The sequence below is a fragment of the Tenrec ecaudatus genome, chromosome 3 (genome assembly GCF_050624435.1).
Source record: "Tenrec ecaudatus isolate mTenEca1 chromosome 3, mTenEca1.hap1, whole genome shotgun sequence".
In the NCBI taxonomy this organism is placed as follows: domain Eukaryota; kingdom Metazoa; phylum Chordata; class Mammalia; order Afrosoricida; family Tenrecidae; genus Tenrec; species Tenrec ecaudatus.
The window spans coordinates 125,096,275-125,384,632 of record NC_134532.1 but is presented as its reverse complement, the minus strand read 5'-3'; positions in this window follow the sequence as shown (position 1 = coordinate 125,384,632).

Here is a 288,358-nt window from a genome sequence, read left to right as displayed (position 1 = left end):
AACTTTGGTGATAGAAATGAAGGTGAAGATTGAATGGAAGAATTTGGAAATATCAATGATATCTTTGAAAATAACCTTTTTAAAAAACATAAATGTCAATCATGCACATGAACTTCCCCAGGTAAAATACAAAGTGATCAACTGACTGCATCAGTGGAAGAGACGATGAAGGAGCAGGTATCAACAGCAAGACTGAAGTCAGAGCTGACAGTGCAGCAGAGCATCCAGGGCTCAGATGAATGTTTAGTTTAAAGTAGAAAAAAATAAGACAAATCTGAGAGCCAAATATGACCTTGAGTCTCTCCCTTCAGAATTTCTAGAACATCGCAGGAAGAGATTAATTCATTAAATACTAAGAACTGAAATGAGCTGTGGTATGACATCATAAACATCATAGATGAAGAAAGCAAAAGGAAATGTAAAAGAAAGGAGAGAAATAAACTAGATGATTGCTTAATTTAAAATGGCATTGCCAGTCCATTTCAGCTCACTAATGCCTAGTATATCAATTTTGTGCATTTCATTCAATTTATGATGACTTCCAATTTTCCTAAATCTATACTTTGTACATCCTATGTTCTAATTGTTAATAGATATTTATTTCAGTGTTTTCTCATTTCCAACCTATAGTGAACCCTCTGCACAAGGGACAAAACACTGTATGTCCTGCACCATCCTCACAACTCTGCCTGTGCCTGAGCCCACGCTGGAGGGCCGTCTTCTTCCACTTTACCAAACATCATGGATTTTGTCAGGGACGGTTCTCCCCTGACAATGTGTTCCAAAGTATGTAAGATGAGGTCTTGCCATCTTTGCCTCTAAGGAGCCTCTGGCCTTACTTCTTCCAATACAAATCAATTTGTCCTTTTTGCAGTCCATGGTACTTTCTGTATTCTTCTCCAGCCCCACAAGCCAAATGCATCTCTTCTTCTACAGTTTCCCAATTCAATGTCCAACTTTCACACGCATATGATGCAATGCAGAAATCCATGGCTTCGATCATCACCTTAGTCTACAAAGTAATATCTTTGATCTCCAACACTCCTCATATTAAAATTTTAAAATTACTTATAATTAGGTTTAATATTTTCACTGTTAATTTATTATATTATACTGTACAGACAAAATCCTTTTAGAAGAGGTTGAACAGGGGAATTAGTTGAATTAATTATTATTTTTTACTCATCAAGTCCAGTTTAGAAGAACTGGAACAATTATAACTAGGGACTCTTTTGAGACCTCCTCAGACTCAAATTGAAGTTCTTTCATTTACATTATTTGATTTCCTTAATCCTTTTTTCTCATATATAAATTCATATTACTCAATATGATTGTGTAGTTATAGTATTGGTATGAAATAATAGATGTTAGAACCAATCCTATGCTTGATCTCATTCTATTAATACATTTAATATTTTAATAGCCACAAGAATTATGTTTTATGGGTTTAGTCAGCACCTGAGAGTTATATTAAGTGACGTTATTTGTAGTGTTCACACTAAAAAAAAAAGAATGGTGTTTTGTAAATTTGTGCAGTCCAAGGTACCCCAGAGGTACCCCACTTCCAGGACTCTCTGGTGCCTACGTGAAGGACAAGGACCAGGTAGCCCTTAGGGCATGATTTTCAACCACTTACTAATCAGAATATACACCGGCAACTCACAGAATAAGGGACCAGATGGTCCCCTACTGATCCTACCTTTAAATGAGGTCTAGCATCTCTCTAAGAATTTGAGGGATGGTAAGGAATCAACTGGAATATGATGCTCTGTGGTGGGGACATTCTTGAAGAATTCACAGCACAAGCACATTTCCAATCCAAAATAAACATTTCATTATTTTGCTGGGATTTAGTAGGGCTTGTCCTGTCTCATCTTCATCTCTAGCTGATTTTCTCACCATAAGTAGAAACTACCATATTTATCCTTGTTTTTCTTTTGCACAGAATTTAAGTTTATTCCATTCTTTTAGACCATTCTTTCTTCTTCAAAATAATAGTTATTTTCAGTTTAAAAATAGCTCATCATGACTCAAACTAACTGACCTTACCCTTGTCCATTATCCATAGCCACACGTGTGTTTTACTGTCTGTTTTCTGATTATGGAAATAATTCTTTTCATTGACCCCAAACTGAACTCGGTGCCATTAGGGCTTTTAGTTCTAAGATAAATATGTTTTAAATGAGTAATTTTTTACTTTAAAATGAAATATTATTCAATGTTTTCAACACGTATATTTTGTTTCTGTTCTATTGAAAGTAACTGGGTACCATTTTCTAATTTGCGTTAGCTGTTTTCTTCCAATTTTGTGTTATTGTCAGTTGCTTTCAAGTGGATTCTGATTCAGCGATGCTATGTTCAACAGAGCAAAACACTGCCCAGTCCTGTGTCTTCCTCACAACGTTATGTTTGAGTCCATTGTTGAAGTAACAGTATCAACCCTTCAGATTTGTCTTCCAAGTCAAAAATATGTACATGCCTACTATGCAAGAGAAATGAGTAAATGTAAGGTGGCTCATAAACATCTTAAGAGTGACTCAGTTTTCTAGTGTCTGACAAAGAGGTCACAATTTTAAAATGTGTAAATTCACAACATGTCTAGCTGAAAATATGAGGTAGTTAGCTTATTGTGCCAACCTGGCAGATAAACACATGTGGGGTTAATTAAAAGGTGGGGGGATAAATGGCTCAGTGAGCCTCGCCTTTCTAGTTCTCAGGTCTCTTGCTTTCTGATTGTCAGACAGGATGCGGTTGCCTTAGCCAGTTCCCTGCTTCAGCTGACAAGGGTCACTTCCTGCAAGACATCCCTGAGGAAAATCCACATGGTCCTACCCCAATTCAGCCCTGGATTCTGAAGCAGCTGCGTGGAAACCGCTGGCAATGCTGAGATGCTTACACATGCACGAACTAGGCTTTCCTCCTGCAATCGGCATCATTGTGTGTGTTTTATGAGATGGAGGAGGACTTTGTAGATTGACGTCAGACATACGGGTTAATGTTGGACTTGTGGGCTTTGGCAGCACTGGGCTGGGATGTTTTCTTTATGTGCACTTACCCTTTTTATAAAACTCGATCTTAAACATATGCATTTGCTTCTCTAATGTAAAATAATAACAATAGATTTATTTTTATTGACCTATTTGTTTAATTTTGTTATCACGTAGGGAAAGTGTAGAAGTGAAAATAGCAATATTCAGAAATGTAAGAAATTCTTTTATAGGCAAGTATATGAGTTTTATTGTTAGATGCGGTTGTGTTGGTTCGGACTCAGGATCCTGTGTATGACGGAAGGAAACACTATCTTGCTGGGATTCCAAGCACCTGTAATCAGTTGGCAGCGGAACATTGAACTATTGTGCTCCCAGGGGGATAGTGGACACGTTAAGTATGAATTGTTTTATTTATTTGAGTTATTACATGGTGGTTATGAAACATTCAGCCATGTTGATTCTTTTTCTTCATCTAAAATGTAAGTGCATAATCTACAGAGAAGACCATATGGTGGGCCCTAATATGAGACACAACATCCCTCACTGACTTATCGCCTTCCCGAGGACATCACTGGAGACTCAGTTTGGGATTTCCACCTGATCTGATCCCAACACACCGAGGCAAAGCACTGAGGGCGTGGAACGGAACAGCAAGGGGATCAGAGCAATGATTTCCCCAGGGACTACCAAAAATAGACTTTGGGGCCAGGGCTTGGTGCCCCTTCAGACTCGACCTGAACATACTCCTAAAGGCCAAGAAACAGTCCTTGAACTAACCACAAGTTTTCTTTCTTGTTGTTGGGTTTTGTTTTGTCATTGGCTTGTTATTTTGTTTTATTTTGTTGCTTAGTTTTGCTCTGTCTTGTTTTTTACATGTTATTATCTCCAAAGATCTGTCTAAATAAGATAGGCTGGATGAACAACCCGGAGGAGAAAACAACAGGACTGACAGTTCCAGGGGAACATGAAAGAGTGGGCGGTGGGGGTAAAGGAAGTGGTGTTAACAAACCCAGAGGCAAGGGAACAACAAGTGATCCAAATCACTGGTGAGGAGGGTATAGGAGGCATGGTAGGGCATGACCAAGGCTAATGTAACCGGGAGGAATTACTGAAACCCAAATGAATGCTGAACATGATAGTGGGGCAAGAGGAAAGTAAAAGGAAATAGAGGACAGAGCTAGGAGGCAAAGGGAATTTATAGAGGTCTAAATAAAGGTATGTACATATGTAAGTATATTTATATATGAGGATGTGGAAATAGATCCATATGCATATATGTATAGGTTTAGTATTAAGGTAGCAGATGGGCATTGGGCCTCCACTCAAGTACTCCCTCAATGCAAGAATACTTTGTTCTATTAAACTGGCATTTCATGATGCTCACCTTCCTGACACAATTGCTGAAGACCAAGTGGGTATATAAAGGCAAACAAATGGCCATCTAGCTCAGAAGCAACTAAGCACACATGGAAGAAGCACATCAGCCTGCGTGATCACGAGGTACCGAAGGGATCAGTTATCAGGCATCAAAGAACTAAATATCATATCATTGTGAATAAGGGAGAGTGCAGAGTGGAGACTCAAGTCCCTCTGTAGGCAATTGGACATCCCCTTACAGAAAGGTCATGGAAAGGAAACAAGCCAGTCAGGGTGCATTGTAGCAACGATGAAACATACAACTTTCCTCTAGTCCCTAAATGCTTCCTCCCCACCTGCTATCATGATCCCAATTCTACCTTATAAATCTGGCTAGACCAGAGGATGTACACTGCTACAGATAGGAACTGAAAACACAGGGAATCCAGGGAGGACGGTTCCTTCAAGACCAGTGGTGAGAGTGGCGATATTCTGGGGGTGGAGGGAGGGTGGGGTGGAAAGGATGGACCGATTAGAAGGATCTACATATAACCATCTCCCCGGGGCACAGACAACGGAAAAGAGGGTGTAGGGAGACATTGGAGGGGGAAGGTATGACAAAATAATAATTTATAAATTATCAAGGGCTCACGAGGGAAGGGGAAGCAGAGAGGAAGAGGGAAAATGAGGAGCTGATGCCAGGGGCTTAAGTGGGTAGCAAATGTTTTGAGAATGGTGAGGGCAATGAATGTATAAATGTGCTTTAGAAAATTTATGTATGTATGGATTGTGATAAGAGTTGTATGAGCCCCTAATAAAATTATTTTTAAAAAAGGAAGAAGAAAAAATGTAAAAACTCTATAAATATTAAAAAAATAAAATATAGGTACATGTCATTCTTGCTCTATGATATAATAAAAATCAAGTCAAATTAGATATTGTGTGGGAAAGCTTTGTATAACAGTAAACACAGGATTGTAATAGTTGATTATTCAAATGACTATTTTGTTCCTTAAACTGTCAACAGAAAAATGTTTTCACTTTTCCCAATACATACATTATCTACAATATCCAAAACTAAGTGCTAAGATTATATTTTTAAATCAAGAACTAAATTCCATTCTTTTGCTTTACTTCTGAGATTTTTTCTTTCAATGTCCTCCATACATATTGTCTAAAAATGTGTGAGCTTGGAAGATTTAATATATATATTCATTAATTTTTAATGATGTGCCTACTATTGTTTTCTTTATGCGTGTAATATAACAGATAACAAATACAGAGACAATAAAAACAAAACTATCTTCACACAGCTTATAAGTTAAGAGAGTCCGAAAGACACATAAGAAATGAAGTAAGCATACATTTACACTCAATAAATCTTTATAGAAATATTTCATCTAATAAACATTTTTGTTCCTGAAAATTTTTCATTTAATTGTTCAACAAATGAAATGCCCTTTATCAATATGTCCTTAAAATCTATACTGTAAAACATTCTCCAGTATTGACTAGTGCACAAGAACCTGTGTTTATCACTTTATAGCCAATAAAGTATCTATTTTATATATTTTAAGTGTAGCATTATATTCACTACGGTAGAAAATGCCTTTCTTCTACTGACATTTCCTATAGCCAACTAACCTTATTAACAGGGACACAATGAAGATAGTTCCAGAGTTTTCTGATTCACTTACACAAATAAAAAATCCACATAGTTAATTAGTTAAAAGTAAATAGTACAATATTTCTTACGTTGGGGAAAACCCTGATCAAGTGATTTTTCAGCGTTTGATGATTCTTGCAAAAGCAGAGTTTCACGTAATGACTCTCTTCTTTTAAGCATTCATTAACTAATTAAAGGAAAACAAAACTGTTCATAGTCTGCTTTTAAGATAACCATGACTGCTATTTTTGTTCAAAATTCCAAAATTCACATAATGCAAGTTTATAACAAAAAAATCAGAGAGTGAGTCTATTTCCACCCATGTATTTAGCTGAGGGAGAAACTCATGGGCAATGTGGCTAAATGTTTTATGCATTATGAAACAAGAAAGTAGTAACAGAACCAGATCTTGAATCCTTCCCAAATTTCCCAATTTAGCACATTTATAAATTTGTCAGCACCACTTAGGCTCCTTAGTTTTTTATTACCCACTTTTGAATCTGGTGTGGAGAAAGTGCTTCACCTTTACAGAAAGATTATTGTATGGTTCCTTCTGAGTGGGCTTCATTGTCATTCTTCATTTTACCAGGAAACTAGATGATGCTCAATGTAACAGTGAGATTTCTAGGTTGATCATGCTTTTACTTTGTTATACATTGTTGAGTGTAGTTTTAAATCTAGCTCATAGCAGGAAATCACTTATGGAATTACTAAGCCATAGTACATGCAGATATTTCTTGTCTCCCACAATCGTCTCTATTACTGATAGAGTATTTCTAGCCTGCTAAATAAACCAGATGAGGTTAATAAACATTAAACAGACAGTGAAGCATATTAAATAAGTCAATAGGAATGCGTGCGTGTGTGTGTGTGTGTCTTTCTCCTCCTCTATATGTTTAAGTATGTTTGTAGGATCAGTACAGAGTTCAAGTGAAAGGCATCTTGGAGGTTTTTTGTTATCCATTAATGGAGTCAATTCACAAGTAAAAAAATGAGGGTTAATTTTTATTTATTTTGGCAAAGGATTTGACCAAGACTACTAAGAAAGGTCTAATCTGTACTTGCTTTGTAAAAATTCACATGTGCTTGAATCTTCTTAAGATAGAGCACATCAGTTTTCAAAAGAAGATTTATTCATTGAAAAGCATTAAACCTCCGAAAATAAGAGAACAGATTGTTTAATAGCAATATTCCCCATACACAAAAATGACATTAGGTAATAAAACAGTGTTCCACTCTGTGACTCCTCACCATGTGGTCTCAGTATGTCTTTGAGTGAAGCAGGCATTTATTACTTTATATGTCCTCTGATACTTTGGGATTATCACTTAATTAACTCGGTATAAATAGATTGAACAAGTGGTGTAAATCCCAATAGAATCAACACTTAGAATTCTATGATGGATCCTAAAAAGATAGCCTCAAGATGAAGTAACAAGAAATAAAGAAGTGACATCTGCTTTGAATCATGATGTGAGCGTGTGGTAAACACTGTGTTCTTTATCACATATTTATCAGTGTGGCTGGCACATTTAGAAATTATAAATAGGTACAAATGCATTGAACTATTATACAGATCCCTAAATTTGGGGGTAGTGTTAACAAATTAGAGATCATAATTCCAAAACAATTCACTTGTGTTTCAGCAGAAAACATAATTTTCAATTAAAAAATACTTTTACATCGGAGGCAATACAAGTATGTTGTATTATTCAGTGTGAAAGAAAAAGAAAGTTGCATGTGAACTAATGTTAGATAGGCTTGCTCTTTTTAAAAACGCTTCACCAAGAATCCAGATATATACTTAACAATGGGTGTTTCAAACACTCATCATGATCCCAGAGACTTGAAAAATGATATGGGTGAAGAGGAAGGGAGAGGAGAGAATTCGGCAGGCCTGGATGTGGTTTGTTTGTTCACCTGGAATCAGACCATTTACAAATCTCATGAGACCCTGCTGCGAGGACCCAGCCGAGTACCTGTAGAAAGTTATGAGGACAGAGAGAAAGGAGCAGTGGCTAGAGCAGCGGTTCTCCACCTTCCTAACGCCCGACTTTCATACAGTTGGGGTTCATACCCCAATCATAACATTATTTTCGTTGCTACTTCTTAACTGTCATTTTGCTACTGTTATGAATCGGGCGACCCTGTGAAAAGGTCGTTGGACTCCTCAAAAGGATTATGAGCCACAGGTTGAGAACCGCTGGTCTAGATGGTTTTTGTTGTTTCATTTTCTTTCTTTTTTTCCCAATCATTTTATTGGGGGCTTGTACAACTCTTATAACAATCTATATATACATTCATGTATCAAGCACATTTGTACAATTGTTGCCATAATCATTCTCAAGCCATTTGCTTTCTACTTGAGCCCTTGGTATCAGCTCCTCATTTAAAAAACTTAAAGGCTTGAAAGCAAACAAGCGGCCATCTAGCCCAGAAGCAACCGACCCCCACACGGAAGCAGCACACCAACATAGGTGACTGTGAAGGACAGAGGAGACCAGGTCTCAAACAACAAAGGTGGGGTGGTGATGAGAATCACATCACCATGAAAGAGGGGGAGTGCGTGATGGGGACCCAATGCCCATCTGTAGACAGCTGGACACCCCTTCCAGAGGGGTAGTGGAGAGGAGATGGACCACTCAGGGTTCAGTGTAGCAACAATGAAACTCAAAACCTTCCTCTAGTTCCTGAACACTTCCTCCCCTCCCAGTCATCATGACCCCAATTCTACCTTGCCTTGCGGACCTGGTTGGACCAGAGGATGTACAGCGGTGCAGTGGGGACCTGGAGGCACAGGGAATCTAGGACAGATGAACCCCTCAACACCAGTGGTGGGAGTGGCAACACCAGGAGGGAAGGGGGTGTAGAAAGGGAGAACCGAATTCGGAGATCTATGTGTAACCTCCTCTCTGGGAGATGGGCAATGGGGAGGCGGGTGAGGGGAGACGTCAGGGAGTGTAAGATAAGATATAATAATTATTTATAAACTATCAAGGGACCAGGGGTGGGATCGGGGAGGGAGAGGAATGGGGGAAAAAAAGAGAAACCGAGCTGATTCCAGGAACCCAAGTGGAAGGTGAATTATGAGAATGACGAGTGCAACGAATGTATAAGGGTGCTTTGCTCAATTGATGTATGTACAGACTGTGATAAGAGCCTTATGAGCCCCAATAAAAAGATTTAAAAAATCATTTTATTAGGGGCTCATACAACTCCTATCCCAATCCATACATACATCAATTGTGTAAAGCACATTTGTACATTCGTTGCCCTCATCATTCTCAAAACATTTGCTCTCCACTTAAGCCCCTGGCATCAGCTCCTCATTTTCCCCCTCCCTCCCTGCTCCCCCCTCCCTCGTGAACCCTTGATAATTTATAGATTATTATTTTGTCATATCTTGCTCTGTCCCACATCTCCCTTCACCCACTGTTCTGTTGTATGTCCCCAGGAAGGAGGTCACATGTAGATCCTTGTAATCAGTTCCCCCTTTCCAACCCACCCTCCCTCTGTTCCCAGTATCGCCATTCACACCACTGGTCCTGAAGGGATCATCCACCCTGGATTCCCTGTGTTTCCAGTTCCTATCTGTACCAGTGTACATCCTCTGGTCTAGCCAGACTTGCAAGGTAGGATTCAGATCATGATGTTTTAATCCAATTGTATCTACCACGTCTAAATCCTTACAGGCTATCTCAAAAGTAAGTCAATTGAACACATGGCAGTTTATTATGAAAACTTGTCTGAATTGATACATAAACAAAACCCAATATGGAAAACTAAATGCCTTCAATGAGGAATTCTGTAAGTTTTGCTTAATCAAACTACTGGTTGTGCTCACTGTCCTTGGTTCTGGAAGCCCAGAATTTCAACAGGCAATTTGCATTTATTCAATCCATTGATCACAGGATGCCCTCCTACGCCCCCAACCCTGGTTCCAAAATTATTTAAATATTTGATTTTTAACTTTTTCCTGTGAGGGAGGTGGAGAGTTATAGAACAAATAATCGTTTTACACTCAACAATTCATACACATATTATTTCATCTCATTTAAATCATCTCATTTCCTCAACTCCCTCACTTAAACTTCACTCACCTTATTACCTCCCTGGTTCCTGGTTCGATCCCAGCTTCTTTCTTGACTCTTCTGAACTTTAACTCAAATGTTTGGTTCTTGTAAAGTGTGAATACTTCACTAATGTTATTGTTCTACAGGCCTTTATTTGAGCCAATTTTATGTTCATCATAAGTCTTTTGATTGTGCTAGCAATAGAAAAGAATGGGAAAACTACCGTTCAGGCTCCATTCTAGGCAACAACTTAATAAAAGTTAATTTCATGTTCATAAATTGTAATGCCTTTTCATTATCCTTTATCCAGTTCAATGATTTGTACACATAAGCTATATGTAAAGTGACTGATAGCATTGAGATTTTTCATTGCTTTTTTCCACACTTCATGAGATAGATTGATGCAAGAGCTACAACAATGGACCAAAAAATAGCAACAGTCATAAAAATAAGCATAAACAAACAACATATTGTTCTTTTTTACATAAGGTTCTCATGCAGTGGAACCAACTAGAAGGCAACTCAAAACAACAACACCACTAACAACAAAATTGACCTTTATAAAAGTTACAAACACAATAAAATAATATTGGATTTTATTCTATTTTTTCCTTTCTCAAGTGCAGCAGAGACGTGTTTGTGGGAGAGCCACTGAGAGAAAAGAACATTTTCTATAAGAATTGTACAGAACAGAACATGGTCTGAGGATAGATATCACCAACATAATTCTCATTTTGATTCATTACCCTGATATCAGGGGGCTTCAAAAAAGTTCATCAAAGAATGGAATTATACCATGAGCTACTTCTTGTACTTGATTCCCTTAGATGTGCAAAAGAAAGAATCTGACTCACAGCATGGCCTGTTGAATTCCGAAGACAACGGGTCCAATTTCACAGCACGTTTAATAGTGATAAGATCTCTCAAATATATTTGATAGCAACATTTACTTCCATTAAACAACCACAGTTTATTTGTTCATGCGTGTGTATGTGTATGTGTGTGTGTGTGTGTGTGTGTGTGTGCATGCGTACAAGGTGATTGAAAAGACCATGTGTTGGGTCAGATGCACCTAATCCTCAAAGTGATATCTATTCTTCAATATTTCAAAAGGTCTTGTGCAGTAGATTTGTCTAATGTACTACGTCATTGATTTCCTGACTGCAGCTTCCTTGAGCATTGATTGTAGATAAAACCAAGATGAAGTCCTTGACAATTTCATTCTTTTCTTCATTTATCATGATGCTGCCTTTTGGTCCATTTGTGAGAATTTTTGTTCTCTTAAATGGAGTTGTAAACCACACTGGAGGCTGTACACTTTGATATTCATCTGTAAGTGCTTCAAGGCTTCTAGGCTTTCAGTAAGCAAAGTGGGCCATCTGCACATCTCAGGTTCTTAATAAGCCTTCCTCTAAGCCTGATTCACTCCATCATCTCAGATTGTTTACTTAATATACAAGTTCAGTAATATAGTGAACTAGTACATTCCTGATGTAACATACTTCTGGTTTTAAATCAGGCATTATACTCTTTTCTGTTGACAGATTGCCTCTCATTCTGTGTTTAGGATCCAAATGAGTACAATTAAATGGTCTGAAATGTCCCTTTTCTCACAATATTATTTACAGTTTGTTATGATCCGCAGAGTCTATGCTTTTGTGCTGTTGATAAAGCATAAATAAGCATGTTTATGACAATCTGACTTTTTGCCACAATCTATCTAATTGGAAATCACATCCCTCCTTCCATGTTCTCACCGAATCCCACTTGAATTACTGGATGCTCCCTGTTGATGTCCTGCTGTAACTGATTCTTAACTAACCCTCCCCACCCCGCCCCCCACAGACACGCAAATACTAGCATATGATCCCAATGATATGGTTTGGTATTTGCTGTTCTTGTTTAATTGATGGTCCGTTATGTCAACTCCTTTTTGAATGGGTAGAAATATGGCTCCCTTGTAATCAATTGGTCTGGAAGCTGTTTCCATATTTCTTGGATAGACTCTGCTCCAGTGCTACATTGTTTTTGTTGCTAGGCGCCTTTGAGTCAATTCTGACTCATAAAGATCTGATGATATGCAATGGAACAAAATACCACTCAGTCCGGAACCATCCTCAAAATTATTCCTATATTTCAGCCAGTGCTCACTGTCACTATGGCATATTGTCAAGGGCCTTACTCTTTGTTTCTGCCCTTCCACTTTGCAAAGCACAATGTCATCCTCCAGGAGGTAGTCTCTCCTGATAGAATGGACAAAGTCTGGGATGTGGAGTCTCACCATCTTGCCTCTAAGGAGAATTCTGGCTGCACTTTTTCCAAACTGGATTGCTTTTTTGTCAATAGTACACTATTTCTATTGGTATTCTATCAATTCTTGGAACATTCTTTGTCACTAATGTCTGCAATTTGGAATTCGTTGTTAAATAACATTGATTCTTGATCATGTGCTACCTCTTGGAATGGCTGACTGGCGCCCATTTTTGTTTTTATTTTTAGATAGTGACTCTCCCTTACATTTTTCGATGCTTTCTGTATCATTCAACATTTTTCCCAGAGACACTTTCAACATTGCAGCTCCAGGTTTGAAAATTTTCAGTCCTTTCAGCTTAAGATATACCGAGTAATTTTATTTTCACCAAAAAAATTTGTGTTGGCCTTTTGGATACAGCAGGAATTTGTGTATTGGGAAGGGTGATCTATCACACTTCTCTTGTTTCTAACACATAAAAGTGCTGGGAGCATACTCTATCCATGCCATTGAGAGTGCTCTAATTTTGGGAGGAATTCGAGACGAGACCTGGGCGTTCCTCTTTGAGAAGTACATTACAACACGCTCCTCTCCTACTCTTACTGTTTTAAGTGGAGAATCCTCCAGAAATGGACTGCCTATTTCTTCTTTCGTGTCTGTTCTTAGTCTAGAACCTTCACTCAACCTTTCCGTCATGGTGGCCTTTCTGCTTTTGAAATACCAGTGACATGCTTTCCAATATCACTGCAAGATGCAAAACACCAAGATTTGAAAAACCGACAAACAAGTGGTGACTTTTAATATAAGTAATTTTTAAATGTTTGTTGTGACAGAGGATATGTACACCAGATCACAAACCAATTCAACAATTTCTACAGGTATAATTTAATGACACTGATTACATCTTTGAGTTATGTAACAAATCTCACCCTCCTTTTCTTAATTATTTCTCCACCCTTAGCAGTCACTCATCGCCCCTCTGTTTCTTATTTATTCTTTTGAGTTGCTGCTTTCAAAGTGCTTTCATAGCACTTTAAACCCTGTGTTTATGCACTTCATTATTTTGGCAAGAAGGTGTCTCTGATTACTAAAATCTTCTTTGAGTTGCGAATTTCCTTGATGGCCATCTACTCATGAGAATGTATCAAAGGAAAAATTGTTCCCCCAACAATTTTATAGGAAACAAGCATTCTAAGAGGAGTTGATTATTAAGAATAAATAGATTAAGAAATATTGGAAATTTAGCCACAAGTGAACTAAATCTTAAAATGAACAAATTGATCTTACAACATGTTTGTAATATACACAGTTATCACTAGAGCTTAATTGAACATTATTTATGAATGCTAGAATGTTATGTCCAAACCCAAAGCAAGCTCACTCCCATCTGGAGTCAATATGCTGACTCATGGTGACCCCTCCCTCTGCCCCACTCCACCCACCTTGTGAATTTCTGAGAGTGTAACTGTTTATGGGAGTAGAAAGCCCCATCTTTCTTCCTAGGAGTTCCTGGTGGTTTTGAACTGCCAACCATGTGGATTGCAGCCCAACTCATAACCACTATACCACCAGGGCTTCTGCAGAAAGTTAAGTAGTATTGTATATTTGTAAAGAATTCTTGGTGGTCCAGTTGTTAAGCATCTGACTTCTAACCCACCAGCTATCCAATGATAGAATGATGTAACAGTTTGCTTCTATAAAGATTACAGCCTTAATAACTCTATAGGGCCATTCCGCTCGTGGTTATACCATTACTATGAGTCAAAATTCATGTAAAGCTTATACACCTCAAAGACATGATAATCTGAAAACATGGCATAACATGTTTAGTAATGAGGACAGAGAAAAAAACAAGGAGTGTATAATAGCTACAAATGATTTTATAATATCACACATTTGTGTGGTTGCAAGAATAATTTTAATCAAAACCTTTGGTGATAAATTGTTATCAGAGGTATTGATCATAAATAAAATATGGTATGATACCAAATAACAGAGAGGTATATCACAGAAGACTAAATGGATCAATCCCAGGAGACCTCTTGATAGTGTTGTTTTAACTTCTTTTGATTCAAAGATCATGTTTTCTGTATTTTCGGCTTACAAATCGCCACTTCAAGCTTACCAGGAACCCTTCTCCTCCTACACCCAATAGAAAGAGCTTCTAAGAGAAGATACAGAGTTATAATATCAAACAAAATCTAAACTCTTTAAGTCAATGCTCACTCAAAATGAGCTTATTTCTTTTTCTTGAGGAGCCAGTGGATTTGAACCACCAACCTTGTGGTTAGCAGCCCAATGACTAGTGACAGCAGCAACTACATACCAAACTCTTATCATTTGAAATGGTTAAAAAAGCGAGAAAGGAATTCCTATGGATCCACATGTACGGGATTTAGAATATATTAAAGAAAGCATATATTGAATGTGTTTTTACTGGGAAATCCAAAGTTAAAATATAACTACCATGAAATAATGGGTAAAAGAAAGGTAATCCCTAATAGTAAAATAGGCAAGAATGATTGACCTATTATTTTGCATTCCCTGCCAGCTTTACTTTCTCTAGTCTTAGAAAAAGGGAGGTGTATAATTCTTTTAAAAATTATACCATATGCATTTAATATTAAAATATTCAAGAAACCTGAATTATATTTTCCTTGGAAAGTTACCAAATCTCTGAAAGCAAACACCTAAGACTTTATTTTCCCAGAATAATTTGTCTAATGCTTGATCTGTGTAACAAGCAAAACCTAACCAAGTTCACTGTCACTGAGTCTATTCCAACAAATAAATTCAGTTTCTGTATAAATTTTTCCAAGTCCTATTGTTTATGTTGATATTGTAGTAATTTCAATGACTGGTCTTTGTATAATTTTAATGATCCTTTAATCATTAAATACAAATTAGCTTTTTTGACTTACATTTTTACGTTTAAAAGACACGTCAAAATATAACCTTTGATTTATTTTTTATAGATATATTTTTCTTTCACTTCTTTCTTTTCATTATAATATTTCCACGCATCTCCCCACCCCAAAATATTCCTAGTAATAAAAATTTAAATAATTTTAAGGCAGTGTTAAATTTTTTACCAACTGCATTTATGTATTTATTGTTTCTTATTGCTTTGTTCCCTTATGTGTCCCTATGGTTATTTCTTGCATTAAATCAATGAACACCTGCCAGTATTAGTTTTTGTTAGTGTTTTCTTAAGTACTGATATTCTGACAGGAAAGGAAAAGGAATTAGATGAGTTAAAATGGTATTTGACTCCACTTTACCTTCTATTTCGAGATAGTGTCCAAATTGCAAATGCGAAATAGTAGAAGACATTGAACAATCATTTCAGCATTATAGATATAACTATTTACTGTTACTTCAGAGCAAATTTTGATGTTCACTTTGGCTATCAATTCTTGTGCAAAACTATGCACAACACAATATATAAGAATTGTAAATGAGCAGGAACTTCTTATTCAGTAGAGCACAAATGTTGAATGTACTTAATTTTTCAGTGATTTTGATGTAGAAACTTAGCGTTAAAATCCCATTGAGCCAGTTTCCAAGAATATAACCCTAAGAGTCCCACTCCTCCCGCATCGAGCTCTACACACCCTTTGAAGCACGCGATGTCAAGCATGTAACTGGGAACAGGGTTGCCTTCGCCATGAGCTTTGTTCTTACAGAAGCTACCTCTCATGCATCCTAACCCCCAAGTCCTTCATTTGGTTTGGCAATATATTGAGAGTAAATTAGATAAAAGAAGATATTTTTTAAGTCTGGCCTCTCTGATTTGATTTGGAATTTTGGATGACCCAATTCCTTTTTAAAAAATTTTTTTATCACCGGGGGCTCTTATAGCTCATGATAATCCATATATCAACTGTATCAAACACATCTGTACATATATTGCCAGCATAATTTTCTAAACATTTACTTTCTTTGTGAGCCCTAGTTCCTCTTTATTCCCTACCTCCCTACTCCCCTCTCGTGACCACTTGATAACTTACAGATTATTATTATTGTTTTCATATCTTACACAGAATGCTGTCTCCTCCCCCCATGGTTTCTGTTGTCCATCCCCGTGTGTGTGTGTGTGTGTGGGGGGGGGGGGTTATATATTGATCATTGTGATTGTTTCCCCCTTCCTCCCCTCCCCTCCCACCTACCCTTCTGGTATTGCTACTTCCACTCCTGCTTCTGAATTCTGATGATGCAATTCATTAAGGATGATTCCCAAGGATTATCAACAGAGTGATATCGGGGACGTAATAGAAAAAGTGAGAGGGCACAGAGGAGAGAGCGGAGGCTTGAGTGCCCTATCAGTATGATCTAAAAATCACGATTCTTTGGGAAATTGAACGGAGAATGTAATCTTATATAATCATAATAAAATATACCAATATAAAACATGCTAGCATATAGAGTATATAGGATAGAGAGAGAATATGGAATATACAGGGAGAACATAGCCGGGAACATTCTTTCTTGACTGAGTATGAGACACATCTCAGTAATTTAGTGTTGGAAACCTTTGTACATTCTAATTATCTCAGCAGGTACCCTCATGGTTGCCATAGCCCAATGGAACAGTAACTTTCTGTAGGCCTGACCATAGGTCTTTAGGAAGATACACCAATGTTAGGGGGCACAAGGAGAGACCCTTACCTTTCTCCCGGCACCCTCAGATGCTAAGGGAAACTCACGTGTTGGAGTCACGTTGTAGTGGGCTCAGTCCATTCCCGCTGACAGCAACACGCAGTTAGAGAGCTCAGTCTCCGTAGGAGGGCCCTCCTTGTGGAGCCCAGCCGCAGATTCCCGAGTCTTTTTCCGTTTTCCCCCTGAAGCTACTGGTGGGTTCTAAAGGAAGACCTTCCAATTATCCATTAACAATTAACCATTGCACCACCAAGGCTTCTTATCACTGCATGCAGCCCTGTCTGTAATGGCAGGGAAAGGGCCCCGTTGAAGCAATTGCTGTGCACTCGGTTGCTAACCAGAAGGGTGGTGGCTGGAACGTACCGGTGCCCGCAAGAGAAAGATGTGCTCATCTGCTCCCAGAAGACTAAAGTTGCGGAAGCTGTAAAGGACAGTCCCTCATCCTACAGGGCTGCTGTGTGTTTTAATTGATTTAATGGCAACGGGTATTAACTTATTCATAAGTAGCCCTAGCAGAAACAAGCCAATGCTGACAATTATCCAGAGCAAATCCTACTTTAGAACAATTATGCAAAGGGGACTATATGGCACTTAGCTTTAAAGTTTCAGAATAATTTTTCAGAGTTTGCCAAAGTTAACGACTGTGGTTTAGCCAACCCAAATGCTGTGAGAATTGATGACTGAAAGTGGGGTCACCAGGACTCAGTTGCACCTGCATTAGAGATAACAAGAGGCTCATAACGCATTGACTGATATTTATTTACAAGTTGTCTGCAATTGCCAAACATGTAGCCAGGTGGCTGTAGTTAGAATATAGCAGTGAATAAAAATAATGTATAAGAAAATACAAGCATAACAAATATAATGACCTTCATCATCTGTCAAAGGATTGTTGGTTTCAGTTTTAAAAAGGTGGGGGAAGAAAAGAATAAAAGGCACACACAAAAAGTTCAGAAACAGATCCCAGGCATGGACGTTAATTAAGGAAGGACTAAGTTTATATTTCGGAGCGCAAGTAAACTAGAACTGGCACCAAAGGATGCTCTAAATGGTTAGTGAACTCAATTGCTAAGTGAAAGGTCAGCAGTTTGGGTCCAATGAGAGATACCTAGAAAAAAAGGACTGGCGATCTACCTCCAAAGTGTTTCCACAGAAAGCTTTCTGGATCATAGTTTTTCTTTGACACTCACTTGAATCAATTTGATGGCAACATAAGTCTAAAATGATAACAAAAGCCTTCTAGTTCTTGGAGAATAAACAAAACATTATCCTGCCGACTTCCAATTAAGGGGGAAATACAATCAGTAACATCACCTTCACTAACTCCACAAATTGTTGAACTGGATTAATCTCAGAAAATGAGTAGAATGTTATCATCTACTATGGCGGGGGGGGGGGGGGAGCATAGTCAGGCCCTGTATTAGCAAAAGAGCAAAGCGAATACCAGGGGACAGAATATGCCCAGATGTCGCAGGAGAGGAAAGAAGGTCTGCTAGATATCCTGCCAGTAACCGAATTCTGAGCTCAAGCTGGTATAACCATTGAGGGCACTTAGGAGCCACTCTGGTTCCTTCTCTTAGTCTGTTCCACCGTAGCAAGATTAGAACAAAAACTTCACACAACCGTAATTTATAAGCTGGCAAAAAAATATCACACTTCTGTCACCCAAAGTCGAGAAGACAAGATTCTCTAGAAGTTAAAAGGCACGGTTTTGCCTGGCATATCTCACAACATGGATCTACACCTCTCTGGGTCTCGTGGTGTCTCTCATTCTCAGGGTCATGCTGAAAACCTGTCCCCGAGAGCAGGAGGCAGAATCTCCATGATGGTGTGGGGTCAGCGATGGTCCATTACTCTGGTATTCAAGAGAGGCCTACTCCTTGAGCATTTGGTTGCCCGAGTCCTGAACTCCAGGAACAGTTACGGAAGAAGGAAAGAACCATGTGAGACTTTCCGTCTTGGGAAGCGCATGTGCAACGCCAACCTTTTGCGTGAGCCCAGTAGGTATAGTACTGGGGCCCATGAAATATTTCTATCCAGTAAAAATGTTCTAATTGCTTTAAAATCAGAAGAAAGAGATGGATTTTTAGATCAAATGAAATGTTTTATTTTACTATTTAAGTTTAATTGTTTATTTTGACACCTGGGTCATTTTGAACCATACCTTTAATGCGCTTTCCTATGAGGAAGGGGTGCTAGGAAATCATAAAGCAGAAGGGGCTGCGTACCTGGTCATATGCCAGGTGGACCAGGGAAGGAAGTGAGTTCCTGGTGGAGACAACCACAGACACATTCCACTGGGGAGGGGACAACATCGATCTTGTTCACCCCCATTTTAGAGGAATGAATATCCCCAGTCTCCAGTGCCCACATGGTGCTAGAATCATTATGTGTTTGAGCAGACATCTGTAGTGAGGATTCTCGGATTAATTTATTTGAAGCCAATTTCCAATTAAACTGGTCATATTAAATCGATTGTCCCAAGGGTGGGAAGGAAAATAATGCAGCATCGCAGTGGTGTTAACCTTTTTCATTCCTGTCTTCAGAAACAATGCATTATTATTTCCAGAAGAAAGTGTGTGCTTGTTAGGCTAACTTTGTGTCCATAAACCCCTCACCCTCCTCAAGTGCGTGGACAGCGCAAACATGTTTTTCACCCCCTTCCCACGCTGGTATATTTGATAAGTGACTGTCTCTATATTTTTTCTGTCAAGGTCCTTTATTTGCCAGCTGGTTAGGAAGGAAGGAGGCAAAGGTCGATTTACTCTCCCCCAGAAACAAATCTGTCATATCACTAATGTTCGCCTCCAGGAGCCTCATGGGACTGAAAGATGCTGTTCTCCTTCGTTGGGGGCATTTCCAACTCAAACACACACACAGTGGTTTTGGTCTAGATTTATCGGACAGCCACACAGCAATCAAGTCTGTTACATCAGAAAAGAAATGTAAGGCATGCGAAAAACGTTCCCATAGACCTCTAATAATCAGAGTACTTTAAAAACTCCTGAAAATATTTCTCCACACACAGAGGATTTTTCTGGCCTTTGTAGATGCATGAGCCTCACTTTAGAGAGCAACAGTGTAAGGCTGCGTGATCACAAAGAGAGCACGCATCTCTCGAGGAAGCCAGGCTCAAACCTCAGTACACATGTGTGCTGTAATGAAATTGTCCTTTTATGATACACTTCCTCACTCTCGGCTGTGCATTTCCACGGGGATTATTTCCGAAGACAAGTTTCAGGGAAAACATCAATTAATCTGCTGAATGAATTTTTGAATCTGTTCTCAATGCTGAGACCCCCTCCTGGTGCTTGGTAATTACCCCAATATTTCCTGCACGCTTGTTTAAACGGCTTCCTCATGGGCTTCCTGCATAGAAGGCCCCTCACCGCTGATCAGAAAGGCAGCTTGCCTTATCGCTCTGCCTCACTCCATCTGCGGCTAGTGGGGGGTCCCACTAATCATTGTCATTGGAACATTGGATGAGCAGTCTGGGGACATAGATAGATGTGACACCAAAGGAGGCCCGGGACTTTCCAGCAGAGCACTCATCTCTGTACCCTCATCATGTCCTCCCAGATTCAAAGCAAAAAGAAGGAACTTCTTTAAAGTAAAGGCCTGCACCTTAATTATACAAATGCAGTGATCAAAGTTATTTCCACTCTTTCCAAAAACCTAGGATTTAATAGAATGATGTTTTAATACCTTTGACAGAAAATATTTGCTTCCACTAAACAGAAGTCACAGGGGAAAATACAATAGGGAAAGAAACAAAACCACAGGAAAGAAAAAATCATTTTGAATAAAAATGTTAAAGGGTAATGTAATTTTAACAGTTGCTGAAACCAAAGAAAAGTTAGAACTTGTGAAGTTCTGATTATAAAATAATTTCAAAGTGTATTTCAGTGTCACATTGATATGCTTTTACATCCTTGAATAGTAAGTTTCAAAAGACAAATATGATTCACAACTTAGCCACATGCGTTTATCTGTAAGCAGAGAAAATAAAACACTAAGCAAAGTAAATGAAACATAGTGATTTTTCTTCCATATTAAAAATACTTGTATTAGAAATATTTATGCTTTCTTTTCTTTAAAAATTTTTTCTCAAGACTATTGCATGTGAAAATGTCATTTTCCAAATGGGTAGATCGTCCTCATTACTCGCCATGAGGCTCTGCAGACAAATTGGCTGGAGACGGATTAAGTGGACGTGTGCAGTTTTACTTGGGAAAACGAAAAGATATAAAGCATGTGAATTTTTTATTAAAAAGCATTCAAACAAAATAAAGTTAAGTAAAAGGCTAAAGGAAAATGAATTATTCCTTTTAATCTTAGGATATAAAAGTCTCAGTTCAATTAGTTTACCTCAGAGATGTCTGAGTTCCAATATGAAAAGAGTTGGAGATAGGTTCTCATGTATATAATGCTGGTGACTTCTATTTTAGGATAGAAACATAATATTATAGCGACTAATGATGATAATTAATTCAAATGGCTTTTGTTGCTTTAAGTAAAATAAAATATTAGAAATATTTTTATTTAATATAAATATGATAGCTCAATATTTCACCCATGGAGCTAGTTAGAAATGTAAGGTCTTGTCTGAAATTCAGGAAGAAAGCCCAGGTAAGATCCAAAGAGACAGCAGTCTGTAAAACTGGAGCATGCAGCAGTGGAGGTACATCATTCTTGAAAAGTGTCACAACCCAGCAACTGAACACCCTTGCTATTTGAGGGAAGAACAAAAAATTCATGACACAGTGACCCACAATATGCTGCAGATCTTACGATGGAGTGGAATTTCCACTCACTTTCTCTGAAAGCAAAGTACAAGATGACCGAGGCCCTGCAGGGCCTTCAAGTACACGTGGCCATGGTGTGAAGGTGCAACATGAAGAGCAGCTGCACACGGAGTGCAGCATCGACGGACCTCAAACGTAGTTGTGCCAAGGCCACCTAAGCCTGTGGCAGGTGTCTCCAGTGCCATTTTGTAATTTAAGTCGACTTCACAAACTTGATGAGCTCTGTGGGGCCTTCATAAAAAGTCTGAGCAAAGTAGTGGATGATTTACTTATTTATTTTTATTTAAGAGCCCGGATTAGAACAATACTAAAACAAACAAACAAACAAACAAATTCACTGCCATCGAGTCAATGGAGACTCATACTGACCCCATAGGACAGGATAGCACTGTCCTTGTGAGTTTCTGAGACTGTTGCTCTTTATGGGAGTAGAAAGCACCCTGTCTTTTTCTCACCACCGAGTGGCTGGCAGTTTTGACCTGCCGACCTTGCAGTTAGCAACTCAATACGTAACTACTATGCTACCAGGGCCCCTATGTAGTCTACATAGATAGAGTAAAATCTACCCTGTTGAATAATTCCTTTCATTGTCAATAGTGATAAGCAAGGAGCCCTGATCCTGCAGTGGTTTATCCAGAGGGCTGGTCAACACAGGTGGACAGGTTGCCTACCAGCCCCCAAGAGGAAACCCTCTACTAGATGGATTGACACAGTGGCTGCAACAATGGACTTCAGTTCCACATAAGAACATTTGTGAGGCTACAGTGAGACCAAGTGGTGTTTGGTTCTGCTGTGCACTGGGTCTGTAAGAGTTGAAACCCATTCTGTGGCACCTAACAATTCAAAGTCACTCTGGAAGAGGAAGCCAATGGAATCTCTAGGGCAGAAGGTCTCCTCTGTTCAGTAGGGTCACTGTGTAAGGCTGGGTTCTCTAGAGAAGCAAAACCAGTGACACTTATACGCGTATGCATATAGGAAAAGATTAATGTCAACAAAAGGCTCACACAGGTGTAAAATGGACAAGTCCAGTCAATAACTGTACGTACATGGGTCAGATGGTGCTGGTGGCTTCTCCTGACTCAACTAGCTGTGTGTGCTGACTAAACAAATCCACCATGAAATATGCTGATTGGGGTATTTAACAGTAGATTCTGTAAATGCTCAAATGACAATACAGAGGGATCCTTAGAGGCAGGGATGGTGAGATTTCATCTTACATGTTTTGGACATGTTGTCAGGAAAGACTAGCCCCTGGAGAAGGACAACATGCTTGGCAAAGTGGAGGGGCAGGAAAAGAGAGGAAGCCACTTAATGAGATGGATTGACACAGAAGCTGCAACAATGAGCTCAGTCACAGGAACCATTGTGAGGCTGGCACAGAACCAAGCAGTCTTTCATTCGGTTGCGCATGGATTGGAAGTGGATCAGGGCACCTAGCAAAGGTTGCACTTGCACGTCCGCACACCTTAAAATAATAAAAGACACTATCACTAACATCTCTAAAAGTAAACCAGCAAGGAGAGCTTAGCAACAACCCTGGCAAGTCAACTATTTTGAGTGCAACTAGAAAAAGCAATTTTATACATGAAATCCAGAAAGTAAAGAGATCTTAAGAAGGATAATCTTCAACGTAAAGTGCCTCAGATGAATTCTGTGATATGCTATGTAAGCGCAAATTAATTTTCAGAAATGTTTTGAACCTATGCTCTGAAACTAGATGGCCTGAATCCAGGGACATCACCACTTGAACCGAGTCACATGGAGGAGGCACAGTGCATTCTCTAACAGGTGGACTTTGGTGTAAGCCTTTTGGTTTCAAATCAATGCCCTTCTACTTTTAGTACCTGAAGTGACTTGGTTCTGTGCTGGGTTTGTCATTCATGCACTCTAACAACTTATTTTATCTTTGTATAACATTCAGATTGTGAAGTAGGATTTGTAGGACTACTTAGTAGAACTGTGAGGATGAAATAAACCAGGCATGTAAGCAAATCAATGACTAATTCATAGTAAAAGGTTAGAAGGTATTAGATATTAGTAAATATTAATTCACAGGAGTCTGGTGGTTACACCTCGGGCTGCTAACTATAGATCAGCAGTTCGAAACCACCAGCTCCTGCATGGGAGAAAGACTGGGCTTTCTACTCCCATAATGTGCTACAGCCACAGAAACTCACAAGGACCATACTATCCTGTCCTGTAAGGTCGCTATGAATCAGAATAGACTTGATGGCAGTAAGATTGGTTTTTTAAAATTTTTCTTGTAATATTAAATTGCAAGCAAATCTTTATACAATCATCAAAGGGGAAATTAAGACTATTTTGCAGGTAGAACCTAATGATGCTACAAGGCATCTCCGCAGTAGGATTTCTCAGTATAAGCAATTCCTGTGGCTCTGGTGACTCCAAGCATATCAGAAGGACAGCATGCTTGCCTGCTGCACACTTTGCTGTCTCCTTTAAGTCTCCCCCTAGTCTTAGTAACTAAAGCTTGGGCAAGGGGTCAACTACAATTAAAAAAATAGACTGAGCTAATTGCACTGGATGCTGCTCTTCTCAACTCAAGTTGAAATCCTAAGGATTTTGGAGAGACTAAGAAAATGCCCCATTACTTTGCTGTCAATTTGTCACACTGCCAGGCTTGTGTGCGGATTTGATGGCAGAAGCTATGTGACTGGTATCACAAATGCCAGCAGGGTCACCCAGAGTGCAGAGGTTTCAGTGGAGCTTCCAGACAAAGAACAGACAACAGAGAAGAAATTGACACCCCGCTTCAGGAATTTGATTTTGAAAATCTTATGAATGACTTGAAACTATTGTCAGATACTGAAAGTGAAATGAACGGAATCAAAATATTGCCAGAGATAGTGCCTGGGGATGGGCCCCTTGGGTCAGAAGCACTCAAACTGTGAGTGAGGAGGAGCTGCTATCTCAAAAGAGAGTGGACCCTGGTCAGGTGAGAACTGAAACCTGTGGAAGTGGAGCCTATGGGGTCTTCCTTTGCTATTTGCTACTCAAGGTAGGAAGAAGTAGCTACAAAAATGTACTAACAATCACAACTAGGAATATTCAAAGTATGAATCTAGGAAAAATAGAAATCATGAAAAAATGAAATGAATTGCATAAAAATAGCTCTCGTTGTCAGAAAGGACATTTCAAGATGCATTCTGAAGTATAATGTTCTCTATGATAGGCTTATATCTATCAACCGTCAAGGAAATTCATCAATAACTATTATTCAAATATTTACACCAATCATGAACACCACTGATGAATAACCTGAAGAATGCGATCAATGACTTCAGTTGGAAATGGATCAAACATTTAGTCAAGATGCATCGACAATTATGCCAGCTAAAACGCAAAAACTGGAAACAAAGAGGAAGGAAAACACCGTCTTGGTGATGAGAGGTAGCTGAAGATCACATGATCAAAGATTGTTCATATAAAATACTTTTTACATGGATTTCTTTGGATGGTAGAAGCATCTCAGCACTGGCAGGGATCTCCACGTGGCTTCTCCACCTCAAGGCACTAGCATAGTTCCATGTGTCTAGTCAGGAGAGCATCGCTGAGGAAGTCATGTTGGAGAGAAATAAGTGTCTCCCACCTCAAAGGAGGAAATCCAGGAATTCCCAGAATTCCAGGGGAAGACCATGCTCACACAGAGGTCTCATTAGGTATAATCCAATTGACAGACTAGACTTCCCCCTTCACTCTTAATCCTCTCAAGTCTCAAATTGACACCAGATTTTGTAACTACCATATTCACTATACATGAGTATGCTTCAAAATCTTAAGGATAAAGAAAGATTCTTCAGCCTGCAAAGTTTTATTTTAGGACCTACAGATACACATTTACAATATGCATAAAACAGCATATCAAGATATATTTATGCATTATGAAGAGAGATTAAATAAACATTAGGCCATCTGTTTTATGTGCCATAGAATCAGTTCCAACCCACATCAATTTCATGCACAACTTATCAATACACCATTGTTCTTATCCCTGAGCCCATTGCTGCAGTCACTGTGTCAATCCATCTTATAAAGTGTCTTTTGCTACTTTATCAAGCATGATGTCCTTCTCCAGGGACTGGTCTCATCTGACAACATGTCCTATTGCGATCTTTGCCTCTAGAGCACTCTGGCAGTAATTCATCTAGGGCAGTGATAGTTAATCAATATTTTACAAAAATTAAACTGATATGTGAATTAGCATGCAATGTTTGGTTAGTTCATTTTTATTATACAGGAACACACAAAAATTATGTCTCTCAAATTTAACATCTTAGAATTTTACTGAACTTACCTATATGCATTAAGTTATTCAGATTACATTTTGTCTCTCCAAGTCAACAACTTTTCACTGAGTAATCAAGTTTATATAACACTTAGATTTTATATCCATACTCACTTTATCATGTTAAAATCTATTCTTTTAATATTAAGAATTTATGAAAGAATAATTTCCATAGTACATAAAACACAAACAGGGCAAACAGATTTATGAACATGAGCCCAAACTAAATGTGAAGTTTACTCAGAATAGAAATATGTGGTTTGATTGAAAGCAAAAAGGGTGATGATGGATTATTATTTTGCATGTATATTAGACATATAAATGTATATATATATATATATACCCAATGCCTTCAATATCATCCAAGAGAAAGTGAAGAATATACCAAAGATATCAACAGGATAAGTGTCAGACAGATAAGAAATGAGAATAAAATAGAAATTTCACTTTAGATAACTTTACATATAAAAATATTAAATTGATTAAAATCCATTTGGTCTAGATAATTTTTAAACAAAAATTCAATTTAGGATGTTGGTTTTGTTTGGTGCCGTGCAGTAGTTTTTGACCCACAGCAACTCTATGTACAACCCTATGTAAAACAGCACCTGATCCTGCCTGATCCAGCTCACAATTGTTCTTGTGTTTGAGCCCATTTGTGTAGCCACTGTGTTTAGCCCTCTCTTCAAAGCCCTTTCTCTTTTTGGCTGTCCAACTGGCTACCAAGCACGATATCCTTCTCCAGAGGCTGGCGTCTCCTGAGAATGTGTTCAAAGTAAGTGAGATGAAGTCTCTCCATCCTTAACACCGAGAAGCACTCTGGGTGTACTTCTTCCAAGACAGATCTGCTTCTTCTGTTGTCCATTCAATGTTGTTGTTTTCTTAAAGAACATTTTAATGGGGCTCTTCCAACTCTTATTACAATCCATACATCAATGGTATCATACATATTTATACATATAGTGCCATCATTCTTTTGTAGACTTTTATTTTCTATTGAACCCTTGGGATCAGCTCCTCTTTTTCCCCTCCCTTCTCCCCCTCACCATTGTGGCCCCTTGATAGATTATAGATTGTTGATATCTTCATATCTCACACCAACTGTTGTCTCCCTTCCACTCTGGTTTCTTTATTTTTTTCCTTGGAGGAGGAGATGTGGTTATGTGCCATTCATTGCTAGCGGTACCCCCTTCCTCCTCACTTTCCCCTCTCTTCCCCCTACCCTTTGGTATCACTATTCCCATTCCTGTTCCTGGGTTCTGTGTGTCATGAGTTTTATCTCTGTCCTATACCTGTGTACATGTTCTGGTCCAGTCCAAGGTGGGAAGCAGCACTGGGGTCACGGCAGTGAGGGTGAGGAATCCTCGAGGAACCAGAGGAATATTGTATGATCCATTAGTGCTCGACTGCACCCTGATTGACTCATCCCTTCCCTGAGACACCTCTGTGGAAGATGTTCCATTGTCTAAGGATGGACTTTGTGTCTCTGCTCCAACCTAACTCGTTCTCACCTGTGCATTTTTGTTTGTTTGTTTGTTGTTTGTTATGAATCTTCTGATGACTGTTACCCAGTCCCAATGACACCTCATGATCTCACTGGCTAGTGTGGGCTTGTTGCTTCATAGTTGGATGGCCACTTGTTTAACTTCAAGTCTTTTAGACACCAGACACTATCTTTTAATAAGCGGCACCATCTCCTGTCTTCACATTTGCTTATGCACCCATTTTGTCTTCAATGATCAAGTCAGGGTGGGGGGGGGGTGAGGGAGTGGACATCACAAAATGCCTTTTTGTTAGAACAAAGCGTTCTTGTATTGAAGAGGGTATGAGTTGAAGCCCAAGGTTCATCTGCAGCCTCAGTGTATTGCCTTACAAATAAATATCTGTACATAGGCCAATACCTCTATTTTCATGGTTCAATTTATTCACATAAGTACACACCTCTGTTAATAGTTCGATCTATACCTAGAGCCCTCCTCTGTTTCCTTTTGCCTCCTCCTGCCCCACCATCACGCTCCCCCTTCTTCCATCTCTTAGCACTTCCTCTCAGCTAGATTGGTGTTGCTCTACTACCCACAGGATCTCTACAACCTCCTTGGTGTTGGTTTTAACTCCGCATTTGTTCCCCAGCCTATGGCATTGTTTGTTCACCACCTGCTCCTCCCCGCTACTCCTGCCACCAAGTATTTTAATCTTTGCCAACACCATAATTTACATGCATTCTTAGTTCTCCCTTATTCAATGTCTAACTTTCACGTATATGAGGCAATTGAAAATACCATGGCTCGGGTTAGGTACATCTTAGTCCTCAAAGTAACATATTTGCTTTTCAAAATTTAAAAGATATATTTCCCAGTGCAATGTGTCATTTCATTTTTTTGGCTACTAATACCATGAGTATTGATTGTGAACTCAAGCAAGATGAAGCCCTGGACAACTTCACATTTTCTTTTCTCCATTTATCATGTTGTTACTTATTGGTCCCATTGTGTGGATTTTTGTTTTCTTTTCATTAAATTGTGAACCACATTGAAGGCTGCAATCCGAAATCTCTAAAAGCAAGTGATTGAAATCCTCACGTTCAGCAAGCAAGTTTGTGCTATTTACATATCAAAGATCGTTAATAAGCCTTCCGCTAATTCTGATGCTATGTTACCCTTCAGATAGTCCAGTTTCTCAGATAATTTGCTCAGCATACAGATCGACATATTAAGGTGAGAGATTACAATACAAACACATAGTTTCCTGATCTTAAACCATTCGGGATTCCCTTGCTCTGTTTCCACAGCTGCCTCTAAATCCATGCACCAGTTCTTCATGGGTTCTATGACGTGTTCTGGAATGTCCATTCTTCTGAGAGCTAGAGGAAGACTGACAATAATTTGATCACATAAAATCCATTTTATTATCAACATAAACATAATATCAAGGGCATATGTTATATAAGTAATATAATTTTCTCTTTTTAAACAATAATGCCTGAAAACTGTGGCTGAAGGAGGGATTCATTTTGATGATAGCCGCAGTTAAAGGTCATTTACAAATAAACCATCAATTCTCCAAAGATTCTGATGAATGAAGTAAGGTATAGTCCATTGAATTTGCAGAGAACACGAAACACCACCTTATTCTGGATATCAGATTAGGTCACACACACACATATCACATCACTCTTTCCAGACTTTGATTTTTTTTTCTCTCCAGTTCCAATTCACAAAACAGCCCAGAGACGTTATAGGCTTTTAATGATAATCATATGTATTAACCTCCTCTCCTTCTAAACTTTCATCTGAGTTGAATTGTCACTTATATAGACATTTTTTTCTATTTTGACACATTGTGAAGAAATATGTAAAGCTTTAAATAGCCATTCCTTTCTAAGTTAATTTAGAAATACTATTCAAGCAACCAAAGAAATGCTTTAAGGATAATGTTCTTGTTTATTATGCATTCTATAATCATTTATTTCTTTTCATACCCGAAGGTAGTCTTTCACTCACATTGAAAATGCATAGTTCTTTACGATATTTGTCCTTTCCTCCAAGAAAACTTAAAGAGAAACATTGGTTACTGTTTATTGTCTGGTTTTCTGGGCTGGTCCAAAGCTGTTTGGCAGGATGCCAAAATCATAATTGCAAAATACCCCATCTCTCCATGTCTGCCACAAATAATGCTCCCTGCTGTCTGAGCAGAAGTATACTTGTCACCTCAGTGACTGCTTCTTTTGACTGCCTCGCTTTCTCATACAAAGCCCCAAACCCAAAACAAAACGCACTGTATTCAATGTGATGCCAACCCATAGCAACTATGTAAGAGTTTCTAAGAATGTAACTCTTTACGATAATTAAGCCTCATCTTTCTCTCACGGAGGGACTGATGGTTTTGAAATGCTGACCTTGCAGTTAGTGGCTCAATGCTTTACTATGTCACCAGGACTCATTTCTCTCTCTCTCCACCCCACCCTTCTCTCCCTGTCTCTCTCACACACACAAACATAAATATATAGCTTACCCCTATAAGAGAATTATTTAGAAACATGTTGAGAAAAAAAAAAGCCTTACAACTACTTCCCTTTCACTGGCAGGCAAGCATTTAACCTTTGCACCACTAGGGCTCCTGATATATGATACAATAGGGATTCCTTGTAAGGCATGTAAAAGTCAAACAAGAGACAAGTCCTGTGATCTATGAGGAATCTTCAAAACGTTGTGTAAAAGTAGAATGAAAAGCAAATGAAGATTTTTCATGAACTTTTTGAATTCCCACTGTTTAGTAGCTGTAGGCATTCCTTTAAGTACGTCCTTCATTCTACATAAAAAAAAAACAAACTCATACTGGAGAGAAATCTTATGTAAGTCTTTAAGGATTCATAAGTTCATATGACCCTTATCTTGGTAGCTATCAGAAGACTAATACTAGAATAAAATGAAGGATGTAGGAATTATATGTAAATATTTTGTTTGTCCCAAAGTTATTGGTAAACATTTTTATAGTAATGCAAATAAGAATATAAATAAGTATTCCTTAACATAAGCATGCTGCACAGGAATTATTTTTAGCATGTGAAGATAATGTAGTCACTCAATATATGTAGTAAATATTATAAAGATGAAAAAACTCAACAAGAAACAGCTATAAAAGAAAAAAATTGCTGATATTCAGAAAGCCACATTATGGCTAAAGTTTACTTTCTTTTCTCCTTTCTGTTTGCATATGCTTGACTTGTAGCTAGGATTTTTTTAAATTTTAACTTTGTAATAGAAATATTTACTACAGCTGAGAATCATTTTTATACCAAATCTCCTTTTTATTCTCTTGAATATTTTCATCCTATGAAATGCCAATGATCACAACTAATGAGATAATATCGGGGGTAGATTTTTTAAGTATTCTTGAACTAAAACAGGTTTGTGTGAAAAATTAAATAAGACAACTGTACAGGAGACCAACTTTGAAATCTGATATGAGGCATGAGAATGACATATCAGCCACTCTTCCTGTTCAGGACACAGGGTTTACAGGGGGATATAGATTATCTTTCTAAAGGCCCAAGGCTTTAATTCCTCTCAAATGTCACAAATTCAGAAAAAAATATACCCGCAAAGGTAGAGAACAATATTTGCATTTTTGCATTAGGTAGTTTGCACTTAAAAAACAAAGGCTGTACCTTATCAGAACAGTTAAGAGGTTGAATGTGTGCTCATGTGGAAACCTTTTTACAAAGGAGTCCATTTCTTCAGCTTGTTTACAGACTCTTAGAAAAGAGAGCATTCCAGTTGCATAATGGGCAGGAGCCCAAGGCGAAATTAAAACAATAGAAACGAGACCACCATGCAGAGCAAACTTCAAAGTCCACAAATTAAAACGCTTTAAGAGGAAACTTTCTCTGCTTATTCCTAACCGCCAAATGAAGCAGATATGTATAGGCAACGACATGAATTAGAGTTTTTGTTTGTTTGCTTTGTTTTAAATTTTAGTTCTTCCTATCCTGGCACAGCTCCGAGTAATCTCTCTTTTATGCTCACCCAAGAAATGGACAAATAAAGATGTACATTTATAACCTCCAGCTCATGGTAAAAATCTGAATTTATGTCTTTACTTATATTCTAGTTAAGTAATGAATGGAGAGAAATAGGCATTGTGAATATATGTATGTTTTGTGTAAAAATTTAGATAGATAGTATCTGAATGCTAGTTACAGCAAGAATACATTGGTTCATAATTCTCTGCAATCAATACATTAATTCTCATACCATTTACTATAAGGAAAACTTGTAGTTATTTGTCTTGAACAATGTATTTTCTAAATATATACATAATCTACATTAAGGTAGTGGAAGGTGAAATGAATGATATCATTGACAATTATAATTTATTGTTGTACTATTGCTGGGCAAAAATATCAATTTCCATTAATTACATCAATAAAAATTGCTATAAAATTTGAATTCCCGATTTATCTTCATTGAAGCATTGTAAAATGTTGTATAGACACACACAAAAATAACTTCTATGTAGTAGCATCATATCAATTCAGCACTCTTGTACATCTCTTTTCATAAATAATACAATATGAGAGATGCTCACATGAATCGTGCAATAGGAAACAACTTCAAATCATATAAATTGGCAAAAAGTGAAAAAAAAGTTTCAATGTAAATAGTGGGCCTGATTAAGTCAGGAAATGGGAGACAAGTATGGTTAACCAGTCCATAAAGAAATTTCGGCATGTTCTTTGAGACTGCTGAGTCTTGAAGTCAAGGCTGTATCCATGTATTGTAAATATAGATTCCTATTAGTTAGAATGACTTTCAATAGTCCTTTGGGCTAGCAGTGAAATGATTTCTTTGAGACCCCTAATTTTCAGAGAAAGATTCCAAACCAGACCCATGAATTTAAAAAAGTTTCAGGACTGACCCTCAACCCTTTGTTATAGATTACTTCAATAATATATTTATTCCTTTTGAAATTATATAACTTTATTAACAAATAACTTACATGCAATAGATGTTTAAACTCATAGTGAATTTACAGTTGGCAGAGACCCCTGGTAGTGTGGTAGGTTACTCGGTAAGTTGATCAATGCTAGGTCATCAGTTCAAAACAACCAGCTGCTCCAGAGGAGAAAAATGAGGCTTTTTACTCTAGTAAAGAGTAAAGAGTCTTGGAATCCACCGGGGCAGTTCTACCCTGTGCTATGTTGTGATTATGAATTGGAAAGGACTTAATGGAAGTCAGAAGAATAAGAATCATATCCATGAAGACAAACCACATTTAAAAAATAGAACAGTATCTACAATTCAGTGAGTGAATCATCTTACATCCTTCTAAGGAATATTCAGGTGGTATTACTGTTAAGACTGCCTTGTTCATTATTTTAGAATTTAATGATATAGTTAGTATTCTTTACCCACACCAAAATTCAAATGCATCAATAATGCTTCTGTCTTTCCATTTTAAAACGCATAAGAGGCAGTTGACAAAAAAAACCCCAAAACTTTCCAAACTCAGTACCATCAAGTCTATGCTGATTCATAGGGACATTCATTATAAGACAGAGTAGGACTGCCCCTGTGGGTTTCAGAGACTAACTCTTTATGGGCGCTGAAAGCCCCATTTTTCTCTCTCAGAGCAGCTGATGGTTTCCAACCGCTCACCTAGCAGATTGCCGCAGTCCAACTGGTAACAAGTATGCCGCCAGGGCTCCACATGAGGCCATTGAAAAGACCATGAATTTAGTTAGACACATTTTAGCCATCAAATCCCTCTTACACATGTTGCTGTCATTTAACATAGAATCGATACCAACTCTTCATAATTGGGTAGGACAGAGATTAACTGTACTGTCTTGTGTTTCTTAACCTATAGTCTTTACAGGAACAGATCACTGGACCTTTTGTCTTGTTATGCAAATTAGCTCCTTCAGATAGTTACCTATAAAATGTTGGTCTACTTACTAGTTTTCTGATGTTTTGAAATGTTATTTAAAATATATTATTCATGGTTTCAGCTTTTCCCAGCAGGGCAGTTGGTCTGATCTGGTATCAGAAGCAGCAGAAACAGTAGACTGATTCTACACATCAGCCATGCTACCCCCACACATATATTATGCAATACAACCAGTAATGTCGTGGGATAGACAATGTGAAGTATTTGATTAATTAATAAATGTTTAATGGGCTAGTTAAAGAAGATAGAAAGAGATACAACTCACATTGCAACATAAATTGATAATTTACTAGACTTTTTCACATTTCTTTCTTGGCAACTCTCTTGATAACTCTGCTTTGTGCACCCCAAAAACACACAGACTGGGTTAGGAAACTGAATCACTTGCTCCTTTGTCTCTATCACATGTCATTTATAGCACTCATTATTATTATTGTGACTAAGTTTTTTTCTAACTTCTCTGATGGTTCCAAGTTCTATGAGAGTAAGAATCGCAATTACAATGGCCTATTTTTCCCACCAGAGTATCAAATGCGCTAACATTGCTGATTTGGGGCACCCTGGATACAGGTCCGATCCATAGAGACCCTCCGTACAACAGAACAAAACACTGCCGGGTCCTGTGCCATCCTCAAAATTGTTCTTATGTTCAAACATCAGAAGAGCCACGTTGTCCATCAATCGTGTCTAAGGTCTCCTTCTATTGCTCCTTCACAAGGGACTAGTCGCTCCTGCCATCGTGCGCAAAGTAGGCAAGACTGATATCATTTGATCTCTTAATTGCTGCATCCATGTGCATTGATTGTAGATCCAAACAAGATGAAACCCTTGAAAACCCGAAACTGTTTTGTCTCCATTTATCACGATGCTAGATTTTGGTCAAGTTTTGAGGATTTTGGTTTGCTTTACATTGAGTGGTAATCCACAACGACGTCCACAATCCTTGAGCTTCATCAAGTGCTTCAAGTTCCCCTCACTTTCAGCAAGGAAGGTTGGGCCATCCACAGATAGGTTGTTAATAAATCTTTCTCCAATCCTGATACTACATCCTTCTTCATATAATCTAGATACTCTGATTATTTGCTCAGCGTACAGTTTGATGAAGTGTGGCAACGAGATACATCCTTGACTCACAGATTTTTTCATATTAAACCATGCAGTATTTCCCCTTGTTCTGCCTAAACAATTGCTTCTTGATCAACATAAGTATTCCACGTGAACACAATGTAGTGATCTGGGATTCCCATTTTTCTCAAAATTATTCATAGCGTATTATGATCCACACAGTAGAATACATAATCAATAAAACCCAAGTAAACTTCTTTCTGGTTCACTGCTTTCAGCCAAGATCCCTGTTCTCTTCTGAATCAGACCTGAACCTCTGGCAGCTCTAGCCAATATATTGCTACAACTGTTCCTAAATGATATTCCGCAAAATTTTACTTCCATGTGATTTAAAGATATTGTTCTGTCATGGGTTCATTCTCTTGGGTCACCTTTCTTTGAATTGGTACAGATAATGATATCTTCCAGTCAGTTGGCCAAGTACCTATCTTTAAAATTTCCTGGCAGAGATAAGCAAATGTTGCAGTGCTTCAACACCTTGTTGAAACATTTCACTTGGTTTACAGAAATTCCTAGAGCCTTGTTTTTGGCTCACTTTTTCAGAAATCTTCCTACAGTACCTTTTGTTCTTACTCATAGGCTTCTTCTTGGCATGGTTGTACACTCCCTTAGCTCTTTTTGATACAGTGACTCTGCATTCCTTCTATCTTCTTTTGATGTTTCCTGCATCATTCAATATTTTGCCCATATTATCTTTCAATGATGCAACTTGAGGCTTGGACTTTTTCTTGAGTTATTTCAGTTTACGATGTGCTGAGTGTGTTCTTTCTTTTCGGTTTTGCTTTGTTTATTTCATGGCATATTTTACTCTGAATTCTAGGGCTGCCCTTTGAAATTCTCTGTTCAGCTCTTTGACTTTATCATTTATTCCATTTGCTTTAGGCACTCCACAATGAAAAGCCCATTTCAGAGTTCCTTCTGACATCCACTTTGATCTTTGCTTTCTTTCTTTCTTTCTTTCTTTCTTTCTTTCTTTCTTTCTTTCTTTCTTTCTTTCTTTCTGTCTTTTTACTGACCTGTGCTTTTTTCATATATGATTTCTTGATGTCATCCCACAGCTCATCAGATCTTCTGTCATTAGTATGCAATGCTTCAAATCTTGTCTTGAAATCTTCTCAAAATTCAAGTGGGATAGACTCAATGTCATATTTGGCTCTCTCTGATTTAATTTTCCTCAGCTTAATGGTGAACATATGAACAGTTGTTCCACAATCAGCCCCTGACCCCGTTTTAGCAGCTGATATTGAGCTTCTCCACCATCTCTTCCCATCGATGCATTCAATTTGATTTTGGTTTATTCCATCTGTAGAAGTTCATATGCACTGTAACCATTTGTCTTGCTATAAAAAGGTATAACATCAGTGAAGTCTTTAATCTTGCAAAATTCTATAATGGGATCTCGAGGTTCATTTCTGATACCAAAGCTATAGTTTCTAACTATTGTTCCTTCTCCTTTGTTTCCAATGTTTGTGTTCCAATCAACAATAATTATCAGTGCATCTGGATTGCATGCTTGATCAATTTCAATCAGAACACGGTGGTATGATTCTTCAATTTTTCATCACTCTTTTTGTGGTTATTGAATATGTTTGAATAATAGCTGTACTGATTGGGTTTTCTTGAAGGGGACAGATCCCATCACAGACAGCTTTGTACTTTAAGATAGAACTTATTGTATTTTAAGATATATCTTTAAATATCCTTTTTGATACTGAATGCAATGCCATTCCTCTTGATTATTTCATTCCTGGAATAGTAAATGAAATGATTGAATGATAGCTGTCCATTTCATCTCACTGATGTCTAGAGTGCTACTTTTCATGTGTTCCATTTCATTTGTGACAATTTCCAAGTTCCCTAGAGTCATGCCAGAACTTGTACATGCCAGATTCAGATGGATAATTGAGCTTTGCATCTCTTCTCATTCAACAAATGAAGCTCCGGAAGGCTTTATCTCCCTATGCTTAGTCCCATCCACATCACTCTGGTCTACTCTATTTTGAAAAGGGAGATCTTCTTTAGTCATATTTTGAATACCTTCTGACCTGAGGGCCTCATCTTTTCGCACAGTCTCTGACAATGTTCTACTTCTTCTCCTGAGGTTTTCTGAATCTGAGGTTTTGATTCTGTCCATAATTTTTCCTGAGGCTAAGTCTTCAAAAGTGGACAGCCTGCAGAGACTTTCCTTCTTCATAATTTGTCCGTACTCTGGAAGCAGTACAAAAAATCTGTTCCATTTGTGTAACTCTACTAGAATATGAAATATAGTGACATGGTTTCCAGCATCACAGGAATACCTAAGCCACCACAGGATGACAAATTGATGGGTAGGAGGTGGAAATGCTGCAATAAAATACAATCAGTGCAATTCAATAAATGCTGTGACATAATGGTGCAGGAAGGGAGCCTACAAACAATACTTCTCAAATTTTAAAGCAATCACCACATCTGATGCTGGTTTTCAGTCTAAACTAAATTTCCATTAGCCATCTAGAAGAAGGGATCCCTTCCAAAATCACCGAGGACATGCTCTAAATGCCATTTGTAAGACACCGGGTTAGAAAAACTTCTAGATATGTTCTTTGAAATGTCTATTTCTGGAACCTGGTTCTACAGAATCACAATTTCTGAAGCTGGGTTCCGAAGGTCCCACATCTTCAATCAGCTATCTCATGGAGATGTTTTGTTCATGAGTAGGAATCATAGTGAGTTCTGTCCTTCTTTTTAAATGTTGTTCTAGATGCTTCAAAGCAGTCCTGGAAGATAATAGGAATCATCTTCTAATTCAGACAGCTCAAAAACAGAGGGTGAGCTGGTAAATGGCACCCTTTCCCTCCACGATGAGCGAATAATATGGCCTCCTGAATTGTAGAGTTTCCTGAGATTTATCCAGTAGAATATAAGCTCATTGAAGATAAGTTTTCTCCCCACCCCCAATTTTTTTTTCCTTTACAGCCTGTTTTGCTTTACTCAATTTTTCATTTCACATTGCAGTTAGTACTTCTGTGTTAGTCTGGGTAGACTAGAGAAACAAATCCATAGAAGCTCATATGTATATAAGTCAGTTTTATCTAAAGGGTAATTAATCGTACATTAAGAAAGCAGCCCAACCCAGTCCAGTCCAAGTCCATAAATCCAATATTAGCCCAAATGTCTGATACCAATCTAGAAAGTTCTCTTCAGACTCATGAAAGACATGCAATGATGCCAAATGCAGGATGACCACAGGCCAGTGGGTAGCAAGTCTTTGGATCCAGTGGCAGTGCTGGCAGGGGTCTCCATGTGGCTTCACCAGCACCCAGGGATGGATCAAGGTAGGTCCATAGTGGCTTCTCCTTGGGGATGTCTCGCAGGAAGTCAGTCTTGTCAGTAGAGAGTCTCCAAGGGATTGAGTAGAATAGAGAGAGGTGTCTTCCACCTCCAAGGAGGCAATACTAGATTTACCAGAATTCTCAGGAGATGGTCATACCCACACAGAAGTCTCACTGGCTATGACCCTACTGACAGACTAGACTCCACCCCTTCACTCTTAATCCCCTCAAGTCCCAAATTGACACCGGATTATATAACTACCACAACCTCAATAAATATTTTCCACAATGGTTAAACAAATATTTAAAATATTCTCAAGAAATGACTTACTCCTAAGTCAGGGACTGGCCAGAAATATATAGGACTCTTTGCGTAAAGTATATAGGGTTCTTCCTTTGGTAATAATTTCTTTTAGAAGGCCAGTGCCAAGGAGTTGGAGATTAAAGATATCTCAAATGTCCAACTCTTCCAAGAGGCTGTTCATCTCCATCACTCCCACTTACCCCCCCAACCCCCCAATCTGCCATTGAGTATGTCCCTCATATCCCTGAGTTCTGCAATTCTCGGCAATATCCTACAGAAATATAGGGGATTTTGCCTCACACAGGTGTGATTTACCTTTGCTGACCCTTAGATTGTGGACTGAGCCACCCTATATACTTGACACAAAGGGCCAAAATTCTAAAATGTCCCATGAGGTCACAGCAGGTCTTGCTTCTGCCAAAACTTTGTCAGGAAATAGGGATAGGGTTTCCCAAAAATTCATATATATCCCATTTAAGGAAAATGAAGAATGGTGTCTGGGAAAACACACTATATTAATGTAAAGTCAAAAATAGTCCCAAAGAAACAAATGAAGTGGCTCTCATAGCAACCCTCTGTATAGATCAGGTCTTGTCCATGGGCGTGATGAGTGTGCATCGGATTGCTAACCACAGGTATGTGGTTTGAAACTACCAGCTGCTTCACGGGAGTAAAATGAAACATTCTACTCCCACAAAATCAGCCCCGGAAAATTATGCAAACAATTATTCTCTGACATACAGCCACCAGCCATGGTTAGCAGTGAAGTCTTTTTCCATGCATAAATATAAATTCAACAGGATGCTGGTATACTGTGAATTTTACTATTATTATTGCATTGAATTAAATTATTAAAATCATAAAAACTAAATCTGTGGAGTCAAATAAAATATAAAAACTTGTACCATTGGGAAACACTATTCCACTCTACTTACAACCCAGTTACAAATAGAAGACAGATGAAAAGTTTTAAGAAAAATAGAAAATAGTCACTGAAAAGTCTGCTTTGATAGATAATTTTTAAACCACATAACCTTCAAATAAGATGTAATTAATTTAGTGAGTTATGCCTTCAAATCACTTGCGACCTAAAAATAATGGTATCTGTGATATGCACACATAACATTTAGACACAAATCAAATCAACCCCAAACCTCTACAAATTATTTTTACCAACCATTTTGATAACTGATGTCATTTCACTGTGCTATGGGCCTATATGACAAAAATGATTTGATAAATCAGATATTCTCAATCTATGCCTTAGTATTAGCTTATCCTCACATCTAGATGTATTTGGGAGGGACCTGACTTAGAAATGAGTCAAATAGCATCAGAGAGCTTATCAGTAGAGGCGGGATTAACATGGGAAGAGCATAGCATTGACTCAGGATAGAGCAAGGCTCAAAGGTGGCAGGAGGGCTGGAGTGACGGTTCTAGATAAGGGCTGTTGAACATGACTTTGGGTAATAAAAATAATCTTTAAACGTTTTTGTTTTTGCATTAATACTTTTAAATAGAGTTAACCTTATCACATAGAGTGTTTCATTTTAAACATGAAAAGATCTAAAATAAAGGACTCCCTCTGTATTAAAAATAAATGAGGTGGCTATTCTCTAAAAATTAAAATATTAAAATATATACCTAGAGGATAAGGTAAAACTTCTGCATCAGTAACTATAAAACTTTGTGAAAGATAAATACAAAAATATCAAAAGTGTAAGCCCAATGACCAAAGGGAAGTGGAGTTCAACAGGAAGATGATTCTGTGCTTAGTGCTATGGACTTCTCTGTCTTCATAGAAGAGCTATAATTGACACCAACCTTTCAAAGGATTTGTTAAAAATGCATTCAAAAAGCCAAATATGACCATGTGATTTAAAATTTGTTTAGGGTGGGGAAAATTCCACATAGCTCAAGAGGGAGATGCCTGCCTTAAGCTAGCCCAGCTTGATGACATCAGCTTCCACAATTATACAGCCAGTTATCCTTGACCTGATGCTGTGCTAACCAATCAAACTCCTGGCTAGAATGTGGCTCCTCAAAGATATTCATCCTGTGGCCATCCAGGGTCCTGAGCAGTCATCATGAACATCTCAGTTATATAGCTCATCACAAATAAACAGTTATGATTTTAATTTATAAAATCTTTGAAATATAGATATTGTGAATTGACTATCAAGAGGATAAACTCCTGGAGTTGCAAACATAAAAATAACAAATTAGCTCAATTCATGCTAAGAAGTAAGCCTATCTCAACTATTCAATGCATCAAGCTTGGATTTTCCTTTTTTGATTCCTCTTTCTCAGAGTTAATATGCGCTCAACAAAATGCAAAAACATGAGTGTTCATTTCATAGATTTTTATTTTAAAAACTAAAGTCACAAGTATATACGTCCCAAATCAATATACCAAATACTTTTGACTATCTGAAAAGCCAGTTCATTGTCTTTTTGAGTCATTCTACCCAAAGAAACAGGGACATTTTGTTATTATATTACCAAAGATTAGTTTTATCGCTTCTATCATTTGTATGCTTCCTACAAATGCAATCATTGTGACTGCATCACTTTTTTCTTCATATATATTATATATATATATTTATGTAATTCATCTTTTTTTCACAAATGCTAGTACCATAGGGTCACATGCATCATCGAACACAATATTTTAAGATATGTCTTGGACTACAATGTTGTATGTGATAAAATAATATTTCCACCTACAGGGAAGAGCAACTCATACAATTATTGTTCAAATTTACCAACCAACTACTAAAGGTAATGATGAAGAAATTGTGAACTCTACCAACTTCTTTAGTCTGAAATTTATCAAGTGTGCAAGCAAGATGTGTTGACTATTATGAGTCATTGGAATGTGAATGTTGGAACTAATGGGGAAAGAAAAATACCTGGGAAATACGGCCTGGTGATTGAAACATAACTGCATATTTCTGGATCGAATTTTGAAAGAGCTAAAGATCTCTTCATTGTAGGTAACTTTTTCCAACAACCTAAAGTGGAATTATACATAAGAACTTCACCAGATGGAATATACAAGAATCAAATTGATTATGTCTGTGGGAAAAAATAGAGGAAACTTAGAATCATCAAAACAAGGTCTGGGGCCAACTGAGGAACAAATCACAAATTGCACATATGAAAATTCTGGCTGAAGATGAATAAAATATTTAGAAGTCCACCTGTGCCAAAATAGGAACGTGGGCAAATCCTATTTTAATTTATAAACTGTCTTGAGAGCAGGTTTGATTAGTGATACAACACTAAAGTTAGGCAATAAAATTCATTAAGGATGACATCAAGAACATCAGGCATGGAAAAGCAAATGTCTTGAAGAAGACAAGACCAGAGTCGACTTCAGAAGACACGCTAAAATGACTTTTGAGTGTAGAATAGCTAAAGAATATGGGAGAAACGATGAAGCAAATGAGCTGAAAACTCCAGAAGATAAGACAAATAATGTTGATGAAATGAACAAATGGCCAAATTTAGAAAGCAAAAAAAGAAAGAAGAAAAACACACTCTGCTCATTCAAGCTGCCATAAGTGAAGGAAAAAATCAAGGAAAATGTTGCAATATTGAATGATTCTAATGATTCTAACATATTGAACAAGGCAGGAAGCATCAAAAGATTACATAGAGTAATTTTATCCAAAATAAGTGATCAGCACTCAGCCACTTCAAGAGGTAGCATGTGATCAAGGAGTGATGGTATGGAAGGAAGAAAGCCAAACGTCATTGACGTTATAGTGAAAATCAAAGATCTAGGAATTAATGGAATACCAGTTGAAATGTTTCCATAAACGGATGTAACAATGCTGGAAGCACTTCTTAAACTATGCCAAGGAAACTTGGAATGCAGTTACTTGGGAAGTCTACTGGAAGAAATTCATATTTCTGAATATTACAAAACGATGTGACCCAACAGAATATGAAAATTTTCAAATAATATCATTAATATCCCTGGCAGGTAAACTTTTGCAAAAGAAAATCAATATCGGACACAGTGATACATAGGGAATGGAATTCAGAGATGAACTGGCACAAGGAATATCAAAGTTGAAGTCAGAAGGATCTTGGTTGAAATCAAAGAATTCCAGAAAAACATTTAATTAATTTAAAGACATTCGTTACTTATAAAAAGACATTCCATAAAAAGCAATGGTTGACACTGCAAATAAATTGTATTTTAGAGGATTAAATGATACTCATGTGCAACCTGTGCATGCATCGAGAGGCCTTTGTTCCAATGAGAAGAGGGGATACTGCATGGCGTTAAATCAGGAAGGTGTGCACCTGGCCTGTATGCTTTCATCACACGTATTCACCCTGTATTAAACCAAAAATACTGGGTAGTATGAAGAAGAATGCAGCACCCGAAATAGAGGAAGTCTCATTAACAACCTATAATACACATACACACACACACACACACAACCTTGCTTGCTGAAAGCCAAGAGAACTTTGACTCACTGATGGTCAAAGACTAAAGCCTTCCACACCAAAGCCTTCATTGTTGATTCCAAACCAGCATTAAAAAGCAATAATCCTTAAAACTGGACCAATGGATAACATCACAATAAATAGATAAATATTGAAGTTGTCAATTACTTTACTAGGATTCACAATCAATGCTCATGGAAGCAGCAGTTGATAAATCAAATGAGGGCCACATTTGGCATACCTGCTGCACAGAACTATTTAAAATGTTAAAGAATGTGATGCCACTTTGAGGACTAAGCCAAGTAACCCAAGCCCCTTTTACTATTGCATAATATATAGAGATGCAAACAATATGTTAGTCAATTTTTTCCCTCCTATGTATTCTAGGTTTTCTCTGCAAATTGAATTTTCAATAGTTTGACTATTATGTACCTAGATGTGTTTTTATTCACATTTATTTTGCATGGGTTTCATTGATTTTTTTTTGTTCAGGAAGTTTACACATTTCATCATATCAGAGGATGTGCAGGTTAGATATCTGTTGCTGCTATAACAGAAACGCTCCATGGATGACTTTAATAAACAGAAGTTTGTTTCCTCATAGTTAGGAGGCTGGAAGTCTGAATTCGGAGTGGCTCCAGTCTAGAGGAAGGGCCTTTCCCCTTTCGTACTGTTCAATCTGTAACAAAATCATTCTAATTTCCCCCATCTGTGATGACATTAACGCATAGGAATATGGTATGTTAATGCTTGATAGGGTTCCATAAGACCTTAAAACTCTCATGAACTTCATTTTTATTCATAGAATTAGTCTATTTCTTTTGATCTGACTTATTTTGCTCTGGTATGTTTATTCCCCCCTCCACCCAGTGAATTTTCCTGTTAAGACATTATAAATCTCTTCTACGTGCATCAAACCAATTTATTAGCACGTGATTTACATTCGATGCAATTTACCATTTCTTAAGACTACAAATAGAAGCTTTAAAATATATTTATGGAATCATAAAAATACTTTTGGAACATTTCATTTTAGAACCTTGCAAAAGCATTTGTCAACATTATTGTTGCCGGTCCTAATTCCCACCTCAAGTTCAGACAACCATTAATTTATCTTCTGTTTTATAAATGTCCCTCTTGTGGACATATTCTATGCATTGTGTAACATTTTTCATGTAGCCTTCCTTTTCTCTATGAATAATGATTTTTGAAATATATCCATAGCATATAATAATTTGCCTCTTTTTAATACAGTTTTGTTTACTAGTCAATGAATGATTTGGACATTTTTACTTTTTTATGAATAATGCTGCTATGAAAAATATGTAAACACTGTTATATAGACACTCATTTCACCTACCTTATGTAGATTTCTAGGATTTGGCTTACTGAATCACCTGGGAAATTTAAGTTTTACCTATTAAGACTGACAACTTGAGTTACAAAAGAATTCTATCATTTACTTTACAATGAATAAATTCCAGTTTCTCTACAAGCCCGTTTTCAGATAAACAACTTTCAAATTTAGCCCTTTTTGGTTAGAGCCCTTCAGGTAGGTGCATAATAGCATCAGCTGTGGTTTTAAATAGCAGGGTCTTAAATGTCAAAGGTGTTCGCTAAGATTTTGTTCTCATTTTGACAGCCTCTAACTCTCCGTGGATCCATCAGCACTGTTCATGGAATCAGCAATCAAGCAATCAAACGACACATTGCATTGAGCTAATCTGCTGAAAAGACTTCTTGAGAAGCAAGGTTGTTACGTTGAGGACTAAGGGGAACCTGACTCAGCCATCATATTTTCAGTTGCCGCATGTGCAGGTAAAAGTTGGTCACTGAAGAAGAATCCGTGCATTTGAATTTGGGGGCCATCAACTGTCAAGTGGACAAGCACATCTCTCCTGGGAGATGCACAGTAAAAATGCTCCTTGGACGCAAGCATGGTGAGACTTTGTCTCCCGTACTTTGGACAAATCATCGGGATAGACCAGCCCCTAGAGAAGAACATCGTGTGTGGTGAAGTAGAGAAGCGACAAAGAGGACGCCCTTGTATAAGGTGGAGGCACAGCGGCTGCAACTACAGGTTCCAACATGAGAACAACCAGGAGCCTGGAGCGGGGCCAGGCAGGGTTTCATTCTGTTGTCCATAGACAGCGTGAGGGCGAACCGAATGGACAGCACCTCACGATAACAATATCAGTCACCTAAAAATTGTCATTGCTTTCTGACAAGAACATCTCTATCAATGTCAACTTTAAAATATGACACTCTCAGTCAGATTTCTCATGCTTTTTGTTACTTTATTTTTTTCAGTTTCTTCCTGTTTTTACATACTTTATATTGTGTTCAAATAAAGTGTTTATTCATTTCTATCTATAAATACAGATAACCAGGCGCAACACTAGGAAATATGTGTTCATGTGTAGTGTATTATCTGTGCATATTTAAGTTTGACAATATCCCCTCTGACATGACTAAACCAAAATTGAATATGCTTATCATTTTTGTCCCAACTTTACAGAGAAAAATGGCAGACTCAGTAAAGTTAAATAACATAAGCATGGTCATAAGGCTGTTAAAGTAAGAAGTAAAAATGAAGAACTGAAGTAAAATTTGGAAACAGTTATTTACATTTCACTATGATTACTTTTCCTAATACTATTATTAAATGTATTTTTAGGTAGGATTTCTTAGCAAATTTTTATGTAATCATAATTTGTTGCCTGATACATATAAATGTCATAGACTCCCAATAATACTCAGTCATAGGTGTTTATTCTTTGAGGCCATCAATAAAGGGTATGTACATAAAACAAAAATAATTTAATTTTTATTTATTACATAATTGGATTATACATTTATTCTAAATTTATTGTCCAAATATGTATAAACCTACTCATGAGATTTTTACTATGCTGTATTGATCTATTTTCCATCTTCAAACAAGTACATACTGGTTTGGTTATTGCTGTTCTATAATAAATTTGTTAGTGTTAGCTATGTTGTGAATTGAAATATTTAACATTGTTAGCCTGATAGAAAGAAATTTAATGAAGAAAATACTCATGCATGTTTTTTATAGGCCAGCCTAGGTTATAAACACTTAAACAATAGAAAAATGTTCTTGTTTTCTACTGAAAAATTAATTATAAATTGTTAGTAATATTATCATTCTATGCCTAAGTGTATTTAGAGATTAGCTTCACTACATCAATCTGTTCCAAATGAGAAATTTGACTATCAAGAGATTAACTTGCACATACAGTTAATAAGAAGCAGAGGTGGGAATTGAATCTTGGCAGTTTAAGTCAGGCTTGCCTTCTCAGCTACCTTACTGCCGTTCATAAGACATTTAGAAGCTAACAAAAAATAAAGCATATATTTCATTCCCCCAAATAATTATTTTTGTACAGTCTGTTTATTATTTTATATTTATTCACTACCTGTATAATACTTTTAATTAATAATTTGCACAGTCTCATAACAGCAAATGAAAAATATTGGTTCTTCTGAACCAACAAGCTAATATAATATTATGCCAATGGCTTATTTAACTTAAGAATTCATGAAGAAAACAAAGATTAAAAATAACAGGACTTGAAATTAATAATGGATGCTATATTTTTTATATACCAGAATCCCTGAGGAGTGCAAATTTTAAAATCTCCACTAATAGCTGATAGGTTGGTGTTTCAAATCTGCACAGAGGCATCAACTCCTGGTGGTATAATTCTGAAAACACTATGTGGATGCCATGAGCCAGAATGAAATAGAAAGAATACCATGCTTGTGTACCACAAATCATCTAGGTGGTGCAAAAGGTTCAGTTCTCACCTACTTACCAAGTGCTACAGCAACAGAAAAGATGTATGAACAATATCTGAAACATTCCAGCCATGGAAAATCCTACATAATGTAATTATCTTCTCATTCACACATAGCCACTATAATGTCTTTATGAAAACTGTTTTCTGTTTTTTTTATTTTACTTGTGTTCTAGTTTTGCTTGCTTTGCTAAATTTACATATTTACAATGAACAATAAAAGCTATGAAGCCTTATGCATAGCCTCACATTTTTTCTAACTAATTTTTAAGGCAATTTACGTGGCCTTTAATTAGCTATATTTGTTTTAGGACATATGCTTTGTGTTCAGAGATTTTAAAATCGAGGGCTAGGTCTTTGTTATTATGTAATGCTTCCATTTTCTTTCTCCACCTAGAAAGGTCTGAACTTTCTTCAATGAGTCAATGTTCTGCTCAGAATAATTCTCCTCAGATAATCTAGATACCAAGCAGTAGGCAAAATCAATTCTGCTTATACTCTCAACTCATGTGAACTTGAGTATATAAAAGTGTTTGGGTGGAGTCTAATCTGTCAATCATGCCTGATGGTGCCTCCTTGTGGGCGTGGCTTTCTCATAAGGAAAGTCCTGGGAACCTCCTCCTCTCTCTGTGCCTCCACCTTCCTGCTTGCTGCCCCTGGGGGTCACCAAAGCTCCATCGATGCATCCACCACCATTGGATCCACAAGACTTTGCACTTCCCGGCCTTTGATATTGCTGCATTCTGCATTATTGCTTGTGACTGCATGAGTCTGAAGAGAGATTTATGCCCTAGTGTTGGATTTACGGAATTGAGTTGGACTAGGCTGGGCTGTTTTCCTGATATAGAAAGCTTGATGTAAAGCTCTTTCTTACACATAGGAGTCAAACCAGTCTAACACACTTAGGTTTCCAATGGCAGATGCCATACACATTACAGTTTAAGCCTCCTTTGTTTACTTTATTACTACTATAGCTGTTACAAAAAGAACAGATTTCTACTCTTACATTGGATTAAAGAAATGGAATAGTGTATTCTGCCTGGTTATTGAGTAAATAAGTTCATTTATTTAATATTAGTAAGAATTGTTGACAAGTATGTTACCAGTAATAAAATTTGTTATGAATACCCTATCCTCTTGGAACTTTCTTTTAATATAGCATTTCTTAGAGATATCAGTCTGGTATGATGTGTGCAATTTTAAAAAGTTTATGATCTATCGTATAATCTTAAACTTATCCTCTTCAATCTAGATAATATTTCAAGAATATATTTGACTCAGTGAATACTAATATCTGAATACTAGATGAGATGTGTAGCAAACAAAAATATTATCCACGAAGAGAGAAAATGATTATTAAAAAGACAGAAGATGTCAGAAGATATTCTGAAACTTGCTTTATTTTCATGAGCTAAAATAAATGAAAAAAATGATAGCATATAAGAGCTGAACAGAAAAATTTTAAAGATAGACTTTAGAGAAGACAAAGTAAATTATTATCATGAAATGTGCAAAGACATGGATTTAGAAAATCAAAGAGAAGACCATGTTTAGTCATTTTAAGATTAAAGGACTGAAGGAAATTTCAAATGTTTGTTTGTAATATTTAAAATATCTATGGTCAAAATAATGAAGAATGCATACAGCATAAAAAGAGGTGGAAGGAATACACAGTCACTGTACCAAAAACAATTGGCCAAATGCTCATTCAGTTAAATAAGTATCAGATGATCTAGAACCAAGAAGGAAGAAAGAAGCTTAAGCCGTATTGTAAGCATTGAGGATAAAGCAAGGCTCTAGACATTGACCGGATGCCTATTGAGTAGTTTTAAAAATGTATTACATAGAAGATTCTGGAAAGAATGGGATAAAATGTGAAACAAGACTCAAAAATCACAAAGGAACCTAAGCTTATTGGTCGGTAGGACTCATAGAACCCCCCGCCCCCCACCAAACTATGGCCTGTAGTCATCCTGCAGGTCTAGAAATGAACTCATTCCTGTGATGGAATCTTCAGTCGTTTGCTATCAAAATGGCTGTAGTTACCCAAGGACAAACTTCAGAGACTTAGTAAAAGAAGACTGGTAACAAGAACCTGGCCAGAAGGGTGGGGAGGGGAAGGGGGGCGGTGCAAGTAGAAAAAGTGATGGTACTTTAAGGGAATGGAGATGGATTGGCTGAAACAAAAGATGAATGAATATAAAACTGACAATCTGCTTTGCAAACCTTCATCTGATTCACAACAAAAATCTTATAAAAATGAATGCAATGCTGAAAGCCCTCAGTTTATGTCAAGAACTTTGTAAGAGAGCCAAGTGGCCAATCACCTGGGAGAATCTATATTTATACTCATTTTTAAGTGATCTAACAATGTGGAAAGTACCAAATATCACACAGACATACAATTTTCCTGAAGATAATTTTAAAAATCCTTACAGGATTACATTGGCAAGAAACCCCCAGAAATTAACCTCACATTCCCATGAGGACTTGGGAAGGAAGGCATCGGTTGCTCATGTCATACTAATCTTGGTTGAAAGTAGAGAATACTAAAAGATGTTTGCCTGCTTTTTATTGATGATTCAAAGTCATTTGACTATGTGGATCACAGAAAATTATAAATATCATTGCTAAGAGTTGTTATTCCAGAACATGCATGTGTGGCAATAATTTCTTTGATAAGAATCAGTACCATACTAATCCCAAGGAGTTGGACATTAAAGATGTCCCAAATACCCAACTTTTACAACATGTTATTCTGCCCCATCTTCCCCCGTCCGCTAAATCCCACTCACTTCCCTACTCCTCCCTTCAGTAGACTCCTTCACATGTCTGATTTCTGTGATCCATGACCATGACAATGTCCCACAGAAGATCATGAAACCTTACGGAAATGACTCACATGGTGCTGGGTACTGTTCACTGCCATATTCAAAAGTCAAACAGAGGTGAGCCAAAGGTAGGGTTCAGGTCCAGAAGGAAAAATGGTTCAGACTTCACAGCAGATCTTGCTTCACCCAAATCTCAGTCAGGAAACTGAGCAAGGGCTTTCCAGGTGGAAAGATGTGTGCTAGAACTGTACAGTGGTACAAATGTACATACTCCATCCAAGGATAGTGTATTTTAAGTCAAACTCTCTACTAAGGGGGAGTCAAAGATGTCTTCAAGTAAACAGAGGGTGTGGCTTGGTTCACACCTTCTACTAAGAGCAGGTCTCCAGTCGTCCTAGAGAGAAAGATGGGGCTTTCTCCTCCTGTAAAGAAACTCACAGGGGGCAGTTCTACCCTGTCCTACAGGGTCACTATGAATTGGCATGGATTCAACGACTGTGGAAATCTTGCCCACTAGTATACTAGAAAGTGTCCTCCAAAATATGACTATATCTAAAGGTGTATAGGGTCCAAATTATTATATATCACAGAAGGAATTATGGCTAGAAGGGCCATATTGATGGGCTATAACCCAACATGTGAAAGCTGGGATTGAACAAAAAGGCTGAAGAAGAATTGGTGCATTGACTTAGAAGAGAACATTGAGTGTGCCACGGTTAGCCCAAAGGACAAAATCATCTCTTGGAAGAAGTGTAGTTTGAATGCTGCTGAGCAATAAGGATTCCAAGACGATGCTTTAGGGACTTTGGCATGTTATCAGGAGGAATTCGTGTCTGGTGCAGGTCAGCAGGCTTGGTAAAGCAAAGGGTTCTCAAGAAGAAAGAAGATGCTCAGTGAAACGGTTGGCAGTGCTGCTTTGAAAGTACTCAGAACTCGCGTTGATGGGGAGAACGGCACCAGAGTTGGCAGAGTCTCTCTGTTGTATGAGTACATGGGGTCTGTATGAATTGGAACATACTGAATGGCACCTGGGCATAACAACTTCCCTTGGCCTGGATGATAAAATCGGAGCATTCAACTCTGCCTGGTTATTGAAATTATATGTACTCAATATTATTTAAGTAATAATATTTATAAATATATATATATATTATTAATGACCATATAATTTCAAATGAACATTCTATCATCTCAAAAATTCTTTTTTAAAATATAGTATTTCTCAGAGACATTAATTAGTTTGTATGATGAAGGTATAAGCTCACAAATTAATGTTGAGTGGATTCATAAAATGGAGCTCTTGATTTTAGTTTATGGAGTAATCTCAGATTGTGCAAACTCTTAACTCACTTGACTGCTTCCAAAAGTTTGGAAATCTCAATCAACACTGGTAAGAAACCCTTGGTGACTTATTTCTGAAAAAAATAAACCATTGGGAACCCAAAGCCCATCTGTGGGCAACTGGACAACCCCTTACAGAAGGCTCACAAGGAGGAGACAAGCCAGTCAGGGTGCAGTGTAGCAATGATGAAACATACAACTTTCCTCTCATTCTTAATTGCTTCCTCGCCCTACTCTCATGATCCCAATTCTACCTTACATATCTGGCTAGACCAGAGGGCATACAGGGGTACAGAAAGGAACCAGAAACACAGGGAATCCAGGACAGAAATCCCTTCAGGATCAGTGGTGAGAATGGCGATACAGGGAGGGTGAGGGGAAGCTGGGGTATAAAGGGGGAACTGATTACAAGGATCTGCATATAACCCCCTCCCTTGGGGACGGACAACAGAAAAGTGGATGAAAATAGATGTTGGACAGTGTAAGACATGACAAAATAATAATAATTTATAAATTATCAAGGGCTCATGGGGGGAGGGAGAAGAGGAGAGGGGGAAGGAGGGGAAAATGATAAGCTGATACAAAGGATTCAAGTAGAAAGCAAATGTTTTGAGAATTATGGAGCATACTTCTGCAAAGTGCATGGAATTTCCATGAGCCCCAGTATCCAAGAGCCATGTTAATTTACAGCAACTGTAAGTTGTTTTGTTAGTTAGTTAGTTATCAGTTAGCTTTCTGGTGAAAGTGTCTGAGACAAAATAAAACACAAGCTTATTTTAAGAGAAAATATCCAAAATAAGGTTATGGGTATTTCTTAGGGTATGTTACCTTTTTCTATGTTCATGCCTTTCCGTTCATGGGAAATCAGAGGATGCAGGCCTTTCTTGTTCACAGCTGTTTCTGAACCAAGCAACACAAATACACTTGTGGAGCTGACAAGACTAATAGAGATCATGAGTTCTGAAGTGAAAACATTCTGTTTTCTATACCATCAGAGATCCTGGGCTTGGCATTTTAATCTTATATAAATCTGAGGAATATTTTATTAAAGGACTTTCCTCAAAATTTAACTTTTACATATTGAAAAATAAAACAACTTAAATAATCAACAGGTGCTGCCTAATCTGTGTACAAAGAATTCCTTTATGTATTCAAAAATCTTGTCGGGTAAAAAAAAAAAAACAGGGAGTGAGTGAAAGAGAAATTATTGTACACTTTGATTAGTAGTTTATACTGTTGAATACCAAGTTGATATGAAATGTAAACCCAACTTAATTTGCAATAAACCTTAACTAAAACATTGAGACTTGTATTGTTTGTGACTAGATTACTTTATTATAATCACAATTGTTTCCCTTTAAGTGGGGGGTATTTGTCAGAGATGTCAGTGTGAACATTTTCACGGAGAGAGTTTTCCAAAGGTATGATACACTTCTAAATTAAGATGTTTAAAGGGTGGAAGTAATTATGTTGTACCTATCTGAAATGAGTATAAAGGTTTTCTTAATCTCATATTTGCTGAAATTATAATTTAAAATGATTGCTTTTATCTCTTTTCTAGTAACCATATTATAGATTTTGTTTGTCAGTGGTTTTGCTTGGTGCTTTGACTGCCACTTATTCTAATCGACACTTAGCCTGACTCTTGGAAAGTCTAATATGTGAGGTGCCTTGCAGAGACAATTATCCTTCACATTTTTTATTATGAAAAGCACATCCTTTAGTAATCTGTGTTCAGTGTAAAATGTATCATAAGATACACACACTGAATAGAAGATGTACGCTATTTGTTTAGCTTGTGTTAATCATGAAACACAGCAATCTTCAGTGGACTAACCACATAATAGTGCACTTCAGATTTCATATGCATGATTGTTATGCAGACAGCTAAAAATACAGCACAGTCTCGTTCTTGCAAACTATGAGTCTCACTGAAGTCCTTTTCAATAAATATTTTTTAAAACCAGAAGCTACAATGTATGTTAAATGTCTTATAAATGGAAATAGAAAATTATATACTTAGGGACAAGGCATAAGAATCTGAATGAATCATTTGGGAAAACTTCCAGCATAGCAACTTCTTAAGAGAGCTTTACTGTCATAATAGCAATGATGAGCTGTATTCCTCTGGGTGCATAAAAATCACAACAGGCTGGTATTGTAATTTTAGATGAATGAAAGTGTTGTGAAGGGGTGCAAATTGGCTCTTCACACACACCTCCATAGCCCATGGGAGAAGAGATGAGCCTGAAGCAACATCCTTCTTGAAATTATAATGCTCATCTTATGAAGCTTATATTTCAAGTAGCAGGGAAAATAAACCCACCAGAAAAAAATCTTTTGTTAACCTTCTGCTGCGACTTAGCCTTGCACAAGCAGGCAGTGCGATGCAGTCCCTCACACAGCAAGGGCTTATGTCTGAATCGAGATTGAACATCCCAAAGGGTGAGAATATGGCTATTTGCACCTTCAAAATGGGATTGGAAGCCTGAGGCCAAAAACATAGCTTGATCAGATATAAATTTGACACAATTGACCAGCTCTGTCTTTTTCAAACACCTCCTCTAGCATGGAGATAGATGTTTTATTACTTCTACAGGCTTAATTACCACCCAGATTCTTTCACTGGGTCTCATTTTCCTTCCTGCTTGACAAATATTGGTGTTGGCACACTGAACTGGCAAGCGGATGTTTATTTAGAAGTCTCAAGCTCATTAACTAAACAAGGCCCAGTGCAACATCTTTCTTCTCAAATATCTCACTTCTCCTGACATCCCTGTCTCTCTCATCGGTGTTGTCATTGTTGCTAGGTGCCATTCAGTCAGTTCCGATTCAGAGGAACCTTGTGTACAACAGAAAGGAACCCTGCCCATTCCGTGTCTGGGCGCATTGCTGCAGGGGATGTGTCACTCCATCTTACCGAAGGTCTTCCTGTTTTTGTCGCCCCTACTCCATCAACTGTGTTGCTCCTTTCCAAGGACAGCCCCTCTTGATGTGCAAGATATGTGAGAGCAAGCTGTTGTCTTCACTCCTGAGGTACATGTTGGTCATACTTCTTGAAATATAACTTCGAACAAAGATACTGTCATTGATTTAGTATAGAACTCCACAATCTCAGAAATATGCTTGTATTTCTTTTTTTCTCTCTCTCCTTCACTTAGAAACATCTGAAGCCGGATTCTAATACAATTATAAAATGCAAATGTATAAAAAGAATATGATTAGAAATTAAGAAAATCTGAATTATCAGGTTCAGCTTAAAATTCTGAACAGCTATATTTCCCAAGCTTCACTAATTAGTACTGGGCATTCTGAAGTTGGTCGACCAACCAGAGAGATTCTACAATATTTTAGAAGAGTCTATGTCCTTTCATCTATTTTCTTCACATAGAATTGATACCATTGACTAATCATGTTGGTGGATAATATTTAATGTGCTATGAATATCCAGAAGACCAAACACATCTGTTTTACATTAATACAGCATGAATGCTTCTTAGAAGCAAGGATGGCAAGACATCATCAAACACGACTTTGACATTTTATCGGAGGTGACCAGATGCTCGAGAAAGATCGGCATTCTGGAAATGTCGGAGGTAAGATTAAAGGAGGAAGTTCCTCCGTGAGATAGATGAACACAGTGGCTGCAATAGGCTCCAGTAGAAATGGTTGTGAAGAAGACTTAGCACTTGTAAATGAGACACCAGGAGCCAGAGCTGACTCCACAGTACCTAACAACACCCACTCTTTTCACCTCTTTTGCATTCATTCCAACTATATGTTTTAAATTGTCAATTTGTATAACAAATGTGGCATTTCATTGGTTCTGATTCATGTTTCTAAATCAGGTATATGCTTGATGAATGTGACACAATGCATGCTATATCTCTATTTGCAATGTAAAACAAGGCATGAGAAATCATTCATATCAAATTATTTTCCCAAATAATTTATTTTATCCAAGTCAATGTCAGAATCTAAATCAGTTCCAGAGCAGGCTATTCTTTAAATTGATTATACCTATTACAATTTTTCTTTTACCTCATTTGTAGTTAGAGTTGCTGCCACATATCCAGCCTGCTTTTAAAATTAAAAGTTTGCACTGCAAGAGAGAAATCTAAAGATCAAAGTGTAATTGAAATTAAGAACCAATTGTTCCTGACAAGAGAAACTATAGAAATGTCATGTACTGTAACCTCTTGTTTAACAAGAAGAAGCTACACAAAATGATACCATTCTTAATGCCTAAAAAATTATGTGGTAGACATCATGTTTTAAGAAATTAGGCATCACGTTTAAATTAAGTTAAAAAACATATGGATGTACATGTACATAAATTCCTCCTTCTCCTTCATAATCTCATTTACTCTAATATCAAAATACTAGATAGCAATATTATAAACATTATCTGCTTTCTAGATTCTTCACATGCAACGTTTCTGGTTTTTCAGTGAGTGTGGTTCTTTGGATTAGACACTGAGTTGCTGATCACAGGATGGCAGTGCAAACCTCCTAGCTGCTGCGCATGAGAAAATATTTTCTCCTACAATGATTTTCCATCTCTGATGCCTTATAGATGACCACAATATGTTAGAATAAAGTTCATGGCAATCACAGGCTTTATATATTAACAGTGGATAATTATTAGGAAACGTTGCCAGAAATGGGAGAAAGACGGAGCTCTCTGCTCCCATAAAGATTTACAGACAGTGAAACCTCTATTTGGGTTACTATGAATCAGAACATATTCTCTCAAATTCAGTGGTTTAAGTCACACACAATGATTATCCCATAGTTATGTGCATCAGGGAAAAAAGTAAGTTATTTACGAAGAAATTCAATTTCCATAGGTAGCTATGTGCTTAAACACTGACTTAATATTAATTTAATACTTTATATGATAACATTGATGATGGTCATGTTAAGCCAGTGATTCCTGAATAAGTGATTTTAAGTAACCTTGAATATAAATATGAGTTGTACCTTCACCATCAAGATCTGTGAAAGTATGCATGCATGTTTATGCTAAATCCCAATTTGACAACCTAAACCACAATTGTATATCAGACAGATGATACTTACTTGAAATATGAACTTATTGTTTTCTGCTTAAATTGAAAAATTCAATTAAGTTTTCCTCTACAATTTAAAATATGCTGCTATAAGAACTATTTTACCCTGTCTCTTAAAATTATATATTTATAATTAGTTACCCTTGAATAAGATAAAATAGAATTAATCTTTGTATGCTTTCCTAGAATGTCTTTGCAAACTAAGAACCAGAAGATTCTAAAATTACTTTTTGAACTCATCAGACATTTTATTTGTCTTTATTATTCTAAAGCATTTATTATGACTGATTTAACTTGCAAGGAAAGAAGTGTAAATATAGCCTATGAAAGGAGATTAATTTTAAATGCCAGTCTTGTCAGTAACCACTACAATCCATCAAATTTTATGTGTTTACTTTGAAATGGAAGCATGGAAAAATTTAAAAGATAATGTTACCTGTCATTCATATGTGTAAGTCCTTAATAATTATATTCTAATTTTTATATGACTAAATTAATGCTACTTTATTCTGATTTGCATTGAAAATATTAGAGAATGTCCTTATATCTTATGATTCCTGGTTGGTATTCCTGAAATTTTGTTCATAAACTATAAATTTGGTATGATAATTGACACAAAGCAGTCAGATAATAGTATTTAAGTGTAAAATCATAAAGCTTACAGTTTAAAAATAAACTTATACCCCTTTAAAACTTAGAATTTGTTTTCACTTATAAATCACCTGGTTAAGATAGACATTTATTGCCCAGAAAGTGGGTTGACTGTCTCTTAATAATAAGAGGCTTTTAAATAACTAATTTTGCATGGAGGTTATTTTTGTACCCACAAAGGGCATTTGGCTGTTTCTGGAAATGTATTTGGGGTTTTAGAGGAGGGGTGTGTACTGGAATCCACTGCGTAGAGGACAGGAGAGCCACCTCATAGTTTGCAGTGCTTGGATGCACTCTACAATGATGCATTTATCTATCTCAAAATATCAGTAGTGCTGAGGATGTGAATGCCTGCAATAATTTCATTTATTAAAGGGTCTCTCCTCTTCAATATTGAGCATGTCTCATTTGAATATCATACTATCAAAGTGTGTTCATTGTTATTTTCGGTTGCAATTTTTGTGGGTCTTTGTTCCTGTAGGATAATTCACCTATAGTAAATGAACGCCTTTACTAGGTAACCAATTCACTATGGAATATAAACCTGAAAAATATTGTCTTATAAGGAATTTTCTAATTATTTTTTATTTCATATAATGCATTATTCACTATAAACCAAATAATGATTTTTACCTTTTCTTTATCTATTTATATTCATAAAATATATTATTAATCACATATAAATTATTAGGAAGGTATTTAGTATTTAAATATACTTAATGTAAATTAAAACCTTTGCTGATATTATGTTTAAGTAAAATAAGGTGCATAAGTTTATTATTGCATTTAGTGCTAACATTTTTCCCTACAATGACAAGCTGAATAGTTTCAGGGTTTAGCAGTTGAGCTTAATCAGTTCAATTAATCATTATTAGTGCACACTTTATAGTGATCAATCACATTCCGTTTTATGGCCAGAGTTGATCACAATCGAATGCATAACTAATAGTCTAGAAAGTTTAAAAATTACGCTTCTAGCTCACATTCTAAACCATTAAAATCATCCATTACTAGCATTTATATTTAATTTTAGAGGTATTTTTCAACTTATGTTAATGGTGACTGGCATTAATAACTATATTTAAGTACAATCTATGCAACACAAACAAATATTGCACACTAAGCTGTATGTTGGCTTGAAAATTTAAATATATTCCTATTTCCTAGTCACCAAAGTGTATATGTATATATATATATACATACATATATGTGTGTATATATACACATGTGCTTTTAAAATATAATCTATATTTATATTTAAAAGGAAAGTACAATATCAAAATGTCCCCTTTCCATTTGATTATAAATGCTGTGACCTTTGAACAAATTTCCTTTTATATGTATATTTTATATACATTCTATATTTATATAGATGTATATATAAAATATTATATATCTATATAAGCTGGACTATGTGAAGAGAGCCCTGCATCTTGGAAGGCTTATTAGCAACTTATAGTATGTAGATGACACAACCTTGCTTTCTGAAAATGAGGAAGAATTTATGCACTTGCTGATAAAGATCAAGGATTGCAGCCTTCAGTATGGATTATAACTCAATGTAGGAAGAGCAAGTCCTGTCAACTAGACCATTATGTAACATCATGATAGAGAAAAGTTTGAAGTTGTCAAAGATTTTATCAAACTCTTTTCCCTTTAATTGTTAAAAGGAAAATTTTAAAAGTGCAACAACATTTGCAAACAAAATTGAAGGGGGCATTTTTGATATTGTACTTTCTTTTTTCTTTTATTTTTAGTTTTATTTGGACATAATCCACATCATGCAATTCAATAGTTTAATCATGTCAAGAATACTTGTGCAATCATTGCCCCAATGAATTTCAGAGTAGTTCTTTCTTCTGTCCCCTAAGATTAAGTCACCTTTAAAATGAGTTGTATAATCATATTGAATTCTACCTGGCCATGGAATATGCACGACGGAGGCTTACTTTGGTGGTCTTATGACAAAACGAAGCCACGATAGGACCAACTACATTAGCACCAGCCACAAACCAGCCAGCAAATAAACAGTTCAATGAGAAAAATCAAAGTTAAAGGCAGGAAAATAAAAACCCAGACAGAACAACACTGTCAATCATTAACACGGGGTGTAAGGTGATTTCACTGATGGCATCAGTTTTCCCAGTGAGACAGCCTCTGGACACTGTCTGTATGTGCAGGTGACCTTGAGTTGTTGCCCTGCGCAGTTGTTCTCTCTTCTCCCGACAAGTATGGGACTTGGTACCAGGGAAAAATTCCTGGATCCGGTCTTCCGTGTGCAGATCGCTACTCAATCCATCAAAATCTGGCATGCCTCTGCGAGGCAGTGGGTATCAAAGTACTAAATATATGGTGATTCTGGGTCCATTCCATTGGACACCCTGAACCATAGTTGCCCTCAAGGTCCAGTGACTGCCACTTCCACAGTCCCGGTGGCCACTCTGCTTCTTTTCCCATCCAAATACCTTAGTCCTCAGTCCAAGGGTGCAGGCCTCTTCAGGGCAGGGCTTCGTTCATTCAACTGGACCTCTGTGTGAAGTCCCTCTGGTGTAGCCCCTGAGTTATGCTATGCTGCCTGCATAGTCAGCGTTCAAGGTCATCAGGCTCTTTAGTCCATGGCATGGCCACTGAGGGTTGTGTAGAAACGTATTCATAGTGTCTACCTAGGAACATAAAGTGGGGGCCGTTGTACCTCTACATTCTCTACAGTCATCCCTTCGGGATGTGAGGTTACTTCTCCCCATACTCACCAACAGAACTATCAGCTTCACCTCCAAAATGTGGATTTTCCCCTTCCCTGCTCTTAGCTTGGTTCTCCCACAAGGATTTCCTTCCAAACCTATGGGGGAAACCCTTGATTTGTGCCAGCCTTGTCTGATGTATATATCCTCAAGTGGATGCTCATCTCCCATTTCCGCCTTTTGAGGAAGTGACCCCAGACACCGCGAGGCTGCCTCTTTCAAGTGTGCTCTTCTGCAGAGTGTAAAAGGGAGGTGATGTAATGTTCATGGCCGATAGATTCTCCCTTTTTGTCCAGGCATTAGTTCCGAGATTTGTCTCACTGGTATTTCTTCTTACGGTAGTGAACTCAGACAATGCTCGTCCTCTGTGATGGACTTGCTTCATTCAGCGTAAGTTTCCGAGTTCTTCCAGATCAGGTGCTGTTTCATGCTTTCATCATTGTTCTTTAGGGATCCACAGTATCCCATTGGATGTATGAGCCACAGTTTCTTTATCCATTCTCCTGTTGGGATTTGGGGCTTCTTCCTGATTCTTGCTATTGTGAATTGTGTTGCTGTGACCATAGGAGAGCATCCACCCCCTGGTGTTGTGCCTCTTATTTCTTTAGAGTATGTGCCTAGTGGTGGTATTGCTGGATCAAATAGGATTTCAATTCCTAGTTACTTTAAGTACCGCCAGATTGTTTGCCACATTGGCTTTAAGTATTTTCAACCCACCAACTGCGTATGGGAGTCCCAATATCTCCCCATCCTCTCCAGCATCCGTTGGTTTTCTATTTTTGTTTTGGGGGGACTGGCATTGTGGGTGCAAAAGGGAATCTTATTGTGGTTGTGATTTACATCTCCCTGAGGGCTACTGATTATGAGCATTTTTTTCATATTTTTTGTGAGCCAATTTTACTTTATTTTGTGTGAATTGTCTGTTTGTGTCATTTTCTCATTTCTTAATTGGGTCACATATTTTCTTTTTGAGCTCTTGTCGAGTTCTGTATATTTTGGAATTAGCCCTTTGTTGAATGTGTCATTGGTAAATTCCACTCCCACCCTCCACCCTCCAATATGTGAGCTCTCATTTCACTCTACTGATGAAGTTTTTGATGTGAATAAGTGATGTAATTTCAGCATGTCCAGACATCTGTCTTGTCTGCTGCTGTGTCCCTCCTCCATTATACTTGGTAGCCTGAAATAGGACCCTTAAATTTGTTCAAATTTTCTCTTTGATAACCCAGAGAGCTTTGGGGTTTACATGTAAGCCCTTACTCTTATCTAGAGCTTGTTTTTGTGCATGGGGAAAGCTGTGGGTCTTGTTTCATTCTTCTGCAGATGGAAATCCAGTTTGTCCAACACCATTTATTAAAGAGCTTGTCTTTCTCCTACTTGATATTTTTAAAATTTTTGCCAAAGGTCAGTTGCCTGTAGGATGATTCATTTAGGTCTCAGTTTGCTGTTCTGGTCCATTGATCTATGTGTTTCTAGTTGTACCAGTACAAGGGTCTTTGGATAAAATGCTATTATTAAATTTTTAGGTCAGGGGCAGTGCCATATTTTTTCAGAACTTATTTGCTTACACTGGGTCTTTTGCCTGCTCATATGAAACTAGTAAGTAGTTTTTCCATTTCTTTAAAGAATTTATTGGAATTTGAATTGATATTGCACTGTCTCTACTTGTATTTGCGTGGTTATTGCAAATAGTATTGATTTCTGCATGTCTTTTTCATAGCCCTCTCCACTGGCACACAGGAATCCAACTGATTTCTGGTTATTAACTTTGTATCCTGCTACGTTGCAGAATTCCTAAATTATTTATAATGGGCTTTTTGTGGAGATTTTGGGGTTTTCTATATAGAGGATTATATCATTTGCAAATACCAAGAGTTTCGCGTCTTCTTTGGCTGTTGGTATCCCCTTGATTTCTTTTTGTTGTCTGATGGCAAAAGCTAAAACTTCCATCACAAATTTGAAACAGAGTGGTGCCAGGGTACATCCTTGCCCAGTTCCTGTTTTCAGTGTGACTGTTTCTGTTGTTTCCCCAATGAGCATGATGTTGACTGTTTTCATATAAGGCTTTTATTATTTTGAGGAATTTTCCTTCTCTTCCTATTTTATTGAGTGTTTTGAACATAAATGGATGTTAAATATTGTCAAACACCTTCTCTGCATCTCTTGGTATAATTATGTGTTTTTTATTATGTCTTGTTTATATGGTGGGTTACATTCATGGTTTTTCTAATGTTGAACCATCCCTGCATACCTGGAATTAATTCCACTTCGTCATGCTGAATTATTTTCTGACATGCTGCTAAAGTCTATTGGCCAGGATTTTGGCACCTATGTTCATTAGAAATATTGGTCTACAATTTTCAATCTTTGTGGGGTCTCTGCATGATTTGGGTATCAGTGTTATGGTGGCTTCAAAGAATGAATTTGTGAGTTTGTGTGTGTTTTTTTATAATCTGGAAGAGTTTGTATATTATTGTTGTCAGATTTCTTTGAATATTTGGTTGAATTTCCCTGTGAACCTATCTGGGCCTGGGCTTTTCTTAGTTGATAGTTTCTTAAAGAACTGCTCTATTTCTACTTTTGTTGCGGGTCTGTTGAGTTTTCCAATCTCTGTCTGCATTAATTTGGGTGGCTGATGTGTTTCTAGATATCTGACACTCTCTTCTAGATTGTGGAATTTTCTTGAATAAAGACTGTCTTAGTAGTGGGTTATTATCTTTTTGATTTCATTTGGGTCTGTTGTAATGTCACCATGTTCATCTCTTATTCTGGGTATTTAAATATTTTCTCCTTTCTTAAGTCTATCAGTGGTCTGTCGTTTATGTTAATCATTCCAACCAATTAGTTTCTTGTCTTGTTGATATTTCCATTGTGTTCTTTTGGTTATTTGTTTTCCATTTTGTTTGTTTTTGCTTTGATTGTTATTATTTTCCCTCCTTTGTTGGAGAGATTGTGTTGTCCTTCTTTCAGTTCTTGGGGGTTGTGTGCTAGGGTGTTGTTTTAACTTTCTCCTCTTTTTTCATATTTGTGTTGAGAGCTATAAATTGGCCTCTGATAACTGTTTTCACTGTGTCCCAACAGTTTTTATACATTATCATTTGCATCTGTCTCAAGAAAATTTTGAATTTCCTCCTTTATTTGCCTTATCACCCAGTCATTTTTCAGTATTATGCTGTTCAATCTCCATGTGTTTGCCTTTATTTTCTATTCATTTTATTGTTGATTACTAATTTTATAGCTTTGTGGTCTGGGAAGATTGGTTGTAGGATCTCAAATGTTTTTACTTTGTTGGAGCATGATATGTAGTGTGTTTCTGAGAATGCTCCACGTGTATTGGAGAAGAACATATGGATATGTCTGCATAGGTCTATGAAGTTGTTTTCATTGATTGTATTACGGAGCTTTTGATGCCTTTATTGAGTTCTTTTTTTCTTGTGTTCTGTCTTTTCTTGAGAGTGGTGTAATCAAGTCTCCTATTACTACTGCTACAATTTTGTGAGGAGTTGATTAATGTAATTTGAAGGTCTTTCATTAGGTGCATATATGTTTATTGTAGTATGGCTTCTTGAGCTACTGTTCTCTTTACCGTTATGTAGTGCCTGTTCTTATTTCTTACTAGGTTGAGTGCCATGAAGTCATTTATCAGAGATAAATATTGCCACTCCTGCTTTCTTTTGACTGCTGTTTGCTTGGTATACTTTTGTCCAGCCTTTTATAATTAGTCTATTAAGGCCTTCATTTCTGAGGTATGTTTTTTGTAGTCAGCATATTGATGGATTTTGTTTTCTTATCTATTCTGCTAATCCTTGTCTCTTTACTGGTGCATTTACTCCATTAACATTCAGGGTGATTATTGATACACATCTATTTGCACCTGTCATTTTGCTTTATATATGTGTGTGTTGTGTTTTGTACGTGTATTTTGTTTAGTTTCTTTGTTCTTCCTATGCTATTTCCTTGCTATTGGTGTTCATCTGTGTGTGTTAGTTATTGTGAGGAATTGTCTTGTATATTGGTTTCAGGTTTGTGTGTTTTTACTATTATTTTTTTGTCCATAGTATTTCTTTAAGTATTTTTTGTAGTGGTGGTCTTGTTTTTGTGAATTATTTTTGTTTTTCCTTGTCTTGGAATGTTTTATTTCTTCATTATATTTGAGTGATAACTTTTCTGGGCACAAGATTCTAGGATGACAGTTTTTGTCCTCTAGTACTATGTATTTGTCACTCCATTGTCTTCTTGTTTGCATGGTTTCTGCTGAGAAATCTGAGGTTACTCTAATTGCTAACCCTTTGTATACAATTTGTCTTCATTCCCTGGAGGTTCTTAGGAATTTTTCCTTGTCATTGATCTTAGATATCTTGATTACAATATTCCAGGGAGTTTTCCTTTTGGGATCCCTCCTGGCTGGGGTTCTTTCAGCTTCCTGAATCTTTCCCTCCTTTAGTGTTTAAGAAAAACACTTGCAAAAGTTCTTGGACTATTCTCTGTGTGGATTTTTTTTTCCTCTGCTGAAATCCCTATAAGATTCAGGTTGTTCTTAATTGTGTCCCACATTGTTCTCAAGCTTTTCTTGGTCTCTTTTGCATTTTTCATTATTTGTTCTTCTTTTAGGGTGGAATCTACAAATGTGTCTTCTAGTTCACTAATCCAGGTTTCCATCTTATCAATCCTGTTCCACTCTTTTATACAACCATGCAGTTCTTTTATAATATTATTTAATTCTCCTATTGTAGGAGCTTATTTTAGTGTTTCTATTTGGAGTTCTTCTTATACAGCATGTGGTGAGGTTACTAGCTTTTCTATTGTTTCATGTTTTATCCCAAACTCTTCTTCAACTGTTGCATGAGTGCATTCATCATTCTTTTAAATTCTTTTTTTCGATAAATCCATAATCTGTTAAGTTTCATGTATTACATTTAGGTCTGTTTGGTATTTAGTTATTTGTTTCTGTTCCTCGTGTGTGTGTGTGTGTGGATGCACAAACACACTGATATATTCTGTTGTTTCCTTGACATCTTGGAGTTGCTATTAGGGGCTTTAGGGAGGTGGTGTTATGTGGGAATGGCTAACTCTGTTAGGTGGTGTTATGGAGGGGTGGTGCGCAGTTTGTGCTAAGTATCTGAACATGGGGAATGCTAGATTAGGTGTTAGGGGAGCAATCAGAAAGTGGGAGAGTAGGTGTTAGGTGAGGGAGAAATGAAGGAACTATAGGCAAAACGAAGAAAAAGAAAATGGGAGGGATTGGGTAGTTTTATTTGGTATGCTAAAAGAAGGAAACTTAGATCCAAAAAATACCTGTTTGCAATGATGGAGGAATGGATGCTAATGTTTGATTTAAAAAAAAAATAAAATTGTAAGACTAGTCTCAGCAGTTGGTATTAGGAGGATAAGAAGGAAAGAAAAGGTTTGACAAAAAGAAAAGAAAAACTTAATGCTATGGAATAAAACTTTCAATGTTTAGATTAAAGAGAGGAAAATTAAAGGAAATTGATAGAGGCAAAAGACTTAAATTACTGGGGAAAATAGTACTGGAGTAAGCTGCAAGACAGTGTTAAAGCAAGCTTGTTTGGGCTCTAAGTTTCACCCAGGAACTTTGTCTCTGTTGGTGTTAACTAATAGGTTGATGGTATGTTAAGGGGTTAGAAAATAAACAAATCAAATGGAGAGTAAAAAAGGTAAAGTAATACATATAAATATATATTCCCTCCGTTCTTACCTGTACTCACAGGTGGAAAAGTTCTGATTGATATGAATGATAAGAGCAGTGCTCAATTCTGTTTTAAGGAAGGGTGATAGATGTATAGGAGCAATAGAAACCTGAGCAATTCAGAATCAGTGAAAAGAACGGAGAAGCTGTGTCCCACTCCTTGCCCGGGGGGAGAGCCAGGACTGTGTGTTGCGGAGGTCTTTTAAGCAGCTGGGGACAGTGTCTGGTAATATGAAGTTTTCCTACCTTATGATCATGTAGGCCGTCAGCATAGGATTGAGATGATGGCTAGAGAAATCATTTTGGTGCTTGGTATGGCGGTGGGTTCTGTATTTATGTGACTTAAGTTAATTATCTGGAGAGAATAGAGTTCTGGATTTATCAGGTCAGAGGGAATAGGATTTGATTTTTTGGATGGTGTAGCTGACCAAGTGGGGGTGGGGAAATGTGGTCCATACCCACCACATAGCTAAGTGGCCTAGGAGGGAAGAGTAAGCAATGTCCTACTCAGAGGGCATGTGACTTTTATGAAAGACTTGAGATACTCACTGGGGCTGGAGTCCTCAGACAGATTTGGTCGATGACAAGGTATATGCTCCCTGAGCAGGCCCTGGACCTCTAAACTCTCTTCTCTGACTCAATCCTAAACTGCCTATCTGTGCTGTAGTTTCTAATTGCTCTGTTATACTAATACTTTGTTAATGAACTAGATGTGTTTTAACTTCAGCTCAGGGCAGTAAAGGGGGTAAAAAGCAGGTCAGGATGGGTAAAAAGAAAGAAGAAAAGGAAAAAAAATAAGAAAAAAACCCTCTTCAAATAGCTGCCCCTCAGGGAAGGTGGGTTAGATTGTCGATTTAGACTGCAGTCCCTGGGTTTTTGAGTCTATTCACTCTTTACTATTCACTGTCCACTGTCTCTGCCCGTTCTTTGGATGATGGGGGTGACCAAGTGGATGTGGAGGAATGGGGACTATAAAGCCTCCCATCTAGGTAGGCTAAGGGGTAGGGAAAAACTACTCAGAGTGCAGTTTGCTGCTGCAGTTTCTATCTATATTGTTATACTAGTACTCTGCCAATGGACCAGGTGTGTGTTGGCTGCTGTGCAGATAAGTTTAAAAGGATAATTTTTTTAAATGCCTTCTAATTTGGGGTCTTTTTGGGTATCTTAAGATAGAGGCTATGCCGAGCTATACCTCTGAAAGGGAAATGAATTGTTCTGAGAGGACCTGGAATGCCCTGGGCTTCTGTTCACTACTTAGTCTGCTCCAGGCTGCTCCTTAGATTCATCCCCACATGGTTCGGCAGGCTGTGAGCAACACAGCCTGTTCTTGGGAAGTTATGGCTAAGGGTCCGCACCCTCATCCTGGGCAGACCGCCAAAGTTAGTGTGCTTTTCTATGCCTCGGCTAATGCCATGGAACGAGGTGTGCCACTTTTGTAGTCAGCCAGGTGAGTACTAGTGGGGCCTGTTGTCAGAGGGTTGCCTAATCAGCAGACGTGCTGCTCTTTTAATTGCAATCTATCGGTGTCTATTTATGCCAATGATCCTGTGGTAGGAAATGCAGAGCATCCTCTCAGTGGCTCTCATGGGATGGCTTCTGCACCGTCCCTTCGGGGGATGCTACTTGGCTGCCATCTTGCACTCTCTCCTAGTTTATTTTTCTGTTGTTCTTTTTTTCCTCTCTGACAGCTTTTGTCATTTTCATCAATATGACTGAAAATACATAATCTCTTACAGATAAAACGAAATAACCAGCAACAAATTTCTGTAATTTTAAAATAACTAATTTATTACAGAAGCAAATACGACATATGGGATTAAAAATATCATTCTACTTAGACAATGTGCATGTGAAAATTTAACTGCAGTGCCCATGAAACTAACCAAATATAAAAGCATTCTGCTTTGTGGTTGTCAAGCCATCTGTTTGAGATTTGTATTTAATTTATTATTGAATCTCATAGAATATATAATAAAGTCACACTTACAACAAGCCTTTTGGTTTATAATTGAGAATGAGTATTTTTACTTAAATGAATGAAATTTCCCAAATTGCCTAAAATAAATATAAGCATAAACATTTTAGTTTTTTTTTAATTCTTGATATTGAAGCTTAAACTGTAAATGTAGTATGGTACATGTAGTACTGAGATTTAAATGTAGTACTGAGATTTAAAAAATAAAACTCACAAAGGTAAAGGTGAACATGTCATAATATTCCATTTATAATAGGGCCAACAATAAAAACACACCCAGTGTTTTTGCATTGCTAGAAACGTCTTCTTCATTAACAGAAATAAGATAATGAAAGAATGACTTTAATTTAGACTTTTAAGATTGATTCTTGTATTAAAATCTGTGAAACAAACTTTTTTTTCTGGTAATAATGTAATAATACAAAAAAAACCCTCCAAATTCACTGTCATGGAGTTGTCTCCAAATCGTGGTGACACATGTTATGATGAAAGCACACCTGTGGGTTTCTGAGACCTTAACTCTTTGTAGGGGTAGAACTCCTCACCTCTCTCCCACTGAGCCCCTGAGGGGATTCGGCCAGGATGCACTTTTTGGCAGAACTAATACCTAATTTTTTGTTAACTTCAATGAATCATTTGTTAAGCTGGCACTTGTAATCAGGATTTTCTCTAAGGTGAGTGGTTGGGCACCTGGTCAATAAGAAAATCACAAATTTTTATTCTGTGCTCTTTTTTTAAGGCTCATCTGCAGAACAGTGAATTATGAGCATCGGTAGTAAGGTTCATTCTGTCGAGACTTATGAAATATTGAATGGAACTATGCTTTTAATATTCATTTATTCATTTCATAAAACACATTACACTTAAAAAATCATTTTATTAGGGGATCATACAACTCTTTTTATAATCCGTACATACATCATTTGTGTCCAGCACATTTGTACATATGTTACCATCATCATTCTCAAAACACCCAACTCTCCACCTGAGGCCCTGGCATCAGCTCCTCATTTTCCCCTCCTTCTCCACTCCCCCCTCCCTCGAACCCTTGATAGTTTATAAATAATTATTATTTTATCATATCTTACACCATCTGGTGTCTCCCTCACCCAGTTCTCCACTGTCCGTCCTCCAGGGAGGAGGTTGCATGTAGTAGATCTTGTCATCTGTTTGCCATTTCTCCCTCACCCTCCCTCCACCCTCCCAATATCACCACTCTCACCACTGATCCTGAGGGGCTCATCTGTCCTGGATTCCCTGTATTTTCAGTTCCTATCCGTGCCAGTGTACATCTTCCAGTCCAGCCAGTTATGTAGGTAGAATTGGGATCATGATAGTGGCAGGGAGGAAACATTAAAGAACTAGAGGGAAACTGTATGTTTCATTGTTGCTAGACTACACTCTGACTGGTTCATCACCTCCCCACAGCCCTTCTCCAAGGGGATGTCCAATTTTCCCCAGATGGTCCCTGGGTCCCCACTCTGCACTCCCCCTCATTCAAAATGCATGATTTTTTTTTGACCTTTGATGCCTGATACCTGATTCCTTCAATGCCTTGTCATCTCATGGGCTGGTGTGTATTTTCCATGTGGGCTTTGTTGTCAACACTAAATCTGTGTTCTCTTTCATTTGTTCCTTCTGTAAACAAATATATAATGTAAAGAGTAAAATCCCAAACAAAAGAGGGTGGCACTCTGTCATTGGTTCCAGCTTTGTGTTATGGCCCAAATTCAAAAGAGATATTATGAGCAAATTACACAATTCCTGAAACGTCCCAATACTAAAAATAATGTCAGAACAATTACTGTAAGTTCAGCAGATATGGAAAAGGGTTTTTCTAAGATGAACACAGTATGTTCAGAAGAGAGAAGTAGCCTGTTTGCAAGATATCAGAAACAATGACTATTATCTAATTGGTCTACCACTAAAATAATGGGATCCTTCTCCTACAGTAAAAATATAGTTACGGATAAATCACACAGCCAATGATGGTTGGATAAAAGCAAAGCATATTACAAGTGAGAATGCCAAGCAAAAATCAATAGGGAGATACTTTAAATAATAGTGTTATTGTTTTTGTCCTGTGTTATTTAATATTTATTTATTAATATTTTAAAATTCTATCTTATACCATAATCTTGTCTTTTGTACTTATTTTATTGTTCTTACTTCAGTATTAACTGTGTAAAATAATACATGAAATTGCATTTACAGCCCAAAATTTGACATAAAAGTGCTCTTTTATACCTCTCAGATCAAAGTTTAAAAGCCAATAGCTGTACAATTAATGTGGAAGGAGTAATAATAACAACTGTAATAAGCAATTTTAGATATAAAACCCAAAAATTGTTGAAATAGTAGCAAATTAACTCAACATCACAAAATGCTCAGCATCACATCTAATTATTGTAAGAACTAAACAGCCAGAAACTGGCATACAATCAAAAGACCATTTAATACAAGTAGACTAAGATATGATAGATCATGTAATTAGAACCAAATTAAAAGAGCTATTATATTTTATGAAAGTATTTGAGAAAACCAGGAATGTAATGAAAAGAACATGGAAAATATAAAGAAGATCCAAAGATGAATATTAGAGATGAAATATTTAACATTAAAATGTATTAGATGGACTTAACAGTAGATTAGATATAGTATGTAACATAAGCGACTTTCAAAGCATTCAGTAAAATCTATCCCAAATGAAGAGCAGTGAAATGGATTTAAAAATATCAACAGAAGGAATAATTTTGAGCAGTGTAAAATTCATATAATTATAATTATAGTATGAAGGGTACTACAGAAAATATTGTAGGAAATACTTGAAAAGTATGCACATTTCACAAAACTATGAACCTATGAATCCAAAAGCTCAATAAGTTACAAAATAATTTAATGTCCACACACACACACATACAAATACATACACATAATTATCATATAAAAGTATATTACATTCAATCTGTTGATAACCAGCAAGAAAAGGCAACAAGTTTGAGAGTGACTGAGGTTTCTCATTGGAAATATTGGACTCGAATTAAAAGGTACATTTAGAGTCATAAAAGAAGAAACGAAAATATAAGAGAAAACCGCCAATGCAGGATTCTATATGCAGCAGAAACTCTACTTAAAAATGCCGTTCTTAAAGCAGACATTGCTAATATGTGGGTATATAGAGGCAGCATTATTAATTTTAATTTATTTATTTTGAAATACTTGAAAAACAAAGCATGAGGTTATTATATATATACATATATATAAAACAAATGAGATATATGCCAAGCTATGTTGTCTATAGAAACAAAACATTAATGCTCACATATAAGTTAAAAAATGAGCTTTATATCAAATAGTAATCTTATAGAAAGAAGGCATTGTAGCCCAGTTCTACTCAAATTCTTAAGTACAATGCAAGCCTGGGTCCCTTCAGACTCTCATAGCTGCAGACCAATGACACAGAAAGGTGAAGAGGGAAGCAGGGAGGTCACAGGTCAGTGTATTCAAAGTTTGTAGAATTATGACAAAGATATCTCTCAGGATTGTGCCTACAAAGGACCAACTCTGGAGGCAGGCAGAGTGAAAAGGTAGGAGGCGGGTGGGGGGGCGGGGGGGGAGCGGTTCAAATAATGCCTTTATAAGAAGGCTGCTCTCCCAAGGAGGAATCATTAGGCTGGGACCTGATGGACAGGTTGGATTCTGTCCCGAATGTCCATACAAATTCAAGTTGACGTAAAATACCAAACTACCATGGTGTATATCATGACGCATATCACAATACAGATCCAACATGATCAAAGTTGGTAGAAAAATCAAAGTGTTATTTTGTAGGTGGTCTTAGAAATATATTAGGTGCCCTATTTTAAAATAGTTGCTCATGAGGTGAAGAAATATAGATTAAACATTATCAAAAGCAATAAAAAGAAAAGATTCTCCTTAGCCAATTCTGGAAATTAAACAACAACAACAACATAACTGAGGCAGCAGGGAAAAAATAAGAAGAAATGCAATAATATTATAGAAAAATCTTGAGCATATTTATATTTAAATTTTGTAAAAAATGACCAAAGCATGCAAAATAAAATATACAGATTATAAAATTCAATCCAAGAAATTCACATTAAAATAGAAGTAAAAAATATGAAATCTGCACACACTGGAAGGTATAAAGCTGTAGTAACAAAAGAATTTGACTACATGAAAGGAAAATTACAGAGGAGTATTTCATGACAGAAGTAAATTAATCAATGAGGCATAACATTGATCATGGTTTTATATCCATAACAGAACTGCAAATTCATAACAATAGAAACAACAGAAAAAATAGTTATATTGAGACGTACAATTAGAGATTTAGTATAATAATGTGATCATTGTCTATACACAATTAACATGACTCTTCCAGTCACCATGCCTTCTATGATATGTAATAATTATGGACATCATGTGCCTATAGTGTGGTCCCTTTTGAGGGCATTATCGGCTAACAAATAGACATGGGATGAGACTGCGTTCTGAACTTAGCAAAGGACATGAATCGAGACACACTCTGTGCTTAATGACTACGTTAGTTTATTATTTGCAATGGAAGTGAGGAATTATAACTGATCGCTGAGAGGAGAAAGTAAACTGTTCTGGAGTGGCCTGGGAAAAAGACTGGCTGGTGAGTAGGAGATGAGTAGGTGTTCACGAACTCCTGGAACCATCTTCCAGATGCAAGAGGTCATATAAACCTAAATAAGATGCAGACCCAGAGCGAAGAATCGATTTTCACATTCGGGTGAAATTTAATTGCACCCTATAGCTCCCATCCAATGACCTTTCCCTGCAGGGGTCTGGGAAGAAGGTGGATGAAAATGCTGATAGTATTTGCCTGTGAGTAACTGCAAAAAGAATTCCCTGTAATGCCATTCTACTAGATTAAGGTGACCAGATTTTAACATTGGTAAAGCGGGACGCCATTGACCGGGGTGGGGGTGGGGTAGGGGTGTGGGGGGCTGTTCGTGATGAAAAATTTGGTCTATATGGAGCAACAAACATTTTCATAGAATGCAAAAATAGTATAGTACTATATATATTTAAATTTAAACATGAGTACAATTTACAAATATAATACATTAAAAATTATGTATAGTACTATTTTATTCTTTGGCATATTTCTCACTTGAGTGAATATTTTTAGTAGATTGCTGTCGTTGTTTAAAAGGTCATGAAATTTTTCATGAGAATTTGTTAAACTATATTTTACACATAAAATGGCTTTCAAAGTCTCAACACTTAATTGTGAGTTTTCTGATGTGCACACTTTATTTACCGTAGAAAAAACACGTACAGTTGGAGCATTAGTTACTGGTGAGGACAGTATGTATTCCACAATTTTTAGTGCATTAGTGTATGGAACATGGTTTGTTTCAAAATGATGAAATGTTTCTAACCATTTGTTCTCTATTGTGATTTTTGCTGAGGTCAAAGATTTAGCCTTTTCCTTATCAATATATATTTTTAGATAATGACACATTAAAAATCATTTTCAGAAATATTACTATATGGGAAATTTTGAGTAATATGATTGAACGATTTTTGCACATTATTCCACTTAAATTCTTGTTTTAATGTAATCCAATGAAAATGGTCAATATAGTAATGTACCATCCACCCTTCTAAATAATCTATGCAGTGACTATATAACTTTTTAATGTGATTCATGTTATCTGCACGATTTATTGCACCTTGTTCTTCTAGCTGGCTTATACTGTTAAGGATAGTTAATGGAAGAAAATTATTCTCTAACCGCTCTTGACACTGAAATTTTAAATTATTAACTTTATTTGCTACTATGATTATCGAAATTTTACAGCATTTTGAAAAAGAGCTGCTTGATTGTGTACAAACGCTAGTCAAATTTTTGAAGATTCTTTTTCAAAAAACTCTTCTAAATTTCTCAGACATTTATCTTGTGAAAGAAAGTAAGATTTCAAAGGATCATATATTTTCAAAATTCTTTCGACAGTTGGCAAAAGAGGTAACCAGCAAGTTTTACTGTATCCACGTGTTTTCTGATATTCGACTTCCGCAGTTTCACAAAATTCTTTAAGCATTTCAACATGCACAGTGTATACATAGAAATAAGAATATATTTAATAACAATATTTTCCATATTTCTGCAGCTGTTTGAATGGTGTTATGTATTATGTGCACTGCACAACCACACGAATAATGTTTTGATTAAGGTTTTTGTTTAATTTATAAAAAATGTTATTTCTACCTCTTCTCGCTTTTCCTACAAAATTTGCGTTCATGTTGTCTGCACAATAGGCTATCATTTTATGATGTAAATAGTTTTTTTCCCAAAATATTAATAATAGAACTGAAAATTATTTCAGAAGTTATGCTGGGCACCGAAACAAAATCTAAAATTCTAATTTTTATTCCAGTTTCAGAATCAAAAAATGCAATAATTATTGGACTAAGTTTATATCCTTATGATTAGCTGTGTCAGAATATATGGATATAAAATTAATTTTTTCTAGATTTTTGTTTAATTCTGAAAATGCATATGGGGAAAGCACATTACACACAATTGCCTCAGATTTCGTTCTAGCACAGGCAGATTTTCTGTTGATTAACTCTTTGACAACTTGTGCTGTACCGTCCATAGATCTGAAGGAGTGATTGTGATTAACAGCATGAAGAGACAAAAGTGTTCTGCTCATGCTCATGCTCTTTTCTTTGTCTCCATAAGTTGTTTTCCCGAAAAAATTCATGTATTTTGGAGGAAGATGCAGCAGTATTTAAATATTTTTTATGTTTCTGTGTCTCCAAGTGCTTTGAAATATCCTTCTTCCTGCCGTGCAAAATATAAAATTCACCATTACATTTCTCTCATTTTAACATGTAATTGCTTTTGGCTTTTTTAATAAAAAGAAATTCACTTCTTAGATCATCATTAAATTTGCATCCTCTTTTCTTAATCATTATGTTAAAAATCTAAAAAATTTTAAAATTATATGATAAATTATGATATACCTATTGCTTAAAAACACAGCAAGTAGGTACATAATTATATGAACATATTTTGTTGTTGGTTTATAAATTAAATTAATTTGATTGTTATAAAATATGTACTTTTAATTATTTTAATTTTAATCCTATATTTCTTTCTAAGTAATAACAATACTAACTTGTATTACTTTTCTCTGAATTTGCTGTAACGTAAGTCATAAGTGTCACTTTCAAGGCTGGTGCTAGACTTTTTGCCGCCACTATAAAATATAAATAATATGAGTACAGTCTGCTAAATTCAAGAAAATTTATGTATTTATGAAATAAATAAATAAATTACCTAAATTATCTGAATAGCCGATTTGTTGACATCACTTGTTTAGCTAGCACTAGCACGCAGTACCATGCGTATCATCTGAGAGACAGTTACACAATGTTTTCATCGTTGCCAATGCCCAAAAATGCCATTGACGCAGGGCAAATGGCTAAAAATCAGGAAGGTCCCACCAAAAGCGGGATGTCTGGTCACCTTAACTAGATATAAAATGAGTCCACTGAGAATCAAGGCATGTGATCTCATCCCCAGCAAGAGCTAGAGGTGGCGTGCATCCTGTGGCCCTGGCATCTGGCTTACGCATGACTGAACTTCAGACTTGAACTGAAGCCCCCACACTGAGACATTTCCTCAAATTTTCAGGAGTTCTGTTGAACACTGCAGTTATTCACAAAAACCCAGAGATGTGAGTGGATATACTCATGGGAAAATGGAGCAGACTATAATCTTGCAAGGATTGGGCTTTGGTAATCTCAAATTTTGGGGAGACTAATTTGATATTAATTCTTACAAAAGAAATGATTACCATAATATTCTATAATGTATAGAAAAAATAAACACAAAATTTGTTAGAATGTTGTAGAACCTAAACAATTTCACCCATATAGACATAATTGATGTTTATCGGACAATGCAACCTTAAACAGCCAGATACGTACACATACTTTTCAATTATACAATGAACTATTAACATAATTAGCTGTATAGTGTGCTAAGAAACAACAATTAAAAATTAAGTATAATATCTTCTTTGACTACAGGGGAAATACACTGAAATCCAATAATACACAGGTATCCTGAAAATGTGAACTAAAGGGACTCAAACAAGTATTTCTAAAATTTCAATGAGTCAATAAAGAAATTAAAAGATGAAGCAGCAAAACAATCTCTGGTTTATTTGAACATCAATTAAGTTGACAGATCTCAGCTTGACTGATTAAACGTATGAAGAGAGATTACTAATATTTAGTGCTAAAGAGAAGTACTTGGAATATGCATAAAATATAAAAATATAAAATCTTTATGCAATTTTTGAGTAACTAAATTTAACTACTTAAATAATAAAAAATATCTAAACATAAGAAACTAGAGACCTCCATCTGTCACATTATCTCAGTTATTAAATAAAAACTTCCCTCCAAAATAGTCCAAACTCAGATCACTTCATTTGTGAATACGATCATGCACTTAATGTGCAAGTCATTTGCAATATTCACTAGGAGTAATATTCTATAAAGCCAAAATTATCCTTGTACCAAAATGGATCAAAAACTTATCAGAAAGGTTATAAACATGGATCTGTCCATTGAAAATAGTTTTAAATACAATGCTACCTACAATAACAAATCGGTGGAAACAACCAAAGAGCCTTTTTGTGAAGGAAGGGATAAATCTATTCCAGTGCATATTTACATAAAATGAATATTATGCATATGACACAACTTTATTTGTTGAAAGTTAAATAAAAGGACTTGAATTGCTTCCTGATAAAAACAATAGGCTGCAGCCTTAAGTATGCATTACAATCTTATGTAAGGAAAATAAAATTCCTCACAAGTATACCAATAGACAACATCATGCCAAATGTCGAAAAGTGTGTAGGTTTTCTTTTATATGGCTCCGAAGTTAATGCTGATGGAGGCAACCATCAGGGCAGCAAACTTACTATAGTAGGTAAATCTGTAGCTGAGGGCCTCTTTAAAGTATTCCAGAGCAAGATGTCACTCTGAGGACTAAGGTGTACCGGATCTAAGCCACGGCATTTTTAATCACCTCCTATGGGAGAGCTGTACTTGAATTGGGGTGCTGGTGAAGAATAGTGAAACACCGGAGACTGCCAGAAGAACAAACAGATATGTTTTCCAACAAGAACAGCCAGAGTGATTCTTAGATGCAAGATCGCAAAAATCGCCTCACATACTTTGGACATGTTAGCCAGAGACACTGCTCTGTGTAAAAAGACAGCATGCTTGGTAAAGGTAAACAGAGGATCAGCATGAAGGAAAGCCCCTCAACAGGAGGGGATTTGCACATCTGCAGCAATGGGCTCGATGCAACCATTGTGAGGTTGGTATCGGATCTAGAGGTGCTTTTCCCCCATTATATACAACCCTATATCAACCTTATAGGGTTATCTATCTATCTATAGGTTTATATAGGGTTGTGCATGCATATATACATAGATATGTTAGAAGTACTTGAGGGCACTTAATAACAATAAAAACAGTGGATAAAATTGATTTTCCTTTTCCCTCTATTACTTAGAATGAGTGAAGATAAGTCACATCTGACTTGTATATACCGTTTAGAATTGACATAGTGCGTTAAGTTTAACAAAGAAACACAGGAGAGCGAGAGAAACAGAGAGAGAAGAAATACAATTAATGCACTTTTAAAAGAACAAAAGCTCATTTATATTGAGTTTTACAAGGACCCTATAAGAAGCTATAAGAGCGAATTTCAAATTAACTAGGGCAGTATACACATGGAAGCTAACTTAAAATTAGTCAAATATTTGACATAGGATAAAATATAAAACTGTGGAAAGACACTTAAAGCCATGAGTATAAAAACAATACTGAAATAAATAAATACATTGAAAGAGGTATCATGATTATAGATGGGTCAGTTAAATGATCAGTTTTCAGTAAAATGATTTATAGATTATGTACATTCTTCCTAAAAGTTACAGTGTAGTTTTCAAAAGAAACTAAGTAGATTCTTACATTTTTATGGAGACTCTGATGGCCTGGGACACTGGTTTGAGCTCACCCCCTGCTCCATGTAGGAAGATGTGACTCAAGGGTAGTTGTTTTCCGGGGGGAAGGGGGATACCTAAATAATTAAACAGAAACAAAAAAGAGTTCTACTCTCTAATATTAAGATTTCTAAAAATCATCCCTGAGGCACCACAGAAGAAAGAACTAGTGTTCTCCTGGAAAAAACAAAAACAGCCCTTGAAAATGTTGGCTTGCCCAATTTTATTTTGATCACAGCACCTTGGTGTATAAAACTTTTACAATCAAGGCAATATTGTTGTCAATAGGGTATATCTATAAATCACTTGAGCACAAACGATGATTTGTGATTCATAGACAGATTAGAGCCAATTGATTTTTGATACAGATATAAGAATATTCGATGGGAAAATCAGCTTTTGCAATAGATAGAAAACCAACCTTAAGATGGGGCAGCTTTGGTAACCACTACAGTATCTTTTTTTTAAATGTTTATAACGACATTAAGCAACTGGGCTTGATTATATGAAGGAAGCGTGTTAGTTCTGATGTCCGTGCCATATTAATTTAGGCCTAAGGCAGAAATCTGTTACATTGCATTAATATCAGTGGATGTTAAAACTTTAGTGCTCTTTTCTTCATAACTCACCTTGCCATTTGCCATTTTTCAGTGAAGTAAAAATCTGCTAGTGGGAAAAATGTGAGCTCTATTCAAATAATGGCGTAATGGTAGTTAATCTTCTGAGTTCTGAGAGTCAAAATTTCACTTTTTGGAGGGAAAAGTGAACGAAATCAAGAAAAAAGAAATAGAATATATTAATAATATGCTTTTTCATTACTACTAACTTCTGGGAATATAATTTTATCTAGCTTCCACAAACAAAAAATATTAATTATTAACAATTTTTCTTAATTTTTGTATTTTTTATGCTTTTTGAATACATATTATTCAAGATTTTCTACACAAACAAAACCAGTGTCACTCATTGTATTAGTCTGGATAGATTAGAGAAACATATTCATAAGCACACATATGTACATAAGGGAGAGCTTTGTATGCAAGGGGAATTGAACATTGAGAAAACATCCCAACCCAGTCCAGATCAAGTCTATAAGTCTGATATTAGCCCATATGTCTGATACCAATCTATAAAGACTACCAATCTCTCCAGACTAAAAAATACACGCAATTAAGCCAAATGCAGGACAACCACAAGCCAGTGGGAACAAAGTCTTTGGGTCCACTGGTGATGTAAGCAGCTCAGTGCTGGCAAGGGTCTCTGTGGCTTCTCCAGCTTCTGAGGTCGGATTGCATCCATGTGGCTTGTCTTCTGCAATTTATCCCAAGGGGTAGCAGAGAGAGAAGGTTCTTCTGCCTCCAAGGAGGAAGTACTAGATTTCCCAGAATTCTCAGGAGAAGGCCATACCCACACAGAAGTCTCATTGGCTATCTCCAGATTGACAGCCTAAACTCCACCCCTACACTCTTAATCCTTACATTGACAATGGGTTTGTTGACTACCACGTTCATATGAAAAAAAAACAAAAAAACACAGACACCAAGAAATACATTTCTATCAAGATAGCAGCCCATGTCGCTGCAGAGTGTGCAAACCCAGTCTGGGGTTAGCTCCGTGAGTCAGATGCTAAACTAGAGAGCCTTGTTGAGTCACACTGGGATAACAAGCTGGGACTACCCTGCACTGAGTGACTGCGGAGCCAGGGAAAGCAGGAGTCCAGAAGATGAGCCAGAAGCGCCAGCATGAAGGAAGGAGACACAGCAAGCGCAAGCAGCACATAGCACAGCAGGCTAGAAAGGGGAACCGAGAGCCAGCGCTCCATAACTGTGAACTATACCATTCCCAATGCGTCCGCATCAGGTAATTTATAAGACAGGCCTTAATGCCAAACACATGAAGACCTTGGCCAAGCCAAGTGGACACAAAATCTATACAGCTGATATAATTCTTTTAAAATCTGCATTTAAAAATACTCTATGTTGAAATTTCTTCCTTCCTATGTAGAAAACCATCTACTCTATAGAATAATTTTATTTAGGAGTAATCTATTATAAAGTTGATGTACATGTTGTTGTTAGGTGCCGTTGACCCATAGCAACCCTGTGCACACAGAACAAAACACTGCCTGGTCCTGTGCCATCCTTACAATTGTTCCTGTACCGGAGCCCAATGTTGAAGCCAAGGTGTCAATCCATCTCCCTGAGGGACTACCAGTTTTACACTGCCTCTCGTTTAAATAAAATGATGTCCTTCTCCAGGGACTGGACTCCCTTGGCAATATGTCCAAAGTAGAGAAGATGAAGCCGTGCTCTCCTTGCTTGTCAGGAGCACTCTGGACATCTTACTGCAAGACCGATCAGTTCGTCCTTTGAGCAGCCCATTGCACTCTCCATGTTCTTCTCCTGCCCCACAATTCTAATGGGTGTCTTTTTTCCCTAATGAATGTCTTATATAGAAAAATGAAACTATGCATTATGACTTGAAGATGTGGCAGACATTTTGAAACATACAATCATTTTATCTTTGCTTATATTATGTAAAGATGGCTGTTTCTTGTCAGACGATTCACTGACTGCAGAAACTGAAAATGTGACTCCTGTGAAATCTTCCAATAGGGGGACAAAATTAAGCTATTTCCCGAGAACTCTGTACTAAATAAGCCAATAGCATCTAATGTCGCATTCACAATGGCTAACATGTTGTTAGTGCCATCAATTCAGTTCTGACTCAAAGTGACACCATGTGCACCAGAAAGAGACCACCTAGTCTTGCACCAACATTACAGTTGTTGATACATTTAAGCCCATTTTTGCAGACATGGTGCCAACTCATCTCATTGGGGGGTTTCTCTGTTTCACTGACACTCTACCAAGCGTGATGTCTTTATCCAGGGAATGATGTCTCTTGACAACATGTCCAAAGTAGAAGAGATCAACATCCACCATCCTTTCTTGCGAAGATAATGGTGGCTTTATGTTCTCTAAGACAGATTTATTTGTTCTGCTGGTAAGTAAGGCCCATCGATAGCCTTCACGAATACCGTCCTTCAAATGCACTGGTCCTCCTTTGGTCTTTCTTAGTCATTTTTTAGCTTTCATATAAGGATGAAGTGCTTTAAAATACCATGCCTAGGCTCAAAGGACCTAGTACACTAAGAGCTTTCTCAACTTTAAAACAATTTGGATGTCATCTGATTTTTTGCTTGGTGCTCCCATGGATGCTGATGACACATTCAAGTACAACGAAAGCCTTGCCAACTTCAATCTTGTCTCGTTGATTGAAATGTTTTGCTTTGCTGCAGAGACGAGGCTTTTCTTTCCACTACCTGGTGTTGAAATCCATGTGGATGTCTATAGTCTCTGATCTTCATCAATAAACACTTCAACTCCTTTCAACTTCCTCAAACAAGATGTGTCATTAGCGAAGGAACCTTTTCCTAATCCTGATGCCACAATCAATTTCAGATAATCCAGCTTTCTTACTCAGCATACCGATTATATAAATATGATGAAAGGATACAAATCTTAAGCACAGATTTTAAACCAGAAATTAGCTCATTGCTCGGTGTGGTAGCTACATAATCTGTTGTTAATTTGAGAAGATTAAGAGTGAAGGGGTGGAGTTTAGCCTGTCAATCAGGTCGAGTTTGATGACCTCATTTGTAGGCACAAAGGAGATAAATAGCTCTTTGGAGGCAGGACACAGGTTCACTCCCTGTGAGACATTTCTTCTGACAAGACACCAGGAGCTACACCAGTGCCCTGTAATGGAGGAGCCACGTGGAAACCCCTGCCATTGCTGAGATGCTTACATCACCATTGGATCCACAAGATTTCCCACCCACTGTCCTGTGATCTTCCTTCATTCAGCCTCATTGAATGTGTTGTGTGAATCTGAAGAGGACTTTATATATTGGTATTGGACATATGGGCTAATATTGGACGTACAGACTTGATCTGGACTGGGCTGAGATGTTTTCTCAATAGTCGTCTGCTGTTTGTATGCAAAGCTCTTTCTTATACACATAGGAGTGTCTATAAATTTGTTTCTCTAATCTACCCAAACAAACACACTCTGTTTAAAAGACTATGTCTATGTACAATAATATTTTTTTAAAGGAGAGGTGCAATAGGAAAATCTGCTACTTCTCTTTTTATGTGCTTGGTTCTTTTCTACCACCTGAATTTATGCTTTTTTTCTGGACTAATATATTTTGAGAACTAGAAGTACAGGTGTGAATGTTCTGGTGTAGGGTCATGTGTACTAAGTGAGAAATGTTTATGTGTACTGAATGAGAAAATATAAATGTAATTGTGGTTTCTCATGATTTCCTGGGTTTAAATTTATTAGTTTACTACAATCTAGATATTTGATAATTTTTTTAGTTTAATTATGACTTATAATTTAAAATACCTTCTTGTGAACTGACCCAGAGCAGATTTAAAACATGCACAGAAAATAAATGTATAGATCAAGAATTGATACCAAAACAATAAAAATGCTCAACATTAAAAACATAGGAACTTGCCACTGTAAAAGAAAATATGTTCTAATTTTTATATTTCAGTCATATACTTATTTATTTAATAGTTTTTGGTCTTACTTGCAAACCACCTATATAATACATTTCTTGAGTGACATTTTAAATTATCCTAGAAGAAAAAACAATAACAATTTTATATTTCTTTTTCTCAAGGCATTCATATCTCTGCTATAAAATGCTTAATAAAATGTGGATAATATCAATTAAATACACTCATCACTGTATACACACTTACTGTGTGCATCCTCATTTCCTTTGAAAGTCTTATGCAATTTCCCTGTAAAATACAAGATAAAAACTAACTTTCCCTGTTTATTATAATGAATAAACAATTAGTAGGTAATCAGAACACATCTGTCATTTATAATCAGTCCAGTGAAGGACTGTGTGACTGTAGGCAGGAGTTTCTCAGAGTAGAAAAAATGTATTTATGATTTGAGAAAAGACAATACCCTCTATACTCACTTTGCTATTTGAAATAAATAATAGCAATATATCTTTATTACTAATTTTGCTAACTTTTCCTTTTCTGTCTCAATCAGAAACAAATATATCCACAAAACTACAGTTGTGTAATGACTTTCTCCTCTTGCTATCATACACAATGCACAAACCAACTTTATTAATACTTCTTTTTTTTGTTTGTTAGTTTTAATAATTAAATCATTTTATTGGGGGCTTGTAAAACTCTTATGACAATCTTCACATACATCCATTGTGTCAAGCACTTTTGTTTCCTTCATCATTATCAAAGTATTTGCTTTCTACTTGAGCCCTTGGTATTAGCTCCTCATTTTTCCTCTCCCTCCCTGCTCCCCCCCATTAACCCTTGATATTTTATAAATTATTATTATTTTGTCAAATCTTACACCATCCAACATCTCCCTTTATCCACTATCCACTGTCTGTCCCTCAGGGGGGAAGTTATATGTAGATTTTTGTAATCTATTCCTCATTTCTCCCTCACCTACCTTCCACCCTCCCAGTATCACCACTCTCACCACTGGTCCTGAAGGGGTCATCTGTCCTGGAGTCTCTCTGTTTCCTGTTCCTATCTGTACCAGTGTACATCCTCTGGTCTAGCCAGATTTTTAAGGTAGAATTGGGATCATGAGAGTGGGGGAGAGGGAGAATTCAAGAACTGGAGAAAAATTCTATGTTTCATCACTGCTACACTGCACCCTGACTGGCTCCTCTGCTCCCTGCCACCCTTCTGCAAGGGATGTCCAATTGACCACAGATGGGCCCTTGGTCCCCACTCTGTGCTCACCCTCAGTCACAATGCTATGATTTTTTTTTTTTTTGGTCTTTGATGCCTAATACCTGATCACTTCGATGCCTCATGATCTCACAGGCTGGTGTGCTTCTTCCATGTGGGTTTTGTTATATCTCAGCTAGATGACCACTTATTTATCTTCAGGCCTTTAAGACCCCAGATGCTATATCTTTTGATAGCCGGGCACCGTCAGCTTTCTTCACCACATTTGATTGTGCACCTGTTGTGTTCAGCGACCATGCCAGGAAGGTGAGCATCTCAGACTGCCGAATTGTTAGAACAAAGTATACTTATGTTGAGGGAGTACTTGAGTAGGGGTCCACTGTCCATCTGTTTCCTTAACACTAAACCTATAAATATATGTACATAGATATATTTCCCCCTCCTCATCTATAAATATATTTACATCTGTATATGCCTGTATTTAGATCTCTATTAATTCCCCTTGCCTTCTACTTCTTTCCTCCATTTCTTTTTGCTTTCCTCTTGTCCCAATATCATGTTCAGCCTTCATTTGGGTTTCAGGAATTCCTCTCGGTTACATTGTCCATGATCCAGCCCTGCCACACCACTGCGGTCCAATAAATTCTGACTCAACACACTTCTGACTTAACACACTTCTGTGGAACAGGGCAGAAGTGCTTCATCAGATTTGCATGCTGTAACCCTATACAAAAGCTTTCCATATATGTCCAGCTTTCACATGCTTATGAGGTGACTGAAAGTACTAGGTTTTGGGGTCAGACACATATTCTTCTTCAAAGTGACAGCCTTGTAATTCAACACTTCAAAGATATCTTCTGCTGCAGTTTGTCCGATGCTATATGCCATTTGATTTCTTGATTGTTGCTTTTAAGAGCATTAATTATAGATCCAAGTAGAATGAAACTTAACAACTTCAATCCTTGTTCCCTTTATCAAAATGTGGTCTGATGCTCCAGTTGTGAGAATTTTGGCTTTCTTTACTTTGAGCTTTAATCCACATTCAGGGCTGCAGACTTTGATTTTTCATCAGCATGTGCTTCAATTCCTCTTCATTTTTTATCAAGCAAGGTTTTTGTCCTCTGCATAACACAAGTTGTTAATAAGTTTTTCTTCAACTTGCTCAGCATGCAGATTTAATAAATATGGTGGAAAGACACAAACCTAATGAACACATTTTCTTATTTTAAAACATTCAATATTCACTGGATCTGCTTGTATGACTTTCTCTTCTTCCATGTGTAGATTCTCCATGAGTACAATGAAATGTTCTGGAATGTCCATTCTTCTCACAACATCCACAGTTTGTTATAGTCCCCACAATTGAATGAAGTTACATAGTCCGTAAATGACAAGTAAATGTATATTTGTCATATTCTCTGTATTTAGTCAAGATCCAGCTGACATCACAATATCACATTATGTCCTTTTCTGAGGCCACATTGAATTTCTGGTAACTAACTCCCAATGTACTACTATAACCACTTTTTCTCATTTAAAATGCCCAACTTTCATATGCTTATAAGGTCATTATTCACACAATGGCTTGGGTCAGGTGTACCATAGTCCTCAAAGTAATACCCTTGGGCTTCAACACTTTAAGATGTCAAGTGCTGCATATTTAATTAATGTAATTCATCATTTGATCTTTTGACAGCTGTTACCATGAGCATTGATTACAGATATAAGCAAAACTAAATATTTGGCAATTTTAATCTTGTCTGTGTTTATCATAATGTTACCTATTGGTCCAGTGTCAGTATTAATTCCTGTGTTGGTCCAGGTAGACCAGAGAACCAAATACAAAGACACGCATTTACGTGTAAGAGAGAGCTTTATATCAAAGAGTAATTGTATATTAAGAAAACATCCCAGATCAGTCCAGATCAAATGCATAAGTCTGATATAGGTAATTCCTCTGCAGACTGAAGCACCACATGCAGTAACGCTAAATGCAGGAAGCTTCATAGGACAGTGGATGGCAAGTCTTGTGGATCATTGAAGGTGGAAGCATCTCAGTGCTGGTGTGGGTCTCCACATGGCTCCTCTAGTTCCAGGGCTCTGGCTCCATCGGGTAGCTCTATGTGGCTTGTCAACAGGAATGTCTCACAGAGAAAGTGTGTGTCCTTCCTCCAGGGAGAAAGACAGGAGTTTCCAGAATCATTAGGTTAAAGTCATGACCATAGAGGCCTCATTGGCTATGACCTGATTGACACTCCTTCAGCAGTGTTTCACTTGCATGTAAAATTAATGACATCATTTCATAATTTCCTCATTCTGCTGGGTCATTTTTCTTCGGAATGAACTGATAGACATTTCTCCTAGTTGGTTGGTCAGTTAGCTGTCTTCCAGATTTCTTAGATTAGGTGAATGAGTATTTCTAAAAAAAGAAAGAAAGAAAAAGAATGAGTATTTCTAGTGAGTTATTAATTTGTTGAAACATACTAGTTGATATCCTATCAATTTCTAGAGGCTTGTTTTTGGCAAATACCTTCAGTGCAGCTTGAACTTCCTTCAGTACATTGGGTCTGGATTATATGCTATGTCTTGAAATGGTTGAAAGTCAACTAGTTTTAATTGATACCATGGCTCTCTATGGTCCTTCCATCTTCTTTTGATGCTTTCTGCATGATTTAATATTTCACACACAGAAATATTTAATATCATATCTTGAGGCTTGAAGTTTTTCTTCATCTGTTTCACTTTAAGATTGGCTGAGTGGGTTTTCCAACTTAAAGATTTTGTGTATTTAATTACAATACGTCATTTTGTCTTCTTTTGCTGCCCTTTGAAATTTTTGTTCAGCTCTTTGATTACATACTTTTTCCATGTATGTTAGATACTCTATGAATACTCTATTACATCCATTTTAATATTTTCTTTCTTTTCTGTCTTTTTAAAAAATCATTTTATTGGGGGTTTATACAACTCTTATCACAATCCATACATACATCCATTGTGTCAAGCACATGTGTACATTTGTTGCCATCATCATTCTCAAAACATTTTCTTTCTACTTGAGTCCTTGCTATCAGCTCCTCATTTCCCCCCTCCCTCCCCACTCCCCCTGCCCTTATGAACCCTGGATAATTTATAAATTATTATTGTTTTGTCATATATTAAAATGTCTGATGTCTCCCTTCACTCACTTTTATGTTGTATATCCCCTAGGGAGGAGGTTATATGTAGATCCTTGTAATTAGTTCCCCCTTTCTACCCAACATCTTTTTAATGAATTTTCACACTTGTGGATTTGTTTAAGTTTCTTCTGCTTCAACATGAACTTTATATGAACAAATATTTTTTTGTTCTAATAAGAAAACATATTGACCCACATCTTGACCCCTGATATTGGGACTATCCATTGTTTCATCCCCAAATGGGATCAATCTGATGTCTATGTTTTCCATCTTTATTTGTGGTGAAGAAACTGTTGATCTTGTAAAACTCTGCCTGTGAGAGCTTCAGCTTCGTTTTTGTCATGAACACCATATTTTCCAACTACTATTCTATCCTCTTCATCTCCAATATTTGTATTTCAATTGCCAGTGATTATCATACATTTTTATTGCACATTTGATCAAGTTTAAACTGAGGAACTTGGTAGATTCTTCAATTTCGTCATCACTAACTTTCGTGGACCGTCAGCTTAGCTATAGTTCTCCACCAGCGTTAGCTTTAGTGGCCCATCATGAGTCTGTTTGTCGTATTGTGTTGGGTTGTGTGGTGCTGTGATCCTGGAAGCTATGTTACTGGTATTTTAAATACCTGCAGTTTTCAAAGGGAACAGGTTTCAGTGGAGCTTTCAGACTTAGAACAGACTACAAAGATGGAATCGGCTTCCCACTTTGAAAGAAGTAGGTACTTAACATCTTTCCCAGTCATGTGTTAAGTGCCTTCTGATCTGAGGGGATCATTTTCTGACACTCTATTTAACAATGTTCCCTTGCAACACATAAGATTTTCAGTGACTAATTCCTGAGAAGTGGGAAGTCTATTCTTTCTTGGTATTCTGCTTTAACCTGCTCAAATTGGGTGGTCCTGCTGGTATATGAAATACCAGTGGCATACTTTCCAGCATTACAGCAACATAAAATTATCCACAAACACAGTACAACACAGTATAGTGCAGCAAATATACAAGGACAAAACACATGATGTACAGAGGTAGCTGGTGATGGTTAAACATCATGATTTATATAAACAGGGACATAAATTATACTCATAAAAGATGATCATCTCACAACTATGCTATCTATAGTTTTAAGACAATAAAAAATGAGAATTGTTCCCTTCTAAGATAGAAATAAACTATTATATTCACCATGGTTTCAATTTTATTTGTGAATGTTTCATTCTGTTTATGCATATTTCTGACAGAAATACACAATTTCACTAATTGAAAACTATATATTCTCTTTTCATTTAAATTTACTGTCCTCAATAATTGAGCAGTTTTGTTCTCCTTTCTCTTGTTTGATATAATAGTTTAAGTATTTCTCTGGGGAAAAGGGTTTCAGAATAGCTATTAATTTCTTTTTGTTCCTATAAATAAGTTAGCAAATTCATTCTCTAATACATATGATGCACATGAGTAAATACATTGCACATATACTTATGACACATGGCCTATAATTATATCATATACCACTAATATGTATGTTAGCTATTTTTAAAAATGTTTTCTCATTTCTCCTGTTTTAGAGATCATTTATAAATCCTTTTTACATCTGAAAACAGCAATTCTCTATTGCAACCACTAAAAAGTTTTATTATCTCATGGAAAATATAATATTCCCCAGGACATTCCCATATTTAATTTAAATAATCTGTGGCCATGTCCTATGAGGAGTTATATATTGTGATCTTAAGAATGTGCTCATGCTGATGTCATGCAATGGTGTGAAGGCATATACATGTTTCAGACTTCAAAAATATTGATGAACTGAAATTACTTTCACTAGCAGAAAGCAAAGACAAGCATTTTGTAAGTGTGTTCATCTGTGTGCCTGGTTTTTGTATTGCTTTGTTTGATTTTTTATTTGATAGCTATTCCTCAATCATTTAGAGTTCTGTAACTCAAGTTACACTGATGACCTCTCACACAGTCTCTAATTCGAAACTATGGAATGAGTAAAAGACAATGCATTCCGAAGCTCTAGAGTCCACATGTCATGGTGTTGTTGTTCAGTGTCACAGAGTTGGTTCTGGCTCATAGCAAGCGTATGCGCAAAAGACAGACACACTGCCAGCTCCGCGCCTTCATTGTGGCCACTTACCAAGTCGTCTTGGCGAGGATCTTGCTCTTCTTCACTGGCCCGGTACTTTGCCAAGCATGAGACTCTTCTCCAGGGATCGGTCTCTCCTGAGTACATGTCCAAAGTACATGAAATGAAATCTCATCACCCTGGTTTCTAATGAGCATTCCGGCTGCACTTCTTCCAGGCAGATCTCTTTGTTCTCTTTATGCTTTTAATATTACTCACCAGAATCATCTTTCAAATACATTGATTCTTCTGCGATCTTCCTCATTCGATGTCCAAATTTCACCTGCATATGTGACAATTGAACACAGCACAGTTTGGGCCAGGTATGCCTTCTTTCTGAAAGCAACATCCTAGCTTTTCAACAATTTAAAGAGGTTGCGTGCAGCAGATTTAACTAGTGAAACACAACATTTTGTTCTGCTACTGCTGTTTCCATGATTACTGATCCAAGAAAATTGAAATTCTCAAAAATTTCAATTACTTCTCCATTTCTCGTGCTTTATTTATTGATCCAGTGTGAGTATTTTGGTACCCTTTACATTGACTTGTGTGCCTTTGGAAGGCTGCCACCTAGGACACTGAGAGAAAACCCAGGACCATGGAAAGAGCAAGTCTATGGTTTCTGGACATGCAAAGTAGCAGTGTGAGGCTATGGGGTATTCTCTTTTCATATGGCCCTTGACTAGGAGAAGGTGAGACAGAGCACCAGGTCGGTTGGCTCCCAGATCTAGGAAGGTAGGGGCTGAGGGACTGTGTGGTTGGAAGCCTGTTATAGGTAGGTTTATTGTGCCAACCTGGCCAATAGCAACGTGTGAAATTGTATTTTGATTGTAAAGCAAAAAGATAAATGGCTGGCAAGGTTCACCCCTCACTCTCTTGCTCTCTGGTAATCAGACCAGCATGAGGCTGCTTTAGCTAGTTCTTTGCCTCAACTTGTGAGATAGACTCCCTGTGGGACAACCAACCCATGGAACATGCCACGATAACTTGAGGTTACTTCGAAATCTGCTTTGCCATGCTGCTGGTGTGTACATTGCTTGAGCTTGAGGCTGGTGGATCTTTTCATCTTGTGTTGTTTAAAGTTGATATCCCATCATGGCCTGCTTCGCTAAGCTCCTGAGCTGCTGACTGTTGGTGACCCACCCTGTTGTTTGTTGCCTGTGTGTGGACTCTGCCTGCATTGCCCAATGATGATCCAGAAGAGGAGGATATTGAGCCCTAGAGTTGATTGAGCCACCCAGTCAATAGATCCATCCCTCTTACCTGAGGGAATTAATCCACTATCAGTAAAACAACTCACACTTGAGCACATTAACCAAACTATTCAAGGTGAAATGCCACGTGGGGTTGCATCTGTATCATTGCCTTAGGGAAATGCCTTTCAAGATATTGCTGACAGCCCCTAGAAAATCTCCCCACAACCCATTATTTCCTCTAGACCTGTAACTAAAATTAAGTCTAAGAAAGTTACTGAAGGTGAGGTTCAGATGATAACTCAAGAAAAAGTGCACTATACTCATAAAAATCTGTCGAGTTTTCTAATGTGTATAAACAAAAGCCTGGGGAATATCCCTGGGAATGTAAAGGACTGGTACAAGGAATGTAAAATTAGGCCAGTCTGAGTTTCGTGATATGATCCCCCTAAGTACCAATTCTTCTTTCAATGTCTTGGCAAGAGAGGATTTAGTTGCTTCACAGAAGCATAGGCTGCCAGATGGCCCACATTAGACCAATTTGAGGTATCAGACCTACCTTGGTACAGTGTACAAGAATGGTTCTCAACTTTCCTAATGCTGTGACACTTTAACACAGTTCCTCATGTTGTGGTGACTCCCAACCATAAAATTATTTTCCTTGCTACTTCTTACCTGTCATTTTGCTACTGTTACGAATCATAATGTAAATATCTGATATGCAGGATGTATTTTCATTGTTATAAATTGAACATTATTAAAGCACAATGATTAATCACAAAACAATATGTAATTATATATTGTGAATATTTATTTCGAATGACAAATGAAATTTTGTCTTGAAGCATGGTGTAACATGGGTAATAGTCTTAATATAACAACAATAAACTACATCGCTACATTTTGTGACAGTATATGTAAAAAGCCAATGTCAGTATGCAGGTTGAGATAGCTTCTTTCTCACCATATCAGAAATTATCAGGGCAATCTTTGTAAGAGCACAAGGAAGATCATCCTCCAGAACAAGTCTACCACTGTATTCAACTTGATAACCACCAAGCTGGAGAAACCTGTTTCACAAAGATATGTTGTTGGAAATGTAAAAAGAAGGCTCAACACAGTCTCAGACAGAACAGGATATGATTGCAAACACTCGATCCAGAATTTTGTAACTGGCATTGTAGAGACATTAGTTCTCACTGCATTAATAAGTTCAATGAACTCTTTGCTCTCTCAGGAACATCTTCAACTCTGACTGTGAATAGGCTTCTGGCAAGTGCAAATGTGCTGTCAGGCAGATTTGGAAAGTACAATGAAATTTCATCTGCAAGCATGTGCAAGTGTTCTTTCACAGAAATTATCATCGTAATCCTTTTGTCTGGTTCAATGTCATGTTCCCCAAAGAAAGTAGATAAGGTAAACAACATATAAATTTTATTTTCATCCAATTTTTTTTGACAAAACTGAAGTTTCATTTGGAATGATCAGATCTTATCAGACAAATTGAGGCATTTGGTCCTTGCAATCATAAATTTAACTCATTCAAGATGACAACCAAATAAGCTATTTTCTGCAGTTGACTTTTATCACTGAAAAGTGCTTCAAACTGCGGTCTTGCTTTCTGACGAGAAAACATTTTGAGTTCATCATGAAGCTCAAAAAACACATTTTAAAACTTTTCTTCTCAACAACCATTTAACTTCAATGTGAAACAGCAGAGCATTATTCAGCTCATCCAACTCGTTGCACAGTTTCGAAAACAGTCCACTGTTTAACGTGCTGGCCTTTACAAAATTGACAGAACTTATGACGCTTTTCATTATTTCTTGTAACTCTTGTGGCAGCGTCTTCATTGCTAATATTTGCCGATGAATCATACAGTGAGTTCCGATGACTTTTGTCACTCATTCAGTACCAAATATTGAAATAGAGATCGACATCCTAGCATAGCTGGAACACCATCTTGCAACCACAAACCTTTTCCCAGAGATCGTATGCTCTTTCAAATATGAACCAACTGTATCAAATACATCACATGCAGTAGTTGCCATTTCAAGAGGTTTGCAAAAAAGAAGCTCACCTTTTAAATCGCCATCATTAATATACCTCACGTAGACCAGTAACTGTGAACAGTGTGCAAGGTCTGTAGATTCATCAAGCTGGATGCTAAATATTGGAAGTGGAGAAGATTTAATTTCCTGGATTACCTGATCAATAATATCAACAAACATGGCATCTACTCTTCTGTAGATACTGTCAGTAGATAAGGAAATTGCACTCAATTTTGTAACAAATTCATCTCCAATCATAACTCGAACAATGTCTTCGCTGCTGGCAAAAGTAAATCCTCAGCAATGGTGTGAGGTTTCATAGCTCTGGCGATTCTGAGTGCCACCAAATATGAAGCTTCAACGTCTGCTAGGTTTTGTTTGCGGTACTCGCCACCAGGGTCAAGTCTGGCTTTCTTGAGTCCACCAGCTTTGGTTTTAAAGTATTTGGTATCCTTACCAGCAAAGCTCAAATGCCTGCTATCAAAATGGTGTTTTAGTACGTTCAGCTTCATAGATTCTGCTGATAGAACTTCACAACAAAAAAAACTAATTGCAGTTTCTCAATTCCTGCTGTAATTATTGAGGTAAAACCATACTGTAAAAAACCCTCACTTTATTTTCTTTCCTTAGTGTTCTCTACACAATCCATTGTCATGGGATAGTTTGCTAATGAAATAATATATAACAATAGCTTTAATAATATAAAAGATTATACAAGGCATAGTTCAGTCAATACAGTTCATTTAAGTTTTCTAATTTACCATTCTGTTTTGTTTGTTTTTTTTACATACTTGTTATTATCACAAGGGGCAGTATTCACATCAACCACAACTGAATATAAAAAGACTGATCAGCATCCCAGCATCCAGATTAAGTTCCCATGGTACAGATCTTTTTTTTTTTTGCAGTAGTTGATGATTTTATAGAACATGATTTTCCATTTACCCAGTAATTATAATTCATGAGGTGTCATTTTACTTCCAATAGGGCTGCTTTCAACACAGCAGCTGCTTTCTACAAGTGTGACTGGTCCATATAAATCCGTTATGGTGCCAACCCTGTCACATACACCCCAAATCCAGGGTGTCACATACACCCCAAATACAGGGGTGATGGGGTTGTATGTGACGGGTTTGGAACAATGATGTCATCACGTCGGGTACTCATATGTGGGCATTTCAGCCTGTGGGCAGACCTGCCTGGAGACAGAGTGTGGAGCGGTGTCTCAGTTCCTAAAGTCATTGGAAATATGTGTTTTCTGATGGTCTCAGGTGACCCCTGTAAAAGGATCATTTGACCCCCAAAGGGGTCACGGCTTACAGGTTGAGAACCACTGGTGTAGAAGAAGGCATATAAAAGCTTAGGGAAATGTATATGTTGGAATGGATCTATCAGAATAATCCCATAGATCCAGGAAGGGAGTGCCCTGAGGACATACCTTTCACCACAATCATAAGGAACAAGTCTGTGAAGTGGGCCTCAGTATTTCTTGACTCCTTTGATTGCTATTTTATGTACACCAGGATTAACAATGGGAACTTCCCTAAGTGAACTCTGAAATTTGTCTACAATGGGTCTGATTGTGCCCCATGGTGGTAGGGACAGTTTGTCAACACTGAATCAACAGAAACAGAGTGGACGTGGTTATCATAATGGGCAGCAAAGGTTCTGTAGTAATCAAAACAACCTGTCTCGTGTGGACTCATGGCATTGACTACTTAGCTATGGTGTCCCTAGGAGTGAAATAGATGGGAAACCTACTAAATATTTATGTGATCTATACAGGCGGAAGAATGCTAGATCAGGTGAGCAGCAGAATAGACAGTCACGATCGCTCAATCAATTCCCAGACCTGAGCCAGTTTACAGACCCACAGCCCCTTGAATGAGGGGAAGGCTAGGTCCCTTTGATTAAGGACCCTGCTATATGATAGAAGGTTTATACTGTTAGTCTTTCTTCTAGTCTTCCCCAAAGGGACCTGCGGCCTTTCACGAGAGTGACTGTTTATTGGGGGAAAGGAAATACTCAATATTTCCAGGGATTACTGGACACTGGCTCGGAACTAACACTAATTCCAAGAGATACAAAATGCTTCCAAGGCCCTCCAGTCAGAGTAGGAGCATATGGAGGTCAAATTATCGATGGAGTTTTAGCTCAGCTATGCCTCTCCATGGGTACAGTTGGCTGCTGGGCTCAGCCTGCCATTATTTGCCCAGTTACAGAATTCATCATTGGAATAGACATACTTAGTAACCGACAGAACCCCCATATTGGATCCCTGAAATGTGAAATAAGGCCTATCATAATCGGAGAGGCCAAGTGGCCACCATTAGAACTGCCATTGCCTAGAAAAACAGTAAACAAAAAGTAATACCACATCCCTGGAGGGATTGCAGTGAATAGTGCCACCATCAAAGACTTGAATGGCACAGGGGTGGTGATTCCCATTTAACTCACCAATTTGGCCTCGAAAAAAAAAAGATGGATCATAGAGAATGACAGTGGACTATTATAAACTTAACCAGGTGGTGACTTCAATTGGAGCTGCTGTTCCAGCTGTGATTTCATTTCTTGAGTAAATTAATACTTCTCCTGGTATTTGATATGCAGCCATTGATCTGGTCAGTGCCTTCTTCTCAATACTCTTGAAGGAACACCAGAAGCAGTTTGCCTTCAGCTGGCATTGGCAACAATACACTTTCACAACTCTCCCCCAGGGGTACATCGATTCTTGTGCCCTGTGCCATAATTTAGTCTGAAGGAAACTTGATCGTCTCCCACTTCTGTAAAATGTCACACCAGTCCATTACATTGATGCCATTATGCTGATAGGACACCCTAAAGAGGATGTATAAAAAATTCTTGATTCATTGGTACATCTGAGTGCAAGAGGTTGGAAAATCAACCCATCAAAGATTCAGGTACCATCCACCTCAGTAAAATTTCTATATTGGTCAGTGGTGTGGGGCATGTTGAGACATTCCTACTAAAGTGAAGAATGAGCTATTGCATCTGTGCCCTCAACAACTAAACTGGAGGCACAATGCCTCTTTGAATTTCGGGGGCAACATATCCCTCATTTTGGTGTTCTACTTTCACCTATTTATCAAGTGACATGAAAGAACTCCAATTTTGAGTGGGGTCCAGACAAGAAAAGGCTGTGCAACAGGTCAGGCTGCTCTGCAAGCTACTTTGCTACTCAGAACAAAACACTGCCCTCCATGAATAAAGTGGTCTTATGAAATCATCTTGCCACCAGTAGGCTGGATGAAGAAGTGGCCCAAATGACCAAATCTACACTCCTGCCACAGTATCTTCTTTCTCCCAGTCTACTCCTGTGGTTTCCTGAGGAGTTCCTGATGATAAGGCAACTGAAGAACAGGAAATGCATGCTTGGTTTACGGATGGCGCTGCATGGCATGCGGGTGCCACTAGTACATGGACAGCAGTGACACTACAGCGCTTTTCTGGGATCTCTAAAGGAAAGCAGTGAAGGGAAATCCTCCCAGTTGGCAGATCTTTGAGCAGTGCACTTGGCAGTTCCATTTGCCTGGAAGGAGAAATGGCCAGATGTGAGATTGTATACTGATTCACGGGCTATGGTTAGTGGGTTGGCTGGATGGTCAGGGAATTGGAAGGAACATGATTGGAAAATTGGTGACAAGGAGGTGTGGGAAAAAGGTATATGTATAAACTCTCTGAATAGACCAAGAAAGTAAAGATAAACATGTCTCGTGTCAATGCTCACAAACGGTTACCTCTCAAGAGGAGGTCTTTAACAGTCAAAAAGATAAGATGACACGCACTGTGGAGAGTGGTCCTCTTCTTTCTTCCACCACTCCTGTCATTGCCCAATGGGCACATGAACAAAGTGGACATGGTGACAGGGGTGGACTTTATGCATGGGTGCAGCAACATGGACTTCCACTCACCAGGGCTGACTTGGCCACTGCCATTGTTGATTGTCTCATCTGCGAGCAGCAGACGCCAACACTAAGTCCAATATATAGGACCATTCCTCAGGGAGATTAGCCAGCAACTTGGTGGCAGATTCATTACATAAGACCACTTCCATCATGGAGGGGACAGTGTTTTGTTCTTGTTGAAATAGACACCTACTCTGGATATGGACTTGCCTTCCCTGCATGCAATGGTTCAGCACAAACTAACACTTGTGGACTTACAGAATACCTTATACACTGCCATGGCATCCCACATAACATTGCTTCAGACAAAGGAACTCACTTCACAGCAAATTCAGCATGGAAATGGACCCATGGAATGGGTCCTATAGAAATTACTGGTTGTATCATGTTCCTCATCACCCTGAAGCAACTGGCTTGATAGAACAATGGAACGGTCTCCTGAAGACCTAATTACAGTGCCAGCTAGGTGGCAACAACTTGTGGGGCTGGGGCAATGTTTTCCAGGGGCTGTATATGCTCTAAACCAGCAGCCAATATATGGTGCTATGTCTCCACTAGCCAGGATTCATGGGTCCAGACACCAAGGGGTGGAAGCTGGAGTAGAACCACTCACTATTCCTCCTAATGATCCCCTTGCAGCATGTTTGCTTATTGTCGCAGCAACCCTATGTGCTTCAGGTCTGGAGATGCTGGGCCTGAAGGAAGGAACTCTCCCACCTTGAAACACATCACTGATTTCACTGAACTGGCAGCTGAAAATGCCCCCTGACCTCTTTGAGCTCCTCATGCCTTTGGATAAGGAAAGGTGTCACTGTACTGAGTGGTGTGATTGATCCTGATTACCAAGGAGAAATTGGACTGGTGCTACATAATGGAGATAAAGAAAAATATGTCTAAAAACCAGGAGATCCTGTAGGCCATCTTTAATGCTACCATTCCCTGTGATTAAAGTAAATGGCAAACAGCAGCAACTGCTCCTGAAAGGATGTCTACTGACGACTCAGGAATGAAGTCCTGGTCACCCCACTAGACAAAGAACAACCGCCGGCTGAGGTGCTGAGCGAGAGCAAAGGTAATATAGAATGGGAAGTAGAGGAAGGTACTTCTACTTATCAGTTATGATCACATGATCAGTTGCAAAAGCGAGGTATGTGATTGCCAGTTTATCTTCTTCATATGTCCCTATTGAATATCTTTTCTTTGTTCAAGTATGATGTACCAGATACAATTAGATTCAGTGAGTTTTCATTTATATGTATGATAGATGTATGTTGTTAGGTGTAAGTGTAATTTCATTAATGTCTGGAAATTATATATGGCTAAAAAATTGTGTACAGATGCCAAGTTGCAAGTGGTGAATTGTGATAGGTAGATTTATTATGCCAGCCTGGCCATTAGGAACATGTGGGATTAATCAGGTCGCAGTTTATTGGAGGGCAAAGAGATAAATGGCTGAGAAGTGCCCAATCCTTACTCTTCGTTGATTGGACCAGTGTGCAGCTGCTTTAGCACATTCTCTGGCTCAAGTTGTGATCCACTCTATCTGTGGGACAGCCAACCCATGGAATGTGTCACTACAGCTTGAGGTTCCTTTGAGACCTGCTTCGCCATGCTGCTGGTGTGTACATTGCTTGAGCTTGTGGCTGGTGGGTCCTTTCATCTTGCATTGCTTGAGCTCAATATTCCTTCCCAGCCTGCTTCGCTAAGCTCCTACACTGCTGACTGTTGGTGACTCACCCTGCTGCTTGCTGCCTGTGGGAGGACTTTGCCTGAATGGCTGGACAGAAGACTCAGCTGTCTGCTTCCTTGAACTTGGACCCAGCAGCCCTCATGAGTTGAAGGACTTCCAGTCTATTAACTGTTCCAAACAAGTGAGTTGAACTGAGCCCTCCGCATTGCTGTGTGGATTAATTAGCTGTTTAGAGTCCTTAGTGCTATATAAATCTATTCACATATATACTGGAGTATAAGCCAAGTTTTTCAGCACATTTTTTAATGCAGTTTTTGTGGTGAAATTAGGTGCCTCAGCTGATAATCTGGTCGGTTTATCCTTGGAGATATATATATATATATATATATATATATATATATATATATATACACATATATTCATAAGTGTCCTGATTTTGTCTCACTAGAGAGCCCTGCCTAACACAGAGCTTGAAGACCAAAGAGGGAAGTGGTTGCTGAGAGAAAGTGTTGCTATGGCCCAATGACCATATCTTTACTGTTTACCAATCTTGGCTTTTGTTACCTATAAACTTCCCTAATAAAGCCCCATAATCATAATATTGTCGATGTGCTCTGTATAGCCATTACAATGAATTTTCAAACCCAGCATAAAGAATGCATGCCATTGGAGGAATGCTTAGTGTCAGAGCAGGTAAAGACTAATGGAGCACGGAGGCATGTATGAGCCCCGGCTTGTGCTCGTGGTAGGTCAGATATGGTCGTCGTGCCGTTCATTGCCAATGTGAGCAAATTGACCATGGCGGGAGTGAGGATGATGGTTCTGAGAAAGGTCCCAGTAATTTTCTTTGGCAAGGGTGCAGATGGGCTGTAGGCAATAACTACCGAAATGTAGGTGGCGTTTCTGTTTTATAGCACCTCAAATACCAAGTCTGAAGATTTTATATTAAATGCTCTTCTCACTGGGAATCTAGAGGTTTTTGAATAGACAAGTGCTTCTTATAGCTAAGAATGAATAAAAGAAAAGTATATGATATTGTTTTTAAAACATTAACTTGTCTGAATTTGTTTACATCTCAAAAGCCCTAGAGAAGACGAAAATTTATCTCTTCACAAGCTGGTAGAATGGGAGAAAATGGAGGGAAAGTAAAAGAAAGTATTTTAGAATCTCTGACTTCTTTTATTATTATTGCTATTATGAAAGTGTTTTTTTTGTGGTTGTTTGTTGAAGCAAAGATGAATGGAGGCAGAGAAATTGCAATCATTTTGTATAGAGAGCTAGATCCTGTGGATGTCACCAGTTAGGTGGGTGAGCTCTTTGGCCTATTTATCATTTTGAAAGAAACTAAAATGACTCTGTCAGGCATTGTAGACCATACACAGATCAACACAATAACCAGTCCCTGTGCCATAAGGGTAGTGATGTATTTGGGCATCTAATATTTATATTCACTTCAACTTGTTTGCTCATTTTTCATTGTCAGTGCCCACCGAGATGAAGGAAATTTCATTATTGATGACTTTTAAATGCAGACAAGCTTGTGGAGAACCACGTGGAGAGATTAAAGCAGAAAGAGGTGTGTGTGCTCCACAATGAACAGTGCAGCCAACTGGCGCCCGCCAAAGAGCACTGGCTAAATGCTGCCACGGACGATGCCTTACCAAGCCACCTGTTTTATTTTGATTTTTTTTATACAAACTTGTAGGTCCAACTGTCTTTACTAAAGGTGTCTTTTCAGAAAATTCAAGCAGAAACAATTTGGACTTAAGTCATTTTTTTTGTTACACACAAACATACATATAGCAGATTTCTTTTGGGTGCAGACCCGGTACCTGAACATCTGACCATCCTCACTACTCTGATGTAGTAACATTAATCTATGGTGATTTCTTCAAAGAACTGAAGCTTTTGAAGGCAAACAGTAAATGGCCTTGTTTCCGAGCATGTCCCCAATAATTTGTCTTGCCTTGGCAGATTTGAACAATTCTTTTCCTACTTTACCTGGGTGACCCTCGAGTAAGTTAAATAAAATGAGAAAATGTCCATGTTTAATATATTCCTACAAAAATTCAAAGCTTAAAATTTTAATCTATGCCTAATAAAAGAATAATTTAATACAACGAATTACTAGAAATGCTAATCAACTTCCTGAAAATCATCAGACTAAAACAATCCTTTGCCCTAAATTATCATTCTGGCTTTTTGCAACTGAGCCCTAAAAGTAAATGATGTGGTATTTCTTTCATGAAAAAGCTTCATTTTGACCACTTCACTGAGACATACATTAAGATTTTGTCAAGTCATTGCTAATAACCTTGCCCTTTAGCCCTGTGCCTGCAGAGATAATGAGTTAGGGGTTTGCTGATCATTTTGCTTCAAGTTCCAACCTGGTTAGGGATATTGAATGAGTCAGTCCAGTAAAACACACTGCTTTCTCCTTTTTCTCATTATCGTTCAGAAGTAAAATCTCATTAGCTATCTAACTGGAGAATCCTGTGTGGATAACTGAAGTACGACCTATCAGTTCGGTAGCTCTTTCTTTCATTTGTCTCTTTCTTTCTTTTAAAAATCAATTTACAATTGTGAGGCAGACCAAGAGATTCAGAAACGTTCAGCATGCTCTTGTATGGATTCACTTAGGCTTGATGAAATATCATCTCTATGAAAAGTATTGTGAATGCATTATAATCAGATCTTGAATGTTTTCTCAAAGGATTCTTCAATTAGGGTATAGGTAAGAGGGATTATACCCTTAAAACATTCATTATTTGTAGCTAATACAAATCTTTACCTTTAAGCACGAATATACAAATTATTAAATCTAGTATCACCTCTCTAGATTCAGAGTATCAGTTGAAACCCACCGAGATACACCTTGTAGCAGAGACCGAGCAATCTGTTTCCAACAAGTGACCGATTTTCAAGTACTACAGAGTAGTTAACTCTGCATGCACTGGGGCACTCTAAGTCCAAATTGATGTGGGATAATTGTATTTCCTGGGGAATTCTATAGTATTATGCAACATTAAAAGAGCTCTGATGACAGAGTGGTCATGAGTTAGCAGTTAGAAACCACCAGTTTCTCCACAGGAGAAAAATGAGACTCTCAACTCCACAAACAGCTAGAGCCTCAGGAGCCATAGAATTCTACCCTGTCCTATGGGATTGCTCTGAGTCAGAATCGACTTGGTGGCATTAATGTGTTTGGGTTTGATTTTTGTTTTTTTTGCAGGGGTGGGGGGCTGGGGTGGGGTTATACAGTCTCAAGTCGTTCCATAAAAAGATGGGCCTAAAGTTATTGGTCTATCAGTGTTTTTTGATTGTGCCTGGTAGTATTATAGAGACAGATTTTTCCTAAATTCATTCAGCTAATATCTTCTGCCTTGGTTGCTCACTTTGCTACATGCGCTTTCTGTGTCAAGTGGAACACTGACTGATGTCTATCAAAGGACATTTAGACTTCGTTGGAAAGCTGTATAACTGCCTCAGTGTTGTTACTGTGATTGGTTGTCCTTGAGTTAGGGTGAATGCTCAATAACACTGTGTGTAACAAAACAAGATATTTTCTGTCCTTTGCCAATTTCATGATCATTTATATGACCTAATTCAGTTATTATGTATGCTCAGTGCTTTCCAATATAGAGTGCTCTTCTTCCAATACTATCTTGTACAACATTCTATTCTGCTATGATCTATAGGGATTTGTTGGCTAATTTTCAGCAGTGGCTCGTGACCTTGAGACTATCATCCTTGAATTCAGAAACTATCTGAAGCACAGTTTTGACACCTTGAAGACTAGTGACTAAACTCAAGAGGAGACATGAGATAACATCAAGAATATTACATATGAAGAATGTAAAAGATCATTTAATTCCCAAGAGGATGGTGTATTTTTTTGAAAAGGTGGCAGTAGGCCAAACAACTTTGGGAACTTATGACCTAGAGAAAGGTATAAGGTATACTATACACTCTTGAGGAGGTTTAAGAAGCAAAAGGGTAACTGAGGTGTATCCTTTATATGTAACTCCTCACCTAATTATGCTTTCTATATCCAACTTTTCTGGCAATAATATAGAACATCTATCTAACTATTTTGAGCATTAACAACATAAAAAGGGGCTTCAAGAAGTTTGTGGAAATATGGAATTAAAATATCATATTTCCATGAACTTTTTGAAGCCCCTTTTGCATAGTTTGGGTTAGATGTTAGGCTATTAACTGCAAAGACATTTGCTCAAACCACCAGCAGCTCTTCGGAATACGGCTGTCTGCTCCCAGCTAGATTTACAGTCTCAGTACGCCCATGTAGGCTCATTATGAATAAGACATGACTCAACGGCAGTACATTTATTTTTTTGTACATCTGACAATAAGGAATGCTAAGGTTCTAGACTAGACGATTAAGGTTAATGTGTCAACTTGCTAGGCCATTGACCTCATTGGGTCGGCAATGATGTAATGTGGTCATTCTCCATTTCATGATCTGGTGCAGTTTTCCTCCATTGTCACATAATCCTGATTTTGGCATAGTGACTTGGCTGCGAGATTAGCAGACACTCCCAACTGCTCTGTGGAGAAAGGCAGGGTTTTGCACTTCCATAAAGCATCGCTGTATCAGAAATTCCCAGAAGAAATTCTCCCTTGACTTGTAGGGAAACTCTTCGCAGGCATCGATTTGATGGTAGTTGGAAGTTTGGCATTTTTTTCGAGTATCAAAATCTAACCATGCCAAAAATATTGTATCTCAGAATAATTTATTAAAATAGTACTAAATATCTTTTAACCATCCTCACAATGTTGGGGGCAGAGTGTGGGGGGAAAACACATAGCAGCAAAAAAAAAGAGATGTTCTTAGTGCCCTTGAATTGGTTCCAACCCATAAAGATCCTTCGTAGAGCAGAATGAAGCAGCTTTGGGTCGCACCATTCTCAAAATTGCTGTTTGACCTCATTGTAGCCACTATGTCAATCAGAAAATCAAAAAGTAGTAAGGGAAAAAAGAGGAAATCAGAAAAGACTGCTTATAATGTAAAATAGCAAAAGTGACTGGGACAAACAATGAAATAAAGTCGCTGAAACAAAAATTTCAAAGGGTGGAAAGAAAAGACAAAATAAAGCATTATAAAGAAATGTGCAAAGACTTAGAGTTAGACTATAAAAAGGAATGAACACTTATTTCTCAATGTGAAAGTGCGGAAACAAAACAATCCAAGCTGTGAGTTCCAATATTGAAGGATTCTATGAACAAAATATTTAATAATTCAGGAATAATCAAAAGAATATCAAGGAATACACAAAGATACTATCAAAGTGAATTAGTTGATGTCCAGCCATGTCAGAAGGTAGCATATAGAGAAGAACTGATAATACTGAAGGAGGAATTTCAAACTACACTGAAAGTATTGACTAAAAACAAAACCAAAAAGAAAAAAAATCAAAACAAAACCCACAACCATTGAGTCAATTGGTGACGCATAATTTCCCAAATGACAAAATACATCTCATCATTAGAGTTTAGTGTACTACAAATCTCACAGCATGGCAAGCCTCTTCTTTCTCATTCAGAGTGACTTTTGGCTTGAACCACTGACTACCTTAGAAGAATAAGCACCCTTAGAAGTCCTAATGAAAAACTAGGTTTCAGAAATTGACAGAAACAAAATCATTTAATAAATAGATTCAGCATTAGAGCCACTCATGAGTTTATGCCAAGAGTTGGCCACCCACCTGGCAGAGATCCACACTTTCATGCATTCCAAACAAAGATGAAAAAACAGAATGCAGTAATTATCAAACAAGACCATCAGTAACACATGCAGGACAAATTTTGCAGATTATTCAAAAACAGCTACAGGGAGCTGCCAGAAATTCAAGCCAGATTCTGAAAAGGATGTGAAACAAAGCATAGCATTGTTGATGTCAGATGAATCTTGGCTGAAAGCTGAGAATACCAGAAACATGGTTACTTGTGTTTTATTGACTATGCAAACGCATCTCCAAATAACATCGTAAACAATGGGAATTCCAGTGAAGTTCGTTTTAATTATGCGGAACCTGTGCACAGTCCGACATGCAGTTGTTCAGTATTGCATGGTTCAAAATCAGGGAAGGTGTGCATAGGGTTGTATCCCTTCACCATGCCTCGAGAATACCATCTAAGCAGTTGGACTGTATGAAGAAGAACTTGACTTCAGGATTGAAGGATGACTTATCAACACCCCTCTGTATGCAGCTTGCACAATCTTGCTGGCTAAGTGAGGACCTGAAGTTGTTACAGATTAAATAGTCTCCCTTATGGACTAAAACTCAAAGTAAATAAAATAAGCATCTTCACAATAGATAGCAACATGAAAAATGGAGAAAAGATAGACGTTATCAAGGATTACACTTTAGACGTATGTCCAATCAGTGTTCATGGAGCAATCAGTAGTCAAGATATCAGAAAGTTTATGGAAAATTCTATTAACCTTTCATTCTAATTTTCAAGAAACTTTTTGAAGTCCCTTTGAGTTTTTAATGTGAATAATTTTTATTAATTGTATATTTATATAAAAGGTGTGCATGTATAGATAGAGAAAAAGAGAATTAAAAATTATAGAAAGACCCATAAAATATGAATCTTGGTAAAAAATGATATAGAAGTTCATCTTATAGTTCTTACAATTATTTTTCTGTTACTTTTAATTTATTTCTAAATAAATAGTCCGAATTTTATAATCCTAGAAAAGACAAATATTCATATTAAGTTTTATTTTTATTATCAACATATATTATTCCTATACATACTACTAAATGACTTTGTGGTTATCCATTAAGAGTTAAAACTCTTCATAAGTGAATTTGAATTACCAAAGCACAACATTCCCTATACATGCTATATAAGAAATAAAACTATTCTATTTGTTTAGTTAAATAAATATAGTCACTGATAGAGTTCAGGTGGCATATGTTGCACTGTTAGTTATAAAAATTTATTTTTTAATCTGATTAATTCAGTATAAAAGAAAATTGTTATAAAACTATTATAAAAATATGCTTGCCACAAATATACTACCAAGTTTTGACATGATGTAGTCATTCAAATTTTGACAAATATTAGTTATGTGATGGAGCCAATGGCATAGTGATGCTTATTTGGCCGCAATCCTCAAGGTCAGCAGTTCAAAACCACCAGTAACTCCACTGGTGAAAGACCAGAGTAACTTTCTACTCTGGTAAATACAGTCTCAGAAACTCACAGGAGCAATTCTACCTTTCCTATAAGGAACACTATGAGCCAGCATTAGCTTGATGGCCATGAGTTTGGTTTGGTTTGAAGTTCTGTAACTACAGTTATTGCTTAATAGTAGCAATAATTAAGTAATGTAATGTTTTTATTAGTGAAGTTAGTAAAATACCCAGCACATAATAAACACTTCAAGTCACGCAATCTTATAATCCAGTCTCTCAAACCATGAGGTAAAGAACGTACTAAGCACCTATTGACCATATATTACCTCTTTTGATGTACATCTTCAAAACCACTTTGGCAGAAGAGGATTCACCTCAGCTGGCGTCAGGTTTTCAAGAGACAGGAGAGGGAGAAGACCATTCAGTTGCCACTGTATATCATCATGCTAAAATGACACTCTGATAAGAATGATATGCAAATTCAAGGGGAGAATATACCTGGAACAATAGTCCTAATTTAGACACTGCTGACCTACTTTCTATCCAGCCCTTGGTGACCCAAATCATGTGTTTGAACTTTAGAATCTGTCTTCTCAAGGCTCACCACATGCTTCATATGTCCTACCAGAATGATTTGATGTATAAATCCCACTAAGTGAACTGGGCTTTATTTCACCTTCTCCTGTAAGAGAGTTAAGGAGCTGGCATTCTCCCTTGGACTTAGGGTTGAAACACCCTAGTGTAAGAAGAAGCAGATGACTGGATGGAATTGGCAGCTGTTTGACTTTGGTTCAGATCTCTTACTGTCAGGGTGACCAATGAATGGTGGCCCAGGACCAGCATAGTAAAAGTATATTTACTATTTTATTGCCTTGATTTTTCAAGACATATATTAATCTGGTAGGCACAATCCAGCCCTTGGAATCAGTGCTAACGAAAGTTTTGCCCTATCAGCAACCACCATTATTTGAGTAAATGGTGTCCAGTCATTTAAGCGTTTAATCTAAAGTCAAAAACTTCATGTACTCCAGACTAAAGATGGCCTAGACTTGTGTAAAGTCCTTTACTCACGGTGTTTTACATTCTCTCTGGCTAAATTAATGACACTATCAATAGAATTACTTTATGCCCCAAGGAGATGAATGATAAGGTTATCTATCACAAAATAAAATCATCAAACTGTGAGTGAGTTTTAACAGACTATAGAGAGCCTTGAGAAGAGTGGGTATTCCAGATTCACGTGAAGCCTGGACAGACCAAGAGCAAGGTAGCCTTTTGAAGCGAAGGAAGCAATAATGAATGGCTTAAAATAAGGAAAGGTGGGAATCAAGGTGTATCCTCTCATCATGCTTATTCACTTTGTATGCTGAGCTGATGATCTGAGAAGCTCAACTATATGAGGAAAAACTGAGCATCACGATGACTTATTACTACCTTGGGATATGCATGTGAGACAACTTTGCTTTCAGAAAGCAAGGAGGACTTGAAGCACTTGCTGATGAAGCTCAAGGAATATGGAGTTTAGTATGAATTACAACTCAATGTAAATTAACAAAAATCCTCACAATTTGACCAAGAGGTAAAATCATGATAAGTGGAGAAAAGATTGAAGTTATAAAGAATTTCATTTTGCTTAGTTCTACAGTCAGTATTCAAAGAATTAAGTCAAGAAAGCAAATGGCATATTGATTTGGGCCAATCTGCTGCACAATAAGTCTTTAAAATCAGAACCTGCTGGACAGCACCTAACAGCAACAACACAAATCATGAATTATTTTGTCTTGATGCTTTTTTTGCATGCCTTCCAATTTTTTATTGAATGGGAGAGAATTTATGTAAGAATATCAGAGGCTCCTCATTCATTCACTGCCATCAAGTTAAGGCCAACTCACAGAGATCCTATCGAGCAGGACAGAACTGCTGCTTTGAGTGTTCTAGGCTATAACTGTGTATGGGAGTAGAAAGCCCAGTTTTCCACCAAGTAATCAGTGGATTCAAACTGCTGACCTTATGTGTTATAACATGATGGCATAACCATGATACCACCATAAAATGCTTCGATAAATATTATTTATGAATATACATTTACAAATCTCTTATTTTATCAGGCTGTTGGTCTGAATCAAGAGAAAGACTAGATTTTCTACTCACGTAAAAAGTTACAGTCTCAGAAACCCATTCTATCCCATTCTACAGAGTCACTATGAGTCAGAATCAACGAATGGCAGTAGACTTAGTATGAAAATTTAGGTCAGGCTAATTGGGAGTTGGGTCATGTTTTATGTTGTTATAGTTAATAAGGATTGAGAGACTTTGTCTCGCACACTCCGGACATACTGTTAGGAGAAACAGGCCCTGCAGAAGGAACTCATGCTTTGTGAAATAGAGGGTCAGCGAGAAAGAAGGCCCTCAAGGAGATGGCCTCAAGCAGAAGAAAGCACGTAGATGTTGCAGGCCTGGGCATTGCTTTGTCCTTTGTGCACAAAGTCATTAAGCAACAACAATAACAGCTAATTTCATGGAACCAAACTCCAAGAGCCTGCATGGGTGGTACATAGCCTAGTGTGTGGTTTAATGTGTAGCCTACTATACTAAAGGCTTTCTTAGTGTTTTTGCTGGATTCTGAGATTTCAGCAGGTCTTATACACCTGCACCAAAAGTGTTGCCATTTTTCTGTTCCAGTAGTAAATTTCTCTAGCTTTTTCTCTTTTCACAGAGCTCTTGATGGAGGGCAGAGACATCTAGCCGAGGGACTAGATTATAGAGATGAAGACTTACTGACTACATGCTTTATGAAGACTGCATGCTTTATCTTGAAATCAGTGACACAAACATTGGGAGATTTTTAAAAGGACAGTAATGAAAGGTTGATAAGTTTGAAAATAAATTTATAAATTGTACTTTTAAAAGTTGAATCAGAGTTTTAGAGACTAAAATGGGAGGGGTTATAAAAATCGAGGAGACTGTGAACAGATTGGAAGCTATTTTTAAAATCATAGATTATGAATGCTCAATCTTAGGAAGGAGTATTCATAAAGAGGAAGAGCAGGAGTTGGTAGGAAGTATTCAGATTTTTGGAAAGTAATTGTATGCATTAAAGAATAAAATAGGTATGCTGAATCTATAATTTTTAAAATCATTTTATTGAGAGTTCTTATAGCTCTCATAACATTCCTTATATCAATTGTATCAAGCCTATTTCTACATATGTTGCATCATCATTTTCTAAACTTTACTTTCTACTTGAGCTCTTGGTATCAGCTCTTCTTTGTTGAATATATAATTTTGAGGAATGACATCCAAATGTAGTTTTGTTTGTTTTTCCTTCTAGTTCTCTTCTCAGATTAAAAAAAAAAAAGTATTCCAATGCCAGTGCATAGAAATGTCACTCTAACCCACAGCTTTTCTATCCATTTTAGAAATATTCATTTCAAGGGTAATTTTAACTTTTGACTTTTCAATAATCATATCACATCTGAGCAAATTTTCCATATCAAGACAAAGCCAACGTTTCTTTTTTCTCTCCTCAGCTAAAAATTACAGCGTTCAGAAACTTAACTCAAGGAAAGAAAATATGGCCAAATAATATGCTTGTTCTCTTTGATAATCTTCTTCACTCACTCGCTTCTGTTTCTATTGTAATGTCTGAGTGAGGAGCAAAAAGTATATAGTATTAAGGTGGTTTTACTTACCTGGTGGTTTCACAATCTGTAGGATTGGAAAGCAATTAACTTGGATTTTACTACTTGTTTCTTAGTTGCTTCTCTGGGGTTATTGGTGGAATACAATTAACAAAACAGTTATATCTTTAAGCACACAGTATCCCATTCTCCATGGCGATGAGATCAACCTTGACTCAATGTTGGACAACTCCCTGAAGATTACCAGGATCAGCCTTCCATCAGGATCATTGGTGGTCCTTTTGGGCACATTTTAAGTGGATTCCTACAAACATCTTCAGTGGAAATAAATACCTAGTAAATATTAGGAGATAACTTGGGGCTTTCAGCCTTTGCCTAACAAGATCGCCTCTTTACTGCAGACTCAAGATGCAAGATTCCTTCACCTCACCCACTCGACCCCCTGGGCTCAAGCACAGCCACACTGTGAGGATGGCGCAGGCCTGGACAGTGTTTCATTCCTCTGTGCACAGGGTTGCTATGGGTTGGAACCAACTGGACGGCACCTGGAAACGAAAACAACAGCCCCACCCCATGCTTGAGTCTTCAGAGCCCTTCCTCTCCCTACTGCAGAGGTCGCATGTCCAGATCTCTGTGTGGCCTCCAATGAGCTCTATCATTAGACTGTAGATGGCACCCTCCTGCCTGAAGAAAGCACACAGCATGGCAACAACCCTCCCAATAAATCGCTTCACAAAACCAGCTGGTACTCTCTATAGACTCCATCACTGTCTTTCATGTTTCCAAATGAGGAATCAAGCTCAATAAGCAAGAAAACAAATTCCAAATATTTCATTAATATTTTTTCTATATTGGGGCTTGTGACTCTAGATCAGTTTTATTTATTCTGATGTTTTTGTCCACCCCTCAATATTCAGTCTTTTTATATGTAAAACATACTTTCTGAAACTGATTTCTCATGTCAAAAATAGCTCTTTTAAAAGATGCTGTATTCCAAAGGTTGAATTTTAGGGTAACAGGAAGCAGTGTGCTATAAGTTAGTAATTCTTTTTGGCCACGAGATGACTGATTTTGGATAACATACTTAGCTCAGATTATCTCTTTGTAATATGAAGTAGTGCCATGAAATGATATCTAACATCGCTTCCAGTTCCCTTTTATTTTTTTCCCATTTTTATAAGAATAGTATTAAGGGCTATGTTAGGGAAGGGGAAAAAACGATAAAGAGAGCAATGATTTTGAAAAATATATAGTGATACTGAAGATGCTCTTTCTTCTCATCACTAGTGTGCTTAGATTTTAGTAAGATCAAATTATTTATAATTAATATATCACAATGCATGTCTTAATTATGACCCTTATGTATTAAATTGGTATTTCTCGACAATTTCCCCTACTACCATCGCAAGACCTTCAGTACCCTAAAAAATCTCCCCATTCAAATTAATTCTGAGAATCCCAGGGTGTGTTTCACATGTGCTCGCAGATTATCTGTCCTTCACCTTTATCTCTCTTCAAAGCTCCGGCAACCTGTAATCACAGCTGCTCCTCCCGTGAGTGTCCACATTGAAACCCATCCTAGTGGGCCCTGGCTCCTCCCACCAGCTATGTTCTGTCCTGCACCACTGCCGTTGCCTAATACTAGTTAACAACATTGCTATAGTCAGGACCTACTGGGGTTTATGTTCTTTAAAAACCTGAGTTTGGAAAAGCCAATTCATAAGTCTTACAAATGCTGGCAGTTTTTCTCTCTCTGCTTGAGTGTTATTCTGATCCTCAGGGATACCGAAGCTGTAGTGCTTATGTTGTAATATGTAACATTAGAAAAATCTTTGTTAAGTAAGTCTTCAGGGTTTTATTTGTAGTCACAAAATGCACACCTGCCAGTCTGACTGTGTCTTTTGTTAAGAATTATAGAATGAGGGAACCAAGAACAAAAGGAAATTGACTACTGTGTTAAGTGCATGGTGCGTGTGTGTGTGTGTGTGTGCGCGTGCGTGTGCGCTCAGGTTCTAAGCTTGATTGTGGATTTCCGTGAAATCTTGGACCAATTCCTGAGAGGTTTTCGGAAGCATCAGAAGATAAGTTACAAACACTAAAACTCTGCTTGCCAATTCGTTTCTGATGACTAAGGTTTTGCTACAGGGTCAGACGTGTCTGCTTCCTTCTCTTCTCTGAGCATAAGTGCACTCCCAAGAGACTATTAAGTTCCTCATTCAAATAGATTTTGAGTCAATATGATCTGATTTATGCTTAAGTATTGGAATTGGAGTTGGCTCAGACTCACATTGGCTTACACACACCGTCTTCGTTTCTTGCCCTGCTGTAACAGAAATATCACAAATGGATAGCTTTTTAATGAAGGGAAATGTATGTTCTCAGAGTTTAGAAGTGACATCATGGCACCATGTCTAGGGGAAGGTTTTCTCTAAATAGCTGTTCTGAGGATGGTCCTTGTCTCTCTTCAGCTTCCGTCCTCCGGGTTCTTGCAGTCGCCATGTGACAGATCTCTTCCCCCCAACTGGTACTTGCGAGCCGCGGACAGTCACCCTCTTATAGCTCTACGTTCACTTTAGTCACACCTAAGACTGATGCAGAGTCATGAACATAGCAAACGAACTCCGCTTTTCAAATGGCATTGCATCTACACATACCGGGGAGAGAATTTACAGCAGATGGTTTTGGATTTACTCCATAAGTCACCCCATAGCACTTTTCAGTCTATAAGTGTGCCTTCAGATAAATCCTTCCATCTTGATGTGCCTCACCTCTCTCATTTATAAACTCTGGAGTAATTATTAAAGTTTGTTCACCTACTTTATATCAACAGACGTTCATGACTGTTGTTTTTGTTATCCGGTGCACTTGCCATGGCTCTGAATCATAGCAACACTATACACAACAGTGTGCGACCCGACTGGGTCTGGCTCCACCCTCACAATAGTTGGTATGCTTGAGCCCATAGTTGTAACTACTCTGTGAATTCTTCGTGTTGATAATCTTTATCTTCCCATTACTCTCCTACTTTACCAAGCCTAATGTGTCTCTCCAGGAAGAGATAGATTCTGATAGCATGTCCAAGCGACATGCCCAGCTTGCTGAAAGTGAGGAAGCCCTGTAACACTTGCTGATCACGATCAAGGACTCAACTCGGTGTAAAGAAAATCCAAATCCCAACAACTGGACCAATAGGTACCATCATGGGGAGCATAGAAAATATCGAAGTGGACAAAGCTTACATCTAACTTGGATGCACACTGAACGCTCATGGCAATAGCAGTCATGAGATCACAGGATCAAAGTCTTAGGTCTGCTGCACAAGATCGCTTTTAAGTGGTGAAAAGCAAGGATGTTGCTTTGAGGCTAAGGTGTTCTGACCTAAGACACGGAATTTCCAGTCACCTCATATGCATATGAAAGCTGGACATTGTACAAGGAAGACTGAAGAAAAGTGGATGCATTTGAATTATGGTAAAAATATCGAAAGTTCCATGGACTTCCAAAAGGTCAACAACAACAAAAATCTGTCTTGGTCGAGAATGGTGAGACGTCATCTCATAGCCCTTCGACTTGTCGTCAGGAGAGATTGGTCCCAGAAATAGGACATCATGCTTGGTAAAGTAGAGGAGCAGCAGAAGAGAGGAAGGTCCTTGACCAAATGGATTGACACAGTGGGTGCAAAAACAAGCTCAAACATAAAAAAAATTGTGCAGATGACACACGACTAAGTGATGTGTCATTCTCTTGTCCATGGGGCCCTTTTGAGTAAGAGTGGGATGATGACACTTGGAAACAGGTCTTTTTATATATTATTCCTTTGTGGGCACTTTCTATGTTTCACAGACCTTTCTTATTTGGATGATTAAAAAGCTGATTTGGAATATGTGGTTATCATGGCCAATTGGTGAGAAAATACGCATCAGATTATATTTAGTCATCTACTAACTTTGCCCATATGCTAAATAATCATAAAAGTGAGCAACAGCTTTCTTTGCTGCAACAACATTGAAAGGCACTAGTAAAAGGTGTTAGGTTCCACAGATGGAAGAGAAATGCCTGATTTCCAATGAGTGTTTGATATAGTAGCATGCAGCAGAATTATTTGTTTCCTTAAGATGATTTGAAGATAAAATATACGAAAAGTGCTTCTCAAGCGCATTGACTATCAAGCCATAGAAAACTGCAGTCACTTCCCCAAACCAAACTCACTGCCCAGAGTGGAAAACCTTAGCCTCTGTTCTCAATAAGGCTGGTCCTTTCGAATTCCTGACCTTCCAGTTAACACCCTGTGGTAGTGACATAATCTGGTGTCAATTTTGGACTTGAGAGGATTAAGAGTCAAGGGTGGAGTCTAGTCTGTGTCTGTCAATCGGTTCCTAGCCAATGAGGCCTCTGTATGGGCATGGCCTTCTCCTGAGAATTCTGGGAATGCCTGTATTTTCCTCTTGGTAGATGGGATACACAGTTCTCTCTCTCTCTCCTCACCCCGTGAGAGACTCTCTACTGACAAGACACATGTCACTATGCTGATAGACCCGGTGCCCTGGGAACTGGAGAAGCTACATGAAGACCCCTGCCAGCGCTGAGATGCTTACTACGCCACTGGATCCAAAGACTTTCTACCCACTGGCCTTTTATCCTTCTGCATTTAGCATGATTGCAGGTGTTTCGTGAGTCTGAAGAGGACTTTATACATGGGTATTGGCCATATGGGCTAATATCAGACTTAGAGGCTTGGGCTGAACTGGGTTGGGATACTTTCTTACCCTTAATATAAAACTCTCTCTTATGCACATGAGTGTCTATGGAATTCTTTCTCTACTCTACCTGGACTAACACACAACTGAACTCACAATCCACCACACCTGCATGGCTCAAAAGTAATTACTTAGATAAAAAATGAAGTGTATCCTAGGTTGGCTCGTGCTTACTTCTTAGAGGAAGTTGTCAAGCCACTACACAATCACGGCAACTCAGAAGGGAGGATACAGAACAGGAGTCAGAGTCTGAGGCAACCAGCAGTTACAGAACATAAGACTGCAAGGGTGTGCTAAATAGAGATTTCCCATGACCTTAGAGGGTTCTCTTCAATACCCATCTGGGGACGATTTGTGTGTATGTGCTATTGTTTGAAGTGAACTTGTTTGTCACAAGACTCCAAGTTCATTTCAGTTTCACGTTCCTCCTTTATTCTTTAAGCCGCTCTGCTGAGGACGATTTTTTAAAAACATTTTATTAAGGGCTCATACAACTCTTATCACAATCCACACATTTACATACATCAATTGTATAAAGCACATCTGTACATTCTTTGCCCTAACCATTTTCAAAGAATTTGATCTCCACTTAAACCCTTTTCATAAAGTCCTCTTTTCCCCCTCCTTCCCGCACCCCCCTCCCTCATGAGCTCTTGATAATTTATAAATTATTATTTTGTCATATCTAACCCTATCCGGTGTCGCCCTTCACCTCCTTTTCTGTTGTCCGTCCCCCAGGGAGAAGGTCACATGTAGATCCTGGTAATCTGTTCCCTCTTTCTAACCCACTCACCCTCTACCCTCCCAGTATCAGCCCTCACACCCCTGGTACTGAAGGTATCATCCAACCTGGGTTCCCTGTGCCTCCAGCTCCTATCTGCCCCACTGTACAACCTCTGCTCTATCCAGACTTGCAAGGTAGAATTCAGATCATGGTAGTGGGGAGGGGGTGGTGGTGGAGGAAGCATTTAGGAACTGGAGGAAAGCTGTATTCTTCATCGGTGCTACGTCACACCCTGACTGACTCATCTCCCCCTCTAGACCCCTCTGTGAGGGGATCTCCAGTGGCCGACAAATGAGTTTTGGGTCTCCACTCTGCACTTCCCCCTTCGTTCACTATGGTAAGACACTTGCGAAGATAGGAATGGAAGGAAAGTTTCTAAAGACAATACAAGCTATATATGAAAAACCAACAGCCAATGTGGTAGTCAATGGAGAAAACACTAACATAATACTACTGAAAAAGGGGACCAGACAAGGATGTCCCTTATCCCCACTCTTATTTAATATCATGCTAGAGGTTTTAGCTAACAGCATAAGGCAAAGAAGAGACATCAAAGGTATTCATCTGTGGAAGGAAGAGGTGAAATTATCATTATTTGCAGATGATATGATTTTATATATGGAAAATCCCAAAAGTTCCACAAGGGGAGTACTGGATGCAATTGAGGAGTTTGACAGAGTGACAGGATACAAGATCAACAAACAGAAGTCCATTAGACTGTTCTACACATCAGACATGACCACAGAAGAAGAGATCAAAATGGCGGTACCCTTCACAGTAGCCAAATACAAATTGAAATATCTAGGGATATACCTGACTGAAAAAACAAAAGATCTACACAGGGAAAACTATAGAACGCTATTACAAGAAACCAAGAGCAACCTCAACAAATGGGAGAATATCCCACGCTCATGGACTGGAAGATTCAATATAGTTAAGATGTCAGTTCTGCCAAAAGCACGATATAAGTTTAATACCATCCTGATACAATTACCCTCATATTTCTTCAAAGAGATGGAAAAACTGATTACCAACTTCATATGGAGAGGGAAGAAGCCCAGAATTAGCAAAGAACTCCTCAAGAAGAAGGACACCATGGGAGGGCTTGCTTTACCTGACTATAGCACATACTATACAGCCACAGTTCTCAAAACTGCATGGTATTGGTACAATGACAGATACTCAGACCAATGGAAAAGAACTGAAAGCCCAGAAATAAAGTCATCAGCATACAGACAGCTGATCTTTGAAAAGGGCCCCCCAAAATATCAAATGGGAAGCAGATACCCTCTTTAACAAGTGGTGCTGGAAAAAATGTTTCTTTACCTGAAGAAAAACGAAGCAAGACCCTTATCTCACTGCATGCACAGGAATAAACTCAAGGTGGATCACAGACCTTGAAGTTAAACCCCAAACTATTAGGGCCATCAATCAGGGAATTGGGACCAACTAGAGAACTTTGGCACAGGGAATACACAGGCTATCAGAAATAGGGAAGGACACACACACAGAGGAGGCACAAATTGACAAATGGGATATACTGAAAATAAAACACTTTTATACATCAAAATAATTCACCAAGAGAGTAATAAGAGAGTCCACAGACTGGGAAAACATCTTTAGCAATGACACATCAGACAAAGAAAGGCCTTAATACTAAATTCTACAATATTCTGCTAGCTTCCAAAAAGATAAAACAAACTAATAGCCCACTTGAGAGGTGGGCAAAGGACTTGAACAGAAGTTTCACAGGGACAGAAATTCGAATGGCCAACAGACATATGAGAAAATGTTCCCGATCTTTAGCCATGAGAGAAATACAGGTTAAAACAACAATGAGGTACCACCTAGCACTCTCAAAGGTAGTCCAATTCAAAGAATCAGAGAGCAACAAGTGATGGAGGAGCTGTGGGGAGACAGGAACTCTCATCCACTGCTGGTGGATCTGTGAGTATGTACAGTCACTATAGAAATCAATCTGGTGATATCTAAAACAGATGGAAATAGAGTTACCAATCTTACCCAGCTGAGGGCGATTTTACAGATGTGTCAGATTGCTACAGAAGCACACGCCATGGAGGCTGTTCTGACTCAGAGCAACCCTGAAGGACAGGACAGGGTAAAATTCCCCTGTGAGTTTCTGAGACGGTGACTTTTTTAAGGGAGTAGAAAGCCTCATGTTTCCCCCAAGGAGTGCCTTGTAGTTTCAAACTGTAGACTCCTGGACCAAAGCCCAATGCATAACCCCTATGCCACAAGGAAAGATGACATCAATAAATTACTGGTAAATCTATTTGGATCACTCATACAGAGCAAGAAATAGAGCCCGTTCTCAATAACCAGTATGATAAACATTATCATGTACAGGGTACTAAATAGAGTTATCAGAAAGGAGGCATGGTAGCACAGTGATTGCAGGTTGGTTTGCTAAGGACAAGGTCAGCAGGTCGAAACGAACAGCAGCTGTCTGAGAGAAAGACTACATACATTTCTACTCCTGTAAAGAATTAGTCTTGGAAACCCACAAGGAAAGATTTAGTCTGCTCCCTAAGGTTGCAATGAGTCAGAATCAACTCCATGCCAGTGAGTTTAAGTAAAATGCTCAGAAAAATTTTATCTATATATAATAGCTATATGGAAAATTCACCCTAGACTAAATAGTGCTTTGGTCCTTTCTATAGCAGTACATGGATGTCAAACTTTTTCCAATTAATTCATCTGGATTTCAAAAAGTAAATACTTATAAGAGCAGCAAAATACCAACACCTAAAATAAGAAAACCTCATAATATCTAGTGACCAATCAAATTTATGAGGTTTGAATTGAGTATCAGTATACTACTTGAGTAAAAAGAGAGAAATACCTAAATATAATTAATGCAGAAGTTATACATTATAGAAATAGAAGATACAGACATTTAAAAAGCATTATTATCATATATACATGTATAAAATTGCATCTGTTAATTAGAGACATGAAAGATGCACAAAACTCCAAAATAAATTTAAAATGTAAAGTACAGTGCTGAAAAAAACATGTTGGATGGTAGTTATACTACATAATGTAGGGGGAAAAAGATTAGTGAACTTGTATGAAGAGAAATAACTGAATTAAACCATTGAGAATGAAGAGGTAAAAAAGTAGTAAGAATTAATAGAACATTCGTACTTCAAAATGTTACATATGCATGGGATTGCTTTCCCTAAAGGAGAAAAGAGACTAAAAGAAAAGAAAAAAATTGATACTTGGAAACAGCAACAAGTAAATGTTTCAAAGGGTGAGATAAATTAGGAATTTATACCTCCTGCACCTCATGGAACCTGGAATGCAAGAAATACAAAGTAAATCACACGGAACTCATCCTAGTACAATTGCTTACAACAATAAAAGCATCCAGAGAGAAAAGACATCACGTAAGGAAAATGATGCGAATATCAACAGATTTTCCTGAGAAACAATGAACTCAAAGAAGGAATGATGGGACATGTTTAACTCCTTATAGAAAAAAAAAGATTTCAAGAAAAATGTTCTACTTGGAAACCATCTTTCAAAAACATGGGTGAAAAAATATCTCAGGTTTACAGGATGAATTTATCATGTGCTTAGCTATGCTACAAAAAATGGTTAAAAGAAGTCATTTAATGAGAGGGAAAATGTTACCCGATGAAGCTCTGTAATATAATATTAATGTGGTGAGAAATAATAATTATGCAGATAAATGCAGAAAATGTTTTCTTATTTAAATCTCCTTAAAAGATATTTGATTGTTTAAGGCCAAAAATAACAACAATTCATGCATGCATGGTTCATAACACATAAATATACAAACCCAAATGTACAAGCTTATGATTGTGTCTTTCCTGTACTACACGTGTGACTATATGTGAGTACTAATTGTGGACAAAGAACAGTTTGGCCTTTGTCTTTGGCTTCTAAAAATAGCATGAACTGTCTTATGCATTTCAAAAACAGCTATAATTAAACATATCAAAACAAATTACAAATGTCCATCTCATTACTTTGGCAAAAAGCCTCAGGAAGAGATGGATCATGGTGAGCCTTCTACTGTGCCACCCTAAGCCTTGATGCATATGTATATTAATAATTTTATTCAGCACGAAGGACTATAAAGACTAATTAGTCCACACAGCATTCTTATCCAACACTCCAATTTTTTCTTTTAATTCATGTGACTTGAGAGTTGATATATACGTCATATCATTCCATAGTTTAATCATGTTAAAAGGAATTATACAATTGTTTCCATATTCAATCTCCAAACATACTTTTCCACCTTGAACTCCTTGACATCACTTCTCTTTTATACCCCCCTGACCCCCGGTATCCTCGCTTCCCCCAACGTTTTGTTTTGCTTTCCCTATAGGCTCAATATCCCTGGGCTTCATTTACCAAAAACAGAAAATCAAATAACACAATGTCAAGAGGGTACCTCTAATGGCAAAGCACCCTGAAAAATATCATAATAGAAGCAAACATAGGCAAAAGAAATCAGAATGTCCGTCACAGGATTTCCAGAATAATATGCATCTTAATATAACATATAGGGCATTGATGTAACACAACAATCTTTGTCTGCCAACCAACAGTACACCACTCTTGGTACAGCCGTCTTCTGCTTCCTCAAATATCAGGTATTTTCTAACTTAAGTCCTCAGGTTACCATTGTGTCTGAGTTGGAATACAGTCCACCCAGTGGAGTCCCCACATGGGGTCTCATGGTTGCAGCCATGTGGCCTGAAGATCCTGGATTCAGTGTCCTAGTGTTCCACGGCACCCAGCCTGGGTTCCCACAATACCCCCCCAGATCCCTAGTTCAATGTTGCCCACCTGCTGGACATCACTGAGGACACTCCCTACCTAATGTCCTCAAAAGCATCCTTGGTCTCTCCTCCAAAACCTGGAGGTCAGCCCTCAACACACATGCACCTATGTTGCCCTAAATATGACTGTTCTCTCTCCCCTCTCCTGCGCTGCCCCTTCCATCAGTAAACCTCCTCTGTTTGACAGGGCCACCTCTCTCTCAGGGGGACCACATCCACAGGCAACCACTCAGCAGACAGCAGCTTTCGTGAGATGTCATCCAGCCAAGTGGCCTACACTATATTAACATGGGAAGGATGTTGTGTGGTTCATTGACACTGGTCCAGCTCTTTGCCAGGCTGTCTGGTCCCTGGCCACAAGACGGGATGCCCTAAACGTTTGAGCATGTGTCTATTCTGTTTCTTGTTCCTACTGCAGTGGATTCATACTGTATTTGTCTTTTTTTTTTTTTTGCTAGACTCACTTCACTCAGTATAATGTCTTCCAGATCCATCCACAAGTTGAGGTGTTTCATGGTATCTTTGCTCTTTTATAGGGCTGCATAGTATTTCATTGTGTATATGTTCCAGAATGTATTTATCTACTCTTTTATGATGGGAATTTGGTCTTTTTATAGCTTCTTGTTACTGTAAACTGTGCTGCAATGAACATGGGGGAGCAAACATCTGTTCATGATTTTTTCTTATTTCTTTTGGGGTATGTGCCCAGTAAATTTACTGATGGATCACATGGCTTTTCAATTGCCATCTGTTTTAGGTATTGCCATATCTCCCTACACAGTGTCTGTACATATTTACAAGTCCACCAGCAGTGAATAAGAGTTTGAATCTCACCACACCCCCTCCAACATTTGTTTTTCTTGGTTTTTATAAATTGAGCTACAGTTATGGGCATTACTTGGTATCTCATGATTGTTTTGACTTGCATTTCCTGGATGGCTAATGACTGGCAGCATTTCCTCATGTTTTTATTAGCCATTTGAGTGTCATCCTGTGTGAATCATCTGTTCAGGTCTTCTGCCCACTGTGTTTGTCTGGGTTGACTAGAGAAACAAATTCATAGACACTTAATAGTAGATAAGAAAGAGATTTATATAAAAGAGCAATTGTATATTGAGAAACATCCCAGCCCAATCCAGATCAAGTGTATAAGTCCAATATTAGTCCACATGTCCAATACCAATCTAAAAATCCCTCTTGAGACTCATGCAACACATATAATGTCGCCAAATGCAGGAAGAACATAGGCCAGTTGTGAAAATCTTGTGGATCCAGTGGCAGTGGAGGCATCTCAGCGCTGGCCAGGGTCTCCATGTGGCTCCTGCAGTTCCTGGATCTAGTGTAGTTCCATGGGTCTTGTCACAGGAAGGTCTCACAGGGAGCTTGTGTGTCCTGCCTACTGTGACCTATTTATCTCTGTAGCGCCTTCAAATGAGGTCATCAGGCTGCGACCTGATTGACAGGTCAGACCCCACCCCTTCCTCAAGTTGACAGATTATGTAACCCACTTCCTCAGATGGCTGTTTTCTTTTCTTGTTGTAGACTTGTAAAATTCTTTAGAGATTAGTAATTAATCATTTGTCTTACTAATAACTATTCCCAGTCTGCAGGCTCTCTTTGTACTCTTTTAATGCAGACTTTCGATGTACACAAATATTGAATTTTTAATAGATCCTACTTATCTGTGTTAGTCTGGGATGACTAGAGAAACAAATCCATAGACACATATATATCTGTAAGAGAGAGCTTTATATCAAAGAGCAATTGTACATTGAGAAAACGTCCCAGTGCAGTCCAGATCAAGTGCATGAGTCCAATATTAGCCCATATGTCTGATACTAGTTCATCAATTCCTCTTTAGACTCACATAGCACATACAATGATGCCAAATGCAGGACGATTACAGGCCTGTGGGAGGAAAGTCTTGTGCATCCAGTGACAATGGAAGCATCTCCAGGGCTCCGGCTACCATCAGTGTGGTTCCATGTGGCTTGTCATCAGGAAGTTGAAGCAGAGAGAGTGGGACCTGGCCTCCAATGAGCTGTTTATCTCTGTCATGCCTCCAAATGAAGTCGTTAAGCTGTGACCCGATTGACAGGCTAAACTCCACATTGACAGGGGATTATGTGACTTCTACATACTCTATTTTATCTTCTATGGAATGCCAACACCCCAATTTTAATGTTTTGATTCTTCAACACTTCTTATTCACTGTCTAACTTCTACATACTTGAGGGAATTAAAAAGAACTTGCCTTAGATCAGGTTCACTTTAGTCATCAAAGTGAAGTCTTTGATTTTGAACTTCTTGAATCCTGCCCCATGGGCATTGATTATTGAAAGAAATTTAATAAAATCTTTTACAAATTTAATTTAATTAGTTTTCATGAAATTCTTGATCCTGTTGTGAGAATTTTAATTTTCTGTATGGTGAGGTATAGTCCATAAGAAGGTTGTATTCTTGAACTTCATTAGTGAGTCCTTCAAGTTGTCTTTGATTCAGCAAGCAAGGTTACACTATGTAAACATTGCAGATTGTTAATGAGTTTTCTGTCAGTCCTCCAATGTTTCATGCTCCTTATAGAACAGCTACCTGGATTATTTTTTTCAAAATTAAAATTGAAAAAGTAAAGTGAACAGTTGAAACTCCATTGTACACCATCTCCACTTTTAAAGAAAACTCTGTCCACTAGCTTTTCAAAGCATTGCCTGTCGATTTATCTACAGGTTCCGCATGGGCACAATTAATGCTCTTCCCATTTCCTGATGGTGTCCATAGTATGCCACGATTCACACAGTGGAATCCCTTGTGATAATTGAGGAAGCACAGGAAAACATATTTCCGTTGTGCTCTGTTTCAGCTAAGATGCATCTCATACAGTTCTTATGAGTCTGCCTTGGACTTCTAGCAGTTCCCTCTCAGTGAGTAACTGCAGTCATTTTAAAATTATCTTCAACAAAATCTGGCTGTGCTAGTCTGAGTGGACTAGAGAAACAAATCCAGAAACACTCATATATATGTAAGAGAGAGCTTTATGTGAAAGAGTAATTGTATATTAGGAAAACAGCCCAGCCCAGTCCAGTTTAAGTTCATAAGTTCGATATTAGCCCATATGTGCGATATCAGTCTATAAATTCCTCTTCAGATTCACACAACAAATGCAATAACACTGAAGGCAGAAAGATCACAGGCCAGTGACTGTTAAGTCTTGGGGATCCAGTGTCAGTGGAAGCATCTCTTCACTGGCATGGGTCTCCATGTAGTTCCTCCAGCTCTAGGACTCTGGCTCCATTAGCATAGCTCCATGTAGCTTGTCAGCAGAAAGATGAACAGAGAGAGTGTGTGTCCTGCCTCCAAGGAGGAGGCCAGGGGTTCCCAGAATCCTTAAGAGAAGGCCATGCCCACACAGAGGCATCATTGGCTATGGCCTGATTGACAGGCTAGACTCCACCCCTTCACTCAAGTTGACAGGAGATTATATGACAATCCCATAGGCTAATATGTGATATTAATAATATTGTTTGATTATTTTGCATTCTATTTATTCCTCCTAATAAAATAAAATCCACTAAATTCATTGTTAAGTAAGAATATATAAGTAGGTATTTAATTAACTTGAAAGAACACACAAAGTATACGCACTAAAGATGAAATAAATACAAGAAATATGCGATTAGTATAGATTATAAATAACTGTAATAAAGCAGACGCTAGCATGCACTAGTAGAGTTCAAGAATGACTATGTTTATATCCAGTGAACAGAAATAGAGAATTTGATGCAGATAAAATATGCAAATGAAACCATTGGACTAAATCTTGAGAGTAAGATAAATATACTAGATGCAGATGTCAATTTGAACAGTGATCCTGATCTGAGTGATTTAGTCATTGAAAAAATACAGCAAATGCAGAATTTAAAATTGTCTACATTTAGGTCCTGTGACGTGTCACCATTTGACTCAATTAACTTAAATTACTATGATATAACTGAATAAGTTATATCATGAGCTATGACTCATAGACGCACATGCCATTTGGTAAGGACATTCAGCAATGTATTAACTGTAAATTAAGGGTTAATGGGAGTCTGTAAACAACATTTGACTCCCGGAACACAGCCTTCTACTTTCTTAAGGAAGACTAATTGCTTGAAACAGCATCGTGCCTTACTGGTTAAACAGCAGGCTGAGAAGACAGGGACGGTGCATAATGATTCATCTCACATTAGCTGAGGCAATTAGCTTCGGTTTCCTTGGGTATAAAATGGAACAAATAATGCCCAAATATACCTTGTGGAATATTGTAATGAGAAACTCAAAATGCATACTTGTAAATAATCTCAAAGAGTTAGGTCACATAAATAATAATGTTTCTGAAGTTCATCAGTCAAATACAAAGTATGCTGTAAGCTTTATGCTAAACTGTTCAGCTAGCAACACAATATCTTATGTGGATGTGTGATAGGTTCTTCACTTTTCTGTGTACAATAAATACAAGGTTAAAAATTATTACTAGAACTTAAAATTATAATATTTAAGATAAGGTGGCACTGGTCCAAGATCAATTATTCAAAGGATCAGAAGGGTCCAGAAACATATTCAAACAAACACAGTCACTGGGCTGTGAAAATGAATTCCACAGTGTAGTGAGAAAGAGCAGGTGCATTTAATAAATGGTGCTAAAGAATTAGATAGATGTAAAAATGCATCACGACCATGTCTACAACTCTACAATAAAGCAATGCCAGTAGGACTATGAACATAAAAGCAAAATATAAACAATTAAGTTTCTTATAAGAAGTATATTTTGATGATTATAGAAATAAGAGACAAAATCTTATAGAGACATATTGATACTGAACTGCATTAAAATTAAGACCATCCATTATGGATAGATTGTATTCAGAGAATGGAAAGTAAGCCATAGGATTGAAGGGAATATGTGTAAGTCACATATCTGGCAATCAACTCTAAAACCAATGAGAAAATAAGTATAATATCCATTCAAAAATGGACAAAATGATTGAACATATAAGTCACCCGAACTTCACCTAAGTGTGGTCAGACATCCTTGACTACAATCAAGGTCAATGCTGTTGTTACAGGCCATTGAGTCAGTTGTGACTCTTAGCAACCCAGTCTACAGCAGAACAAAACACTGCTCAGTCCTGTGCCTTCCGTACAATTGTTCTTATAATTCTATCATCAACTTCCCTCACCCATTAGGAAAAGATAAAATTATTAAGTGAGAATTCTCCATTGTTTCACATATTTGATCCTAAAGGCAGAACACCATGCCTTTATCTACCCCAGTTTAGGTATCCAATCATTCAATTTCACATTGCTATTAACCCAGAGCTGTGAGGAGAGAAGCATGTTCTTTATGTGAATAATCTGTATTCTAGGCAGGCCTTGCTGGGTACACATTCATAAGCAAAGTCAAATCTAAGGAGACCATCCATGAAAATTGCAAGCAATATACACCAGCTCACTGGATCAAACATCTTTTCTTCCCCTGTCAGGTTCTACTCAACATAGTCCTTGCCATTCCAATCTAGGTCTATAGGTAGCAGGAGGAAGCTGGGGAATTCACACATTTCTCTCAACTTCAGACCACTGACCCCATGACATTCTCATCAACCCTAGCCCACTGAGCTAGGTTGTGTCATATCTCAGATTCTGCACGACAACGACTTCAGATCAGCCTGTCATTCCTTGCCTCTTCTGTCATCTCTGTGGACCAGATTGACTTGTGTCAGTGCCTAGATTCAAAGCATCTATTCATTGCTGCATTTCCCCACAAGTAAGTCCAAGTTGGTACCTAGGTATCAATTCAAGCTTCCCACAGGCTCCCTTTAACTTTTAGGCCTAGAGGTGGGTCCTCTGATGGGTATGGACTTTTCCATAGGCAAAGTGCTTGCCCCAAATTTAAAGAGAAAGCCACTTTTTTTTCTTTGCTTCAGTCTCTCTTTCAGCAGTTCTAGGTTGGTCTGCATCTTTTCAAAAGCAAATGAGCTCACAAGCAAAGGTTTAAGAATCTGCTTTGGGGTTACTTGAAAAACCACACCCCTTGTTCTACAATGTTTGGGTGGGCATTTTCTAACTCCCTTTCAACAATCTAATCAAAAAGGCGGCTTCAGGCATGCAGACTTAAAAGCTTTCCATAATCATAATTTCATATTAATTTCTATCGTGTTACCGGTATGTTTATAAGAGTAGGTAGGAAAAAATAATATATTCCTAGTACAATCCTATTGTAAACACAATTCTTTTAAAAAATTCTCAGTTGAAAGTTTCTCAGGCTATCTCGTTCATATTCATAAGTATGCCATATGGGCTTTGGGTCTATGGTAGGGTATATCAAGTAGTCCTGGTTGTCTACGCCATATAGCTTTTGCCCCTGGGAATTCCATAATATGCTTTCTTCCTTGACCTGCAGTTTAATAACCATTGCATGCCTCTCAGCTATTCCAGGTAAGAATAAAAGAAAATTAGATTCAAATGGTTCCCTTGCCAAGCTCTTTCCACATCCCCAGTCAATCATGTGGCCATAACTGACCTCCTCTGGCTATCTGAAGAAGAACAATTCAACTCTACATTGCTTTGAGACAGAAGTCAAACATGTCTCCACCCTTTGTTTTTATGATGTATTCATTGTGTTAGGCTGGGTTTTATAGGGAAACAAAACCAGTAACACTCATACACGTATAAGAAAGATTTTCGTATCAAGAATTTTTTTTTTTATCAACAAAGCATCTCAGCTCAGTCCTACTCAAGTCCATGCATCTGGTACTTACCAGAGATTCCCAGACTCAGACAGCTGCCGGGGGTGGAAGAAGGAAGGTGAAACACAAAGCTGGGAGATTACAGACCAGTGGGCGCAGCGCACGTGGAAATTCTTATTGAATCTGTAACTCTGCATAAGGAAAACATATGATTGACTCAAAATTGCCAATTCCAGTTCATTTGACCTCACAAATGCTTAGGATATTGATCTTTATACTTTTTAATTTATTTTTGAAGATGTCCAATTTTCTTCACTTCATATTTTGTACATTCCATGTTCCAACTAGTAATAAAGGTTTGCAGCTGTTTCATCTCATTTTACGTTGTGTCCCATCAGCAAATTGAGGTCCTGAAGGCTTTACTCCATCCTGGTCATTGTGGTCCATTCTACTTCATGTAGAGACTTCTGCCTCCCTCGCAATTTTCATGATTTTCAGCCTGAGGGGTGCATCTTCTGGCACTGTATCGCATGATGTTTTAATCCTAAAGTTTTCAGTGTATTAAACAATGTTCCACTACTATTCATAAGCTTTTCAGTGACTGACCACTCAGAAGTGGACAGCCTGTCCCTGTTTTGTGCTCTCTTATTAGTCTAGGTGCACTCCTGAAAACTGTTCCCCTGGGGTTACCCCGCTTGTTTGGAAATGCTAGTCCGATCATCGTCCAAATCATTTTTGTTTCCCTTCGAGTCATTGTTCTTCATGTTGTCCATTTTTCTTCATGTTTTATTATTGTGGCAAAATGTACATACCAAAACATTCTCCAACACAACAGCTACCTGTGTAATTCAGTGCCATTGATTATACTCTAGTGTTCAATCACCATTATGGATAAACTTCCCCAAATTATTCCTCCACCATTAGCATAAACTCAATGTGCCCTAAGCAAAAGTTCTTCCTCCTTCACCAGTGGTAGTCAATGGCAAAGTTTGGTTTAAAAATATTTTAGTAGTTTTTCTTGATATATTATTCAAATATATACACTTCCATAGTTAAGAAGCTTATAAAAAGAGTTGCATACACACCATCACAATCAGTTCTAATGCTCCCTCCCCGACTTCAAATTTCTTAGTTCAATAGATGGCAATTATGTCTGTAATAATGTACAACATAGTTTGGTTGGAAACCACTATATCAAGGACATTGTTTTTAAGGTAATTGTTTTCTTTTTCTTCATTATGTCATTATATTGGTACAGGTATCTCTTAAATAATAAATTTATTTAAAGTATGTAATTTGATATAAACCACTTACATAACAATTCACTATAATCAATGGGAAATGATGGGATGGTGGAGCAAAGCTGTGTTTAGGAGTGGCCTAACTTTTGTATTGTAAAATTATGTTGTATCTCACCAAAGTGATCTTTGCACAACTTACAGACTGTTTCCTCTCTATAGTCCAAACAAGCATGAGTTTGTTTGACAGACAATTCCTTTCCCTGCATCTATATGTTATCCAAAACAAATCTATGTGATCCTGCCACAAACATGTCAGCCACTGATATTTTAAATGTATTGTAATTGGTGTTTCACTAACATTGAAAATTCTGTATATGTTTAACTTTTTCTTTTCTTCATAACCCTATTAAAATACCCTAAACCTAACCTTTTTAATTCATATGTTACTGTACCTGGGTATTTCTCAGTCATGGCTAGTTATTTGTTTCTTCATTATAAATCTTCACCATGAGCACTCAGACTGGCCTTTTCCCCCTTCCTCAGAATCAGTCCACACCTTGCTAGATAGCATTTCCATGGACCTGTAGATAAACATGGCAGGTCACCTTCTAGTGATTTATTATTTTATTAGGATTTGAAATCATAACCATGGAAGAGTACTCCCCGGTTATCTTGATAAATCAAAATTTAACTCAGTAGACTCTCCTGTCTATGTTCCAACTTCCTTAACCTTTGTCATGTTCATCTGTTTAGTTTCATTTTGCACTCCAACCTACAGCCAATACGACTCGCACCATGCTCTCTGTCCTCTGGAGATGCCAAAAACTACTTTTAGGTCGCTAAATCTGCTTTACATTTTAACTTAAAAATTTTTTAAATATATTTTCTGTAAATATATTCAAATAACCACAAACCTATATACGTTCCTGAGCATGCTTACACTCTAAACGTCCGTACCTCTTAAGCCTGTGCAATTGTCTGAGCATCTCCTCAGAGATTGCTGTTTTACAGGACTGTGTACGTAGCAGTACTTAACCTCTGTTATTTCTATTGCTTCCAAGAGTCATTATTTCATTTGGCTGTTCAGGAAATGGATTAGAAATATTGCTTTAATATTAGACATTTTCATACTTGTTTGCCCATGTATTTTGAATTACAATGGATTTATAAATCAGAAGACCAAGTAACTGTGAGAATAAGCAGCTAGGACTTTATATTTACTTTATGACTCTGTTCTTAGATTTTCATTTTAATGTGAGTATAATCAGTTCTGTCTTGTTCAAAATGGTTTCTTAGTAATCCTCTTAATTCTTATCACACAAACAGGGCTAAAGAAATGTTTATTCAATGATTATATTTGTTTGCTATTGTTTATGACTCACACAGCATAGCCATACATTACATATCGTGAGCTATATATTTTCTGAAATTGACAATTTAAATTCCTGGCTAAAATAATTCCAATTGTACTGAGTCTTTCAATGTTCTTCTGAGCAGAGTATCAAGCATTAAATATTGAGATAATTTAATATTGTTTCCCATTAAAATATATCTATTTTCCTCAATATAATTATTTAATGAGATAAAAGAAATATACATAATTTTCTGTTCATCATTTTATCTCTCTTATGGAAAAAAGAGCAAATAATAATTCTCAGAGATTCATAATGACATTGAAGAAGATTATAAGAGAAAAGTAAATTAAAATAAAATGCATATAAATTGTTGTGACAGACATTAACCTATAAAAATCATTTTGCAAACATACGTGTTAGAGTATTGAAGATAACAGCATCTTTCTTGTTAACCTATAATGAAAAGACACCTGCAAGGACAAACTTTAACTGACTGGTCAAACAGAACCTCTTTGTTTCGGGAAATAGCCCTAGCCTGACCTCTAGGGGGAACAAAAGCATATAGAATTTCGTTATCTTTAAATACTTTGTTAGATACATAAACAATATGAAGTCGTTTCCTATTCCTTTAAGGAAAGGATTTAAACCCAAGAGAAATAAAGAATGCAAGAATTTGCTACTAAAGAGGTATTAACTGCTTTTGCCCTATTTAGTTAATTAAGTGACCTTAATAAAATGATGGATGTTCATTTTCAAATTTCAAGATCTCAGGATACTAGAAAAATATCTGGTTTCACAAGTCAATTAATTTAGTTTTTGTTTGCACATCTGAACTTTTTCTGAATATTAATGTTTTGTCTTTCCTCTACTTATTAGTTCTCTTTTTAGGAAAATATTTAGTTAAGGGATCTCTTATACTTAATTTTCAGCTCTAAATATAGTCACTGTGAATCAGAATAGGCTGGATCTCAGTGAGTTGACTTTTTTGGAAATGAGACTGAGAGCAAAGGAGAGCAACAAATGTAAAAGTAATAATCAAAGCTAAAACTAAGATTTTGCATTATCTTTTTTTGGTGACTACTATTATACATATCTATAAAATTTTTAAAATCAAAGGCCTCTATTATAATAAATCTTGAAATAAGATATGTTATACAAATTAATTTAAATAATTTTACATTGTTTTTTATCCTGCAATGAAAAAGCATCCTTCAATCCTTTATCATTCAAACCATGTCACAAAGATTGATCCCTAAATGTGGTTTTCTGGCACCAAAGCAGCACATAGAGACCCTACGTAGGACTTCTCAGGCTTTGTAAATCTTTACCAGAATTGACAGCTCTATCTTTCTCCCTTGAAAAGGCTAGTAGGTTTGAGCCACTAACCTTGAAGTTAGCAGTCCTACACTTACTCAACAGTCCCATTGGGGTTTATGCTACGTCATAGCTACGGAGAGTAGATGCCAGCTGTGGAAAGATTCAGGTAATGTGGCCGCGAGGACTTCTCCCAGGTTTCTAGAGCTTGCTGAAATTCAGGAGCCTAATGAGGCATGGCAGAATGGGTCAAACCTCATGGAAATAGGAAAATGATTTAAAACGTGGACCAAGAAATTTTCCATGAACATTCCTTATGGGTTTGTGTTTTATGGTACCTATGTGTATTTTTTGGGATCAGCCTTTAGAATAGATTACAATTCAGTATAAAGAAGACCTCAAAAAAAAAAGAAGAAGAAGAAGACCTCAAACCTGGCAACTCCATGATATATGGAGAAAAGGCTAAAGTTATCAAGGATTTTTTCTTGCTTGGATCTACAATCAAAACTTACGGAAGCAGCAGCCAAGAGATTAAAAGACATATTGCATTAGGTAAATCTGCTGCACAAGACCTCTTTAGAGTGTTGAAAATCAAGGGTGTTACTTTAAGGACTAAAGCGCACCTGACACAAGCCATGGTATTTTAAATTGCCTCAAAGGCATTTGAAAGTTGGACTTTGAGTAAAGACAATTGAAAGAGAATCAATGCATTTGATTGTAGTGCTGGCGAAGCATAGTGACAGGACCTTCCACTGCTAAAAGGGTAAACTTCTCTGTAGGGAAGAAGTAGGGGTAGAGTGCTCCGTCGAGGCAAAGATGCCTCGTCTTACATACAGTGAACATGTTGTCTGGAGATACTAGTACCTTGAGAAGGACACCATGCTTGGTAAAGTAAAGGGATCACGTAAAAGAGGAAGGTCCTGGACAAGACGGATTGACCCAGGGCTGCAGCAACAGGCTTGGGAAGAAGAGCCCTTGGGGGGCCGGCTCAGGACACAGCTGTTCTTCTTTCAATTGCCGTGAGTTGGAATTGACTTGACTGCACCTGGCATGTATTCTTCCAAGAAATTATTCACATAGGAAAGTGTTCTATTACTAACTTATTAAAGGGTATGTCATATTCAGCTTTGGATTTCACCCAATTCTCAGTGTTTGGTAAATAAATACTCATTCAGTATTTGTTCGTTTTTTTTTTCCAGTAAATATCCAGGAGCAATGGATCATATCAAAGAATCTTTTTTTTAAAAATAGTATTAACTATTACAAATAGTATAGTATTAACTATCAAAAAGGTGAGATATTAAAATAGTATTTACTTTTCTTTCTTTTTTAAAAATCATTTTATTGTGGGCTCATATAACTCTTATCACAATCCATGCACACACCCATTGTGTCAAGGACATTTGTACTTTTGTTTCCCTCATCATTCTCAAAGCATTTGCTTTCTACCTGATCCCTTGGTATCAGCTCCTCATTTTTCCCCGACCCCTCCTTCATGAACCCTTGATAATTTATAAATTATTATGATTTTGTCATGTCTAATGATTTGAGTTTACTTCAACACACAGATTTTATTTAATAAAGTACTATTCACATATTAATAAATTTGTTCAAATGTAATTTATAAAATTTACAATGTTTATTTTTCCTTCTTTTCATTTTATTACTTTTTATTTGATTGACTGGACTGCTACTGTGAAGGATTAAAGCTCTGGTATTGCAGGAATTACAAACTAGAGTGGGATCCACAAGGTTCATAGTTCAAAACCACCAGCCACTCCACTGGAGAAAGCTGGGCTTTCTACTCCCTTAAACAGATACAGCTATGGAAACTCACAGAGCAGCTCTAATCTGCCCTGCCAGATTGCTGTGAGCTGCCATCAGCTAGAGGGCAATGAGGTTGGTTTGATTTGGTTCAGTGAAGTACTGTTCATATAATTTTAGTTCAGAGGAAAAAATACCATGCTTAAGACACAGTGTTCATAATCTACTTACTCAATACGGTATAGTAACATTTCCTAATGTGGCTCTGCTATCCATGTCTCTATATCACCCACCAAATGATTGGGTGAAACTGTGCAAAGAGTGAAAGTAAGAGTATTAGCTGTCACTCAAATGAGCCACCTCAGAAACACAGGAAGAATCCTGGGACCTCAAGGAAGAAGTATCATCATTAGTACAATTTCGAGCTCTCTGTCAGGAGCATTCAGGAGAAAGACAGGGTTTTCTACTCTCATAAATCGCTGATCTTGTACAACTGCAGGGGCATTTCTACCTAGTCCTATAGGGTTGCTACAAGTCAACATTCATTTGATGGCAGTGAATTTGAGGAGTCTGAAGCAGCAAACGCAAGACCACATGCATCAGTGACTGTGGCAGAGAGACAATGGAACGAAACGAAGGAGCCAGGCCAAGACCAGAGGCCCAGGAAAGGAGACCATGATGCCGAGCAGATGATGAGACTGTGAGGCAGAGCATCAGGCTAGCTTGTGGGCCCACAGTGGCAGAGGCCAAGAACTGGGAGGCTGAATTCAGAAAGAGACTCGGTTATTAGCTGAGGAGAGGTGTTGGAGTCGACCAGTGGCTGTGTCCTCGCTACAGATCCTGACTTGTAGCCTGTGAACTGCTCTAATAAACCCGCCCGATGGTGAGTAGGCTGCAGCTGTTGCAGTGGATTATTGGACTCAGCAGAAAAGTCGAGGGTCATGAGTTGAATGGTTGGAGTCAGAATACAGTAAAGAGAATGGAGAGAGGAAGCATGTCTGGTCCTTGCATAGTGACACGGACCTTGGGCTGGTGAGATGTTGGATTCTCCATTTCCCTGAGGTTGACAGAGAAGGTCAGATATTGTTGCTATGCTGTTTTCACACTAAAATAGAAAGTGGTATTCCAAAATATTGTGGGATGGGTAAGAAAAATATATAGGGTTCCGATTTCAATTGATTCTCTGCTATGTTGAAAAACAGGAGAAAGTAGGGGATTCCCATTCCTGTGAAGAATCACAATCTCAGAATCACTGAGTGAGTTCTACCCTGTTCTATGGGGGTGACATCAACATGGCAGTGAGTTGTTTTTTTTTGTCATTGAAACACAGATAATTCTATAGTATTATTTCTTGAAAGTGAATCTTGAAATAGATAAATATTTGCAGTGTGATTTTTCTGGTATGTTAGTGATACTTTTTATATTTAAGGTTAAACATTTTTTAATTAATTTATTTTATTTTTTATAAATCATTTTATTGGGGCTCATACAACTCTTATCACAATCCTTACTTACATCAATTGAGTAAAACACCCTTATACGTTCTTTGCTCTCATCATTCTCAAAATTTGCCTTCCACTGGTTTTGAACCACTCATTGTTCCCTTGTTCCTGGGTTGGCCAACACCTCCTCCCTTCCCCTACCTCCCACTCTCATGTCCCTCCAGGACCTTGGTCCCTTTATTTTCTTCTTGCATTTTTTGTCCAGCCTATCTTATCTAAGTGGACCTGGAGATATAGTAATATGTGCATAAAAACGCAGATGGCTTTGACAGCACCCAAGTGGCACATAAGAACATGGTGTCGACAGCAGCAATACCAACACGCTAACAAACAAAAAAGCCACTGACATACAAAAATTAAAAGAAGAGAAAAAAAAACAGCAAAAAAACCGCACAACAAAAACCAAACCTGTTAGTAGTTTGAGGTCTGTTTGTTGACCTTTAGGAGTGTTTTCTGGATGAGTCTGATGGGGTGCCACATCCTGGCCCCAAAGTCCATCCTTTATACTCCCTCGGGACCTCTTTGCTCTGCTTCCTCCGCCACTCCATTGCACGCTCCCAGTGTTTTGCCTCAGTGTGGTGGGGTCAGCTCAGTCGCACATCCCCCACTGTGTCTCAGGTACTGTCCCGTGTAGGGCCATGGTCAGTGCAGGATGTCGCATCATGCCATGGGACCGGCTGTATGGTCCTCTATGTACAATGGTCCCTTCGAGCCGGGCTATTGTCCTCTCAGCTTGGCGGGCCCAGGTGTGCTCCGCTTAGGGTTAAACATTTTTTAAGCTGACAAAACATAGTTGTTACTTTGCATTGATTACACTCTCCTACAAACATTAGAAAGATGTTGATATGCCTGTTTTATTCATTATCCTCCTTTTCTCTCTTAACCCACTTTATAAAGTATTACTTAATTATTATATAGTAATCATGTAGTTAGACTATTTCATTAAAACATCAAAATATATCAAAGCCTTAATTTAAAAATAATCATAGCACAAAAATTACAAGACCATAATAAGAATTATCACAAAACCTAAACTCTCTCTCTGACAGGTTTATTTGCCAAGGCTTCGATAATATACATACACTGACTATTCTTGAGGAACCTATTGCATTTTATTAACCGAATGAGGAACATTGACTAAAAAGGATGTTGTGTTTAGCATTCATTTTGCCCTTGCGTCACACTTTTGCCAGCCCCCAGTTCCAGTAATATTAGCTGTTTAATGCACATCATTTGTTGTTCCTACGGAGTAAAATGCTCTCCATTAAATCTAAAGTTGATTAATGTCAAAGAGGTATAGAGATATTGAAATGTGCAATCTTTTTGACATACAAACTCAAGCTTAATTTATTTATTTTTGTCTTGTGTCTACTCTATTAGAAAAACTCAACTGATAGAGTTTGAGAATCTGAGAATAGGTTCACGCCCATGACTCCATGATTGAATGCTGAATTTCTCCCCAAATTGAATTCATGATTTTTCCCTCATGGCAGAAGGCAGAGAGAGCAGACGGTTCCCTTTCTAACAGTAAGAATCCTCCCTCCTTAGATATGAGAAAGAAAGGGAAGTCAAGTAGAGAAAGAGATATTAGGACTCTTTTTATCTTCTTTCTTCTATTATTTAGTTTTCTTCTTCTTTCTCCTATTTTCCCTTCTTCTATTTTGATTTATTTATGCTTTTAAGTAAATTGTTGTTGTAAGAGAAGGGAAGAAAAAAACATACAAGGGAACTTGTAGACATTGGAACTTATAAACAAGGCACCCCTGAGCTCAGCAAAGAGACAACTGTGGTAATATCAACCCAACAGGTCCTTAGAGTGACTCAGAGAATGATGGTTATTGTTAACATCCTCTAGGTTTCTTGAGTAGGGGAAATTGGAATTGCCCAGAGGGAATGTCTTTCCAACAGATATATTTCACACAAAAGTTTTCAAAAGACCCACACCAGCACTGAGATTCTTCCCCCGCCATTGGATCCACAAATCTTCCCCTCGACTGACCTGAGATTCTCCTGTATTCGTCATCATTGCAGGTATGCATGAGACAGAATGGGAATGTCTAGACTGGTATCAGACATATGGGCTACTATCGAACTTATGGAATTGAACTGGACTGGACTCGGAGGTTTTTTTAATATACAATTACTCTTTGAAATAAAACTCTTTCTTATACACATAAGTGTCTATGAATTTGTTTCTCTAGTCCACCCGTACTAACACAATATTAGATCTACCATATATACACTAGTATAAGCTGGCCCGAATATCAGCCGAGGCACCTACTTTTACCACAAAACTGCATTAAAAATGTGCTGAAAAACTTGACTTATACACAAGTGTATACAGTAAATTGCCAGATTTCCTTCTTCATATATCTCTCTTGGCTATCAAGTCAATTCCAACTCATATTGATTGTATAGGATGAAGTAGAACTGCCCCTGCGGATGTCTAAGACTGTCGTCTTCACTGGAATAGCACGCTTAATCTTTCTATTTCAGCGTGACTGGTGGTTCTGAGCTGCTAACCTTGAGGTTAGCAATCCACATCACAATCCATTATGCCACCAGGGCCCTCCCCTTTTTCTAATCACCATGGATATACATTCTGAAACACATCTGTTTATACCCATCAGTCCAAAGTATATGCCCCTATTCCAAAGATTTTTGAGAAACTATTTTATTGGGATATAAGCCATATATCATACAGTTCAATAGTAAAATCACACCAAGAAATGTCATACAATCATCACCCCAATCAATTTTAGACTATTTTTTCTTGCACTCTTTGCTGTTAGCTCCCCATTTTCTCCCCACCTCCCTTGCTGTACCCCCAAGGAACCATTGATCCACTTACTGTCTTTATAGAGTCAAGTTAGCCAGGCCAGGATTATCAGTGATCTGGAAGATAAAATGGCTCTAATAAGAGGGCCAATCAATTAAAAAGGAAGTGTCCTTAAGAGTGTGACCTGGATCCAATATATGTAAATGTTCTGGAAAAGCTGGCTGACTCAGTCCTGCATCCAACTCTTCAACGTCTGACCTCTGTTTCTTGGGATGTCAGCCATCAACCTGCCAGTTTGGGGTTTATCAGCCCCTGAAACCAGATGAACCAGGAGAATCCTCCATTCTGATGCCACATTTAGGAATTCTTGGACTTTATAACTGTGTGAGCTATCGTCGTGGAGAGGAGTAGAATTTCTAGACAGACTAGATAGCTAGATAGATAACTACATACATAGCTAGATAGATGATAGATACATACATAGATGGAGACTTCGATGCAGATGAGGGCCCTTCAAAAGTATTTGGAAAAATAGAAATAAGATGGAATTTCCCCACAACTTTTTAAACCCCCCAAACCAAACTCACTGCCATCAAGTGGCTTCTGACTCCCAGTGAGCCTAAATGACAGGGTACAACTGCACCTGTGAATTTCCAAGTCTAACTTTATGGAAGTAGAAAGCCTCATCTTTCTCCTTCAGAGTGGCTCATAGTTTTGAGCTCTTGACCTTGCAGTTAGCAGGTAACCACTATGCAACCAGCAGTCCTCAACTTTTAGAAAGTTTCCTAATGTACACACTCCACCAGTTTTACTCCTCTAGGGAACCCAGCCTAAGCTATTTGAGATCATGTGTTGCTCTAGAGCAGGGGTTGTCAACCTTCCTAATGCTGTGACCCTTTAATACAGTTCCTCATGTTGTGGGGACCCTGAACCATACAATTATTGTCATTGCTACTTCATAACTGTAATTTTGCTTATGTTATGATTATGATATAAATGTGATATGCAGGATGTATTTTCATTGTTACAAATTGAACATAATTAAAGCATCAGGATTAATTACAAAAACAATTATGTAATTATATATTGTGAAATATTTATTTCTAATTAAAAATAAAGGAATTTTGCCTTGAAGCATGATGTAGCATGTGTAACGGTCTTAATATAACAACAGTAAACAGCAATGCTACATTTTGCGACAGTAGGCATAAAAAGCCAATGTCAGTGTGAAGGTTGAGATAGCTTCTTTCTCACCAGATCAGAAATTCCTGGGGGCAGTCTTTGGAAGAGCACAATGAAAATCATCTTCCACAACAAGTCTACTTCTGTATTTAGACTCGAAGACCAACAAGCTGGAAAACCCTGCTTCACAAATATATGTTGTTGGAAATGGAAGAAGGAGGCGCAACACAGTCTCAGACAGAACAGGATATGACTGCAAACACTTGATCCAGAATTTTGTAACTGGCATTGTAGAGACATCACTTCTCGCTGCATCGCTATTAATAAGTTCAATGAACTCCTCTTGTGCTGTCTCGGGAACATCTTCAACTCTGACTGTGAATGGGCTTCTGGCAAGTGCAAAAGGGGTGTCAGGTAGATTTGGAAAGTACAATGAAATGTCATCTGCATGCATGTACAAGTGTTCTTCCACAGAAATTATCACCATAATCCTTTTGCCTGGTTAAATGTTATGTTCCTCAAAGAAAGCAGATAAAGCAGGCAATATGTAGATTTTATTTTCATCCTTTTGTTGTTGTTGTTGTTGTTCTTTGATGCCTGATAACTGATCCCTTCGGTACCTCTTAATCACACAAGCTAATGTGATTCTTCCATGTGGTCTTTTTAAAAAAATCATTTTATTAGGGGTTCATACAACTTTCACAATCCGTACATACATCATTTGTGTCCAGCACATTCGTACGATTAGAAAGGAAAAGATACCAAATTTGGCAAATGCATTGGGATGCTTATTTTGATTTTCACATGAAAACCACAGAAAGCCACCAGGAAAGCAGGCTAGTGTCCACACAAGATAGTATTTCTAAATGGAATAAAGTAGAAGAGGAGTAAAGTTAGCATGCCAGACAACTATTCCCATTCTGTCTGCTCCTCAATCAGCTGCATCCTTTCTGTGTCTGTTGCTACCTTCTTACTTCTCTACTGACACCTGCTCAAAACTACCTGGCTTTCCTAAGGAATATACTCAGGATGAGAAGCTTGTGCTGAAATACCTTGAAAATAGGACCTCCAAGTTCTGGAGTTAGTAGTAATAAACAAAATGTATCGCTTATTCCTTAGACCCATACTAAAGGGCTTGCCATAGTTAAAGATTTTAACTATGTGCAAAACAATTCCTACAAATTTAGTAAGGAATTTAAAATCCTATTGAAACTTATCAACACATCTTATATAATTTATGTCATTAGCTCACATGTTAACCAGCCCTGGGGATGCTCAGTTATGGCAAAAATATGATGATTAGGAAGGTCATCAGCTTCATCTAGCCTTAGATACAAGTAAGTCAGCTGATGATTTTTGCTCCAAGAAGCCTGAAAAAAAAGAAAGAATTTATTTGATGCCCTTAATAAAACTGGACAAAAATCTATCCTTATTTAAAGAACAAAAATGAAAACACACTTTTGGTTGTCAAAATTTTATTCTTCAGACATTTTCTTAACACTCTAGGCTTAACCCTTACCTAAGCCTTCAGCCTATATAAAAAGGTATTGGCTGAATTGAAAAATTGTCCTGACAACTTAGCTAAGTGGTTTAGCTCATGAACTTGCTCAAATCTTAGAAACTAAACAAGCTGCCAAGACAAATTAATTGCTTTACAATTACATCATTTTCATGTACTGAGAAACATACAGATACACAAAACAAAGAGTCAAAAAGGTTAATCAAAAGCTAACAACAATATCAAAATTAAGTAGGGAAATCCCCAGTTGGCAAGAAAATATTAAGTACTAGAAAAGCTTTAAAATGAGTCAAAAAGTATAAAGTGTTTGATTGTAATCTAGTGAGAACTGCCATATGCCACTCTCCAATGTATTCTCTGTCATAGAAAGGCTCTTCACATCCCTGGTCTATACTCAGTGTGGAGTCACTAGAAGCGTCATCCGTTTGTACTTGTTTTAAAAAAACACCTAGAACTTTTAGATGTGTCAAAAATTACTTTCAGATGTGATCAAATTAGATGTTACATTTTAACCATTCATATCACATGTTGTATATTTTAAATTATTAGTTGGGTTTTGAATACATATATCATTCCAAATTTCAATCATTGCAAGTAGAATAGACAATTGTGACCACAATCAGTTTCCAAACAGTCTTTTTCTAAATGGACTCCTTGGCATCGCCTCCCTTTTACTCCATCCCCGCCATTAAACCCCTTCCTCCCAGATTCCCCCTTAGTCTCCTTGCTGTCCCTCTGGATTCATCGATCCTAGGTTCCTTATACCAAAAACTGGAAATGCTTATAACCCAGCTTCAGGAGGGTGACCTCCATTGACATGACACCTCTGAGATACACGATACTAGCAACAAACAAAAGCCTAACCAAATATACAGAAAAAATTGGAAACAGATCAGGTCCAGCCTACATCATAGGAGGGAAATCTACTGATTACGTTTTAACTGTTCCGATCAGCTTGATGCCTTTATCTTCTAGACTCCTCTCTTCCAAGCACGCTGTTTGGTGACCACTTTCCTTGCTTCCCTTAATTTTAGATCGGAGGGGTTCTCTGGAGGCTTGTTTCTGATGTAGTTCCACAAATGAATTGCGCTCCTCTGTCATCCATCTCTTTCTGCACACCGGATTCTCACAATTTAGGCTTCAATACTGATCCCTCCTTTGGCTTCAGGTTGTCTGGATTTCAGTCCCTCAGTGACCGATGATCAAGTGCGTCCTCCATGTGTACTTAGTCGACACCTCACTTGGAAGGCTGCTTGTTTGAAGACAAGCATTGAAAGCCTAGAGACTCTTCGTTCTGATAACCTGGCACTGTCTAGTTTCTTCTCTATATTTTTATCAGACACTCATATCTTCAGTGATCTACTCATGAGGGTGCGTACCAAGCAAGGCCATGTTATAAGAACTTATTGTTCTTATATTGGGGCCAGAATTGGGTGTAAGCCCCAAATCCATTCATATAGCTGTTATTTATAGATGCCCCTGGTTCTCCTTAGAGACATCATTGACATTTTATGTTAAAGAGTCTCATCAATCATTCCTTGGGGTATAAGATAATTGGTTGATAGTGTCATTATTGTAACCAATGGCAGAAATTTAAAACAGTTGATAAAAGGAGATTATACAAGTATAGGCTGGTTATAAACCTCAATAAATACTTATTGACTGGCACAGATGAAATATTTCAGTGGCTGGACACTACACAAACCTTCGGGATTTGTAATAAGGCCAAACTTTCAATAACATTCACTTACAGTAGGGCCGGGCCTACCAGATTAATACTTACCTTAATAAAGCAAGAGGAGCATTGAAGTAGTAAGTCCATGGTAGTCTGACCACCTTCAGTTCTATCCCCTTGGTAGAGCTGCCTTTGGTGTCTTCTCGTACCATGTACTTTGGGTGTTAAGTCCCAGGGCTGCAGGGAATGTGAGACAGAGTCTAGTTTACTTAAGGGGGTTAAATTTTAACCTAGCTCTCTCTGTCTTAATCCACTCTGCATGATAACAAAGCTATTCACGTGTCTGACCTATGTTCAGAGGGAATTCACCGGAGGCTTACCACCTTCACTCTTTTTTTTAAAATGAATACATTAAAGTGGGTCTAACAAGGGACCCAATAGGATGTTACATTTTAACCTAACTACATATGCTGTAGCCATCTCTACACTGCCCTCTGTCTGGTAAAAGGCTTCACACCTCTGGACTGTGGTCAGAGGGGCTTCACCAGAGGCTTCACCAGTGTGTGCACCCTGCACATGGACTTGGGGTTTCCACTGTCATCCCTCACCGTCTACTACCCGGGTACTCATAATTAAGTCTGATACCATCCCTACCTTTCTATTTGGATTTTGTTATATAGAATCCTTGTATCACATAGGCTTGTGTACTCAGAAAGACTTATTTTTGCATAAGGTATCTGTTGAATGAATCTTATATATAAAATGCAGTTATCTATGGCTTTTATAGCTACAGTAAAATGTATTAAGATGTAGTATTTGAATAAATAACAAATACATATTCAGCAGAACAAAGGGATTTTTATCATCTGTGTGGTGACAAGATGACCCAATTAGATAAGGTGTGTCATTCAAATGCAAGTTGTAACTCTAGTGACAGAACTTGATTTCTGGTCCTCTACTTGCCTTGCTTTCATTCCAGTCTTCAATGATTTGTACATATTATCCATTTTACTAAAAAGAGACCATGTATTGTTGTGTTTTCTTGTGCATAGGGTTGCTGAGAGTCAAAACTGACTCGGGGCAACTAGCCACTATAATAATAATAATAAGAAGAAGATATATCCAAATATTTATGCTCACACTCTTGAGCAAGACCTGGATGTAGCATTATTGAATGCTTCTTAGACTCCTTCCTAACCCTCCACATTATACTGGGATATGGTAACTTTTATGAATAATAAGCCACTCTGAATCATTTGTTTTTCCCATGGCCCTAGAATCGGGGGGTCTACATTTTGTTTTTAAGGAAATCTTGAAACATGTTACATAAAGGCATCTTCCTGCATTATTAAAATCATCATGGGCAATTGAATTTTAATAATCTTTCCATTTTAAAGAAAACATATATACATGTCATTTACATTTTAAATAATTCTATTCAAAAAGGCAAGTATCACGAACAACAGTGTTGACATGGAAAACAAGAAGTTGAACTTCTCTTCAACATTTTGTTTTGGCAGAATGACTTCTTCAGTCCTTTCTACCACACAGGCTATTCTGCTGCTGCTGCTCTTTTTCTTCTTTGTTTTCAAGCTTTGACCTGGATTAGTCATCCTTGCCCATCTTGCCATCAAGCTGATTCCAATTCCTAACAAAGGTATGGGACAGAGTAAGTCCACCCCTGTGGGTTTCTGAGATTTTAAAACTCTATGGAAACTGAAAGCCTCATCTTTCTCCCTTGGAATGGTTGTCGGTTTCTAGTTGCCAATGTTACAGTAAGCATTCGTATGTGTAACCCCAAGCCGCCATGACGTGACTCATGTTTATTGTAGCAACACTTCCCTCCCACTCTTAGCATATCTCATTTCACTTATCCTACAAGAATATAAAGTCTTAATGTCTCTATGAGATGTGGCTATTTACCTGGCACAGATTCACATTTCAGTATGACTTCTGTTGTATTGTATTCCAGACAACCCACCTATCTCTCTGTGTTATCTGTTGATGGTCATTCTTGCCAACAAGGAACTCCTGGGAAAGCTGGTCCTACATTGCTGTTGCTACGTTTGTTGTTAGGTGCATTCGAGTTAGTGCTGATTCATAGACACTGTGTACAACAGAAGGCCACAATGCTTAGGTCTGCACCTTCTTCACATTCATTGTTATGTTTGGGTCCATTGTTGTCGTCTGTCTTGTTGACTGTCTTCCTCCTTTTGCTGCCCTTCTTCTTTGGAATCAATTTCTAGGTACTGATGCTTGCTGATCCTGCATAACATGTTCAAAATCTTGCCATTTTACATCTAATGAGCACTCTGGTTGTACTTCTTCTAAGGCAGATGTTTGTTCTTTGGGAAATCCAAGGTGCTTTCTTCCCAGCCCCCCACCAAAAGTTTGATTGGCATGTAACACATCAGGTTTTGGAGCCCCCACCCCCACCCACAGTGGACGAATCCACTTTAACATGAGTTGTGCAATCATGACCAGTCCCACCCCACTACCGCCTTCATCATTTACTGCTGAAATCCCATTCCCTCCTATCACCCACCCCTACCCCTGCATTCCCTGTAAGCCCTTGTGTCAGTTATTCTCATTACATATCCACTCCTCCTGTGCTTCACAGCTGAGAAAACAAACAGAAAGCAAAACAAATCAAAAACAAAAAAGTGAAATCATACTAAGGCGGTAAGGCTAAAATCATAATAGTACTTTCAATTCTCTTCTTCAACAACATCATACTTGATATGCAGAAATTGCTTTTTGGTGTTTCTTATCCATTGTCCAACTTTCACATGTATAGGAGGCCATCGAAAATACCATGGCTTAGGTCAGGCCCACCTTAGTCCCCTAAGTGAAATCCTTCTCCTTCAATGCTTTAAGGAGGTTTTGTGCAGATTTGCCCAGTACAAAGGGCCCTGTGATTTTTATCTTAACTGTTGCTGCTCCTATCTGCATTGTTTGTGATTCTGAACCAGATGAAATCCTTGAAAACTTCAAGCTTTTTTTTCCACTTGCCCTGCTCTTTTCTATTAGTCCTAACGTTGCCTGTTAGATTACTCACAAGCAGGTATCTCAGATATTACCCTCAGAGGAAGGGAAGTGCTTCGCTCCCCATTCTGCACCATAGCCCTGGTGATGTGGGCTATGAAAGAGGCCTGATCTACTTGAAATATTTCTAGGGAACCTTCTAGCTTCAGGTATTCCCATGTAATTTGCCTTGGGGTCTGTTTTTATTACATCGTATTCTAACTTCTCCCTCAGTTTGGTCTTCCTTCCCCCACTGCCCCATCAACGGTGCACTCTCACACAGACGTCCTGCATGCAAATATGTAATTTAGAATCTACTTCCTAATGAACCTCCACGATGATATTATTTTAATACATATTCACCAGATTTATTTGTCCAGAATTCGCAGTTTAAATGTTTGCTTATATATGTAAAAATGGCCTGGAGCATCTGGGAACAGAAGTAATATTCTTGATTGGGTAGTTGATGAATCAATCTCGCCAATCCAAGATAAAGTGGAATCCAGAACATTGCCTGGAACGATCCATATTTTTATGTCAAAAATGATGGACAAGTTTGAGTTAAAGTCTTGGTTTCTTAAGCTGGGCTTCAGGGGTTGTTGTTATTGGTCGGTGCCAGCAAGTTGGTTCTGACTCCTAGCATCCCAGGTCCAAACGAATGAAAACTGCCCAGTTCTATGCAACTTACACAGAACTTAAAACTGTCCCTACGTTTGAGTAGAAGTTGCAGCCACTCAGCAGCTCTTTCTTGTCTACGGCCTTCCTGGCTTCACTACTCCTCGACTCTCTAGGTGTGGTGCTCTTCTACAGGGACTGGCCTCTCCTGCCAGCATGGCCGTGTCAGTGGGACGCTATTGGGAATCGAAGCTAACTAGGAATTGCACTCATGTCCTATTGCTTTGTAATCAAATTGCCTTACATTTTTCAGTTTAAGGCAATGCAAATTTATTATCTTAAAATTCTGGATGTCAGAGTTCCCAAAGGGATTGCAACAGCTAAAATTGAATGGCTACATTACTTTTCTGATGACTTTAAGGAAGCATCACTGCTAACTTCACAAAATCATATTATCAAATTCATTGTGACAATGGGTGATTTAGTAATATTTTTGTTTCAGTCTTCCTTTGTTTTCATGAAAGAAAGTGAATATTCATTATTTTTATAGCAGTCATCCATGAGTAATTAAATACCTGCATTTATTTCTCAAAGATATATTTCTTTAATAAAAATTCATTTTGTGATATTTTTAGAATTGTTCAACAGAATAAAACTATAAACAGTGCATCTGAATCATGAGTATCTGTCATATGATATTTTAATGGTTCTAGAAAGTAAGGAAACAGTGTTCCAGTTCCAAGAGAAATGTGTGAATTAGAACAGAAATGTAATTTTGGAAGAATTGATGAATTCAGAAGTTATGCTGTCATAGATTATATTGTGTAAACTCAAAATATATCTCAATTTGTTTTAGTCATAATTCTAAGCAGTTTGGCAGTAATGTGATGTTATCATATCCCATAATATAATATGATATAATTAATCAGTTATAAGGGGATTAGAATGGGGTGGAACACTGTTAATCAGGTGACCATCCTAATGTGATGTAAAGGGAATTTCCCTGGGGCATGGCCTGCATTATCTTTTATCTTTTGTATGAAATAACAGGAAAGAAAAGGGAACAGTGAAGGAGGAACCTATTTCTACCCACAAAGGGAGCCAGAAGCAGAGCACATCTTTTGGAGCCAGGATACCTATACCTATACCTATACTTATACCTAAACCTATAACAATATTTCCTAGACCCATGGGAAGATTGATGTCACGTCACGTGAAGATCTCCCAGGAGCAGTAGCTAAATGAGACAAGGACCTTCCTCCATAATCAACAGAGAAAAGCTTACTCTAGAACTAGCACCCTGAACTTGAACTTCTAGCTGCATGAACTGTGAGAAAGTAAATTTATATTAAAGACATCTCTTTGTGGTATTTCTATTATAACAGAAATAGTTCATTGAGATGTATATTCTATTAACTGAAATACACACCAGAGAGAATGGAAAGGGGAAGCTTACGATGATGGAGAAGCAAGAGAATCAAAGTGTATCAAAACATCAAAATTATCATCAAAGCCCTATAAGAGTTCAAATGTGTTCAACTAAAGAAATGATTAGTTATGGGATCTTGAGAAACTTATATAAATTAAGTTTACATTTTTTTAAATGTGAGATAATTTGATAACCTCTTGTAGGACTTTTGAAAGAATAAATCTGATTATTTACTCAATGAATATTTATTGACAATTGATTATGTAACCCAAGGAGCCTAGGTGCTGCAGTGAGTTTCACATGTGACTGCTAACCACAAGATTGGCAGTTTAAATCATTAGCAGTCCCATGGGAGAAAGAGGAGGTTCTCTGATCCCTTATAAACATATTGTCTTGGAGTCTCTAAGGAACAGTTCTACTCTGCTTTACAGAGTCACTATGAGTTGAATCTATACCACGACATTAAATTTTGAGATTACATATAATATTCCTCCTGATTTCAAAGGTGGAAAGTATTTCTACTTCAAAGAGTTCACATTCTACTAAAGAAAACTAATTGGAAGCACTCGTTCATCTATGCCAGGAAATTTGGAAGACAGCTACTTGAACAACTAAATGGAAGAGATCCATTTTTGTATTCATTCCAAAGAAGAATGACCCAACAGAATACACAAATTGTAGGACAGCATGATTAATGTCACATGCAAATAAAATTTTACTAAAGATATTCCAATTATTGTTGTAGAAGTACACTGATAGGGATCAGTCAGCGGTTTAGGTATGTTCCAGAAGAAGGCATGGAACAAGGGGTATCATTGCTGAATAGATCTTGCCCAAAATCAGAGAATACAAGAAAGATGGCTACTTGTGTTCTATTGTCTATGTTCGACCATGTGGACCATACCAAGCTATGAATAGTCTTGGGAAAAAGTGGGAATTCCAGAATTCTACATTGTGCACATGTGGAACCTGTACATGGATTAAGAGACAGTTGTATGAACAGAACAAGGGAATGCTGCCTGGTAAAAAAATCAAGAAAATTGTGCATCAGATTTGCATCCTGTCACTATACTTATTCAATCTCTATGCTGAATAAATGACCAGGGAATCTGGATTATATGAAGAAGAATGTGACATTTGTATTGGAAAAATGCTTATTTACAACCTACAAAATGCGGATGACACAAACTTGCTGGCTGAAAATTAGGAGGATTTGAAGCATTTGCTAATGAAGATCAAGTATTTCAGCCTTCGTATGGATAAAAATTCAGTGAAAATAAGACCCAATCCTCACAACTGGACCAATATGTAACATAATGTAAATGGAGTAAAGGTTGAAGTTGAGGATTTTGTCTGGCTTGGACCCACAATCAAGGTTCATGGCAGCATCTGTCAAGAGGTCATACAATGTACTGCATTGGTAAATCTGCGGAACAGACCGCTGTAACGCATTGCAAAGTCAGCATGTTACTTTGGGCATGACGGTGTGCCTGACCCAAGCCAGGGTAGTTTCCATTGCCTTAAATGCATGTAGAATTTGGACATTGACTAAGAAAGACAAAAAATAATCAATTCATTCGATTATGGTACTGGCCAAGAATACTGAAAGTGCCACGAACGGCAGAACAACAACAAATCTGTCTTGGAAGAAGTACAGCCAGGATGCTTTTCAGGCGGAAAGGTGTTGAAACTTGGTGTCCATCACCTGTACTTACATTATCAGGAGACACCAAGCCCTAAAAAGTAACATCATGCTTGGAAAAATCGAGGAGAGCAAGAACTACTACAAGGAAGGTCACTAAGGTGATAGATCGACACTGTTGCCACGGAGACGAGCTCAAACATAAGAACAATTGTGAGGATATCACAAGATTGAGTAGTGTGCCCTGCTGTTGGACACAGCGGTAGCTACAAGTGGGAACCTGTCCAATGACACCCCACCACAGCATTTTATTCTACTTTATATGCAACAGTAAATTTTTTAATTGCTAGGGTGCTCTGACTTTTGTTTGTTTCTGAAAATGGTGTTATAGGCCAAATAACTTTGGGAATCTAAGAGAAAAGAAATAGGGAATCAATAAGTCAGTGAAGCTCCAAGTGACAATGTTCATAAAGAACTCTACGTTCACCAAATGCCCGTGACAGCCTCAAACAAGTGGCAGAAGTACAAGGAGCAGAAATAACTACCCTTTGAAGATAGAACCAATATGATTGGCTTATCAAGAGGACGCTGTTTTTGACAGAAAAGAAGAATCAAATGTGATTTCAAAAAATGTGGACTAAGCTACTGGAAGGATGCCCACCCGGCTTCATAAGTTTGCCAGTGCTTTCTTCTCTCGCCCTCTTTGATCCAGTGTGATTAGGCATTATCAGTTAGATGTTTGAACAGTGGCGATATTCTATAATTCATGCCCAGGGTACAGCACAGTACAACTACCTGCACACGAGACCATGTCCACTTGATTTTTTTTTCTCTCCAAACCTATAGCAATTTTATTGGCTCTCTGGACGACAAGACCGTGCTATTTTCAATTGCAGCACTTTAACGAGTATTTAAACTCGCTCATGAGTGTTCTGCAGTGACCTTCATATTCAGAACTTTTTTGTCTCCTCCCAATTTTTTTTATATGTGTATGAAAGGAATCACTTCACGCTTGATGATATTCTAAAGTTTGGTTATAAATTTACCTAATTTTATTTGATCTATTGTATGTATCCTGAGAGTTGAAAGAATATTTCTTTTTATTTTAATATTGATATGAACTATAAAAATTAAATAGTGACCAGTGTGGAATGCCAAAGAAAACAGACCCATGTGTCATAATTTCATCCATACTGAGACCTAGTCATCCTTGGGTTTATGTCCATTTTTGCAATTCACTTTCTTTGGGAATTTAGACAAGCCAGAAAGCTTCTTTAAAATGCTCATTTAATCTTCTTTAATATAAAAATTGTAAGACAAACTGAGTCATATACTTCATGGAGGTTTAGTGTACTATGCAGTGTTTCATGTATTGCAGGAGCTTTAGATTGTGATTGGATTTTATTCTCACAACCATTTTCATTTCTTAAGTTGAGGCAATCAAAGTACCATTTAAAAACTTCTAAAGTGCCTACCCCTAAAGGACGTGAGAATATGTCTCCTTCCTCCTTAGATCAGATGTTGCTGCAAGTCTGGGTAGACTAAAGAAAATATTCATTGACACTCATAGTGTATAAGAAACAGCTTTAGGTACAAGAGCTGTTGAATATTGAGAAACCTCCCAGCCCAGTCCAGATCAAGTCCAAAAGTCCAATATTAACCCATATGTTCGATACCAATCTATAAAGTCCCCTTCAGATTTTATGCAATGACGCCGAATGTAGAAGACCACAGGCCAGTGGGTGGGAACTTTGTGGATCCAGTGGCATTTTAATGATCTCAGTGCTGGCAGGGGTTTCCACGTGACTTCTCTGCCTCAAGGTCTGGCTCCATCAGACTCTCTCTATGTGCCTTCTCCACAGGGATGTATCACAGGCAGTTAGCTGAGAGAGAGAGTGTATCTCACACCTCCAAGGAGGACTATCAGAGTTCCCAGAATACTCAGCAGAAAGGCCATGCCCACACAGAGTCCTCACTGGCTATCAGCTGATTGACAGGCTAGATTCCACCCCTTCACTCTAAATCATCTAAAGCAAACAAATGATTATATAACTACCACACTGCAACACACTTATTGTGCAAAGCCATGTGCCTCCCACAGGGGCGTGTGTTAAGGAAGCAGCACTTTCATAGGGTTCAGCTGGAGCCTACCCACAATCCCAGTAACTCTAACTGTCATGGCAAGGGGCGAAAACATGAATGACCGCTAACATATTTACATAATTATAATGTGTTAGATATAATGGCAAGTCTTTTTAGTATACATTACTTTTTATTTTTCTCAGTAATCACAAGACGTTGTTATACACTGCACTTGTCCAAGTATTTATAGATTCTAAATATATGATTTTAAATTGGAAGTGAAATACGTTTTAACTAAACTATACTCAAAAATCACCATCTGAATCTATCTCAGGGGTCATATTCTTCTAAGTAATAGCAAATATTCTCTATTAAGGATATATTACTTTTGTCTGCTGCTCCTCTTGTCAGTCATGTCAGTAGTCATGCGCTCTGGTGCTTAGCTTCTCAGCCACATCAGGTGGCCTTCTGATGCCTGATCTGCTCGGGAAAATGTCAAAAACATCCTATAGTTTTTGGTGCATGCCCAATGGGCACACCACTCTGCAAGTCAGCAACCTTCCCCAAAGCATTCCGTTTCATTCATTCTGTGGACCAGGAAGTTCGCTGGTCTACCTCTTGGTCATGGTGCTTCAGTCTCTAGTGTCTCTGCTATCTCCACCGCGTCAGGCAGGGGCCTTGAGCATGTCCCATGGTGGCTCTTCTTTGCTTCTGGAAACAGGATTGTATGTTCCTGCCTCTTAGATGACCTATTTCAATACTCAACATAATTTGAAAACACACCAATCCCTTAGTCTTTTACGCCTTCTGTGTATGATCCCCTGCCGCCGCGCCTCCACTCCCCCCGCCCCACCCCCACATTCCTCACTGGACAGTCATTACAAAGAATATGGACAGAAGAGTCATAGGAAGTCATTTCACTCCATCACATGACCGAAATCCTCAGCTGGTTTCTAAAGCATGACCTCTTGTCTGGCACTTGCTAAAGCTAAAAAATATTACAGTCATATTTACACCTAACTTCAGTTTCTAGGTCTACTCTTCCTTATATAGTTCTAGAGCCTTCTAATTCCAAAAGTCTGTCTTTCTGTATCACTGCCTGACTGGCTGTTTGAAATCCATGAGTACTTTTGTTCACCTGGATTTCATGCGATTCTGTGCAGTGCAACCTTCGAAAACTAGAGACTGAGTAAGGCTGCAAGAGAAGAAAAACCACAAATATTTTCCATCAACCGTGGTAGAATATTTTAAGACTGCACACTGTCAAAGATGGAAAACTTGTGAGACATGAAAAACAAGGCTGTCTCTTTGACTTCCAGCTCTACCAGGTTTCAATGTGTAATTCAATCTTTTAAGACTTATTCTGACATACCAGAAAATCTTACAAATCTCCTGATACTATCTCCAGTACATTATTTGAAATTTCCATACAGATGTTACAGATACAGTAGAAAACAAGATAACAAACATTTATTTCCTTGTAGAGCTAATGGTCTAGCAAAGGGGAAAAGTGACAAACAAGAAAATGGGAAAATAAACTTACTAGCCATTATATAAAATGCATTTAACGAAAACAGGGTTCTCTGATGAGGAAAACCATCTACTTAAATAGAAATCGATTTAATCGTGTAATTATTTATTGCCATATTTATGAGCAGATTTAATTTTTTAAGTATCTTTCTTGAACTATTTTATGAAAAATAGATGAGAAATTACAAATACAGACATGCAGGCACCAATATCACACCTATAAAAACCCAACTCACTGCCATTGACTCTATTGCAAAGCAGAGCAGAACTGCCCGGTGGGTTCAGAGATTGCATCTCTTTAGGGAAGTAGGAAACCTGGTCTTTCCCTGTGGGGCTGCTGGTGGTTTCAAACTGCCAAAGTGGCAGTTAGCCACCCCAGGTGTACCCACTAGCCTAGGTTGGTAACTCTGAAATTGGAAACAAGTGGAATATCATATATACTGGTAAACTCGTATAAAGGAGTAGATTTGGTTCAGTGTCAGTGTTGGTTGTAAGAGCAAGGATGATTATGAAATTAGTTTCTTGAGTAACCAGGTAGGTTATAGAGCAATTTAATGAAATGGAAAAAACTAAGGAAATAAGGTGCTCCAGTGACTTAGTGGGTGATGCATTAGCAGCTGCTGAGCACAAGGTCAGCCGTGTGAAATCACTAGCGGCCCCGGGAAAGAGAGATGAGGCTGTCTACTGCTGTGAAAAAAAAGGCGGTCTTGGAACACCACAGGGGCAGCTCTCCTCTGTCCTACAGAGTCACTGGAGTTAGATAGACTCGCTAACAGTGAGTTGAGATGTTGTAAGAAAATAAGGTTGATCTGGAGGTAAAACCGATCAGTTAGACATCATCAATGTAAGATATGCATTAAACATCCAAGCAGTGGAATCAATTACATTGGTGCAATTTCCTCTGTAGTTCAGAGAAGTCTACGACGTATATAGAAAATTCAGGGTTTCAGCATTTTCCACGCGAATGAGAGACAAGCAAGGGGGGATGTGCAGGCAGGAAGGAGAAGCATGTGAGAGAGTTCTCACAAACTTCAGCATCTGAGTTAGGGGGGGGAAGGAGGTTACTTGAGAAGATTGAGAAGTGACTGGTGAAATAAAACATTAAACAACAGTGCCTCAGAAAATAGGTAGGAGGCAAAGGACACAACTGAAGGAAGTGAATGCTGTTAAGAAGTTCAGTGAAAGGAAGCTTCTGTTAATTTCCAATTTTGACACATTCATTCTGCAATATTCTTTGCATCAACACTTAATTATTTTAATCTCAGTAAATAATCAGAAGAGTGTCCATATTCCTCAGAAGAAATCTTCCTGAAGCAGGAGTGAGTTAATTATGTGATTATCAACTACAGCATTTAATTATAAAAGTGTTCCAACATTTTTAAAGGTAATATATGTTAGATGAGATGCTTCTAACATATTTTTGCATTTATAAATAATAATCAATTAAAATGTTGAAAATTAGTGCCTCGGTCTTTTTTTAAAAATTCATTTTATTGGGAGCTCTTACAACTCTTATCACAATTGATACATACATCGATTGGGTCAAGCACATTTGTACATTTGTTGCCATCATCATTCTCAAAACATTTGCTTTCTACTTGAGCCCTTAATTTCAGCTCCTCATTTTTGCCCTTCCCTCCCCCCCTCATGAACCCTTCATAATTAATAAATTATTATTATTTTGTCATATCGTACACTGTCTGATGTCTCCCTTCACCCACTTTTCTGTTGTCCATCCCCCAGGGAGGAGGTTATATGTAGATCCTTTTAATTGGGTCCCCCTTTCTACCCACCTTCCCTCCACCCTTCAGGTATAGCCACTCTCACCACTGGTCCTGAAGGGCTCATCTGTCCTGGATTCCATGTGCTTCCAGTTCCTATCTGTACCAGTGTACATCCTCTGGTCTAGCAAGATTTGTAAGGTAGAATTGGGATCATGATAGTGAGGGGAGGAAGCATCTAAGAAATAGAGGAAATTATATGTTTCATCGTTGCTACCATGCACACTGTCTGACTTATCTCCTACCTGCAACCCTTCTGTAACGGGTGTCCAGTTGCCTACAGATGGGCTTTGGGTCTCCCCTCTTCACTCCCCCTCATTTACAATGATATCATTTTTTGTTCTTTGATGCCTGATACCTGATCCCTTCGACACCCTGTGGTCACACAGGCTGGTGTGCGTCTTCCATGTGGGCTTTGTTACTTCTGAGCTACATGGTCGCTTGTTTATCTTGAAGCCTTTAAGACCCCAGATGCTACGTCTTCTGATAGCTGGGCACCATTAGTTTTCTTCACCCCATTTGCTTATGCCCACATTTGTCTTTAGTGATCATTTTGCCCTAAAATACTATTTCACCATATAAACTGTGGGTAACTCTATATTTTAATATTTATTGAAATATGGCATACTGATTTTCACTTACATATGGTTCCTTTTGATGACATGTGTGTTCTTTTTCCTGCATGTTGCATGCCCAGCAAGAAAAATGACACAGACAATTTGATATTGACCATAATCCCTTAGTTTTTACCTGGATTTTCAGCTTGCTTACTTATTGAAATGAAAATTCACCTACTGGCCAAATCTATTTCTTATTGCAGTGATAATTATCATTAAATATTCCAACTGATATTGTGGATGATAGTTCAGACGGTAAAGGTCCACAGGTATCTATTATATAATCACGCTATGAAAATAGAATGCTATTTACTTTTTAATGCATGTCTCCCCAGACATCCTAAGAAACTCCCGAGGCCCTGTCAGTAGCATTGGACTACTCACTTTAGCTTGATGGTTCAAACCCACCAGCTGCTCTGAGGGACAAGGATGAGACGGTGGGCTGCAGTAAAGACGTACAGGCTCAATAAACTACAGGGGTGCTATGGGTGAGACTCAACTTGATGGCAGTGGGTTTATTTTGGTTCTGGGTATAGAAACATTCACGAGTAGATATTGTAGGATTATGCAGATAGGAGTATCCACGTGGTAGACAGCCGAAACCGCCAGCAGCAGTCCCGCAGGAGACAGACTGGGCTTTCTACTCCTTGGATCAGTCTCAGTCTCAGACACATGCAGGGGCCACTCTGAGACAGAAGTGACTCCACGGCGGCAGAATCTGCCGTTAACTCTTTCCCTCCTCACACGGCTTTCATTGGCCTTCCTCATTCTTTGCTGACCTTGTTTTTGTTGTAAATACAAATAATAAAACTCTATTTAATCATTTATTTTATTTGTGTTATTGTTGCGAATATACACAGCAGAACTTGCATACATTCAACATTTTGACATGTGCAATTCAATGACTCTTATGACATTCTCAAATGGCGTGACCGTGTTTAGTTTCCATTGCCAAATTTCTCCTCACCCATTAACACAGACTCACTGGTCTGTAAGTCTTATGATCTAAGTTGTTGGCATATTGATTCCATATAGTTTTTAACAGAGCATAACATTTAAAGCAGATAATTTTTCAAAAGTTAAGATAAAGTGTTATTTGGTTTCAAGAATACTAATCGGAGTTGAAAGATTGCTCAGGAAAATAATTTTGGGGCTGTATCCTGTCTTAAAACTCTTTCAGTCAAATAGGCTACAAAACGAAATCACAGTAACACAAAAACTTTAATAAATAACTTCTAAAAGGTTTATCATGATCTAGCGTGCTCTTTTGCTGGTGCCTAGGTGTTTTATACTAGACTCCCATCTCACTTTCTTTACAACCGCGATGCCTTTATATCTACTGACGCACATCAAGCCTCTGCCCTGCGGGAGACGATTTCTCTGTGAGACGAGGAGTATGCGGTGTTCGGTCTTGGCGGAGCATGAGGCCGTGGGGCCAGGAGTGCTGGCGGTGAGCGGTTCAGGAGGTGGGCAGCCCTCCGAGTAGCACAGGCGGTAATACCCTCACCCCAGGACACGGCCCCGTGTCTTACTGCTCCGCCACACTGTCTTTATAAACATGTTCTTTTGGTCACAGTTATTGTATATTAACCGATAGCATATGAACTCTGGGGAGAGCGGATCCAGGATGTCTCTTGCAAAGCGCAAAATGGGATATGTATGCCGGCAAGTCTACCAGCGAACTCTGGCTCATGATGTACTTTTCTGTTCTACTCGCCCCTGCTGTTTGCTCTGTGAGTAGGAAAAGGCGCTGATAATTGCGTTAGAAAAGTGTCTGCTTCGTCTTCTCCGTCAAGTGGTCCTTCACAGTGAAATGAGGAAAGAGAGTGCACTGTACCTTTAAATGTGATATTAGTTCTATCTACATATTCATTATTCTATCCAAGAACTCCATGCAGCTATTGGCCATATTTAGCAACTGCAGCAATTAACATTGTGGAGTCTTTCAACAAATATTTGAGTTGAGTTCCTTACTAAATGATAAAATTCAAGGTTCTCCATGTAAAGAACTAATTGTGATATTCGACCTACAAGACTGCTCTGCACTGCTTTGCCTATTAGTCCTTTGAAGTTAGTTGCATTTGACCACACACAGATTACAAAAAATTCCCAATTATGAGTTCAAATGGATTTTCACCCGTGTATACATACACACACAAACACAAGTCCACAGGAAGAAAGAAACAGGAGAAAAAGGAGAAGTTGTCTGGGGAGAGAAAAGAAAGAACAGGAAAAGAAGTGGAGGATGAAGGTGAAGATGAAGAAGAGGTGAAGGGAGAAGAACAAGAGAATGCAAGGGGGGAAATAAAACCCAAACAGAAAAATAAACAAAGCAAAAATCCCCAAACTTAATTTCCTACTTCTGTTTCCACAGATGAACAATGACTCGTTCAAAGTTGGTTTCAGTTGCTGTTGAGGCAGTTTCCATTGATGCCGACAACGACGTGGGGAAACTGTATCCCTTTAGTTGGTGGGAATGCAAGGCTGCACGGCCAATGGGGAAAGCGTTCTACACTGTCCTTTGAAATGAAGCACGTACAATCCGATTACTTGAAAACAGAGGTGAGAATGTAATGGTGGAGGGAACCTCGATGTTCAGAAATAGAACTTTCAAAATGAGTATAATCACAAGATTCACACAGGGTGAAGGGCATAACCAATGTCACGGAACAATTTGTGTAGACATTTTACTATGCAAACCTTCAACAAAGACAGAATTAAATATTATACACAAATAAACGGAACATGTAACTACCGTATGACTGTGGTTGTTAGCTTAGAGTCAGCTCCGACTCATAGCCGTCTCCTTTACAGCAGAATACAATGTGTTCTCTCCTGTATCGCCCCCATTGCAGTTTGAGTCCATTGCTGAAGCGACTGTGCCAATTCATCTCATTGGAGAAAATTTCCTTTTCCCCTCACCCTCTGCTTTACCAAGGACGCTGTACCTCTGCAGGGACTGTCCCTTCTTGAAAGCAAGTTCAAAGGAAGTGAGATAAAGGCTCATCACCTCTCTTAGAACCAGATTTATATACTATTATTCAAGGTTTTATAATATTTTTGATAAAAATTAAAGAAATAAAACTATAATCTGAATCAAATATTGTATTTTGAATTTAGTTAAATGAATCATATTTCACCTTTGTTCTCATATGTACATGTTAGAATATTTTAATGTCCATTGTATTTTAATATTATCATTACGTGATATCCTCTGTATTTATGTATACAGCATATATAATAAAGCTCTTTTATGGAATAAGTAGACAGAACATTAAATATATCACACAGTTTATTTCTAAATCTCCCAGATTTTTGAGTTGTCAAATTCATCTAGACATAAACTGGCATGAAAAATAAACAAAGCATTTGCATTGAAATACGAGCTCACATTTTCATAATGGAACGCAGCACATAAGTAGGTTTAATGTATGATATGATACTGAAATTACTTTGAGAGCAATATAATGGGAGTTGGTGGTTATGATTAGTCCATTCTAAGTTGCATGAGATAGATGACCACATCTGCCTGCTGCCCATGGGGGTATAGAGGGAGTGATTTAGTCTGTTTGGGAGAAATTTCAGAAGCTCAGAGAAAGGCAGTTTACAAGCAGACTGATCTGAGACTTGTAAACATGTGGAGCTGATGCAGTCCTAGCAAAACCCACCGCCTGGGTCCTTTGAGAAGGTTTAGCTGAAGCTTATTTGAAGATGAAATAGGAAAGAGAAGGGAAAAAATCAGACAGCTATTTTGGAGGCAGAAGACTATATTTGGAGGATTTCTTCAACAGCAAAAATCTTTGGAACTTTGTGCATTTATTTAACAAATTAATAGAATAATGACCCCATCCACATTTCAACTCAGAAGAATTCATAGGACAGAGGGAAATGGTCAGTGTTTGCTGAGATGATAAAGCCTTATGGCAGTAGACAGCCTGATTTTTCTCCTGTGGAAGGGGTTCAGCCACAGGCCTGATGCATAGAGCCCAATGGCAGGCCCTTCGTCCCACCAGGGCTCCCAGTGATGACTCAGTATGTATTTGATTTTCACACTGTAGAGACAAATTTGAGTCCTTAATGTACTAGATCGTGGAAGAACAAGTGCAATTACTTGGAGAACCAATCCGTGGAAGAATGAATAAGTCTGTCCTTAGCAGGATGGCTTTTCTCTTTTAAGAAGACCCTGTGACAATGCTAAAAGGAAATCGTGATTGTTTTAGTGCCAGTAAAACTGGCAGAAGGGGATATGTGGAATTAAGCAACTTGGGCACAGAAGGAAGGCGTTCATGGTTTTATAGTTGTTGCCAGGAAGTCTGACAACATCTTAGGCCAAGGAGGAGATACTCTTTGGGAACTGTGTGAGGAAAACAAAAGCAAAGCAAGCTACAGCAGTGTTTTCACTTTGGGCAATGAGGTATCTTCCAAATGAGGAAGAACTAAAGCAGGCAGCTGTACACCAGGACTCGCCACAGACCAGACTGGACAAGGGCGTTAACGAAGAAACTGGGCAAAGGGAGATGGTAAAAAAAAAGAAAATTATTTTAATGTTATACTAAGAAACATAAGAAAAATAAACATAAATATTAGCAAAAATATTAGAAAGCAAGAAAGGCTGACAAATGAAGGCAAGTCTACTTTATACTTCTCAGTGTTTGGAAGAGGGACAGCATCTCTGATAATAAATTAAGAATAACTTGACAGAATTAGAAAATAGTAGGTCTATTTCTAGAAGGAATTCAATAATTTCAAAATTAGAGAAATATCACAAAGCAAGTACAGAGCAAAGCATAAGACCAATTGATCAAAAATATTAAAAATAATATTTAAAAAAATTGAAGTTGTAAAACACACACAATTATTTTTGAATTGCAAGTTGTACCGGCATCAGACTGTTCGGTGTTAAGAGCCGTGGTGAGTGTTTTGCACATGTGGTTATTCTTCGGTGCCATCCAGTCCATTGTGACTCCTCGGGACCCCATAGGATAGAGAGGACTACTACGCAGGAATTTCTAGGTTATAATTTTAGAGGAGAAAATGACCAGATCTTTTCTCATGGGGTTGCTCCAGTAGGTTGGAACCGTCCGCCCCTGCCTCCCATTTATTTCTCCAGTAATGCCAGGAAGTGGGAGCTCTTCTCTTTTGATATACAGAAAAGGTAAGTGCTTCCAGTTATACAACAAATAAAATTACAATTCAAAATCAGGCAGTCTGCCTCCAGAGGCCATATGCTTAATAAATAAGAGCACTGCTTCTTTCTAAATTGAACTGTCATGAGAAAGTAAAGATTCCAACAAAAAATACACTAATACTAGTAATATTTTTTAAAGAAAAAAGATAAAAAGGTTGAAGACACTAAGCGATTTTGAAGATCACATGTGTTCCACTTCCTTGTTTACAGTTTGTAATTAGATTACAAAATGGCAATAAATATTTTCTTAAGAGAGCATATTTATAATCCTTCATTGATCCTTGTAATACTTAATGTCCTTGATACCTACTTTTTTAGATATTACTGAGCTTTGAATAATAATACATCATTTTCAGAAATCTGAAGTGACCAGAATAGACTATTACACATTCTTTGTTTTATTATCAATTGTAATCAATTTTCAAACAAAATACTATATGGTGAAATGTAAATTTGTATTTGGGCATAATATTTCCACAAAATTGAACATAAAACATAGGAAATCAGAACAATAAGACAACTGATTCTAATGTATTATTCCATTTTGCTTTCTCTTAAATCCTATAACTGAAACTCCAAAATATTTCCAATAAATTTTAAAATCTTGTTTTATCCTTTGCTTTTACTTTTATCTATTCAGTCATGAACCATAATATTATGAGATTACAAATTTTTGATACTCAACTTCAGAAAAATATCAATTTTTCTGATTTGGAAATGTTTATTCAGAAGTCTAAGACATTGTTTGATGCTGTTATCTTTTTGTAAAAAATACAAATTTGGAAGTTGAACTTTCTTAACATAATATTCCTATTTATTCTCTCATTTTCTTAACTCCCAGGTGACCCCATTGGAAAAAAGAATGCACCTCACTGCCCTGACTTGATTCTGACTCATAACAACCCGCAGGGAAAGGGTGGTACCGCGCTGTGGGCACATGAGACTGTGACCCTTATGGGAGAGGAAAGCCTCATTTTTCCTCCCTGGAGACAATATAGCTAGTTAAAAAAGGGTTTTTTTAAAAATGTATTGGAAACAATCATATATTCAATTAACTTGATATATGTATGATTCATGTTATTTTGGAATACTAATCATTCTTCCCAATACTACAGTGATCTTTTCATACTGTGACGATAGAAGAGCCAGTGTCCTGACTTTGGTGCACTAAGTGTAATTCATTTCAAAGGGAAACTTCGGAAGTTCGACAGGTGCTCACCATGCAGACTGTGGGTTCAAATGGACCCATCGCTGCAAACAAATGCTCCTTCTTTCACTGCACAGTGAAATGGCCTCAGCTCGCCACACACGGAGAAATTCGCATGTGATGGCCAGTGAGCTGGGACGTCTTCCCACGCATCACCATGACTACAACACCTGGACCAAATTTCTTTGTAATGATGCATAGCAAAAACATTGCAAAGTGTTTGATATCGCTCAGAAACGTGCATTTCTTACTTAGCATAGGATTTTCTACTGATAGAGTACTGCTTTTCAGAAGCATTCAAGACTCAGATTTGATACAAATTAATTTCATATTGACTGTTATTCTTGATAATCTATGTATACATGTTTGTGAGTGGCTGCCGCTCCTGGTTCTTCCTTCGTCGACAGCATTACCTTGGTTGATTATCAAAACGTTTGATATTTGGGCATTTTCATTTTATTCTTAAGTAATCTGAAGCAAAGAGAGATTCAAATGGCAGAGTTTGAAATAATGCCATTTATTTTCCCTTGCATTTTACTTATATATAAAACATATATATGATAATTGATAAAAATTCACATTGTTGTAATGGTTAGCTATATTATTTCTAGTCTTTCTTATAAACTCCTGCTCAGTAACAGAGCAACATACAACCCACCACTGTCCACCAGGTACTCACCTGGGGCTCATGTGAAACCTGGAATAAAATCAAGGTCTTCTACATGGAGGGCAACATTTCTACCACTGAACCACCAAAGCTTCAGTGTGTGTAATATATTCTAGGTACCTTTCCCAGAACTTAGTATAGCTTAGTTAATCCTCATAATACATCTAATGAGGTATTACTTCTCGAAATGTTTCCTGTGAAGGGCAGAGGAAGGCAAAGAAATTCCTTTAAGGGGCCGATAGGAGTGCACACAAGCACACTGCCAGTGGAGGGTCAGCTTTGCCAGGTACTAGAGCATTTGCAAACTGAATGATGCCAGGAAAACCAAGTCTCATCCTTAGCTATTGAGTTGGAGTAGGTGTGCATGCCTTTTGGATAGTAGTTGAGAGAACCGGTTCACTGCAGCAATTAAGAAATCCCTCCAACAAGAAATCCCTCCAATAGGGCGCTACAAAAGAAATACCAATATAGCTCTCTTAGAACAATACATTAAAATTTTCAAAAAATTCATGGAATACATATTTGTGAAAGCCCTGTGTCAAGTGCTATAGTGATTGTGATTGCTTGAGGGGGGAATTTCTGTTGGAAAACGAATGCCTCCTGAATATGAGAAGAGTGTGTCAGGGCCTAATTGTATAAACAAAGCATGAGGTGTGGGCCCCTAGACACACAGCAGGTTAAGTTGTTCTGCTACCAACCTAAAGGTTTAAAAGTTCCTCAGTGGTTCAGTAAGGGAATGATGCAGCAGTTTTCTGTAGATGTGCAGCTTCTGAAGGCCTATGAAGCAGTTCTACCCTATCTTAAGGGCCTCAATGAGTTGAAAAAAACCAAGACAACAGCAAGTTTGTTTTTGTTTTTTGAGGACAAAAATATATCACATCTATCTATTTTAAAAGTCAAACTAAATCCAAGATAAGCCACACACCCACCTCAATGATTTGCAGGAAATTCAATCACACCCATCATACAGGCTCTTTTGATTGGTACTTGTCCCAAGTCCTAAATTGCTCATAAACAAGAGAAAAAAGCCTGGGGAACGCTGCTCATGTTTAGTCCTTCGTGAAAACCTGGGTGATCCTCATTGTCAAAACTCAGATGGTTTACTGATGGCAGGCTAACCTATAGCAAAATGTGAGCCATAGGATTTTACTTTCCTAATGGGAAAAACCTGGGACAGAATTTTCTATATCACTATGCATAGTATGCACATAATTAGCCACTGAGTTATGTCCTCATCAAGAATTACATCAGGGAAGGAGACAAGCATCTTTGTTATCTCCAGAACCTTATGGGTGTAACATCTTTCAGTGTGAAAAAAATTTCCACTTGTATTTCAAAGTCAGTCTCTTTCTCTTTTAGGACACTTACTGTACTCATTTTAATAAAGTACTTTCAATCAATGAAAGGAAAGACTATTTGGTCACCTGGAAGGATCTCCTACTTTTGGTCAAGGGACAAGAGAGCACATAGTGGTCAGGGTACCACTTAATCAGAATAGACTCAGTGACAGTGAGGGATATACAATATGTAAATCTTGAAATTGCAAGTCATCAGAAATTAAATAAAATACATGAATATTGATATCTTAAACATTAGTGAGCGGAAATGGGCTGCTGTGGGCCATTGTGTATCAGACAAACATATCTTACTATGCCAGGAAAAGCGAATTGAAGAGATATGGGATAGTGTTCATCAGTAAAAATCAGTATTTCAGGATAATTCATGAAGTACAACATTGTCTGTGATAGGATACTAAACATACACCTTTGAGGAATATCAACTAATACAATTATTATACATTTAATTTATTCATCCACGACTAAAGCCAATGATCAAGAAATTGAATAATTCTGCCAACATTTAGTCTGAAATTGATAAAATATGCAATAAAGATGGATTGATAACTACTAGGGGTTGGAGAACTAAGCAGAAAAAGTCAGAGGATCGCTGGAAAAAACAAAGCCCTAGAGTCAGGAAGCTAAAAAAGGAGAAAACACGTTACCACTGGTCCAGCTATGGGAACTATTGAAAAGAGTCCAAGCCTAAAGTTGCAATGTTGACGGATTCTATGAAAAAAATTGAATGGCACAAGAATTATTTTTCATGGAAGGAATGTATAGTCACTGTGGCAGAAAGAATTTGTTGGCATTCAAGCATTTTTAAAGGTAGCACATTATGGGAACCATTGATGCTGAAGGAAGACATTCAGTCTGCCCTGAAGGTATCAGTAGGAAACAAATCTCCAGGGACTGAAACAAGACTTCAACAAATTGAAATGTTTCAACAAGCTAATGCAGCACAGGAAATGACGAGAAATGCGGAAGAGAGCAATCTCCTCAACCAACGGGAGGCGTTTTATATGTGTGCTCCTTTTAATAGCTGGAGGCGGCTCAGTTTCAAGTCTCTCCATCCCTTGGTGTTTGTCCCAGTCTCAAGAAAGATTTCAGACAAGGAACAAAATTCAGACAAAAGTCAGAAAAACGTTTGATCTGAACGAGTAAGCTTATTACAGGGGGATACTTGAGAAAAGAAATCCAGAACGACTTTAGCTAGTCTAAAAGGCCTGTCCACACCTAAAACTGGACCTTATATTCCGCTAACACTGGCTTTCTGGTGGGTCTTCTGCTCCTGCCTCCTCCTCTGCAGTGTATCCACCTCCTTTCAGGCATGCACTTTCCAGCACCCCAGACGTTATGCTGTGCTCTTGCTTCAGCCCCCCAAATGAAGAGTCATTCAGTTCTTGTGAGACTGTCTCTTCCATTAATGTTATTCTGCCTTTCAACTTTATTTATGTGGGAGGAATGGATATATGCAGAAGCCTGCCTCCACCTCTTTTTTTTTTCTACTCTTGCCAGTCTCTGGCTTGCCAACACTTCTATAGATTGTTGATCTAATGGAATGTGGGAGGTGTTGAAGGATAGCATGAATATCACACAAAAGCACCCTTTTGCTGAAAATCAGTCGCAGCAGGACCTGGAAGGGAACGGTCAGCAATGTAAGCTGGATACAGGGGAGGACATGGACATAAGGATAACACTGCTTTTGTCACATAGACCTTGCATGAAAACAGGAATACCAGAAAGGTATTTATTGGTAATGCAATTATTTTTGGATCATACCACAACTCGGGATGACATTACAAAATATAGGGATTCCAGAAAGCTTAATTGTAGTCATACAGAACCTGTACATAGACCAAGGATCGACTACAGAGTAAATGGATGCAGACTGCCTTATAATTGCAAAAGGTGTGTGTCATGGCGGTATTCTTCCACCATGGTCATTCAAACCTTATGCTGAGCAAGTCATCTGAGCAGCTGCACTGGGTGAAGAAGAGCTTGGCCTCACCAGGGGAGGCACGTTAGCAACTGAGATGCAAATGACACAACTTTGCTTGCTGGAAGTGAAGAGGACTTGAAGCAGGCGAAGATCAAAGTTTACAGCGTATGGATTACACCTCAATATAAAGCAAGCAACCATCCTTACAACTGGACCAATAGACATCATCATCATCATAAAGAAAGAAAAGTCTGAAGTTGTCAAATATTTCATTTTACTTGACTCCACAGCCAATCTTCATGGAAGGAGTTGTCAAGGAATCAAACGAAGTGCTGTATTAGGGAAATCTGCTGCCAACGATTTCACTTTGAGGACCAAGATGAACCCGACTCAAGCTATGGCACTTCAGAATTGGAAGTGAAAGTTGGACAACGAATAAGGAAAAGCTCAGAAGAATTGATGCATTTGAATCATGGCTTTGGGAAATAATATTAAAAGTATCACGGACTGCCACAAGGAAATCTATCTTGGAGGAACTATGAAATTGTTGTCCCTTGGATGAAATATAGAATCATTGTTTCTTGGCTAGAATATTGTCCTATGCCTTGGACTATTTGTCCAGAAGGATCAGTCTCTGGAGGAGGACACCGTGCTTAGTAACATATTGGATCAGCATAAATTGTAAGCCCCCTAATAAAATGGATTGACAGAGTGACAACAATGAGGGCCTCAAACGCACAACAATTTGAGGATGGCACAGGATCAGGTAGTGTTATAGTCTATTGTACAAAAGGTGCACTATTAGGAAATGACTTAAAGGAAGAGAATTATAACAAAGTCTCACTAAATCATTTGGTTACAAAAATAATAAGCATTTCTTTCTCTATGACTTCTCAGTTTTGAACCCATTTATCATTGCACACATCTAAACAAGAAACGTGTTTTGCAGTGTTTCCCCAGTCTTTGTTCCTAGAAATTTTATTTTTCTTCTTTGAATGGCATTATTGAAGAAATAGTTTGTTGTATTTAGCAACAATAATACAAACCAAGAGATAGATATTTAATTATTGGCCTAATAGTTGGTGCTCTTGCTAAATTCAAAATTGTCTAAAGGGTTCACCCCTAGAGCTGTCTTCACTACTTGGCTTTTGGATGTCCTAAACTTCAGTGTTTTCCTTACTACCTAATCTCCCAGGGAGCAAAATGGAGGAAAGTTTGTAAATTAGCTTTAGTCCTATTTTTAGATTTTTTTTGTTTCCATATATTTTTCTATTTCTCAAAAAGAGATGAAAATGTTATATGGGAAGTTAATGTATGCTCCTTTTGAAGTTCTTTCACAGGTAATCAGTGATGTGTTTTCTTTTAAAGCTTGCTCTTTAGAGGAGGGTCCCATGTCTCCTAAAGGAGACCAAAACAACAGGTGAGCGGAGATGGGCCATTTCCTTACTCAACCTTGCTTCATGGAAAGGTTGAAAAATGGAGTGCAGACAAGGTTGCTATTCCTGAATCTCTGAGTTTATTGAGAGCTGAACAAAAAAGAAAATAAAAGCTTTCTATTATTTCAGTGCTCTCAGGAAAATGCTAAACACAAAACAAAGTAAAAATAAAAGAGCATGGAATAAATGTATTAGCGTGTAACACCGACACACACACACACACACACACACACACACACCTGGATTGACACTCAGTGTGATGTATTAAAGTGTAGGATAATTTGTTGCCAACAATTTCTTTTCTTGTGGTTTGTGAATTGAATTTAGAGTTGTTTTAGTTTGTATTAAACGGCAAAAATAATTATATGAAAGTGCTTATAGTTTGACTTAGTTCAGTTAGTAAGAAAAAAGAAAACATGAAAAAGCTTTTACTCATCATTTTCTCAAGATATTTAATGACTATTTATTGAATGGGAAAGTCCTTTATGAAACACTCAGAGCACAGGGTTGCTCCAGATGACGTGGGTCCTGCCTTAAGGGGTCTCATAGTATAATTAGGGCCTATTTTATAAAAGAGGAAAATAATACTTGCTATATCTTCTAGAGAAATCAGAGCCCTACACAAGTGGGTATATTCACACCCATGTTCATCACAACATTACTCACGATATCAATAGGATGGAAACAGCCAACCACCCAGTAGAGGAAGGATGGGTTACTAAAAGTACACACACACACACTCACACAAACACAGTGGAATATGATGCAATGTTAAAGAAGAATGTTGATTTTTGAGACATCCCACAATGTGGATGAACCTGGAGGACATGATGTTCCAGGAGTAACATTAGTTCAGCACAAAGGAGAAATATCAAATGAAGGACACAGAGGGGACATACTCAGAGATTTACAAGAGTTAGGCAACAGAGGCAATACTGTTATTTACACAATGCTGCAACATTAGGGATCTACCTGTAGATGCATGAGTAGACTCTGTAGAAGAATGAGAGTAAGAGTATATATGCAGAGATATTTGACAGAGAAATTTGTATACGTGTATTCCCTTTGGTTGTAATATATCCAGGAAGGTAGCAGAGCATACAAAGGATAAGTTATAAAAACATCTTGGTTATAGACAAAATAATTGAGGGAACACATCCCTGAGCCAAGAGTTCCAAGTTTTTTAGTTTCAGGACACACCAAGGTTACTTGGTGTCACATAGTTCACAAAGACACTATTTTACATTGTAGTTTGGTCAGTAATGCCTGCGGTCTTCGTGGTAATCATCTAAGGTCCAACTGATGGTCTTTCTCTGCTCAAAGGTAAGATTTGTGACAAAATTAGAAAGCACGTGGAAATAATTAGTCCAGTAGACTGATGGATGATGCAGACAACTGTCTCCACAATCCTGAGCACCAACAAATACTAACGACTCTGGGAATTACCAATCACGTTAGAAGATCCTGGAGAGAGTAGGAGAAAACTTGGAACAGAAGTCAAAATCAGGAAGGAGATATGGCTTACTGGTTGGATACATTTTGGTGGGACTTCCAAGACGTTGACTCTTATCCATTTGGTCTAGAACTAAACTAAGTATAGAATAATTTAAGATAAAAGAGATATAGTTTATATAAGGACACACTTTATTCAGAGTGTTAGGAAAGAAGGAGAAATGGAAAGAGGAAACTGTTGAAGTGAGACAAACATTGTACATTTAGGAGATTGCAATGGGTGAGTTGAAATAAAATGTGTGTGTATTGTTAAATGTAGAACTAAGATCTACTCTGAAAACCACCACTGAATCAATGATTAAAGTTCGAAAAAGCAAAAGCAAACAAAGCACATATTTCATTGGACAAATCTGCTACAGAAGGTCTCTGTGTAAAGTATTAAAGAGCAAGATGCCGCTTTGAAAACTAAGTGTGCCTGACCCACACCACAGGTTTTCAATTGCTTCCTATTTAAGCAAAGAAGCTACAAGACCAGGAATTAAAACCTTTTAGGATCTCAATGCGAGAAAGATTAGACTTTTTACTCTTGTAAAAAATAATCCACACACCCAGACCAATTGGTAGCCTCATGATAAACAGAGAAAAGATTGAAGTTGTCAAGAATCTTGTCTTGCTTAGGTCTGCAATCAATATACGTGGAGGCAGCAGTCAGGAGATCAAAAGACGCATTGTCTTGGGTAATCTACTGCAGAAGGCCTCTTTAGAGTTTTGAAAACCGAGGATGTTACTTTGAGGACTAAGGTGGGCCTGCCCTAAGCTTTGGAGTTTTTAATTGCCTCATGTGAATGTGAAAGATGGACATAGAATTAGGAAGACCCAAGAAAATGTTATGCGTTTGAAGTATGGTGTTGGCAAAGAATACTGAAAGCATCATGGACTGCCAAAGGAGCAAACATATCTGTCTGGGAAGACATGTAACCACAATGCACCTAGAGGCAAGAAGAGCAAGCCTTTGTCTTACCTATTTTTGAATTGTTATTATTAGGGGAGACCATCACGTGGAGAAGGACATCTTGCTTGGTAGCGGAGAGGGGCAGTGAAAAAGGGGAACCATGGTGGTAGCAACACTAGACACAGCGCAGGAACAGTTTTGAGGATAGAGCATGGCCCGGGCAGTGTTTCGTTCTTTGTGCACAGGGTTGCTATCAAAAAAGAAGATGCATACCTTCAGAAAATAAATAGGGCATTCCTACTTTGTCTATGATCACTATGAGCCAGAATAAGCTTGGCGACAGCGGATTTATGTGTGTGTGTTTTTAATATGCCTGCAAAAGCTGAGCAGTGAATAAGGAAAACCAAAGAAGAATTTATACACTTGGATTATGGTGTTTGTGAAGACTACTGAAAGTGTCACAGAATGCCAGCAGAATGAACAAACCTCTCTAAAAAATGTACAGAGAAAACGCCCCTGAAACAGCACGGTGAGACTTCATTTCCTATACTACGAGGACTGATATCCAGAGGATTCAACCCGAGAGAAGTACACCTTGCTTGTTAAAGTGAGGATCAACCCAAAAGGGCACGATCCTAGACAAGGTGGCTAGGCACCGTGGCTGCAAGAGTGGGCTCAAATACAGCATGTTTGGGCAGCGTTTTATTCTTTTATATTATAAGCCCATTCTGGCACTTGATAACAACAAAGTACTAAAATGAACAGAATAATCCCATATCACTATTTCCATAGTGAAATTATATGATATTGTAACACAACTGGAGCCTCATCCAATCAGGATTTTCATATTATTTCCTTCAAACTCCACCAGGAACCTAATGGTGGATAGCAAGGTTCACCATCTTCAGAAAAATTGAAATACATGAGAGGGATTCTTAACTTCAAGTGAAAACACTAACTAGTTTATTGAGAAATCAAGATAGCAATACTCTAAATTAAAGATTTCACAATCTAGGAAGTATATTTGGAAATTAGCAGAATATACTTAGGCTTTATTGACTTTTCCTTTCTATTTTTTCTCTGTCTTATTTTGCTGTACTTTCCTATTGCGCTCACGAAGGCACTCATCTTCCAAAGCTCAGCAACAGTGCCTTACTCAGCATTGCCTACTTTTAATCTGTGGATCACTTTGCTAATTCTGTCCAATAGAAGAGGGATAATGTTTCTATAGACTCTGTTCTATTATCTTTTACCTATTCCTGGGAATATGTGATTCACCCAGCAGTTGGCATATCATTATGAATTTCTCCAGGTAGCCTTCTCTGCATAGACAATCCACTGATTCCTTTCATATCTTATAAAACCATGTTTATTTCTATTATTGAAGCGATACAGGTTATTGGAACTACTTGTTCTGATTGGTCCCTAATGAGCTTAGGTTTTGTACCAGAATTACTATAAACATTTTATTTTGGCACTTTGATTAATGGTAAATTTTCTTAATAGGACCATTTCTCAATCACATTGAGAATAAATTCAAAAGTAGTTACCTTTTTGCAAATTGCGAGCTTTATATTTGCCACTGTTTGTCAAAATCTTCCAAAGAATACGGAATGCTGCTCTTACAATTTTAAAAAGAGATTTTAAACATGTTACCATGGAAATAGACACCTCTATTTTGAGCTCTTACAAACTGTAAAATATTTAATGCTAACAATAGAACTCTGGGGGCAAGGATTGTTGTTAACAAGTATTTGGTTAATTTTATCAGGAATAAAAAGTTTTATAACACTTTCCTGATATTTAGGTAAGCTTTGAAAATTATTGGTAAATAGACATGTTTTATTACTTATTTAAATACATTATGGAATTTAAAAAATCTGTAATTAAAATATCTTATTTGTTGCTCAACTACTTAAAAAATACTGAACATTTAAACATACTTTATTTGTAGACAAACTGCTTCTTCTAATTAAAAATAACAGTAAGAAGTACACATTTGGAAATATGACGTATGAGAAAGTTTAAGTCATCAAATGGAATCACATTCCACTCATGACGTTTTGCTATGGACTGCATTATTTACTCTCCAGGACAACAGAACATTTCAACAGTATTTGACAGACCTTTCCCATCAGTTTTTTTTTTGTTATATATCACAGTGCTCATTTCAATTCGTAATATTTTTAAAAAACAGTATATTTCCCCACTAGGCTAGCTAAGGTGCGATCCCTGGGAAAGGAGCTCTGTAGCACAGTAATTAAGCACGTGACAGCTGCTGGAAAGTCTGGCAGTCAGATCCCACCAGCCGCCATGTCAAGAAAGACGGGATAGTTATCTGTCTAAAGCTTTACAGCCTCGGAAGCTACCAGCGATAGAAGTTCTCCTCTGTTGCATGGGGTCACTGTGAACAAGAATTACGTGATGGCATTGGATTTTGGAATCTTTGTCATTGCTATTGAGTCAATACTGATGCAAAGTGACCTCACTGTGGGTTACCAAGACTGTAATTATTTTTAAAATGTATTGGCACTTAATCCACATATCACACAATTTGATAGTTTATTTATGTCAAGAAGAGTTGGACAATCAATTTCAGAACCTTCCCCCACCTCATTGTTAAATCACTTTTAAAATGAGTTATGTAATAATCACCATCAATTCTCCCTATCCCCATCACCCCTTCTTCCCCCTATAACTCTAGAATCAGTTCTTATCTCTATGCCTCTACTACATTTATAGCTATAGCTATATCATCTATATCCATATGTATATCATCTATATCCACATGTATGTCTCTATATCTATATACATATCCATATCTATATATTATGCCAAGCCTATAAATATTTATGGGAACAGAAATCCCAGTCTTCTCCTGAGGAGCTGCTGGTGATTTTGAACTGCTGACCTTGTGAATCAAATATGAGTTATATTCTCCTGGCCAGCCACCGATGGATTTGAACTCCAAACCTTTCACCTTTGCAATTGCACAACCAGAGCTGCTTTATGTAAGTATAAAAGGTGAAGAACCAAATGCACTGTGGTTGAGTCAGTATAATAATATATATCTTGGAGCTGACTTTCCTATTTCTTGCTAAGAAATCCCTCTTACCATGCCTTGAGACATAATTTAATTTGTGTGAACAGAGGGAAAATAAAACAATCACAGTTTAGGTCCACTTAAACTGCTTCTATCTTATAGCAGTCCTGTGTACAACAGAACGCAACAAGACCGAAGTCCTGCGCCATCCACACAATTGTTACTATGCTTGATCCATTTTGTAGCCATTAGGGCAACCCATCCCACTGAGGGATTTCCTCTTTTTTATTGGCCCTTTACTAAACATGATATTCTTTTCCAGGTCTCTTCTGATAACATGTCTAATGTTGGAAAACAATGTCTGGTGTGCCTCATTCCTAAGGCGCATTCTGGTTAAACTTTCTGCAAGACTGATTTGTTCTTAGCTCTCGCAGTCAATGGTAGATCCAATATTTATCAACACCATAATGAAAAAGCATCAATTATTTTTCTGTCTTCTGTATTGATTATCAATCTTTCATATGCAATCATAATGACTGAAAGTGTGAGGTGATTGAAAATGCCACGGCTTGGGTTAGGAAAATGTTCATCCTTAAGGTGATAACTCTGCTTCTGGACATTTTGAAAAGCCGTTCACCAAAGACTTGCCGATGCAAAGTCCCTTAAGTTCTCAACAGCTGCTTCCTTGTAGATTGAGTGCAAAGCCAAGTAACACGTAATTCTTGACAGCTACAACCGTGACTCTTATTTCTTCTCTTGTCATGATATTGCTCATTGTTCCAGCTGTTGTTGTTTTTTTTAATTGAGGTGTAATTTACACTAAAGGTTATAGTTTTGGCTGTCATCAATAAGTGCACTGTGTGGCTAGTTGTCAGAATGAGCATCTGTAACATGTGCAACGAGACAAGAAGAGCGGATCGTAACCAGCTACAATTACTAAACAGTTTTGATCAAAATTCCACAGAAGAATTTTATTAAAGGAGGCAGAATGCAGAACAGCATTTTAAATTCCCACATAGAGCTTTTAAAATGTAGAAACTAATATATGCTATTGGGTCAGGAATGATCAAAGCTGTTAGCAATAGACTTGCCCTCCTATGGATTCTCATTAAAGAATTTAAAGTGGACTCAGTTCAATTACAAGACCTCAGTAGAGTTCTTTATTATAATTTTCACCAGTGCTTATGGAGTACTTAGTTGCTATTGGTGACACTGGAAAATTCACATCTACAGGCAATTGTTGCCCAGCTGACCAGTATAATGGATGTTATTAATTTGTACACCTGAAAAGGTTGAATTGGCAAAAGTTGTGTGAATCTTTCTACAACAACAACAAAGAGTAATGCTGAGGTTTTTCATATGCAAGAAATAACTCATGAAATTTGGTTTATTGGTTTGGATGTTTAGAGTCATGGTTTGAATTAGTGCTGTTCTCCTCTCTGGATTCCTGCCATAGTGCCTAAAGGGTTAAAAGCTTGTAAGACCTCATTCAAGGTCTCTATTTGCCTGGAGCAGGAGAGAATGGAGGAGAGTCAGAAATGAGTGAAAATGGAATGTGCATTTGTCTCCAGAAACAACTGCTCCCTGCCATCCTGAAAAAATCTGGAGGGCACCCAGCTAGCATTTTTGAGAATTTTGATTAAAAAAAATATATAGAATAATACTGATTAAATAATCATAATAACTGCCACAAAATCAATGCCAACTCACCAGTAGAGGGGAAATTGTGGGGCAAGTTTCCAGTTATCATGACATCTAGAGTATAAGGAGCTATGAAGAGTGGATGAATGCCTAAAACTAAGATAATATTAGAGATATAATCTTTAAAACTTAAAATTATATCCAAATTATCTCCCGAAGGCTTCTTCAAGCCAAACAATAGCTTAGCTCAGTTCATACAGAATGGTCACATGACAGCCCCATTTCTCCTTGGTAATCAGGAACAATCACACCACTCAACAATGGAGACGGAAGAATGCTAGATCAGGTCAACACCAGAAGAGTCAATTAATTCCCTGACCTGCGTCAGTTTATAGCCAACAGGATCTCCTAGATTCTAGAAATATTCTTCTTTACCTCCATTATGTAGCACCAGTTCAATTTCTCCTTGGTAATCAAGGTCAATCACACCATTCAACAGTGCAGGAGGAAGAATGCTAGCTCCAGTGAACATCAGAATAGAGTCATGACCACTCAATCATTTCCCAGACCTGAACCAGTTACAGACCCACAACTCCTTGAATGAGGGGAAGGCCATGCCCCTTTGAAGAAGGACCCTGTTACATCACTGAAGGTTTATATTGTTAGTCTTTCTCCTAGCCTTCCCCCAAAAGACCTGCAGCCTTTCACAAGAGTGACTGTTCACTGGGGGAAAGGAAATAATCAAACTTTTCAGGGATTACCAGACACTAGCTTTGAACTGTCACTAGTTCCTGGAGACCCAAAGTGTTTAGAAGATTCTCCAGTTAGAGTGGGGGCATATTAAGGTCAACTTATTGATGGAGTTTTAGCTCAGGTATGCCTCACCGTGGGTCCAGTGGCCCCCAAACCCATCCTGTTGTTATTTCCCCAGTTTCTGAATGCATCATTGGAAAAGACAAACTTAGTTACTGGCAGGACCCCCGTATTGGATCCCTGAAATGTGGAATATGGGTTATTATGATAGGGAAGGCCACATGGACACCATTGAACTGCCATTGCCTAGGAAAATAGTAAACCAAAAGCAATACTGCATTCCTGGAGGGTTTGCAGAGCTTAGTGCCACCATCACAGACTTCACGGATGAGGGGGTGGTGATTCCTACCACATCCCCATTTAACTCAAATATTTGGCACGGGGGGTGGGAGAAGATGGATCCTGGAGAATGATAGATTATTGTAAACTTAACCAAATGGTAACTCGTATTACAGTTGTAGTTCCGATGTTATTTCATTACTTGAGCACATTAATAATTCTCCTGGTACTTGGTATGCAGCTGTTGATATGGCCAGTGTCCTCCTCTCAATACCAGTCTTTAAGGCACACCAGAAGTAGTTTGCCTTCAGCTGGCAGGGGCAACAATACACTTTCACAACTCTCTCCCAGGGGCACATCAACTCTTGCGCCCTATGCCACAATTTAGTCTAATGAGAGCTATATCATCTGTCTCTTCCATAAAATGCCACACTCGTCCATTATGTTGATGAGTTTATGCTGATTGGACCCACTAAGGAGAATGCATCAAAGACTCTAGATTCTTTGGTACAACATCTGAATGCAAGAGGTTGGAAAATCAACTGAACAAAGATTCAGGTACCATCCACCTCAGTAAAATTTCTAGGGGTCCAGTGGTTTGGGGCATGTCGACATTCCTACTAAAGTGAAGAATAAGTTATCAAATCTTTCCACCACCACCACCCCCCACCCCATCCCAAAGCCCAACAACTAAGCAGGAAGCATGAGACCCAGTGGGCCTCTTCGGATTTTGGAGGCAACATAACCCTCATGTGGGTGGTCTACTTCAACCTATTTATCAAGTGACATGAAAGGTCTCCAATTTTGAGTGGGGCCCAGAACAAGAAAAGGCCCTGCAACAGGTTCAGCCTGCCATGCAAGCTACTTTGCCACTGGGACCCTATGATCCAGCTGACCCAATGGTGCTAGAGGTGTCAGTTGTAGATAAAGATGCAGTGTGGAGACTTTGTCAGGCCCCTATTGGTGAATCACAGCATAGACCATTGGGATTTTGGAGCGAAGTCCTGCCATCCTCTGCAGGCAACTGCTCCCCTTTTCTAAAAATAGCTGTTGGCCTGTTACTAGGCCTTGGTGGAGACTGAACACCTCACCATGGGCCACCAAGTCACCATGAGGTCTCAGCTGCCCATCATGAACTGGGTATTATTTATCCACCTAGTGAAAAAGTTGGATGTGTGCAGCAACACTTCATTGTTAAATGGAAGCGGTATATATGAGATGGGGTTAGAGCAGGACCTGAAGGTACAAGTAAGCTGGATGATGCACACAGTCTCACTAGACATTGTGTCAGACAAAAATCACATGATCCATATCTATATAGGATGGAATTGACAATAATAACTAAAAAGGTTAGCTAGGAAGATTGAGGACACTACATTTAGTTGCAGGGGTTAAGGCAATTCAGCAAAGGATGATGAATATGGTTGCATAATTCAAAGAATGCTGAATATCAATGTCAATCAAATTTGCATGTAGAACTTGCTTTATTGGTGTATAAATATGTACAGTATATATTTTAGCAACCATAAAAAGTGGTGAAACAGGAGATGATCTTAAATAAAAAGACATAAATTACAAAAATAAATAGCCAAGTGAGAGCTTCCTCGCCTAAAAAAAATGCTAGTTTTTTCTGAGCCTGCTGTGGCAAGAGAGTCAGCCACACTCAACTAGCAATTCACACTTGCAATGATTGGAACAAATTTCCACAGACTAGCCTCTGGCTTTGATTTTAAATATTGGTTTCCTTTCGAGTCTAATGACTCCAGTGAGTACACATACTACTCCAATATTACCTCTGGTCTGAACCTTTATGTCATGATACTAAGTAGGCGATAGGATATTCCTGGAATCACTCTGACATAGGAATTGGTAGCAATTGGTAAAATAAACATATCAGCAACTAGACTTAAGCAGATTCCAAGGTCATGACGATTAATATAGAAGATATAGTTATGAAAGAATTCTGGTGTATATTTAAAAATGATAGAATGTTACCTTTTCTAGTGCCATTATTCACTCTCAAAAGTATTCTACTTTTGAAGATATAAATATGAATTCACTAGCTAAAAATAATAAACTAGCCAGAATCCTATTTAAAAAAACATATTCTATTCATTGTGTTCAACTAAAATGTCTTCTTTAGAAATGTACCTAAATGACTATACCATTATCTTATATTTACATGTAGTCACTCTTTCTTTGTTTCCAAGGTCAGTGGATGACTTTGGGGTGAAAGATGTCATTTCCACCATCCCTAATACATCCATATACTTACATTGCCAACAGTACTTTTTGAAGAGGAATATTGAATCGGCTTTTCCATTGACACCAAGAATAAACCTCTGTTCCTTCGCTAGTCCCCTGAATGTATAAGCCTTCATACTGAATGATTGTATATTCAGTAAATTCCATAACTTACAAAGTGAATGTCTGACCTATGTGTTCTTTGCAGATAGTAAATTCGGTCTCTGAAAATGTTTCTGTTCTGTCCAGAAAGTTTTCAGAAATGAATTCCTCATAAGTAGATAGCATATTCCTTCTTTGTAGTCTGTTCTGAGTCTGGACGCTCTGCTGAAACCTGTCCAGTTTGGGTCATGCTGCTGGCATTTGAAATACTAGTGTTAATAGTTCGTAGCACCAAAGTAACACACAAACCACACAGTGTAACAAACTGACAGGTAAGTGATGGAGTTCAGTAATGAAAATAAAAACTGGTTAACACATCAAAGACATAGAGAATACTAGTAAGATTTGGGTTACAGTGATACAATAAATGCAATTAACTTTATTTTCATAATATATTATTTATTTTATTTGTTATGAAGGAACCCTTAGACTTTAGTAAGCAAAATAATATTGGGGAGACTCTTAGGGAGATATTGCATTATTGGAGTTATATTATTGCATATGGGGATGTTGGTAGACCTAATATAGATCTTATAAACTACATCAACTTCCATTTAATCTTATGCCCATTACCCAATTGAAATAAGTATTGTCAAGGTCACTAATGACAATTTTCTTACATTTTGAAAAACCCAAATAACCCATTTCTAATCCTGCTCACACTTTTTTTTCACTTGCTTTAATTTAGGCTTTCTTGTTCCTCTGTGTATGTTTTCTTAGAACCCTTAGCTACTACTGCTTCTTATTCACATCCACTAAATGGTGACGTTACTTACAACGTGGTTCTCAGTTCTCTCATGTTACTTTCCTCTATTTCTAAAGCACCTCACATGGTATTAAATGAAACCTACGTGCTGACATTTGCCAAATTTACATTTTTAAAGCCAGACTTCTCTCAAGAGTAAGATCATATATTCAAATATATTCTAATCAGAATCCATTGAAGTGCCATTCATATATCACAAATATAATGTGACCTAACAGGAATCCTAAACACCATTCTATTAAAAACATTTTTAAAATTCTCCTCTCTGAAGATTCTCCATATCAGCAAATGGCAGGCACTACAATTAGCATATCTGTTCAAGCCACAAATCTTACAGTCATCCTGATCCTCTGCTCCTCATCCTCCATGCCTAATACCACAGAGCTGACTAGAGTCCCAAAATACATCCCCAGTGCTTCAACTTATTCTCGACAGTCATCGTAGTCCACCTGTGCCTGTCATTTTGTCACACTGTGATGGCATGTTTCTGATGCTGGACACAATGTCACTGGCATTTAATATAGAGGGGTCCCCAGAATGAATAGGTCTTAATAGATTCCAGACTAAGAGCAGAAGGAATAGTCTGTTAACTTCAGAGGCATTAGCCACTGGAGTTTATGCATAACATCAAAACATAGTCAGATACTGAAGATCTAATGCACAGCACCAGTACATTGTCTGAGAGAGTAGGGAAAGATGAGTCCCCCAGGCCTCAAAGCACTCCTAATATGACTGGGGAAGTTTCCTTCAAAAGATAGACTCTGCCATCATGGCAGGGATGGAGGAAAGCCCTCAGGGGTAAAGCCTCGGGACCTTCATTGAGTGATGAGGCGTGACTCAAAAGGAGAAGAAACCATTATAAATCTCTATAAACCCACAATCACTGCCTTTAAGTCAATGCCAATTCATAGCAGGCCCATAGGAGGGGTACAATGGCCCCTTTGAGTTTCTGAGACTATAATTATTTAGAGGAGTAGAAATTCCTTTATTTTCTCCTGCATATTAATGATAGGAATCTGGAAAGTACAGGGAAATGGAAAATGATCAAAAATGAATTGGAAGGATGAAAGCTTTCTATTCTAGGTATTACTAAACAGAAATAAACTGATACTGGCCATTTTGAATGAGAAAAACATAAGGTTTATAATGTTGGAAATGAAAGATTCAAGACCAATTGAGTTGAATTCATCATTAATAAAGAACATGTCAAGATATCTCAAAATAAAATGATATCTGTGATAGGATAATTCCTATTTGCATACAAGGAAATTCAATCAACACAACTTTCATTCAAATGTATGCACCAATCACTAAAGGTTGCAGAAATTGAAGAATTCTATTAATTTATTCAGTCTGAAACTGATCAAACATGAAATCAAAATGCATTGATAATTATTAGTCATTTTAATGCAAAAGTTGGAAACAAAAAGGAAGGAAGAATAGTTGGAAAATATGGTCTTGGAATTAGGAGCAAAATTAGAAATTATATGATAGAATTTTCAAAAACCAATGATTTCTTAATGACATATACCTTTTTCCCACAACACAAAAGGTGACTTTGCACATGTATGTCAAGGTGACTTCATTTGTCATAATAGATAATGGAGAAACTCAGTATCAGCAGCTATAGTAAGGCCAGGGGCAGCCTGTGGACTAGATAGTCAATTACTGATTTTAAAGTTTAGGATGAAGCTCGAGAAAATTAAAAGAAATCCAATAAAATGAAAATAAAACCTTGAGTATATCTGTCTGCATTTCAAGAACACACAAAGAACAGATGTGACGTGTTAAACACTAGCGACAAGAGGCCAAATGGGCTGTGGGGTGTGAAGAACACTAGCTGTGAAGAAAGCACATGTTCATCACAAGGATTGGAAAGAAAGAGAAAATCAAAGTGGGTGTCAGAAGAAACTCTAAAACTTGCTCAAAATCTTCGAGTAGACAAGACAAATGGAAGAAATGATAAAGTCAACAGCTGAACAGAAAAGTTCAAAGGCCACTTCTAGAAGAAAAAGTAAAACACTATAATGAAATGTGTAAAGACCTATAATTTCACAACCAAAAAGTACACACACTGTCAACATACCTTAAGCTGAAAGAATTAAAGAAAAATCCAAGCCTCAAGTTACAGTATTGAAAGATTCTATAGAAAAAATATTCAATGATTCAGGAAGCATCAAAAGAAGGTGCAAAGAATGTATAGGGTCACTGTACCAAAAAGAAATGTTGACATTCAATCATTTTAAGAAGTAGCATATAAGCAAGAACCTTTGATAATACAGAAGAAAGATAACCAATGGCACTGAAAGCATTAGCCAAAAACTAGGCTCCAAGAATGGATGGAAAGCCAATTGAAATGTTTCAGCAAGTTGATGGAGCACTGGAAGCACTCACTTGTCTGTTCCAGGAAATTCAAAGGACAGCCACTTGGCCAACTGGCAGGAAGAGATACATATTTGTGTCCATTCCAAAGAATGGTGACCCCCAACAGCATTGATATCACATGCAAATAAAATTTAACTGAAGACAATCCAATAATAGTTGCACACTAAATTGATAGGAAACTGCCAGAGATTCATGCCAGATTTAGAAGAGGATGTGAAACAAAGGAATATCATTGCTGAAGTCAGATGAATCATGGCTGAAAGCAGTGGATACTGCATAGATATTTACTGGACTTCTATTGACAATGCAAAGTCATTTGACAATGTGGATTAAAACAAACGATGGAGAGCCTTGAGAAAAATAATCCCCCATCCTTTCACTATGCTCACGTGGAACTTGCACATGGATCAAGAGGAAGTTTTGTGAACAGAACAAAGGAATATACTATATAGCAAACAATCAGATAGTGTGTGTGTCAGGGTTATATCCTCTAACCGTACTTATTCAATCTCCTTGCAGAGCACACAATAAGAAGAGCTGGATAAGATGAAAAAGAATGTGACATCAGGGTTGGAGGAAGGCTCAGAACAACCTGCAATATGCAAATGACACACATCTTCTTTGCTGATTTTGAGGGGGACTTGAAGAACTTGCTGATAAAAATCAAGGGTTCGGCCTTTAGTATGGATTTCAACCCATTTCAAAGAAGACCAAAAACCTTACAGCTGGATTAACAGGTAACATCATGATAAACAGAGATAATTTCGAAGTCATCAAAGATTTCACCTTCCTCCGATCCACCATCATGCTCCTGGAAGCAGCAGTCAAGAGATCAAAGGACACATTGCATTGGATAAATCTGCTGTCAAGGGAGATGGGTCCTTGGAAAAGGACATCTTGTTTGGTAAAGTAAAAGGGCAACAATAAAGAGGATGGTCCTTGGTCGGATGTAGTGACATAGTGGCTGCAGCAATGGGCTCCGGCCTGAGAAGTATTGTGCAGATGGAGTAGGAATACCTGGTGTTCATTCTCTTGCACGTAAGGCCACTCTGACCTGGAACAGATCTGAAGGAACAGCAACAGCATCACGGGGACCCCAGGCGTCATCAGTTCTAACCTGTTCCTATAGATGTCTAGCCAATTTGAAGATCTTTCTTTCTTTTCCTTAGGAACCCTGTTGGTGCTGTCAGGGAAGCATTGGGAAGCTAACTGCAAGGTCAGCAATTCAATCCCATCAGATGCTACTCTCTAGAAAGGTGAGATCACCACTTCTACTGGGATGGACAGCCTAACAAATGCTTTTGTTTGGCATAGCCTCTCCAGCAGTTGGTGGGTGTTTTTACTTTACCTAAACCAATTGTGCACATAGCAACTTGTTTGGTCATTTTGGTTTTTTTAAATGTAACTTGACAATACTCATATTTTAATAGGATTCATGTTATAGTGAAAATGAAATACACCTATCTTCCCCGTCTTATCCTAAGAAGTATATGTGATCTGATCCTACCTGACTCTTCCTCCCCACTCATAGTTCACTTCCTTTCACTCTGTATAGTCTAGTTCCATTCGGCATGTTCCCAGGTTTTCACACATACCGGGTTCTCTCTTAGCCCAATGTCTCTGAATATTTTTCTTTACTTTGCATGCTTTTGTTTCTAACCTTAACATGATTTCCAATTAATTTAATTATGTTTCGCTACCTCATTAAAAATGAGTAAAAGTAAGACATTTTCAGGGCATTGCTGACTTATTTAAATGATTCTCAAACTACTAACTTATTTTATTTTCAGTGGTGTTGTGAGATGTCTCAAGAGGAGAAACAAATTTCACTGCACCAAAGAAATATTTCTTGCTACAGACATATAAACTAAATGAGATGAGAATTATTATGAGCAACAGTACCTTGAAAAATAGAGATGAATATAATAAACAAAAGACATTAATGATTCTGTATGCCTGCTCAGTGTAAAGACAAATTACAAAGGGAAACCACAAAGGTCATTGCTAATTTTTTGAAAAGGTTGCTCTCTAACAAACTCATAGAAACTTCTTACAAGCGTTCTATAAGGTTATGTCACTTAGCTGGTCATACATGCATGGGTTTATTGAAAAGAAAGAGTATTAGACATATTGCAGCCATCAGCGGATGACTGCAGGTAGACTGTCCAAGTAATACACTTGTCTAACTTTGTAAGAGTGTCTCAAAAAATGGTATAATCAAAATAACTATCATTGTCTCCAAGGAGATCTGCTGTGCTAGGTAAATTCTAGGAAGAGGAAATATCTCAGAAGGACATGAGGACTGGTTTTTTTTAGATTGCAAAGGTTAAATATGGGTAGATTTTCTCAAAAGACACAGGAAGATCACTGGAGCTTATTATAAAGAAGTGTAAGAAAACTGAAAATTTTCATTGGAGGAAAAAAAAAGAGACCAGGCATTCGAACCACGGATTATTTTCCAAAAAAAACCCAATGAAAATTACTGCTTTTTCTTGATAGTAGCAAGGTGTTTTCTATGAGACCTTAATTGGGAAAGCTTACCCCATCCGCCGAGAGCTCTGATATTGCTTCGTTGGGCTCTTTCTGTTCCCAGAACTCAGTTAAAAGGAGCATGGCTTGAGTCCTCTGAAGACGCCAGAGCTGAGATTCTGAAGTGATGTAAATTGAACAGCACCGAGTCCTTGAGGGAAGAGCTTGAGAGATGGAAATTCTGCCTTCAGAAGTAGATACATCTCTATGAAAGATACTATATATTTTGTTATTTTTGTTTAATAAAGTTTTCTGTGATTTTGTGTCTATATGTTTTGACTTCTCCTTGTGTTTTCTTAGGAGACAAGAAGAAATGAAAGCAAGTCTTTAGTATGTCCCCATATGCATTTATCTTCTCTCCACGAATATCTCTAAAGAAAAATTATAAAGGGGAAGCAAAACATATTAGTTTTTGTATTTGTGTCTTAGGGATACAGTGTTAGGCCAGGCTTACTAGAGAAACAGATCCAAGAACACTCACATATGTGTAAGAAAGAGCTTTATATCAAGAGGTCTTATTTATCGAGAATACAACCTAGCCCAGTCCAAATGAAGTCCGCATGTCCAATACCAGTCCATAAGTCTGATACCAGTCCATAAGTTTCTCTTCAGACTCATTAAGCTACATGCAATGATGCAGAGTGTAGGAGCATCACAGGCCAGTGGGTGCAACGTTGTGTGTATCCAATGGTGATGGCCCCATCATGGGGCTCATAGGGCTCAGAGTGGCTCAGCAGCAGGAAAGTAAATGCAGAGAGAGGGAGGGGAGGTTCCCAGGACCCTCCTTCTGATAAACCCATACACACAAGGAGGTACCATCCGGCTGTGACCTGATTACCAGGCTGGAGTCCACTCCTACATTTTTTACATCTTCAAGTTGACACGAGATTATGTAACTACCACAGATAGCATAATAAATAACCACAAATTCAGTGTCTTGCCAAAACAGCAGGAATTGCCTAATCGTTTGGGAGGCCAGGAATCAGACTTCAGGATTGGGGCCATGTTGAATCTTCCTGAGGGATATGAAGGTAATTCGATGCATTTCTATCTCCTAACTCCTGTCTATGCACAGCAATCCTTGACATTCCTATGACTCCAATCTGAACATGGCCTTCCTCACGGAATGCTTCTGTGCCTCTTCTCTCTTTTAAGGACACGGTAAGAACCCCTGTTAGCGTGGTGATTACACATTGTTCTGTTCACAAAACTGCCTGTTGAGCCATGTGCAGGTTCTACATGAGCACAATGAAATGTTTTAGAATTGTCACTCAAAGTTATCCATAGGTTATCGCAAAGCACAGAGTCAAATGCCTAATCCTTGTGGTATTCTCTGTTTGAACCAAGATCCATCTGATACCAGCAATATTATTCTTTGTTCTAAATTCTCTTTTAAAATCAGCCTGAATTTCTGGCAGCTTCTGACCAGTGCAACTGTTTTTGAATTATCTTCAATAAAATTTTACATGGATGTGATCCCAATGATATTATTCTCTAATTTTAGCATTTTGTTGGGTTCTTTTTCCTTTTTTATGTTGGGTTATTTTCCTTTGGAATGGGTATACTGTGGATCTCTTCCAGTCAGTTGGGCAGGTAGGTGTTTTCCAAATTTCTGGCATATGTGAGAGAGTGCTTCCAGTGCTTCAGAAACTAGCTGAAACCTTTCCATCGGTGCTCTATATATTCTTGAAGCCTTGCTTTTGACTAATGCTTCCGATGAAGCTTGGACTTCTTCCTTCAGTGCCCTCTGCTCTTGATCATATGCTATCTCTTAAAATTAATTAATATCAACTAGTTCATCTTTGGCAGTGATTCTGTGTATTCCATTCATTTTCTGCTAGTAATTTATGTTAATAATATTGTTTATATTTCCTTTACCAATAATTGCATACTGAATCTTTCAATATTGACCTGGAGTTTTATTTTTTTCTTTGGTTCTTTTAGCTTAAGATATGCTGCGTGTGTTCCAATTTTAGGACTTTGCACATTTTATTATAATTTTTTATATTTTCTTCATGAGCTGCTCTTTGAAAATTTATATTCAGCTCTTTGGCTTTACCATTTCTTCCACTTGCCTTAGCTACTCTAAGTCTAAGAGCAATTTTACGGCCTTCTCTGACATTTACTTTGAGTTTTATTCTTTCTTTATGTTATGCCTTCTTCGTATATCATACTCTAGATGTCTTCCCACAGCTCATCTTATCTTCTGCCATTAATGTTCAGTGAGTCAAATCTGTTCTTGATGTACTCTCAACATTCTGGTGGATTATTCTTAAATTCCCAGTTTGGCTCTCTTGGATTTATTCTGATCTTCTTCAATTTCGACCTGAACTTATGAGATATGAGCAGTTGATATTATGAGACCCTGGCCTCATTTTATCAACTGATATTGAAGTTCTTCATCATCTCTTCCCACTAATTTAGTCACAATTTGATTTCTGGGCATGCCTCTGGAGAAATACCATTTATGTCATTACAAAAATGTATTTATGATAATTGGGTTCTGGATTATTCAAAAGTCTTATCATTTGATATCCAGCTTTATTTCTATCACCAAGGCCATATTTTCCAACTACTACTCCTTCCTCTTTGCTTCCAAGTTTTGCATTCCAATCACCAATAATTATGAGGCAGGAATCACACCCCATTCCAGGTGCACAGACCACCTCAATGTCATGCTGTTGCTACAGCCACCATTCTGCGGCTACCTCGCAGGGAACAAAGCCACAGGGAAAATGCTAATCCCATAGGGTTCTACTTAATGGTTCTCTTTCTGTAAACTGCTCACATGCTTACCCACGTGCCCCTGCCCACCAAACATTTGAATCAGCCAATCCTAACTCTGCACATCTCTCTCTACCCCTGGGAAACACCCCAAGGGTCTCACCACTATGTAAGGAGGGCCCTATGAAAGGCTGGGGCTGTCTTTGGATAAGAATTCACCCAGCCCCATGCCAGCACAACAATAAAGTTCTTCCTTTGTAACAACTCGCTTGGTGTTGGGTACTCCTTCCGGGCATGTTAGGTAACAATAATCAATGCACATTAACTGTATGCTTGATCAATTTCAGACTAAAGACATTGGTAGACTTCTCCATTTCCTTATCACTATCTTGAGAGGGTGGTGTGTAATTTTAATAATACTTGCAGGAACTGGATTTCCTTGTATATGCATGTATTTTCCATGACACACAGAGAGTATTATATTTCAGGATAGCTCTTGAAATGCCCTTTTAGAAGATGAATTTGACACTATTTCTCTCATTTCTAGTCATTCAAGCTATAGGAACCGATATGATTTATCTGATTCAAGTGAACAGTACTAGTCCATTTCAGGCAAGAATACTGACTTTTATGCATTTCATTTTTATATATCCCGATTTTCATAAATTGGTAATGCATACATGTCATCTTCCAAATATTAATAGATGTCTGTGGCCCTTTCTTCTCAGTTTGACTTTTGCCCCTCAGCAACTAATGACCCCAAGCTTTGCTCCATTCACGTCATTAAGGGCAACTCTATTTCGACAAGGCAGTTCTTATGTATTCATGTTTTGAGAAACTTCTGACTTGAGGGTATTTTGAGAATATCTTTTTCAATAATGTGCCCATAAAATATTTTTGATTGGTGATTCACTTGTTTTACTCAGAATAATGTCTTAAAGGTTCACCAACTTTGAGGTCTTGTTCAGATTCACCATTATTCTTTGACATTGCACAGTATTTCATTTTTCATCTGTGCTAGAATTTGTTTATCCATTTGTCCACTCAGGAGTATTTGTCCATTAATGCACAATCCTTTGTAGAGTCTTAAAGGAACCCTGCAGATACAATGGTTGAATGCTCACCTGCTGAACTAAAAATTGAGAGTCCACACTCTCAGCGGCTGCAAGGCAGAAAGAACTGGTGATCTGCTTGCCCAAAGATTAAACTCTAGGAAATCCTACAGGACAATTCAGTTCTGTCATCTGGTGTTGCTGTGACCCTTAACTGACCCCACTGGATCCCACAATAACATGGCCAACATATTGAGTATTCACCAAACACATAAAACAAAACCATAACAAGAAGTAATGAAAACAAACACTAGGCACATTCATTTTTTAACCATGGGATGTAATAATCTTAACAATACTGTGCAGACATAACTCTTTGGACATGTAATGATCCTACCACTAATTGCAGTTTCCAATGTTTCTACTAGGATGTCTATAATTTTGTCATACTTTTCATCCAGGAAAAGACCCCCCAATTTGTGACTCAACTTTACTTAGCATTAATTGAAGCCAAGAAATAAATGACCTAGTGGTTAGTTTCACTATCCATCCATTGAGCATGTATTAGGCCCTACCAATGCAAGGTGGTTCTGCCACGAGGGATTCACACCCAGGATTCGATGACGTAGGGAGTTGCTCCTTGGGCTGCCACCTCAGGATCCATACTGTGAAGACACCAACCTCTGCACGAGAGGAAGAGGAAGCTCCTACTGCTAAACACCGTCTTAGAAGTCTGCAGGGCAGCTCTCATTTGTCCTGTACAAGCAAGTGAGCAACAACCAGCTCAGTGACAGTGAGTTTTGTTCGGGGCTTTGGTGGCGTTCGAGTCAATGTGCACTCATAAGGTTTCTGACTAGTAGGTAAAAAGTCCCCTTAGCCATGTTTTAATCCTTTTCATATTAAAATACAACACAGCCAAAAAAACATACATCTTGTCCCTGAACCTGACTATCTTCTCAAATACTGGCTGGAGGAAAAGCCCGAAGGACATGGACCAACGGGTGTGAAGGAGGGCTGGGTGATGGACTTAGCACTGCGCTCCTCAGGACAGCGACCTAGTGCAGCACCAGGAGCACAGCCCCTGTCCTTGTGCAGGGCACCGCCTGCGCACTCGCACCTGGCAACCTTGCCAGAGACTTCACTTTGTGCTCCAAATTCCAGTCCCAATGAGTTCCTATTAAAACGTGAAAAGATCAAACAAAAGCTACTCCTCTTAGTGTCAGAAGCGACTGAATTTTCAAGATAAATGGAGGAAAAATAAAACTATTAGGAAATTCAACATTTACATTACAGACCATTAATTACTAGTTTAAGAGACTGTTCGAAGCAACCACGCCTGCTGAGAGACATGGAGCCAAAGTTCTGTGAATGATTTCATTTTGCTCTGCAATAAAGCTTTTAATTATGAATACTTTAAAAAGTGCATTCCATTAATTAGCCATTTGCTCAGCACGCTGCTTCTCGGAGCTCCTTCTTTCTGTTCCCTTGACTCTGGTCTGGCAATCACTGTAGCCAGAGTAAGAGTTCAGATGTTTGAAAACAGAAATCAATGATCTTTTGCCAACTTGAAGAAGATAGATATGAGCATAAAGAAAGACTACATTTCTGTGCAAAGTATTGCTTCATTTCTCAAACACAGAAAAAGGCAGGGAAGAATAAATTGAAGGAAACGGCTTTCGCAGGCTTGAAATAGAGGTTTACAAAGCTACTCCTGTTTTTTGTACCATACATCATTACTTTAAAATTATTAAATAGGAAACTGATTTAACTCAATTATCTTTAACTGAATTCAGTACATTTTAGTCCCGCAAACAGGAAAGAGGAATAATAAACAGGAGTTATTAGGGCTGAAGCAAATATTACATGTTCTCCTTCCCAGCTGCCCAATGGTAACCTTTTTCTTTCCTATCCATAGTTTTGAAAGGTAGTCAGATTAGAGGTAAGGGGGCATTGTCTCCCTCAAATGCATGCCTAACAAAAAATTAGCTGCCCAGGCTGCAATAAAGGGGTTGGAAAGAAATCAGGCACGCTAATTAGACCCATATGGGAAAATCCAGAACTGAGCATTCTCAGACCCAAGGCACCTGTATATCCATCCTCCTGGGCACACAGGCCAGGGACCATTGACATGACATCACACAGGTGTGCCTAAACTCAGCCAGTAAGATCAGCGAATACCCTAAACTATGCCTCCTCAGCCAGTGGGGATCGGAGAGGATAAATAGCACAGGTGGAGGACAGGGCCCTCTCCTTGGGGTGCACTCTGAAAGTAGGGGACAGGGGTCTCTCCTGCACATTCTCTCTTGCCCTCTGGGGACTTCCTACTCCTGATTCCACCTGCGTGGTTTGAGCTCCTTTCTAAGTGGTTTTCCAAGCTAGCCTGAAGCAGTCATTTTCAGTCACCAACTTCCTCAAGGGCCCAGCCATGTGCATACTTTCCAGTGATAGTGTCTGCTTTTGGGGACCATAATACCTGAAACTTCCTTTTCCCTCAAAGAAGTTACTTGGATTTACAAAAGTGCTTTGGCCATGTGAATTCTTTCAGCATTGAGAAGCAAGACCCAAGGTAAACCACCCCAGAAGCCTAACCGTTCCCCTTGCTTATACTACAAAAACCCACCAGCACCGACTCGATCCTGACGCGTCGCTGTCTTTCATAGGGTTTTCCTGGCTGTGGATCCGTACAGGGGTAGGCAGCTTCCTCGTTCTCCGTGGAGCTGCTGGTGGGCTGGTCCTGCGGGTATCAGTCCAACTCTTATCCGTCAGTGCCATCCAGGCTCCTTGACCCTCCTCATAGAGATGCATCAACTTTGGAATGCAACTTTCTAGAACCATAGTAGAACGGGAAAGTTTCAGATTCTTCCCATGAAAATGCTGGGCCTTTCTCTCCTGAAATGTTTTCTATTTAATCTAATTTTAATCCTCCAATGTAAAGATCCAAAGGCTTTGGTTTGGAAAGGTACTTTTGTTTGTGGGGAAGTTTTTCAGTGCTACATTGCTTATTTTGTATAATCAAGAATGTGTTATAGGACTGTCAGGGTACAGTGGTCTGTTTTCCAAGTGAATCCCTGACTACCTGCTTCTCCAAAGGAACAGTGGGGTGGGGACAACAAACAGCAGGTAGGAGGAGGCAGCACAGTACATTTATTGAGCAATAAAGTTAGTGTACACTGGAAACAGACACACAGTAGGTCTACACTATGGACGAAAATAGTGAAACACTGTCCAAAGCTAGCAAGTCCATTTTATATCTGGCAGGGGCTATTGAGCTGGGGCTGGGGTTTTTATAATACCTTGTGTATGTCCGGGTAGGCTATAGAAACAAATTCACAGACACTCATATGTGTACAAGAAAGAGCTTTGTATACAAGAGCAATTGAATATTGAGAAAACATCCCAGCCCAGTCCAGATCAAGTCTGTAAGTCCAATACTACCCCATATGTCCAATACTTGAATCATACATTCCTCTTTAGACTCACACAGCCATGCAATAATGCCAAAGGCAGGAAGATGACCTGCCAGTTGGGTGGAAAGCCTTGTAAGGTTCAGTGACAGTGGAAGGATCTCAGCACTGGCTTGGGTCTCCCCCAGCTTAGGGCCCTGGATGCCATCAGCGTATTTCCATCAGGCTTGTCATCAGTAACATCTTGCAGGGAGTGAGTGTGTGCCTCACCTCCACTGAGCTATTTATCTCTGTAGCAGCTCCAAATGAGGTGTGACCTGATTGACAGGCTAAACCCCACCCCTTCACCCTTAAGTCTCCAATTGACAACATATAATGCACCGACCACACTATGGTTACCTCTGGTTGCCTGGGACTTGAGCAGTGGTCCCTGGTGGCCTGGGACTCAACTATGTCCTTCTTCGGCAGGGCCCTGCATGGTCAGGCTCACTGACTCAGGCCTTCCAGTTTCTGATATGTGATGACTTATCAGTCAGAGCAGTCAGGTGGCTTTCCCTGTCCTTGCCAGGACCAAGCTACCAATAAACATAAGAAAGTCTATAACCTGGAAAGATAGTGCTGTTGCAGGGACCAAGTTTGATATGAAACAGTAGCCATTCATAAAACATTCCGCTTCTGCCATGTGTAGTACCTCTCCGCCGTCCCCACTATTATCCTCCTTTCTTTTTTAATCTTTCCCATCTAGCCATACTCATACTCCTCTGGGAAAGACGAGGCTACTTCCTGAAAAACACAGATACACAATTTTATATCATATTCCTTTATATTATGGCATTATCCTAAGTAATTCTCTTATACACCTTTGCCTATTTGCACACGGTTGGAGGGTCATTCCTTGAGTATGTGGAACATGGATTCAGTTATGGCTTATAGAAAGCTGCAAGGTTGGGCATTGCTCAGAATGTGGAATTTCCAAGTTATTTCTTAATATGAAAATATTAAGTACTCGACAGAAAGCACATGTTTAATGTATTGGCTCTGGTGACGTCATATATTTTGGAGTCACACACAGCAGTGCTTGTAGTCTTCCTTAACCGAGCTGACTTAGTTTGAGTGGAAAGAGCATGTCCTCCGCTGACGCCCCTGCATTGGTAGGAGTTCCTGAAGGAGCTCTAATACCCCTTTGGGATACAAAAGAAGACATGATTTTGTGAAGACCTGTTGTTTCATTTGATAAATGTGCTTTGAGATGATTTGTAGATTACAGGGTAATACATTGGAATGAAAGATAATAAAACTATTTTTCTCTTAGCACATAAAATGTGTCTTTGGAGTTAAGTGTCTATTGTTTTTAGTTACTGTCAAGTTGGCTCTGCCTCTGAGGTCTTGCCATGCCCGATTCGAATGAGCATTCTGGTTACATTTCTTTTAAGATTTGTTTGTGTGACTTCCAAGCTGAAGTTATATTTATGGTGTTGTGCTCAGCAAAGACATACGTTTTGCTCCATAAAACTAATTCATGATGATCATCAGCGTGTCACTGTCAACTATAGGGTTTATGTTTGCCCCACAAATTATTATGTTCTTTTTCACTTTTTGTATTTTTAAAACTAACTATAGTTTCAAGATGCCATTTAACATTATTTTGAGTTAAATAGTATAAAACATGTTTTTACATAAGTAAGTATACAAAAAGCCTTTTCTTTATAAAATGTTTCTTCTCTGCAGAAAGTAAAAATATCAACTAATGCTTTCGGGTGCAGTGCTCTCTGTACTCCTTCCATGTTCTTTTGTTTCTTCGTGCATCATTCAATATTTCCCACCAATATTTCAGTATTGCAAATGGAGTGGAATGTCTTATTCAACTCTTACAGCTTGAGATATACTGAATATTTTCTTTTTATTTTTTGAATTTAAAATGCATATATTTATAAATGTAAATACTTTACTTCATTTTCTTGAGTTGCTCTTTGAGATTTTCTATTCAGGTCTACTTCACCATTTCTTCCATTTACTTTATGTGTGGTCTGTTTAAGAGAAAATTTCAGTTTTATTTTCTATCATTTATCTTTCTTTATGTATGATACTCTTGATACCATTTCTACAACTCCTCTGATCTTGCTCATTTGTGGTCAATGTGTCAAATATATTCTTGAGGTGGTCTTTGTTATAGTTAAGCCTTGTGTCAACCTGGTTAAGCAACAGCTCACAGTGATTAGGTAACTAAAGTCTACTAAACTTCTATGTGTGACCTAATAAACTATAATCTCAACTCCATAAAAGGATCTGTTGTGAGTGGCCGATCAGTTTCAAGAAGATTCATATGGCGATATTTTTAGAAGAATGACTATCAGACTAGTCCCAAGAAGTTGGAGATCAAAGATGTTCCAATTTTCCAATTCTTCTAATATACTATTCTATTCTGGATTCCCCCTGCTCCTCCCAAGTGTGTATTGCATCATGTCCTTGGGTTATGTAATGCACTGTAACATCCCACAGAAACTCACCCAGTTTTAAGGAAGCATCACACATGCTAGTCGGTGATGAACAGTCATAAATCCAAAGGTCAGGCAGAGTGAACCAAATGGAGGGTCCAGACCCTAAGGAAAAAGTGTCCAAAGTAAAGCAGGTCTGCTTGCTCCTACCAAAGCTCAGTCAGGAAAAAAAAAGTTATGTCTTAGATAAAGGTATGATTTTTGTCCTTTAGCTGGCCATCCCTCCAGGAGAAAAGAAGTCATTTTTCATTTCTGGTACATGATGAACATCTCTTAATGCTTGTGTTCAAGTCTGCCCTACATTCAACTTAACTTTTCAAGAGAGTGAAGATCTTTATCAGCTTCGTTCTTAACATTCTCATTAATTTGGACACAGAGTGCTCATCACGGGCACTATAAGTTCCTTAAACGGAAGCATCATAGCATTGATTTCAAATCCCAACGTCTGCTGGTGAACTTCCCTAGAATCCCTTCACTTTCTCCAGACAACTTCTCTTCTCTCTTAAAAGGAATCTAGATTTAGTATATGTCTGGATGGTCGCTGGAGTAAAAACCAGGTCTATTTGCTAAAATGTCTATTCTATGACAGCTATAACTGTTATAATTTGAAATAAAATCAACATCATAAAATGAACAAAACTCAAAATTGTGACCTCATATCTAATGGTTATGAATGAATAAGAAAGACTAAGAAATTGATACATTTGAATTATGTGTTAAAAATATTGTTGAATATGCCACAGCATAGACAACTATCACAAGTGCCCCCCCACCCCCGTCTCTCATTTTGTCCTGCTGTGGTGGCCGTATATAGCTGTGATGCTGGAAACGATGACACGGTCTTTCAAATGCCAGCAAATGCCCAAAAAATGAACAAACTTATTTAGGATTCATGGTAGCCTGCATGTTCCTAAGATGTCAGGATGGGGAGACGTTGTTTCACATAGTTGGACATGCTATCAAGAGGGATCAGTGGAGAGTATACTTGGTAAAGAAGGGGGTCAATAAAAAGAGAAGACTTCAGCAAGATCTACTGACACCGTGGCTGCAAGAATAAGCATGCATAAAAATGATTGTGATGTAAGTCTAAGGCAGGGCAGTCTTTCAGTCTGTTGTGACAGGCCTACTGTGAATCTGAGTTGTTTCAGTGGCAGCCAAAACAACAACATCAAGTATGTAGGGTGACACAATGGCACAGTGATTAAAGAGCTCATCTGCTAACAGAAAGCTAGGCAGTTAATACCCACCAACTGCTGCAAAGGAGAAAGCTACCGCAGCCTTCTCCCGGAAAGATGCGCGCCCTTGGAAATCCTACCACCAAAGTTCTACAAGGACTTACAGGTTGTTATAAATCAGAATCAACTAAACAATAGATTTTGTTTTCTTTATTTAAAAAAAATCAGAGCCATCACTGAAGTATGCTCAGTTTAAATGTAGTGTGCTAGTTGCTAAGATTATCAGTAAACATGTATTTCAAGGTGAATAGCTTAAAACAACAGTTCTTTATTAGCTCACAATGCTCGAGGTTAGAAACTCACGTTCAAGGTGTCACCAAGGTTGTGCTTTCCTTGAGGACATTGCACACAACTTCACTTGCTTCTTTCTAATAGTGAAAACAAAGTCCTGGAAATATTTTGTATTCCTTGTCTGCATGTCTTCTCCAATTATTTTTTATGACAAAGCATAGTTGGACTTAGGAATAATTTTTTTTTTTTTTTAGTAGACCAGTTACCTGGAGGTCAACTCAAGTCAGAGGAGACCCATGTGTGTGCTCCATGGAGATTTTTTTTTAAATTTTAACAATTTATTAGGGGCTCATACAATTCTTATCACAGTTCATACATATACATACATCAATTGTATAGAGCACATCTGTACAGTCCCTGCCCTAATCATTTTTTTCTCCTCTTTTCTTTTTTTACATTTTATTAGGGACCCATACAACTCTTATCACCATCCATACATATACATACATCAATTGTATAAAGCACATCCATACATTCCCTGCCCCAATCATTCTCAAAGCATTTGCTCTCCACTTAAGCCCCTTGCATCAGGTCCTCTTTTTTTTTCCCCCTCCCTCCCCTTTCCCCCCTCCCTCATGTGCCCTTGGTAATTTATACCTCGTTATTTTGTCATATCTTGCCCTATCCGGAGTCTCCCTTCCCCCCTTCTCTGCTGTCCCTCTCCCAGGGAAGAGGTCACATGTGGATCCTTGTAATCAGTTCCCCCCTTCCAACCCACTCACCCTCCACTCTCCCAGCATCGCCCCTCACACCCTTGGTCCTGAAAGTATCATCCACCCTGGATTCCCTGTACCTCCAGCCCTCATATGTACCAGTGTACAGCCTCTGCCCTATCCAGTCCTGCAAGGTAGAATTCAGATCATGGTAGTTGGGGGGAAGAAGCATCCAGGATCTGGGGGAAAGCTGTGTTCTTCATCGGTACTACCTCGCACCCTAATTAACCCATCTCCTCTCCTAAACCCCTCTATGAGGGGATCTCCATTGGCCGACACTTGGGCCTTGGGTCTCCACTCTGCACTTCCCCCTTCATTTAATATGGTATATATATACATATACATATACACATATATACACACACTTATATCGTTGTTTTTTTTTTGCATGATGCCTTATACCTGGTCCCTTGGCACCTCGTGATCGCACTGGCCGGTGTGCTTTTTCCATGTGGACTTTGTTGCTTCTGAGCTAGATGGCCGCTTGTTCACCTTCATGCCTTTAAGACCCCAGACACTATCTCTTTTGATAGCCGGGCACCATCAGCTTTCTTCACCACATTTGCTTATGCACCCATTTGTCTTCAGCGATCCTATCATGGAGGTGTGCAGTCAATGATATGATTTTTTGTTCTTTGATGCCTGGTAACTGATCCCTTTGCGACCACTCGATCACACAGGCTGGTGTGTTCTTCCATGTGGACTTTGTTGCTTCTGAGCTAGATGGCCGCTTGTTTATCTTCAAGCCTTTAAGACCCCAGTCACTATCTCTTTTGATAGCTGGGCACCATCAGCTTTCTTCATCACATTTACTTGTTCACCCACTTTGGCTCCAGCCATTGTGTCGGGAGAGTGAGCATCATAGAGTTCCAATTTAATAAAAGAAGGTATTCATGCATTGAGGGAGTGTTTGAGTAGAGGCCCAAGGTCCTTCCGCCACCTTAATACTTGACCTATAAATATAGACACATAGATCTATTTCCCCATCTTCCTATATATATATTTGCATGTACATGTCTTTGTCTAGACCTCCATGAATGCCCTTTGACTCCTAGCTATTTCCTCCATCTCCCTTGACTTTCCTCCTGCCCTACTACCATGCTTCATTGCCACCTGGGCTAGAGTATACCTCTTCTCTAAGCAACCTTACCCTTGATCATTTCCCACCATGCCTGCCACTCCCCCTTCTCTACCATTTGGGGTCCCATGATTTTCCCTTGTCCCTGGGTTTGTTAACACCACTTCCTTACCCCCCCCTACCCCCCCACCCCAAGTCCCCCAGGAACTGTCGGTCCCATTGTTTTTCCTCCAGATAGTTCATCCAGCCTGTCCTATTCAGACAGACTTGTGGAGTCACTAACATGCAGGAAAACAAGACAGAGGAAAACAAAGCAACAGTATACAACCAGACAACAAAACAACCAAAACAAACCACTGACAAAGAACAGAACAAAACAGTTCACAGACTTCAACCCAGTGTCCCAAGGTGTGAATGCAATATCCCGGCGTGGAGGAGGGAACCAGTGGAGAGGTCTGGGAGGCTGGCCCCAGCACCATAAATTAAGTGGATTCCTGCCCTTCCCCGAAAAGAATGTGTTCCAAAGGACGACATTGACTCTGCAGCTCCGGGAGATGGACATATCTGATCAGAGCACACGGGAGCAGATGAAGGGGCAGGAGGAGAGAGTGGAGCACAGCCTGGCCCACCAGGCCATGATGATGATGTTCCTGAGTAGAGCAGCCAGTCCACAGAGAGAACAACATGGCTGCCCTACTATGAGACATGATGCCCCTCAGTGACTAAGGGCAATACAGGGGACAGCACCGGAGACACAGTGTGGGAATTGCACCTGACCTGATCCCACCACACTGAGGCAAATCACTGGGGGAGTGCAGCGGAACAGCAAGGGAATGGAGTGGCAAGGTCCCCAGGGAATGCTGAAAGTGGACTTTGGGGCCAGGGCGTGGTGCCCCAACAGACTGGACTGGAAAACGCTCCTAAGGGCCAGCAAATGATCCCTGAACTAACTACAAGCTTTTCTCTTGTGAACTGTTTTGTTCTGTTCTTTGTCAGTGGCTCCATGGAGATTTTAAGGCGTTGATTTTTCAGAAGTAAATCATCCTCCCTTCCTTCCACGGTGCCTATGGATGGGCATGGATCTTCAACTTTAGAATTGGTAGTCAAACATATTAACTATTTCTATCACCTCCCTCAGATAACCTCATGCTATTAGATAAATTCTCTAAAGATTCTATTTATAAATAGAATTGCAATCACTGCCACCATGAATTAGGATTTTAACATATCTTTTGAGGCATTGAATGTAATCTATAATAAATAGCGAGATCTGATTTTTTAATTAATTTTTTTCAAAACCATTTTATTGGGAGGTAATACAGATATCATATTATTCCATAGTTCAATCACATCAAGCAGTATTGTATAATTGCTACCATAATCAGTTTCAAAACACTCTCTTTCTTCTTGAACTCCTTGAGATCAGCTTCTCCGTTATCTCCACAGTATCCCTTATTCTACTGGCTGGCTCTATAGGTTCATAAATCTGGGGTTCACACACCTACAACCAGAAAAACATATAACAAAATTTCAAGAGGGTTACCACCAATGGCAAAATACATCAGAGCTACACCCCAATATGAAAAGAACAAAAACATACACGGAAAATGTTGAAAATCAAATTAGACTCAATATGTATCAGAGAGTGAGTCAACTGACAATATTTTAACTGTTCAAATCAGGATTAAAATTTTGAGCAAGATCTGATTTTTATTTGATGGTATTTGACTTGGGTAACTGCAAGAATATTTATACATAAATTTAGACTGAATTGTCTTACTCAGAAAATATTGCAAGCCTAAGGAACATCTCTTGGAGACTGCAATACTAAATCATTAAAACAGTTCTAATAACACGTTCTTCTTTGGTGTACTGTGCAATCTTGTCTTAAATAAAGCTGCACAGCTGTCCATTTGTGATTTTATCTAAAAGCAGAAGCAAATAAACTCTAATTATATAGAATCAATAAAGCATATTTTGGTCCTTATACACATTGGTAGTATTGTGATTTTAGAGTACTTATATTTGCAAAGAAACTCTAAATAAGTGATATGTTATTGTACTTTCTATACACACACTTCTACACATAGAAATGTTGCTTGGAGCAAATAGGGTGAGCCTTTATCTCCATTCCTGGAGCAGAAACTTAGGCTTGGGCAATGAAAAGGAAGGCTACTCTAAAAGACCTGGGTTGACACATGCCTGTAACAATGAGATCAAAAGGAGCCATAAGTGTCAAGATGGTGCATAATTGGACATCATCTTTTATCACTCTGCTATGGTTATCCACCACTTGTCTGTTGATTTGTCTTACTATGATGACTTGTGTGTTTCTGTGACATAGGAAGCTATGCCACTGGTGTTTCAATCGCCAGCAGGGTCTTAACAAATGATCAAGTTTCAGTGAAACTCCAAGACGAAGCAAAGACAATGAAGATTCAGTTCCCCATTTTGAATAAGGGAGCCACTGAAAACCTTGGCACAGCATTGAAACATTGTCATATACTGAAAGCCTAATGGCTAGAAGCCTAATATCGTCTGAGATGGTGCTAGATGTGCCCCTCCGGTGGGAGGGCAGCTGAATTGTTACTGAAGAGGAGCTTGTTTCTCGGAATGCACTCAACCATTTGACACGACTCAGGTAAAGCCTATGGGAGTGAAACCTTCAGGAACTGTGTTTGCTGATGGGACATGACTTAAGGTAAGGAGAAAACAGCTGAAAAAATCTCTAATGATCAGAGCTAAGAAAGCTTCAAATATAAATCTAGGAAAATTTAAGTGTTTAAAAATGAAGTAAAATACATAAAGATTAATATCCATACTTACCTGGCAGGGGAGATACCATGATTATGAAGGTAGTTTTCCCGGCATGAGGCTCACTCATTGCTGTCCTCTGATGCTCCTCTGAGGACTAATGTGCAACTGATCCAAATCATGGCATTTTCACGTGCCTCGTATGCTTGTGAAAGTTGGACATTGACTAGGGAAGAACTATGGTGTGTGCATTGTCATGCTGGAGAACAATTTTTAAAATAACATGGACAGCTTAAAGACAAGCCAATCTGTCCTGGAAGAAGTAAGTCCAGAGAGTTTCTTAGAGGAAAGGAAGGCAAGACTTCTCTTACATACCTAAGACATATTGTCAGAAGAGACTGGTCCCTGGAGAAGGATATCAGGTTTGATCAAAGAGAGGCGGGTCCTCGAGGAGATGGACTGACACTGTCCCTGCAGCAGTAGGCTCAGTCACAGGACCATCGGTGAGGATGGGGCAGCACTAGGCAGTGTCTCGGCTGTGCATAAGGTCTCCCTGTGTCAGAAATGACTGGGGAGCACCTAGCAGCAGCAAAGAGCTGTGGCTGCGTAAAACGCAAGCGTCAAGACAAAAGTCGAACAAAATGTATTAGATATTTTTTGGACTTTGGGTGAACATGTGAGATTTTTGTGTGTCTAAAGTCAATGCAAACTCACTTTTTGCTAAGCAAATTAAAAACTATTGTATAAAACAAAGGTTGCATTCCCAAAATTTTATTATAAGACTGATTTGGAGGAGATATGGAGGACCTTGAAAATGAAATTATTGGCCCAATTCTACGTAAAATATTTTAAATGATTACGCAGGTTCAATTTGTAGCAGAACCAACTTAATGAATCATCTAATAACAAGCTATGGAAAATAGCACAAGAAAGAGTAAAGTTGTAAAACCCAAATGAGGGACTCATAGTCCCTTCTGTTTCTATCATCATAACCAAAAATACATTTTAATAATCTGTGAACCATCTGCAGTCATTCTGTGTTGTCCTTTTAATTTTTCTCTTTTTCATCTACAATTTGTTCCTATTAAAGGGAAAAAAAGCATACACCGGGTCACTGTGACATGCCATTTTTCTTTTGGAGTGTTTATAACACCCAGAAATGAAAGAGATAGCATATTTCTAATGATAAGATACCCATATAAAATGCCTTAAGTGGGTCACATCAATTGTCCAAACAATGATGCCCTAAAATCAACAGAAAGACGACGTCAATTATCTCTTATTAGAATTGCTGAAAGGCAATTTTATATAATTCACTAAGTTTGCTATATATATGTGTGTGTGTATGTGTATATATATATAATATCATTGTAGTAACACTAAACAATATCAATTTACCCCATTTTTATATGAAAAAGTAAAATTCATCAATTTTATTGATTGAATAATTTATATGTAATATTAGCTGATCATATAGAAATGTCTGAAGATTTGCTGAAAAGCCTATTACTCTAAGAAAGATAGCAGATACTCAATTCTAGTTGGCTCTCATGTGGAAGTGAAACTTGATATTGTTCTGCCTTCCAGGTTTTCATAGCAACTCTAAACTCTAGTGCAACACATTTTACCAATCAAAATGGGTCTTTTGTTTCTACCCACACCTCCTAATACACAGCTCACAAAGTCCGAGTGGAGTACTAATCCCTATTGATTATGGAACTTTCTGATTGAGCTTTATTGTTAGAGTGATTGCATTCTGAGCTTGGGCATTTACTCTGTGACGGAATAAGTTAGCTAAGTTTCTGATTCTTAGTTTCTTTATAATTAAATGTTGATGACTGAAGACATTTAATTCTTAGACTCTTAATGTCCAGAACTGATTTCTATTCCTGAACAAGTGTTATTTTCTTGATGTTCATGCTCTCAAGGAAAACAGCTATTTTCTTTGAAAAGGAGATTCTATTCTGTGTTGCTTACAACACATATATTATTTTATGCGTTATATTTACCATATAAATGTGTTTTCTTAATTAGTGTTCTTAATTTTGTCTCCATATTTCTAATATCCATTTGCAATGGCTTCACAGAACTCGCAGACAATATTCATGATTAAAGACTTAAGGAAGTTAACAAGTCGTAATGGGAAAGAGAAATGATGAGGGTAGAGTTGTTTACCAGACTAGGTTGCTAAGATCTTCCAGGTCTGCTAATCAGTGCGTAAAGGGACCCCCCATTGCACTGGGAGCCTCAGCAAGAAGGCCTTCAGCCCAAAGTCCAGTTATCCCAAGAAGGGCCTGGGAGCGCCCCACTGTAACTCATATTATGATATTGTTTATCATTTCACCTAACATATTCCCAATCAACATAAAGAAGCAGTGTGTAGTACGTTCCACCATGTGCAAAGATCAAAGATGGTGTATATTTTAAATTAACTAGGGATGGCTGGCTATGACATACAGTATTTTCTCAAGCTTTACAGAGTTTCTTGAATTTTTTTCTTTTACGTTTGCCTACTAGAAAAGGCCAATCTGACAAAATGAATAGTTAAATATCAAAAATATATTACATAATAACATCAGACTCAACCATGATGGAGCTTTTTTGAAACACACAGGGCCATGTGCTTATATTTTCATTATATTGTCATTGTTTCTGTAAGTCAATTATTATTGCACAAATTAGGGCATCATTCTCAAAGGGGAACAACTTGGGAGCAGTGTTTCCCAGTTTGGGCATAAGGATATTTAAGTCATTGTTTATCATATTATCTATCATATTACCAATCTACGTAAAGAATGATGAAAGCAGCTGGCAGTATTGCATTATTTTATGTAAGTATCTAAAGCAAATTATAATTATCTAAAGCATTAACTTAGGAAATCATCAGATATAAAAATGACCACATAAAAATCAATATGTTAGAATTGTTGAGCTGAAGTGGACATTTGTTACCCATTTAGAATCAAAAACAAGTGACTTACTTTTCCAAGAATAACAAATTGAAAAGAAATGGCATGAAATTAACACCAAAAAGAATATTTCAAGAACTATTTGAAATACAGTGCTGTCTTTGATAAGAGCTTCACAACTGCAAGACCAGTGGCCACTATTTATTATTGAAATACAACTATTGTTATTCAAATTTATGCGCCAACCACTAAAATCCAAGATAAACAAAATGAAGAATTATACAAACAGCTCCAGTCTGAAGTTGATCAACCATGCAATTGAGATGCATGTATAATTACTAGGGATTGCAAAGCAAGAGTTAGAAACAAAAAGGAAGGATTGCTACTTGGAAAATATGGCCTTGGTTACAGAAATAAGCTGGATATTACTTGATAGAATTTTGAAGGATCAATGATTTCTTCATTTTAAATACCTTTTTTAACAGCATAATCAACTATACATGTGATCTCTCTAGAAGAATACAAGAATCAAATTGATTTCATCTGTGGAATAAGAAAGTGCAGAAACAATGTCATTGTTAAAAACACATTCAGGATCCAACTGTGTACAGACCATCAATCTAAAGAAAACAAAATGATTACATGAAAAACAAAATATGACTTTGGCTATATCACATCTGAATTTACAGACCATCTCAAGAACAGATTTGACACATTGAACACTAATAACTGAGGACTAGATGAATTGTGGAATGATATCAGGAACATCATTCATGAAGACAGCAAAACATTATTTAAAAGAGTAGGGCATGATCAAGGGTAATGTAATGAAGAGGTATTGCTGAAACCCAGGTGGGGACAGAGCATGATAGTGGGACAGGAGGAAAGTCAAGGGAAATAGAGGAAAGAATTGAGAGGCAAAGGGCATTTATAGAGGTCTAGAAAAAGACATGTGCATATGCAAATATATATATGAGTATGGGGAAGTAGATCTATGTGGCTATATTTATAGCTTTAGTATTAAGGTGGCCAAAGGATATTTGGCCTCCACTCAAGTACTCCCTCAATGCAAGAATACTTTCTTTTATTAAGTAGGCATTCTATGATGCTCACCCTCCAGACAGAACCACTGAAAACAAAGCAGGTAAATAAGCAAATGTGGTGAAGAAAGCTGATGGTGCCCGGCTATCAAAAGAGTTAGCATATGGGGTCTTAAAGGCCTGAAGATAAACAAGACACCATCTAGCTCAGAAGCAACAAAGCCCACATGAAAGAAGCACACCAGTCTGTGCGATCACGAGGTGTCCAAGGGATCAGGTATAAGGCATCATCAGAACAAAAAAATCTTACCATAGTGAATGAAGGGGGAAGTGCAGAGTGGAGACCCAAAGCCTATTTGCCGGCCACTGGAGATCCCCTTGCAAAGGGGTCTAGGGGAGGAGATAAGTCAGTCAGGATGCGATGTAGCACCGGTGAAGAATACAGCTTTCCTCTAGTTCCTAAATGCTTCTCCCCCCTCAACCTCCTCCCACTACCATGATCCGAATTCTACCTTGCAAGTCTGGATAGAGCAGAGGATGTACACTGGTGCAGATAGGAGCTAGAGGCACAGGGAATCCAGGACGGATGATCCCTTCAGGACCAGAGGTGTGAGTGGCAATACTGGGAGGGTTGAGGGAGGGTAGGTTGGAAAGAGGGAACCGATTACAAGGATCTACATGTGACCTCCTCCCTGGGAGATGGACAACAGAAAAGGGGGTGAAGGGAGACTTCGGACTGGGAAAGATATGACAAAATAATAATTTGTAAATTATCAAGGGGTCATGAGAGAGGGGGAAGCGGGGAGGGCGGGGAAAAAGAGGACTTGATTAAAAGGCTTAAGTGGAGAGCAAATGCTTCAAAAATGTTGAGGGCAATGAATGTACAGATGTGCTTTACACAATTGATGCATGTATGGATTGTGATAAGAGTTGTATGAGCCCCTAATAAAACGTATAAAAAAAGAGAGAGGGAATAAGTACAAGAATAAATTTAATCTCTTAAAGCAGCAAAAGCAAATGGAAGAAATGATGACATGAAAGGGCTGAATAGAAAATTCCAAAGGGCACCTGGAGAAGATGAAGCAAAGTATTATAATGAAAAGTGCAACAACATAAAGTCAGAAAACCAAAAGGTAAGGACCCATTCAGCATGTCTCAAGCTGACAGATATGAATAAAATATTAAATCATTGAGTGGCAATGTGAAAATATGTTTTAATCATAATGTTAAAATATTTTACGGACAAATTCTAGTTTGTTACGTGAAGCATCAAAAGAACATGAAAGGAATACACAGACCAGGGTACCAAAAAGGATGCATCTCTGCTCTCCCATCTCAAGAGAGAGCATACCAAGAGCCATAGCAATGAAGGGAGAACCCAAGCTTCAATGAAGTCCTGAGCAAATAACAATGCTCCAGGAATGAATGGAATTCCCTTAGAATATGTTTGTAAATGCAGCTTACCACCAGGAAATTTACCAACTGCGCTACACCTAGTCATTTAGTTACTTGGATAAGCAACTGGAAGAAGTCTACGTTTCTGCCCATTTCAAAGACAGATGACCCAACAGAATGTGGAAATTAATGGAAAGTACCACTAATATCACATACAAGTAAAATTTTAAAAGTTTAAAAATGATTCTGGCAGCACATGGACAGTGAGCTAGGAAAAATCCAAGTCAGATCGCACAAGGGTTATCATGGTTGAACTTAGATGGATCTTGTCTGAAGGCAAAGGGCATTTAGTTGTGTTTTGTTGGCTGTGGTAAGGCATTGAGAAGCAAAGGAATTTCCTAACAATTTACTGTGTTCATGTCAAACCCAGACATAGAACAAAGGCAGCCATTCTTGGAGAACAATAGAATTTTGTATAGCTTACAATTAGGAAAGTTGTGCATCAAGGTTTTTTCTTTCACCATGCTTAATATGAGTTATGAGAAAGTAATCTGAGAAGCTACGGCTGTGAAGGAAAACTTGCCATCAGGATAGGAGAAGATCTGCAATATGCACATGACACAAGGATGCCTGTTGAAGTTGGGTGAGACTTGAAGTACTTACTGATGAAAGACTATCAGCTCCATTATCGAAGACATTTCAAGGTCAGGAAGACAACAGTTTTTACAACCGAACCAATAACATTTTAATAAACAGAGAAAGTATTGAATTTGTGAAGTAATTCATTTTACTTGGGGCCATAATTAACACGAATGGAAGCAGCGGCCAGACAACATAGGACTATTGCAAAGGGCAAAATTACTCAATGGGAAATCTTTTTAAAGCAGCAGTTCTCAACCTGTGGGTTGCGACCCCTTTGGGAGTCAAACAGCCCTTTCACAGGGTTGCCCGATTCATCACAGTAGCAAAATTACAATTTGAAGTAGCACAAAAATAAATTTATGTCTAGGGACACCACCACATGAGGAACTGTATTAAAGGATCACGGCATTAGGAAGGTTGAAAACCACTGTTTTAAAGGGTTAAACCATAACTCCCTCCATTGCGTATCTGACCAGCCTGAACAGAGAGTCTGGGCATCGAGCCCGACTCTCCCTCTGCTGGAGCGCCCAATTGGAACCTTGATCAAATGTCTGCAATAAACACTTGTGGTAAGTAAGTAAATAAACATAGTGCTAAAGGCAAATACAGCACTTTGAGGATTATGGTGTGCTCCAATCTAGTCATCATCTTTTTATCACCTCATCTGCATATGAAAACTGGACAATAGACATAAAGACCCAAGGAAAATCAATTCACTTGAACTTTGGGGCTGATAAAAAATACTAAAATTAACAAGAACAAATTAGACTTGAAGAATGTGTAGGCAGTATGGTCTTTAGAAGACAGAATAGTGAGACTTCATCTCAAGTACTTTGGGCTTGTTACAAGCTCTTAGAAAAGCACATCACGCTTGGAATGGAAGATAGCAAAAAAGAAGGAGACTTTTCTAGGGGGGGTGAAATACCAAATTAAAATAAAAACCCCTTTATTAAACCTTAATAGGGAAAAGACAAACAAGAATCGTCCAGATGAGGAGACCACTGGGGTTCTGAATATCATCCACAACAGAACAAAATAATGCAAGACCCTAAGCCCTCATTGAAATTGCTCCCATACCTGAGCCCATTGTTTACACTGTGTCAACCCATCCTGTTGACGGGCTTCCTCCTATTCCCTGCTCCTCCCTTTACCAAAAATGATATCCTTTTCCAGGGACTGGTCTCTCCTGACAATATGTGTGTGATGAATTCTTGCCATCCTTGCCTCTTAGAAGCACTCTAGTCATACTTCTCAAATGCAGATCGGTTTGTCCTTTTGAATAATACTTTCAAAATTATGCTCTAGTACCATAATTGAAGTGTGTCTATTCTTAGGTCTTCCTATTCAATGTCCAAATTTCACACGCATATAAACCAATGGCAAATACCCTGGCTTGGGTCAAGCACATCTTAGTCCTCAAACTCCTCCTTGCTTTTCAATACTCTAAAGAGGTTTTGTGTGGCAGATTTACCTAATGAAATTCTTTTGATCTCTTAACTGCTGCTTCCATAAGCAGTGACTATGGATCCAAGCCAGACAAAATCCTGGGCAACTTCGCACTTTCTTCCATTTTTTATGATGTTACCCATGGTCCAGTTGTGAGTATTTTAGTCTTGCTTATGTTGAGTTTTAATCCATCCAGGAGCCTTTGACCCTTGACCTTGCTGTCACAATTCCCATCAAAGATACACACAGGCATGTCCCTGAGGTTAAGATTACCCCTTTCTGGGTTGGCCAGGGGAGTTACAGCAATGTAGATTCAAACATATTCTGCTTGAGGGCATGGCTTTTTATATTGCTAATTGATAATCAGATATAAATCAATGGAGGCCAAATACATGTAGCGAATCAGAATGGCTTTAGGGCGCTTACTATAAATCGTAGCTACAGTTGGAGTTTTGCTTGTTTACTTGTTTGTTCATTTTTTTGTGCATTGCTTCTGTTATTGATACTAAGGGTTTGTAACTTGGAGCAGCATAACCAAGTTTCTTGCTCTAAGACGGAAAAGAAGGCTTGGGACGGTGGCCCCGACGAGGAGGCTGGCAGTAACACAGACTGTCTTGGTGGCATTCTATTTCTAATCAGAATACATGGAAAATGGAAACATTAATTTGGATTTCACTTCCTGGGGAAGTCACGTACATTGGTTTTACATTCACTCAGGTTTCAAGATAATCTCACTAAACAATTTTTTTAACCATGAGCAAGCAAATAGAACAATAATATTTTTTTAAGTCTTAGCTGGTCTCAGGTTGACTGCCGACCAACCAAATAGCAGCACCTACTCTTGGTCACTAAGTCTGACGAATCAGATGAGATGCTCAGAGTTATCTGGCCCTTCCGGGAGATATGCACATCCAAACTGTTTGCCTCTGAGAAATGTAACAAGTTACAAAATTCCCATAGAGATGCATTAAGTAGAGCAATGTAGGCTAACTGCCTTAAGTAAAGTAACTTTAGTTGTATTTGTTTGTTCTACATTTCAGCAACTCTGGAAACTGATGTAAAAGCAATTATAATAAAATAACTTACATGAATTACTAGTGGAAATCATTTGCATTTCTTTCTTATATCTAGTGGAGCAAAGATAAAAAGAATAAATCAAGATTTAGTTGGAACTCCTCTCTGGGGAGACACAGGATTTTATAGTGTTTTGGAAATCTATGTAGGTCGCCATTTTCTTAGTCTTTCCAGGTGATTGCTCCTGAAAAGAGGGCTAGTTCTTCAGTCACTCTGAAGTGATGGACTCAGGAACTTTCTTGGAAATGTCTTATTTCATTTTATGAACTTATATGAATGTTTTGTGCTACTGCTTAATATAGGTTAATCTCTTTTCAAGGTGGAAATATAAAATTAACAAGGCATAGGATGATGCCATTTGTCATACTTCAACAGAGTATTTTCATAATTTAATACCCATATATACCATCTGGTATAGTGGGATATGCATCAGGTAATTGGCATGGGGCAAATCTGCTGCAATAGCTTACTTTGAGGATTAAGGTCCCTCTGATCCAATGCATGATATTTTAAATTGCCTGGTATGCAGGTGAAATTTGGACATTGAATATAAAAGTTCAAAGAAGAATTGGTGCATTTGAACTTGTGAAAAAGTACAGCCAAAATATTCCTTAGGAACAAGGATGGCAAGACTTCATCTCACATATTTCAGACAAGTTATCTGGAGATGTCAAATGCTAAAGAAGGACATCAGGCTTAGTAAAGTGGAAGGGGGCAGGGTGAGAAAAAGAAGGTCCTTTATGGGATAGATTGACATGGAGGCTACAAGAATGGACTAAACCACATGAATGATTGGGACATAAGGACAACTGTCACAGGCCCAGGCAGTATTTTACCAATGTTGTACTTAGGGTCACTATGAGTCTGAATGCCTCTACGACACCAGAAAACGACAGTGCGTCATGTATTAGGCTGTTAGCCTGCCTGGAGTGTCAGGAGTTGGAAACCAACAGCTACTCCATGGGATAAAGATTAGACTTTCTAATCTGAACTTTGTTACAATCGCAGAAGCTAACAGAAGCAGTTGTACTTTGACCTACAGGATTGCTATGAAGCAAATAGTTCTCAGAGAGTTGTAATATATATATATATATAAAATCACCTACTAACATTTTTGACACACAGATTAGATTCAGTATTCATAAAATTGGACTGTTTGCATTGCTTTTTATGTTCCCATGAGACTGATGCTGAAATCCTGATACTATATTCTGAGTAGTAAAGTCTTAAGGGAGACTTAAAAAAACAAACTCATATGTCTATCATGTAAATGCATTACAAAGACGAACAACTTGGAACAGAAATAAAAGTGATTTCTAAATTTCAAACAGATAGACAAGTTTCACTCCAATTAAAATTTAATTATTTTTGACATTCCATGATGCACACCTTCCCGACACATTCGCTGAAGACAAATGGGTGCATAAGCAAATGTGGTGAAGAAAGATGATGGTGCTAGGCTATCGGATGATACAATGTTTGGGGGTCTTAAAGGCTTGCAGGTAAACAAGCAGCCATGTAGCTCAGAAGTAACAAAGTCCACATGGAAGAAGCACACGAGCCTGTGTGACCACAAGGTGTAGAAGGGATCATATATCAGGCATCATCAAGACAAAATAATCATATCATTTTAAATGAGGGGGAGTGTGGAGTGGAGACCCAAAGCCCATCTGTAGGCTACTGGACCCCTTACAAAAGGGTCTCAGGGAGGAGATGAGCCAGTTAAGGTGCAGGGTAGCAACGATGAAACATACAACTTTCCTCTAGTTCTTAAATGCTTTCCCCACTCCCCCACCCCACTATCATCATCCCAATTCTGCCTTGTAAATCCAGCTAGACCAGAGGATGTACACTGGTACAGACAGGAACTGGAAGCACAGCGAATCCAGAACAGATGACCCCTTCAGGACTAGTGGTGAGAGTGGTGATAGTGGGGTAGAAAGGGGGAACCGATTGCAAGGATCTACATATAACTTCCTCTCTGGGGGTTGAACAACAGAAAAGTGGGTGAAGGGAGTCATTGGACAGTTTTAAATATGACAAAATAAGAATAATTTATAAATTATCAAGGGTTTAAGAGGGAGGGGGAGAAGGAAAATGAGGCTCTGATATCAAGGGCTCAAGTAAAAAGCAAATGTCTTGAGAATGATGAGGGCAACAAATGTACAAATGTGCTTGCCACAATGGATGGATGTATGGATTGTGATAAGAGTTGTAAGAGCCCCCAATAAAATGATTTACAAAACATTAATTATTTATTTAAATAATTTCAGTTATTATGAAGCTAATGACCTTCCCCTAGTTTGCATGAGCATCAATTATCCTGAACTGAACAGGCTGCTTGGTGCCCGCTTCTATATCTTGTTTTACTAATGAAGCCTGTTGTGTCGCTCTGGCCATACAGTTGGATTAGGATTCAGAATCATTTTGAATAGTTCCAAATATATTGATTACCGTTTCTAGATCTGTGCAATATACATTTATATATTATATCTACCAGAAGGCACTTATCTTTTTTCTTAGTATCTTTGAAATAAATTCTTTTGGGGAAAACAAATTAGTTTCTTATCAACCTACTAATTTTTTAATATTGGTAGAATCCTTAGGAAGTGTGAGAAAATGGGTTCTGTACATCTTTAAATAGCTCCTGATAGCATAGTCTGTGCAGTGAGATCGGTGGCAGCTAAGGAAGGAAGAGGTTCAGAGAGTGGCTTGATCAAACCACACAGCCAGGCAAGTGGAAAATTGAAGTTCATTACTTTGAGTTTGGTAGGCTATGACTTCAACCTGCATGCATATAGTTGTTTTCCATTTTTACTAATTTTGAGTTCTTGAATTCTCTTTTCCCATTATTTATGCAGGTTATTGTTTTGGTTTCTTTTCTTTCTTTTCTTTTAATTCTTAGATTGCTCTTTTCACAGTGATGTGTTCAGTTCTCATGCAATATTAATTAATATTTATGAAAGGTGTCCTTTTGTGAGCCCCTCTGTGTCAGCCATGTTCCAAAGTAAAAATTACATATGAGTCCCGTGGAAGCATTAAAATCAAACTAGGTAAAATTAACTCAAATGAATACAGGACTGGTGTGCACACATCTATAGCCATGTGCAGTGGATGATCACGCTCTTTATTGTTTGTGTCTTCATGTGTAACCTATGTGTGCTGCTGATGAAGGTGCTTAATGGAGCCCACAAGTCCTTGAACTGATTTCAGAAACTCATAAACTAGATGAAATTGGGTGTAAACTGTGTACATACATGTGTTTCTAGATATTTCTTAAAATAAGAACTGTTACTTCTATCAGCTTCTCAAAGGGGTTTAAAGTCACCAGAAACCATTAAGCATCCCTGTTTGTGGTTATGTTAGCTGATGTACAGTCTGTTCCCATGGATGACAATTACGTATATTGTACCAGAGAGCAGAATGTGGCCCAGTCCTATGCCAGCTACACCGTCACTAATATGCTCAAGTTTATTATTGTGGCCACTGTGTTCACTGACTATCTTCCAGCTTTGGACGGCTCATCTTCCAGAATATTGGACAATATTCTAAAGTGATTTATAAAAATATCATTCCCTAATTTTCAGGATTAGGGTTCCCCACCCCCTCATTTCCCCTCCAGTAGTATGGAAGCTCAACTGAAGTTTGTCCCACCATGAGCGACTCTCCTGGTATTTGAACTACTGGTGGAAAAGTTGTAACACCATAATAATTAACATGCATGCTAGTGTCGATGGGTGATATATCATTGTCTAAAACCTATTTGTTTTGATACTTAGCTGCATGTTTTAATACACTCAGAAAAGGTTGATATGTGAAGAATATGCTAACATTTGCAGCAGTGGTAAAAATCAAGAAGTAGAGAACTCCCATATGTTAAACTACTATGAGTCAATAAGTGTGTCACATAGTTTTCAGTTCTAATTTATTTGAACTATTCTGCTTTAAAAGGATTCTTCCTTGGATGAAAATTTGGGGGTCAGAAAAATCAAGTGCTTAGCAATTAATATTTATTGATGCACTTATCATATAGTATATTCTGTGCTAGCTGCTATTTCATGCATTATTTCATTTAATCCTCACAACAACTATATGAGGGAAGTGTTATTCTAATTTTATAGATGAGTGATCCAATTTTTATAAATTTATCTAACTTACTCAAAGCCATTTGATACTGGGAAAAGCAAAAACAAGATATAACCAAACAATGTCTAAAACAAATTTTCCTGTAATTAATATTTTATAAACGGTTTGCCAAAAAAGATCATACTATTTATACTAATGCATTTCTATCTAAGTAATAATGAAACACAACATTTATATCCTACAAAATAATTTTACATATTATGAAGTGGATTCACAGCAGGAAGGAATTAATTTCTTAAAGAAAGATCTTTAAGAGTTAGACCAAAAGTAGAGAAGTTAAAAATATTCTTCTATGCATTCAACATTAGTGCTGACAAGAAATATCCAGAATAGAATCTAAGTCAATACCCTCTCAAATTGACTATCCGCTTTTCCCAAAGGGTCAAAAAAGCAGATACTTGCATTTATCTTGAATTATAGGCTAATATTGCCTGAGGGCCACTGTGTGGTTTGTATTGCTTTGTTTTCTGTAAAGGGGATGGCAGTTCTAATAATTTTGGATATCAGTATGCTGTTTGATCTCTCCAAGTCATTATCTAGTTTATCGTAAAATTCTTCATAGACAACTCACCAGTTCACGAATAAGCTTCTTTTATTGGTATTCTGGCTCAACATATATGATCAAAAATTTCCTGAACTAATACATAATTTTACCTGCTAGACAACCTAACTCTCTAATCATTAAGAATGAATTGATGTTCTCAACATTTTTATTCCATTTGAACATCCAAATAATTTTCCTCATGAACATACATTGTTTTTGGTCTCATAGCTTGTCTTTAAATTGACAGAAAATGTTGATTTAAGATGGAGGTCGAAGAATTGTATTTTTCTTACTGCCAGTATCTTATATGACTCATGAAAACTCTTTTATGTTGCTTTTTTATATTTAGTTTTTTGGTCATTTTATTTGGGGCTTTTATAGATATTATAACAATCCATAAATCTATTATATCAAGCAAACTTGCACATATGTTGCAATTGTCAATTTCAAAACATTATCTTTGTACTTGAGCCTTATTATCAGTTCATTTCCCTCCCTATCCCACTCCCCCACCCTTGTGAACCCTTGATAAATTATATATATATAGTTTTTTTTCGTTCATATCTTACACCATCCACTGTATCCCTTCATCCATGTATCTGTTGTTCGTCCCCCTCAGGAGCGGGTGGCTATACATCCATCATCCATCAGTGCTATTGGTCCCCCCTCCCCTCATGGTAATGATATTCCCATTATTGTTTCTGAGGGGTTTATCTGTCCTCGCCTCCGTTTGTTGGGTGTTTGTTAGTGCTATTCTGCACCCTGTCTGAATCATCCCACACATGTGATCCTTCTGTGAAGGGCTGTCCAATTGTCTGTAGATGGGCTTTGGGTCCACCATGACCCCTGTCCTTCACATCAATATTTTGGTGGCTATCTTTAATGCTATTTATATGTGTAACACTTCATTTCTTAATCACTTATTAAGCGCCCTACTTCATCAGGTAATAGATCAGTTGCCCAAGTACAATGCAGTGAATGCTTTAATATGCGGTGCCTCTTCTAGTCACAGCCTTCGTTACTCCCACCGAAGCACCTTTATTTTCCTATCAGATCCGGGTAGGAAGACAGGGAAGAAAATGCTTGGCTTATGATTTAACTATGAGTGATTGCTAACAGGATTAATTTTGATAGTCATCCCTACAAGCAAGAGAGTAGTGGCAGGACCCCAAGTTCACTGAACTTCCTTGATTCAGCTTAGAAACTAGAGACGTGGCAGTAGAGCAGTAACTGACAAATCAGAGCCAGATCATGGGACAGAACAGGGGATTTCCCAGCCCACAGAGCAATTAAAGTTGAATGCCTTTGGGCAAGAGAGTGGCTTGTGGAATGGGGTGACTCCAGGCACTTCTCTAGGGGAGCTGAGTTTGTTTGCACACAAAGTTGCAGCTGGGTGCCTTGGGGTTGAGTGGCATACCCCGTGATGTTTACTACCAGGAATAAGAGAGTTTGGTTTCATTACCTGAGCGGGGCAGCCACTGACGACAGAGAGAGGCCCTATTACGAGCAGTGCCGAGAAGAATTTGTCCTGACGCAACAACTGTATCCTGAGTATTCTTCACCTGAATTGTGACCTGGTAACTTCCCTAGTAACCCCCATAATGGGGAGTACTGTCTGTGAGATCCGTGTCACTGCAGTGAATTGCAGAACTCAGACCAGGCATAGAGGGTGTGTTAGTCTGGGTGCTTTAGAGAAACAAATCCACAGAAACTCATGTAAAAAGAGAGTTTTATATAAAGCTTAAGTGCACAACAATAAAACATCCCAGCCCAGTGCTGGCCAAGCCCACAAGTCCAACATTAAGCTATATGTCCAACACCAATCCACAAAGTCCTCCTCTGCCTCACAAAACAGATGCAATGATGCCGACTACAGGAGGAAAGCCGAGCCAGTGAATGTGTAAGTATCTCAGAGCTTGCAGGGGTCTCCACATGGCTGCTCCAGCACCCAGGGCTGCATCGGGGTAGGTCCATGCGGCTTCTCCTTGGGGATGTCTTGCAGGAAGTGAGCCTTGCCAGCTGAAGCAGGTAACTGGAGAAGGCAGCTGCACCCTGGTCCAATGATCAGAAAGCAAGAGACCTGAGAACAAGAAAGGTGAGGCTCACTGAGCCATTTATCTCTCTGCCTTTCAATTAACCCCACAAGTGTTTATCGGCCAGGTTGGCACAATCGGCCATGGAGTGATAGCAGGTGTGTCAGAATTGTGAGGAAACTGGAGTGTGGGGACATGTCTGACCTTATAGAAATCAGCCTTGGATGTTGCTGATGTGGAATTTGATTTCCTTCCCCTTGCATAGCCTAGGCCAGTTGCATAATGTCCTGTCCGCTTGAGTGAATGGGTGAAGTTTAGCCTATCATTCAGGTCACTGGAGGCTGGTCCCACTCTCTCTCTGCCTGTTGAGATACTCAAAGAGCTGGAGGAACCATGTAGAGACCCATGGCAGTGTTGAGATGCTTCCACCACTACTGGATCCAGATTTTCCTTGGAGGTGGGAGATACTTTTTCTCTCTGCTGACTCCTTTCAAGATAGATATCCCTAAGACGAAGCCACATGAACCTACCCTGATGCAGCCCTAGAAGCCGAAGAAGCCACATGGAGACCCCTGCCAGCGCTGAGATACTTACAACACCACTGGGTCCAAAAGACTTTCTACCCATTGGCCTGTGATCGCCCTGCACTCAGCATCATTGCATGTGTTTTGTGAATCTGAAGAGGACTTTGTTGATTGATATTGGACATGTGGGCAAATATCAGTCTTATGGGCTTGAATAGGACTTGGTTGGTGTGCTTTCTGAATGTACAATTAGGTGTCATATGAAACCCTCTCATCCGCATGTGAGTCTTTATGAATGTGCTTTTCTAGTCTACCTGCACTAACAACGTAGCTGTGTGTGTTTGGATTTGCTTCTCTAGTGAACCCAGACTAACGAAACCTCATTTCCTTCATTTTTCCTATTGGAGCACAATGAGACACAGACATTTCTTTCTCCCAAGAAGAATCCAGCTTGCTTAAAAAGAAAGACCCATGGCCGTGCACGAGCTAGATCAGCAGAAACGGCAAATTGTCTGTCCAGGAGAGAAGAGCACTTGCCCCAGTGCTGGTTCTCCAGAAGACAGACCTGGGACGCACATTTCAGGCGTGTCCTCTGTGAAATCATTCTGACCATGTCGAGTCAGGCTGCATTTTGCCTGGAGTCTGCAGTCTTCTTTCAGTCTTTGCCATGCTGTTCTCTGGCCCTTTAAAGCTCCCTGTTTATCTACCAACTCTTCATGCAGCCAGATGGCTTTCTGTGGAAAACTGACCTTTTCACTCATTGAAATTGTTTTGTTTGATATGTTAGATTTATATTTCTGATAATATCCTCATCGTTCTAGAGGGCTCATGATACATTCTGATTCATGAGCCTCCTGTTACTATATTAATGGAATAACGGCTTCTTTTAACAGGGCTATCTCCTTATCTTAGCTTTCCTGGTCATCCTTAGGTGATACCTTGACAGATAATAAATGAACAGATTAAACCAGGAGAAAACACTGGGCATGAATTAAGAAGAAACTTAACAGAGACAAAAAAATATTTTTTTCCAATGTGAAAATAAAGCATGAATGAAGACTTCCTGATTTTTAATCAATGTCTTCAAGTTTTGATTGGAATTTATTAAATATTTAATAGTATCTTATTAATTGTGTTGGCATGTTTTTATTATTTTAAATCTTAAGAATTTAATTTTCATTTTAATACATATTTGGCATTCCATCTTCCAGATATAATGAACCCTACCTCGCTGTCACAGCCAATGTCCTATATCCTGTAACCATAAATATGCCAGCTGAAGTCTGTTCAACAGGAAAAGTCCTTTTGAGGCATACAATATTAAAAGAACATTATGATTCTAATGACCATCTTATTGGACATGTTACAGTGATTTTAGTTTCAGAGAAAAATCTGGCTTTTTGTCATTGATATTATAGTAATGGAGCTTCATCCTACTTTCTTCCAAATAGCTCAAAGAGCTTTCATGAATATTATCTGACCTCAAATACATAGAGGTGTAACTTTTATGGCCACCCTTTTTCCTCTTGTAGCATTTCCCTTCTCATTGTTTGCAAACAAGGCAGCTGTTTTTCTCCCATAGCCACAAAATGGCATTTTGCTTTTATCTTCTTTTATCTTTTGCAAATATGTTGCTACCCAGTATCATTTTCTGCTTTTATAAGAGTCCGCTGACCAGGGTCGTCATCGTCATCGTCGTCATCATCATCTTCATCATCATCTTCTTATTATTGTTAAAATCCCTCCATAGGAAATAATCCCTTTTGGAGACTAGCCTTCAGCCGGCTGCATTCTATAGTCACCGATCATCTATTCTGAGCTGCATAATTTGGCAAACATCACCCAGAGGACATAAAATAAATCACTTAGGGTATGTTTTGATATTAAAATAAATAATACGATAATGTATATTTTAAGTAATAGTAAGTATAATTTTCCTGTAGGCTGCTTTTGTGAGGTGCCATTGAGTAACCTCCAGTCCGTGGCAATCCCATGTGCTATAGGGTAGCAATGTGCCTCAGGGATTTCTTGGCACAAATAAATTTCACAGAAACAGATTTCCAGGCCATTCTGGGAGCCACTGAGTAAATTCAAGCCATCACCCACTTTGTTCACAGGTAATCACAAAGCACCGTCCACAGTTAGTTAGGTTATTTAGATCCGTCTACAGTTAGTTAGGTTATTTAGATCCGTCTACAGTTAGTTAGGTTATTTAGATCCGTCCACAGTTAGTTAGGTTATTTAGATCCGTCTACAGTTAGTTAGGTTATTTAGATCCATCTACAGTTATTTAGATCCGTCTACAGTTAGTTAGGTTTACTTTCAGAGGGAATAGAAAATCAGCAATCCTTTGTCACAGTCCAGTTCTTTCTGAAAAGATTTAAATGCACTAAATGTAAATGTGTCCTGGCAAAGAGTAACGTTCATTCGCCTTTCTGCCGGAGAGAATCCAGGTAATCTGTGAAGGCTCCCCTTCCTAAGATAAACTCTGGGACTTGCTGTTACCTAAAGCAGAAAAGGGAAGTCCTTTTGAGTCTAGAAACATTTTTTTAATCTCATAAAAATGGATAGAAGAAAATAAGCAAGGAAGGAGAATAACAAAACAAGTCCAGAGTAGAAGGCACTGAAGCAGGAGTCTGCTCTCGCGACTGTGAGACGGTCAACAATGGAGCTGGTCCCAACTCGAAGAGATGCTGCTTGTTCCTAAGCCTGAACTTACCGCTTCATCAGGGCGCAGGCAAAGGACCTATATATTGAGATGTAAATTGCAGCCAATGACGCAGTTCATTTATTTTGGACCTGGTGATCTATAAATTGAAATCTTGTGTTTTCTCTTAGAAAGACTCATTGTACAGAAAGTATTATTTTAAACTTGAATGTGCAAAGTCCGTTTTAATTTAGCCCAACTAATCCTAAAGAAGAGGAAATCAAAATCAATGCATTATTATTAAAATATTTTAGAAAGGCCACTGCTCGAGGCCACGGTAATTCTACAGTACAGTGCGGTGTGGGCAATTATTCAATGAGAACTTACTAGTCATAGCCCCATTGTGTGTTGCGTTGATGGTAACTTCGAGCCTCTCTGTCTGTTCTTTTAGACCCATTTGGGAGTAAGTGGCCAATTGTGCTAGAGAAGCCGAATGGAGATGGGATCTCTCTTGAATCTACATTTTACTCAAAGGTGTGATTCAAATCACCACCGTTAGTGTCTTTGTGGTGTGGTTTGCAGATTAGAATCATCTTCGATATCTGTGTTAAAACAAGAGCTACCTTTGGTTTCAAGACTCTTCCTTAATAAGCACACCACCAGCTGCCCATCTAATTGAGAAACGCAGGAGGCTAGATTCACAGAACTGATGGAGACTAGATTAGCCCACCTGAGCTATGCAGCAGTGTCCAGTGTATCCTCTACCTCACCTTTAGATGTTGGAAGGCAAAATCCCACCCCTCCATCAAAGACACAGACATGAGAAAGATGCCATTCGCGTGACAAGTCTGCTTCCCAACAGAGCCCGCTCAGATGACCGGAGCCGAGTCACTGCGTGACTAACACCATCTGAGGAACAAATGGACCAAGGCTCAGACAGCCTTCTTGACCTTCACTGAGCAACGGTGAAGAACTTTACTTTCTTGCTCTGGGTCCCACATCTGGCTGGCCTCTACCCAAACTCTGATGCTTGGGACTTAAGGCAGCAACCTATTCTCTGAAAGGATTCACCAGCTTCGGAAGTCTTGCTGAATCAACTCCCCGATTTGATGTAGTTGAGGTGAATCCTTCAGCTAGACATTTGAACTTTGAATTCCAGATTTGCCAGCATCTACAATCGCATGTCAAATGTCTAGCTGAAGGAGTCTCCTCATTTACACCAACTAAGACAGTTGACTCAACAAGAAGATTGTGTGCTACCATTTGTCTGTCAGTGTTCGGACTGTGGTGGCTTGTGTGTTATTGCTATGTCAGCAGCTGTGTCACTGACATTGCAAATTCCAGCAGAGTAAGTAACCCAAAGTCAATGGTTTTCAGCAGAAACCTCTTTGACTTTAAAGTAATATAATTTATATAGTATTACTATAACAAAACTTCTTATAATTTCCAGTCTTGCAAAAGTAGCATCATTTGTATTGGTAGCAGTATAATATGTTATAATCCTTTTGGGAAACAACTTGATAGTACTTAAAAAGTTTATAACTTTTTAATACTAACACCTCACTTCCATTCAGTCAATGCTGACTCACAGTGACCCTATAGAACTGCCCCTGTGAGTTTCTGAGACTGTAGATCCTTAAGGGAATAAAGAGCCTCATCTTCCTCCCCTAGAGCTGATTGTGGTTTCAAACTGCTGACCTGTAAGTTATCAGCCCAACGTGTAAGTCACTATGCCACCAGGGATCCTGAGTATTAGCACCTAGATCAAAGAAATTTATTTTAGAGAAAATAAATAACTGAAAGACCATTCTATTGGTGTACATCTAACATTACCTAGAGGTAAATCAAATGCTCTAAAACAAAGGGATGCATCAATATATTATGTAATAGACCATACTAAATACATTTTGCACATTATAAATAATATTTTTGAATGAGTCTTAGTTTTTTAAGGCTACACTAACAAAATGTCACTAAGTTGTGGCTGTTGTTAGGTGCCTTTGGATCAGTTCCTACTTCTATTCCCCTGGCTGGGTACCACCTATTAAAACACCACTGAGGTCTGAGCCGTGCTCCCAATTGCCGTTAAGTTTGAATCCCTTGCTGCAGGTCCTGCCAAGCTAGCTGTGGAGAAACTTCTACCTGACCAAGAATGGCGATCTGTTCTGGGGAAGGTTCTTCCTGATACCATGGGCAAAGTAGGTAAGACAAAACCCCAACCTCTTGATTCTTAGGAGGGGTCCAGCTGTATTGCTTCCAAGTGAGATGAGCTTGATCTTCTGAGAGCCTATAGCACTTTCAATATTCCTCACCAGCACCATATTTTAAATGCACCAATTCTTCTTTGGTCTTACTTTCACAAGCGTCTGAGGTGATGGAGAATACCAGGTATTGATTCAGGTGCACATTCGTCTTCAATGTGATAGCTTTGTGTCTAATACTTTAAAGAGGCCTTGTAGGACAGGTTTGTCCAATGCAATACATCTTTTGATTTCTTAATTGCTGCTGCCATGAACGTTAATTGTGGATCCAAGAAAAATGAATCAATGACTTCAATTTTTTCTCCCTGTATCATATAGTTATCATACTCTAGTCTATTGTGTATGATTTTAGTTTTCATTACATTGGGTTGTAGTCCATACTAAAGACTGAGGCACTTGATCTATGTCCATAAGTGTTTTAATTCCTCATTTTCAGGAAGCAAGGATGTGTCATCTGCATATCATTGATTATGAAATTTCTCTCCATTCCTGATACTGGTTTCTTCTTCATATAGTACAGTTTTGTGGATGATTTGGTCATCAGCATACAGATTGAATTTGTATAGTAGAAGTCTGCCGTGTGTATAGTGCAAGTGTGTAGTGTAAGCAAGTAACTCTGACACACACCTTTCCTGATTTTAAACCTTGCAGTATCCCCTTGTTCTGTTCACACTTTGTTAGAGTAGAGCATTCATGCTACTGAGAGGAGGTTTTAAAGCACAAGAAGCTATTTACTTAAACTTATTGAAGCTGGAATTTCAGGCGCAAGGCATGCACAAGACTATTTTTCCTCTAGTTTAGCTCTAGGCATGTATTCTTCTTAAATCTTTCACCTTTTCCACCCTTCCACATATGTTTATTTTCTTTAGTTTGTAAAAGAATCGTAACCTTGTGTCTTACCTGTCTGTGCAATTCTACTTTTCTCTTTTCCTTACTCTTCTATAAAACTGTGGACAAATAGGATTTGTACTCAACCTACCCCAGTGTGAAAACACTAACCATATCCGCAAAGTTAAACCTATTTCCATAAACAATATCCTGTCTACATTATAGGGGTTAGAATTTGAATGTGTTTTTTAAAACATTTTATTAGGGGCTCATACAACTCTTATCACAATCCATACATATACATACATCAGTTGTATAAAGCACATCTGCACATTCCCTGCCCCAATCATTCTCAAAGTATTTGCTCTCCACTTAAGCCCTTTGCATCAAGTCCTCCTTTTTTCCCTTCCCTCCCCACTCCCCCCATACTCATGTCTTTTATGAGAGAAAAACATCAATCCATAACAAAAGGCTAAGTGAAATCAAAGAAAAGCAGCCTGATTCAGAAATATTAAATTTAAAAAGAAAAAAAAACAAAAACAGTTTTATTTCTTATAAAATACCCATGTACAAGTCATGTTTATTGGAAAAACATGAGAAATTGAAAGAAACTTCAAACTGTAATTAAAGTAGGTTTGCTAGATTATGGGATTCTGAAGTAGCTTTAATAAATACTCATCATTATTAGGTAAGGGATTAAGTACTAATTTAAAATTTTCTAAGCACAAGAACTATTCATGTTTTTATAGAATTAGCAACTCATTCATTCAGAGTCCTTACTTTTCGAGTAGCCATGTAATTAAAAGGGTACTCTTGTTGTATAATACAGGGATTGGTATAACATCATATTTGTCAGTTAACAATTTCAAAGCTTTTCAGAATGAATTGAAGACAGGGATAATGATGAAGTAGAATGATTTTTAAATTTTTTTTTGAATTCTGTAACACATATAGACTCCCATGAAGTAGTGTAATAAAACATTTGTAGAATATAAATCTGAAGCTCTACATCCCATTGATTAATGTAATTTGAGGGATATCTTGGAAATCGGCTGGTTCATATGGAGAGATTTATCATACTCAGACAAGTATCACTGGCGGTAGTTCTTTCTGATAAAATTTTGAGAGGAATTGTATCCTACAGCTCAATTTTAAATGATTCACTCTGAATTTCTGAGTGCCTCTGCTGTCAAAATGAAGGTTTGGGGATACATTTATCCTATCTAAATCTCTGTCTCCCTCTCTATTGCTATCTGTCTATCTATCTATCCATTCATCCATCAGCTATCCATTTCTCTACCCATCATTGTTAGTTGACATTGAACTATTTTGACCTATGGTGACACCATGCATTACAAAGTAGAATTGCTCCATTGGGCTTCTTTGACATTCATCTTAATGAAATCAGATGACCAGATCTGTCCTCCTCATTCCACATTACTAGGGAGTGGAGATACCATAATGGAATTTTGCAAGCCTAATGACTTCCTTGTAAATCCCTTTTGCAACAAGACAAAAGGTCACTATGCACACCCACTTCTCCAGATGGAATACACACAAAATCATAGTGATTCTAACTGTGGAAAGAGACAATTCAGAAGCTCAATTTCAGCAGCTAAATGCAGGTGAGGGGTTGCCTGTGCTGCAGGCCAACCATTACTCTATGTGAGCTCAGGTTGAAACTGTAGAAAATAAAAACCTGTTCACTAGAGGAAAGCTACTACTTTGAGTCTATTCCACCTGAATTTCAAGGACCTCTCATTAGCAGATTTGCAGTAAACGCTAACAACAGAAAACATGATGAGTTATAGGATGACATCAAGAACATTAAACATGAAGAAAGTAAAAGGTCATCAACAAGGCAGGAAAGAAAGCAAATCAAAGTGGATGTCAGAGCAGACTCTGAAGCTTGGTTAAATTGTAGGGTATTCGTTGCCATCAAGTCAATTAACTATTCATAGAGATCTTCTGGGACAAGATAGAACTGCCTCTGTGAGTTCCCAGATGGTAACTCCTTACAGGAGCGTAACGCCTTATCGTGCATGTGTTGAGCAGCTGCGGAGTTCCAACTGTATACCATGCAAGGAGCAGAACAATGCGAGGAGCCCAGGCACAGTAATGAGCAGCTAAGGAAAATGGGAGAAATGACAGAGTCAACAAGCTCCACAGAAAATTTCAAAGGGCAGCTCAAGATGCCAAAGCAAAATATTATGAAAAACTGTGCAAAGGCCTGGAGTTCTACCATCAAAAAGGAAGGACACACTCGGAACATGTTAAACTTAAAGAAAGGGGGAAATTCAAACCTCAAATTGCAATACTAAATGCTTCTATAGGCAAAACATTGAATTATGCAGGAAGCAACAAAAGAAGATGGAAAAATATCGAGTCATTGTACCCAAAAGTATTCAACTTTCAATCATTTCAAGAAGCAGTGAATGAGCATGAATACGTTGCTGAAGGAGGTTCCAGCTACAGAAAAGGCAAGTCGCCAGAATCTGATGGAACAGCAATCGCAGTGTTTCAACAAGCTGATGGAGCACTGGAAGCGCTCACTATTCTTCACCTAGAAAATTAGAGGACAGCTACTTGTCCAATGGATTTGAGGAGATCCATATTGAATCCATCCCCCAAAACAGATGACTCCACAGAATGAAAGAAATCAAACAATATCATTAATATCACATGCAAGTAAAACAATACCATTAATATCACATGATTATCCAACAATGGTTGTAAGAAGCTGCTAGAGGTCCAGGCTAGATTCAGGAAAAGATATTGAACAAGGAATATCACTGTTGATGTCAGATGGATCTGGGTTGACAGCAGCCAGAAAGATAGTTATTTGTGTTTTATTGACTATGTAAATGCATTCAATTGTATAGATCATAATAAACTATGCATAACCTTGAGAAGAATGGGCATTCCAGAACACTTCATTATGTTCATGAGGAACTTGTACATGGCAGTTTTGTGAACAGAATAAGGACATACTGCATAGGTTAAAATCAGGAAATGTGTGTCTCAGGGATTTAGCCACTTGCCATCCTTATTCAATCTGTATGCTAAGCAAATTGGAGAAGATGGATTATATGAAGAAAACTATGCTAGGAGAACAAAAGGAAGGCAATTAACAATCTGTAATGTGCAGATGGTGCAAACTTGCTTGTTGAAAGTGAGAAGGAATTAAAGAACTTGCAGATAAATATCAAAGATTGCAGCCTTCAGTGTACATTACAACTCAGTGTAAAGAAGAGTAAAATCCTCACAACTGGACTAACAGGTAACATTGTGGTAAACAGCGAAATGATTTTAAGTTGTGAATGATTTCATCTTATTTGGATCCACATTCAAATCTCATGGAAGTAACTGTGGAAAGACCAAACCATGGCTTACATTGGGTAAATTTTCACAGTCTCTTAAAGGTTTGAAAAACCAAGGATCTTATTTTGAGGATTAAAATGAGCCTGACCCAAGCCATAGTAGTTTCAACTCCACATATGCCTATGAAATGAATATCTAAGATGAATCTAAGTACATGGATGCTAGGGAAGAATACTGGAAATGCCATGTACTGCCAGAAGAACAAATGAATCTATTTTCAAGGAAGGACAGCCAGAATGCTCCTCCGAGGCAAGGAAGGAAATGTTTGGTCTCCAGTCTGTCGTATGTGTTGTCAGGAGAGACCAGTTCTCGGAGAAGGACATCATGCTTAGACAATTGGCAGGTAATGAAAAGAGGAAATCCTTCAATAAGATGAACTGCCACAGTGGCTGTAACAACAGGCACAACTATAGGAATACTTGGAAGGACCGCACAGGACAGGGCAGTATTTCCTTCTGTTGTACATAGGATGGCTTATCATTACAGCCACTACATCAGTAGGAACCCAATCAAAGGTGCCTAACAACAACAGCCTTGAGACTTAATAGGAAAATTCTACTTTACAGACATTAACTCAACAACTCACTGCTATCGAGTCAATTCTGAGTCAGATTGGAACTCTTTTGTTGTTGTTGTTTGGTGCCACTGAGTTGGTTCTGGCACCCAAAGACCCTGTGCCCAACATGATTAAACAGTGCCAGGTCCTACACCATCTTCCCAATTGTCCCTGTGCTTCAGCACAGTGTTGCAGCCACTGTGTCCATCAATTTCATTGAGTGCCTTCCTCTCTCACAGTCCCCCTCTACTTCACTGAAAATGCTGTTCTTCTCCCGGCGCTGCTCTCTCCTGACAACATGTCCTAGCTCGCATTGTAGCATTCTTTGTTTTCTATACTCTAAAGAGCTCCTGTGCAGCAGATTCACCCAATTCAAGACATCTTTTGATCTGCTGCTTCCAGGAGCACTAATGGTGAGTCTAAGCAAGACAAAAGCCTTGACAACTTCAATCCTTTCTCCAATTCATCATGATGTTACTGACTGGTTCAGTTGTGAGTAATGTGGTCACCTTGACATTGAGGTGTGGTCCATACTGAAATCCTTGATCTTTATCAGCAAATGCGAGGGCCTTCTCACTTTCAGCAAGCATGTTTGTGCCATATGCAAACTGCAGGTGGTTAATAAGCCTTCATCAGATCCTGATGCCCCATTCTTCTTCATATGAGCTCCTCTGATTATTTACTCCTCACACATATTTTTAAAATATGGTGAGAGTTTACAACCCTGATACACACCTTTCCTGATTTGAAGCAATGCCGCATTCTCATGTACTGTTCCCACAATTATCTCTTGATCCATACACAAGTTCTGCATGAGTACACTCTTTGCAGGAGCAGAAAGCTTCATCTTTCTCCTTCAGAGTGGTTGTGACTTTAAAATGCTGCTCTTCAGTCAGGTATCACCCAACATGTAACCCAGTTAGAAATATATGTGTTGCATATTAGAAAAATATGTATATGTTATAGTTAGAAATATATATAGAGAGAGAGAATGATTTATATGTACATCACTGAATTACAAGGTATTAACATTGGAATTTATAGACAATTTGAGTTAAATAACTTGTAAGCAAGCAAAATAAAAAGTACAAAGTAAATCAGTCTTTTTGATGTAACAACAGTAAGATCTTCCTGATATGTTTAACCTAGTCATGTAAGTTACTAATAAGATCATTTGCCTAGTCTTCTCTATTAGATTTTCTTGCTAAATTGATTGTGAAATGATAATAAAACCTTATGAAGCCTTTACAACCAGCATAAAATGCACATAGTGCATGATTGGTGATACCAACCACCTTTTAACTACTGAGGCAAACTGATCTGATGGATACATAGACAGCCATTTACTAGAGAAGATTTTGTGAGTAGGACAAATAGTTAAGTACTCAACTACTACAAACTAGCTGCTTGAATCCACATACAGATGTCTCAGAAGACAGCTTGGCAATCTACTTCCAAAAGTTACAAACCTGGAATCTTAACAAACAGGTCTACTCTGTACACATGGGGATGCTGTCCATTGAAATGATGTAAAGACAACCAGCAACAAAAGCAACAATTCCCTAAACACTGTGTTATGTGTGACTTGTAAAAGATACAAATTTTGTCAGCATAGTCTATGCAACTGATATATTATAGAAACATATCTAATATACACTATAAATGCATTATGAAAAGAACAAATCATACATGTGCTCCTTATATTTGGGTTGCAAACTCTGCCTGATGAGAAAGAGTACATTGCAGCTGCAGAGAGTTCCAACTCGTAGCAGCGCTATGTGTAACAGACAGAAACGCGTCTGTGCCATCCTCGCAATTGCTTTGCTTGAGCCTCTGCATCCGCCCGTGACAACCTGGCTCTTCGAGAGACTTCTTTTTCACTCTCCCTGCCCTTTTCCAAGCATGATGTCTTCCTCCAGGACTGATCTCTCCTTACAACAAGTCTGAAGTAATATGAGATGAAATCTCACTCACCTTGCCACTGATAGCAGCCTCTCTGTCCTTCCAAGACAGATGTGGGATTTTTTCTTTTTGCAGTCTGTGGTCCTTTCAGTATTCATCACTAGCACCACAATTCAAAGCATCACTGTTTTGTGATCTTCCTTATTCGGTGTTCAACTGCACGTGCATATGAAGCAATTGAAAACAGCATGGCTTGGCTGAGGCACACCTTATTCCTCAAAGCGATATTTTGTTTTTCCACATTTTATAGAGGTCCTAAACAGAGATTTGCTCAATGAAAGGGAATTGGACTTAGACCTTAATATATTAACCCAAATCTGGCTAAGTAAAGCAGAGAAGTCCCGGAGTGTGGCAAACAGTTAATGCACTAGGCTGCCTATCTACTTCCATAAAATCAACTACTGAAAAGTCTCAGGAATATAGCTCAACTTTGTAAACACAAAAGGCTACCAGGAATTGGAATTGACTCAATGGCAACAGTTTTTGTCCCCTTTGTTATTGTTTATTCATTTGTTTGTTTGTTTGTTTAGGAAAAGGAAGAGTTACAGGGACATTACTAGCAAAGACTGTATATTGTTGAGAGACCTCAAAGTGATAATAGCACAAATATAAAATTAAATTTGAAAATGAATGTTTGAAACTTATATTCTTAAAGAAACTCAGGCAAACTGAAAAGAGCAAGATAAAAACCCTAATAAAGTTAATATAGGCATTGAAGGGGACATTCAAAAGGCGGGAAATGATGAGGTGATACGTTGGAACAATCCCAAGAGAAGTTTGTCCTATCGTGCTATCAATCAACGGAGGATGGATCTATCATCAGGGCGTCCTTTCATTCATCCAACTCTCTGTATCAATTTCCCAAGATTCATATATACTAATCAGAAGAGCCAGTGTTGTCACCAGAATTTTTATCTAGCTGAACAAATTCAATGCTATCTGAGTAAATACATGAAAACCTACTACAAGTTCCCACTCTATTCCCTACCAAGTTCAATCCAACCCCCAAGCATTTGTTGGATATTTTCACTCTTTTGAACCTACTCTGGAAATTGGCTCTAAAAATCTCAATTCAACATTCAATCTAAGTCTCCCATTCTTCACAATCTAATTCCTCTCTCAGGGTCAATTTTCCATGTGGCCATTTGATGTTTATAGTAAAATGTATGTTTTGTCTCCTAACAATACTTCATCATTCTTGTATTTGGGGAGTTGAAAAAATATTGGATTGTATTAATAAATGCTTACTTCACCAAGGCATGTTAATGAAGAAATGAAAATAAAGAAGGATCCATCATATAGAAATTATTTTCTGAGCGACAGAGATAGAAGTATTCTTATTCTGTTTCATAATTAAAAATTAAATTAACTTTGCATGTCGTCTGGAAAATAACACAAAAAATAAAATGTCTTAAAATTAAAAACTGTTTTATCTTTAATTTAACTAGCTTTACTCATACATACTATTACATTGTAGAATGCCTCCTTTATTCTTCACTTTCTTTAAATATTCATATTTTAACTGATCTGGACTATGAATTGTTTTATTACAAGAGAGACTAGAACTCCCAACACCACCTAGAGGATATTCTTGCCATGTCATTATGAAAGGGTGGTGTCAGGACACTGATCAAACTTGTTCCCCCCTCCCCTCACCAAAATCATTATGATTATGACATTCATATGAGCTGCTGATAATATTATACCTAATTACTATGCAGTAAAATAATGATTATGTCGACCATTAAATGTTTCATTAACATTTTATGTCTTTTATTTGATTAACAAACTCTGCTATATATGCTCAGTGTTCATACTTTATTAAACATGCAACATGTTCATAAAGCTTGGAATCTCCCCTGGTTCAATCATTAGGACTTTAAAAAAAAACATGGCTTATTTTGACCTTATTTTGTTAGACTCGTGTGAAATATAGAATAGGCACCAGAAGGCAAAATAATTATCATATAGTTAATATGAATATAACAATAATAATCTACTTAAAATTAGTATTTTGAAAAAATGAAGATTTTAGCTAAATAGGAGAGAGTCAGCCTCTCAACTTCTTAGATTTGGAATTCCCTGACCAGAGTGCCAATGCCATGACTACATAAGACTCAATTAACTTCACAATGTGTTAATTGGAAGCTTTCATTCAAAATAGCAAGGGTGAATAAACACATCCTTCCAAACAATAAGAAGTGAGTTAGTCTCATAGTAATTGTTTTTTATCCACAAGAGGTTTCTAATATGGTTCATCCCTCTAGCAAATATGAGATAAAACTATCTTATAAAAAAGAACATTTCAAGTTCTTGATGAGATGTTCATTTCATGTAGTTGATTTGTGATGAGAAATTCTTATTTCAAGACTCAAATTTCAGTCTTCATTTTTTTTGCACCATACCAAAAACTTCTAAATGTAAATCATCTTAAAGGGTAACAAACTGCAAATGGAATAATTTATAATGTCAAATTTGCAATTCATTTGCAATTTATTTGACCCTTCAGTTTATAAAAAAAAAAACTTAGTTCTTGCTTCAATCTTGAATTTCATGACTAAACAAAAGAGTCAAATTCATTACCATTGACTTAACTTCCACTTATAGAAAGCTTGTAGGGCAGGGTAGTACTGTACCTGTGAGTTTCCAGACTTTAATTTTCTATTGGAGTCAAAGGCCTTTCCTTTCACCTGAGGCGTGGCTTGTGGTGTCAGACCTCCATCCTGGCAGTTAGCGGCCCAACACTAACTACCACATACCCAGCTCGCCCTACTCATGACAGATGTTCGCAATTCCTTTCATCAGTTATCCTTTCACTTTACTTTGCTAGTGAGCTGATGGTATTAACATCCCCAGATATTATTGCATTTTCTAATACTTGCATGAAGATGTCCCCTGGCCTATTTTCTCTTACAATCTAATTTTCATTAATATTTCATTTATATTGGAATTGATTCTTTATATCCCCTGGAGGTTGAGGTAGTCACACTATTCACACTGAGGGAAGAAAAAAAAATGACTTGACTGTTTATGTAAACAAAAGAAAAAGGAAAGCAAAACTAAATGTCATTGAGTTGACACTGACTCATAGTGACCATATAAGACAGGGTAGAACTGCCCCTGTGCCTTTCCAAGACGGTAACTCTTTACGGAAATAGAAGTCCCATCCTTCTCTAAAACAAAAGAATCATTTAAAATGATTGTTTTCCTAAAATAACTTTTCTTCATCAGATTTTGTATACAATATAAATCTCATTGTGAATCAAAGGAGAAACAATGTAGAGAGGAGAGAAAAGTATATGAAAGCTCTCTATGGACAATTTACATGTCAACTGAAAACTCTTTTTTAAAAATTAAGTCTACATTAAAAAGAATTATTAAAAGAGAGAAAGGAAGAAGCAAAGATAACAGCTTCTTAGGTCCAGTAAGAAGGGAAAAACTAAGATCCTAAAAATGGAATCAGTAATGATTGGATTCTGTTTCTCAGGGCATTTTCATATGCATCAATTGCTTATATGTCTACAAAATATTTCAAAAGCCATGCTAAGTTTCTTTCCTTCATCTTCCTTTTTGTTTGTTTTCCTCTTTTTCAAACTAAAATGAAAGGCTTTATCACAAAATCTGTGAGTAAGATGGACAGCCATTTTCTTTATGACAAAATTGACAAGGAAATTTTAAAATGTATTGTTTCATATTTCTATTCGTAGGCATCTTGAAGAAATAAAAGCAATGTTTTTAGTTTAAATTCACTTTTACTGAATAATGAAATATATATTTCTCAGAAGCATCGAATACATTGCCTATTATAGACACACAGGTGTGCAAATTCAGATTTCAAAATGTGGGACTTCAGTTGTATTGATTGATATTTTATAGATTATATTGATTGCTACTTTTAAGGTAAAATATTTACACATCAAGCCATGAAATGTCTGGAATTATATATATTATAACTCTATTATAAGTAGGTAAAAACATCAACTAGGAATATGACTCAAAATAAATATTATGGAATTCTTAATGAGAAAGGGCACAGGGTGTTTAGAACTAAAATTTAGTAGTATTCGATGCATGGGGAAAATCTGTGAGATTTCTCATGGAGTCTTTTAATCTCATCTAAAAATAGTGTGTACGATGAACATGAGGATTAAAGACCCAGAGCCTTGTAATACAAGGAGAACTGTTTGCAGTGTGTCGGGCTGCTAACTGCAAGGCCAGCCTATTTGAAACCACCAGAGGATGTATGGGAGAACAGTGGGGTGTCTGTTCCTATGAAGTTTTACAGGCTGGGGAAGTCACTGCGGCAGTTCTTCCCTGTCTACAGGCTGCGGTGAGTCTGAATCCACTCCATGGAAGTGATTTTTGTTTTTGTTGCTCATTGCCCAAGGCACCTTGGTGGCACAGTGGGTTGTGCATTGGGTTCCTGAACATGCACTGAGCTTCTAAACACAGTCGTTTGAATCCACCAGCTCTGCAGCAGGAGAAAGATGTAACTTTCTGCACCCCTAAAGAATCACGACCCGAGAAACTTAGAGGCAGTTCTGCCCTGTCCATAGGGTTGCCTTGAGTCAGAATTGACTCCATGGTAAGGCATTTCTTTTTGGCTTCAAACCATTGCATCTGTCCAACAGGAGAATCTATGTATAATCCAGTTGACAGTCACTTGGAGTTCCTTAGGATGGAGATTTGGGTCAGAAGTGATACCTTCTGTTTTTCCCACATGGTTTTATTTCATCACAAAGTTAAAAAAATATGTCACATTTTAACTTTGATCCAGAAAATGTGTTCCATCTCAGGAATAATGATAAAAAATTGTATTGTTAAAGCATTTTAAAGTGCTTTATGAAAATCAATGTTTTAAAAAGCAAAAATAATCACTACCCCTTTTAGTATTCCAGAGAAGAAGGGATACGGTGACACTAATGCTGCACACATTTAAATATGATTGGTTTGGGGAAATGAATTTGTTGTTCTCAGCTGTCTGACAAAATTTTCAATGAGCCAATCAGATCTGAACATTTTAAAATAATAATTATACCAAGATCAGTTATATTTAGCTGATTAGTGCATGGAAATCTCTTTGATTAATTCATAAATCCCTTCAATTCATAGACAGAGTCTATAAAGCACAAATATACTTACAATTACAGAAAAATTATCTTCTAAAATATTCCTGAAGTTATGCCATTTGCTGCTTGCCTATTTTAAAAATCTTTTCGTGTTAGGTTGAGTTGTTCAGAGAAGCAAAGCCAGTGACCTTGGTATGTGATTGTACATATAGAGATTTCTATGGGAAAATGGCTGACACGGTTGTAAAAGCAGGTAAGTCCGGTTGGGGTCAAGTCCTAACTTCTGTAGCTGTAGAAGTTGACGAACAGGAAGCAGGATGACAAAGCAGGGGCGACCACAAACTGGTACATGCAGAGGTAAATGAATCAGAGATCACTGGGTGAATCCACCTATGTCATTCCTCTGACTCTTGCTGGGATCAGCAGGCGACACAACAGTAAATCAATGATCCAGATGCAAGATCCAATCAGTAAAAGGTGAGGGGCCAATAAGAAATCAGTGTTGCTTGGTCTCTATCTTATATTCCAAGAACATTTAAGAAGAGCACATTTGAGTCCCAAAAGGATGCCGAGCCTGCCATTTTGATAGTGTATGAATTGAACAGCACAGAATTCTTCAAGGAAAGGATTACGACTGCAACTTACTGCCATCAAATCGATTACAACGTATAATGACTCTTCAGGACAACATAAAAATCTATGGGTTTTATTTAGAAAGATAGCCTCGTCCTTCCCCTGCAGAGCAGCAGACGAGCTCCCAAGGCTGACGCTCTCATGAGTAGCTCACTACGTCACATACCACCCCACCCAGGCTTCTCAGGGAAGCGACACAAAGATGGAAATACTGCCTTCAGAAGGGTATATAACAAGATGGAGGATAAGTCAGGAAATAATAACCTCATATTTGGATATTTTTCCTTAATAAAAGTTTCTATGATTTTTGCTGTGATACATTTTGCCTTACCCTCATATTTTAGTCTAATGAAATATCTTTATAAATTTTAAATGAAGAGAATGCTTTAAAAGCTTTGTTCAATTACCATACTCTAAGGAACCCAGGTGTCTACAAACTGAAAACTCCATGATTTGAGGCCATCACCCACTCTGATGAGGAAAAATGTCGCAATAAGCTTCCATAAAGATTATTCACACTGCCATTGAGTTGATTCCAACTTAGAACAGCACTATGTAAGGGTCCTGACGCTGTAAATCTCTGCAGAAGATAGCCGGCCTCAACTCCCTCCAACCTCGGGGTTAGCAGTCTCAATTCCCTGATGGCTCCACCAGGGCTCCTTTCCATAAAACCGCAGTCTTGGAACTTGGTCAGCCAGCTCTCCTCTTTTCTAGGTGTCTCTGTGATTCCTGATCGCATCCTGTTTCCTACAGTTGGAGGAAGAGGAATATTGAATAGAATATATCTGCTATGTAATATTGTCCTATGCCTACCCCCTTGTGTTAATGGGCCCATAATTGGGCGTCTTTTTGCAAAAACACATTTGATGACTCTTTTCATAGAGATTTCCAAGTATTACCAGCAAATAACTTAAAATACAGTTCATGTAATATTTGTGTGGTGTTAAAGGGCAATGGGAAACAAACAATTCACAGATATGAGACATGTTTCCCACATCCAATAGCCATGGCCTTGGCTCTGGCTTGATCCTGCATTTGTTAGCTTCCATCGTGTTAGTACTCGGGTGGGACGATTCTATGCACAAAAAGAGCACACCAGGGTTAACTTCACTGATTTTTCAGAAATTATTTCCAGACCCTTCTTCCTCATCTTGGTATGGAACTGCTGAAACCTGTTACCTCTCCTGACCACACACAAAGCTCTGCTGAGACAGTCGTGGCTGTCCTCGAGATTAATTTTCTGAGAATCTAGCCCAGGTAACCCACGTAGAAGGTCAACATTCTGCACTGACGCAGCACTACCTTCCTTGTGGCTGTGTTCAGGTAACCTTATCACCGTCGGTTGCCCTCGCAACAACAGCCATTATGGCATCAGAATGTGGGTGGGTTTAGTGCAGGTGGTAACAGGTAGTGTAGGTGGTAAGAGTAACAGCACTTCTGTCTTTGTTATTTTTGCAATTTCCTTTCACACAGGTCCTTGGGGACAAGGCACAGTGTGGCAGGTTTAGAGCTGCTACATTCGAATGGCTCTGACTAGTTGAACAACAAGGAGCAAACATGAAAGTAATTGTAACCGTAGGCTCCGCATGAAGGCAGCCACATCGGTAAGGTCAAGACTTCTTCATGAGACTTGGGAGAATGGGGGGGGTTAGATAAATTTTAATCCTCAATATGTAAGCGTACATCTACCATGGCCTACATGTCACATCCTGAGAGAAATCTTCCTCTATCATGTGTCTCTCTGTTGCTCTGTTTTAGTCTCTAAGTACACATATGTTTTAAATGTCTGGAGCCGGCCTCTCCTTCTCATTTTTATTTGCCTTGAGAATGGTTCCCCAGGTTTTGTTGTTCCCTGCTCTGCCCTCAGAACCTGGAATATAACAAGAGTTCAAAGTCTCCTTTTTGAATTAAAAAAAAAAAAAGCCTATCCTGGCTGGGAAAGTGGCAATGTCCCTAGTTGTTGTGTGGATGTTTAAGGCACACTAGCTGTCCAATAGAGTTCACTAGGAGGATAGGGTCAAAGGGGTAAAGGGGGAAGTGATGCTGAAAGTGAGAAAAAAAAAAGCCATTAGAAATCATGACAAGAGTTTGTCTATGGTATCGGAGGACGATGAAGGTTTTCGATGTGGGAAATGATCCGATCGCTTTTGCATTTCAGGATGATGACTCTGCTGCAGACTGTGAGAGAACGATCAGAGTGTGGAATACTGAAGGCAGAGAGGCAAGTTGGGAAGCTTGTACAGAGTTTTAATTATACAAAGTCTGATGACAGTGGATAATTTTATGAAATCAAGACCGAGGCAATGGCAAATGTGAAAAAGAAAAGTAACAGTTCCAAGAGTCGTTAAGGACTTGTTGATGGGTTGAGTAACTAACAGGGCGAGGAGAGTATGTTTTTCAATCATTTTATTGGTGGATCTCACAGCTCTTACAACAATCCATGCATCCATTGTGTCAAGCACATTTGTACATACATTGTCATCATCATTTTCAAACATTTTCTTTCTTTTTTAGTCCTTGGGATCAGTTCCTCATTTTTCCTCCATTCCCCACCCTCCTACCTTCATGTACCCTTGATAATTTATAAATTATTATTATTTTCATAACTTAGACCACTATCTCCCTTCATCATGTTTCTGTTTTTCATTGCCTGGGTATGTGTGGGAGTGGTTTAATACATCAATCTTTGTAATCAGTTCCCTCTTCCTCCCCACCACATTCCCCAGTATTGTTCCTGAGGAGTTTATCTGTCTTGGATTTTGTGTGTCAACAGCTCTTATCTCTACCAGTGTACATGCTCTCGCCTAGCTGGATTTGTAAGGTAGAACTGGGGTCATGATAATGGGGTGGAGGTAGGGAGGAAGCATGAAATCACTAGAGCAGTGGTTCTCAACCTTCCTAATACTGTGACCCTTTCATACAGTTCCTCATGTTGTGGTGACTCACCCCCAACCATAAAATCATTTTAATTGCAACTTCCTAACTGTAATTTTGCTACTGTTATGAATTGGGCAACCCCTGTGAAAGGTTGTTCGACCCCCCCAAAGAAGTTGTGACCCACAGGTTCAGAAGCACTGAAATAGATGAATGTTGGATGCTTTGCCTGTGCTATACTGTATTCTGGCTGGCTCTCCCCTTCCTTGTGACCCTTCTATGAGAGGATGTTCAATTGTCTACAGATGGACTTAGGGTCTCCACTAGCCGATTCCTCTCCCACCTCATTCACATCAATATGATTGTTTTGTGTCTTCTAAAGCCTGCCAGTTCATCCTGTCAACGCCTCTTGATGACAGGCTGTTGTGCTTCTTCCATGTGGGCTTTGTTGCTTTCCAGCTAGATGGCTGCTTGTTTATCTTCAAGCCTTTAAAGACTCCAGATATTAAATCTTGTAATAGCCAGGCACCATCAGCTTTCTTCATCACATTTACTTACGTACCATTTTGTCTTCAGAGACCCTGCCAGGAAGGAGCATCACAGAATGCCAGTGTTCTTGCATTGATGGAGTACTTAAGTAGACGTCCAATGTCCATCTGCTACCTTACTACTTAACATATAAATATATGTAAATAGATCTATGTCCTTATCATTATATGGATTTACATATGTAAGTGCCTGTATTTATACCTCTATAAATGTCTTTTGCCTCCTAGTTCTTTCCTCTAATTCCTTTTACTTTCCTCCAGTCCTACTATCATGTTCAACCTTTATTCAGCTTTCAGTAATTCCTCTTGGCTACATTGCCATTGATAAAACCTCACCAGACATCCTATGTCCTCCTCGCCACTGATTTTAGACTACATGTTGTTCCCTTGTCCTTGAATCTGTTGGCTCTCCCCTCCCTTAACCCCACCTCACCTCTCCCATGTACCCCTGGAACTGTTGGTCCCATTTCTTTCTCCTTGGAATTGTTTATCTTGCCTATTTTACATAGATAGGTAAGGGGCAGGGGGAGCCTCTAAATAATTCCAGGTCTGTCTGTTGACCTTTATGAATGTTTTACGACCAAGTCTGAGGAGGTGCCGAGTCCTGTAGCTGAAGTCTATTTGGGGGGAGTCCTTGGTGACTTCGTTGCTTTGCTCCCCTTGCTGCTCTGCTGAACTCCCTTCCTGTTTAACCCCTGTGTGTGTGTGTATGTGTGTGTGATGGGGGCTGTTAGGCTGTGTCTCCAGTGTTGTCCCCCATAGTGCTATGGGGTAGCTAGAGAACGTTCTGTCTCAAGGTGGTGCCGGCCCTAAGGTCCTCTCTGTGGTTGCTCTAAGGAGGAATATTGTCCTCGGAGTATGGTGGGTCAGGATGCGGTTCGTTCTCTCTCTCTCTTTCCCCCCCCCCCTTATCTCTCTCTCTCCTTCCTCCTCAGTTTGCTCCCCTATGCTCTGAGCAGACCTGCCCTTCTCCCCTAGCTGCATCTTCAGCACTGTCCTCTGTAGTTCATTCTTCTGGGGAGGGGTGTCATGTAGCTGAGATTGAGGCCAGCCCCACAGACCTCTCTGTTGGTTCCCTGTTTCAGGCGGAGATGTTGCCTTCAAGTCTTGGCCCACCAGGTGGAGGTCTTGTCTCTTTCTCCCTTTCCTGTGGAGACATAAACAATACCTTCCACATGGGTTACCCCCAACCAATGTCCTCATTTTTTTTGCCTTTCCCCCTCCTTTTTAGAGAGAATATTATTTTTCAACAGAATGTTCTTATTTAGGCTATGGGTAAATAAAAACAGGTTGGCTATATGGATGGATCACATGGACCCGAGTGAGGTTAAGTTCTTGGGTAGGTATATGTGCAGTGCAACCCGACCAATCACATAGACACGAGGAAGATGGTACTATTGATCACAGGTAAAAAGTAAGCAAAGGCTTCCACTGTCTACAGTTCTTTCAGGAATAATTCCAGTGATAAAACTGTCTACTTCAAGATTTAAGAAAGCCTCATAGATCTTCAAAGTCTCTATTTATGATTCCCCCAATATACCTCTGTAACATTTATTTTGTTTCCAAAACCAGATTGCAACCATTTTTCTGAATACACAGCTTCCCTTGAAGCCCTCTTCAGCAATTTCTTTTTGGTATTATTTTTACATCATAGATGCTACTATTACAGATGCCCTCTCTGCGTCTTATTGCCACTCCCAGATCATTGTTTCTCTTTCCTTACCCCTCATCACCCTTTGTTACTGTGATATTATTGTTGTTGTTAGGTACTTTTGAGTTGATTTTGACTCAAGACATATATATATATAATTTGTATATATATATCCCGTGTGATATAACAGAACATCTATAAGGAAGCCTTAGTGGTGCAGTAGTTTCACATTGACTGCAATCCACAAGGTCATATTGCATATCCACCAACCCCTCCACAGGAGAAAGATACAGCTTTCTACAATTCTACCTCTGTCATCTACCCTCACATTTAAGGCCCTGGAACTTACTGTTCCCTATGGCTGTGACCTTACCTTTATCCCAGTTCTGTGTGAAGAAAATGGTTCACACACTTGGCTGCTAACTAAATGATAGGAGAGTCCAGTCAGCCTAGAGAAGTCTTGGACAAAAGGTAATCTGTTTCAACAACTCAGTTACTGGAGACATTGTGAACTAGAATTCCATCTTGGCACACATAGGTCACTGTGAATTAGCATGGACTCAACAGCAAATGAATGTGTTTCTTTATTATTACCTTAGTTTTAAACATTTCAGTTTACACCTACCTTTTATATTTCAACTCATCTTTTTGCTAATTTTCCAAAACCCAACATTTTTCTATGTCTCTATTTCACTTCCTTATTTGCGTAAGATTTGATAGCGCATCATAATTAATTTTCTCTATATATCCTCAAGTCCTTTAACTTACTCTCTATAGTACTAAAAATCCTTTAGGTTATAACTTCCCATGTGTTGGTAAATGGAAAACATGTCAGCATGTGATTGATATCACCTAGATCCCATGGCACCTGCTTAAACTGGGCTTAAACGCTGCTCATGTTCTTTTCAATTCTCGAAACCATCCTTAGTCATTATCATTTATTTTCAAACCTCTTGCATATCTTCCTCGTGCTTCACTCTTAGAGAATTTCTTTCTTTCTGTGCAGAGAGCCACTGAAGTATTAGGAAGAGAATCTGCATATACTCCACAGACTATATGCTCCAATCTATTTGCATCTGAAATCACAGCCATTGGGTTTTCTTTTGTTATAGAGATCAAATTCTTACCAAGATTCCTCTGCCTCTCTTACTTATTAGCTCCTTGTGCATCTTGATCTTCTAAATAAAGAAATGACCCAGTTTTTCAAACAACATCAATTCTTTCAAACAAAATATCATTAACAATTCTTTCACTTACACTATATGCTTAAACTCCGTAAGATTACGTGTCAAAAAAGATTCCCTATACATCCACTTTGTAGCCCACCTCTACTACCACTCCACTCTAAAGGCCATCATCCACTGCACTCACTGCCACTATGATAGGCTCACCGCCATATTCTCTGGTGCGGTTCACCATGCATTGTTTTCTGTGCAACTAAGAAAGTCATCTATGAAAATATAGATCCCTGAGCACCCACCAATGACTTTTCTTCATACCCAGAGCCATTTAATGGTTGACAAGCATTGGAATTCTAATCACACAGTCAGTGGTTCATACACATCAGCTATCCCATGAGAGATCTATGAGGCTATCTACTACCAAAAAGAGTCTTGGAATTTCCATACAGAGTTTCTATCAGTCAAAAATCAACTCAAGGCAGTGGGTATGGTTTGGACTGGTACCATGGACTATAAAGTTTTACAAGAAATCAATCTTATCTCTCTTTCCACCAATATGCAACTTAATAGCCCATAAATAAAAATTAGTAATATTGGTCTTTGTATTGCTTCTCATTCTCATTTCTGTCTCATTTCTCCATCCTCCATATAATACACTGTGTAGGAAGATGTCCACACGGCTCATCACCACCCCAACCCCTTGCATCCCAGTTCATTGAGGACTTAAAAGTTACGGGACAGCCAGAGTTCAACAGGCGAAGCAGAAGAGAAAGTGACAGAAAGAGATCTATTCTAAAAAATTAGCGTGGGGCAGGCTAAGCAGACCTTATAGCCTTAGGACAGTTCATCAAAAAGTGAAGGTCAAAGCAGAATGGAAATTCACAAAGATGAAACTGGTCCAGATGGAGAATTTTTCAGTATTCTAGAAAGCTTCAAATGTGTGCTGGTCAATTTTAATCAATTTTGTTTGTTTGCTTTCTTTGTGTTTGTTTGCTTCAATGGGAAGACTATTGTAAATAAAATTTGTATTCATAATCAGTGTGCTTTCATTTTCATTTTCAAGGTGTCTTTAAAAAACTCTGTTGAAATAAATCTCAGTTTGATCACAGTCACTCTCGAAGGTAATGGCTCATGTGTAGCTACATAGAATGGAGCTACAACACTTAATTCAATGTACATAGCGCTGGCAGGGATATTCTAGAAAGTAACAGACAGTAAGTGGTTGTGTTGGAGACACACACAGAAAACCCCTGCTTTTTGGGTGTCATATTTATGACATGCGTAAATCTTCTTATTTTTCTCTGAATTTACAAAGTACAAATTCCCTTTCTTATACTCATGTTTATTCTGCAATTTTGCTCCAGCTAATCATACTGTCAAAACCCCATTTAAAACATTTACTATTTCACAAGAGTCCTATACAAACAATTGCTAATGTGGGAGATGAGGATGGGTAAAAATCAAAACCCAAAGCAAAACAAATATATAAGCAAATTCTGGGTTCTTTAGAAGGGGGAAAAAAGTTACTGGCATGCTTTAAAATACATATTGGATCGAACAGTTCTATGGATAGAAAGCGGAGGGCTTCCTCCTAGGGAGCAGGAGCTTGGGATCTTTCAAAGGCACTGTCTCTCTCAGGCCACTCAGGGGCAGTTTAGAAAATGAAGCTGCTGCATATTAACTGTGCCAGATAGCTTAGAAATTAATGTACCTGTGCATTACATTCACCAAGAGGATCCAGCCGACTGAAGACGGTTCCAGAAGAAAGCACATTAGGTAATAAACGGCTCCTTTAATTTGCTCAGTGTGGGGAATAGGAGATGTTGAGAGACTAATATGAGACCATTGACATAATAAAATTCTCCACAGAGAAAAACTCAGGGTTCCAGAATAAATATTTCTTAGAATCTTTGTACTTGGCACCAAATTCCTACTTAAAAACACATTCAAAGTTTTCAAGCATGACTGCCCAAGTTCCTAATTGTTACTTCTTTTGGAATGACATGTGTCAATGTTTTTAATTTTTTGCCCATTTTCCAATATAGGTATTTCCCCAAGTTTTACAAAGCCAATTTGATATGACTTTATCAATTAATGTTGAATAATAATTATTGCCAGTATGCAGAATTTGGATTAAAACACCTGAAATACTTGTTCTGTGCTAATATCTGGAAAACCAAGTTCAAACAAAAGAAATGATTTGGTTTCTCAGTGACATTTGTTTTACATAAAGGTTAACATAATAGTTTAAATAGAAAACTACTCAACTAAACTCACTGCCATCAGTTGATTCTGACTCATGGCGACCCTGTAGCATAGTGGTTATGCATGCTGCAAGGTCAGCAGTTCAAATCCACCGGCTGCCCTTAAGGAAAAAGATAGGCTTTCTACTCCCATAAAGGGTTACAGTCTCAGAAACACAGCCCTCTAGAGTTGCTTTGAAAAATAGAATAGTTATTGGAAACTCCTTTGAATTAATGTGTAGACCTGTATGAATAGAGAGTTTCCTTATCATTAAGAAAGAATCACACAATGTGTTGGGCTGCTAATCACAATGAAGCCATTCAAATGCACCAGTCTCCCCAGGAGTGAACAAGGAGCCTGCCTGTTTGCTTAGCTAGGAGAGCTCAGAAACTCAGAGGGACAGTGTCCTCTGTTCTACAGGATCCTTGGGAGTCAGAATGGACTCCAGGACAGTGAGTTTGAGTTCTGAAAGTATGAGTGCCTACTCTAGGAGATTTGAATACACATCATTGGCTGTTTAATCATTAGGCAACTTTATGAGGTGAATACTAGTGTTATCTCATTTTATACACAAGCGAGTGTTGTCAAAAAATTTTTAATTAGGCAACTTACAAAGTTGTCACCAAGCTATGAATTGAGGCAAACGGAGTGGCATTCACCCTGACTTCAGAAGATCCCAGCTACTATCCAGCATTGCTTCACATCACTGAGCTTTCTTCTTGTCACTCCTATCATGCATCATAACTTATAATTACACATCTGATTGCCCTTGTATATGTCTAGTATTTATCTTTGCCTGAGTTCTCTAATTCATAGCAGACTTGACTACTTATGAATATACAATGTCTGATATAGAAAAATTAATCATAAACATTTGTTGGTTCTTTAAATGGTATGGTGATTGACATTGTACACTGAAAAAAAGTAGAATATCTCGCCTGACTTTATCACCATTTCTGATAAGATTTAAAAATTTTTAAAAAGATGATTTAGATGCTGCTAAAGCTATGATTTCTGATCAAAACTATTATTGACCTAAAAAACTGAAAGCCACTTTGTGGGGATAACTCTTTGTTTTGCTTTGTTTTTAATCATTTTATTGGGGGCTCATGCAACTCTTATCCCAATCCATACATACATCCATTGTGTCAAGCACAATTGTACATTTGTTGCCATCATCATTTTCAAAACATTTGCTTTCTGCTTGAGCCCTTGGTGTCAGCTCCTCATTTTCCCCTCCTTCCCTACTTCCCCCTCACTCATGAACCCTTGATAATTATAAATTATTATTATTTTGTCATATCTTACCCACTTTTCTGTTTTCCATCCCCCAGATAGGAGGCTAAATGTATATCCTTGTAATCGGTTCCCTCTTTCCCCTCCACCCTCCGGGAACCGCCACTTTCAGCATTGGTCCTGAAGGGATCATCTGTCCTGGATTCCCTGTGTTTCCAGTTCCTCTCTGTACCAGTGTATATCCTCTGGTCTAGCCAGATTTATAAGGTAGAATTGGAATCATGATAATCTGTGGGGGTGGGTGGGTGGGGGAGGTGCGGGGAGGAAGTATTTAGAAACTAAAGGAAAGTTGTGTGTCATTGTTGCTACACTGCACCCTGAGTTGCTCATCTCTTATTTGTTACCCTTCTGTAAAGGGATGTCCAGTTGCCTACAGTTGGGTTTTGTGTCCTCGATCTGCATTCTGCCTCATTCACAATGATTTAATTTTTTGTTCTTTGATGCCTGATACCCATTCCCTTTTACACCTCATCATCACACAGGCTGGTGTGCTTCGTCCATGTGGGCTTTGTTGCTTTCAAGCTAGATGACTGCTTGTTTACCTTCAAGTCTTTAAGACCCCAGACACTGTATCTTTTGATAGCCGGGCACCATCAGCTTTCTTCACCACATTTGCTTATACACCCACTTTGTCTTCAGTGATCATGTGGGGAAGTTGAGCATCATGGAATTCCAGTTTTATAGAACAAAGTGCTCTGGTATTGTTGTTGTTTTGTTTTCTTTTGTTGCTTTCTTTTACTCTGTCTTGTTTTTCTGCATGTTATTATCTCCACAGGTCTGTCTAAATATGATAGTCTGGATGAACCACCTGGAGGAGAAAACAACGGGACTGATGGTTCTGGAGGGACATGGGAGACTGGGAAGTGGGGGAAAGGAAGTGGTGTTAATAAACCCAGGGACAAGGAAACAACAAGTGATTCAAATCTGTGGTGAGGAGAGTGTAGGAGGCCTGGTAGGGTGTAATCAAGGGTAATGTAACCGAGAGGAATTACTGAAACTCATCTGAAGGCTGAACATGATAATAGTGGGACAAGAAGAAAGTAAAAGGAAATAGAGGAAAGAACTAGGAGGTAAATTAGCATTTATAGAGATCTAAATAAAGGCATGCCTATATGTAAATATATTTATATATGAGGAAATAGATCCAGGAGCATATATTTATATGTTTAGGATTAAGGTAGCAGATGGACATTGGGCTTCCACTCAAGTACTCTCTCAATGCAAGAATTCTTTGTTCTATTAAACTGGGGATAACTTTTTAAGGCTTTGTACACCCTGTAATATGCCCAATCACCTTTAACCATGTTTCATTTTATAAGTAGAATTTATCACCTTTCTTTTATAACCTTGAGGCCAAGTTATTATGTATTCTATTCAATGTTTCACTGCTGTTCAGCCAGACACTCTCTAGTCCTCGTCCTTCTCACTCCTGATAAGTTCCACTCGGAGTCATGTTCACTATGATTTCAGCCGCAGAGCCCAGATTAGAAGCACTACAATTAAACTTTATGCCCTCATCCACTCTACAAAGGCACATCTGAGATTATGTTTTAGAAATAAAGAGTAGACCTTAGCATATTTTTTTTAAATATGAATAAAGTCAATATCTTGCAGCTACTACGAGAAAGCATCCTTTGCAATATGTGTAAGTTAATACATGACATTTTCTTCATTACTATCAATTACACAAACTCTCACTTTCATCAGTTTTGTTACTGGGGAGCACCTTTGGCCCTTGCTAGAGCTTCACTCTCTTAAGTGAAATATTGCATATTACATGTGTATATTACATCGAAGTATTGTATAATACATGCGTATTGTATACTACATGTGTACACTGTATATTACATGTGTAGAATATGCTACTTCTATTAAATCAATATGCTATTGATTTAAATGCCAGATTATTGGTCAGATCTAAAGAAAAAGATCACTAAAAAATGCATCAGAACTTTGAGGGTGTACAAAGTAGAAAGACTAAAGGCACACAGTTTAGTATAAAGAGTTGAGGTACCGGACAGCACGCTGAAAGAGACAGTTAGCAAGGGAGTAATGTTGATGTTAAGAGGCTGTGTGACTAATGGGAAAAGATGACTCAGATGCTGCTGACAGAGGATCCCTGGTGGCCTAGGGGGTTAGACGTTGATCAGCAGTTCAAACTCACCAGACACTCAGTGAGAGCAAGGAGAAGCTTTCGCCTCCTGTAATGATTTTACACTTTGGAAATCCAAAGGGGCATTTACACTCGGTCCCATAACATCACAATGGGTTGGAATTGACTTGATGGCAATGAATTGAGTTTTGAGTTTTGGGAATAGTGAACATATTTGAAAAGAGGAAGACATGCTGAAATTGGTTGTTTTGAAATTTTCTGTATGAACTGTTTACACCGAATATTTATTAAAAATTTTAATTATTTTACAATTATTTTATGATGCCTCTGAGGTCTGGTTATTAGTTTATTACTATTATTGCTTTTGGTTTTTATGTCTCTGCAGAGTTGGATTAAGGAGATAGGGAATTTTATGCTGCCAATGCATTATTTTATTCTGGTAACCTACATAGAGTGTCTTAAAATGATTTGGGGGCACTATAAATTAATATGAAAATAAGAGGAGTAAAAATTATAGATCTGAAAAAAATCCCAGTAAGTATTCTTTTCATTAATAAAAAATAGAACATCTATTTATTTGTGGTTTTACTTAGATTAACTCACATTATTTTTCAGAGTTGATGCTCAGCAGAAAATTCAAAAAATAGTTAAAGAAAATAAATTCATAGTTTTTAATAAAATGTCAGCTGATAGTATCCCTCTATATTTTCAATAGATATATAAAAAGTAAAGTATTATCATTAAAAGGTAGAATATATTGTTATATCTAAAAATATTGTAATAAAGTACTATCAGTATTTTTAATAACAAATTGAAATTAAAATTTAGAGTTACTTAGTTCTTCTCACATAGAATTCATATTTCTCTCATCTAGGTGGCCCAAAGTCATAAATCTGAAATGTCCTTCCTTCTAATTTGTAGCTGCTGATGTAATAATACTGAAGCCAGTGATTTGAGGGCTGTACTGCTCTCTATTACAAATTGATATTATCCCACAGTTCCACTAATGACTTTATTTCCTCTTTGGTGGAAAGAATATGGTTTACCATACTAATATGATCTCTTTTTTTGCATCCAAGCCTATCACTTGTTCATTGAGCATATACTTGCAAGTTCATATGAAATGTAAAACTTTGTACTGATTACTCTAAATGTAATAATGAATAAAATGTGGCTGAGTGACCATGAACTCTCAATCTGATATCATACTTTATGGGTGACTGCCTGCAAACCACGAGGGTCTGTAGAAATGGGCTGTCACATAGAAATTAATATGTTCAGCTGCCATTTTCTCTTGTCTCCTTCCAAATAAACGTGATTTGTCTTATTGGAAAAATGACTAAAATTTATTTAAATTCTTATTTTATCACTTTGGGTTTTTTTGATCATTTGATTATTCTATAGCTGAAGGGTCATTAAACCATGGTTCTTGAACTAAATACCATTTACTTAAGTTTTAAAATTGAGCTTCTATAAATATTTGGACCAGAGACTTTTCAAAAGCAGGGACTCTGATAATCTTTCTGTTTCTACCCAACACTATCAGAGTATTATGAAGATTAATGATTCCAAATGAGCATTTTCCTAGTTAAGTCAGGAAAGTTCAAAGCACAATAATATAGCTCACACCTTAGCCATCTGTTGTTGTCTTATTATTCTGAAAGCAAAAACAATACTTAGGACCATTGTCTTAGTTCACCTTTATTTTAATTATATTTCATTCAAACATACTATTTATTCAGCATACACTTGCAAGGTCATATTAAGTATAGATTATGGTACTAATTGCTTGAAATGCAATAATGAATAAAATATCGACCTTCCCTATCGTAAGCCTGTAATTTGTTGGAGAAGAAAATCAGGTGTGGCATGTTAGAACAGATCCCTAGGTGCTAGCAAATCAAAGACGATGACATGGCCGGCCAAGCTTCAGGAGGTTTGGAACAAAGCTAGGAAATTGACAAAGGAGCAGAGACACAGCATTAGCACAAGAGGAAAAATGAGAATGTAGGATTCTTTAGCGTTATCAAAAATGCATGAATTCTTAAAGATCTGCTGATTCTAACTAATGGAGAATCAAGCAAATAGATATTACATACCTTCCTTACTCTAAGATCATTTGTTAAAAATAAAAAACATCCTAGATTTCTGAAAGTGAGTATTGAAAAGATTATAAAGTCCTTGGAGAACAATTCAGTGGTTCAGAAAGAAAATGTGAATAAAAAGATTGAGTAATGTGAGGTGTTCCTAAGTAATTGAAATGTTCAATGTGTCTGGTTTCTAACAGAAACGCTGGTGGTTTCAGTTTACCCCTTGGTAAAGAAGTTTCAGAAGAAAGAACCTTTTGAGTAGCTCCCAAAATAGCCGGCACTGAAAACTCTAAGAAGCAAAGTTCTAGTATAACCCAGATGCCATTTCTGAGTCAACATCTACTCAAGGGCACTGGTTTGTCAATATACATTGCCATTTGAGAGCACATGGTCCTCAAAACTTACTGCTATCTCATCTATTTCAATTTAGATCAACCCAACGGGACAGAGCACAGCTGCCCTGAATGTTTCTCAGGGCTCTCTCCTATGGGTGGGTTGGAACTGTGGACCTTGTGCTTAGCAGCCCAGCTCTTATGCAATCCACCAAATAATCACTAGAAGATGTTGGATGCTTGGAAATGGGGGGGGGGGGCAGGAGAGAAGTCATTGATTGGAAAATGTTTTTGTGAATAAGGTGGAATTTAGGCAAGTCATAGAGTGTGTAGCTAGGCATAGTCAGAGTGAAGTGTACCCAAAGAGGGCTGCCTGCTGCATGTTGCACACAACACAAAATCACAGAGAAATTTCACTCCAGGAAGATCCATTTGCACAAAGTATAATGTGAATGAATTACTGACATTTCACCTCCTGGAATTGTTTCTCTCAGCAGCCCAGTCCAAGGCAGCGCATGCTACCTGAAATATACTGTGAAAGCCTGGCCTTATTATTCCCAATTTCGAACATCAGAAGATGTTTATAGCCCAAAGAGCCCATACCTTTCCTTGAGTTTGGGATCAGGCCCCCTAACACTGACTCTCTAGAGAGTCCTGAAGGTCACTTGCTTTCTCTGCCTTCCATTTGCTGATCCAGCACTTAGACTTTTCATTTCCATTTTAAAAGCAATAAATCAGCATATCTTGCCAGAGGAGTTTAACCTCCTAAGATGCGATCAAATTGCTCAGACTGAATGACTCCTGAAATTGATCCACACCTCTCGGAGAATGGAATAGCACTTTCATGTTTTTGAGGAATATTATGACTGATTTATAGGATTACTGTAGCTCTTACCCTGCAGAATTGAGTAGTTCTACTGCGATTACAAAGAACAGAGCAAATAGAACAAAAAAAATAGTTCATCAAACATGTCTAGTCAATGTATTTGTTCCTATATTGTTTTGCAACCATCTTCATGCATGTTTGACTATTTTCTTTGATCAACGTGAAGAGCCATAAAGGTATAAACCGCCTCCTATATTTCTGAAGTACCTCCCTTGGAGAATTGCATCTCTGTTGTCATTATTAGTTGTTAGTAAGTTGCTTTCACTCAGAGTGATCCTTTATACATTAGAACAATTGTCCTAGCGTACCTACATTTTTTTACCCAAGCATGCCATTTATTCAACATACATTTCTAAAGTCATAGTAAGAATAGAACCTTGTACCCATTGAATTGTGCTGAATGCAATAATTAACAAAATATAGACTTACTCTATAATAAGCCTTCCCTACAGTTAACCTGTAATTTGATGGAGATGGGGGAAAAATGGACTAGACTAGAGCATGTGCGTGGGTACAGATAAGAGGTGGAAACACTAGGAATCCAGGAAAGATAAACGCCTAAGGGCCAATACTGAGAGTAGCGATGCCAGGAGGATAAGAGGTAGGTGAGGGGAGAAAGGGGGAACCCATTACAATGATCTACATATAACCCTATGCCAGGGAACGGACAACAGAAAAGTGGGTGAAGGGATACATTGATCCGTGTAAGACATGAAAAATAATGATAATTTATAAATTATCAAAGATTCATGCTGGAGGGAGAATGAGGGAAGAATGGGGGGAAATGCGGAGCTGATACCAAGGGCTCAAGTAGAAAGAAAATTTTTTGAAAATGATGATGGCAACAAATGTACAAATGTGCTTGACATGATGGATGGATGGATGGATTGTGATTGTACAAGTCCCAATAAAGTGATTTAAAAAGAGAGAAAGAAAATATCATGGCTCGAGCCAAACTCACCTTAGTCCCAAAGTGACAATTTGATTTCGACACTTTAAGTAGGTCCTGTGCAGAAGATTCTGAAATAAAATACATGTTTTCATTTCTTGGCGGGAGAAAAGTAAAGCATTGTGCAACAGAGATTGTCAGTGTGCTACTATTTGATTCTAAGAGAATGAAACAATCGGTAAAGCTTCAGGGAGCTGAGATAGCATGTCAGTTGCATGTTAAGATTCAGGTAAGAATTCTTATTGTCCCTTTCAGTACCATCCTTCTGATGTTTGGCCTATTGGTGCAGCCACTGGGTCAAGCATCTCCTTGAAGTTCTTCCTCTTTTTCGCTGACAACTATTCTATCCAGCACAATTTTAGAAAATAGATCTAGCATGATTTTCTCCAGGGAATAGTCACTTCTGATGTCATGGCCAAAGTACATGAGACAAATTCTTGCCAATTTCAGTTCTAAGGACAACTCTGGCTACACATCTACTAGTTCAGAGTCGTTTGTCCTTCTGGTAGTCCATAATATATTCAATATCTTTGGTGATATCAAACGTGGTGCTTTATACAACACAGAAAAGAATTGAAATTTGCCTTTTCAGGAAAATTTCAGGGATTTCTTTTTGGTCCTGAATTTCTAGTTTAACAGACCTACCCAACGTTCCCAGATAATTTTCAGTAAAATCTGGTCTTTTAGACATCAGACAGGGCAAGATATGACAATATAAGAATTTATAAATTATCAAGGGTTCATGATGGAGGGGGGAGCAGGGAGGGAAGGGAAAAAATGAGGTCTGATGCTTAAGTGGAGAGCAAATATTTTGAGGATGATGAGGGCAATGAATGTACAAATGTGCTTTACACAATTGATGTATGTATGGATTGTGATAAGAGTTGTATGAGCCCCTAATAAAATGATTTTTAAATTGGTCTTTTAATATAGCAATGTGAATTTCAACATATTAATTTCCTTATTTAATATATGATTGGGTACACCCCAAAAACAGATTTTTTTCAAAGTATGTATTTAATTTTTTTTTTACAAAACAAGCTTATCATTTTCAAAGTACTCTGTGTTACACTTACATTAGTCAAATCTGAGATATTTTTCAAACTCATCTGGTTGGATGACTGACAGCACCTCCCTCTTTTTTTTCTTCACCTCTTCTATGTTGTCAAATTGCTGTCCTTTCATGTCCCTCTTCATCCATAGAAACAAAAAGAAGAGGCACAGAGCAAGAGCAGGCAAATAAGGTGCATGGGGAAAGAGAGGCATGCTGTTTTTTGCCAAAACCTGGTGCACTGAGATGGCTGCGTGAGCAGGTGCATTTTCGTGGTGGCACAAACAGCTCCCGTCTGCCACAAATCAGACCTGTTTTTGTAGAATACCGTTATACCATCTTTTCAGAACCTCAAAACAGAAAGCTTGTTTAATAGTCTGACCTGGTAGAATGACCTCCAAATGCACTATGAGTCAATATTTTCATCTGTTTGGGAAATTGACATACATCCAGAATGAGGTATGTCGTCAATTGACATTTCACCTCTTGAAATGAGAAAACCACTCGTACACTTGAGCTTTTCCCAAAATGGTGTCCTTGTTAGTTGTGTTCTACATCACAATACTTCCTGTGGCATTTTTCCTGAGAAGTAAACAAATTGCACAACCATATACGGTTCTCTTACTCTTACATCACCATCACAAAATCAAGGTCAGAGAGAAACTGCTTTTATGAAAAAATTTACTGTGACCAGAGAAAACCTTCCCAGGCAACACCACTGGGTGCACTAACAGAGGGGGTTGCTTGATGTTGGCGTAGTTGGAATAACACAGAGTATGAAAGCTCCGCCTAGTGGAGATTTTTCCTGGGTTTTTGTTTGTTTGTTGGGGGAGCATTCCCTCAAATGCTTCAATATATGAAATCTATGTGGTTGCTCAGACACTCTTTTGTAATCACCCTCGTGCCAGTTTGACTGCATATCTTTTTTGATACATTATTAAGAAACATACAGGAATAAAAGATGAATTAAGGAAAAAGGAATAACCCCCTTTTATTGCAGTACTTCCAAAAGAAGAACAATAACAATTTCTCCATTTATTGCTTCTCAGTTATTTATTTATTTTATTTTCTGTCTCAATACTGCCCTATTTCTGTGGATTAGGCTGCCTCAGCCAAATGAGAATGCTAAAATGATCATTCATTCTCCGCTTGAACATTAAGAAGGAGTAGAAAATGACCACTGCTCATGAGACTCCTCCTTCCCCTTTTATGAAGCACTGTCTACCTAATTAATTTAATCAGACCACAAAGATTAGCAAAGGACCATGCCCATGCATCCTGAGTCACTTAGAAACTGTCATTACGTAGACAGAAGTAGCAGCATGGTGCTATCGGAGCATTACCCTTTCAGACCTTGAGCTTGCTGTCTGGCTTTAGACTTGGTTGCTCAGAATGAAGTGAGCATCATGCCAATGGACTGACTCATAATGAGACTCAGATAAAAGAATGAGTAGATTGGCAACCACAACAACCACCAAGTCATATGTGAAGAATGGCTGGCAAATCTAAGAATAGCATCATTTTTCTCATAGGGCTTAGCACTCATTTTTCTCTTCTTTGTCACCTGAATGCCACGTAAAATGTAACCTGTACATGTTTTGCAAAACTATCAAGGCAGTTAACATCCACTTCAGCCCTTCTATTGAAAGGAAGGCAGGCCTCCCTTACTGTAAGCAGAGTCATCAAAAGTCTAATGGAACAGTCTTTGCCTCTAGAGTTTTTGTATTGTTATGAATACAAAGATTTGTTGTTGTTGTTGTTGTTGTTGCTATTGTTATCACCAACTCCTGCAGTGCTTTGTGGCAACAATTACTCAAACGTAAGTGGACTGTAGGAGTTGAGAAATGAAAGACTTCATTAAAAGAACATGGTGAACAAGTTTAGTAGAAGTCAGCTGCGGTGCATGAAATTGTAGTCTAGCGGTTTCAAAGTTCCCAGAGGCGAGACCAAGCTGTGGCAGGCATTGGAGTTAAGGAATTCTGTTTCTCTCTCCATTCTGTAGACAACAGGGACAGGAAAGGAAGGAGAAAACCCTTCTCCCAGATACCAAACACCATGATAACTAAAAACCTTAATAGCATGCCAAAAGCTCACTCATTTACTATCCCTTCGACTTTGCTCTATAATGATGGAATGGATTTCTATTACTTTACCAGGAGCAATTTTCTTCCCACTAAAATCACAACAAAGTTTGATGGTTAACTAGACACTTCTGGGCAACAGTAGGGGTGGAACCCAATCTATTCTCGGGTAGCATCCTGGTGACTGCTCCTTGACTCTGGCCTCTGGTATAAGAAAGAGAATTATAACAGTGAACCCTCTTTGGCTATTTGCTTTTTATTGGAATCTTGTGTCTGGATTCTTGATCTCCTGTCAGCAGACTACGGAAGGTGGGTTCATCCAGCTGATTTCAGATTGACATTTCCAGCCTGTGCTCCTCCACTTCCAACCCCCACCCCTGTCTCTGTTTTGTCATCTTGATTCTTATTAATCAGCTACCATCAATCAGGAGAAGCCTGACTTGAACCGAACTGGAATTACATATTTCTATAACCATGTAAACCATTTCTTGATAGAAATCTCTTTTTATATAAAACACATGTAAGTATCATTTGTTTTGCATTTCTAGAGAAACCAACCTAGTACAAAATTTGAAGCTGATATTAGGGAAAGTTCTACTGTTTTAATATTCATGACATGTTGGAATTAAAGAACAAAGGGATATCTCAAGGTCATGGGGAATAAGAGTGACACCACTCCTACTGGCTCCTAAGAGTCCATTCTTAGATAATTAGGCATTTTGTGAACTAGTTGTTGAACCACAGGTAACTTAAAAATGCTCCAATTGATAGTATTTTTACATGGAAATTGATAAATATTACAAATCAACCCTCCAATTTACAACCATCCAAGTGGGTTGGACAGACAAGCAGCTACAATTGGACATCGTCAGTTTGTACTTTAGACACTGGTGAGTGAGTACAATGGTGAGGGCACCACTCTGTCATCCCTGTGGAGCTTATCAAAGATACTTAAAGAGTCCATGAATAACAAGACAACTCAGCAGGATCAGATGCAAGAGAACATATCTAGAAGTGGTTTTACAATGATCTCCCACCATCCATAACTGATGTCCATGCCTAAATGAAAACAAAAATTATTTTAAAGGCCATACATTTGATTTTTTTCAATTAAGGCTTCACAAAATTACATGTAATTTAAAAAAAATTGCTCTCTATCACCTATCCTTGCAACATGGCTTTCATGATGTTCAAAAGTCTAGATTTCAAAAATATTGAAATTGTATTTTCTTCAACCTGAACTATGAAAGCACCACCTGAGGTTTACTGCAACAGAAGCCCGAATGGGTACCTGGCCGAATGGGTACCTGGCTAAATGGGTACCTGGCCGAATGGGTACCTGGGCAGCATTAGTTTTGTCCTGATGCCCATTATTTGACAGCTGCAAGAGAACTAACCAACACCAATTTGAAGTGTAGTTAACACATATATACTGCGTATACTGGGCTAGATTATTTCCTATTCATTTTAGATGCATTAAGCACACTCGGTTTTTTTAAGTATAAACAAAATCAAACGCAACAACAACAACAAAAAGCAACAAGAGAATAAAAATTAGAGTCACAATTTTCTCTAACATCTGATAAAAGTTAAGTTCAGTTGATTTTCAGACCCAGAAATTCTAGATCCTGAAGCTCTGGGTGTAACCGCTGCATCAATACTATTTATGAAATCATGCTATTTATGGCATTTGGAAGCGCTACTAGCTAAAAATGTTCCAGTTCAATTCCTCTTATTACTAGACAGAGCTATGAATTATATTCCTGAGAGAGAGAGAGGAAAAGATACATTGCAGTCTTGGATCCATTTACTTGACTTTATTTAGTCGCCTGTGTGCTGTGCAAGTACTTGGAAAAAATTGAATTACATAAATTCAAAAACATCTTCAGGATTGGATATTGACACATTAACAATATGTGGTAGATAAATGGCACACCTTCTTAACAAAATAAAGACAAGTTAAGACAATCTGAATATTACTGTTGAAAGTCAAGAGTAAATCACACCTGAGTATGAAGACAATGAAAATCTTCACAAATAGACCAACAACAAATAAACATATACACATGAAGAAATTGAAGTTGTCAAAGGTTTTATTCAAATTGAATTGACAATCAACACTTACAGAGACAGAAACCTAGAAATAAGTAATTCATTGTAAATAATTCAATTCTGCCACAAAAGATCACTTTCTCATGCCACTGGGTTAGTTCTGATGCATATTGACCCTCTCTAGGGCAGGGTATAGCTGCCCCTGAGGGTTTCTCAGCCTTTAGTTCTCTGTGCTAGAGAAAGTCTCATCTTTCTCCCAAAGGCATCTTTGGACTTTTTAGATCACTTGAATGACTAAAGTGCCTTTAACCAAGGGACAATCTCTTCAATCATGTCATATAAATATGAAAGCAAGAGAATGTAAAAAAATAAGACAGAAGAACAATGACTGCGTTGACGCGATGGTGATGCAGAGAATGTTGAATATGCTGTGCATTACCAGGTCATTTGTCTGTCAGGACTGCTATGGCATGTCTTTTCATTTGGTGCTAGAAGCTTTCCCACTTCTATTGTAGCATCAGCAGGTGTGGTGGATGTGTTTCAGCAGGGCTTCTAGACAAAGACAGACTAGTAAAAAGGACGTGGTGATACACTTCTGAAAATACAGGCCAATAGAAACCTTCTAGATAGTTGTGAGTGGAACATAGTCTGACACACTGCTAGGACGGTGGTTCTCAACCTGTGGGTTGTGACCCCTTTAGGGGTCAAACAACCTTTTCACAGGGGTCGTTCAATTCATAACGGTAGTAAAATTACAGTTATGAAGGAGCAGCAAAAATAAGTTTATGGTTGGGGGGGGGGATCACCACAACATGAGGGACTGTATGAAATGAAAGGGTCACGGCGTTAGGAAGGTAAAGAATCACTGTGCTAGAAGATGAATTTTTCATGTTGGAAGGCTCTGAAAATATGAATAGGGAAGAGCAGCTTCTTCCAAGTGCAGTTGACCTTAATGAATATGGTAAAGCATTTATGTAATTTATTTGCTGATATAGCGTGATGCACAGTGCCGCAAAGTGGACGGACAGCTGCAAATGTCCACTAATGATCAGAATGTGGACTGTACAAAGGATGCACCCCAGAATTGGAGCCGCCAGCAATGAAAAAGTACATGAAGATCAAGATGCGCAGCACCAGCAAACTGAAGTGGACCGATTGGCCATTTTTATTCAGATTATCATGTGGCCTAATTTGTTGGGAACAACGAATTGAAGAGAAATGTTATTGCATCCATTTTCAACATGAACATGTCAAGATCTATCCTGAAGTCACAATTAATAACTGTCAATATCCATATGCCTACAAAGAAGACATACAACTGTTATTCAAATTTATGCACCAACTACTAATGCTAAAGAGAAGAAACTTGAAGGTTTTTACCAATATCTGCAAACTGAAATTCACCAAATATGCAATCAAGGTGCATTGATAATCACTGATGATTGGAACATGGAAGTAGAAATTAAAAATAAGGATCAATTATTGGAGAGTATGTCCTTGGTGAATGAAAGTCTGCAAAGATCAAATCATAAACCTTGTAGTACAAGAAATGATTCGTTGGAAATATATATTTAACAATTTGTTGCTGTTTTTATTAGGTGACACTGAATCATTTCTGATTCATAACCATCTTAAATACATAATCGTAGAAACATTAGAAACAAATATACGAATGATTGTGAAGACAGTGCAGATCCAGGGGACATATTGATCTATTATTTAAAAGGTTATTGTGTGTCAGAGCCAACTCAATAGCAACTAATAGCATGTATAAAGAATGTTTGCTTAATGGGTACTATTTTAATATCTATACGAAATGTTCTAAAAGTCATTTGGGTAAATATAATTCTGCTTTATTCACTAAATGATTAACAACTGCATACTCTACAAGGAATTATTGCATTCAATATACAACCACATAATATAACAATAAAAGTTAAAGGCTTGTATGAGCCCCTATAACATGTTTTAAAAAAAAAGTCAAAGGCTAACTTGAAACATTTGAAACATTTGAGGTATAGAATAAAATAATAAACAATGAAGCATTTCCTTAGGAAAGTTCACATAATGGACAGTATTAAATCAGCATTTAAACCATGATGATTCATTTAAGCAGGTCATAAGGCAAAATTGTTAGGCACTACTGAAATAAATGAGAAGTAAACTATCACTTTGCTTTTATAGAGTAAAGGGTGAATAAAATAAATTATGACAATAATAAAAATATTTATTCACAAATTAGGTACTGAGGAAAAAGGGGGAAATAGCTTGTTAAATAAAAGACACATGACACCTAATTCAGAAAAACTGACAATGTGAGGAGCATGGCTAAAGAACAAAGTAGAGCATAAGGAGAAAGCATGATTGGGGACAAAAGGAAGAAATGTTAAATTACAAATTCCAGAGATAGAAGATTAGTCAATTAATATGGCCCATCCTATCATAATTCCTTCTGCAATGTATTGCAATTCTGGACTCTTTGCCTATGGCTATATTGACAGTTTGGAGGGAGACCCCTACTATGAAGAACACTGGTGGTAAAATGGTTACTAACTCGAAGCGGCTGCTAACTAGGTCAGCAATTTGAAACCACCAGTCATGCTGGAGGAAAAAGACTGGGCTTTCTACTCCTATAAAGTGTTACAGTCCTGGAGAGTCTCAGAGGCAGTTCCACACTGCCCTGTAAGGTTGCTCTGAGTCAAACTTGACATGAAGGCAGTGAGTTTGGTGTGGTTTAGTTTGGTTTTCTGTGCTATGGTAATGAACAAGATTAAATTGGGACTAAGTCCTGACTTTAGTAGAGGGTGACTTCATTCATATCTTGGGGGTTTGGTCTGCTAAGAGATAATAAAATAGATCTCCATCAAAGCCATTCTTGTGTGTAGAAGGACCATGTTGGACACAGAAAGAAACGTCAGGCCCATCAGAAGACATGCACCTATCAGATCTGTGTCTGCAGGGTGAGACCAGAGGCACCCGGGATTGTGGCATGCAGATACAGGGCCGAGCAAAGGAGTCAGGCCTGGCCTGGAGGCCAAGGCAAACAAACTGTAACACAGAGCAGTAGGTCAGTGCCAAGACGACGGGGCTGTGAGACAGTGACAGGTAGGATTCCTTGTCTGTGAAATCAGGGGCTAAGGGACCAAGTGGCTGAGAGGCTGAGGACCAGTGACAGCTACTGGCTGAAGCGATCTATTGCTGTGGACTGAATACATACTGTTTACTGATCCTGACTTCCCTAATAAACACCCAAAATTGTATTTTATCCAAATTCTGTGTTACCATTAAAATGAATTAGAGAACCCAGCTTAGAAGTAGAGTGGCCTCATGGCAATAAAGTGCTGGAGGAAGTAAGATCTCCCCGACCCTTCCACAGTGGTCTTACACAAAATGACAATATTTCTTTTAGCCAACTAGGGCAGGCTGACAACACTGGCAACTCTCAAAGTAGATTAGTTTCCATTTTATTGGAATAACTGAAGAAATCCAAGGAAAAAAATACCTGTAGTGGTAGAGTCATGTAGTCAGGGTGCACTGTAGAAATGATGAAACATACAATTTTCCTCTAGTTCTTGAATACTTCCTCTCTCCCACTATCATGATCCCAATTCTACCTTACAAGTCCGGCTGTACCGGAGGTTGTACACTGGTACAGATAGGAACTGGAAACACAGGGAATCCAGGGCAGTTGATCCGTTGAGGACCAGTGGTGAGAGGTGTGATACTGGGAGGGTAGTGGGTGGAGGGTGAGGGGAAAAGGGGGGAACAGATTACAAGGATCTATATATAACTTCTTCCCTGGGGGACAGACAGCAGAGAAGTAGGTGAAGGGAGACGTCAGATGGTATAAGATAAGAAATAATAGTAATTTATAAATTATCAAGGGTTCATGGGGGAGGAGGCAGCAGGGAAGGAGGGAACAAAAGAGGAGCTGATACCAAGGGCTCAAGTAGAAAGCAATGTTTTGAGAATGATGCGGGAAATAAATGTACAAAAGCACCTGACACAAGGGATATATGTGTGGATTGTGTTGAGTTGTGATAAGAGTTGTACAAGCCCCTAATAAAATGATTTAACTAGCAAAAAGAAATTAATTCAACAGAAAGAATTTATGGAATTGAGATTTAGAAAACTCTGATTAAATAAATGAATAAAGAACAAATAAATAAATAGACTCTATGTCCTTTCTAAGCTCCAGTATGTACTTCAGATAATACAGTCAGGATAGTATGTATGGGAAAGGAAATAGTAGCATAAATCAGGCAAACTCATATATTGATTACATAGACAAAAATTAATGATTATTTCTGGTCACTGATTGTGAAATTGTTCATTTTTAAGTAATATATGATTACATTTTAAAAGTATTGGTAATAAGGATGTTTTTTGTCGACACATGTGCATATTTTTTCTATTAAAATCATTTAAAATGTCTTTGACATCAGTGAATGACTACAGCTAAGTTCTCTCAGTAAGATAGCTAGCTGTCTTCGTCTCCTTAGAATGTCTTAAACCCAATGTCCAATCAAAACAGTGGCTTCCAATAAATTCACGGAAGACAAGCCAGTGCAGCAGGCTGTGGAGGCTGTCTTTGGTTTGTTTGCTTAAGTCCAAAGAGGCAATATTGATACATTTTCTCACAGGACACAGAATGATGGTGGGGATTGATATGGAAGAAATTTTAAGAATACTAAAAATACCATTGGTGAGAAAAAGCCAGTCCTAAAACTGCCATTTTGCCGTGATGTCAATCAAACAGCACAGAAGTTTGGGGGGACAGGCTAGAAAGATGGAAATGTCACTTTAAGAGGGAAGAGGTAAAGAATAATAGTATGCCAAGAAGTGGTAACCTCACATTCGGGTATTTTTTGCTGAATACAGTTTTCTATAATTTTGTAGCAATACATTTTGGCTTACCCTGGTATACACAGTGATGAGGTTAATGGCATATATTAAGCAACTCTAAGTTGTCGGCAGGACTGGGCAGTGTTTCTTTCTGTTGTGCATAAGGGTGACTAGGAGGCAACTGACATGATAGCACCTAACAATAACAGCAAAGCGCAGGTTACGCAACCATAATGTTTCAATATATACATGCACACGTATGTGTATATATATACAAAGATAATATATATATATGCAGCAATGCATATATACATATAGGAATTTGTGTCTTAAATAAAATTTTCTCTTTATCTTTCTATATATACTTATTCTAAATAATCCTTTTGTTTCTGTATGCTTGTACCATTCCAGATGCATAATTTGTTCCTTTTTTAACCAATAGTCATCTGAAAATTTTATAGAGAAAAGCACATAAGTAACTTGATATCATAAGACATATTTCGTCTTCCAAATGTGTCTTCCGTTGTCCTCAATTTTGCTAACATCTGCTCATTCCTTGAAACTACCCCTCCCAAATCCCTCACACCTTAATTACACAAAGATATTTATAAGACAACACAAACTCCAAGGCCGTGGTTTCCTCCACTTTTCTTTCTGCTGCAGTACGCCTCCTCACAAACTTCCATGCTCTGGGCACTCTGATGTCTGTCAGCAAAGTTAAAAGGATATACTTATTGGCTAAGCGCCCATTCCCTCTGGAAGTCAGAACACGGAGTAGCATGTTTGTAATAGGGTTAAAGATATACAAGTTGTCACTTAGTCCCTTAAGAGAGGGTATAAAATAGGTAGACAAGGCGGTTTTCGAAGTTTCTAGCTGTGATTCAGGGGAAAGCACACATACTATAAGCATATAGTCCGCCTGGGTGATGTACCTTAGCTCACGAAAACTTAAAGGAGACAGACGCTCATTGAAGTGCTTCAATTATGGCACAAAGGCACACATGCTAGGGAGAATGATCTTGGTCCCAGGAGGTGTTGTTTGCACTTTTTATTGGCTACACAATCCCTACATCCATGCATTGTGTTGAGCACATTTGTACATTTGTTGCCATTATCATTCTCAAAACATTTGCTTTCTACTTGAGCCCTTGGTGTCAGCTCCTCACTTTTTCCCCTACCTCCCCCCTTTACCCTCCCCCATGAACCCTTGAAAATTTATAAATTATTATTTTGTCATATATTACACCATTCAATGTCTCCCTTCATCCACTTCTCTGCTGTCCGTCCCCCAGGGAGGTGGTTATATGTAGACCTTGTAATCTGTTCCCCCTTTCTCTCTCACCTTCCTTCCACCCTCCCGGTATCGTCACTCTCACCACCGGTCCTGAAGGGTCATCTGTCCTGGAGTCCCTGCATTTCCAGTTCCTATCTGTGCCAGTGTACATCCTCCAGTACAGCAAGATTTGTAAGGTAGAATTGCCATCATGATAGTGTGGGGGGAGATAAAGCACTCAAGAACTAGAGGGAAATTGTACATTGCTTTTTTTACCATGTGCTCACTCTCTGCTTGGAAGGATTTGATACTTTTTAAATGACTGATGTTATTAATGGGCCTTCTACTTGTGATCTCTTGGCTACCTAGAAATGGGGTACCATTTGTGAACACCCCACAGATTTGGAGTGCTGTCGTACAGTTGAAGATCTCTTGGGACACAGTGGGTAAGGATCACACTATGGTTCCAACCAACCAGACCTCTGCTGGGGAAAGGTGTGGCAATCTGCTTCCGTGGAGCTCTCCAGCCTTGCAAACTTTCTGGGCAGTTCTCCTCCTACAGGGTCATGACAAGTGGGAAACACAGCATCGGCTTAGAGTGTAGGTTTTTCTTGCAATTATGTCATAATAAAGCAGGGTGTGTCTTATAATTTACTTTGGTACCGTTGAATTCCTAAATAAATATATTAATAATAAATGCAAGCTAATCAAAAGGAGGTTGGTGGGGACAGAGAGATAGAACTAGAAACGGAACAGATAAAAAATCAAGTTCTTTACAATAAATATATAAGTAAGAATTACACATACACAAATTAGGGTTAGGTCTGGAATTTTTCTCCAACTATCAAGAAAACCATTCACTGTCCTGGTTTTTCTAGATGAACTAATGTAAGATAATAGTTGAGACCTTGTTGCTTTCATATGCTGTGGTAGTTACATTATCTGTTCTCAACTTGAGACATAAGAGTGAAGCAGTGGAGTGTAGCCTGTCAGTCAGGTTGCAGCTTGATGACCTCATTTGGAGGAGCTAAGGAGAGAAATAGTTCGCTAGAAGCAGGACACATACTCACTCCCTGAAAGACATCCCTGTTGACAAGACACATGGAGCTACACTAGAGCCCTGAAGCTGGTGGAACCATGTGGAGAACCATGTCAGCACTGAGATGCTTATACCGCCACTGGATCCACAAGACTTTCCACCCACTGACCTGTGACATTCCTGCATCCAGGGTCATTGCATTTCATGAGTCTAAAGAGGATTTTATAGACAGGTATCAGACATATGGGCTAATATCTGGCTTATGACTTACGGATCTGGACTGGGCTGGGATGTTTTCTCAATATTCAATTGCTCTTATACATAAAGCTTTTTCTTATACACATATGAATGTCATATTTGTTTCTCTAGTCAACATAGACTGACACATATGCATGTATATAAAGCAAACCAAACTCACCTCCATCCTGCCAATACTGACTCATAGTATCTGTTTAAGGCAGGGTATATCTGCCCTTATGAGTTTCTGAGTTTATAATTCTAATGGAAGTTAAAAGCTCTATCTTTCTCCCTCAAAGTGGCTGGTGCTTTGAACTGCTGACCTAGCAGTCCAACAGGAACCCACTATGTTACCAAAGGCATTTTGAATAGTTCATAAAAAGCAAAAGATTATGGAATTTTTCCTATGAACTTTCTAAAGCCCTTTTCAATAAGGGGGGAAAACTGGAAAACTGTTTCCAACAAAATCAGATAAAAATAAAACCATTTAATAAAATTGAGAAACATAAAGAGATAGAGAAGAGAAAAGCAGAATGCTAATTCTTGCAGGATTGTTAGGCTTCATTGTTACACTTTTCAGTTATTAAGCTAAATAAATTCCTAAGCTTTGCTACTTCAGCAATTCAAGTGATGGGTTGGATGCAGGATAGATATTAGGTCTGTTTGAGAATAAAATAATGAAATTGGGCAAGATAAGTATGTCCATTAATACTAATAAAAATATGAGTATCAATAATAACTACTGAATTTTTAAAGCAATTTTGTCGGAAGGCTAGGGTATCTTGATTTGTGTTTTGAACTGTTCTCTCAAAAGTAAACATTGTGAACCCTAACCCCAAGACTTTGGGGAATGGACTTTCTTTTTTATGTTAATGATACATTATTCATGTAGAAATGCCATAATCCAGTCTTTTTTGCAATATAAGAGAGATTAAATGAGCAAATGAACCAGAAAAGATGGGAAAAGCCAGATGTGAAGTCAAATAAAGCTTCAGGAGCCCAGGAGCTCAGAAGAGACAGAGTCCTTTCAGTAGAGGCAGCAGAGAGAAAACTACTTCTCTGAGAGTTCTGTGAATTTGAGCTTTCTGCTTTCTAAACCATTAGAAAATGAATTTGTTTGTGAAAGTAACTTTCTTGTGATATTTCTGTTCTAGTAGCACTAGATAATTAAGGCATTAGCAAGACTTAAAGTTTATTTTCATTTTTAACCTGTGGCTACTAAATGTTCATTTTAGAACTGAGAACTATAAATTAAATAATTACTGAAGGTTACATTTAACTAAAAAAATGGATAGATTAGTGATGGTCTTGATTTGACTTTACTTACAGTCTGAAAAGAGGGGTTGGGTGCAGCCATTCTTGTGGGTCAATCAGAGAACAGGTCTGAGAGAGCTAAGTAAATGACACAGGGAAATAGGGAAAGACGCAAACAGGGGAGGTGTGCATCTGAATGATTAACAATATGACACCAAAAGAGTAGCAATTCCCCCAAACAGAAGGTAGGAAGGATGATTGAAAACCCATGGAGGAAGGATGTAGGAAAACTGTAGATACGTTGAACTGATTGCAACAAATGTAAAAAAATAAAGTTTAAATTATTAAATGGAAAATTGATAAGCTCTGTTAATCTTTATCCAAACTACATGAGAGAGAGAGAGAGAGAGAGAGAGAGAGAGAGAGAGAGAATGAAATTGAAGAGGAGAGGGAATTCTTGAGCTTCTCAGATTAATTAAATGGTACAAATGATTAACAAGTTCAGTTGCTCACTGAAAAGTTAGAAGTTCAAATCCACCCAGAAGTTATGAGGAAAATGTCCTGGCAATTTATCTCTAAAACAGCCATTGCAAATCCAATAGAGCACAATTATACTGTGAAGCCATGACAACTAGTTTATTAAACGAATCATCAATGTGGACCAATGGGAATTCATTTCATTTGGAGTTTTGATAAATCATGTTGCATGTAGCCAAATATTTTGCTTACAAGACTAAAAGCCGATGATTTACCTACTATACTCTGACTCTCATTGATTGTAATTCCCATTTCTTCTTAATTAACACTCCTACTCCGTCCTTTAGACAACATCTGCATTTGTCTCAAGCCAAATTGGTCTTAAACATCAGAGCTTGCTTCTGATGTTTAAATAAAGTCTGAGACCGATAGGGGACGCCATCAGCGTGTAAGTGAAGAGTTCACAGCTGCAAGTTGAGTCAGAGTTGAGAATCCCAAGACATATAGACAGGGCACTCAAAGAGTCAACTATAGCTTTTTGCAAAATAGATTGTCCTTAAAGCAAATATGTTATCATTCATTCTGCAATTGTAAATGAATTTTGTAAAAACAAAGAGAAAACTTAAAATAAAATCCCTATTAGCCCTTATAGAAGATAGATAATGCTTTTGCTTCTCTTTAATTGAAGTTCAGCATACAATGTTCTAAAATATTTTTCAGTTCCTATGATACTCAACTTCTGGTCTGACTGAAAAAATAGAATTATTCATAAACAAAAATAAAGTAATGAGTTTAAAAGATCAAATTATTATATATGTATATCTCATTCAACTCAGTACTGTGGAGTAGATTTCGACTCACAACAACTTTATAGGACAGAGTAGAAACGATCCTGGGTTTCTGAGATTGGAAATCCTAACAGAAGTAGAAAGGCTCATATTTTCCCATGGAGCAGCTGCAACTTCAAAACTGCTGACTTTGGGGCTAGCAGCTCAACTTAAAACCCATTACACCACCAAGGTTAATATATATATATATATATATATATATATATATATATATACATGCATGTATATATGTATATATACATGCATGTATATATGTACATATATGCCTGCGTATATATGTCCTGCATTAGAAGTCTCATATTTTTTCATATTTTCATTGGAAATTCTAATAAGCAACATCATTATTAACAATTATTTAAGTTCCTTTAGGCTCTATGACTTTTAATGCATTGTGTTAGAAGAACAATTTCCTTTGGAAATATACAGAGATAAAGATAAGTATGTTTCATGACAAATGAAAGGATTTCTATAACTTTAATGGATCTACACATAAATGTAAGACAAATAGTGGAGTGCTAATTTTACAATGTGTACAGATATCTCTATTGTATTACTTTAAGTAAAATGGAACTACAGAAACATAAAATTTATACTTACATGTTGTATTTTCTTCATAGTTAAAAGAGTCTTCATAAACAGCAATAATAATTCCAAAATATTTTGCATCATTGCAAAGAAATCGGGATAAAGGAAGCCAACAAATGATTAAAGCCTTCTGTCTTCTGCTTGGTAAGCCCCTTCATAGCTAAAGATTCCTGAATGCTACATTCTGAGTGTTATTAGCTGTCACTCAAATTGCCATTCTTTCTTGAATAATGTTCCTATTAACTTCAGAAGGTGATACTATTGTCAACAAGAAAAATGACTAGGTATAACTCTTAAGATAATTTAACTTATAATAAATTAGGCTAAACAATTTTATATTTCACAGGAACATTATGAAAAAGGGAATTTTAGAATACAGTGAAACTTTTTTATTCAGAATGCTTGACATTGATTTTGTGAAACTCTTTTGTTAAATTGCAGGGGCCTCAGAAAGACATGGTAATGCTAGAGGTAAGGTGACGCTGGGAATTACCCATCTATTCAAGATAGCTGTAGAGATCCATTATTTGTCTGCCAGTTTATCATACTGTGGTGGGTTGTGTGTTGCTGGGATGCTAGAAATGATGTCACTGGCATTGCAAATAGCAGCAGGGAAGCATGGTATCAGGTTTCAGTGGAGCTTCAGATTGAGAAAGACTAGAAGTCAGAGTCACTTGTGACCGTATGGATAGCAGTGAAAATGATACAGTGTTGAAGATGAACACTTCAGGTTGGGAACCACTGAGATGAAGCACAGATTTCAGGAAATTTTATTTGCTTTGGGAATAAAACTCAAAATAGGAATAAACTGCTCCCAACGTTCCTTAATAATCAAAATGTTCAATTTATAAATAAATCAAGAATCTAGGGAAATTGGGAGCCATCAAAAATTAATGGTAACACATAAATATCCATATCCTATGAGTCCTTTCATTGTCATCAAGTAGATTTCAACTGCCAGCAGCCCTATAGGTAAGGGTGAACTGCCCTCTGTGTTTCCAAGATGGCAACTCTTGTTACAAAGCCTTGTCTTCCTCCCGTGGAGAAAGTGATGTTTAGGGATGCTGATCTAGAATGAGAATCTAACTCGAAACTACTATGCCATCAGTGTACCTAAGCATTAGCAAGCTAAAAGAGACGGTCATTTGCCATTTTGTGATAGAAAATCACCTAGTTTACTATTCTGAGAATAATAAATCCAAGTGGAATGTTTTGCAAATGGCTTTCCGATGTGAGGAAGCACTGATCTGTAGATTATTCACTTTGATATTAACACTACTACTACCACTGCCAATCGCATGAATCAACATAACATCAACTAGCTAGCAAAATTCCTGAAAATTTATCCATTGACTCTTTCTGGTCGAGATCTTTAATGTTATGGGTAAACTTGGCTATGTCATAATTCCCTATAGGTTGTCCTTCATGTTGTTTCCTGACTTAATTGTCATATATTTGGTCATATAATATCATTATCCTCTATTCAGACTCCTATGCATGCATCAATGATGGAGAGTTAGTGTAGACTATATATTGAGCCAGTCTTACAAGAGGGTATGATCTATTTTTTAACCTTACTAAAGTCATAATTTTATTCTGATTTTAAGGGAGTTTCTTTGGGGTCTCATCTTCATTAATCTGTATATAAATGCTGTGGCAAGGTCTCCCTTCTTGTTTGGGATTTGAGCAAGAGGCCCGTTATCAGATTTACCAATTAGGGCATGCACCAACTTCTGCCACCCTGTGAGCCTGCTATCTGAAATGTCAAATTTTGTATTCACTAACTTTCATAGCTCTGTGGACCAAAAAGCCTGTCATCTGCCCTGCTGATTGTGGGTTCATCACCCTCTGCAAACACATGAGTTAGAGAAAGCCCCCAATTTGGTATGGACCAACAGATTTGGAATTTGCCAGTCCCTCCAAATCAAGTGAACCATTTCCTTAAAAAGAATCTGTGCATGTTATTGATTTTGCTCTTCTAAAGAACCAGCGTATGACACTGGTGGATAGAAAGCTGGCTGCAGCATACCAATATATGTAAACAATGGTTAGTTATCTGATATTCGGTATTTCAGTTGTTTTCACTTTTCAAGTTATTGCAAATATTACTGCAAAGAACATTTACATATAAGCCTTGAATTGACATATATTATTTCTCGAGTGATAGTAGCTAGGAGTGGACTTAGTTCATGTGATGTCTTCTTTTGCTAGTCTGATATAACAGAAATACCTCAAGTGAGTGACTTTAACTAACAAAAATATTATTTTTTCCAGTTTTAGAATATTAGGAGTCTAAATCTGGGTCCCTGAGTCTAGGGGAAGGCACTCTCCCTTGGAGCTCTAGAAGAAAGGACTGAAGGAAAGCCATAAAGATTGTTGTCAGTTGCCAGGTGCCATCAAGCCAGTACCAACTCATAGTGACCCTACATAAAATCATCAACACTCCACAAGGTCTTGAGCCACCCTCGTGTTTGTTCCTGTTCCTGGTCCCATTGTTGCAGCCGTGGCGACAATTATCCTTGTTGAGGGACGTCCTCTTTTTCACCATCCCTCCATTTTACCAAGCATGCTGTCCCAGGGGACTTGTCTCTCTTGGCAACATGCCCAAACCATGTAAGATGAAGTCTTGCCATTCTTGCCTCTAAGAAGCACTCTGGGCTTACTTCTTCCAAGGCAGATTTGTTTGTCTTTTAGTAGTCCATGGCACTTTCAATTTTCTTCTCCAACATCGCAGTTCAAATGTATCAACTCTTCATTGGTCTTCCTGTTTCAATGTCCAACTTGTTTGGGTCAGGCTCACCTTACTCCTCAAAATACCAGCCTTGCATCTCAATATTCCAGTGAGGTTGTGTGCCGCAGATTTTCCCAGTGGAACATGTCTTTTGATCTCTTGACTGCTGCTCTCGTGAGCATTGATTGTGAATCCAAACAAGACAAAATCCGTGACAATTTCAACATTTTCTCCAGTGATCATAATGTTCCCACCTGGTCCAGTTGTGAGGATTGTAGCCTTCTCCACACTGAGTCATAATCCATGGTGAAGGCTGTAATCCTTGATCTCCATCAACATGTGCTTGAAGTTCTCACTTTCAGCAAATGAGTTTTTGTCATCTGCAGGTTGTTAATAAGCCTTCCTTCAATCTTGAACAATTGCTTGGTTTAAAGTCGGACAAGCTATGTGTCAAGGGTGTTTTCTCACACAGCACATGTTTAATTTGCAAACTGAGCAAAGCATCAGAGAAACTAGCTTAGCTGAAGAAGAATGTGACATCAGGATGGGCGTAAGCACTATCGTTTGGGACATCATGAACCGGTTGCTTCCCGCTCACCCAGGAAAAGAAAAGAAGCATTCAAGAATAAGACTCGAACATGTACTCTTTAGAGTGGAACAGTTGCACACCTGGGTAAAGGATACTTTTAAGAGAAGATAGAAAGCAGGGGGGGGGTGTTACAGAATACTGCTGTTAGGTTACCACAAGTCAGTTCTAATTGTTTCTTTTCAAAGAAAGAACATTTACTTACATTTCATATGAATGATATTGTTTGATACAGTCTGTATTCTGTTAGGTTGTATTCCCTAGAATTGGCACAAATATGGATTGCATCCAGTCTATTGGTGAAGCACTTTCTTCCAAATAGTGTGACATAGACCAGCGAGTGCTCACAGAGCTGCATCACCTCGTCAAGACGTGCCAACTCACGTTCCCACAAATCGGAGAGCTTGGTGGTCGGCTAAGGTCTTCACTACCTGCTGGACTTCTTACTTCAGCACCATTGGCTCTGCATCCGATGCTATCCTTTGAAAAGGTTGGATGTTGACTAATTTTTTTGGGGGGGGGTACACTCCCTGTGTATTCCTTCCATCTTCTTTGATGTTTGCTACATCTTAAATATTGTGTCATAGAATCCTTCAGATTTGTAACTTGAAGCTTGAAGTTCTTTAGCTCTTTGAGGTTGAGATATAACGAGGGTACACGTTCTTTTTGGCTTTCAAACCATAGGTCTTCATACATTTCCTTATGATGCCTTACTGAGTCTTCTCAAACTAGCTGCCCCTTGGAAATTTCTGCTTAGCTCTGCTACTTTATGTCTTTCCTGCACCTCAGCTACTCTATGGGCAAGAGCAAGGAGGCGTGATGGTGTCGCACTTTGTCTGTTGGACTGCAAGGTCCGCACCACAAACCCAATGGTGGCTCCATGGGAGACAAATGAAGCTCTCAACTCCCTTAAGATTGTAGAGCTCCGTGAGCTGCCTGAGGGGACTTGTGCACTATCTCAAAAGGGTCACTGCAGGTCCGAATGGGCTTGATGGCAGAGGACTGTCTTCGTGTTCAACAGCAAGTTTCAGGGTCTCCTCTAACACTCACTTTGGTGTTTTCTCACTTTATTGCCTTTTAAATGGAGATTTGCTTTTTTCATGACATTTTGATGTCATCTCACAGCTCCTCATATCCCCTATAATTAGCGTTCAATGAGTCAATCTTGTCTTGAGTCACTCTCTAACCTCAGGTGGTATACACTCAAGTTTGTATTTGGACTCTTGTGGACTTATTGTGCTAATTTTCTATATCTTTAACTTGAACTTATATGAGTTAGTAATAACCTATCCCACAATGGGCTGATGAGATTGTGTTTGTTCAGTGTCTCTTCACACAGATGTAATTAACGTGATTTATGTCTATTTCATCTGGAAAAGTCCATGTGTATAATTTCCTTTTTGTTGTTGTAAAAAAAGATTTGTGATGAAGAAATTGTTGGTCTTGCAAAATTCTAGCACACAATCTCCAACTTCATTTCTACTACCAAGACTTTATTTTTCATTTATTGTTTCTTTCTCTTTGTTTCCAACTTTTGTATTCCAAACATCAATATTTGCAAATGCATAATGATGACATGTTTTACCAATCTCAGACTGAAGAAGTTGCTACAACTCCTCAGTTATTTCATTGCTAACTTCGGGCGATGGTGCTCAAATTCCAATGCCAGTTTTGTTACAGAGGATAGAGTTTACATGACAGAAGTGAATGATGTGTATTATTTCTGAGAACTTAGATTTTGTGATGATTCTCATGTGCTAGTGGTAAGAACCCCTAAGGAGACCCTAAAAGGAGAAAGAAAATGTCTCTGAATTATTTTTCCTCATTAAAAATTGAGTCAGAGTATCAAATGTGCCCCTGGGAAGCAGCCACCAGACACTCATAGTGTGCCCATTTGCTGACAGATGCTTGGTTGGTTGTTTAAATTTTCACTTACTGTTACTGAACTCATAGAAATTCTAGAGTTGCAGACCAAAAGCAGAGTTTGAGAATATTATGTTGGTGAGGAAGTCCTCTCTTCATAATTCAATATTGTAGGGGCATAAATAGCGATCAACGTTTATTTCTAAGTTACTGTTTGTTTGCTTTCATTTCTTTTAAAGGTTCTGGTCTTAACGTGCGCCCAAATCAAGACATTGCTTTCCTTGAAATAGAACAGTTTATCTAATTGCAATGAACAAAATCTCTCAAAGTACCAACTGGCCAAAACTGATCAAAGGATCTCACATAAACATTTATTACATGTCAAAACTCAAATATGATCCTAATGCTACCTTTACAGTTTTCATTTTAATGCCTTCAGGGGAAAACTTTAATAATATATGATGATTGATGATCATGAAAAGGAAGATGTCACCATGGATTGAATGGAAGTCTACTACATTAAAATTATAGATACAATACTTAGCCCCTTCTATCTGTTTAGAGAAGATTTTGCTTTCAGCAAAGCCCAGTCCATTGAATTATACATACACAAGTTTTCATTTTACACTATTTGGGATTATGCTCTCCGTAGAACAGTAAAGAGCAATATATACATAAAAAGGGCACGCCAACTGGGATTTTATTCAAGAGAATTCTAAATAAGGAGTTTGCATATTTTATTTATTCTTCCCCTCTGAAAACATGTATATATCTTTAGAATAGCGTATTCTCCCTGAAAAGTCAAGTTTATACTGTTTGTGTACTCTCCTCCTAAGGATCTGAGCAGTCATTATGTGACTGTTATCAAAATCCAGTATTTTAATGACCACCTACATGCCCATGTAAAGTGCATGTAATCCCTCAATAATTGGCACCTGCTAAGAATCCCCCTTTTCAGGTTTGATTTTCTTCTTGAGATTTGAGTCTCTTCCCAAATTGCTATTCCAGCAATAATGTGAAGCATTAATCATAAATAAAATCTGATGAAGCTCAGAAGGCAGAAAAGGGTAAGAAAGGACAAATTAAAAATGAAGAATACAGGAAGGAAATGAGAACAAGACTGGTGTATGGTGGGAAATGGAACCAATTTCATGAAACAAAATATGTATGAGTTTGTTGAAAGGAAAACTAATATGCTCTATGAGATATACTTAAATCACAATCCGAAGTTTTAATAAAATCTCATGAGCATACCCAAGGGCTTAAGCTGGAACTCCATGTCCATATTCAACATAGGTTTTTGTCTGTTCCCCTAAAAAATTTCTCTGCCATTTGTTCTGTTTGTCCTCCTGGCCTCTTTCCTTCTTTCTAGTCAAGTCCGTGTGTGGTTCAATAATCATACACCTACAAGAAAGTATGTAGGAGATTAGAGCAAACATTGAACGCATTAATATTAAAGTAATAATGGCAGTTACCTACAGGATTTAGGAGAAAAATACTGGGGAAAAGACAGTGTGTGATAATTAGAGAAGTGATAGATGTTACAAATGCCAAGGGAGCTGATGCCAGATGTTGGGTGCCCTTTTCTCTCAGAGGGAGGGTATGGGTTCAACGCTGTAGATAGCTGAGAATAATGGGGAAAGATGCAGGAGAAGAGTATTTCAGAGAGATTGATCTGGAAGACAGTGGTTTCATGCATTTTAGTACACGTGGTAATTCCATTTTAACTGCTTAAGTTTGGGGGAGACAATTTGCATGTGTCTGTGTGGATAAGTAAATTAACATTAATTTGTATTTTCTGAAAAGTTGGTCAAGTCAAATGACCCTAAACAGAACTAAATATAAATAGATGACTGGAATTTCAAATTTAGGAATTTTCATTTGTTATTGCAGGTTTGTTAGCTAATAAAAGAGTTATTAGAAAGATTGTTTTTGTTGCTGATGTGTCCTTTTCAATGTATGTCGATGCATTAGTACATTCTAATGCCCTTCAGAGCAGCCGCAGCAGCCCAGCACTCTACACTGAATATTTGGTTCTAATTTTTAATGAAGGATTATGAATTTACACATTAACTAGAAGTATAACTTAATTCAGCCTTTACAAAATTGTAACCTATGTCTTGACATAATCTTTCATGTAAGATTCACATCAGCCGAGCTACACTGAACATATCAGAAGGAGCCACATGGTATATCTGCCCCTGTTTCCTAATAAATATTTACATATGCTGTACAGGGATGACATTTTATCTTTTATTTAAATTCAGTAAACGTATAAGAGAAAAACTTGTAGTTCTTACCTTATTATTGTGGGCTATTTATATTGTCTTCTTTTTAATTCGCTTAATGCTGCGAATGCTGAAAACGCACCAGAATGAACATGTCAATATATAGGTGAGGCTGTATGGCTTAGGCTAGGTTATATGCTAGGGATGGGGAAAAAAAAGTTTGTATAAAAATACTTAATTGAAAGATAATAGAATTTTTCTAATAATCTTTGAAGATCTCTTCTACTAAGGGACAAAAATATTTGGGAAAAACAACTCAAAATTGCATTATAGATTTTAATCAAAAGAGTCAAACTCAAATTTAAAGAAAAGCTCATGTTTCAAATATAAAATTAATTCAACAATATTATGTTAAGAGTATGTTGATGGTTGTAATTAGGTACTGCTGTGTGACTCATAACAACTCTATATAGACACAGAAGGAGACATTGCTCCCTCCATCACCATCCTCACAAGGAATGGTCACTATGTTTGAGCTCACTGTTGTGACCACTTTGTCATTTCATTTTGTTCAGGCATTTCTTCTATCTTGATGATTCTCTAACAAATACGATGTTCTTCTGCATAGACTGATCCATCCTGATAGCATATCCAAAGTATATGAGACAGAAATCATTATTATAACATTGAAACTACATTTATTTCAAAATGTCATTCAGGAATTTTGATGAAAATAATATGAGTTATTAAGGAAGCTGACCCCACACTGTAAGGCATGATGAGACCACGATGTGTTTGAAAACATGGATGCACATCCTGTTTTGTGTAAAGTACTCTGCTTGGAGCATAGATGGTTTGTGGGTGCAATTGTGCTCAGTTTGTAGATATAAAGGGAAATGTCATGTTTGGCCATTTCTCTCAGTTTAGTCATTCTAAAAATTACTCTAAATTGAAAACATAGAAAGGAAAAGAAATTGAATTATAAACTTCTTAAAAATATAACTCTGTATTACTCCACCACTAATACTGTGATGGTATCTTTGGGGATTGCAATGGATGAGCTGCAACAAAATGCGTATGAATTACTGAATGGAAAATTGATCATCTTCACTGAATGCCACGAGATTTAGATAAAGATGTTCTTTGTCCGATTCCCTTACACAGAACATTTCTTCTGAGATTGATTTATATTGTCGTGTGTACTCATGGTCCATGCCGCTTTATTTCTGTAGTTCTGCACTGTATAAATATGCCACTTTCTTTTCTTTCTTCACTTGGGCAGTTATTTACAGGTTTGTGTATTATAATAAAGGTTCCGGGAACAGGTCTGTCTGCGTCTTTGCTTTTATTTATCTGGGAAACCCCCAGGGGTGGATAGGCTGGGTCATCCGGGACCTGTGTGTTTATCATCTTCAGAAACTGACAAATGAGCTTTCATATTTTATTTTTAACTTTTTTTGGTTAGTGACCAAGACCTTGTGGACCAATCATCGATGTACGAGGGGCTCCCCAAAAGACACCAGAAGTGCACTGGTGGTACATGTTTTTCATGCTAGGTGAGCCTTGAGTAGCTCGCTCTGAGTTGATGCACCTGACAGTGTCACCTGGGAAGGTCCTCTCTGGTCACACTGAATTTTTTTTCCTAACAGCAGTTTGGCACAAACTTCCTTTTTTTTGTGATGGCTGATTCAGGAGAACAGTGTGTGGTTGTAAAATGTTGTTTCCTGCTCAAAAAAAAAAAAATGCTACCGAAACTGCTGTGAAGTTACAAGCTTACACAGCTTACAAGGACAGGCCTTTGGGGAAAACTCAAGTGTCCCAGTGGTTTCCTTGTTTCAAAAAAGGTCGATTGATGACATACCTTATTCTGAACATCCATGGACGACCTGAACGGGTGAAGATGTCCACAAAATTCATGTGCTTGCGCTCAAAGACTGACAACAGACCATTGAAGAGATGGGGAAGTTATCTGGACTATCTTGGGTTCAGTTCATCAAATTTTAATGGAAGATTTGGGAACGAGAAGGGGTGCCGAGCAATTGTGCTTCAGGTTCAGACTGACCAGGACCCAGACTTTTTAATCCAAGGTCATTACTGGTGAGGTGAAATGGTGTTATCCTTATGACCCTGAAAGCAAACACCAAAGATGCCATTGTCACCTCACCCAACATGCTCATCAAGTGAAATCAAAGGTCAAGACAATGCTCATCTGGATTTTTGATGTGAAGGGATTAGTGTATGTGGAGTTCATTCCACCAACTTAGACTGTTTAGAGGTTATGAAAAGATTGCATAATAATGTGTGGCAAAAAGACAAAATTTATGCAGATGTGGGAGTGGTTTTGTCAGCACAAAAATGCACCCGCTCACACAACCATCTAGTGTGCTGGTTTTGGGCAAAAAAAAACCCAGCATGGTTCTTTTGCCCCACACCCTTACTGACCTGGCCTCATTCAGTGCAACCTCTTTTTGCTTCCACAAATGATGAGGAGCATGAAAGGTGAGATAGGTAAGGTTTATTGAGTGTTTATCTCACTATTGTGAGATAGTTCAGGTTTATCGGCTAACCTGGCCTATAAACACATGTGGAATTAACTGAAGGGTGGAGAGATAAATGACTCAGAGAGCCTCGACTTTCTAGTTCTGGGGTCTCTAGCTTTCTGATGGTTGGACCAGGACATAGCTGCCTTACCAGTTCCCTGCTGCAGGTGGCAAGGCTCACTTCCTATAAGACATCCCTGAGGGGAAGCTACATGGTCATGGACCTACCCCGATGCAGCGCTGGATGCTGGAGCAGCCATATGGAGACCCTTGCCAGCACTGAGATGTTTACACAATCACTGACTCGGCTTTCCTCCTGCAGTCAGTGTCATAGTGTGTGTTTTGTGAGATGGAGGAGGACTTTGTGGATTGGTGTTGGACACATGGGATAATGTTCGACTTATGGGCTTGGGCAGTACTGGGTTGGGATGCTTTTTTAATGTACACTTACCCTTTATATAAAACTCTCATATATATATATATATATATATATATATATATATATATATATATATATATAATTTCTGCTGTCAGCCATCCAAACAGATAAGTTTGACAAATGTTTCCAAGAGAATACTTTGAAGGCGTTAAGGTTGTTTTGTTTTAAAAAATTAAATACATAGCTCTGAGGAGAAAACCATTTTTGCGGGGGCACTCCCTCATATATGTAGTAAAATGATAATTGCTGCTAAAAAAATTAATGGAATATCCTAGAATTGCTACAAATGAAATACCTAAATGAAGTTATGAAGCATTTCTAAGCTGCTTCAAGCTCGTACTGAAGAGAGGGGTCTTACCCATGCCCTGTCCTTCCTCTTTGAAGCAACACTGAACACTGTTTTAGCCTCTTGGTGGTGCTCAATGGATCATGATAGAGCAATGTTGTCTTTTTAATTATATAGAGTCTAATTTTTAGCAAATTGAGACTTCACATCTGGCAATATTTGTGCGATAAGAAAAAAAGTACCTCTTTTCCGGCAGCATATTTCTTTCCTTCCATCGGTGAAATTAATAAAGTGAGCAGAGTGAAAAATGAGAAACCAAATACAATAGAGGCATCACCAAGACAACCAGAATAGAGAGGCTGATTAGGAGAGAGACTAACAAGCTCTGGAGTTGAAGCATGACAGAAAAGCAATAGAATCATAGAGAAGGCAAATAACCTCCAAATTAGTAAATCAATCTGATGCAAAGATTTGAAGGCCCTTCCATAATTCCAAGGTGATACACTCCTTAGACTGGCAACAATACAGAGCAAGGAAATAATGCAATAGTACAAAACTAATAAGCTGAGAAGCCATGGGATCTCAGTAATAACTTAGAGTGCAATTTCTAAAGGACAAAAAGTAACAAGAAAAAATGTGGCGAAAAGTAATCTGATGAGAGATTGCAGAGCAGATAAGACGGTTTAAAACATTGTTACATAAAAGGCATGGGAAGTTTACCTGGGGAAGTGCAAAAACCCCAAACTAGTAGCAGCAGCCATTTGCAAACATATTAGTGATGGGGTGCTCATGCCCATCAGGATATGGTGAGTGTGGGTCCTTGCTCTTCCTGTGTCTACAGTGTAAGAATGCATGTGATTGCATTGAGGACCACTACAATTATCTAGGATTCTACTGGTGGCAAAAATGGTGAAATGCTCAGAGGCTGAAGGCAGAGGCTATGGATTTGAAGCCAGGCAGAGGCACCTCAGAAGATCCGGCAATCTGCTTCCAAAGGATCATGACAGATTCTGCACACATGGGATTGCCATTTATGTGAACAGACTTAATGGCTACTCACAATGCAGAATTCTTCAGTATAAACGCCTCTACTCATGATCCTTAACTCCATCTTGAACCTTTAACGTAATGGCTAGTTATTCTTTTGCCCTGTAGTGTTGTATTCATAAATTTGGATGTGGTCATATCTTTTAGTAGGCTACCATCCAGTCTATTGCATGACACTCTCCACAAAAATAAATTTGAAAACCCAAGAATAATTTATGACTAAATGCTTATTGAGGTTCCTCCACATTGACAATCTATGCTTGCATTCAAGGATGTTGTGATTTATATATAATGATTGGGGTAAAAATATATTTAAAGGATGGAATCATCAGTTAAAAATATTGTGCCTAAAAGTAGAGTTCAAATTTTTTTTTCTGAAATGGAAATGATATTTTGCTTCAGAAAGTCATCTAACAAGTTGATAAGTGAACAGCCATGCTGTTTAGAGCACTCTTGCATTCACAGTGAGAAAACACACTCACAGGCTGCTCAAGAAAAAGTTCTAGTCACATATGATGCTTGAAGTCTTAGGTTAGTAGATGGTAAACGCACTAGGTAAAAAATGTAATGTATGCACACTAGGTAACCGCACTAGGTAAAACATGTAATGTATACACACACACATACACACACACACACACACACACACACTCACCCCCGGTGCTGAGTGGGTAATGCATTTGGTTGCTAATCACAAAGTCAGCAGCTCTAATCCTCCAGGCAAAAATACTCCGGGCACAAGTGAGGCTGTCTGCTCCTATAAAAATGTATAGGTTTAGAAATAAATGGGGATGGTCCACTCTGCCCTGTATGGTCACTGTGAGTTGGAATTGACTCCACATTATATGTGGTTTTGATGTTTCTATATTAATGTATATATGCAGTTTTCATGAGTCATGGAGCAAAAAATGTTTGCAACTCAGGGCTTGACTTTGTTCTTGAGTTCTCTGTTTAAGACATACTGAAGATGTTGGGTTTTGTTTTCTAACTCTGGATCTTCGTCCATTTCATGATAATATTTTACTCTGTCTTTTGAGCTGCCTTTGGAAATTTTCTACTCAGCTCTTGTGTTTGATCCCTTCTTCCATTTGCTTTAGCGATTCTGCAATTAAGGGGAAAGATCCAGACTCTTCTGACATTCACTTTGAACTTTCCTTTATTTCCTGTCTTTTGAATGATCGTTGGCTTTTCTTTTGATTTCTTGACATGCTCCCACAGTTCACCAGGTCTTCTCACATTGGTGGTCAGTGTGTCAAACGTGTTCTCGAAGACGTTCTCAAAATTCAAGTGGTCTGTACACAATGCCTTATTTTGGCTTTTGTGCACATTTAATATTTTCTCCAGCTTCAACCTTTACTCACATGTGAACAGCTGATGCTTTGTTCTACAGTTAGGACATCAAAGGAAGCATCAGAAGAAGATGGAAAGAATACTCAGAATCACGGTCCCCAAGACCTAATGGCCATTCAGCCATTCTAGGAGTCATCATGTGATCACAAACCAATCAGCCCGCAGAAATAATCCCAGGCTGCACAGACACCATTAGCTAAAAACAAGGCTCCAGGCATTAATAGAATATTCACGGAAATGTTTCAACAAGCGCATGAAGTACTAGAAGCTCTCACTTATCCATGGCAAGAAATTTTAAAGACAGCTGACTGGTCAATTGACTGGAAGAGAACCATATTTGCACCCATTACAAAGAAAGGTGACCCAACAGAATGCTCAAAGTATAGACAATATAATTGATATATTCAACCACGATCTTGCTGAATATTATCCAGGAATGGTTTCAGGAGTACATTGACAGAAAGCTTAGAGAATGTGAGACAGGATTCAAAAGAGAATGTGGAACAAAGGCTATCGTTGGTGAGGGCAGATGGTCCCTGTCTGAAAGTAGAGGGTATCAGAAGTCTGTTGTCTTTTGTTTTATTGACTCTCCGAACGCACTACAATGGGCTACAACAATGGCCAGCCTGGGAAAGAACAAGAGCTCCAAAATCCTTCACTGGGCTCACGAGGCACCTGTGCAATGTATCATGAGGCAGTGGTGTGACCAGAACAGAGTAATGCCGCAGGGTTTAAAATCAAGAACCGTGTGTGCCAGGGCAGTGTTCACTTACCATACTGGGTGCTGAGCAAATCGCCAGAGAAGCAAGACTCCATGAAGATGAATGTGGCGTCATGATTGGGAGTAGGCTTATTAACAGCCTGCTGTGTGCGGATGACACAACTATGCTCACTGAAAGTGAAGACTTGAACCAGTTGCTTGTCAAGGTCAAGGATTGCAGCCTTCAGCATGGATCACAACTCAATGTAAAGAAGACCAAAACCTTCGCAACTGGACCAATACAGAATATCATGATAATTGAAGAAAAGATTACAGTTGTCAAGAACTGAGTCTTGTTTACAAGTAATGCCCATGGAAGCAGCCGTCAAGAGATCAAAAGACACATTTATAGGGTAAATCTGCAATGCAAGATCTATTCAAAATATTGAGACTCAAAGATGTTACTTTGAGGACTAAGATGTGCCTGACCCAAGCCATACTATTCAGTTGCCTCCGAGGTATGTGAAGTTGAACATTGAATAATTGAGACTGAAGAAGTGTGGACGCATTCGAGTTAGGGTGCTTATGAAGAATTTGAAACTAGAGAGTCCAAAGAACAAATAAATCTGCCTTGGAAGAAATATAGTCAGAAAGCTTGTCAGAAGCAGCCTGAGGAGTCACCGCACAGCATCTGGAGAGATCAGTCCCCTTGAAGGACAGCCTGCTTGGTAAAATGGAGGGGCAATGAAAAAGAGAAGGTACCTTGGAAGGTGTGTTGGCACAGGAGCTGCAGCAATGCGCTCATACAAGAACAATGATGAGGATGCTGCATTTCAGTCTGTCAGACATGGTGTCACTATGGGTCAGAACCAACTCAGTGGCACCTGACAACAACATACACAGTTCCATGTATATATATATATATATATATATATATATATATATATATATATATATATATATATATATATATATATATATATATATATGAGAGATTACCCCAACCCACCCCCAAAAAACAAACAAACAAGGAAAAAAGCCCTGCTGGGTGGAGTTTTTGTAGTGTGCATTTTTCCTGCCAGACTAGCATAGAGAAACTCACTGAGTTAGTGCACCCAGTGGCATCACCTGGGAAGGGTCTCTCCAGTCATAGTGAATCTTTGTAAAAGCAGTTGCATTTGAATCTGATGGAGGGGGTCCTGTGTCTCCCTCCCAAGGCTAGAAACTACCGAGAGAAGGCACTGCTCCTGTGTTCCCCCGATGGGCCTGTTCCTGACTCAGTGGAAGCAGGTAGAGGGCTGGAAGGAAAACCGAGGACAATGATGTCAGGAATCAGAGAAGCAGGACTTTGGCTGTAGGCGAATCCCAGCTCTCCAATCCTAGAGGTGTTGCCACTGAGGCCAGAGGCAGTGTCAGATCAATAAACAAGCAAGGTAACCACAGGCTTACTCTTGCCTGCTTACCAATCCACAGTGAACAGTTTCCCATTTTTCAAGTCAAGAATTCTGTTTCTTATTTTGGCTAACAGCTGACTCTTTCCCAAACTACAGAGCACCTTCCAACAGAATCAAAGTGTCTTTCCAATTGACAGTCCCAAAAAAAGACCTGATTTGTGGCACAAGGGGACTGGATTTGCTACCATCACAATGCACACAGCCATCACCGTGTGCCACTTTTTGGCAAAAAACAAAACAAAAACAGTCTGCCTTTCTTGCCCCATAGATCTTGCTCTGTGCAATTTCTTTTTGATTCCACAAATGCAGAGGGTCATGAAAGGACAGGGATTTGACAACATAGAACCAGTGAAGAAAAATCAAGGAGGTGCTTGCTGTCAGCCATCCCAAGAGATAAGTTTGAAAAATATAAGAATGGAATTGCAGATTTGAAAAATATATTAAGTGTAATGGAGAGCACTTTGAAGGTGACATGGTTGTTTTGTAATAACAACTAAATACATAGTTTTGGAAAAAAATCCAATTTTCTTTGGGTGCCCCGTCATCATGTAGATAGATGAATAGATAGATAGATAGATAGATAGATAGATAGATAGATAGATGATAGATAGATAGATAGATAGATAGATAGATAGATAGATAGATAGATAGATAGATAGATAGATAGAAAATGAATATCACACACACTCTAGTGGCAGTCTCAGGTAAGTGCCAGACTGCTAACCTTAAGATTGGCAGTTGAAAGCTACCAGTCGTTCCACGGGAGAACTAGGAATCAGTCTACCCCTGTAAAGATGTAATCTCAGAAAACCAATATAGAAACCTTGTGAGTTGGAGTCAACTTCATGGTAGTGGATTTCATTTGCTTTGGGATATATATCACTGCTATAATTGCTGTGTAGGCATGATTGACAAATTATAAAATATGCAGTCATTTGGTATATGCTTCAAAGAGCCAGTTGGTTGTCACAGAATGCTCACATTCGTTTTGCTCAGCTCTTTTCTCTGTAGCCAAGCTGTCCTTTCATGGGCAATGAATGCGTTTCTCATAGGGATGTTGGTCGACATAATTTAATAAGGAAGTTGAGGTGAAACAACAAAGATAAATATTTCAATGCTAGTCTTTCAGTCATGATATAAGTCACTTTTTCACTAATTCAAATACTAGTGTTAAGTACTGAAATGTGTTCGCAGCTTCATGACCACCCCTCCCCAAGGCAGCTGCCACTGACAGGACGCATGTGTGTGCTTCATCCATGTTATAAGCACTTTCTCTGTCACGGCCTCGCATCTAGACAATTCATAAGAGCATAAAGCAAGTCTTGGTTTATAGCGGGAGTAGTTTTTGACTCTGTTGGTGGAAATATTCTCATTGTGACTGCTTTCATGCTGCTAAGATAAAACCACTAAATGCAGTGTGTGGAAAGATATGCAGAGTTACGTGATCATATAATATGCAGAATTACATGATCATATAGTATCCAAGGTTTAGATACTATATACACAGGGTTTAGCTGTTGTTAGGCTTCTTCAACTCATAGCTACTCCTCACACAACAGATTATGCACCTAATTGTGCAATATCCCTATGATCGATTGTGAATCATACGACTACAATCCAGAGAATTTACAATGGACAGTTTGAAAAACACATCACCATGCACATTCCCCTAGCTCACTGTAGTCTGAAAACTCCACGGGTGGCTCTTGAATGTCATCGCAAAACTCGGGCCTCCATTGACAAGGGAGGCTGTGTCTTGGCTAGGAATCCATCTCAGATCTCCTGAATGGAGGACAGGAAACCTGCTATTGAACACCCATTAAGCCACTGCTTTGGAGTCAATAGAAACTCCTTGTGGCCCTATGGGACAGAGCACAGCTGCATGCTTGGGTTTCCATGACCGTTAACCTGAGGGCAGCTGCGGGGATTGAATTTGCGGTGAGTAGTCCAATGTTCCTGGGACAGCCGTTGCCATAGCAGCTCACTGTAAAATCATTAATAATTGATTAATTTTGATATTTATTCTTTGATTTTATAGCACATTCAAAATCTAGCTTTATATGTTTTAATATTCAACATTATTTTAGTTTATCAAGTGGCTTGCAAAGTTCTAGAAAGTTTAAATTGCCTCCAACTATTCCTTATGAGTTGGTTCCAACACTCTGCTGCATATCGAGACACGTGATAATGAAGGACCGGAGAAACATTTTCAAATCTTTACCTGAAAACCAATGATATGAGTAAGTCAGTACTTTCAATAAGGACAAAACAATTTGTGAAGCCTTTAACACTTCCCAGGACTATTGATCCATGATCTGGGTAGGACTAGCTCCATCCTAAAATATCAAGTTTGATGTTAAGTATCCTAATGATTCCGTTATAATTAGGAAAGCAAGAAGAACAGCTTGGTTATCAGACACAGAACATTCAGAAACAGCTATAGTAGATTAAAGTAATAAATCTGACTTAAACAGATCTTGTCAAAATCTTGTCAATTGATCTCCATTTTTATGTACTTTGTGCATGATGTTTGGATTGGCTCCTAATAAAATGGTTTGGCGGGGGGATAGCAATTTCTCTGCACTACATTTCTGAAAATGTCAGCTCTGCCTCCTGATGGGTCTCAAGGTGGATTTCATAAGAGAACCCTTACTGATGAATTCTAATGAAGCCTAATTCCATATCTGTCAACTAACACACAGCTATGTTGTTGGGTAATGTTAGGCAAGTCTTTCACCTTTTCCCGGCTGTTTCTTAAACTCCAAAATGTGGTCTGCCTACCTCACCATAATATAAAAGAGAATCACATAGAAGAGTATTGACACCTATAAATATGTAACATAACCAAATTGAAATTGCATCACAAAAAACTGTAAGTAAGAAAATGAATAAGAAACTATGATAATCCCTGGAACCAGGACATTGCTCTCTGTTTGGTTTTTATTTTTATTTTTTTTCTTCTTTTACATTTTATTAGGGACTCATACAACTCTTATCACCATCCATACATATACATACATCAATTGTATAAAGCACATCCATACATTCCCTGCCCCAATCATTCTCAAGGCATTTGCTCTCCACTTAAGCCCCTTGCATCAGGTCCTCTTTTTTTCCCCTCCTCCCTCCCCATTCCCCCCTCCCTCATATGCCCTTGGTAATTTATACCTCGTTATTTTGTCATATCTTGCCCTATCCGGAGTCTCCCTTCCCCCCTTCTCTGCTGTCCCTCTCCCAGGGAAGAGGTCACATGTGGATCCTTGTAATCAGTTCCCCCTTTACAACCCACTCACCCTCCACTCTCCCAGCATCGTCCCTCACACCCTTGGTCCTGAAGGTATCATCCACCCTGGATTCCCTGTACCTCCAACCCTCATATGCACCAGTGTACAGCCTCTGTCCTATCCAGCCCTGCAAGGTAGAATTCGGATCATGGTAGTTGGGGGGAGGAAGCATCCAGGATCCGGGGGAAAGCTGTGTTCTTCATCGATACTACCTCACACCCTAATTAACCCATCTCCTCTCCTAAACCCCTCTATGAGGGGATCTCCATTGGTCGACACTTGGGCCTTGGGTCTCCACTCTGCACTTCCCCCTTCATTTAATATGATATATATACATATATATACATACATATATACATATACACATATATACACATACATACACACACTTATATCTTTTTTTTTTTTTGCATGATGCCTTACACCTGGTCCCTTGGGCACCTCGTGATCGCCCTGGCCGGTGTGCTTCTTCCATGTGGGCTTATTTGCTTCTGAGCTAGATGGCCGCTTGTTCACCTTCAAGCCTTTAAGACCCCAGACACTATCTCTTTTGATAGCCAGGCACCATCAGCTTTCTTCACCACATTTGCTTATGCACCCATTTGTCTTCAGCGATCCTATCATGGAGGTGTGCAGTCAATGATATGATTTTTTGTTCTTTGATGCCTGGTAACTGATCCCTTTGGGACCACTCGCTCACTCAGGCTGGTGTGTTCTTCCATGTGGACTTTGTTGCTTCTGAGCTAGATGGCCGCTTGTTTATCTTCGAGCCTTTAAGACCCCAGTCACTATCTCTTTTGATAGCCGGGCACCATCAGCTTTCTTCACCACATTTACTTGTTCACACACTTTGGCTCCAGCCGTTGTGTCGGGAGAGTGAGCATCATAGAGTTCCAATTTAATAAAAGAATGTATTCATGCATTGAGGGAGTGTTTGAGTAGAGGCCCAAGGTCCTTCCGCCACCTTAATACTTGACCTATAAGTACAGACACATAGATCTATTTTCCCATCCTCCTATATATATTTGCATGTACATGTCTTTGTCTAGACCTCCATGAATGCCCTTTGACTCCTAGCTCTTTCCTCCATCTCCCTTGACTTTCCTCCTGCCCTACTACCATGCTTCATCGCCACCTGGGCTAGAGTATACCTCTTCTCTAAGCAACCTTACCCTTGATCATTTCCCACCAGGCCTGCCACTCCCACTTCTCTACCATTTGGGGTCCCATGTTTTTCCCTTGTCCCTGGGTTTGTTAACACCACTTCCTTACCCCCCCTACCCCCCCACCCCAAGTCCCCCCAAAACTGTCGGTCCCGTTGTTTTCCTCCAGATAGTTCATCCAGCCTGTCCTATTCAGACAGACCTGTGGAGTCACTAACATGCACGAAAACTAGACAGAGGAAAACAAAGCAACAGTATACAACCAGACAACAAAACAACAAAAACAAACCACTGACAAAGAACAGAATAAAACAGTTCACAAGAGAAAAGCTTGTAGTTAGTTCAGGGATCGTTTGCTGGCCCTTAGGAGCATTTTCCAGTCCAGTCTGTTGGGGCACCACGCCCTGGCCCCGAAGTCCACTTTCAGCATTCCCTGGGGACCTTGCCACTCCATTCCCTTGCTGTTCCGCTGCACTCCCCCAGTGATTTGCCTCGGTGTGGTGGGATCAGGTCAGGTGCAATTCCCACACTGTGTCTCCGGTGCTGTCCCCTGTATCGCCCTTAGTCACTGAGGGGCATCATGTCTCATAGTGGGGCCAGCCATGTTGTTCTCTCTGTTTGGTTTTTAAATCAGAAGAGAGAATACAAATCAGGAACCTCATCCTGAGCTTTTAAATCCTCTCTTCAGGAGGAAGGACTCATGCAACAGTTACCCTCTCAGAGAAAAATGGAGAGATGCCCATGGTTCCCAGCCTGTATCTATTATGCCAGCATCTGCAATCATTAGGTTCAAGTGGCATTTTCAAAAATTATTCTCTGGAAAAAAGTCCCAAGGAAGCAATCATTGTCACTTAATGGGATTCGTGATGGCATAATAAATATCACTCCTCTTCGCCACCTGAGTTCGGAAGTATTGAAAAAGGCAGATGGGCACCAAAATGTCATTGTTATTACTGATGGAGGAGAATGATGCCTTTACCATGAAGTGAGTGGGCTTTCGAATATTGAAATACACAATAAAATTGACTTATCCACCTTGTTCAAATGCAGAAGGGAAACACTGCCGATTTCCATCCTGGAACGGGGATTGTTGTTAGCTGATGGCCATACTGTTATGAGAGACTTAGTTTGCTGCTTTTCAGAAATAAATGGTCAGGCCTTTTTCCCTGTCGCTCTTTAAGCTCCTGTGAAGTGTGTCCAGTGAAATAACCACAGCCATATGCCAGGGTGCAAGTAAATGTCTGGCTCAAGCTCTGGTGTCTTCAGTGGCCTCAGCTCCATGTGAAATGTTTGACAATGAAAGAATTGGTGCATTTGGATTATAGGGTCGGTGAAGAACACTGAAAATATTATTAGAAGAACAAATCAATCCGTCTTGAAAGTCATACAACCAGAATGCCCCTGAGATTTCAACAGCCCTCCATTGGAATACTATCAGGGGAGACCCGTCCTTGGAAAAAACCCAACATGATTATTGGTCAAGCACGGGGCAGTGGAACAAGAAGAGCTCTCGGTGAGGTGAATCGACACCGTGGCTCCAACAATGGGCCCAAATATAACAATTGTGAAGATGGCACAGGAGGGAACATGTTTTATTCGGTTGGATGAGATCAAACATATTAAGTTGTTGTTAACTGAATAAATACTTGGCACGTCGTAAATGTTTGTGGAAAGAAGAGAGGAAGAAAGGAAGTAAGATAGAATGTAAGGAAGGAAGGAAAATGGGAAGCAAGGAAAGAAGGTGAAAAAGGAGATTTGGAGGGAGATAATTGGGGAGGAAGAGTGAGAGGGAGTAAAACCCAAAAGGAAGTGGTAGAAAAATTCATGGACAAATACATTCAAGCACAGGTTTGTTTGAGTCTGAAAACAAAGGCGCTCTCACCACGCTCTGGAGCCTAGGCTACGGGGTTACGAGAGGGTGTTACAGAAGCCAAGGAAGCAGAGAGAAAGGATGCGGTCTCCAATGATCACATTCTTGTTCTTAAGAACGCGCACTAAGTCTCTGTGAGAGCTATGTGTTCAGTGTTCCAAGTAGCTCAGATATCATACTGGCAGCGTGCTGAGGTGATATATAATCTCTTGAGTCCTCAAGCCAGACTGAGAAAAACAAAATGAATGGCATCTAATGCATAATGGTGTTTATAATCATACTTAAGTTCAGCATGTTCTGCCATAAATAATCGTGTAACTACAAGCCTGCATTAGCATAGTTTAGGCATCCTCTCACAACACAATACGCAGGCCTCGGTTGTCATTCTTTTACTGCTAGAAATTATTCTTACCCCATTGACAAGGATAGATATATGGGATTAATCCCTTTAATTTATTCAAAGGATGATTCTTTGTCATGCCCATGACTAGAGAAGCAAACAATAAATATCATTAAGAAATCACAGTCCTTGCTTTGGTCAAAAATACAGGTAAATAGTAAGTTAATCACGATGCTTAAGAAGGTTTTTCTACTTTTTATTTCCCCAAATTTGGGGCTTTTCCTTATGAAGCAAAGCCTTTAGTAGGTATAATGAGGTACTTAAATATTAAAATGAATATTTTAAACGCATGATATTAAAATATCAGATACAAAATCAGTTTTCTATGCCTCTTTCATTTGAATATATTCAAATGTTTCATTTGAACTGTTTTTTAGATTCAACCCAGACATAGTTGATAACGCAGATATTAGACATCCTGGTTCCCCAGCTCTGTCACCAAACTTTGTCCATATTCGATAGCTATATGAAAACAGGGGGCTGGACCAAGTGCCTCTTCCCATCCTTTGTGACCTGACCTATTGTGATCTATGATAATGTGCAAAGCATTGCAATTTCCCACAATTGGGTGCAAAGTATTGAAGTGGCTACATTGCTGTCATTCTCAATGCTGCATTTGAGCAGTTGCCAGAGCTTCAGGACTTGTGCCATCTTTTTCCCATTAAGACTATCTACTGAGCTCATGTCTACTGGAGTCATGTGAAGAATTGTGCCTAAAGCAGCCTCATCCACTAGAGTCAGGCCACTTTCCTGTAGTGCCAGACCACCGCCCAGTTAGACCTGTATTCCAAGTTTAGTTTCACAGGCTCTCACTCACAGCCATCGAATCGATGTCCACCCACAGTGATCGTGTAAGCCAAGTCTTTCTATTCAAATCCTTCTCAGTCCTTAACACCCATCACTTCAATAACATTCATTTCCTATTGGTGCTATAATAATTCACATTCATTTAGTAGTTACAACAACACAAATGTCTCACCTTACATTTCCTTGGGTAAGAAGTCCTACATGATCTCACTGGGTTAAAAGTAAGGAAGACGTGGATGAGACTGTGACCCTTTTTTGAGAATCGAAGGGCTGGGGAACTTTTTTCTTCCATGGGCCATATGGATATTTATAATATCATTCATAGTATATGCAGGTCAAACATAATTAACTCACCCTTAAAGTGATTGCTGGAAGTGCCTCTCTTTAATGAGAGGTGTGATGTTTGTGCGATGCTTTTCCAGGACTTCAACACTGAAGACAGCTCCACTGAAGACAGCTCCACTGAAGACAGCTCCACTGAAGACAGCTGGGCTTTCTGGCTTTACGCCACTAAGGAGTCACCGTTGTCGCACTCACAGACACACTTCTATGCTGCCTGTTGGGGAACCTGTTAGCTGGTATTACCTTGATGCTACTGAGTTTGGTTTGGGGATTTTTATATGCCCATGGGCCATACAATCCCTACCCTTTTGAAGATAACCTTCTTCTGGGTATTAGAGGCCCCGCCCACTCATTAGCTGTGATCCTATTCCGAATGAAATCCAGCAGCACCGTGTCTTTCTAACAATTCTTCTCAAGGCATGCCTTCCTCTGACCACAACCAGAAAAGATTCTGGAATTACTGAACACATTAAACAGTGCCTACCTGGGAAGTTCAAAATACTCTTCCGTCCTCCAGCTCCCATCTTTAATCACATCTTCTCAATCTTTTTTTGCCGTGCAAAGTGATGTAGTTGTGGGTCCTCGTGACTCAAACATGAATATCTTTTGAAGAAGGGTGTTTAGGTTACATCTTTTTAATCCAAACTGAGCACCAGGAAATGAGCAACAGAAGAATGAAGTGAGTACCCTAAGGTAAGCCTGGAGTAAGACACAGCATCCAGGACTGTGTACGCCTCACCATCAATCAGCATCTATTTTCGCATCAGGATAAGATGTGCTTTGTAAGTAATAATCTTCAAGCCACTATTAGATAAAGGGCAAGGGCATTGTAAATGGGTCTAAATTATCTAGCAATTCTAATGTGAGCATAGAATGCATAACACCATTATAAAAAATAAAGGGACCAGCTAAAGAACTACTGAAAATTATTCTAAATACCAAGGGCACTCTGATTCAGTATTATAATCTTTGTTCCTTTTAGTTCTTATCATTGTACAGTGCTCTGAGTAAGAATGGGGTATGGTCAAATGGGGTAGTTTTCAGTGAGAAAATTTTGCAAAAGCCATCAACCCACTACCATGACGTTGATTTTGACTCGTAATAACCCTGTACGACAGAGTACAACTGTTTCGTTTGGGTTCTGAGTCTGTAAATCTTTACAGGAGCAGAAAGCTTCATCCTTCTTCCCTGGGGCACTTGGTGAGTTCGAACTGCTGACCTTTAGATTAATAGCCCAAGACAAATCTCTCTCCATTTCCTGCTACCATTTTGATGCTACCCATATAAAAAGAAAAACCTGATTACCAGCCTTCTCTAAGGACAATTGATTTCTCTACAGCTTGGTCACTGAAATCTGACTGATATTGAGCATTTTCCTGATTAATATCTCAGTACCATAGAGATTAATCAGTGATTTCTCAAGAGCAGTTTAAACCTTACATAAAAGTTGAAAATCAAGCAAGCCAAGAAAACTCTTTGCTTCTAATTGCGAAGGGAAGAAAAGATGATAGAATCAATTTCTTAAGTGATCTGGTATATATGATTTATTCTATTGATCTTATTTAATTTGAGGAAAAATGCATATAGTATTCAAAAATGTGATAAAATCATATTTAAAAGCACATGGTCTGACTTTAAAACACCATAAAATATCAGCACACATATATTCACATGTAATTTATGAATTCTTTAAATGGAACTTAAACTTATGGTACTCTTAACAATAATAAACTTATGGTACTCTTAACAATAATGATTTTTCCAATAATGATAAATTTTAATCAATAAAACGATAGACAACAACTAGATATAACCTGTATGAAACAAAAGCTCTTAATTTTTTTGAGTAAATAATTTTTAAAACTTAAAATACGAGTATTTTACACTTCTTATTAAAGATATACACATCCTATTAGAAAATATAACACATTTCATTGCAGAAACCCTATGGGAAGTGAAACCACAAAATAGAAAAGAGATAAATGCAGCTATAATTCTATGAATTAAATCTTTAAAGAGAAATCTATTTATATTCCACAATTTCTATATATTATGAAAATGGATTCTGATTTAACCCCTAAGAGTATAATAAAAACAGAATAACTAGAAGACATAAAAATTTAGATTTCCTATAGAAATAAACAATCCATTTCCTGTGTGATTAATTGAACTGGAGCAAGCCTAGTGAAAGATTTTCAAAAATTCAAATTGTTCTCTAGAGAGGTTAAAAGATGCTTCTCATTTTCTGCCTTGCTGTGTCATTGTGCTGAGAAGTACAGTAATCTCTCTGTGTTTTACTGAGGCTGAGAATAAAGGAGAAAAGAGCAGAGTGCATCTCTCTCTCAGAAATCACTGGAAAGTGATAAATGCCACTGACCATCTCCGGAGGAAGATGAGGCTAACATCGTTAAAATGTTACAAGTTTTGTGACTTCTACTTGCTTGGTATTTGTGTCAATTATAGCAACAACAATTTGGGGCCCTTCATTTTTCCTTTGACCATTTACTTACATTCATTCAGGAAGAATCTTGGGGTTTCCAAGAGCACTGATAACAGTGGACCTTATCTTTGCATTTACCTCACCTTTGTTCCAGGGGCAACAGAAAAACAATAAGCTTGCAAGCAAATACCGGATAAGATAGATTTAAGTGCTAAAAATAGTGTAAACAAAACATGACAAGGTAACAGACTGTCATAAAAAGCACAATATAGCTGGAGAGGAGGGAGACTATATGAACAAAGAAAACTTTGTAAGATAACACCAGAGTTGAGAATTAATTTTACAATTAATTCCACCAATATGATTGAGCAGTAATAATACATGTAGATACACTAGACACTGCCGTAAATTCTGAGCATACACTGAAGGGAGGAGGGAAGAAAATTTCTATCTTCATGGGACTTAAATTTTAATTTGAGGTTGGACAGAAAATACTTAAGTAGAAAAAAAATGCAAACAGCATACATCTCGGTACTGATAACGACTATAAAAACAAACAAGCAAATCAGATAGTATAGGAAACAGATAGACCATGTGTTTGCAGTATAGTCCGGGATGATCTTCAGAGACTGTTCTAATTTATGTTCCCCCAGCAATGCATGAGAATGGAGATTTCCTCAGACACTGGCCAATTCACTATAGTATAAAAATGTTGGATCGTTACTAAGTTAACAGGCACCTTATCGCTGTCGTTTCCTTTTGTGTTTATTTATGCAAAAATACTCCCTGATGATACAGTGGTCTACACGTCAGGCAGCTAATGGTTGAAAGAAGGTTCAAACCACCCACCAGCTACTCCAGGGGAGAAAGATGAGAGTGTGGGTCTGAAGTCCACGATGTGTATTGTTTATGTTTTCCTTTGTGGATTAGTTTTCACGTCCATTGTTTGTATATACTTGTAGTTAATCTATTGCTAACTACAGCCACCTTATAGAACACGTCCAATAGCTCCATTGAGTTTCTGAGTCTGGGAATCAGAGATTTCCTAACTTGTTTGGCTCAGTACCCCCTATTCAGAACAAGAAAAATTACTCAGCACCCCACTGGCAATCGAAGAGTAGACATTTGATTTTGCAGTGCCCTCCCCATACCCCAGGTCAGTGCAGCTCCCCCAGCAGGGAGTGTGCGTCTCTTATTTTGGGAAATATCACTGTGAACCTTTACAGAGAGAGTCTCAAAGCTCTCTTGCAGAATGGCTGGTAAGTTCGAACTGCTGACCTTGAGGTTAACTGCTTACACATTCCATCACCCTGTGAGGGTTCTCAAGTGGGTAATACCTTGGTTCTTGGCTTCACATGAGAAAGAATTCACCCGAAGCCTGATTTGTAATCCAAGTGAGTTTTTGTGAAGGACAGGAAAGGATTTAGGTCTTATAGTCTCAAAAGAGTACGTGCCAAAAAAAAAAAAAAAAAGAGTGCATGCATGCTATTTCAGAGAAATGTGCCCAACTGTGTGCAAGCTACGCTGGGGCTAACAACCGAACAAGGGCAACCTGTGGGACTGTGTGCCCACACACGGTAAACTGAGAGGCCAGAGAGACTGTGGCATGACCGAGCGGGCACAGGACAGGGTAAAAAGACACCGCCTTCCTGCCACCTGGGTTTTTAAACCTCTGGCTGGATGGGTGTGGTCAAAGATATTGGTTGAGCCCATTCGTTGACTCACACCCACCTGGGTCTAGTTTGGTCCACCCAGTAGTAACACCCACCTGGCCTGGGGGCCTGAATTGGAGCATGCCCTGTTAAGGTCTTTATGGTTGGCTAATAATCACCTGATTTTCCTTCCTGATCTTCCGTAGGGGGGCTGTGTAGGCATGGGAGGGACTACCCCCTGTCCCTGTCGGACTACCTAACACTGAAGGAGAATGGACCCAAATCTTTGAGGTACTGGGTAATGACATCTCTGACTGCTTCCTGCTGGCAAAATGGGCATGACATGGGGCTTGGGTCACACCCTTCCTACTCTGTTGGAAAGGGGTTGTCTACTCAGGGGCCCAGGGTGGACGAGGCTGGGCTGATCCAGGAGCTGGTGATCCTGGAGTTAGCACACTTAGCTCAGAGACATTGGCAACCTAACAACTTCTGGAAGAAACAAA